This window comes from Juglans regia, chromosome 7, assembly GCF_001411555.2.
Source record: "Juglans regia cultivar Chandler chromosome 7, Walnut 2.0, whole genome shotgun sequence".
In the NCBI taxonomy this organism is placed as follows: domain Eukaryota; kingdom Viridiplantae; phylum Streptophyta; class Magnoliopsida; order Fagales; family Juglandaceae; genus Juglans; species Juglans regia.
The window spans coordinates 51,642,218-51,923,693 of NC_049907.1; the positions used below are offsets into that span (position 1 = coordinate 51,642,218).

At 35.2% G+C, this 281,476-nt stretch overlaps 29 protein-coding genes, 1 long non-coding RNA gene and 1 pseudogene across 42 annotated transcripts; 14 read left to right on the top strand and 17 right to left on the bottom strand.

The window, feature by feature from the left end:
• Window positions 1-12,786: 12,786 nt before the first annotated feature.
• Window positions 12,787-13,472, top strand: LOC108991811 (LOB domain-containing protein 12-like). Its single transcript, XM_018966200.2, has 2 exons — window positions 12,787-12,986; window positions 13,131-13,472. Exons 1-2 carry the CDS (start codon window positions 12,831-12,833, stop codon window positions 13,470-13,472), a joined length of 498 nt encoding a protein of 165 aa, XP_018821745.1. The 5' UTR covers window positions 12,787-12,830.
• A 4,358-nt stretch (window positions 13,473-17,830) lies between these two features.
• LOC108991921 lies at window positions 17,831-27,470 on the top strand. Its single transcript, XM_018966345.2, has 11 exons — window positions 17,831-18,193; window positions 18,902-18,944; window positions 19,332-19,385; window positions 20,155-20,218; window positions 24,327-24,383; window positions 24,559-24,665; window positions 24,761-24,799; window positions 26,118-26,206; window positions 26,318-26,396; window positions 26,711-26,758; window positions 26,972-27,470. Exons 1-11 carry the CDS (start codon window positions 17,997-17,999, stop codon window positions 27,050-27,052), a joined length of 858 nt encoding a protein of 285 aa, XP_018821890.1. The 5' UTR covers window positions 17,831-17,996; the 3' UTR covers window positions 27,053-27,470.
• Window positions 27,471-30,266: 2,796 nt separating this feature from the next.
• On the top strand, window positions 30,267-33,165 carry LOC108991757 (protein trichome birefringence-like 33). Its single transcript, XM_018966142.2, has 6 exons — window positions 30,267-30,574; window positions 30,669-30,885; window positions 31,680-31,851; window positions 32,010-32,209; window positions 32,303-32,461; window positions 32,550-33,165. The coding sequence occupies exons 1-6, from the start codon at window positions 30,394-30,396 to the stop codon at window positions 32,887-32,889; spliced, it is 1,269 nt and encodes a 422-aa protein (XP_018821687.1). The 5' UTR covers window positions 30,267-30,393; the 3' UTR covers window positions 32,890-33,165.
• Window positions 33,166-37,568: 4,403 nt separating this feature from the next.
• On the bottom strand, window positions 37,569-38,617 carry LOC108991765 (abscisic acid receptor PYL4-like). Its single transcript, XM_018966150.2, has one exon. It carries the CDS (start codon window positions 38,386-38,388, stop codon window positions 37,777-37,779), a length of 612 nt encoding a protein of 203 aa, XP_018821695.1. The 5' UTR covers window positions 38,389-38,617; the 3' UTR covers window positions 37,569-37,776.
• Window positions 38,618-47,356: 8,739 nt separating this feature from the next.
• On the bottom strand, window positions 47,357-55,438 carry LOC108991882 (SNF2 domain-containing protein CLASSY 1-like). Of its 3 annotated transcripts, XR_001996231.2 has the most exons (7): window positions 55,078-55,438; window positions 53,885-54,001; window positions 53,073-53,323; window positions 50,667-52,064; window positions 50,275-50,421; window positions 47,909-49,897; window positions 47,357-47,630 (listed from the first exon to the last, which is right to left on the bottom strand). XR_001996231.2 is itself a non-coding variant. In XM_018966284.2 (6 exons), exons 2-6 carry the CDS (start codon window positions 53,934-53,936, stop codon window positions 47,972-47,974), a joined length of 3,774 nt encoding a protein of 1,257 aa, XP_018821829.1. In that variant the 5' UTR covers window positions 53,937-54,001; window positions 55,078-55,438; the 3' UTR covers window positions 47,357-47,971. The 3 variants fall into 3 exon arrangements, 2 of the variants coding, with proteins under 2 accessions (XP_018821829.1, XP_035548059.1); XM_018966284.2 differs by having other exon boundaries at window positions 47,357-49,897; XM_035692166.1 differs by lacking the exon at window positions 53,885-54,001 and having other exon boundaries at window positions 47,357-49,897.
• Window positions 55,439-57,655: 2,217 nt separating this feature from the next.
• On the bottom strand, window positions 57,656-61,636 carry LOC108991934 (laccase-12-like). Its single transcript, XM_018966361.2, has 6 exons — window positions 61,318-61,636; window positions 61,015-61,166; window positions 60,575-60,819; window positions 59,980-60,108; window positions 58,259-59,218; window positions 57,656-58,132 (listed from the first exon to the last, which is right to left on the bottom strand). Exons 1-6 carry the CDS (start codon window positions 61,441-61,443, stop codon window positions 58,002-58,004), a joined length of 1,743 nt encoding a protein of 580 aa, XP_018821906.2. The 5' UTR covers window positions 61,444-61,636; the 3' UTR covers window positions 57,656-58,001.
• A 10,093-nt stretch (window positions 61,637-71,729) lies between these two features.
• LOC108991872 (sorting nexin 2B-like) lies at window positions 71,730-76,173 on the top strand. The gene is made up of 5 exons (XM_018966270.2): window positions 71,730-72,815; window positions 73,274-73,483; window positions 73,682-73,942; window positions 75,774-75,860; window positions 75,954-76,173. Exons 1-5 carry the CDS (start codon window positions 71,868-71,870, stop codon window positions 76,032-76,034), a joined length of 1,587 nt encoding a protein of 528 aa, XP_018821815.1. The 5' UTR covers window positions 71,730-71,867; the 3' UTR covers window positions 76,035-76,173.
• Window positions 76,174-76,185: 12 nt separating this feature from the next.
• LOC108991774 (probably inactive leucine-rich repeat receptor-like protein kinase IMK2) lies at window positions 76,186-79,487 on the bottom strand. Its single transcript, XM_018966161.2, has 2 exons — window positions 77,196-79,487; window positions 76,186-77,104 (listed from the first exon to the last, which is right to left on the bottom strand). Exons 1-2 carry the CDS (start codon window positions 79,126-79,128, stop codon window positions 76,482-76,484), a joined length of 2,556 nt encoding a protein of 851 aa, XP_018821706.1. The 5' UTR covers window positions 79,129-79,487; the 3' UTR covers window positions 76,186-76,481.
• A 1,731-nt stretch (window positions 79,488-81,218) lies between these two features.
• LOC108991828 lies at window positions 81,219-89,820 on the top strand. Of its 7 annotated transcripts, none has more exons than XR_001996213.2 (9): window positions 81,219-81,429; window positions 81,544-81,604; window positions 83,118-83,275; window positions 85,294-85,324; window positions 86,071-86,184; window positions 87,799-88,884; window positions 88,991-89,071; window positions 89,176-89,252; window positions 89,339-89,820. It is a non-coding gene; the product is annotated as an uncharacterized LOC108991828 (long non-coding RNA). The 7 variants fall into 7 exon arrangements; XR_001996214.2 differs by lacking the exon at window positions 85,294-85,324 and having other exon boundaries at window positions 87,799-87,973; window positions 88,159-88,884; XR_004802040.1 differs by lacking the exon at window positions 85,294-85,324 and having other exon boundaries at window positions 81,544-81,904.
• Window positions 89,821-93,782: 3,962 nt separating this feature from the next.
• On the bottom strand, window positions 93,783-94,976 carry LOC108991827 (PRA1 family protein B1-like). The gene has a single exon (XM_018966220.2). The coding sequence runs from the start codon at window positions 94,789-94,791 to the stop codon at window positions 94,168-94,170; it is 624 nt and encodes a 207-aa protein (XP_018821765.1). The 5' UTR covers window positions 94,792-94,976; the 3' UTR covers window positions 93,783-94,167.
• A 4,367-nt stretch (window positions 94,977-99,343) lies between these two features.
• Window positions 99,344-101,453, top strand: LOC108991824. Its single transcript, XM_018966216.2, has 2 exons — window positions 99,344-100,229; window positions 100,590-101,453. The coding sequence occupies exons 1-2, from the start codon at window positions 99,385-99,387 to the stop codon at window positions 101,227-101,229; spliced, it is 1,485 nt and encodes a 494-aa protein (XP_018821761.1). The 5' UTR covers window positions 99,344-99,384; the 3' UTR covers window positions 101,230-101,453.
• A 785-nt stretch (window positions 101,454-102,238) lies between these two features.
• Window positions 102,239-109,020, top strand: LOC108991825 (biotin carboxyl carrier protein of acetyl-CoA carboxylase-like). The gene is made up of 9 exons (XM_018966217.2): window positions 102,239-102,581; window positions 104,521-104,733; window positions 105,339-105,415; window positions 105,994-106,047; window positions 106,695-106,943; window positions 107,029-107,091; window positions 107,230-107,298; window positions 107,384-107,429; window positions 108,691-109,020. Exons 1-9 carry the CDS (start codon window positions 102,548-102,550, stop codon window positions 108,750-108,752), a joined length of 867 nt encoding a protein of 288 aa, XP_018821762.1. The 5' UTR covers window positions 102,239-102,547; the 3' UTR covers window positions 108,753-109,020.
• Window positions 109,021-109,683: 663 nt separating this feature from the next.
• Window positions 109,684-116,019, top strand: LOC108991823 (protein RETICULATA-RELATED 5, chloroplastic-like). Of its 2 annotated transcripts, XM_018966213.2 has the most exons (8): window positions 109,684-110,342; window positions 110,565-110,694; window positions 111,141-111,671; window positions 112,171-112,278; window positions 112,466-113,014; window positions 114,100-114,213; window positions 114,654-114,801; window positions 115,909-116,019. In XM_018966213.2, the coding sequence occupies exons 1-7, from the start codon at window positions 109,726-109,728 to the stop codon at window positions 114,798-114,800; spliced, it is 2,196 nt and encodes a 731-aa protein (XP_018821758.1). In that variant the 5' UTR covers window positions 109,684-109,725; the 3' UTR covers window position 114,801; window positions 115,909-116,019. The 2 variants fall into 2 exon arrangements, with proteins under 2 accessions (XP_018821758.1, XP_018821757.1); XM_018966212.2 differs by lacking the exon at window positions 115,909-116,019 and having other exon boundaries at window positions 114,654-114,966.
• Window positions 115,226-117,634, bottom strand: LOC108991826 (arogenate dehydrogenase 1, chloroplastic-like). The gene is made up of 7 exons (XM_018966219.2): window positions 117,349-117,634; window positions 117,080-117,248; window positions 116,782-116,937; window positions 115,944-116,026; window positions 115,794-115,863; window positions 115,650-115,724; window positions 115,226-115,543 (listed from the first exon to the last, which is right to left on the bottom strand). Exons 1-7 carry the CDS (start codon window positions 117,528-117,530, stop codon window positions 115,466-115,468), a joined length of 813 nt encoding a protein of 270 aa, XP_018821764.1. The 5' UTR covers window positions 117,531-117,634; the 3' UTR covers window positions 115,226-115,465.
• Window positions 117,635-117,927: 293 nt separating this feature from the next.
• LOC108991822 (cation/H(+) antiporter 15-like) lies at window positions 117,928-121,671 on the bottom strand. Its single transcript, XM_018966210.2, has 3 exons — window positions 121,189-121,671; window positions 119,497-120,501; window positions 117,928-119,342 (listed from the first exon to the last, which is right to left on the bottom strand). The coding sequence occupies exons 1-3, from the start codon at window positions 121,423-121,425 to the stop codon at window positions 118,104-118,106; spliced, it is 2,481 nt and encodes an 826-aa protein (XP_018821755.1). The 5' UTR covers window positions 121,426-121,671; the 3' UTR covers window positions 117,928-118,103.
• A 2,675-nt stretch (window positions 121,672-124,346) lies between these two features.
• Window positions 124,347-125,229, top strand: LOC108991926 (protein EARLY RESPONSIVE TO DEHYDRATION 15-like). The gene is made up of 2 exons (XM_018966350.2): window positions 124,347-124,690; window positions 124,830-125,229. The coding sequence occupies exons 1-2, from the start codon at window positions 124,435-124,437 to the stop codon at window positions 124,988-124,990; spliced, it is 417 nt and encodes a 138-aa protein (XP_018821895.1). The 5' UTR covers window positions 124,347-124,434; the 3' UTR covers window positions 124,991-125,229.
• Window positions 125,064-126,209, bottom strand: LOC108991927 (heavy metal-associated isoprenylated plant protein 45). The gene is made up of 3 exons (XM_018966351.2): window positions 125,877-126,209; window positions 125,653-125,728; window positions 125,064-125,535 (listed from the first exon to the last, which is right to left on the bottom strand). The coding sequence occupies exons 1-3, from the start codon at window positions 125,883-125,885 to the stop codon at window positions 125,396-125,398; spliced, it is 225 nt and encodes a 74-aa protein (XP_018821896.1). The 5' UTR covers window positions 125,886-126,209; the 3' UTR covers window positions 125,064-125,395.
• Window positions 126,210-130,652: 4,443 nt separating this feature from the next.
• Window positions 130,653-135,564, top strand: LOC108991868 (staphylococcal-like nuclease CAN2). The gene is made up of 9 exons (XM_018966267.2): window positions 130,653-130,999; window positions 133,225-133,280; window positions 133,953-134,067; window positions 134,167-134,277; window positions 134,377-134,564; window positions 134,662-134,718; window positions 134,803-134,962; window positions 135,059-135,127; window positions 135,210-135,564. Exons 1-9 carry the CDS (start codon window positions 130,850-130,852, stop codon window positions 135,306-135,308), a joined length of 1,005 nt encoding a protein of 334 aa, XP_018821812.1. The 5' UTR covers window positions 130,653-130,849; the 3' UTR covers window positions 135,309-135,564.
• Window positions 135,565-135,686: 122 nt separating this feature from the next.
• LOC109014704 lies at window positions 135,687-142,101 on the bottom strand. 2 transcript variants are annotated; one of them, XR_004801935.1, is made up of 4 exons: window positions 141,497-142,100; window positions 137,604-137,673; window positions 137,306-137,525; window positions 135,687-136,054 (listed from the first exon to the last, which is right to left on the bottom strand). XR_004801935.1 is itself a non-coding variant. In XM_035691897.1 (4 exons), exons 1-3 carry the CDS (start codon window positions 141,857-141,859, stop codon window positions 137,473-137,475), a joined length of 486 nt encoding a protein of 161 aa, XP_035547790.1. In that variant the 5' UTR covers window positions 141,860-142,101; the 3' UTR covers window positions 135,687-136,054; window position 137,472. The 2 variants fall into 2 exon arrangements, 1 of the variants encoding a protein (XP_035547790.1); XM_035691897.1 differs by having other exon boundaries at window positions 137,472-137,525; window positions 141,497-142,101.
• Window positions 142,102-147,153: 5,052 nt separating this feature from the next.
• LOC108991920 (wound-induced protein 1-like) lies at window positions 147,154-148,209 on the bottom strand. Its single transcript, XM_018966344.2, has one exon. The coding sequence runs from the start codon at window positions 147,926-147,928 to the stop codon at window positions 147,563-147,565; it is 366 nt and encodes a 121-aa protein (XP_018821889.1). The 5' UTR covers window positions 147,929-148,209; the 3' UTR covers window positions 147,154-147,562.
• Window positions 148,210-157,324: 9,115 nt separating this feature from the next.
• LOC108991770 lies at window positions 157,325-160,099 on the bottom strand. Its single transcript, XM_018966156.2, has 2 exons — window positions 159,668-160,099; window positions 157,325-159,102 (listed from the first exon to the last, which is right to left on the bottom strand). Exon 2 carries the CDS (start codon window positions 158,997-158,999, stop codon window positions 157,410-157,412), a length of 1,590 nt encoding a protein of 529 aa, XP_018821701.1. The 5' UTR covers window positions 159,000-159,102; window positions 159,668-160,099; the 3' UTR covers window positions 157,325-157,409.
• Window positions 160,100-163,444: 3,345 nt separating this feature from the next.
• LOC108991901 (alpha-soluble NSF attachment protein 2-like) lies at window positions 163,445-168,062 on the bottom strand. Its single transcript, XM_018966314.2, has 9 exons — window positions 167,806-168,062; window positions 166,737-166,786; window positions 166,569-166,641; window positions 166,216-166,295; window positions 165,757-165,908; window positions 164,828-164,987; window positions 164,696-164,743; window positions 164,364-164,444; window positions 163,445-163,808 (listed from the first exon to the last, which is right to left on the bottom strand). Exons 1-9 carry the CDS (start codon window positions 167,948-167,950, stop codon window positions 163,728-163,730), a joined length of 870 nt encoding a protein of 289 aa, XP_018821859.1. The 5' UTR covers window positions 167,951-168,062; the 3' UTR covers window positions 163,445-163,727.
• Window positions 168,063-168,915: 853 nt separating this feature from the next.
• On the top strand, window positions 168,916-171,517 carry LOC108991918 (amino acid transporter AVT6C). Its single transcript, XM_018966341.2, has 4 exons — window positions 168,916-169,374; window positions 169,986-170,138; window positions 170,423-170,626; window positions 170,753-171,517. The coding sequence occupies exons 1-4, from the start codon at window positions 169,017-169,019 to the stop codon at window positions 171,343-171,345; spliced, it is 1,308 nt and encodes a 435-aa protein (XP_018821886.1). The 5' UTR covers window positions 168,916-169,016; the 3' UTR covers window positions 171,346-171,517.
• Window positions 171,518-172,045: 528 nt separating this feature from the next.
• On the bottom strand, window positions 172,046-172,996 carry LOC108991797 (annotated as a pseudogene).
• Window positions 172,997-181,547: 8,551 nt separating this feature from the next.
• On the top strand, window positions 181,548-183,215 carry LOC108991810. 2 transcript variants are annotated; one of them, XM_018966198.2, is made up of 4 exons: window positions 181,548-181,744; window positions 182,339-182,467; window positions 182,646-182,816; window positions 182,946-183,215. In XM_018966198.2, exons 1-4 carry the CDS (start codon window positions 181,667-181,669, stop codon window positions 183,042-183,044), a joined length of 477 nt encoding a protein of 158 aa, XP_018821743.1. In that variant the 5' UTR covers window positions 181,548-181,666; the 3' UTR covers window positions 183,045-183,215. The 2 variants fall into 2 exon arrangements, with proteins under 2 accessions (XP_018821743.1, XP_035547719.1); XM_035691826.1 differs by having other exon boundaries at window positions 181,548-181,721.
• Window positions 183,216-190,391: 7,176 nt separating this feature from the next.
• LOC108991773 (BTB/POZ domain-containing protein At3g56230) lies at window positions 190,392-193,769 on the bottom strand. 2 transcript variants are annotated; one of them, XM_018966160.2, is made up of 3 exons: window positions 193,318-193,455; window positions 191,295-191,474; window positions 190,392-191,011 (listed from the first exon to the last, which is right to left on the bottom strand). In XM_018966160.2, the coding sequence occupies exons 1-3, from the start codon at window positions 193,354-193,356 to the stop codon at window positions 190,565-190,567; spliced, it is 666 nt and encodes a 221-aa protein (XP_018821705.1). In that variant the 5' UTR covers window positions 193,357-193,455; the 3' UTR covers window positions 190,392-190,564. The 2 variants fall into 2 exon arrangements, with proteins under 2 accessions (XP_018821705.1, XP_018821704.1); XM_018966159.2 differs by having other exon boundaries at window positions 190,394-191,011; window positions 193,313-193,769.
• A 17,817-nt stretch (window positions 193,770-211,586) lies between these two features.
• LOC108991758 (peroxidase 4-like) lies at window positions 211,587-213,460 on the bottom strand. Its single transcript, XM_018966143.2, has 4 exons — window positions 213,217-213,460; window positions 212,911-213,102; window positions 212,617-212,782; window positions 211,587-212,236 (listed from the first exon to the last, which is right to left on the bottom strand). The coding sequence occupies exons 1-4, from the start codon at window positions 213,427-213,429 to the stop codon at window positions 211,845-211,847; spliced, it is 963 nt and encodes a 320-aa protein (XP_018821688.1). The 5' UTR covers window positions 213,430-213,460; the 3' UTR covers window positions 211,587-211,844.
• Window positions 213,461-238,240: 24,780 nt separating this feature from the next.
• On the top strand, window positions 238,241-242,411 carry LOC108991785 (protein NRT1/ PTR FAMILY 5.1-like). Its single transcript, XM_018966169.2, has 4 exons — window positions 238,241-238,349; window positions 238,993-239,210; window positions 239,970-240,526; window positions 241,445-242,411. The coding sequence occupies exons 1-4, from the start codon at window positions 238,241-238,243 to the stop codon at window positions 242,334-242,336; spliced, it is 1,776 nt and encodes a 591-aa protein (XP_018821714.1). The 3' UTR covers window positions 242,337-242,411.
• Window positions 242,412-256,607: 14,196 nt separating this feature from the next.
• Window positions 256,608-259,631, top strand: LOC108991945 (peroxidase P7). The gene is made up of 4 exons (XM_018966376.2): window positions 256,608-256,874; window positions 258,236-258,427; window positions 258,601-258,766; window positions 258,967-259,631. Exons 1-4 carry the CDS (start codon window positions 256,665-256,667, stop codon window positions 259,356-259,358), a joined length of 960 nt encoding a protein of 319 aa, XP_018821921.1. The 5' UTR covers window positions 256,608-256,664; the 3' UTR covers window positions 259,359-259,631.
• A 5,722-nt stretch (window positions 259,632-265,353) lies between these two features.
• On the bottom strand, window positions 265,354-266,887 carry LOC108991799 (LOB domain-containing protein 15-like). Its single transcript, XM_018966182.2, has 3 exons — window positions 266,408-266,887; window positions 265,935-266,184; window positions 265,354-265,831 (listed from the first exon to the last, which is right to left on the bottom strand). Exons 1-3 carry the CDS (start codon window positions 266,419-266,421, stop codon window positions 265,433-265,435), a joined length of 663 nt encoding a protein of 220 aa, XP_018821727.1. The 5' UTR covers window positions 266,422-266,887; the 3' UTR covers window positions 265,354-265,432.
• A 5,951-nt stretch (window positions 266,888-272,838) lies between these two features.
• LOC108991809 lies at window positions 272,839-273,776 on the bottom strand. Its single transcript, XM_018966197.2, has one exon. The coding sequence runs from the start codon at window positions 273,612-273,614 to the stop codon at window positions 273,000-273,002; it is 615 nt and encodes a 204-aa protein (XP_018821742.1). The 5' UTR covers window positions 273,615-273,776; the 3' UTR covers window positions 272,839-272,999.
• Between the last annotated feature and the right edge of the window lie 7,700 nt (window positions 273,777-281,476).

The window sequence follows — 281,476 nt, forward strand, 5'->3', positions numbered from 1 at the left end:
TGGGCATTACCCTCTCTCATATGGTATCTAATTATAATGTCAGGGAAGTGTCCTTTTTACCCCATTGTATTGGGTCAGGAATCAGGATTAGTCCAACTCACTACATTAGTGCTTTGACCCTGGCCCATGGGTAGAAAAATTTTGCTCCTCATTTTCATGTAATTTTTTAAATTCTTATTTTTTTTCTCTTATCTGATAAATAAATAATAAATAGAATTCTTATTTTTAAAATAACTGTATAATATTTATAGATTCTAAGACTATACATTTACTCTTAAAAATTAGACTTGGTTTTTTTTTTTTTCCTTTTCGATCTGGGAAAGGACTTTTGTAGCATTTACTCATAAAAAAACCCTGCGTCTCGAAAATGAATCTTCGTCGCCACGATGCTCATTTAATGTCCGCATTGGAGACCTCATGTTTTTCCTTCTAGAGCGGTGAAGATGTCTGTTTTTTCCCCATAATTTATTTTCTTTAATTAAGATTGATAGATTCACAGAAACCAAACAACAAGGCACTTATTCCTATTTTAATTACAATATATATGCATGGTCTCACCTAATTCCTAGCTAGGTCGACCTTATCGGGGGTTCCAATCAGAATATGTTGACAAAGGCAAATATTGTACGTTCGGGCATCCACTCCCAGTCCTATGTTTTGCTTGTTGGGCAACCTATACAAATCAGACCACTCAGTCCCAACCTAGGATTTTTGTTGGTCAAGGCTTGGCAAGATAGTTATTAAGGTAAATAAAGATAATCGAAATAGCTATATTCATGAGCTAATGAAACCAAAAACTTCATAAATGTATAAAAGTGAAAAAAAATATTGGAAGTTAATGATGGCCTAATGCCACCAAGGGGATCCATAATACGGAAGAAAGGAAGCGCGCCCAAATTAAACCAAAGCCTGTTGCATGCCAGTTAACGTACAACTTATTTATTAAAATTACATAAAAGGGTTCTCATGTATATATATAAAATAAGTGTTGATGTCATCTATTGCAGCACGTGCAACTCCAATGTCATGTTCTTGCAAATATAGGAAATGAGAGCTCGGTGTGGTGGGAGATACTTCTAATGCTTAAGCCAGTTTAGATTTTAGGTTTGTGATTTAAGGAGGCTTCAAATGAAAGTATGTAGAGCGTTTTTTGCCCTCAAGGGGAAATATATATACTTGGTAGGAGTGATCCCTTGATAAGCTGATCATGGTGGTGCCACTTTGTACCTAGGTCGTGTCTTCTGTCAACTCTCTGCCATGCGATAGGCCATTCATGCTTAATTGTGGTGACCGTTGACAACGCCGGATCCTTGTCATGGTGTGTCTGCTTTCATCCCTCATTAAATGCAGTGTGACCTCGGTTAGGCGCGCCCACCTTCCAGATTTGTCCAGTCGTCAGTGCCCAAAGATTAGGGTTGTTCCTGACCTAGTGCATGCAGATTGTTGGCCAGTAGAAGTATCAGGCCTTTTGACTCAATCTCATGCATTGCGCATGCTACCTTGCTGCTTTTATGGACTTCTTGGGCCGTCTTCGCCCGACCTGGCTCATCATATTCTCTCATAACGATTTCGTCTTATCTAGCCATTTTTAGATCCAGCAGTACCTCGTGGGCTGGGTCTATAGGTCTGGCCAACAGTGGGAACATTCCCTTATACTAAGATGTCGTTTGGATAGTGAGTTGAGATTAAATAATTTTAGATAAATTGAATAAAATATTATTAGAATATTATTTTTTAATATTATTATTATTTTAAAATTTTAAAATTTTAAATTTTTTATTATATTTTATATAAAAATTTTAAAAAATTATAATAATAAAATAAGATGAATTGAAATGAAATAACGTATAGAAAGTCTAGAAAGACGGACATAAATCGAAATTGTTTTCCAAATTGAAAAGTGACCTGACATAAATTGAAAAGAGAGCTAGCTGTTTTATTTTGGAAGACAGTGAAAGAAACGGCCTTGAAGCATGTGATGGGCAATTAATGCAAAGGCTCCTACAAATTTCAATACTAATCTCTCTCGAAACCACGCAGTGGGTATCATTTTTAACAATCCCTACGACTAGTTAACATGTCAGGACCTCATTAATTCCTCGGTGAGGTGTTTCTTTGCTTCTGTGGATCTTCGTTTAATATAGTTCTGGTCATGATCTGCTGAGTTAGTAATTTCGTATGCAAGGTATCTATCAATTTGTTAATGTCGATATATGCGTCAATATATATATATATATATATATATATATATAGTACATACAACGCATGCAGTAGAGCGAGTCCATTGATTTAGCTTGGCCTTATATTATAAGTCACGACCATAGGATTGTGCGACTATAATAAGGGTCCAGGGAGATCATAGTGTTTGAGCTAGCTGTACTGAAAAGGGCAAATATGGGGCATTATATATGCATCAGACCAGAGAGAGAGATGGAGTTTGAGAAATCAACTATATGCTAATGATTTATATAAGTCATGCACTACATGCAGGACGTGTATAAAGTTAATCATGTAGCATGTCCGTATATATAAATAAGTTCATGTTGGTCTTGATCTCTACTACTTTTTCAATTAATAGTACAGCAATTAAAATGAAATAAAATTTTGGGATTGCATGTCCGTATATACGTGTTATGTATCTTTAGCATAGGTATTATTTATGATCAGTTGTGTATGCATGCATTATTTTCACAGTAGGCAAATCAAAGGGCAAATCATGATGTTAAGATTTGATACTGATATTGAATCAACCACCGGCCGGTTCTAAGATTCCCAATGCAATTAATGATTCACGGGTCACTCTACAGATGATCAGTTGAATGCTACAAGTTGGACAAAAAAATGTCTGCGGAGAACAAGCTATATCCTATATATGGGATCGTAAGAACGATTTTGCCGTCACTATCAATATTAATAAAAAAATATCCTCAATTGCTTTTATCTCTAAACATTATCGTAATTATATACTGATTAATTAGATCGTGGACTATTTCTTAATTGCTTACCTGCCCGCAAATCGGTTTTGCGATATATAGTCCAAATTAAGAAGCAATTAGCTTTTAAGCAGTGGCTTCCAGTAATATAATCTGGTAGTGATAATATCAGAATCTTGGTAATATTCGATGTGATAACAAACTCACGGGATCACTCTGCTCCATTATTCAATACTAATCGGTGCAAGTCCAAATTGATATGGGTATTTAGGATCAGATTCTGATTTCAATTTTGATTAAAATTTTTTGTAAGATTTTTATTTATTTATGTATTTATTTCTCATGCAATAATTTAAAATTTTACAAATTTAAAAAAATATTCATAATTTCGAATTTTACAGTTATTTAAATCCGGTTCTTGGATTTCATAAAATAATTTCAAATTTTTTTTCTCTGTGTTTTGAGTAAATCTCTTGTCTTCCTCGTCTCGATTATTTGTTAGAACTAGCCTTCAGAATTAATCTAAATTATTCTGTCCGACATCAATTGGCATCAAAGGTTAAACATTTTTCCTGTGGTTATATCTTATCAATTTCCATGGTTGGTGGTCGTGGTCATAGTAGGAAGGTTTCGAACGATGAAGTCTCACACAGGGATTGTAGCATTCATGATGTGATAGTTGAGAATTTGCAGAGACAAGTGTAAAGTCAACCCAACATCTAACGGTGTAGGATATTAGTGATTATAAGATGGAAGATCACGATCACGATTCTAGTTTTGAGAATCCGTATCATAATTGTACTCTATTTTGAAAGTACTATGGTAAGGAGGAGCATCATAGGGACCTCGGTTTCAGAGTTTATTTACCAGAATTTCCTGATACTCTTTAAGTTAAATGTTTCATTGATTTATTACATGAGATTGAGTGGATTTACTACTATGATGAAGAAGAGTTTGATGATGGACCTTCTTCCATAGGGCAGAACTCTATACCTATATATGATACCTATTTTGATAAAGATAACCTAGTGGATGAGGTAACTATTTTTATTGAAAACATAAAAAATTTGAAAAAAAATATGGTGGTGAAGTTTTGAAGTTTGAAGATCATGAAACAACTTTTGGGACAATTAACTAGAGGTGTAACCAGTCCGGTTTTGTTCGATTTTGAACATATTTTAGAACCGAACCGGTATATACTAGTTTTGATATTTGAATAACCGATATCGTACCGGTTACACTCTTAAACCAATACTTCCGGTTTTATTAGTTCCGATTCGATTTTTCCGGTATATTATATAGTATATATATTATAGTATATAATAATATAGTGATAATATATTGTAGTATATTATAATATATATTATAGACTATAGTGATAATATATAGTTATTTATATATGATTTTAAAATTTAATTTTATATTAATTAGTAATTTATCATATAATGCAAAATTATTTTATATATAATTATATATAAAAATTATATATAATATAAAAAATCATATAAAAAATATTTTATATAATATAAAACATTAATATATATATATATATAAATTGGTCCGGTCCGATGTTATAAAAAGGAAAATTGAAACCGGACTGATTTTTATCTATTTTGAGAAAAATAAAACTGGTACCAGACTAAACTCATCGGTTTGGTTTGGCCCGATTTGGTTTACCGATTTTTATTTTCACCCCTACAATTAACTATATATGTTGATTTTCTTGGAATTGAGGATTTTTTTAAAATTCTCTCATATGCAAAATATTTTGTTTGGATCTTAGATGTGGGAAGAAATATAATTTTGGAGTATAAGATGCTCAATATTATTTTCTTTCGAGCTGATCAAATCAATTTTAGTATTTTTATGATCATCGGGATGATACAATAAAAGGAAAGAAAGATTGGTCTAATTGGACATTCAAAAGATAAAAGCAAGAAAGTTTAGAATTCGAGGACGAATTATCTCCAACCCGATGAGAATGGTGCAAACCTAAATTGATATAGGGTATCTAGGTCCTGATTCTACGTTGATTGCATTGAAGTACTACTACCTTAAGAAGATGAATCTAAACGTAGAAGGAAAAACTTAATATCTTCCTTGGACTATGACAATATTATTTATTTTCCATTAAATCATATATTTATGATCATTTGTGTCTTGTTAGTAGATATTTGGTTTCAAGTTTTGGAAGAGATTATGATTTCGATTTTGGCTAAACTTTTGGTAGGATTCTTATTTATTTATGTATTTATTTATTATACAATAATTTAGATTTTTACATTTTTGAAAAAATCTTCATAATTTTAAATTTTGCAACTATTTAAGTCTGACTTGTGGGCTTCATAAAATAATTTTAAATTTTACTATTTATCAATAATTTTCAAAACTATTTTCTCTATGTTTTGAGCGAATATATTATCTTCTTTGTTTTGATTATATGTAGCCGCCATAATTAATCTAAATTTTGTCATGTGTCACTAACAATGAAGAATATATATATATATATATATATATATATAATATGATAAAAAAAATCTCCAAGTGCTGTTGCTGATATAGGCTTTATTAGCTTAGAGTACTACTTTCTGTGATATGAATGATCTATATACATACATATGTATGTATATATATAAGAGACAAAGGGAAATTAATTATTTAATTAGGATAACGTACTTTGGGCTCTCGGTTAATAGAATTAAATAAGATTAAGTACCACAGGTCCTCAATATATTATGATACATGAAGGAACTAATAGATATTATTGTTGATGTACATGTTGGTATCATTGGAAATTTGGAATGGATGGCAGTTGTTACTACTTACTGGCTGAGTCAATTAAAAATTGTCACACGCTCTCTCACTTTTCTCTTCTATTTCTCTGATTGACTCAGTCAGACATCAACCTATATATAATTATATATACCGAGTACACTGCAGCAAACCTCAGGCACGTAATACCTGCTGAACGAAATAAAAAAAATTTTATACACCGTATTACTATTTTATTAAATAAGATGTAATACATTTATTATTATTAAATAATTATTTATTATATATTTTTTTATATAATAATAAATATATTACTTATTATTTAGTATGTTCAAAATAAAATAAGAATATAATGTATAATATTATTAAAAAAAATATTAATTAGATAGTGATTTATAATTAATATGATGGATATTTGATGACCCTTGGTTGATCTAATCACTGATTTTGGTCAAACAAGAGTGCGAGTGAGATTTCGTGTGTGTTTTTTTCAGGTGGATGTTTGATTGTTAGTAGTGGGCTCATTTATTTTCAGAAATGAGATGAGATGAGATTAAAGTTAAAAAATTAAATAAAGTATTGTTAAAATATATATTTTTAATATTATTTTTATTTAGAGATTTAAAAAAATTGAATTATTTATTTTATTTTATATTAGAAGTTGAAAAAGTTGTAATGATTAAATGAGATGAGATAAAATGATATAAGATGTTTTTTGAAAACAAACGAGACCTTAACAAAAAATATTTACAACTTCCTCACATTCCATATTTTATATTTTTTTAATTTTAATTTTTTTTCTTTTATTATATGAATAATGAAAAGAAAATTTGAAATAATTTTAAAAAAATAAATTAAATTAAAAAAATTAAAAAAATATAGAATGTGGAGTGTGATGGAGATTGGATAGCAAAACTCACTCTAAAAAACCATTCTTGACGGTCGAACCCATTCTCCTGCTCTTGGTTAGGGCTTTGGGCATATAGTTTACAACATGCAGGAGCTAACAGCCCTAACCTTAACCATAGAACCAACATGATATATACACGTACGACACATGCATGTACGCAAATTAATGCTAGATCTGTCACACAGCAGGCATGAGCAGTACTAGTACTAGTACTGGTAGTGATCTATCTGGAAGCCATACAAAATCTTACAAGTTCTTTCGCGATCGCAAGGCCCACAACGACTATTTTATTTATTAGAATTCATGTTGTTGTATTATGATTATTTTCTGATCTCCTCCATGATGTTTTACAGTACTAGATGATCTCCAATTACTAATTAATTGTCCCCGATAACTCTGTATGTTGAGCTGGCCGGACTTTCAAGATTATAAAAGAGGAACTCGAAATTAATAGTACTACATGACTAGTCACAAGACTTAATTTTAGCAGTACTCTGATCAGTAAATGATTAACAGATAGCAGGCTTAGATAATTTGCAACTAATTATATATATTAATAGGATAGTGTTATATGTATTTACGTTTATTTATAAGATTCATTTTATTGATTTTTTTAAAATTTAAATTTAAATTTTAAATTTTATAATTTTTAACGTATCATTAATTGACATATGAAGAAATAAATTTTTTTTATAAATATTTCTTAAATATATTTGACATTTTTCTTATTGATATATGCATACCAACGTACATAATTATGCGTGTACATGATGATATTATGTGTTATGCACTTTCAACGTTTTCTATTAGTATTAACAAATTTTTGCGGTGGGCTCTATTACGGACGCGCCCAAATTTGGAGCAGACTACAAAGTACGATAAAAATAAAGGGTGGAAAATACAGTTTTTTTTGTTAGAAAAAGGGAGTACAATGACTTGCTAGTTAATTATTTAGGTGCGACAAGACCCTCATCCATACAAATCATAGCGACAATAATAACAAGACTTTGAAATTACCCATTTACTAATAGAAAACGTGCCATTATGCGTGTCGAATGATGAGAGAGAAAATCTGGAATACTTTCGAATATTTCATCAATCAGTAAAGAAAATAATATACAGTAAAAGTGAGCAACACACTAGTTAACTAAGGTGCACATGTATACATGTGATTAAAAATATATTTAATACACTAATAGGCCTCCTCAAGTTGGAGTGTATAAATTAAGAACACCCAATTTAGATAGAAGATTATGAAATCTATCTATTCCTAAAGGCTTACTAAGAAAATCACCTAATTGATGTTCAGAAGAAACATATAAAATAATTATAGTGTCATTTTGAATCAAGTCCCTAACTAAATGACAATCTATCTCAATATGTTTTGCTATTTAATGAAAAATAGGATTAACATCAATATTTAATGTTACTTGACTATCACAATACAAAACAGATGGAAAGGAAAAAGTAATTATGAAATCAACAAGTAAAGCAGTGAGTCATTTTATTTCACAACAAGCAGAAGCCATTGAGTGATACTCAACTTCAGCAGAGGATCTAGACAATCACTTGTTTCTTAGACTTCCATAAAATCAGTGAATCACCAAGGAAGATGTAGAAACCAATAACGTATCTTCTAGAATAAGGACATGTGGCCCAGTCTGATTCACAAAACCTTTCAGCTGCATAGAAGATGAACTGAGAAAAAATAGCCATTGACCAGTAGTAGCCTTAACATGTCTTACAACTCTGACAGCAGGATCATGATGGGATTGGCGTGGGTGGTCTGAAAATTGACTCAAAGTATTCACAGAATAAGAAATGTCAGGTCTAGTGTGTGTCAAATAAAGAAGTCTACCAATCAACCTTCTATAAGATGCTGGATCATCAAGTAAAGGGCCAGAAGATTCAATTTGGACAACCGTAAATTCTGATCCATAAGAGAAGCTGGCTTACCAGCAAGAAGACCAGAATCAATAACAATCTCTAGTGCATATTTTCTTTAAGAAAGAGAAATACCTTTAGTAGATCTTGCCACCTCAAGACCAAAAAAATATCTCAAATTGCCAAAGTCTTTCAGCTTGAAATGTAAATGCAGAAAATCCTTAAGGTTAGCAACATATGTGAAATTATTAGAGGCAATGACAATATTATCAACATACACCAACAATACTATAAAAGAACTACCAGAATACTTTATTAACAAAGAATAATCAATTTTAGACTGATTAAAACCATAAGTAATCAAAGTGTAGGAGAACTTAGAGAATCACTGACGAGAAGCTTGTTTTAAGCCATATAGAGGCTTAAGTAACTTGCATAATTGAGTGTCTCCAGGTTTCTAAAAACTAGGTGGTAATTTCATATAAACTTTTTCATCCAATTCCCATGAAGAAATGTATTGTTTACATCCAGTTAATGTAATTCCCAATTGTGAATGACAGCCAATACAAGAAAACAACGAACAGTAGTAAGCTTTGCAACAGGGGAAAAAATATCAAAATAATCAATGCCCTCACATTGAGTATAACCCTTGGCCACTAAACGAGCCTTATATCTCTCTAAAGTGCCATCAAATTTCAACTTGCACTTATATACCCATTTACAACCAATTGATTGCTTGCCAGTAGATAAGTCAGTGAAAACCCAAGTATTATTAGCTTAAGAACATTTATTTTAGCTGCCATTGCAACCCTCCAATGAGGATGTTTTATGGCTTGATGAAAAAATTTAGGTTTATCTAGAGAGTCAACTAAAGAACAAAAATGTTTTTAGGAATTGGAAAATTTGGAATATGATAAGAATGAAAAAATAGGATAGACAATACCTGCTGCTGAATAACCATCAACCAGAGGAGGAGTAGCTTCATTAGTACTGATCGAGGAACAATGGTAATGTTGCAAGTAATTAGGTGGTCATCTATTTCTTGTGGATTTTTGAGTAAGAATTGAAACAGAATCATTTTCTGTATTGGATAATGTCGATGGAATATTGGATAAGGTGAGAGTATCTGATTGAGAATGAGATTGAGAGGGATTTAGAACAGTGTTTGATAAAGGGGCTGGTAAAACAGAATCATGAATGGAAACATAATCAGATGGAGTTACATAATCTGATTTGAAAGGAAAAATAGTTTCATAAAAGACAACATCTCTTGAAATTAAAAACTTGTAAGTATGGATGTTATACAGTTTATACCCTTTTATGCCAGCTGGATATCCAAGAAATATACAAGCTTGAGCTCGAGGAGAAAATTTGGTTAAAGAACCACCAAGAATGGATGCATAACAAAAAATTTTAAGATGATTATATTGGGGTTTAACAAAAACTAACTCCTCATATGGTGATTTATTAGAAAGAATAGGAGTTGGAATTCTGTTTATGAGATAAAAACAGTTAAAACACAATCACTCCAAAAATTTAAAGGCATATGAGATTGAAATCTGATGGCTCGAGCACCATTTAATATATGCTGATGCTTTCTTTCAACAATAACATTCTGTTGAGTAGTATATACACAATTAAGTTTATGTATAACCCCTTTATCAGCAAAACATGGATTTCATATCAAACTCCAAAGCATTATCAGTACGAACAGTTTTGATTTTTGAATTAAACCGAGTCTCAACAAAAGAAAAGAATGCTTGTATATAAGATCGAGTTTCAGATTTTGATTTAAGTAAGTATATCCAAGTACACCTACTAAAATATCTACAATGATTAAAAAAATATTTGAAGCTATTATAAGAGGGTATAGAAAAAGTTCCCCATACATCACAATGAGTGATTTCAAACACAGATGTTGTATGGCATGTACTCAAAGGAAAAGACAGTTATTTTTGTTTGGCAAGAGAACATATAACACAATGATTAATATGCTGAGATGTAAGGTTGGAAAGATCAGAAGCAATGTCATGTAATCGAGAATTAAAAATATGTCAAAGTCGACAATGCCATATGTAAGAATTATTTCTAATAGAATTACAGTAAGGTGAAGTATCATTATCAATAGAATTACAAGAAATATAAGTAATGCCTGGTACTTGCATTAAATGATATAGTTATTGTGATTGCTTAGCTACTCCAATCGTCCTCCAATTGGAGAGGTCCTGAATATAACATAAATCATGTAAGAATAAAAAAAAACATGATAAATGTGAACTAATTTACTTACTAAAATAAGATTGAAAGTAAATGTTGGAACATAAAAAACATCAGTTAGAACAAATGAATCAAAAAGTCTAACTGTGCTCTTATGTGTGACTTGAGTATATGACTCATTAGGTAATTTGACATAAATATTGACAATGAAATTTATGGAAGAAAAAATGGATAAGTGACCAATCATATGATCGGTTGCACCCGAGTCAAAAATCCAAGATTAAGATGGATTGGAATTATGAGTATTATTAGCAAGAACAATGGAAGTACTTGAAAAACAAAGATCAGGTGTGGAGGGTATAGAAGAATTAGAGGGTGCAGAAACTATTCCTTCTTGATTTACAAAGGGAACATTAAACTGAGTTTGAAGAAATGTAATGAACTATTTACATTGCTCTTGAGAAAAAGGAAATGATTGGATTAAAACTAAATCAGGAATATTAGATTGGCTAGCAGATACTTAATTGACATTAGGGTTTCAAGATTTTAGTTTGTATTCAGGAGGATACTCATAAATCTTGTAACATTTATCAATGGTGTGCCCTGATAAACCACAATGAGTACAATATGGTTGATCATTCCAAGGAACAAAAACCTTGCCATGTTTGGATCCATTAGATCCAGTTGATCCACGATTAAAATCTCGAGTAGAATCTCAATTCGAAAACATAACAATAGATTCAGTAGAAGTCAGAGAATCACATATGATTTCTCTCTGTTTCTCTTCTTGTAAAATAAGAGAAAAAACCTTATTAATTGGGAAAAATGGATCAGAAAGTAAAATCTGACTGCGCAAATGAGCATAAGACTCATTGAGGCCCATCAAAAAGTGCAAATTATAATCTTCTTATTGAAAATCAACGATTTTCTTTATAGCTCCTCAAGAACATGGAGGTAGAGGGCAAAAATGAACAATATATTCCCATCAACTTTTTAAACGGGTAAAATAAGAACTTATAGATGAAGCTTATTGAGTTAAAGAAGCAATGTTCTTTCGAATCTGAAAAATACAAGGGCGATTACTTTGAGCAAACCTTTTCTTTAGATCGTTCCACATTTCCTCGGCAGAATCGATATAGATGACAAATGACGCTATCTCCTTTGACATAGCATTGAGAAGCCACGATAAAATCACTGTATTACACCAGATCCATGCACTATGCATTGGATTAGAGGTAGGAAGCGGTGATAGAGCACCATTCACACAACAATGCTTATTTTTGGAAATAAGGGCCATGAACATAGACCGGTTCCAAGTAAGGTACTTATCGCCGTTGAGCGGCTGAAAGACGAGAATGGCACCAGGATGGTCACCGTGTTGAAGATAGAAAGGACTAGAGTAATTCTCATGGTGATGAGAAGGAGCAACGGAAGAAGGGGCTAAGAGGTAAAGAGTCAGAGGCCATCTTCGAGGTGAGATGAAACGGCGCTAGGGTTTGCTTACATCTGATACTATGATGAGAGATAGAGAAAACTAGGACACAAAATAGAAGAATCTGGAATACTTCCGTGTATTTCATCAATTAGTAAAGAAAACAATATATAGTAAAAGTGAGTAACACACTAACTAAGGTGCACGTGCATATAATAGGTGATTAAAAATAAATTTAATACACTAATATAGAATTGCTTAGCTGCCCTTAGATCAATCCTTTGAAATTACCCATTTACTTGCTGAAAGCTGTATATGTTCCCATTAATGGTTGATTTATAATGCGCGTGCTCGAGCCCTTGAAGAATATATGATCGATCCGCCCCAAAACAGAATGATAGTACTGGAGTAAACTCTCTTCTCACATGCATGTGGATAACAATATAGTTTTATTTCTTTAGTGCTTAGTCATTAATATTTTTCTTAAAAAACTAAGTACTGTGTTTGATCTAACTATATATATATATATATATGGGCTATGGCACGTTTAGGCTCACACGTTCACGTTCTCAGCTAGTACTATAAATATACACATGACGACTCCAATTTCATTCTGCACCAAGTTGTGTTCTAGCTAGTCACTCTCCTTCCTTGCTCTCGAAAGTCATTCAGAAACAACAAAATGGGTGGAAATTCGCCATGCGCTTCCTGCAAGTTGCTAAGGCGCCGGTGCGCCAAAGACTGCACTTTTTCCCCCTACTTCCCCTCCGATGACCCCCACAAGTTTGCCATTGTTCACAAGGTCTTTGGTGCTAGCAACGTTGGAAAAATGTTGCAGGTCTCTCTCTCTCTCTCTCTCTCTCTCTCTCTATTTCTTAGAACTTTGTTTTCCTTTCCCTCCTTCTTTCTCAGAGCCAAGGCTTGATGGGTAATCTCTTTTGGGTGATTAGTCATTGTTTATACTTACTGTGATGTTGCGCAGGAGCTTCCGATTCACCAGAGAGCGGACGCAGTGAGCAGTTTAGTTTACGAGGCGAACGCAAGAGTGAGAGACCCTGTTTATGGGTGCGTTGGAGCCATATCTTACCTGCAAAACCAGGTCTCTCAGCTTCAAATGCAGCTAGCAGTGGCTCAAGCAGAGATACTGAGCATCCAGATGCAGCATGAGCCGGTGATGCCAACCCCACAGATAGATCCAGATGAAAAATCGCACTTTCTCCACGATAACCTCCCTCATCATTACCTTAATTTTGCCTCATCTAGCAATGTAATTCATGACTCTTTCCAAAGAGAGAGCATATTTGGACATGACATGGTTTCTTAATAAAGTGGTTCTCATATTTTGGGCTTCATCTTTTTTTTTTTTTTTTTTTTTTTAAGTACAGATCAGAAAGTAGGGCATCAGCCTATTCTTAATTATCTCAGAAGCATTCTATATATGTGTATGTATGTTTATGTATGAGGGTAGGAGTGTTGTTGTACCTTTTTTTGGTTAATAAAACCACTGAATTTTAATAATGAGACGTTGGAAGGTGACTTGAAACGGGAGTAAGATATTGGGGTCAACTCTAGCATGTGAACGAGCTTTCTGAGTAACCTGCATGTTAAACAAATTAAGAAGTTGCTAGTTTATTATGGGCTTTCCAAAACAATCTGACACATAATTAAATTTATTGACGAATAATTTTACGGGACAATATATTAGATATGTTTATAAGGAATGAGCAATCATTTCTTGTAGAATCGATTTTAATTATGAGATGAGTTAGGTCCATAAATTTCTTCATGATATCCGAGTCTGCTATAAGACGAATAGGAGACCACACTACTTACTTCGTGACAAGGACTAGAAAAAAATACTTGTCTGAATGTGAGGGAGGGTGTTGAAAAATAATCTCACATTACCAGCTGTGAACAATATCTTAGACATGTTTATAAAGAATGAGCAATCATTTCTTATAAAACCGATAATTTATGAGATGAGTTAAGTCCATAAATTTCTTCAAAATTCTTCTTCTAATTATATAATGATCCTTGGTGATAAATCATGGCATATATAGAGGACAACAGCAATTGCAGCTCTTCGAATGTGCAGTACTCAAGACAATTCATCTCATAATATAATCTTCCCCTGTAAGTGTAGAAATCATCATAATAAAAGACAAATGGTAGAATTTGTTGGGCGTGATTTCTAACCACGTTGCCCTATATTAGGGTTTTACAATATTTATATATATATATATAATATGAAAAAATATAATTACAATCTTGAATTGTGTAACTATTGCATAATCGATTTGAAAAAAATGAATAAAATATAAGATCTACATGAAAAAAATTAATTTTTTAATAATAGACTCTACTCTTTTTTAAATTAAACGATTACGCGACGTTTACATACTTTATAATTATACGTAAAATTATTCATATAATATATAATGTAAGGAGCTGCTTGGTAATTTGGGTTTCTATTCCTTGAAATGGCTAACATATATATATAAGTACGGCCTGCATTGTCTTCAATAAGCTAGCCAGCACTATTTTATAATTTTATTTCAGCAGAAATCGAGACTGTTCGCAAGTTAACATTCCAGTAGAAAGTGGGATACATGCATAAGCCATCGGAAAATAGCAATAATATCTTATGAATGATTGTGAAAAGAACTGTTGTTTGGAATGCTTATAACTGGGCCGCACTTTCTTCCATCACTTCCTACGTCTCACTCACCTGATAATTTTTTGTTTTCCAAGTACTTTCACCTAATAATTATTCTTACAGTAACAATGCTCTAATCTTGAAAAAGAGGAAAAGTACAAAATTGGCTTACCTCGACCATCGCAGATCAATTTCTTCTATAGCTTCTACGCGTCGATCGGGGTTAGTGCAATTTGCAAAAAACGCACTGTTCTGTTCATGGATGAGGTGAACTTTTGTTTTAGTTTTTCTTTAATATAAGTGTTTTACCCAATCCTAATCCATCTTTCCATACAATTATATATCGAATCAACTTAATTAATATTTCAAACGCCGAAGAAAACGACAAAAGGCGACAACCGACTCGAAGATTCCAGCTTATTATTTGCTTTGTTTAGTTTGGAAGCATTAATTCCTAAGTCAAACTTAAAAGCTTTTCTTCTGTATTCCTATATATCAAATCCTCCTCCTCGTGTCTTTATCTGGTTTTATGGTTATTCAATCCCATTACCATGTATAATTAACTATTGGTCATTAGTTTTGAATTGTCAAACTTTAATTCTATGTGTTTCAGAATTGAGTAATGCTGCTAATCATTTAAATTCTCAACATTTTTTTATTATTTTATGATGTAATAGTAGATAATTAGAAATTATTTATTATATTTTACTTAAAAACATATTATTTAATATCACATTAAAATGAATGATAAATAAATTTACTCTTTAAAATTTCTACCGATATTATGTTTGTTCGTGACTGTGTTGTTTCTTTTATGATTTACTTATTAATAATGAGTAATGCTAGAGAGAAGTCACTTTAATAGTACACATTTTACACTTACTGCGTAGCTGCTTTTAATTGATTATTCTTAATACTCACTTAAGAAGATATGTGATCTACATAATACTATATCATATGTGTAAAATAGATATTCCTAATAATAATTTTTATCTATATTTATTTATTAATAATAGTAAAGCATATCCCAGCAGAGGCGTATATGTGCGCGCGCGCACACATATTGTGCAATAATATTTGACTCTAATGCGGCCAGATAATTTTACGCCTGCCATGCATATATAAGACCTTTCCTGGCCTATCATGCATGGCTAGCTAGCTTCACGGCAGGCCATGCTCCTAGACCTATAGCCTTGTCGCTTAATAAGTAGTTACCATAATATCAGGTAGCTCATACGTTTTTATATATCTTCAGATCATCAGGACCGGTACGATCATTTTATGGTCCTTGAAAATGCAACACAAAATGCTAATTGTGTAATATTGGATGCATGCATGCATGTCGGATTCATATTATTATGCTTGTGATTCATGAGATCGACGCGTTTGCATTGTCAAGGATTCAAATTAATACAAGTACTGCACCTTCAAATCTTGGTTCTCATTACAGTAGTAATGTCATGGCGGCATTCTGAGAATTTAATATATAATAATGGCAAATGGCAAGCTAGCTGTTTTTCTACAATCTTAATTTATCTAGAAATTAAGCTTGACCCAGTTCGGTTTTGTACACGAATTAAACTGAGGTCAAATCCTAGCTAGAACCTATATAGTAATAACAACCCTTCAACTTTTTTTTTTTTTCTAATCTACAACCCTTCAACTTTATTAGAGTAGTTGCTTCCCTAATTTCTAGCTTCAATAAATTATATATATATATATATATTATAAAAAATTATTTATCTATAATTAATTATTTTGAATAAAAATAATTATTTTATATTAAAATGAATCTATTTTTATCATAAATAATAATTATCGTCATAAATAATTTATCAGAAATGCTTAATTTTTTGTTTTTAGGTGTCGTTGGGATTCGAGTATGAGTTAAGATGAATTGAGATGGATTGTAAATAGTAGTGAGATGAGTTATAAATAATAGTAAGATTTATAAGTTAAAATTATTGAATAATAATAAATAATAATAAAATGAGTTGATATGAATTAAGATAGACTGTGAATACAAACGAAATCTTAATATATTGTAAAAGTTTCGCTAGCTTACAAAACCGATCCGAGTCATGAAGTTTAATTAATTTTCTAGCTGAAAATTGTAGAGACTTTTCATTTGCTATTATTATTAATTATTATTATTATTATTATTATTTTGAATCAGCTATTATTAATTATTAAATTCTCAGAATGCCGCCATGACAGTAAGTACTGATGCAATGAGAACCAATCGAAATGTGCTGCGTATTAATGTCTGGACATGCCAACTTGCAATTCATGCATGTATTAATTAATTTGAATCCTTGACGGGCGACTCATGAATCACAGGCATAATAATATGAATTAAACCCGATATGCATGCATCCATTCCAAGCAATATTCCACCGATTGACGAATTATATCAATTTCAACGTAATTAATAAGGAGCTTAATTTTAATATCTACTCAATGCTAATTAATGGCCGTTTATTCTTCTTCTGAATATCAATACGTAGTTTCATTTCAAAAGAAAATTTAATTTTCAATATATACGCATGAACATGAGTAATTAGAAGTTGGATATGATCCATTTATGCTCTGCCCATAAATATGATGATCTACTTTGTCTTGATCAGTACTATATAATATATAGAAGAAGACATTTTATTTGCAAGTTTGTTTATTAATAGAATAATATTATGTACAGTCATAGAGTGCGTAAGTATTTTATAATCGTTTTAAAAAAGAGTAAAATTTATTATTAAAAATTAATTTTTTTTATATAAATTATATATTTATTCAATTTTTTTTTAAAATATTATACGACACTTCTGAATTATATGACTAGAAATATTATTTATCTTATTCATATACTAAAAATATCAATGACCTTTCACGGGCCTTGTGGCCATCGCTGATCTTTGTTTCTAGGGCCGACTTTAGGCTTAACCATCCCCACCCTGGGCTAGCCTCAGACCCATATGTTACATCCGAGAAATTTGTTTAAGCTCAACCCAGCCCAGTAGGAATTTAGGTGCTATTGCTTCCAGCCTCCCCTAGAGGCACTGCCTTCCATCACATTTTCAACCTTTGCCCGGACGTACCGTCCTCGCGAGCTGCGATGTTCCCCTCGAATCGCTTGCAGTAGCTGCTTTTGTTTTTTCTTTTTAAGATTGGAAAGAGATAATCATTTGGTGAACAATGAGAATTGTATTTGACTCTCTGAAATGGCTTATTTCCTTTACCATTATTCTCTCAACGATTCTTTACCGAGTTGCATCCCTGAACTCGGTCTCTCCTGTCTGCGAACTCAGTGTCATCGATAACTACAAGCTCTACAACTATAGCCTGGCCACTCCTCTTCCGGAATTTCCTCACGGGGTTCTCAGCGAAGATGGGTACTCTCTCTCTCTCTCTCTCTCTCTCGAAAATTTCTCTTTTTGATCTGGATGTAGCTCGTTCTTCATCGTTTTCTTCTTGATATCAATGATTTTTCATTTTTATTAATTTATTGGAGTGCCTTTCGTGGGATTTTAAGTGAAATTTAGTTGGTCCTTTCGTATGTGGGGTTGTGGAAGAAATTTTATTTTTGTGTTTAAACGTTGATGGATTTCCGTTCTAATTATGCTCTGCATGTATTTTTATTTTTATTTTTTTATTCGGGGAGGGGGGTCGAACCCAAGACCTCTATTTTGGAGGTTTGGGTGTTATGCTATCAGGCCATATGTCTTTGGCAATGGATTGTAATCACATTTTCAAAAATTAGTGAATAAAACACAATCTTGATGATTTGACAAAAATTTGAGCAATCATTGTTACAGAAATCTGTTTCCACTATTTTGTTAAGTAGTTTAGCACGGTAAGGCCGACGTTCTGATGGATGAGAGCTGTTTAACTTTGGGTTTCGAATAGTAGTGGAGCGAAAATTGGTTATGGTGGGAGAAAATTTGAACGTTAAGCTTTACAGCCCATCAAGGAGAGAAAAAAAAGGCACTTTGTTTTTCGTATTTGCATCCACTGTGCCATTGATTATGATGTATGGATGCACTGCTGGTATTCTTTAACAAATTATTTGTTAGTTTTGTTTATAATAGTTTTTCATGCAGGTTTTACAAAGCGGCTGTAAATGAGACTGTGGTTTGGTTTCAGGTTGGCCCCATCAGGTTACATTTTGTTTCTTTGTATTCCAAGTGCTTCTCTTGCCATTTAATTTATTCAGGGGTTACTCTCTTTTGGCCTAATTTTCAAGGTGTCAACACTATTGCTATTTCAAGCTTGTATGCAATGGTGTAAATAGAAGGCTTGCTTTTTTTGTTAAGTTGGAGAACAGTAAATGACTTGCAAGCAACAAGCTCACTAATTGCAGGTTCAGATGCATTAATCCTGCATTGGACTCCAGTGAGGCTGTCAACTGTGAATTAAAACTCACTGCACACCCTTGCATTATCATGATGACCTCTTAAAGCAATTATATGCTCAATATGTTTCACTTAAAGTTGATTCACTATTTAGTTTCTTTCATGGTGTGTGGAGCAGCTCTGCGATGGAATGATTTTCAATCATGACCTGCCTAAATGTATTGACTGCTGGGTAAATGTTTCTCAAATCCTAATAATTCCTTTTTTGTTTACCATGATAGAATGGCTAATTATATACTCTATTTATCTCAAGTAACTTACAGTATGCTCATTTATATGGCACAGTTATAATTTTTGGTTGCCATATTTTGAGATGTGGTCGGTTTTTTTTACTAGGTTACTCAATACTCGCGCTTTTCCCTTTTTTAGGTTAGGGGGAGTTCTATGTTTTCATGTATCTCCGTCTAAGGACCAAAGAGATAAGGTGTTTATAGGAAATGTGACTTCAATTTAATCGCTTTAAATAATGCAAACTAAATGAAATTGAAGCTAAATTTGTTAATCTTAGATCATAAACAATAATGGCTTAGGAGCAGATTTTGGAAGTATAATTGACATGTAATTGCTACAGTTAGAGGGTACTCGATACTAGGAAGCTTTAGGGCTCGTTTGTTTTCAGAGATGAGATGAGATGGATTGAGATTAAAGTTAAAAAGTTGAATAAAATATTGTTAGAATATATTTTTTAATATTATTTTTGTTTTGAGATTTGAAAAAGTTGTAATGATGAGGTGAGATGTTTCCTGAAAACAAACTAGACCTTAGTTGAGTATTTCTTGGAATTAATATGATAGATGGGATGCGATATTTTCTCATTCCAGTGCGCTCTTTATTTTATTTTTATAAATTAATTCCAATGTGCTTTATTAGTCTGCCAGTTTACCAAAATAGTAATATATTTACAATTAGAGATTCTTACAGTGTTTCCTGCTTATTTGTAGGATTGCGGAGGGCCATCACGTTGTGGCATGGATTGTAGTGCCCTCGTGGTGAACAATAGAGGAGGTAATTGTTGTCTGAGGCTTTGCAGCCTCTGACTTAACTACATATTTACTGATTGATTAACTGGAGAAAGTTTTTCATGATATGGAAATAGGTGTGAGAATGGAAGTGAATGTCTTATGCTAGTATGGGATGTTATTTGAAACAGGAATCCAGAATTTGTTGCAGATACTTGAGATTTGCTCTTACATCTCTCATTTCACCATATTAGGATTTAGGGTTGTGTTAACCGATAAAAAAAAAGGATTTAGGGTTGTGTCCAAACAACCTTCTCCTAATCCTTTTCATCTTGGTGGCTGATGTTCCCTTGTTGGTAGTAAACATGATTTTTTTTTTTGATAAGTAAAAATATTATATATATTAATAGGAGTATCCAAGTACACTGGATGTATACAAGAAAATACCTTGTCTATACTAGAGAGCTCCTAATGAGCCAAAAAGCCCGTGAAAAACTATCCAAAATACACTAAGCTTGAATTGAAATAAAACACACCTCCCCAACCCCAACCCCAACCCCTTGTTTCCCGTAAGACTAATACTCCACCCAAAACTCCCTCTACGAGAACGTCTTCATAATTCCCTCCCTTAGTCTTCCCTCAACTTGAGCTACCACCCTTAGCGTTGTAGTTGATTGCCCAAGAAAGACGTTTTAACTCCTTGTTTTTCTTAAAACTTGATTTGGTTTCAAGGGAGTGGCTCGCCTCCATCACAGTGAGTATGCTTTAAATTGGTCTTCACATCCTCCATGTGAGATCCCCATGATATGTTGAATCTCGTTAACCTTATGCAGAACTCAATTCGATGGTGAACCCGTTATATTGTTTATCAGAGGAAGAGAAATTAGGGGAACAACATTATCCCTAGACACAGACTCAACTGCACTCCTGACCCTAGACATTCCTCCTCACAAGGCACCAACGACAAACCCATAATTTCCTCACCGCCATTAGGGGTGATAAACGGTCCGATTGGACCGACCGTTTCGATCCGGACCGAACTTAGACCGGTCCGGTCCTGTCCACATTTTAGAGGACCGAAAACATTCGGTCCGGTCCATGGTCCACGGTTTTTTCGGACCGGACCGAATGAAAAATTAAAAAAAATATATTTTTATATATATTTTATATATAATAATTGTACAATTAACAATATAAATTTTTAAATATATTATTAATACTTGTTAATATTCTATAAATTAACAATATTTTATATATATCTTCATCTAACCTATCACTATTAACAATATAAAATTTTAAATATGCTATTAACACTTGTTAATATTCTATGAATTAATAAATATATAATATCAATTAGTTAATTATATAGTAATTATATAAATTAATAATATAATTTTCATCTAATTTATTATTATTGACCATATAAAATATTTTTTTATTGAGTTTGTTACATAATCCACATTAATAAGTCACTTAATTTAATTTAGTATTTTAAATAAAATTTTTTTATTAATTATTTAAAAAAAAAAGGCCGGACCGACTGGACCGGACCAGACCGATAACTATTGGTCCGGTACGGTCCCTTTGGGTGTTCGGTCTGGAAAAATGATGGACCGAAAATATTCGGTCCATCGCCGGACCGGACCGTTTGCAGCCCTAACCGCCATATCTTGTATTGAAATCCCGAACCTCCTCAACAGCTATATAGTTGCTGTCCATTGTTGTTGTCACCACTAAAGCTGGTTCCTCCCCTCCATTGACGAGGACATTGCTTGTATGTGGTCCACCCCCTGATGATCATTTATGTGCCACTTTGTCAGACCCTACTGCTCCCTCAGGAGGCATAGAATAGGTAGGAGAAGTACTACCTTCTATTATCCCATTTTCATCTTCTAAAAGAGTCTTGTCAGTTTCTTCCAAAGTACTCAAGACCCAGGAAGGACCCCCATCTTCAACTGAAAGTGAACCCTGGAAAAAGTACCAACCCCATTAGCAACTGGTGACTGAGGGTAGTCAGACGACAAGCTACCGATGTCCTATGTGACACCGGCATGAACAGTGATGTCGGTGTCCAATGACCCTATCTGTGACGGTGTCGAAACGTTTGCCGGTGCACTTGAAGCCTTCAAACCCGTAGGATCTCCCCCCCCCCCCCCGGGTCTGTTTTTGACCCACCACCCAAACCCAAGACTAGGTCCAACGCCTTATCCACTCTAATCATGAGATCACTCACGTACTCCATAACTCTTGTCAATTGAGCTTTGACAGCCCACAAGATCCCCTCCACTTCTCCCAATGTCACCTGACAGCCTTTGTCTCCTACAAGTGTCTTGCCCTTTCCTTCTGCCGCGGAGCTATTCTCGACTGGACTACCTGCCAGTGACCTCAACACTAAAGCATACGAGGCACCTTTGACCGAGGAAGGCCTTTCCATTGTCTTCCCATAAACAAACTATCCCCTGTTTGCATGCTTCAGAATAGCGGCTTTGGATCCAGTAACGCTTCGAATGGACTAGAGAAAACCTTTCCATCCAATGCCATTTGTGCCTTCTGGAATCACCAACAAATCTTTCCTCCTTTCATTCCGGAATTCTGGGAGTTGCAAAAAGCTGCCCCTTGTGTTAATATGATGTTGAATGATGAGAACTCCATTACACATTCTTAGCTCCCTGAAGAATCCTTCATGACAGTTGAGTTCTAAACAATCCTCTATTCCCTTAGCCATCCATGAAGCTGCCCTCTCACCTAGACACATGAACTTAGCCATCCTTTTACTATGTTCAGAAATGCAAAAACTATTTCCTCCCTCTTTCGTTAAAATAAAAATTTTCGATTCCATTTTCAACCACCTCTCACCTTCCATCTGAGACGAATCCACGTTGCGCGTCGTCATCGTTTGATCCCAAGTTGCAATATCATTTCCCAGGTCATCTTGCTTCGTCATCACAAGGAGAAAGATGTTATACAAAAAAAAGCAGATCAGAATAGGAGATCTTTGCCGACGAAAATAAAGTGCAGATCAAAATCCCGGTTGCCAGAGGGTGACCGACTTCCGAGGGCCCTCAATGGATTCGCCGGAGCCTGTCGGTCTTGTCTGTGTCAGTGGCAGAGGCACAGGTTCGACGGTTGATGTTGCCTCTGAGAAAGACAAAGAGAGAAACTTGCGAAAGTCCAGGTTGCCAGAGGGAGGACCTATGCTGGACAGCCCTCAGTGAAGTCGCCGGGCTCGTCGGCCTTGTTTGTGGTGGTGGTGAGGTGTCACTCGCCGGTCTAGGGTGGGCGAAGGGTGGCGGCGGGTTTGGGTGCATTAGGGTTTTCTCTCTCCGTTGAACTTCTTCTTACCTAATCCTCTTTAGGTACATACTTGATCTGCTTCTCCTTAGTTTCTGCATGCGAGCGTTGAAGAACCCAAGTATCTTCCAGAAAATTAATCCAAAAATATTAGTTTAGTGTACTTGGTTTCTCCTTTGATATATAATATTTTTTACTTATAAAAAAAAAAATTAATCCATGTGCTGAGAACATCTGCTTCTACCTTAGCTTAGCTTGTGGATTGGGAAAGCTCATCTTCCTATGTAAACATGAATTGAGAGGAATAGTGTGCATAATGGAAAATTTTGAGGGGTGGATAGGTCAATGAGATCCTCACTTGGGGAAGGTTTATTTTGTCAATCCTCTTCTGGAAGGGTTGGTTTTGGTTTCTGAGTGCTTGGGTTAGTGGTTGGGAGAAAGCTTCTTCATAAGTTTAGGTTTTATTATTGCTTATTAGGATGTCTCTACCTTAGCTGTGAAATGTTTACTTAGGGATTTGTTAGTCATTATAATATTTCTAACTGAGAGGATATGAAGCATTGCTCTAGCCAGGGTGGTTCGTGGCAGATTGGAAAGCGGAAAAGGCTTTGTTTTTTTTTCACATAAAAAAGGACTGAGGAAATTTCATTTCCATGGTGGTGCAGTGGTGCTGCTGGCATCAGTTGAACTGTTCTATAAAACACACACACACACACATATAGATCAGCAAAACCGATGCCTAATGAAGGGCCTTTCCCGCTAATTTAAAAAAGAAAAAGAATTTAAGGGTCTTTATCCTTCGACTGTAGGTTAGCTTGGGTGATAGTTCTTATTTTTCTAATAGAATCATGTTCTAAATGCAGGTTACCATGTATGCACTACCATTGGTCATGCCTCAAGTACTGACATTAAAATCATTGGTAAGCTTATTTAGTGACCTCATCCAGAATAAGAATAATCTCCCTCTTGTTAATTATGTTGCTTTGTTAGCCTTGCTTGTTATAGTGCCCTAGATGCTATGGTGTAAATCGTTTTGATAGCATGCTTCTGTTTGTGAGTTAACTTAGAGGTATAAACGGTTTAAAAATATTGCAGATAAAAAGAATCCCCATGCTGGTGTTGTCGTTAAGATGTCCAATACTGGTGCAGAGCTCAACTGTTCACTCTCTGTGTCTGTTATTTGTGATTCAAATGCATTTCAGGTGGGGTTCTTGTTCTATTAGTATCCTGAGGTCGATTGCATTTTCTTGGGTGTTTACATATCATGTTCATGTCATTTTTCATATTTCTATTTCAGGGACCAAATTCACTGGAGAAATTAGGAACCTGTGATTATGTGAGTGCTTTGAACCCTAGAAAAAACTTTTATTGCATTCATACTTATTCCTTTATATTATTTGAAAAGATTGTTTTTTAACGTCACATCACCTGCTTCCTTGAACATAAACATCGTGCATCTGTGTATGCATGCATGCGCTCATGTGCTCAAATGTATGTGCACATTCTATATCGTTGATGTTGTTTTTTTACACGATGCTGCTGAGCTCTAAATAAAATGGCTCCTAGTCGTCCCATGAGAACAGGATGGAGGTTAAATTCATGGGTTCAAGACCCATCAGGCGTTATATAAATTACTAATAAAATAAAAGCTGCTCTTGAGATAGTGATTCATTTTCGGTTATTAACAATATTTGAGAGGACCTTTGACAAATGTGGCACAATCAGAATTTATTAGAATAATTTTATAGTTTATTGGGCTATTCCTGTGTCTGAATACTCAGTAATGATTATTTGAATAATCTGTTAGAATATGATGCTTTTCTCCACACTGGGCTGTACACTGTAGTTCTTTGGCTTTCTGTTTTCTGCTTTAGCTGGATCCACATTTTTTAGCTCTGATGGTCTTGACTGTTGAACTTTAAGGCTCTTAAATACTAGGAAAATGAACTTATTATACAATCTGAAAATGTTCGTAATGGGGATACCAATGTCTCCTTGCAAGTACTGTTTCAATGTGTTAGCTACAACAACCTATAACTAGAGTCAAACGCCACATGCTTCAATTGGGACTTACTGGCACCCTTTTTTGGCCAATGTCGGGGAGATGACTAATAAATAGTTGTATTTCATTCAACTTATAAAAAAAATAGTCGTGTTTCATGTAGATTTCTGAGTCCATTCCACCTGGTTTCTTCATGTTGATAAACTATCACCTGATTTTGTAAGTGCCTTTAGGGTTCAATGCTCAGTGAGTGCATTGCCAACCATATTTTTTTGGACTGAACCAATCAATTGCAAATCAAACAAGAATAGAAAAGAAAGAAAAGCACTATGCTTGAGATGATATGCAAACTCAGGACTGATGAAGTGTCCAATTCATTATTTGATTACTAATAAATCTGTGTTCTTGTGTCTCGGCTCAATCATGTTTAGTGTGAAATGGAAGGAAAATAGTGTTATAATATGTGGTGATGTTGGAGAGGGGGAAGGGGGTGGGATGAGAGGAAATCAAGTGATCTATTTATTACTGTATATAGTTTAATGCAGTTATGGATCTCAACATCTTTTACTGGAATGCTTTCTAGACATTTGAAATTAGATTAATCATGTATACATCCATGATTCAAAGTGATTGAGGTTCATTTCTCTGACAGGCTACGATGATGAGGCATCCTTCTGGTTGCGCCAAGATTGTCCAATTTCATGGGAAAGGGTGGGGTTGGTTTGGAACCTTCATAACCATGTAGGTTTTTAGCATGCTTCTCATAAGCGTTTAATTTTACTCGTACACAGATTTTTGGTGATCCCTACAATATTAAGGAGTCATATTGATCATTTTATCGCTGTGGTTCAGTGTGTTGTGCCTTTTTGGAGGGTATTTTCTGGCCGGTACAATTTATCGATATTTCTTCATTGGAGTTCGTGGAATAGATGTATGTTCTCTTACTTAACCAGTTCTTCTTGTTATGCATGTAAATACATATTAATGCATGATTTTGCCACATATTTTGCTTATGCATGTATGTGTGCGGTAATGAGTCTGTGTGTGTGTGTGTGTATGTACAGCCAGAGGCACAAAAAATTATCATCCACTGTTGTCTTAGTACTACGGAGACTGTAAAACTATGTTACTTAATACTTATCACTCTATAAGAAAGAAATAGTAGTCTTAATGCGCAGTTGAAGCACCTAAACCTGCCTTGGTGTTTTGAATCCAGTTGTTAACTTCATTTCTCATCCTGTTCAGATTATCCCTAACTTGGACGTCTGGACCAGTTTACCTCAAAGAACACGGGTACTCCTTCACTTGTTTGCTTTTTTCCCCCTTCAACTGTTTGCTTCAGTTTCCCTTTTATTTTTTTTACTGTGTTGTCTCACATGTATGAACAACTTCGTAATAAACGCTCTTTTTTCTTATTCTCTATGTATGCTTGCTACTTAATAACTTACCGTTCTCTCTGTTTTTTTTTTTGAAGTAACTTACAGTACTCTTGTTTCCTCTCTGCAGAGTTCGTTTGCATCTATGGTGCAGAAATTTAGGGGACCTTCTCAGGGCCATCGGAGCTCCTATTCTCGGGTCAACTTCTGATAATATACATTTTCCATTTTGGATTCTACAGGAGATTTCATCTTGTATCATCTCAGCTCTGCCATGAACATTCAACATACAAGTGCAACGTATTGGTCAGTTTTTGGATAGTGACCTGCCGGCAAATCCCAATGGCTTCGACGGAGAGTATTTTTTTTTCATATATGGCAGAATTACGACTATTGCTTGACATAAACCACCGTAATGCTGATGCAGGCTCTTTCTGGTATCTTTTCCATCCCGGTGTTTCTCATCAGAGATATTCAATTGTAATCAAAGCTGGCCATAAATGGTGTTATAATTTTTCTTAGCTTTTGTTAAGCATTTTGAGCATAATGTTTTTCTCATGACCTTGATTTACGCGCCTTGTTATTTCTAAAACTTGTATCTACAATTGATTGGAAGAAATTTCGCATAAGATCTTTTAGGTCTCGTTTGGATACAAAAACTCTCAACCCATTTCATCTCATCATTACAATTTTTTCAAATTCTTATACAAAATATAATAAATAATTCAATTTTTTTAATTTTGGATGGATGCTTGAGGGTAGGGCTGCAAACGGGCCGGGCCGGTCCGGTCCGGTCCGGCGGTCTATTATTTTTCCGGACCGAACACCCAAAGGGACCGGACCGGACCGATAGCTATCGGTCCAGTCAGTCCGCCCTCTTTTTTTTTTTTTTTTTAAATAATTAATAAAAAAATTTATTTAAAATACTAAATTAAATTAAGTGACTTATTAATGTGGATTATGTAACAAACTCAATAAAAAAATATTTTATATGGTCAATGATAATAAATTAAATGCAAATTATATTATTAATTTATATAATTACTATATAATTAACTAATTGATATTATATATTTATTAATTCATAGAATATTAACAAGTGTTAATAGTATATTTAAAATTTTATATTGTTAATAGTGATAGGTTAAATGAAGATATATATAAAATATTGTTAATTTATAGAATATTAACAAGTATTAATAATATATTTAAAAATTTATATTGTTAATTGTACAATTATTATATATAAAATATATATAAAAAATATTTTTTTTTTTTTAATTTTTCATTCGGTCCGGTCCGGTCCGAAAAAACTGTGGACCGTGGACCAGACCGAATGATTTCGGTCCTCTAAAATATGGACCGGACCGGACCGGTCTAAGTCTCGGTCCGGTCCGGTCCGGACAGAAACGGTCGGTCCGGTCGGTCCGTTCGATCCGACCGGACCGTTAATCACCCCTACTTGAGGGTAATTTCCATGAAGTTGTCACCTTCTAATAAAATGAGCCAAAAGTTTCAAACGCTACCAAAATAAATAGCCAGAGGTGGAAATATCTGGCTGTGCCTGGTCGTTCATCAATGAGAGATCCAAAACGAGGAAAACATAAGGCATACCTGATTGAAAAATATGCTTCTTATGCGTTTGGCTTTCTACTCACTCCTATGAACCGTCACCAGCAGCAATGGCAATGGCAATGGCAATGGCAATGGCAAGTGGTGCATGATGTATGAGCAGCTTCCTCTAGTAATAATGCAAGTAAAACAGAATAACGCAGTGGGACTCTTTAGCCAAACCTAGAAGGTTTTGCAAGTGATATGAGAAAGAACTTGAGAGTAGCTATCCATCATGTTGGTAAGGCATAAAAACAATCAAAGCTTTAATGAAAGCATGAGCCTGGCTGTAGGTTTGGTGGGGAATTGGGTACCTATAGCAAACATACTTCCTCTTCCCACATCAGTGCACATATTACACAGGCCAGGCCGAGGCCATCACATTAGCCCAATCTATGCTCTGGCTCCACGTTTTCCTACTGTTACCCTTGATTATCAATAAATTAACTATCATTGACAGAAGGAATATAATTTTATATATATATTTGTGCGCATTTTTTAGAAAAAGGTTGAGAAAAAAAAAATCAAAAGAACCAAACTTATTTTATAAGGGAATTTTTGTAAAATATGTTATGAAAAATATTGTGTATAAATCATTTTCAAACGACCACTCGAAAGGTTTCAAAGCAGGGGCAGCATCTCTCTTATACAAAATACCGGAAAAAAAAACCTGAAGATAGTATCTTCTTCCACTAATTAACAATCGTACGTTAGTTAGGTAATAATTAATATTCGGTTAAATTAATGAATTTGGTTCATTGGTTGATCAATCTCTATTGTGAATCCGATTATCAGCTTGCTTACAGCATGCAGCTGTCCTAATATATTGTTTCCGGTAAGGATCGATATTCGGGCAAATGGAGGGGGAGCAGGTGATGAGTGCCAACCAACTGAAACTGAAATGTTACCAAATACCCCAACCCTCTTCTACCTAAATTTCTTTTTATATTTGAATCATATTTGTTGGTTTTTTTTTCTCTCTCTCTCTCTCTAAAACTTGTCATTTGATGAGTATGCAAGCGTCGTGTAATCACTTTGAAAAAAAATAATAAATACGAGATCTACATGAAAAAAAATTAATTTTTTAACAGGAGACTATTTTTTTTAAACGATTCCACGACACTTGCATACTCCACGACTATATTTAGCATTATTCTTTGATTTTATATTTTAAGGCAGTTTGCAGATTCACAATGTTAATTTGTAACCAAATTAAAGACATGAGTCTTACCTTCAAAGCCAAGCGACATTATAACCTCCTGGCCAGACCATCATTCACCCACTACCGGCCTTCTTCATCACGCCCCTTCCTTCTAATAATTTAAAGGCGGTATTTCCTTTTCCTTTTTCCTTTTTCTTTTCTTTCTTCCAAAGCACTAATCTGAGAATTGATTTCTCTGTCATTAATTTACCAAAATACTCTTGAGTCATAATGCATGGGACAAGTCAAAAAGCAAGAAAAAATCATTAATATTGCCTTAACTTCAATTTGTTATATGATCATTACCGTTTCTCACATAGAATAATGTAAGGAAATATACATGAATTAATATATATATATATATATATATATATATATATATTGCCAATCTGGATTCTTTTTATGAAAACGCTCAGATTTACTTAAAAACAAGAATGTAATGTACTTTAACAAATGTCATGATTTTACAGAACATATATTATACACACGAACGAGATGACTTTGCGTGTCAATTACCATTAAGTACTGTAGGGTTAAGATGGAGATCATCATGCGCACTACAAATAGTTAGCGTTTTTATTATAACCTCAATATTAAGATGAAACACATGCATGCCAGCATACCAATGACATCTCCAACCTACTTAGTTCCTATATTTAATTGAATAGGCATGCATAACAACATGTTAACTCTCAACAGAGGCTCCCAACAAAGACTTTCATACGCATACATACAAACAAATGAAGCCACCGCTCTCGGCTTCCTCTCATGTTCTCCGGAAGGCTCGTCTCTTTCCCTACCTTGTCACCTTACTATCTTTCATTGTTTTCGTCGCCGTTCTCTACGGCGAGGATTTCATTTGCCTCTTCAGCCAGCCACTCCAACTCGGCTCTTATCGATACCAACCCTCCACCAGAACCGGTGAGTAAAAACTGATGCCATTGATGTTCAGAAACTTAAGCTTTTCACTGACGAGTTGGGTTTCTTTTTTTTTTTTGTGTGTTTTGGTGTTAAGAGAAGAAGTGGAAGAAGTTGCCGTTCGCCTTAGGTAAGACCGAGGAGGGGTGTGATGTGTTCAGCGGGAGGTGGGTTTGGGACGAGTCGACTCGGCCTCTTTACCAAGAGTCGGAGTGTCCGTATATACAGCCACAGTTGACTTGCCAGGAACGTGGACGGCCCGAGAAGGATTATCAGCATTGGAGATGGCAGCCTCATGATTGCTCTCTTGCCAGGTCTGTTCAAAATAATATTGAACGACAACATTGTTGATAACTTGTTGGTTTCTTTCTTATTTCCTCTTATTTCGTTTTAATTTTTTTAAATTTTAATATAAAATATAATAAATAATTCAATTTTTAAAATTTTAAAATAATAATAATATTAAAAAATAATATTTTAATAATATTTTATTATCTCAACTAAATTTAATTCAACTCAATTTAACATCTAAACACAATCTAAAACGGTTTAAAATCTTCAACGATAAAACGGTTCCCAGGTCGATGTAACGGTGTACGTCGCATGCACGACGGAGTTCCGCCAGAAGTGGGACATTCCTGAGGCTTCAGCCAGTGTCGGTCATGATGGTAGTTCTACCTAAATTAGTTTCAGCCAATAGATGGGCTTGTCGGCATGGCCCACCATATGTTTTCCATTCTATAGGAGCCCAAAATCAAGATTTCGATAATCCAGTCTGGACCTGTCTGAGGAGGTTTTTGTTCCTCGGCCTAGGGTTAAAATCTTAAAGATAGCAAAGAAAATAGGTTTAAAATGAAGCTTTCAATAATTTTTCAACTTGTTTTTTCAGGTCGCGTTCATTATATATACTGGTCCTGTGTTATTTTTCGAATTTGATCATTTGAACGAGTGGTCTTAGAAGCATTTGCAAGTCCTTTAATTAAATCCAATGAAATACATACAATAATTTCCAATAAGTTTTATGTTGAAATTTTATACTTTTCTTTAATTTCCAGTACTGATTGTATTGCATGTAATGTTCCTTTCTCAATTTTATAATACATGATAGCTTCAATGCCACATTGATGCTTGAGACACTCCGAGGAAAAAGAATGATGTTCGTCGGAGATTCATTGAATCGGGGTCAGTATGTTTCATTTGTTTGTCTTCTTCATTCAATTATACCCGAGGATGCCAAATCCATGGAAACTTTTGATTCATTGACCGTTTTCACAGCTAAGGTACTGACATTCAATTCCTACTTTATATAATTTACTTCGCGCGATCTCCAGTGTTCACATAATTTAATTTTCTCTATTAATATATTGTTATCTAATTAATCCAGCTTCTTTTCTTCTTCTTTTTTCTTTTTCCTTTTTGATTCGATCCCAAAATTTAGGATTACAATGCCACAATCGAGTTCTATTGGGCGCCATTTCTTCTTGAATCAAACTCAGATAATGCTGTCGTTCATAGGATATCTGATAGGATTGTTAAGAAAGGATCAATCAATAAGCATGGCCGGCATTGGAAAGGTGTTGATATACTAGTATTCAATACCTATCTTTGGTGGATGACCGGCTTGAAGATGAAGATATTGTTAGTACTTCTTGTTCCTAAAGAAATACTTTTTTCACTAATTCCCCGGCCTTCCTAATTAATCTTGTAATTCTAATTGTATAAGATTCTCAGGCTGGGATCTTTCGATGATGAAGTGAAAGATATTGTGGAGGTGTCAACTGAGGATGCTTATCGAATGGCAATGAAAAGTATGTTGAGATGGGTGCGGAAGAATATGAACCCTAAGAAGACAAGGGTCTTCTTCACTAGCATGTCGCCTTCTCATGCAAAGTACGTAATTAATTAGAACTAGTAGTACTACTCAACCCCCATTCATGTATCAAATCTTGATTCAATATTCTAATTTCTTTATTTGCAGGAGCATAGACTGGGGAGGTGAACCAGGTCTCAACTGTTACAACGAGACAACTCTGATTGAAGATCCCAATTATTGGGGCTCAGATTGCCGGAGGAGCATAATGCAAGTGATAGGAGAAGTATTCGATAAATCGAAGTTTCCCATTACATTTCTCAACATCACTCAACTCTCAAGTTATCGCAAAGATGCCCACACTTCAATCTACAAGAAGCAATGGAGCCCATTAACTCCTGAACAGTTAGCAAACCCTGTTAGCTATGCTGATTGCGTGCATTGGTGTCTGCCTGGTCTTCAAGATACTTGGAATGAGCTTCTTTTTGCCAAGCTATTCTATCCTTAATGCTCTTGCCTCAGCTTTCAGATGGCCTCGTGGAGTGGAGGAGCTAGAGCATGCAATCAGTTGCATTTTAACCTACTTCGTTTGAAACAGTGACTTTGAAAGAAGGGTACTGCATGTGGGGAGAGAATGATGAAAGGGAAAAAAAAATGGTCTCTACGTGTAAACTGTAAAATAATAGTGATTGTTGCAAAGGGAAATGGAAGCTGAGCAAGAAAATTAAATTGATTTTTTGTAATCAAAACATAAAACTAAAAAAATATGAGATGATTTTGGTCCTAAACCCATATGTCAGATTCTAATTATGGATCATGTCGGTTAAATCTTGGAAATATATATATATATGTATATATATAAAACACTTCAATTTTACATCCGATGTCATTATAAAATGGTTGTAATTGAAAGAATAAAAAGAAAAATGGCTAGACCAATGTCGTAGCCCGCTGTATATTTTCTATTATATAGACATCTTATAAAACAGAAAAGCTTTAGAAGCTTTCCTAAAATAAATTACGCTATACATGATAAATTGAGCAATACATGGCTAATTATCTCTTGCATTCCTATTCAACGAAAACCAATTCATTGTGAGTTGGAATGTGATCGATTAATACAGCCTGATCTTGATCTGGTATATTAATTTCTCTTGATCTAGTATTTCTTGATTTGGTATTGATTGCTTAATAGTAATGATATAAAAAAGAAAAATTCTATCTATCATCCTCATATTATATATTACACATAATTTTTTAATTTTTTTCTCTTATAAAATATGTAGTATATGGATGATGAGTAGAATAATTCAATTAATTTTAAAAAAATAAAACTAAAAATAAATAAATATTGTATATAATGTATAGAAATGATGAATAACAAAATTTTTATAAATTCGCCGCCTATTGACATTAAAAGGAAGTCTTCGGGCTAAAAAAAAAAAACCTGTTATATCTTAGATCTTAACAAACGAAGCCCAAGTGAATAGGCTGGTGAGCTCCATTCCAATCTGGGGAAGGCCTATTCATCGTAAAAGAAGTCTTTATGCCCCAAAACAATTGTCACCTTGTAAATTACGTGATCATATACCTTCATCTAATTCCATTCAACTTTAGTCCACAGTGTGCATTTTCCGCGCTTGGCACTCACTGTCGGACGGTAATCGAGCCGGGGTGGAGCCCGAACTCGAGATTTTTATCTAATTTTTGTTGGAGCTCGGTTTGGTAAGTTAAGATTTCAACTCGAGTTCTAGCATAATCAAAAAATGATCTTGAGTCGAGCCAAGAAGTAGTTGTTTATTTTTTAATTTTTGAATAAAATTTAACAATTAAGAAATTAGATAAATAAAAAATAAAAAATATAAATTTAATAAGATTTTTACAACTAACAAATAGACTCTTTATTGAATTAAAAAATATAAAAATAATTAATATGTAACTAGTTGATATTTATCCATAAGAACCATATATTTATATATAGCTACATAAATTATCAATACATATAGATAATATGATAGTATATATAAGCATTTCATATATAGTTCTTATAGACTAATATATAAAATTATTTAATCTTATCAATTAATTATTATATAAATTATAAAATAGTCATGAAATATATTATGTTACATACTATATATTTAATTATATAAAACGTGTGATGCTTATATTATTAATTAATATATATACATATTTATTATTGTATGAATGGACTTTAATTGAATTAATCTAATATGTCAACTTGAACATAAATGAAAGAATTTTAATAAATTTTAATGGAGTCGAATTTAATCGAATATTTATCAATTACTAATCGAATAAGTATGTATTATTAAGGGTAATTTTTTTCTCACGAATTCGATTAAAATCTAACCGAACAGATTTTGGTTGATTTTCCTTATCTAGTTGGCAATATTCCCTTGCTACAGCCTACAGGTGTTGGCGTGATCCCCGATACAAATTTGCTATCTTGTTTCCACCCCTAGCTCTAGATCTCGATATCTCTCTCTCTCTCTCTGTTCTTGTACTCCAGTTGTAAATGAATGCCACGTGGATATTTTGTGGATGGCCTCTCCTAATATCTACTTCAAGTCAAATGAAAATGATAATTATAATTATAAAAAATAATAATTTTTTTAATAATAAATTTTATTTTTTTTAAAACGAATGTATAGTATTTACGAACTCTACAATTAAAGGTAGCATTATTCTTTAAGCACTTCACTTGCAAGCTATAGTGCTATCGATAAACGACAAAGTTTAAGAGATTGCGTGCACAATGATAATATCGAGGCCGATCTGTATTTTTTTTCTTTTTATTATTATTTTGTTAAATTGAAAAGTGAGATGAACTCGAACACATAAATGAATAAGTTTCATTCCTCCGATATGCTCTTTGAAATAATTTGTTGGTGTACACGAATATGGATATGGGCTATATTTTTTAGAGAATGTGTAATTTTTGATGCAGCTAGGTTAGCTAGTAAGTTTATTATATATTTTATATGTGCACAGCCACAGGTTTAATATAAAAAAATACATATTATTTTCCTAATTTTTTTTTCTATTAAGCTTATTAAAATGATCAGTAAAGAACTGAATCACGCTTTATCTTTCAATTTACATCAATATTCTTACTAAACATACAAATGAAAAGATAAATATATATATATGTTTAATTTTATCGTATTTTCATAAAAAAAAATTAGAAGAGATAACTCATTCTTCAAACACAATTAAAAAAAAAATAGTTTTGAGTTGGAATCGATCAAATATATATTCAAATCGGTAAGAACCAATTTAAAATAGCCAATTGAACCATTTTGAGAACGATTAAAAAAATGCATCAAAATTGATTTGATTTTCCGATCGAATCGACTTTATAATCAATCATCAATAAGAATTAAACAATTTTTTTGAGTAGTAATGTTGCAACTCAAACTCTAGAACTGACAAAGCTTTGCCGCGGATATATATATATATATATATATATATATCATCATATATATGCGGCTTTTGGTTGCGGCAGATCGATCGATCGATAGTGCAAGACAACGTACGTACAAGTAGTTACAGGACAACGTACGCGCATACATTTAATTTTGTCGACCAAGTTTTAGTACCGGATGCACCCACTTCTTTGAAGTGGTTAGTAGTTACCCATTAATTCATGATCATCAAGTGGCTTTGCGTCGCTTGAATGAAACCTTTTTTTTTTTTTTTTTGAATGAAACCTACTTAAGCAGGAAAAGCCTGATCTTGAATATTCTTCAACATTTACCGCCGCCGCAAGAAAAAACACCCACAATTAAGATTGTTCACTTAACAACATGTGACTGTGCATGAGTACTAAATCAAATAGTCAAGCGATGACTTGGAATAAGAGGGTGGCTAAAACTTTCGTGCAAAAAAGTAATGTCCAGTCAAATCACTCGTGGGAAAAGAAAGGAAATGTATGGCTTTTGATTCATTATCTCGTGCAAATAAGGGGGACATTAAAAAGCCTCCTTGCCCAGCCACTTGCAAACCAACTTGCAAGCTGTGACCCTTCCAAGTTCCAACACAATTACACAAAATATACGAGAGAGAGAGAGAGAGAGAGAGAGAGAGAGAGAGTACATACAGAGCTAGAGGTGGAAATAACAAGTGGCCTTTTTTTTTTTTTTTTTTCCCTCTAAAAGGAGCCAAGTTGCAAGTGCAGCTATTGATTCTTTCAATGCAAAGATCAATATTTTAACGTGGAATTCAAACTCTCCGTGCATGATTAGCTGAAGCGGAAAATTCCCAGGCCTTTAAAAAAGGGAAAAAAACAATTAATGAGGATGTTGAAGTGTTCTTTATCTTTTCTTCGGTATAGACTAGCTAGAAACTTCAAGGAAACTTACAAAACCATCGGCCATGCTGTCTGTCATGCACTAATTACCAATGATTAAGTACATGCGCGATAGGATTAAATATTGACGCACTGAAAGGACATCGAAATGAAGATTTATCATAATCACCATCGAAAACTGCTTTTATTACTGTTTGCGATGAAGAAAGCATAAGGCCGTGTCAATATAGCAGTATATGATCAGCGGCCTGGAATGACGTTTAAGATTATTATATCTTGATCAGGATAGATATGGTGATGTACATATCAATGGATCGACAACGATTCCCAGCTGTCTCGAATTCCGGCGATCGATGGATTAATTAAACGCATCCCACGTTATCTAATTTACTAATAAAAGGGCAAAATCCGAATTCCATTACACTTCAGATATATAAAAATCAATTAGTTTTTGTGCTTCATGAGTTGCCATGACTGATTTTCTTCTCTAAGAAATATCTCCTGCAAACTAGGGTTCAGTGCTACCCGTACATGAATAACAAGACGAGAACATAATATTAATTAAGAAAAATGGAAAACATGAAAGCAAACGTAGAGGGAGAGTTCACGATGACTATATATATAAAACACATCTTCCAAATTACATACACAAAAACAAGTCTGCTCAGATAGAACAAAAACAAAAAACGCTATTAATCTACCAAAGGAACACCCATGTGACCCAAAAAACATAAAAATACCCCGATCGTATGATCCTAATGTAGGAGGTAGCTAGCAATCTACAGAAAGCATCGATGGTTGGCTCCCCACCCTAAAAAAAAAAAGGAAAGAATCGATTGTAAAGGGAAACAATCTAAAATATATACGCAGGAGTAATATGCGTATTTTATATATATGATCATCTCCAACCATTGCGCCACCTGAGAAAGTCTTCAGAATAACCTAACTACGAATTTTCCATGTGCGTCTCAATGATGATGATCCGTGATACACGATCGATCCGACCAATATCAGAGACCAACAAAAAAGAAAAAAGAAAAAAGTATGAACATCATATATTTGTTAGTTTCTAGCCATATTCTCAGCGATCTGCGCCAAAGATTGTAAATTGCAACGTACTATCGTATCCACAAACACACACGTCTCATCCTTGGTATTACCAGGCGGCACATCAACCACGTAGGACTCAATCACGACCGTACCATTTCCGGCGGAAGATGCGGCGTGAAGGGTGGTAACGGACCGGTAATTGTTGAGGCGATGGTCCCCACCGACGACGCTGAAACTGAGGACGTGGCGCTCGTCGTCGAGGATCTCTAGGCGCTCGGTACTGGAGGCGGCGGGCAGGCCCGATACGACTTGGACCTCGCGGAGGCTGCCCACGTCTCCATCGCCGTCGATGACGTGGCAGCTCTTAAGGAAGTGCTTGTAGGCCTGCGGTTCGTCGAATCGTCGGACCACGGACCAGACGGAGGAGACGGGCGCGTCAATGGTTTGGACAACGGCGGAGCAGCACTGGTTGGGACCCAACATGTGGGTGTGGTGGCTAGCTACGGAGTCGGGTAGTGAGTGGAATCGGTTGTGAGGGAGTGCGTAGGTTTGGGAGTGTTTGTGGCGAATGAGGGTCGCGGTTGTGGTGGGAATGGTTCTGTGAAATTGTAGAGAGGAAGGCATATTTTCTTTCTTTCGTTCTTTCTATCTCTGCCAGCAGCTTCTTATTTATTGGTTTAATTTCTTAGGAAACTTAAGTGCTGCTTCAAATACGTGATGGGCAGTATATATATTTGATTATTTGTGCTAGAGAGAGAGAGAGAGAGAGATATGCTTTTAGACTTTGGGAGAGAGGGAAGGAGATCGAGAGGAGCAGCTTTGATCACGCCGGCCGGACTTGCAAGTGGACCGTCAAGTTGCAACTAACTTGTTTTTTCAGCTTTTAATTATCCATTTCTTTATTCCTAACCACAACCCTCGCAAATTGTTAATTTCTTTATTCGATCGATCTATATTATTATTTGTATTATATTTTACTATTTTATTGTCTTAATTTTCAAACTACTTTTATTTTGTTAAAGCCTGAAGACTGCCGACGGTCTATAATAATATATACATGCATACATGATCCATGATTACTTTGTCGTAAACAAAACTTTCAAACGCACATGGTTTTATGTACCATTAATGCAAAACAAGCCGTAACGTGAGAGTCAGAGACAGAGATCGAGGTATATATCTATGGAAAACACTATATTCATATGGAAAACACTATATTCATATAAGATTTTCACCGAAATTCTTTATCAAAAATTTTTTTAATTTTATTTTTTTACTTAATAATTAAGTAAGTATTTTTAAATATATATGTATTTTTTTATTTTAAAAAAATATTTAAATAGTTTAAGAAAATAGTGCATAAAAGATAAAAAAAATATATATAAAAAAAAAATTTATAGTGTTCGGTAGAAAATTTCGGTATAAATCTTATGTGGATGTAGCCACGTCCTATATCTATATGGACAGTCCTAGCGGGCCGTCTTTTTGTTTCATATTTATTTAACAATTTTTTAATATTCTTAATCATTAAAAAAATACATAATTTCAATAATAATTAATTCCTTAATCATTAAATAAAAGAATTAAAATCATTAAATGGTAACTTCGAATGATAACTTTGAAGGAGTTCACTAGCATTTTTCATATCTATATATAGAGGATATATATACACACACGCATCCACAATCAATCAGTATTGTATATATATTATATATAAAAAATATTCTAGTCACAAAATAATTATTTTGTGGATGTAGCAGTACTATAGATATATATATATATACAGCTCTGCTATATACAATCGGGGATGCGTAACCGTTGGGTAACTGGTTGATGTGGCAACTACCACGTCATCATCTGATAGAATTAAAAAAGAAGAAGAAGAAGAAAGAAGAAGAAGGAGGAGGAGGAGGAGGAGGGAAGAAAATGTAGAAGAAGAATTAAACTGTAGAAAATGTAGAAAACGCAGAAGACGAATTAAATTGTAGAAAATGTAGAAGATGAGATATGAGTGGGAGAAGAGAGATCTGGGGAGACAAACCTATTTTGAAACCATCTGACCAGCATTTCGACTGGAACTGGAGCATTCGGCTGGAGCGTTTCGTCTGAGTTTTATTTTATCTATTTCCTTAGTTTTGCATCCATGCGAGAACAAAGTTTTAATTTTTTTCATTCTAGGTCTTATTTTTTTCATTTTGCAAAAATTGCATCATATTGAACAATTGAAAACTTGATTTGTGCTTTATCATTATCCTCAAGGTTCAATTCATCACGTACAAAAAAATTTATATGAGAAGGAGAATGAAAGAATAGACAAAGGAGAAGGGAGAGCTGAGAAGGGGATGCGCGAAGGGGACATGTCAGGATGAAACGGTGTGTTTTGATCTTTAATGAAACATACCATTTTATTAAAGATTAAATAACCCATATTTGAAGAGACAAGAAAATGATGTGTTTCGATTACTTTATATGATGCCCACTGTTTTATTAATCTGAGTGGCGGTTATCTAGGTGGTTGAAAAAAAACGGAGATATACTTGAAAAACCTTTAAAAAGCTTCAATTTTCCCCATCATTTCCCTCGAGTTTACTCAGCAACCAAACAAAACTACAAAAAAAAAAAAAAAAATTCCCCATTTTCCTCCTCTTTGGGTTATAAATAAAAAGATTTCATGTGAAAAAAAAAAAAAAACAAATATGTAGTACAAGATACTTGAAGAAAAATTGCACATAAACAAAGATATACTTGAAGAAGAATTAAACCCAGACTAATAAATAGAAATCATAGAACAAATTAAGAGAGAGAGAGAGAGAGAAAGAGAACTACAAAAACCACCGGATGGTTTGGGAGAACAAAAAAATAAAAAAATAAAAAAATAAAAAACCAAACAAAAAACCGAAGGCACTCCCGGAGGGAAGAAAGCCGTCAATGAACAACCAGAGGTCCCGATTCCAGAACCCAAAAAAAAAAAAAAAAACAAAAGAAGAAAACCAAACAAGAAAACATCGGCTTATGGAGGAGTAGTGGCGGTTTGGGGTTTCGTTTAGTGGTATTGCAGGCGGTGTTGAGGGCTCAGGGTGGCTCGCCTTGGTGCAGATCTTGGTTCACGACGGCACTGCAAAGGCCTTCGAAAAATGTTAGAGAGAGAGAGAGAGAGAGAGAAAGAGGAGATACAGAGAATGGAAGGGGTGCGAGAATGTGGATGCGGGCATAACTCAAGAAATATGTTATCGAGAGAGAGAGAGGAAATATGAAACCGAACGGTGGATGCGGCAATAACTTGTGTTTTCTCGGGTGGAGTGGACGATGAGGATGTTGTTGTTGAGTGGTCATGCGAATCGTGATGTCTTAAGATTATTTTCCTATTGGTTGAAACAACTTAACAAATACTATTCCTACAGAAATTTCTTACCCAAAATTCCCACCAAATTGTATTTTTAAAAAAAAAAATTAAGTGTTTTTAAATAAATTTGTGATTTTTTTATATTCTTTAAAAGTATTTAAAATGTTTAAAAAAATAAAAATAAAAAATTTTGCCCTTTCGGTCAGGATTCTCTACAAAAACCCTCAGTGGGTATAGCAGTTCCCTTTAAAAAATAAATAGTCATGATATGTTCTGAAAAAAAATCACACTTTAGTTTCCAGAAAATACCATGTATTCAAAAAATAAAGTTCCGTAACTCATTTTTACTCAACAAAAGTTTGTGTCCCAAAAAAAGCACTTAAATAAATATAGCAAGTAGAAAAGAATAAAGTAAAACAACAATGACTGCATGTAAAAAAAAAAAAAACTTGGAAACAAACATTCAAAAATAAACCTATAAATTTTTCCCAGAAAACAAAAATGCATAAAAAAAAAAAGAAAAAAAAAAAGAAAAAGAAAACAAACATCCAGGAAAAAAGGATGACAATAAAAAAACCAAACTGATTTCAGAATGAAGAGATTATGATTGAATAAAAGTCTTTATCTAATAAAAAAGCTCATGCAGTACTTGAGGATACTTAAATAAAAATTAGTTAATTATTAGCATAACTCTAAAATTCAGAAATGTCAGCTAATCAAATTTTAAAATAAGTATTGTTATTGTAATTGCTAAAAAATATGCTAAAAAATATAATAAGCTGGTTCTTGCTTATATTTTTTATTCACTACTTGATTTGAAGAACAAATAAATTTTGATAAATATTTTATTTAAGAATTCTCATATGTGATATTGATCTATTCTTTTATAGTTTTTATTTTCTTGGAATTTTTTTATTTGATGTGTTATTCTATTATACGTTCGTTTCCTTTTTAATTTAAATTATAGAGGCAAAGATAAATGTGATTGACTTGGACCAAGTATTTTATTACATATCATGTATTGGCTGTAATAAAGGAACTGGATATAAATATAATGAAAGCTTCGTTTGTATATATTGCAAAAGTCAAGGGGTTTGCAAACCACTGTATGTATCTTACAATTTAAATTTAGAATCGATATCTAATTTAATTTAGAATTTAACAATATTCAAATTTAAAATAATATATTCAATGCATTTAAAGTGCTAGGGTATATGTTGAACTGGACGATAATACTGGAAATATAGCTGCTATTATGTTTGGTGAAGTAGCAGAAGAGACATTTGGTTGTTCAGCAGTTGAGCTGATGGAACATTTTGGAGAGGTATCTTTTAAAATTTTTATTCAAAAATTGAGTTTGATTATAATGAGTTAATTAAAAACGAAATTGCGTTTTAATTAATTATGTAAAATTATTCAATTTTTTTGTTTTTGTAGGAACATGAACCATATATTAAAACCGTTGTGGATAAATTATCAATAAAAACCTGGAAGAGTCAAGTTTATGCAGATCCAGAGAAACTGAAGGAGAAAAAACATAAGTATTATAATTTCATCTCTATTGAGGCAATGCAAGATGAGAAAAATTCTGGAACATCATCCTATAATCAAAATTATCTCAAATAACTTTCATAAGACTATGAACGATATTTATAAGACCACGTTATAGCTTTAATTAATGCTCTTCTTTTACTTGTGATGTTAATTTACATGACATAAACATTATATCGTTATTTAATTAAGCCAAAAAATTATGTCATTATTAATAAAAAATTAATTCTTAAAAAAAAAAAAAACTAAGCAAACATACATTGCACGTAAGACTGTTCAACTGAGCCGGGTTTTTTCCCGGTCTGGAACCCGGGTTGAAAAATCCGGACCTTTCCAGCCATGATACAGGTTACAAACCCGGTTACCGGATTTTAAACCCGGTACCCAGGTCTTTTTTCGCCTCATAAGGAAAACACTCCCCCGAATTTGTCTCTCGCTCTCTCTCTCGTTACGCTTGCAAGAAAGTAAAACCCTAATTCCGTGCCTCCTCACCGCGACCCTATTGCCGCCGCCGCCTCTTCGTCGCCGCATCTTCGTCGCCGCATTGGATTTCTATCTCTATCTATCCGTGAGTAAAACTCTAAGTCTGTGAGTCTGCTCTCTCTCTCTCTATCTCTATCTCTATCTCCCTCTCTCTCCATTAGATTTCTTAGTTTGGCTTTCCAAGAAAGAAAAATATCGAACAGATCTTGGTTTGGGTTTGGATTTCTTGGTTTCTCCGTGACTCTGATCTGGATTTGGGTTGAAAATTATTTGATTTGATCTGATATGGGTTTAAATTGTTCAAAAGGTTCTCAAATATAATTCAAAGCTTAAGATTAGGTAGTTTTGTAAGTGACAATACCTCTTCAGCATGCAGTTTCCTTAGTTGAAGAATCCATTCATAGGCTTCATTCTTTCTTTTGCGTGCAAGTGTCAATTGCTTCTGCAAGTATATTACTTTTTTTCTATTTTCTTCAATTCTTTCTCAACAGGCTTTGCACTAGCCCTTAGTGGCAATACTATTTCTTTCCTTATTTCATCTAATTCCGTAACAATAAGCTGTAATTAGGAAAAAATGGCTTGTTTTTGCTGAAAATGCCAAAATGGGATGTTATCATTTATGGATCTATTAATCCTTATTATCATTTAACTTCTGAAATCAATGCTCAACTTCACAACATTAATTTTTTTTCCTGAAAAAAATTAGTTACTTTAAGCTTTTATTAAAAAAAAAAAAGAAGAAGAAGAAGAAGAAAAAACTGGATTGAAGCCGAAACCTGGATTTTCAAGTTGCTTAAACCCGGATTTATCCGGGTTTTTGCCCGGGTCATAACCCAGGTGTACTCGGGCCAAAACCCGGCCCGGTTTGGAAGTCCGAGTTCCGGGCCGGGTATATCCGAAAATCCAGTCCGAAACTCGATTGAATACTCTTAATTGAACGTTGCTTTTATCTAATATATATTTATATATATGAGGAACCATTTGTATATGATTTTGTCCTTTTCTTTTTCATAGTTTAGACAGCTAGCCTCTCGATCGCTTTAATTGTGTTAATTGAATTTCCAATGACTTCTACCTCTATATATATATATATTTGACGTCCACTTCGTACGTGCGGGTGTGGCTGCATTTAGTACGTACCAAATTGAGGGCTAAGGAAACAGAGAAGATCATGTTTTGTGTTTGGCCATTAAATATCTGATTAAATAATTATAAGGTTTTTTTTTTTTTTTGTGTGGGTAGGGGGGGTTTCTTACTTATTTGCCAACTCAAAATGTTTGAATATCCCGTCATTTTTCAAAATGGTCAGAATCACTTAATCATGCACATCTCCAATAAAAAATTTCGCATTCCCAAGTATTGAGATATATAATAATCGCATCGCTGAAACACTTCCTCGGCACAATGCACCAAAATTATTTGGAAAGATCGATCGATGTCAATCATGAAACAATACGTACAGGAAGGTTATATTTGTCGATTTTCTATATATATATATATAGCTCGTATAAAATAGCTGGATATATATAAGTACTCCTAAAGTTGAAATATTGATAGGAATTATGTAGTGCAAAGAAAAAAAAAAAAGATAAAATTAATCGATGCAATTCTGATCATGAACAGGTGGTCTTTTGACCAAACTCATGAGAAGAAGAAAAAAACTTGGTTAATTTTCAAGCTCTTACTATATTATAAGTTTATATATATGGGTTATATATAAGAGATCTAACTGTGTAAATCCTACTAGGTAATGATTTGTTCATGACCGTCCTGATCATGATCTTTTTGTCTGAGAAGAAAGCTATATATAATATAAAGTTAAATGGATTAAATATTTGTTTGGAGATCAAAGTAACTTGGCAAGATGCTGATGGTTGAAATTTAAGTTGAGAAAACTTGGAGACCAGTCCGGCTGGTCCTCACCTGGCCATAATCAGTCCTCCAATAATAGCTCGCCATGTCAGTATGTTATTTTACTAACCATGCATGCACTTGTCTACACCCGAACAACGTCAGTGCCCTCCCGTTCCTCCCTTTCGGTTTCCACTCCATCCCTTACCCAGACACGCCCTCCTTTGGTTTTGAAGCTCTCATCTCCATATCCAAGGGCAACTGAGCTTCAAAGAATCAAAATCACGGGTAGGTAAGGGAGATGAAGGTAGAAGACAAAGAAGCCATTGTAGATGATCAAGAGGAGAAGGAATGGGAAACCATGAATCTGGACTATTTCCAAAGCATTGAAACAAACTCTTCACATGTCCGAACAACTCACTTTCCACTTGACTTTACCATGGAGTCACATAATTCTGGAAAGATTTAGCGCAAACTCGGAAATAACCTCACCAATAAACAAACAAAATTTACCTTCTTTCTTAGTTTAGCCTGTTTTATATCCATAATCCCTTTTGTCAATTTCTATTTTCTTTTATAGAACCCTAGACTTCTGAATTTTTTTTTTTTTTTTTTATATCGACAACACATTTTTGACTTTATATTTTCGTTGATTACGAGCTCAAATAACAATTTGGGATGAAATAATTGCAGTCAACAGGGCCATTGAGCACCACAAAAGATTGCAAGGGGATGGACGTTTTTGAGCGAGTGTGCGTTCATGTGTTTTTATTTGAGTTTTTGAATAAAAGTTTGTGCTTTCGGTGACAAAGGGGATTTGAGGTGTTTCTGGGTGTAGTTGGCTGGAACTACTTGCAGATGGGTTTGGGGAGGAAAATAGACCCAGAGCCAGGCAGGTGCAGAAGAGCAGATGGGAAAAAATGGAGGTACTGCTCGGAAGAGGCATTCCCAGATTCCAAGTACTGCGAGAGACACATGCACAGAGGGAAAACCCGTTCAAGAAAGCTTGTGTTTTGCTATTTACGAATTTTAATCACCTGTGTGGTAGTGTACTGTGCTAATTATTCTTTTTCTTACGTGTTTGATGCTGGTTGGAGGGCTGTTTTTCTCCTATAAACAACAGGACTGTCCCGAAGCGCCTCTGATTTAAGTTCGTCATCACATGTGATCATAATTACGACCAAACTTAAATGTATGTAGTATTTGTTAATATAATTATTTTACAGTCCGGCAACATTCACCTAATTTCTTTTAGAGATCATGTTTAGCATCAAATTTTCAGCACTATTTATAACGAGACTCATTATAATTTAAAAAAAATTAAATTACCAATTAATAGTTTTTAGTATAATTGAATAGTGGTTTTTGTTTGAATAGTCCAGTAATTAATTTAGCTATCAAACCGGTTCTAATTTATTACCGATTAAATTTTAATTTTTTCTCTCAAAATACGTATATGCATGCATACTGTATTCTTATCGTTTGGATTTAGATATGAGTTGAGATGATTTATTATATTTTATGTGAAAATTTAAAAAAATTATAATGATGAGATGAGTTTCTAATCCAAATCGAGACTTACTCTTACAACTTTATTTAAACACGATTCGATCCACATAAACTTCTTTTTGTCCCTTCTGATCTATTTCTCTAGTCTCACCAATTATAAGTTGATCAATCTTTATTCAATCTTAAATTAAAATCAAAACAGGTCTTTTTTTTCCTATGAAAAAAAAAGTTCATTTTATATTAGTAGGCGTTAAATTTGTTTCATTTGTTTAACTTGAATATCATGTCAATTATTGGATTTAGCTGCATGTCTATGGCAGTTGACAAATGCAATCATGTGCAGTGTATCTGGTAGAAATAAAAAAACATTTACAACAAACAAAACCTGTAGTAGTTAGATTTTCAGTTACTTTGGCACTTACATGGATCACTAGTATCGACATGGAAAATAGTATATACTATATAGTAAAGCAGGCTGGCTCACCTGCCCCCATTTTCTGAATCGAGGAAATCTGGCAGGGTTTGTGGGTGAGAAAGAGGAAAAAGTTTTAGTGCTGGCTTTCAAGTTGCCATATTTCTAATTTACTATGCCAACTTGATGTGTTTTTTGGTTCAAAGAAGTTTCTATCAAGAGAATCTATTCAATCCAAGTTCCAGACTTAATCCCACCATCTTAGTTTATATATGTTTGAGGCTGTACGTCTTGGAATCCAACCATTTTACAATTTAATTATATTTTAATTTTCAAATTAGCCAATGGTTTTTTGAATTAAAAAATATTAATTAAATCTCTCTCTCTCTCTCTCTCTCTCTCTGCGAGCGCAATGTGTGGACAACAAAAACATAAGACCAGGAAGGAAATAATATCTTTATTTGAACAAGTCTGTGGCAAAAGTAATCAATAGACCGAGTCTGTACTCCATTCGCGCGAACCAGCTGATACATTGATTACCTTCGGAAAATTGGCTTCTTTGCACTGACACTATCAACGACAAAACTACATTGTAAACAATGATGTTCCATATAATCCTCAGAGAGCATTTCGGGATAGGTGTACAGAATTATCAGCAACATCCCCTACCATTAAAGCACATCTTGCTCAACCTGGTGTTCTGGAACATACTGCTTACTGTAGAACCAAGCCAGTCATAAGAAATTTAAAACACATTTTTTCATGCAAGCTTATACATCAGTGAAGTGTTTGGTATATCAAAAAGGAGGCTTGCAAATGGAATTTTTCTTTGCACAAATGAATGGTGCATAAAATTATGAGACTTAAGTCATCTTGATGAATGTAATCAAAGCTACATGCACGAAAATCAACTCGATCGGATGTGAATTATGCCACAAGTCATCTGAGAGAGAGAGATAGAGAGAGAGAGAGAGAGAGAGAGAGAGAGAGAGAACCTCCAAAGGAAAGATGGGTAACTACACTTTCATTACCATAATAGAGGATAGTTTTACCCCATGTCAACTTGTTGAAGCCTTTTCATTCTTCATGATCATATGGAATGATTTCATACGATCCTCCTCCACCATTTCCCGTAAAATATCATCTTCAATCTTTTCAGCCTGCCAGCGAGAAGGGTCCTCCACAAATGCCTCACTAAAAATCATGCTTGAGACCCACTCCTTCCATGTTGTCCTACGATACTTGCCTTCTTCCAGTGTTCCTGTTGCCAATAGCTGATACACATAAACCACTTTTTGCTGACCAGGCCGAAAAGCCCGTGCAATAGCCTGCTTTGTCTTGGAAGGGTTCCATTCTGAGTCCAACATTATAACCCGAGAAGCTGCTGTCAAACTAATGCCCTCAGCACAAGCTGTAATCGAAGCAAGCAGCACCCTTGAGGCTCCACCTGGTTCCTCAAATTTATCCATCACTCTTCCTCGCTCAAACAACTCTAAATCCCCTGTAAGGACCAAAACCTCTCTACCTCTCTGCCACCCAAAGATATTCTCAAATAACTCCAGGAACAATTTAACAGGTGCAATGTTGTGGCAAAAGATCAGAATCTTCTCCTTCTTGACAACACGATACACAAGGTTCAAAACAAATCTTACTTTTGATCCTTTCTTCAAATCAAACTTGTATTTTTCAAGCTCCATAAGTTCCCTCGCACTAAAAAACTTGCTAGCACAGCCTGTGCTTTTAATTAACCAGGGATGTATTGAGCCAAGGGTTATCAAAAGTTCTAATTCCAGTGGATATCCAGGGTATCCTGCCATTATCTTGTGCAGTTTTACCAAAATCTCATGCTGTATGTCAGTTGAATTCATTAATAACGTGTAAATCTGTAAACCTGGGAGGCTGTCAGAACTTCCACCTTCATACACATCTATAAATCCGTTCGTGAGATTTCTCAACATGTTTAAACCCTGCATCCTCTCTTCTCCTATGTTTGAATCAATTTTTTTTGCAATCTGATCTAAAAAGAACTTTCTTGCTCTGGATTCTCTCAAATGGCGAGCTTTTTCCTTCCCTTTCTTTTTCCTCCTGTACTTTGGGTCTAATTCCTTCAAAACTTCATTTACAAACTTGGGCCTTGCCAAACACAGGGTGTTAAAATATTCACAGAAATTGTTCTGAAACAAGGTACCTGAAAGCAATATTCTATGGTCTGTTTCAACTTTCATCAAAACCTTTCTCAACCTTGATTTTGTACTTCTGGGGTTGTGTCCTTCATCTAGTACCAATATCCCTGGACTTTCCCGTAGCACTTTAGCCATAAACTTTCTGTGGGCGAACTTGGAGTCTTCTCGCATTAATGTTAGAAATGATGTATAACCCATGACGAGAACACTTGGGTGTGCATGCCACTTCTGTATTTTCTCTAGGCAATCCAAAACATGCATGACATCATCAGTCGGCTTTGGAACTCCAGGAAAGGACACAGATTTCTGTGAATGCTGCTTGAAGACTCTGTAGGTTCTACGACCGTGAATTAGATAAACTGGAACAGGAATTTCCCACTTGATGCATTCCTTGTACCAGGTATATAGTGTAGTCTTTGGAGCAAGAACCAAGGGTCGTTTTCCAGGGAACAATTTCAAATAGCTAACAAGGAATGAAATAATGAGAAAGGTTTTCCCCGCTCCAGGAGAATGAGAAATAACACAACCACCAGTTTTCTTGGATGCCCTTTCCATAAGTGATGGTTCCAAAGACCCAGCAATATTTTTCCATAGAAATTCGAAACCCTTCTTTTGGTGGAGGTGTAATTTCTTTACAAGTTCAGGGATTAAAGCCCATACATTTTCATTTTCTTCTGATAAATGCACATCTGAGGAAACTTGACGACAAAGGAGATGCAAATCCTCATCTTCATCCAGCTTATGCACTGAATCTTCTTCATTACAATTCTTTTCATCTGTATTCCAGCATGTGTATTGCATCTGTAGAAATAAACAAGTAATCAGATATCTTGTGAAACAAATACACGGTTTGGAACCTCACATTAATCTTCCTATGCTGGAGGTATGATCATGGATAAACCTAATCAACTAATTTTGGCCTCACTCCGAGGCATTTGTGTAAATTTTCTAATGCAAATGAATAGCCTGCAATGAAAATGATACATTATATTCTAGGATCACATATCTTCAATACTCTCTCATAGGTTTCGCAATACTGAACATTTTCTCCCATGCATATTCAGCACATGTAGCAGCAAAAGGATATCATAGCTGTACTGCCTCCATCTAGAGCGCAGGTGAAAAAAGATACCAGATTTGAAATTTTAAAAATATTCATTAATGATTTCCAAACTTACAAAGGGTGCTGAAACATCTCTTATCTCTGAGCTCACAAAGCCGCATCTACAACACAGAATTCCAATTTCTTCATCCAACTTGTATTCATGCTGGCAATAGTCATTTGATTTGTTCATGGTCTCAGTTGACACTCCAGCATTTGAATCCTGAAAATCATTTTATCAGACTGATGAGCCTTAAGGGATGCAGATTCATCTAAGATTACAAGAGATTAAGTTACACATTTATCTTCTTCTTTTTCTTTACACCGTTCTCTCATGGCTTGACCAGAGGTTCCAGAACATGTCATTAACAGATATCATACACACACACACACACACACACACACACCCCTCATCAACTGAGGATCAAAATGAGACTTAGACCCTGATAAAAGGTTAATAATTCTTACCTCATTGTCTTCAAAAAGATAACTTGATGCCATGGCTAGTTCCATTTCTTTCCACAACATTTCAGTTTCTGAGACCTCTTCCTCATTCTCATCGGGGGGTGGTTCCACCTCCCTCCCTTGGTCCAAGCTGTTTGTGTCCTTACTTTTTTTCCACTGGTCAATGATCTGTGGCTCTTCTTTCTTGACGGTGGTATCCATGTTCTTTAAGAACGAATCTATCAGATCCTTGTATGCACCTGCACTCAAGGATCTCTTCTGATAATTCCTCTCTTCACAAAATCTATCCCTTTTAGAAAATACAGAATGAGATCTTTTTCTTTGCACTTCTCGATTAGAAGCTTTTCCTTCCCATCTACCTTCAAACTCCATATCCTCCAAGCCAGAAATTTTCTTTCTCTGTAATTTAGGGGTACTATTCATGTAATGATACCGGTCAGAATGGTCATTGATCTCTTCATAATTTCCATTACTTTTGGCAAGATGATGATGGTGTTCAAAGGCTATTGGGCCACTTTCGTCTGGCAGAGGAATAATAGCAAGTTCAGTTTGATGCTCTGTTTGACTAGCCATGCTTGATTTTACCTCCGTTGATTTGATTGTTTGTTTGTACTCTAGGAGATCCTCAAAGGGTTTTATTCTTTGAGCATGGATCTTTGGTTTACCCTCATTATGCTCTTTTGAACGGTTTGCATGCATATGAAACAGAGAAGACAGTGGTAATGACATCTCGTCATCTCTACACTGGTCTACCTTGTATGGCCTGGTTCGGACAAAGCCAACATCTATCTCTGGAGCACTATCACAGCCAAGAAAGCGCTCAGGTTGTACATTTCGACGCTTGGAACGTCGCAATTCCATAAGATCATAAAATGGCGATCCAGCTTCAGGCATTCCACAAGCTGGGCCTGCCTCAATGGCATCTGCTGGAACAAATTGTACCATGTTGGGCACCAAAATATCATCTTTTACTCTGAAATTTACAGCATTTAAGTAATTATCAGAGTCAGATGTACAGCTATCATCATCAGCTCCCAAAATTTTATAGACAATCTTGTTTTGCACAGATCTTACGTCAAATGCTATATGCTTCAAAACTGATACAACAAGCAACCATGAAAGCTCAGATAAGAATTTCCCAAGAAACAATTTAGTTTTGGGCAAAGAAGAGCAGTCCTCAGAGGAAGCCCACCGATAGTGCTGATCTTCACAAGGAACTCCTTCAAGCCTTTGGAGGATGGAAATTCGATCAATTCCCACAATGTTAACCTCTTTACTGAGTGTTCCTCTCTCTGAACCTAGAGGGCCTTGGTTAACATAGAAGTTAACATAAAACTGGCATGAGCATTGATCTTCATGAGGCTTCCTCTCAACAGAACTTATTCTAGCATCAAGCCACACCTATATTATAAAGAGAATCTGTCAATCAACATGTATGAAAAAACAAGCCAAGTAATTTGTAAAGAGATAATATCTATATACAAGCTGAGCACACTAGGAAAGTGAAATCACAATCAAAATAACTTGATTCTGGTAATTGCACCTGCCCTTGCTTAGAGCTCAAAAGAGCACCAGAACACCTCCCCCCCCTTTTTACCTTTTGTTTCAAGTAAATAGGGAAATAGGTATGAATGACTTCTAAGTTAGTAACCTAGCACCAGAATGTGTTACTCTAGCAGGTAAAATATAACCATCACAAATTTCAAATCGCATTGCCCTTCTTTTAGAGCACAAAAAGAGTACCAAACCAAAGTTTTTTCCTTTTAAAGAAGTACAAGTGATTTCTAAGGTAGTAATCTGGCACCAGAATGTGCTACGCTACTAGGTCAAATACACTTATAATCATAAAAGATTTCAAGTTACTAAAATCAAAGAAGTAAAAAGAAATAAATTAGCAACTCAGTTCCAATCACCCCAAAATTTGGAAGTACAAAAGGTTGGCAGGGGAGGGAGAGGGAGGGAGAGAGAGAGAGAGATATTTTGGAATTGAGAGAGTTTTCAATACATAGTTTCAATAAGAGAATAGAGAGTAACAATGATAAATAAAATAAACCGTGTCACTGAAGTATCATTGAAGACAAAAACAAAATGCTCTGCATTTTTACAAGTACAGAAACATATACTTCCACAGAAGTATCATTGAAGACAAAAGCAAAATGCTCTGCATTTTTACAAGTACAGAAACATATACTTCCACACAGAGACACACGCAACACTACAAAAAGTGGACTTGAACTTGGGACTTGCAAGCAACAAGATTGCTTGATTTTGTCAGTAGGAAATAAATGTATTATGTAGTAATAATACACATACACAACCTATAAAAACATTCAGGACGTCAATGCTGCTCTGTTGAAGCTGTGACGGAGAAATCAAGGTTAGAAAGACTAGACTGATAAAAAGACTTACGGGGCCCCGTTTTTCTTCATCTGAATTCTTTGGCTGTCGAGATGCTGAAAGCACACATATATCAATGCCGGGTCTCAAAAAACAGGTGCAGTCAGATAAAGTAGCTTGCCTTGACCTTATGCGGAGGTTTGAGAAGGGACTTTTCTCCTGAATTATGTACTGATTATCCACAAAATGCACGGTCATAGTCCCATTCATGATTCTGATGAACTCCACTGCCTCCCATGAGCCAAAGAAAAGTGCTTCAAAAGCTATCAGATTGAAAAGCAGTAAGTTCCGAGAAATATTTGGCAACCACATAAATCATTCCATGGATTTTTCAGATCAACCAAATTAGATACAGCCGGTCAAATCATAGCAATCAAAGTCAGGGTTCAAGAATGACTAATTTCTTATGATTCCATAGAATTTTTCATGTATAGGATAATTCCATCCTATTCACCGGTAGAGACAATGACCCAGCCACAGTTGTCTTGGCCTGGTTTAAATCTCCCCGGACCCCACTCCTCCCCTTCAAAAAATCTCTGTGGGGGTTTCAAGTGCCAGGTGACATATTGGCATATTTCAGAACAAGTTTTAGAGTAAAATCATTGAAGGAAATTTGACAGCATTTTATTTCTCTTTTGGTATCTGTATGTATAAACTCTTCCAAATCATGACAGCAAAATGCCAATGCCTATCTATTGGTCAATATAATCCCGACCTATCCAGAAATCAAAAGCTGTAGACAACATGTATAGTTTCAATTCAAAATAAAAAGAAAGAGAGAATACAGGTCATCAAATAATGAGAGGGAGGAACGCGATGCTTACGATAAGTATCAAATGCATTTTTGGATTGATATAGATGCCTTCTCTTCACCATTGTTGACTAGCTAACAGGCTCAATTTTTTCAATAATATCACAGTAACTGGTACAAAGTGACATATCTGCATCACATAGACAGGCGAACTTCAAACCCAAGCTTATTTGAAAATTAAGGTGGGAAGTTTTTACACAAGATCCCACTGCTAACAGCATCACAGGGAGATCGTACTGCTTAAAGCACAAGAAGGTGCATACCACATCATCTTCATAGCACATTAACTTACTTCAATTTTAGAAGAGTGACACTGTCTCATATTTATTTTATGTAACCTTACTAATCCAAGATTACTGTCATAAAAACATCCAACCCAAATTAATTGGGTGGATCCACAGCTCCCCACTTCCCTCTCCTAAATTCTACTTCAATTTTCCTAATGCCAAAGGAAAATTCTACTCGTAACGTCGACATGAATCATTATGTAACACCTATGACGTCGATGCTACACCTATGACGTGGCATGCGGTAAATCCAATTATTTTTCATGATTGATTGGACAGACATATCAATATTTGTCACGTCAATTATGTTGATGCTATATTTGGAGTGTTACATATGAGGGTGCTCTCTAGGGGGAGAAGTAAAGGCTTTAAAGACTCCCACTACCAAAAAGATAATAATGAATTCAAAGATGCAACTCTAGAATCTACCCGTTAGCCGCTAACTTTCATTTGATAACATTCAATAGCCACTTTTTCCTATTAATAGAACAGGATATTCCTTGATCCAAAAACATAATAATAATACTAATAAAACTAATAATGTTAATAATAATAATAATAACAATAATAATAATGTTCAGATTATTAGCGGGAGAGTCCACAAATTATATATGGTGTCAGATTTCAGCATAAAATGTTCTTATATGCAACGATGGATCAAAAGAGAGAATTTACTTCTCATAGCAAAAATGCATGTTATAAATAAATATCCAAAAAATTAATTTTCTTTTAAAGAAAGACTGATTGATTGCGGAACATGTACAACAATACGAAAATCCATCGATATAGACCAACGAAATCAACTCACAGTTTCGGGAAGCACAACAAACTATAGTACAAACCGTGCGGAAGAGAAACTAGTACATTTGCGAGGAAGACACAGGAAAATACAAAAATAACAGAGTCGACGGAAATTTACCTCAAAAAACCAATAAATTTTCTGGGTCTGAAATGAAAGTCAGATTCGGGGCGAGTTTGGTGCTTGGGAATCAGATAACGGCCAGGTCTTTAAAAGAAAAAAACAGAAACGCAGCTATGTTGAGGCTGGATATGTATTGGGCAAAGAAGTGGATACAAGGTAGGACGAGAGTGAGTGAGAAACAGTGAGGTGGAGAAACCTACAAGCGGTGTGTCGGAAATCCTCGACTTTAGTGCTTTTGCATGAGTAAAAAGAGGTAGCTGAGAAAGCTTGGAACACAGTCACTCGCGGAAAAGGGCAGGTGATGTAGATGAAGTGGAAATGGGAGAGGGTGGAACTGGAACCGAATGTTCAAGTGAAGGAACGGTTCTGATTGATTGTTTTTATGGGAACATTGGAGGCGCATCTATGATGATCATGTGAGTTACAACACGCTCGTGTGTGCGCGACCAAATAACTTAAGTGGTTGTGAATTCGTGACACCTTATAGTCAAACGCTGCTTTTCTGTGAGGCTGTTGACTTTTTCGAGGAACCACAAGTGTGTGTGCTGTATATTCAGGTCGGTGGGCTATGTAGCCCATTAATCACCCGTCCCTTCAAATGTTGGACCGCTAAAAGGCCGAGTGGCTAACCCAAACTTTATCACCCTTGTTTTTTTTTTTTTATTTGATAGATTGTTTTAAATTCTCAAAATTCAGATCTCCCGTTTGGGATATAAATTAAAGATTCAATTCAGATTAGGTAAAATCTAAGCAATTTAATCCCTCAAAATAAATTATACTTATAGAAAAGAATTTTAAAATTCAAATTAGTTCTTAGATGCAGGCCACGAAGAGTTTCAAATCTATTCATTAAAATTATGTTCACCTGTATCTTGTTTTATGTCTCTGGAGGAAGAAATTCGAAGTAATAACATTTCATATGATATTAGAATATGCATGAAGGATACTTTCTGAAAATATTTTATATGTTAGTTAACATAAATAAGTATTTGTATTTTGAATTTGTTATAATTGGAAGGGGTCACAAAGCAAGTTCTATATTTACATTATACTCACTTGAAAATATCATAACTCTTAATTAAATATTCTTATGTATTAATTGAGTCCACTAATTAATTAAGGGGATATTGAAATATAAATTAGACAATTAAATTCGGCTTTTCTTCTGAATGTAACTTTTTGAGACAAAACACACACACACACACATATATATATATATATATATATATATATATATATATATATATATATAACTAATATGCTCCACGACCGATTGAAAGTAAGTTTCTCTCTCCAGCGAAAACGTTCTCTACTTAATGTCCAAAAATCTTACCTTCAAAGTCCAGAGCAGCTCCACCCTTCTACCGTCTATATAGTCTTGACACTATTCTACCGTGTTTTTTTCGATTTTTCATTCGTTTTTCTGCCGTAGTACGGAGAAGTATCGATCTAATGCTTTCCGACCACCCACGACTGCCACACACCACACTGCAAGACTCCCTAGACGCCGATCTTTCGAATGGCAAAAGCAGATCGTCGAAAAGAGTGGCGTGTGCGTCTCACGCGCAGTCCAAACTACACATGGATCTTACACGTTGCCGCACCAGAGAGAGTCTGCCTAAAAGTCTCATTCAGTCAATCTAGTTCAACAACATGCAGTACAAATCCATTCACTGCGACTTCTAGTCATAGTATTATTGTCTGTTTATCGGACTATACAAAACCGCTTCAGGCGACTTCCCCCTATGAAAAATGGGTAGGGGTCAAGTCATTGGCTCCAATTTTTTTTTTTTTTTTTTTGTGTTGTACTAGCTGGTTTAGGATGAATGTTTGGACCTCCCACCTTGTTATCTCTTGTATCATGTAACTGTTTTATTTATTTATAATATACTTGCTTAGAAATATATATATATGTGTATATATATATATAAAAGGTATTTACTATTGTGAAAGTAGTTATTATTATATTTTTAAGTAGAAAGAAGTTATTATTATTATTTATCGAAGAAAGTTTTCAAATGCACTTTAAATTCACGAGAATGGATGTGCTTTTATTTTACTGCTTAAGGCGCAGCAAAGATTACGGATTTTGTTGGGTTCCTTTCAGAAATTCAGAGTGGGGAGTTCTCCATATTTTAGCTAAGATCAATCCAATAATAAAAGAAAAAAGTGCTGTGTTTGGAAAATAGACCGTGGGTTCTTTACTTTATTATTATTGGTTAATGGGAAGCTGAGACTATATATGGGTTCTGATGCTCAACGGATATTCCTCATTTCCTCTTCAGAAAAGTTGATAAAATGCAAACGCTCAGCATCACACATTGAGCTTTCTATGTAATTGAGTAGTATTTCCAATCGCCATCATATTAGGAATATTGGTTGTTTGAATCATGAGTCTCTCCATTTAAATTGGAGCTAGACTCCATTTTTTTCTCTCTCAGGCTTTGCTTGCTAGGCCAATATTTTCTCAGAGATACCAGACAGCAGGGATACCTTCAATATCTGCCAATCTATGATTAGGCTGCTTTCCGTTTATAATCTTACTCATTTTGTTAGTCTGTATATACAAAGGATATGAATTGAACTATTATAATGATTAAACTTGGACGGCACAGGTATATTCAAAATTTCAAATTTGTATTCAATATTAGCGAATTAAAGCCGAAAGCAAAAATCTAAAATCAAGAAACACGTTACATGGGTCTAAGGCTCAATTTGATGGTACATTGGTAGTGTTGCTACCACTTCACCATCACATCTAAACCCACTTTATCTATCTGAAAGAAAGAACAATGAAACAAAGCAAGAACTGGGTCCCCCTAAATGCAGGGAAAATAACAGAGAGAGCGTATACTAATATTTGAAGAATAGAAACCCCCGTTACTGGGTTTATGAATATTGTAGAATTTCTTTAGATGATCTTAACAAAGTGGCAGATCCGTCGGAGGTGACTCTATAGACTGCAATTCTCCAACTCCGTTGTCTACCAGGAACACCATAGCCAAGCCCCAGTTGATGTGAACATCCAAGTGACAATGCAATAACCAGGCACCTACGTTTGCCAAACAGGTGAGTTTTAATTAAACACATAAGATGGCTGAATTAATCATATCTTTGAGATAGTTGATAACATATTGGATATTGTAATGATCTATATGAACTTCTTGGTAATTTTTACCTGGATTATCTGCGACAAACCTGATGACGGCCCATCCATTCACAGGTACCGCCACTGTGTTCCTAAGAGGTGGATCAACAAGGTTAAATTTGGCTGTATCAGTATTGGGATTGAAATTTCCAAAACCCTCCGCAATGATATAGAAATCGTATCCGTGAAGATGAATTGGGTGGTTCTCTGGGGTGAAGATACTGGTGTCTTGCAGCACGACCTGGACCCTTGACCCGAACTTCAACTTGTACCCCTTAGTCCCCGGAACAGGTTGCCAGAGTGAGCGGCTGACATTGCCTGTATAATCAAATTTTAGTGGTGGGTTTGCTGGAAAATCAGATGTAAAAACTCCAGGTATTCCTTGCTGATAAGCTTGCAGAATGGAGATGTTGGATGGGAGCACAAAAGACTCATTGTTCATGCTCGCAGTGAAGCGCGTTCCATTGGGGCCCTGACACCTCGAGGATCCGAAATTCTTCGGGCATTTGTTGAGGCCTAAACCGATTGTGAAGAAGAGGTTCTCATCAATTTGAGTGGGGACTTCCACTTTCCTGGGACTTCTGAAGCTTTTACTGAAGGCAGTAACAGTGGCTGTGTCATTGAAAGCCGGTAGAGGGGGCATGACGGGTTTGCTTGCAGAACAATTTTTGGCAGCGCAAGGAGCAGACTTGTACTCAAGAATGGCGGTGGTGGTGGTGTTGTCGAATGGTGCATTTGGGGCACTGGCATAGGCAAGAGCTGCCAAGTAGTATCGAGCTGGAGGCTGGTCACCATTGATCAAAACATCAGTAGTCTGGCCGGGGCCTAGCATGAGGACAGATGTGGTGAATGGTTTGGTGTAGGAGGCATCCGCACCCACAACTGTCAGCTTGTGGTTGGCAACCGTGAAGAACAGCGGTTGATTCAGGGCGGCATTGATGACTCGGAGGAGGTTGGTCTCGCCGGAGTCTATTGGGACTATGTAAGTGTCTGCATATATATGCAATGCAAGCAGCATGCAGGTCATCTTTCTTGAATTCAAGAGGGACACATAAGGTCAGTAATTTTATGGAGTTCATTTTCAGTAATTAGAATAGTGGTCTCGGGGAAAAAGAAAAACAGAAAAGAAGAAGAAGAAGAAGATTTTTGTAGAAGCCCCTATGTAATGCCTACACGTACACATTTGTCTCTATATTTGACAGGTTAGTTCTCTACCTACGTATGCTCTGCCAGTCGATTTCAGAATCACACGTGAATGTGGTAATAACAAAATTGAAATGATTGGTAAAAGATTTAGAAAAGTCATCGTAAAAAACTAGATTTTATTTTTAAAAAATACATTTTATTAGTAGGATTTATTTTTTTATAATAATTTATATAGAATTTGTTTATTTAAAATTTATACATAATATTAATATTATTCTAGTTATGAGTTGTATATATATTGTATATTTTTTAAAAAAAAAGTGGATCTCATTATAAAAAAATTTAATATTTTTATGTAAATCTTATATTTATTTAATTTTTTTAAAAATGATGCACCGCTCTTATGCATTCTATGATTGTAAATATTATTTTTTATAATAATTCTCTATAATTTTGTCTAATATATATATATATTACATATCCACGTCATAAAGTTAATTCACGTGTTGACTATCTATATATATATATATACGTACGTATATATGTATTACATGGCACATAATAAAAAAAAGATCGGGTTTGTAGATTAATTTATAGAGGCTAACCTTGGTTGGAGCAATTGTAAAGATCACCAGGTTGGCCGTTAATGGTGTACGCATCCGACACGTTTGGAGCTCCTCCTGTTCGAGTTGCCTCCCTCACAACATCGATGGGGTTTGCGTCCCACCATTCACCTGGAAATCATCGGTGTTATTTTCACTGTTAACTAATTGTTTGATTAGCGTTACAAATATTATCATGATATATAAATCACGATCTATCTGTTTTATTTTTCCTCCATACTGCATGCTAGCCAGCTAGCTATTGCGCGCGTACGTACTTTATATAAATGAATTAGTGTCACTTTTGTTTTTCATCTTTAATTATAATCATGAATGACTGCATGAGATAGAGTATTAGTGGAGTACTAAATTAACTAAGAGCTTTGCTACACAATTTTCACCACACTTCAAATTCTATATTTTTTAAAATTTTTAATATTTTTAATTTTTTTTTTGAATTTATTCTTTTTAAATTATTTCAAATTTTCTATTCATTATTTATATAATAAATATTTAATAAAAAAATAATAAAAATTAAAAATAACGTGAAGTGTAGAGTTTTAAGAGGTTGCAAAGATTTTTTATATAATTTAAGTACCAAGAAGAATGGGTGTTTCACGCTTTGGCTTAGTGAATGGATAGGAATCTCCTTCTTTAGGACGAATAATAAGAGCTCCATAGACGGTGGCTCTAAGCCATGAGCTATGAGCGTGCCACCACAATGTCCCTTCCTGTCCTTGTATAGTGAAACGATAGGTGTAACTTCCTCCTGGCCGAATCGGGCATTGGGTCACGAATTCTGGCCCGTCTGCCCATCCTGTCCTCATTTGCCGAATCCCATGCCTGCAAAGCAATAATAATATTGCTTCATTTTAACTGTACGTACACGTGCAATTTAAATTCCTCATGAAGGATATTTATAAAGTAAATTACTTAATATATAGTTTTCTTTCTTTGTATGTATTTACAAATATACATATTATATTCATATAAATTAATGTACGTGAACGGTGATCAACATGCACAATTATATATTACCAGTGAATGGTGACGTTGTAGCGAGCTTTGTTAGTGACTTTAACAATCATAGTGTCACCATTATTGACTTCCAAGGTTGGACCTGGATATTGCCCATTCACTGTGATGCTCTTATGGGTTTTGCACAGCCTCTTCACTGGTGTGGCTTGAATCTATTTCATGCCAAATCACATGATGATGAAATGATCAGTACTATTTAAGAGGAAGAAGATCAATGCAGAAATAAGCTGTGAAAAAAGAAGAAAAAGATCGATGATCAAGAAGAATGATAATAAGAAGAAGAAGAAGAGAGAGGAAACATACAACAAATTCATGCTGTTGAGTTTTGGCGTGTGCCAAGGACGTCATTGCTGAAGCAAAGAGAACAAACAGACCAAAGAGAACGAAAGAGCACCGAGAATTGGCAAACATGTCGTTGAGGGCCTCCATATCTCTACTAAGCCTTTGTTCTGTATGATATTGGTTAAGGTGGTAATGCTAATACTCATGAGGAATGTGAGAGACAAGAGAGCCTCTTTTATAGATCAAGATATTTAGAGGGGAGAGAGGGAGTTGTTTGAGGTTGGCAGATTAGGTTTTGATTCGCGAAAATGGTCAGATACCGGGGCAAACTTAGTTCAACTCTAAAAAAGTAGTTGCACCCACTGGCCTATACCGACGTGCATTATTTCACAATTGAACGCTTGCTTGACAAGTCTTCCTTCTTAATTTAGGGGTTGAATTTCTGCAAACCATCATTATTAATTATCTTGAGATTTTGTGAAAGGCACGTTTTATGTCTTTTATATGAAAATGAAATTAAACTGATCGATCATATATATAATTTGATGATCTGTGATCGTGTTTTGCTTGCACCTAATTATATAATGTAGTACATACGATCATGAATTAGAAGATCGAGATCAGTAGTACTGAAAGTCTGAAATCAATGTTTTTTCCTTTTTTTCTTTTTTGGAAAAGTAATTTTAAGTACCGAGCACTATATATGTTTATGAGCAAATTATGCTATTGAAAGATCATTGCTAAATTGTTTGAAGTTTGTATATTTTATCTGACTAATTGAAAATATAATCATTGGAGTTTAATTAATTCCTCTCGGCCTTTCTCGATCGAGGTATTAATGACTTTGATCATCAGAAAGGCGTAGTCATGTATAGCTCGTGCACTTTGTCCAGATTGTCCTTAATTTTATTTATTGTAGTCGTGGAAACGAAGAAATAAACAGTCATGACAAGTATAACCCAACCAGGATAAATCAGAAAATAATATATAATATTATATAGATACAGCGACAAATAATGAAATGGAGTGCCTAATTAAGGTCCCATGCATGGGCGGTGGGCCAGTGATCTTTTAAGATTTCATTCGCACGCATAATTAAATGGATCCCCATCCAGCCCATCTAAATGGTACATTAGTACTATTTGCTTTGAATTAAGAGGATACCCAATTAATTAATAATACTTATTTATAAGAGTACTACTTCGGACCTTAATTACATGCATCTTATACATGAGAAGGTGGCCGCAATTAAATAATACCAACTTTTAAGTTCTACTTATACGTACGTCCCACATCGCGCGTATGTTCAATTTATATTTATATATATATATATATATATTCTTATTCTATTATATATAATACTTTTTAACAATGCCTTCAATTTCTAGAGGATGTCCTAATTGCATATACAATGACATGACCAAAAGGGTTAATTTAGGGTACGTACGTACTCATGATCAGATCGCGGTTTGGTTAGCCCGATGTACGCACGTACAGACCATGATCAGCTACTTACGTCGGAGCTGGATTAATTATTATACTAGTTTTCGCTTTAATCTGTAGACCATAACCACCGACTAAATCAAGTCTTCGTTCAAAGGAAACCAAAAAAAAAAGTGTAAAATTAAATACTCTTTTATTACAATTATAAATATCTAACAGAAGAACGTAAATGTATTATGTGATGGGGGGGTTCTTAGCGTTCTATTGCAATTCAGTTAGAACAGATAATTAAAGCGCATGATAAATTAGATCGACGGAGTACTCCATAATTAGTTAGAAAATATAGGTAGCCTGTCACTCAACATGACTAGTACATATGGGTCAATCATGATCATGTGTAGAATAAATTTAGCATGAAAAATGATAGTTGCCCGAATCCATGCTCCAAAGTTAACCGATAAGTGTATTTGTTAATATTTGTGTATTTTTTTAAAAAAATATATTTAAAAATAAATACACAAATGTTAAAAATAAATAAATACACCTTATGGGTACACTTGGGGGCACGAGATTTGATTACCATAGCATTGTCCAATTTAATATATTATATCATAAATACGACAATGGATATATATTCATTCGTGTGGATTTTTATTTTTAATTTATGCAATTTTGCATGTTCGATATATAAACAAAACAAGACCGGCCTGGAAGTATATGAACAATTGTCCATCTCATGTGCTTTACTGTTTGATATATATATATATGTGTGTGTGAATGCATATATATTTTGGTCCTAATTAATTAAAGAACAATTAGTGTGAAAATTTCCAAAATATGTTGATTCTTAAAGCACAAGGAAGAATGATATATCGTCCTAGTTGTCAATTTCTTCTAGTTGTTTACCAGAATGGATAGCTACGTACATGATGCAATTAGTGAGTGATAGCGGCAAACCCCACAGTGCAAATGTATTTTAGCGCAAAACACCTTTTTGGTCCTTTGGAGGATGTCGGGGATAAAGACCATAGAGTGAGATCAGAGATGGTTAGCAAATGGACAGGTGAACAAGAATGAAATGCACGATTAACAAAGTTGGGTGAGTTTGTTATGACTTTTGAGAATCTTGAGAAGAAAATTAATTGTACATAAACATGACAAGTCATTTCAGTATTAATGCAAATAAGTACTGAAGATATATATAACTCGAAAGAAAAATTTTACCCAAGAGCAGATAGATCCAGTTCCTAGCTAATTGCCAATTATATTATTGACTGCTGCATGTGGAAGGGAAAAAATAGCAATTCCAGATACACCAGGCAACCCAGTATTAAAGGGTGGTCATTATTAGGAGGTAAGCGGAAAAATGGAGAAAGGAGACAAGATAAAAAGAAAAAGCATGATGTTAGAAAAAATGGACGAACTAACGAGAAAAAAAAAAAAAAAAAGAGAGAGAGAAAAAGTTGAAAAAAGAAAGCAAGACAGACATAAAATGAAGAAGTGACATAAAATTGAATTTTATCACTTATTATATATTAACAATGATACAATAAAAAAATGATCTGAAAGAAAGACTTCGGGAGGAGATCGAGGATAGATAGATCATCTTCTTCAATTTCGTGACGAGAGTTTTAGAGATATTATCTTCTCCAAGTAAAGAGATTTTCGACCTCAGTTGTACAGAAAGAAACGAGAGATCATCATAAGAGACTATAAAATACTTCTATTGTAATAAATTTACCCACTAAACAATCTATAGGCGTAGATCTTATATTGAACCACATAAATTCATATATTTCCATCTGGATTTACATTTTCAATATATTTTTTTTCTATTTGCTGTTTTGGCATTAGCGCACGCGTTGTCTTTCAATAACCAATTTTCTTCTTTCATGTTGCGTTGCTTTATTAATTGGGCTGTTTAAGTTCTGGTTTTATTGGGTTCTCATTTTCATTGGTTGTTATGGGTGGGTGCGAATTAATATTAATTACTTGTATAAAATTAAAATCTATCTGCTCTCTGAACTGTCATATCCATATATAATTGGGATCGTATAGTTCACACGCTCAGACTACGTACCCAAAACGATAGCGCAGCACCCATGACTTTTGTGAAAGGAAAATGATTTATACATAATATTTTTTATAATATTTTATATAATTATATTTTGAGAGATATTTTTATAAAATATCTTACAAAAATAATATTATTTTATAAAAATATATTTATTTTATAATATTATTGTGCAATGTATTATACAATGTGTTATGTATATATCATTATTATTTATTTTTCTTTAACCTTATATTTTTTTTTCTAGACAAATAAGTTGCTAAATTTTTTATTTTTTATTTTTAATTTAAATTATTATGTCAAATGCATTCCGAAACTAACGCATCTGAAACCGTTTCCTAATATATGTGTGTATATATATGTATTTCCTAGATAAATAAATTACTAACTTTTTCATTTATTTTAATTTAAATCATTATGTCAGATGCATTTCGAGACTAATGCATCCGAAACCGTTCCCTAATATGTGTGTGATGGGTTGCCCTAGCTACCTATTAATCCACCTCATGATTATCCCGTACCCATTAACTAAAGCTCATTTGAGTTGTCATACTAGTCATGCTTTCATTATTTGCTTTTCTTGATAACTGGCTTCATCATGTGCTTTTAATTAAGGCCTGATCAGAATTAATTAAGAAATTGCATATATGTATATAGATCATGAATGAATGATCAATACTTCATGAAATGTCAAAATCAAATTTATAGCAAGACTCACGAGGTAACATGCAGTACGTAGCAATATATGCATGCATTCGTTCTTATTTTTCTCCAAAATATATATATATATATATATATATAATTGTTCCCAACCCACCATATTTTTCATTTGTTTATTTCATTTTTCCTTTTGAGCTTGCTAGTGGTAGTTGTGCAGCGGCTGTCTAATATGCAAGATTATTTCCAGTCCTTTGTCAAGCACATAAATTAAATTCATTCATAATTGAAAAAGTTTGAAGCATTTCTCTTTTTCAAGAAAGTAACTAACTAATTATAAGTTATTTAGGAACACCAACAACATCTACCAACAAGGCAACTTGTCGTAATATAACAGAAATGAAAGCAACAACAAGAATTAAACAACTCAACGACTATATCTCTGTGACCTGTTCCGCCTCGACACGTTTGCTTGATCTAGACTAAAAGTTTCATATCATTCTAGTCAGCGACAATGAAGTGTTACTGTCAACTGGTCACTATCTCGTCATGTACCGCGTGCCTGTTGCCACTAAAAGCATGGGGTGAGGCCTGAGGGTAGAATATCTTATTATTATTTTTTATTTTTATTTTTATTATTCATAATTATTTAATATTTTATTATTATTAAATATCTTACTTCTCAAACACATGAACATTAACTAGGATACCAAACACATCTTATCATCTAATTAAATTGTTTTCATTTTTAATTTTTAACTAATCATTATAATTTTTTAAAACTTTTAAACAAAAAATAAAAAATAATTAAACTTTTTCAAATTCTAAAAATATTATATTTTAACAATATTTTAATTTTATAATTTTTTCATTCAATTTTTTTCCTCTCATTTATCAAAACACTATAAAACATCTGAAATCAAACCATGTTACTGCTATTTATAAATTATTTTATTATAATTCATAAATTTCTTATCACGTCTCAATATCCAAACAAGACTTAAAAGGATCCCAACAAAAATAGGCTAGAACAAGATAGTTCTGAAGTAGAACTACAGGTACCAAGGCCAATAGTTCCAACTGTTAAATTTCATTGAGAGTAAAAACTGACTTCATCTTCTTATTTATTTATGAATCATTCGTATGGTATATATATACAATGTGAATAAGGCAGTGTAAGATAACCAACTTAAATAGTTTCAAATCTTGAACTATTTACAAATGAGAAACTTCTAGAATCTTATGCTAAGTTGGAAGTTGTAATAGACCCCCTCGAGATGGAGTGTGTAGATTGTGAACACCCATCTTGAATAGAAGATTAGTAAAAGGAACATAGCCAAGAGGCTTAGTAAGAATGTTAGCAAGTCGGTGATGAGACTTAACATGTAGAGTACATATGATCCCAGCTTGAATCTTCTCTCTAATAAGGTGACAATCTATTTCTATATGCTCAGTACGTTCATGGTATATAGGATTAACAGCTATGTGGATAGCTACTTGACTATCACAGAAAAGTAGAGCAGCTTGTGGATGGGGAATATGAAGGTCTGTGAGCAAGTGAAGAAGCCAAAAAAATTCACAAGTAGCTGCTGCCATGGATCTATATTCAGCTTCTGTTGAGCTGAGAAGCGAGACACAATGCTTTATTTATTTGATTTCTGTGAAACTAAAACATCTCCAAGGAAAATACATAAACCTGTAACAAACCTCCTTGTATCAGGACATCCAACCCAATTAGAATCACAAAACACTTTAAGATGTGAGCTGGAAGTTGTGGGAAAGAAAAAGGCTTGACTTGGTGCTGACTTGAGATATCTCAAAACTCTATTGGTAGCATCGAGGTGGGGATGTCTAGGTTGATCAAGAAATTGACTTAAAACCTGAACTGAATAACTGAGGTATGGTCTTGTAATGGTGAGATACAATAAATGCCCAATCAACCTTCTATAAGCAAAGTGGTTGAAAACTTAGAAAATCCACTGTCTAGAGGCTTGCTTGAGGCCATACAATGACTTATGCAACTCGCAAACTCAAGAGTCAAATTTTGAAAAAAATCTAGGAGGTACTGTCATATAGACCTCCTCATGAAGATTACCATATATGAATACATTGTTTACATCTAGTTGATGTAAATAGCAATTATGAGTTGCAGCTAATGAAAGTAATACCCAAATTGTCACCATTTAAACTATAGGAGAAAAAAATTTCAGAATAGTCAATGCCCTCATTTTGGGTATACCATTTTGCAACTAACCAAGCTTTGTAGCGCTCCAAGCTACCATTTGATTTGTACTTGACCTTATAAACCCACTTACATCCTATGGGAACTTTATTGGGTGTAAATCAATGACAGACCAAGTATGATTTTCCTCTAGAACCTTAATTCTCAGCTACCATAGCCTCACGCCAGTGAGAATATTTAACAGTTTCATGGAAAATTTTGGACTCAAAATGTGATAACAATGCCAATGAAAAAGCTTTATGAGATGGAGAGAAATAGTCATAAGATAGATAAGAAGAACAAAGATACTTAATACCAAGTTGAAATTGAGTATGACTTGTATTCTGAACAAAGGATGAAGAGGCTGAAGAAGAGGATGCCAATTGGCAATGAAATTCTTGCAAGTAACCAGGTTATTTCCTAATGCGTGTTGATCTTCTAAGAAAGGAAGAGGAAGAATTATCTGCTTGGGTAGGAGGATTATCTATTTGGATAGTATTAATAATAGGATGTGAGTAAGAAAAAAATAGATGAGGATTCAAAAGAACTAGTATCTGTTTGGGTAGAATAGGTAAAGAGTGAGAAAATTCTGTAGAAGAGTTGGAAGATAAAGTTGAGAAAGAAAATATAGACTCATGGAAAACTACATCTCTAGAAACAAACACATACTTATTTGTGAGACTCATAAGTTTGTACCCTTTAATCCTATGAGGATATCCTAGGAAGATGCATGGAGGAGCTCGGGATGCAAACTTGGATTGATTATGTCTGAGAGCAGATGCAAAGCAGAGATAACCGAAAAATTTTAGATGATCATAAGAAGGAGGAGTACCAAATAGCATCTCATATGGTGATTTTCCTCCTAAAGAAGTACTAGGTATTCTATTTATTAGATAGACAGAAGCAAGAACACATTCTCCCCAAAAACAAAAGGGAAGTGAAACCCGAAACCTTAAGACTCGAGCTACATTCAAGATATGTTGATATTTTCTTTCAACTATGAGAGTTTTGCTGAGGTGTTTCAACACAACTAAGTCGGTGAATGACACTTTTGGATGCAAAAAAAAAATCTCTCATATTGAATTGAACACCATTATCTGAACATAGACTTTAATTGTAGCATTGTATTGTGTTTGAGTCAAAGAGAAGAAATTTTGAAGCAAAGATCTTGTCCGAGATTTATGAGACATAAGATAGATCCAAGCACACATAGTGTAATCGTCTACAATTGTTAAGAAATAGTTAAGAAATAGCGAGAACCATCAAGAAAATGGATTGAAAATGGTCCCCAAATATTGTAGTGAATAAGATCAAAAGCACATTTTGTATGAATGTGACTTGATGGAAATGGTAATCTGCATTGCTTTGCAAAAGGGCAATCAATACACAGAAGATCAGAGTTAGAAGTAATGTGGGGTACATTATTTTGTAACAGCTGGAGTACAAAAGATAAAGCATGTCCTAGACGATAATGCCAAATATCAAATGAACTACAAGGCACAAAGGTAAATGAATTGAGATTGGGAGAAGCAATGTATGAAACATGAGTATTCACGTAGTTATTAGCAACAGTAGAAAAAGAAATTCATGGGGTACTTGAAATTGATCTTAAAACTGTTTGGAGCAAGTAATAAAGACCCTTTTGTTTTTTACCCACTTTAGTTGTCTTCTAGCTTAACAGGTCCTAAATAAAACAAAAACCAGATAGAAAGATCAAACAACAATGTAGTGAAGAGATTAATTTGCAGATTGAAATCAAATTGACAGCAAAATCGGGAACATATAAAACATTGTCCAAAGTTAATGTATGGGATAGTCAAATACTTCCAATATGTGTAACAAAAATATTGGATCTATTTGGAAGTTTAACAGATGCATTAACTTTGGTAGGAAGAGAAGTTAAAAAGGATAAAGAATTGACCATATGATCAATTGCACCAGTGTCAATTATCCAAAAACAACCATATTTGTTGAAATTATTATGAGAAAAAATGGAACAATTGACAAAAGATTTACCAAGAATACCTAAGCTGGAAGTAAAGAGGTGGTCCTGTGTGGGTGTATTCAAAATACCTACTTGATGAGTAGAGGATTGAGGTGCAGGAGAGGTATGAATATTCAAGTAGGAAAGCAATTTCTGGCATTGTTCTGTAGTGATTGGAAGGTGAGGAATATCAAACTTAGGTACAATCTCATATTCAGTGGGTTGATTGAGTAAACCAGAGGCATGATTCACAGACAGAGTAGAAACTCCTTTCGTATTATTGAACCGAAAACCAGGAGGATATCCATGCAACTTGTAACATTAATCTGCAATGTGACCTTGAATTCCACAATGTGTGCAAGTTGGGCGATTTCTTTTGGGCATATAATTCTTTCCACCACGAAAATTACTAGGAATTGCCTTACTGACCATTATAGCAGACTCAACAGCGAAAGATCCAATAGAAAAAATCTCCTTTTGCCTCTCTTCTTGAAATACAAGAGAAAATTTTTTATTTATAGGTGGAAGTGGATCAAGAAGCAAGATTTGGCCTCGAACTTGAGAAAAACTTTCATCCAACCCTATCAAGAACTGCATCACATGTTCTTGCTGTTGAAAATCAAGCAAGATTCTCAAGGCACCATATGTACAGTTTGGTATTGGCTTATAGTTCATTAATTTATCCCATAAATCCTTTAATTTTGTATAATAGACGCTAGCAATCATTTGATCTTGAGATAAAGAGGTAATCGACTTCTTTGATTGGAAAATTCTTGGTCTATTACTTTGCGTAAAACGCTATCTAAGATCAATCCATACCTCTTCAGTAGAATTTAAGTAAAGAACACTAGCCACAATTTCTTTAGATACAACATTCAACAATCAGGATAAAACCATAGTATTGCATCATTGCCAAGCAAAAAATAGAGGAGTCTTCACATCAGAGGGTTTTACGTAAGTACCATCGATGAAGCCGACCTTGTTCTTGGCTGTTAGTGCCATTAGCATTGACCTACTCGAAGTTCGGTAATTCTCTCCAGTGGCTAGGATACAAGCAATGAAACTAGATTTTCTCCATCATCCATTAAAAATTGAGGAATAAGTTGCCATTGGAGAAACGGAAGCGAGAAACTCTAGAGATTTCCCTCTGATACATGTTAAATTTCATTGAGAGTAAAAGCTGACATCATCTCCTTATTTCTTTATTAATCATTTGTGTAGTGTATATATATATATATATATATATATGAATAAATATAGATAGAAGCCACTATTGAGAGCATCCATTTTGTACACATGATGTGGTATCATCTAGACCACACATCTCCCCAAGTGAGTGTTGGGAACAATCAACTAGAAGCAGCCACGCAGTGAGTGCAAATTGTACACTGGTATAGTAGTGACTTCTCTCTAATATTACTCATATATATACATATATATATGCACCAACCTCATAAATATCAACTTCTTTTAGCCCAGACATAGAGAGAGAGAATCATCCAACCAAAAGAAGTACAGATCCAACATCTAGCATTCGAGTGCTAACAAATTTAGAAATGGCTCTATATATGGTACTGATTCACTAAAGCAAGGAATATATTTAACAAATCATTTTACCATATTAATTAATTAATAGGGTTGTTTATTATTATAACCTGTATAATCCTACATTAAGAAAGGTCGGTCCATTTTTCAACAAAAAAAAAAACAGAAAGGTTGGTCTAAAATACAATACGCGCTGGCAAGTAGGCCCAGGCCATGGAGACATTATTAGGTTGGGCTAGCTCAGCCCATTAACATGACTTATGAGTACTGACCGACCCAGCCCAGGATACATGAACATAGGTTGGCCCATAAAACTACAGTCAGAAACAGCGGTTCTGGACAAAATAATGCATGTATGCCACCTTGCACCACCTCCATGTATAAAAAAGCCCAACTAGATTCAGCTCGCAACCTAACGCAACGCCCCGAGCTGACTCAACCGAGTTTCCCCACTCACCAAACTCGGTCACTCGCTTGCCGTACAATACAATCCCGAAAGTACACTCCCCCCCACCCCCCCAAAAAAGGCCCAGCCCCTTTCTTCGTCGTCGTCGTCTCCTCCTCCCCTCCTCCTCCATCGTCTTCTCCTTCTTCTCCTGTTTGTTTCTCAGTAAAAAATTAAAAGTTCAACAAATTCGTGTTAAGAAATGATGGGCAACGAAGAAGCTGACGACCTGCACGAATCCCGGGAAGAAATGGAGTCTCTAGTTCTCGACGAGCCATCCAATGGCCGATCTTCAGCCAGTGGCACAGTACCCGATCACCATGACCCGCTGCTCTCTTCCTCATCGTCTTCGTTCATCGATCGTCATAACCCTAACTCTTCTTTAAACGCCTTCCTCGACCCGCCGTCCTATGCCGAAGCCATCTTCACCTCCTTTGATTCCTCATCCAACGGCCACGAAACCCCCCAACTCTCTTCGAATTCCAACCCTCGAAGCTCCGATTACCTCTACATCTCGATCTCGGATCCCCAAAAGGAGCAAGAATTATCCAATTCCTTGGTCCCGGGTGGAACCACGTTTTACACGTACTTGATTACGACCAGGACCAACCTGCTCGAGTTCGGCGGACCCGGATCCGAGTTCAGCGTCCGGAGGCGGTTCAAGGACGTGGTCACGCTCTCAGACCGGTTATCGGAGTCGTACCGAGGGTTCTTTATTCCACTGAGGCCCGACAAGAGCGTCGTGGAGAGCCAGGTGATGGCAAAGCAGGAGTTCTTGGAGCAGAGAAGGGCATCATTGGAAAAGTACCTGCGGAGCTTGGCGGCGCACCCGGTGATTCGGCGGAGCGAGGAGTTGAGGGTGTTTCTGGAGGTGAAGGGGAAATTGCCACTGGCAAAGAGCATTGACGTGGCGTCGAGGGTGCTCGACGGGGCGGCGAGGTTGCCCAGGCAGTTGCTGGGCGAGGAAGGGATGGATGTGAATGCAAAGGGCGGTAGGGACTTGCTGAGGTTGTTTAAGGAGTTGAGACAGTCGGTGGCAACTGATTGGGGCGGCGTGAAGCCGCTGGTGGTGGAGGAGGATAAGGAGTTCTTGGAGAGAAAGGAGAGGTTGGCGGAGTTTGAGCAGCAACTTAGCAATATGTCTTTACAGGTTCTTGTTTATGTGCTTTATAATCATATACATAGTCATTGTAAGATTTTTGGGTCTTGGAACTGTTTGATTTGTAGGTTTTGTGAGAGATGGAATTTTGCATTGTGTGTTCCAGAAAGGGATTGATGGTGAAAATATGCTACGCCGTTTGGAATGCGACAATGAGAGTATTTTATTTCTTTTAAAGAAAGGGTTACACTCCAATGTTATTTATATACCCTCCCAAGCTTGTGGTGGAGAAAGCCTTTTACAGAAAGAAGTTTAGAGTAAATGAAATGCGATGAAACAAAGTGATTCCTAATGTTTTTAATGCAATTTGTGCTGACAAACGGCGTTGATGTAATGAACAATTTCACAGTGACTTCTATGGCCAATTATTGGGTTATTTAATGGTGTTCTTACTTTGATGGGTTACTTGTTTTGGTCGTTATTTTTTTGTACAAATGATTGTTTTGCAGGCTGAATCACTTGTAAAAGCTCAGCAAGACATTGGAGAGACAATGGGGGAATTAGGCTTGGCGTTTGTCAAGCTGACCAAGTTTGAGACGGAGGAAATCTTGTTTGAGTCTCAAAATGCTCGAGCTGCTGACATGAAAAATGTGGCTACTGCTGCAGTTAAAGCAAGTAGATTGTACCGGGAGTTAAACGCACAGACAGTAAAACATTTGGTAATTAACAAAAGCATTTGCTATAAGTTGAAATTTGGTGAAAACTGATGATGGGAACTTTCTTGAAAACTGTCTCCGTAGCACCACTAGAAAACTTTCTTTAACTGCAAATTAGTTGTAACGAAACTGAGAGAATATTTCTGGTCCACTGTCAATCTCTCACTGCTTCACTTACATAATGTTCCATCAACATTGCAGGATAAACTCCATGATTATCTTGGGATATTTTTAGCTGTCGGTAATGCATTCTCTGACCGATCAAGTGCTTTACTAACAGTTCAGACTCTTTCATCCGAAGTAGCTACCTTGCATGCAAGGATTGAGAAGCTTGAAGCTGCTTCATCAAAAATATTTGGTGGAGACAGGTCCAGGATGCGCAAAATAGAAGAGTTAAAAGAATCTATTAGAGTCACTGAAGAGGCTAAAACTTGTGCAGAGAGAGAATACGAACAAATTAAGGTAATGCCTTCCTTCTTGATTTGTGCAAAGGCACTATTGGCTCTCATCGCCTTTTGAAGTCAGCTCATTGATATTTTCAGTTGTGGCCTGATATGATCCCGTTGTAGATAACTATACTTGCTAAAAAAAAAAGTTGATCCAATGGTTGATTTGGTGGTTTTGGTTCAAGCTTAACTGATGAAATTCTGAATTTCATGTAGTCAAAAGCTTATCACTCTCTATGTATGGTGGGATACACACACATTAATGATCAGAATCATGCTAAATTTGGAATATAATAAAATCAATTGTCATGTGACGTGTTTATGTGTCAAGTTTGTTCATAACTTATTAAAAGAAATGTCCCCCGGGATTAGTTAGGACGTTGTTCTCGGACACCCGGTGCTAATAAAAAAAATGTCTTGTGTACTTGGGCTTTGCCTATCTTTATTAATATATTATTGATTACTTACAAAATAAAATAAAATAAAAATATGCATCAAGTTTGTTCATACATTAACTTTGCGTTGCAAAGCTCAAAGGCTGGAGAGGGAAAGAAAGGTTTGGATAGTGAGTTGAGATGAGATGAAAGTTGAATAAAATATTGATAGAATATTATTTTTTAATATTATTTTTGTTTTAGGATTTGAAAAAGTTGAATTGTTTATTGTATTTTGTTTGAAAATTTGAAAAAGTTGTAATGATTAGATGAGATGAATTAAGATGCTGTTTTAATCCAAACAAGACCTCTTAATTGTATATGAGGAATGTTTGAGATTTCACATGATAACTATTAAGTCATAGAGATCAGTATGTTGCTAGTAAACCTTCGTCTCAAAAGCTAAGACACTAGCTTGCCAAAAATTTGAGCCTGAAACTTCACTTTTAAGGATGAACTTCTAAACCAGAATGATAAGAGTACAATGGACTCAGTTATCCATAAGAATCTGGAAAGAGTCCTTTTAGATACTCAAGCAGATTCCACATACATCAAATGTCAAATTTCACATCATGTGCAGATATATCTTTTGCAATATGGAACAGAGGTCAAACTAAAATGATTTTTCTGTTTAAACTCCAGCTGGCTAGATGTTTTATATTTGGGACTCATTTTAGTGGGCTAGAAGTTATTCAATTGTGGGTGTGTCTGCATGTTGAAGAGTTATGACTTGAACGGTTAACTGGTGGCAATATATATTCTGCCTTTCGCTTACACATAATTCAATTAGTTTTGAGGTGATTTTTTTTATAAGCTTACATGTCACCTAAACCTGTTTGGCTTGTTTGGTAAAGCAACTACGTTATGGTTATGCACTGTTGCTTTCATTTTTCTTTTAGCTGGTCATGTGAATGTGGCTTTTTCTGATTGCTAATCATGGCAAAGCAAATATAAAGAAAGAAAACAAGCTATATAAGAATATTTTTTTTTGGGTAAAATAATATGAGCTTTTAAATTACTTTTAACTTAAATTTCCTAATATATGATCAAGTAACATAAGAATGGATAACGTGACTCGAGAGAAGTAAGTCTTCTATTTGGAATTTGCTATTGATGTTCATATAGGTTTAAATAAAATTAGTAATTTATCAGAGATATATATATAATTTTTTTATGTAATAATATATTATTATTACAAATGAATAACACAAACGAAAAGGTGTTACTTTATAGCACTAATTTGTAGTCAATAATGATACAGTGGGCTAGTTGATGATGTGGCTTTAAAAATTATATTATAGTACATAGATTTGCAATGATTTTAAATTTTCGGATTTTCATTTGAGAGTTATATTATTCTTACCATGGAGAGATTATGTCAATCTTGAATCGACTATTGGCGATGATGTGTAGGAAAATAACAGGAGTGAGCTTGAAAGACTTGACAAGGAGAGGCATGATGACTTCATGAGCATGTTGAGAGGGTTTGTTGTGAATCAGGTACCTTCTTTTTACATTGGCAATATGTTGTCCTGGATGAGAGTAATGCTGCTTTGGTCCTGATTCATGATGATTATTTTTGCAACTTAACAGGCAGGATATGCAGAGAAAATGGCAAACGTGTGGGAGAAGCTTGCTGAAGAAACAAGTGGGTATGCGAAAGATGGAAGCTAAAAATATTCGTCTGTTGTTTTTCAGACTTCCCTCTCTACTTTCTTCTGTAGTTCATGTATGTTGAGAAGTTGGATTATTCAACCAAGTTTCATCTCCACAAGTTGTGTTTCATCTCTACAAGTTTGAAATTTCTTTATGATTTTTTTTTTTCAAAAATTAACTGGCTCAATGCTTGAAAGCTTCTTTTTTGCTGGGGGCGAGCTGATTTAAAAGGTGCTGGACATACAAGTCAATTGGCAAGGCTTCACTACAACTATGTTCTGATTGGTAACTCGAAATAGACCTCCCTCCATCCAATAAATAGAAAAAAAAAAAAAAAAAACCGTATATTTACAGACGCTAATGCAATAAACTAAAAAAAAAAAAAAAAAAAGTATTGTTCAAGAATGAAAGAATCGTGGACTAAATAAAACTATCAGTCTTATTATTATGAGGAGCCCGCCCCCCCTAATCACTTGTTGAAGGGACTCCAGCTTCATCATCACTAGAACCAGCAGCAGCGGCAGCTGTCTCTGGTCTAATCTCTTCCAGTTGCTGGAGAACCTGCTGAACCTCTGGTCGAGCTGACGGTGAAGGATCAACACAATGCAAAGCCAATTTTAATGTGTTTAGCAACTCATCGCCGATCGTAGATGCATCCCTCATCAACTCTAAATCAAATACTTCATTTGTCCACTCCTCTTTCACGATAGAGGCAACCCACTGAGGCAAATCCACACCATTCATTGCCTCGCCAGGAGACTTTCCGGTCAGGAGTTCCAGTATTATAACCCCGAGACTGTATACATCAGTTTTCGTGTTGGCTTTCTTGAGCTTTGAAAGCTCGGGTGCTCGATAGCCTAATGCTCCAGCAGTAGCAATCACATTAGAATTGGCAGCAGCTGTCATAAGCCGAGAGAGGCCGAAGTCTGCAATTTTAGCGTTGTTGTGCTCATCAAGCAGGACATTGCTGGATGTAAGGTTTCCGTGTATAATGTTCTCGTGGGTGTGAAGGTAGAACAGGCCGCCCGTCATGCCCTGCGCTATTTTCATCCTTGTTGGCCAATCAATGGGTGTGTCGGGCCCGCGAGCTGCAACAAAATGGGAACAAATTATTGGTTGCTCATTTTAACGTAGTAAGCAAATCAAAACTAGTAGACAAATTACATGCCGAAGCCTCACCATGAAGGAATGTTGCGAGACTCCCTCTAGGCATGTAATCAAAAACAAGTAGCTTCTCTCCTTTGGGTCCCAAGTAAAAAGCCCTGAGAGCCAAAAGATTTGGGTGTCGGATTTTTCCCAGCACACCAACCTCGGCCTCGAATTCCCTCTGGGTTTTAGTTATTTTCTCTCTCAACCTCTTCACAGCAACTTGGTTCCCATCCTCCAATGTAGCTTTATAGACAGTTCCATATGTACTCTTCCCCATTATCTCTGCAGTTGCGCATAAAAGATCATCAGCTGTAAAAACCATTGGCCCGTCAAAATGGACTAGTTTTCCTCCAGCCTCTCCGCTCGCTTCGACTTCACCCCCAACAGGCGGGACCCCTTTTTCGGTCACGGCAGCCCTTCCTGTGGTCTGACCATCCTTTGCTTTTGATGCAGTCCTTTTCCTTATCAAACAACAGAGCAGTATGCAACATAGAACGAGCAGAACTATGAGGAGGGTTCCCGCTGCTATGAGAATGATGTCTTTAGTACTTAGTTTGCGGCCACGGGGCTTTGATGTCTCAGGAGATGGAGCCGGAACACCTTGAGAAGGCACTTGAGAGGGACATGGATTTGATCCACTAAATCCACATAGATGAATGTTCCCCACAAAAGAGCTTGCATTAAACTTTTGAGAGAGAGGAATGGGCACGGTACCGGAGAGATTATTGTAGGAAACGTTGAAAGACTTGAGATTTCGTAGCTCCGAAAGGGAAGCTGGGATTTCTCCGCTAAGATTATTCTGTGATAAATCAAGTTGTATAAGCGTGGAAATGTTGCCTAAAGTTGAGGGAATGTTACCCCTGAATTGGTTTCTCCTCAAGTTTAGAACAGAAAGATTATGCAATCTGTCAAGAGCTTCTGGAATTTGGATGTCAAGGTTGTTGCTCTCTAGATTCAAAAGAACAAGAGAGGATAGATTAACGAAGCTAGAAGGAAAGCTTCCATTGAGGGCATTATTAGATAAATCCAGTGTTCTTAGCCTAGACAGCCTTCCCATTTCAGCTGGGATTGCTCCACCGATCCGGTTATTATTAAGAGATATCTCTTCAAGCTCACTTAACGCGCTAAAAGAAGCAGGAATGCTTCCAGAGAAGAAGTTATGATCAAGTTCCAAGGACCTAAGTTGAAAGTGGTTATTTTTTAGTGCCCCACCCCAGGAGTCTGGGATAGAGCCAGAGAGATTATTGTGTTGGAGAGCAAGGAAATTGAGAGAAGGCGAGCGAGTGAGGCTGACGGGGATAGAACCTGAAAAGGAATTGAAGCTAAGATTGAGCCTATAAAGCTTGGTAGAGTTTGCAAGAGTAGCTGGGATTATATCAGTGAGCAAATTGTTACTAAGATCAAGGGTCTGAAGCAGAGGACATGAGCCTAATGAAGGAGGGATTGAACCTGAAAGCCGATTTTTGAATAGCTGAACTCCTCTGAGATTTGGGATAAAGCCCAGTGCCGAAGGGATTGACCCTGCAATAACATTGTCATGGAGGCTAAGCTTTCGAAGCGCTTGAAGTTGGCCGATCTTTTCAGAGATTCGGCCACCCAATCCTCTCCATGGAAGCTGGATTACAATGACCTGTCCTTGAGCACACTTAATTCCCTCCCAACCTCCCGAACAAGCTCCATAACCACTATCATTCCAGCTCCTCAAGAACCCTCTCGGATCGTCTAACTCATGTTTGAACGCTTGAAGTGCTTGATAGTCAGCCGCCGTCACAATCACACCATCCCAAACTTGGCTTGAGGCAGGCTTAGTGAGACTTATCAGAAGCGGAAGAAGCAAGAAAAACTGGGTGCAGAGAAGTTCTTTCAAAAACCCCAACAAATAAAGTGAAGGAACTCTTTCTTCAATCTTCCACTTTTCTTTCTTCTTATCTGAAATGCAGTGCCAATCTGCCCCACTTTCCATAAGAAGTTCGAGAATCGGAAAATGGTATTCGTAAAAAGCAAAGAAAGGAGGAGGGAGGATACAGGAGTTTGTATTATGCAGGCGTGAGTAAAACAGGAACAATCCGAGTTGGGAGAGGGTTTTGTAGTGAGAGAAAGCTAAGGGGGTGGTAGTTATTGTGAGGGTGCACGTGAAGAGTCACCAGAGAGAGAGAGACAGAGACAAAGAGAGGGAATCTTGTATTGGAGAGAGAGAGAGAGAGAGAGAAAACCCTAGACAGAAGTGTCAGGTGGGGGAGCAATGAGATTCACAGGTTCTGCTTCTAACAAGGCCTAACGGCTAGTTTTCTTCTTATAAACAAATGATGATATATTTATTGACTGAGAGGTTCATGGGAAGAATACAGTCGAGTGGAGTCGAGTCGTGTCGTGTGTTTCCAGGGGCTGGGGTGGGGTCTTTTATTGCCCAAACCGCTCCTCACAACGGCTATAATTTTCAAATGGGACCCATCCATGTCAAAGTCCATAACCAAAAAGAAAGAACAAATCAGATTTGTTCTAATCATCAAATCCAAAGAAAAAAGAAAAGAGTGTTGGGTTTGGTTTGGTTTGGTTTGATTTGATTTGAGCTTTAACTAAGCAGCAAGAGGGCGCGGGGGGTGGGGTAGCCTTTTTAACATTTGAACGAGGGGGCCATTCTTCGATCCGTACTACAGTTACTGTTACACCGTTGGTTGCTCTCCTATCCTAATCCTAGGTTGTTCCTTTACATTTCAATTCTCGTTTGCAAAAGCAGCATTTAATCACGAAATCTTTTGTTTTGTCAGTATAGACTTGGTAATCTCAAATCAACAAAAGGGTCAATGGTCGTGTTAAGTGAAACGGACAGGAGATGCCTGGTCCCCCATCTACTTTGACTGACAGTCCCAAGGATGACATTTGACCGATTCCCTTTATTCCTTTTTTTTTTTAAGTTAATTAAAGAGTTTTATTTGTTAACGAGAGAAATGATATTTATAATTGTGAATTAAATGTCATATAATTATTTTAAAATAATTAAATAAATATAAGATTTATATAAAAAAAATTATTTTTTTAATAATAAATTATTTGTTTTGTTAATGAATACTTTTTCAGATAATGACGCAGAGTGAGAGAGCTCCAATCCTACCCTCGGCAACTTTAGCACCGCCGATCTTAATTGGAAAATGCTTATATGCCCATTGATTAAAAACAAACAAGCAAAGCATCGGTCACATCTTAATTACAGCTCCCTGGAATTTTTGGTTTTAAAATGGTCAACATGTAATGTTATGTTTATCGACCTGAAATAACCTCTCACCCCCCCAACTTTGTACGTCAATGGGTCATCCTAATAAACTCAGTTCTAAAGAATCTCTTAAAAAGCAAGCAAAATGATTTATACAATATTTTTCACAATAATAATATATTAAATGAGAATATTTTGATAAAACACCTTATAAAAGTAACATGATTTTACAATAATATCACCATCTTACAATATTATTGTGAAGAAATGTGTTGTATGTATTATTACTCAAATCAATTGTGTTTTTTAATAAAAAAAAAGTTATTTTAATTTTATACTATTATTGTAATGCTTTAATGTAAGACCCAAACTACATAATCTATACTCTAAAATAACTAATCAATAGTATAATTGAAGCTCCATAAAAATAATATAAAAAATAATAACTTCTTATTTTTAAATAATGTAGAATTTCATACACTACTTATCCTTATCAAAATGAGGTATTACAATTATCGTCCATTTAAGATAAGTTTATTATTATTTTTTTAAAATTTTAATGTTCCTCCTTATCTCTCGTTTCCTCTAGGCTTTAGTTAATTAATTAATTAATCTTTGGTCCGAGAAGTTTGGGCTGATTGGCAATGGCCAAATCCTAGTCCAAATTTTACCCTTTTTTTTTTAATTAAAATGTCTTCTTTAATATTTCTTAATTTAGAGCTACAATAAATTTCTCTTCCAGTCATGTTTAGCGATATAAAAGATTAATTTATTATTCCATCCCTTTCCCTTCCTCTTCCCTCCTCTCTTTCCCTCGTATTTTTCCCTTTTCTTTCAGAAGATCATCGCTCCTCTCCCTCTTCTCTCCGTTTTCTCTCTTCCTCAATCCTCTTCAATCGATTGTCTCTCTGTTTCTGGGTCCAAAAATTATTGAGTCCCTTTCCTTGTTGGTTCCCATCGTCTGTGCGATTTCTCCTCCTCGCGTCGCCGTCTCGCTGAAGTTCCATCAACAATAACTGCCACACTCTTCATCTCTCGGTTTCTCTCGGTGTCGTAAGTTCTCTATCCATCTTTCAATGCTCTCTTTGTCCCTATTTTCCCGCTGTCTCGCATTTGGATTTCTTTGGGTTTTCTCAAGATATGATCTCAGGTTCTCTGATTTCTCAGTCTGACAGGCATGGGAGCTGACTTTCTGAGGTTTTGGCACATGGGTTTGGGAGATAACGCGGTAATGAAGTTATAGTGTTTTGGTCAACTTTGGTTGATTATGATTTATGGTTTTTGCTTCTTTAACGTGTTAAGCTTCTGATCCTTGAGGCTAGTTTTCAGCTTCCTGTGAGTTTTCATGAGATGAGTGTTTGATTTTAGATGTCGATTTTAGACGAGTTATGCGTTTGTTACATCTGTGTTTCGGATGGGAATGGTGATTGAGAGATAGGCACTTGATTTTAGAGGTGAGGTTTGATAAATCTGGTGTTGTCAATTCCTTGAACGACTAGAAATGGACAGAGTGATTCAGCCTCCTCTGGTAAATTTTTTATTACATTTACTGTTTATTTCTGCTCTATTTTACATTAATTTTTTTCTTTTCATTTCTGGTGGAATCGAATGGTAACTTGGGCTATGCTTTCTTTCCTTCTTACTCTTTGAAATTGCTTTTGTCTCGTGATTGATTATAAGTTTGCATTTCTTGGTTGTTCTTGTTGTTTAATTTTGTTCCAACTCAAGGATATGATTGTTGAGGTGCTCAGTTGATCATTTGGCCTGTTTTGGAACAGAATGGTTAAACAGATTCATGTTTTGGCTGTTGATGGTTAAATACAAATATGAAGTGTATTTGTAATATATACAAAAAAAAATTGTAAAATATTATTAAAATATATAGTATTATATTATTATTTTAACTTTAATATGGCTAGTTCAATGTGGATTCACCTAGCTAAAATTTAACCCTATAACCAAAACTTAAAATTCTAGCTAAAATTTGAACTTGACAATAACTAAGCCATTGCCAGTGCTATAAGAGCATCCATATCGACCTAGGCATAACTCCTCAAAAGCCAAAATATGCCTTTTGTGCTCTTTAAATCCTCTGCGTTGGACTAAGTAAAATGTGGGAGTTCAACATTTCAGCTATAATATATCCAAACATATATTCATCTTTGTCGTGACACTGTAGATAGCCAAATCAATATTTTATTTTAGAGCATTGCTATTTATAAACCTACACACTACACACCACAATTTTTTTATTTTATTTTTATTTTTTAAAGTTTTTTAAAATTTTTTTTTGTTTTTATCCTTTTTAAAATAATTGAATTCTTCTACCCAAGGACTGGAGTTCGAGTCATTCTTATCAAAAAAATAATTGAATTCTTCTACTCATAATTCATATACTACACATTTAATAAGAGAAATAAATTAAAAAAATTACAAAATATATAATGCGGTGTACGAGGCTTATGAATAGAATTTTTCTTTATTCTAAACTCACATCTCGTCCAACTGAAACAAAGCATTTACCTCGTGAATCTGTTACCCCCAAATCTCCTTTCACTTTCACTCCATTTCTCCCTCGCCCAACACCCCCTTCATTTTTTTTTCTCCTTGTTTCTCTCTTCCCTTCTCTTTCTCCTTGTTTCTCCCCTCCCTTCTCTTTGTCTTTCTTTCTCTCTTCCCTCTAGGTTGGCCTGACACTCCCTCTCTCCCCTTCTCTCCGTTTTTTTCCTTTTGTTTTCCAGTTCCCTTGCTGCTTTCGTTGTCCCAGGGTTGTCGAAGTTGAGAATCTAGGCTTAGCTAAGGAACGTGGGGAAGGAGCAGTCGATTTGCAAGAGAAAATCGACTGTGGAAACTGGCCCTAGACTACCTCTATTAGGGTTTCTAGTGTGCTTCACCGAAGGTAATATAATCCTCCCTTTGTCTTTGTTTCGATTTGTATTTTTATTGTTTGGCTTTGGCTTTGGCTTTGGCTTGATCAGTGGTGGTCTACATCATGTTTGGTTTTGGTTGTATGGTCAAGTTGGTGCTTATCTACTCTGTGCATTTTTATGCATTTTGTATTTCATAAGCATATGCATCTGCTAGTATTTTTATGCTCGTGAGGAATGCTTGTGAGGAATGCATTTTTTTCCACTTTCTATTTCACAAAGAAGTTCCTGTAACGACATTATTCTGTGTGTGGCATTTGGCAAGACTATACATAAGTCGGAAAATAAGAAGCACTCTCTCATTACCTGTTAGAAGTTGAACAGGCATGCCCACACATTCTGTTCAAACAAAAGGCCCATATGCTTCAGTCCCCTGCTCGCTCAGCATTGAAATTTTTTTGGTTCATGTTAGTTAGTTTCATGAAATGGTTTAGACAGGCACTAAAAGAAATAGGTTTAGTTAGTTTCATGAAATGGTTAATTTTTTGCTCAATAAAACCCAGTAAAAATGGTTTAGACAGGCACTACAAGAAATAGGCACTAACCTCTACAATCACTAAAGTTCCATTGAAAGTTGAGTTTTATAGCATTCCTCACTTTGATTTGTTTTGGCACTAACCTCTACAATCACTAAATCATGTGGTATGATTTCTTTTGAATCCTGCTTTTCCTAAAAGCCTGATCACTGGTGTAATAAGTAGTGTATAATCTAGGATTTCACCTTGAGAGAAAATGTCTTCTTGTCCTATACACTAGGACAAAGGAAAAATTGTATTTGCTTAGGAAAAGAAAGAGGGTTTTTTTTTTTTTTTTTTAGTTTTAGTTTTTCATTTTTCTACTGACTCTTACTCTTTGAAAAGTGCTCTTCTATGGCGTCTTGCCTTTCTATGATATACAAGCCACCTTTTCAAGGAATACAACAACATCCATTCGCAGTATAGTTTTGTGATTTGTAGATTTCAATTTATCTATGATAACTTTTATTGTTGGATTAGTGCTTGTTATGGTGCTGTGAGGGCAAATCACAGTGGGAAGATATTTTAAGTAAACAAGCCTATCATTTGAAAGCAACATAACAGATAGTGTCATTTGCTATTTGTAAGATTTGTTGTGGCTCCTAATCAAATTGATTGAAATTCAATGTGCCATGATTAAAGGGGTTGGACGAATTGGGATTGCAAATGATAAGATTATTATATGGCCAAAAGAAAAATGACAGGGTGGGTTGAGGAGCCAATAAAGCCTGTAACATCCATTCTGAAATGAAGTGCCATGGGTCCCAGAATGACACAATTTTTCCTGAAAGAATCTATTTATTTATCAACACATCTTTCATTCTACTAATCTAACACATAAAAGTATTAAGTATTTTGAGGTTTCTATAAGGTCTAATGAATTCCACTGCAAGTAGTGTTATTGCCATAACTCTATTAAATCCAGGGCCTTCACTCTATCAAGTAGTTGAAAATCCACCGTAAGTTTTGACACCATACTCAGGAGCCCTACTATTCCAAAATCCGTATATGTACAGATAGCATGTGCCAGAAACTTCCTCCAAGGGCCAGGACTGTGCTCTCTGTGAACCCCACTTTTAATTATGCTAGAACTACTCCCCAAAGGTTGAATCCTAGACCAAGGTATGCATGTGCAGATGATGAATCCAAGGGCTTCAGTTTAAGTCGATTGTTGTACATCCTCACAAGCATTTTAATCAAAGTGGAGTTATCTTATAGCATTCCTCACAAGCATTCCTCACAAGCATTCCCCACAAAGTGGAGTTATCTTATACAAACTAAAATTCTTCACGAGCAGATTTTGTTTTTCTTATACTGTTTGCACCATTTTGATCAAAGTGGAGTTTTATTATAGCATTCCTCACAAGCAGATTTTGTGTATGGTGTGCTATATGTGCTTGGTCTGCTATAGTCATTGCAAGCAAGGTTTTTACTAAAATTCCTCACAAAATAAATTAATGTGGTTTGCATGGCAGACTTGTAGATGGATGGCAAAAAGAGGAATGTGTATGTACTGGACAGGAATGTGTATGGCAGGAAGAGGATGAATGACAGATTTTTTATGATGGAGCTCATGATGAATTAAGATATATATTTTTTTTAAGTTAGGAATGTGTATGTACTGGATAGGAATATGCATTCACATTATTGGACATGATGAACGACGAACGTGCATGAATTGCTATTAGAAGACAGACATTCCTCAATAAAATTGTAGATGTAGTCTGTGTTGGATAATTAGATTGAAAAAAAAACAAATAGCTGGGAAACAATAAATTAATTAAAGGTTTAAATTATTTATTAACATATGGTTAGTATAATTACAAAATATGAAAAATAAATTAAAAAATAATATTATATTATTATTTTGGCTTATAATTACCTAGTCCAATGTGGGATTATACTTGAATGACTTTGACTTTTGCAAAACATCTAATTTTAGCTAAATTTTGATTTTAACTTTGGCTAGACCAATGCCTCTTAGCCATTTACCAAAATACAGGTGGGCAATGGAGCCCCACACCCCGTTGCCCTGCCCATGCATGGGCGGGGCGAGCCTCTGTGTCACAGATGCAAGGGCGGGTGGTCCTGCCCGCATCTGAGGCCTCCAGCGGAGGGGAGGGCTAGAGGGGCCTGCCCTGCTTATAAATATATATATATATATATATATTAAAAAAAAACCCATAGATTACTTATAAAAAAAAAACCCATTGACAAAATGACGTCGTTTCTCTGTTTCTCTCACATCACAGTGTCGCACAAGTCCACGACTCTCAGTCCTCCCTCAGTCTCTCTCCACTGATCTTCATCGCTCTCTGTGGCCGTCGTCGTCACTCTCTGTGGTCATCACATCATCTTTGCCGAAGGTAAGCCCCAAATCTGAACCTCAATTTTAATATTTTAAGCTTTTTTTTTTTTTTTTTGAAGTTATGGAGATTGGAGGAAAGTTGTGATTAAATGGAGATGGAGGATGAGATTTGTGAACTGTGTACTATGGAGAATCTTGATTTTGCATGTGATTTGTGAATGTGAACTGTGAATGTGATTTGTGAATGTGCATGGGTTTCGGATTGTAATCCTAAATTAATTTATGGTTTTTGATTTTTCAAATATTGGAATCCTAATGAAACTGATTTTTCAATCTTGGTTTTCTTTCATTTTAAATGGTAAATCACAGAAAATGTCAGTGCATCATGCGCAAGTTTTTGCACATATGCATGTGCTTGTGCATTTCTGTGTGCGTGTACATTCATTTTCATTAATTGAAAGTGCATGGACGTCAGTGTATGCCAAATTGCCCCAACTGGAAATTAATCCTTGAAGTCCATACGACTATGTCTACCATAAATGTAATTATAAAGTGAACATGTGATTTTGAATGCAAATTGTGGTGTGCTGTATGTGTAAATGATATAAAAATAACATTTATATCATATTGTGATGCATATAGAAATAAAGAAAACACATTATAAAAATTCAAAGTTGATTGTGTTGTTTGTGCATGCTTATTATATGATGTCTATTTTGATTTTGCATGCTTATTTTATAAAACAATTTAACAAATTATAAAAATGAAAAGGTTAGTAGCATGTTTTGATTGTTGATCTATATGTGTTGATTGTTGATGTCATTGGTATGTTTTTGTTTTAATTTCAGATTTGTTGATTGTCTTGGAGAATCTCTTCCTCTACTCCCTTAGATTTTAGTGCTAGTTGTCTTATCGGGCCTACCCTAACACCTAACCCTACACCCAACACTAACCTTAGTGACAGTTGTCCTACCCCGAAGCCCACACAAAACAAAAAAATTTGTTTCCATAGTTTGATCTCATTTTACCAAACTAGAGGGTAGTGATCTCAATAAACCTTCAAGCAAAGTGTAATTACTGTGGTAAACTCTATGGATGTCACTATAGGAAACATGATACATCACAATTAAATGTGCACTTAGAAGAACCAGTTTGTGGAGGGGAGAGAGTTTCAAGAATATTCTAGTTGCTTGGAACTTAGGTTTAATATTCATTCTCGTCACACTGTGGCAAATGATATTAAAAATACATTACCAAAAGAAGAAGGATTTGTTATGGGCCAATTGGCGGGTCAAGTTGTAAGTCTCACTACCAATACTTGGACATCCGTCCAAAATTATAATTACATGTCTTTAATTGTGCATTTCATTGATTGTGATTGGACACTATATAAGAAAATTGTGAAGTTTTATTTAATTTTCGATCACAATAATGAGACGATAAAGAATGCCTTAGATGTCGCAATAAAGGAGTAGGGTTGGCACGAGTTTCGATGGTTACAGTTGATAATGTCTCATCTAACGATATCGCATTGGTATATCTTAAGATTTATCTTAGAGAGACAAATAAGACAATCTTGAGTAGTGATTATTTGCATGTTAGATGTGTTGCATATATTTTGAATTTAATTGTGTCTAATGGCTTGAGAGACGTTGATAACTCGGTTGCACAGGTCAGAATGGCTGTGAGATCTTCTCCTGCTAGATTGGAAAAATTAAAAGCTGCTGCTAAGAATGCGAGCATAACATCCAAGAAGAGCTTTTGTTCTGATATTCCTACAAAATGGAACTCAACCTTCTTGATGTTGGAGACAGCCCAAGAATATAAGACAGCTTTTGAGTTATTGGGTAATGAAAATATTCAATATGTCATATATTTTGATGAGCACAGAGGATTAGGAAAGCCTAGTGATGATGATTGGGAAATAGTTGCTATCTTTGTAAAGTTTTTAAGATTTTTTTATGAGGTGATATTGAAAACATATGGTTCTTTATACCCTACATCTAATGAGTTCACTCAACATATATATAAGGTGAAAGAAGAATTGGATGAGATGTGTATGAGTGACCATACTAGGATGCGGGAGATAACATTGATGATGATAGTTAAATATGACAAGTATTGGAGGATTTGGGTAAGACCAATATTTTGTTATATTTGGCTATTGTTCTTGACCCCCAACTCAAGATTGATATCATGGTATATGGTTTGAGACGTGTGCATGGGGCCGCATGGACTGAGCTTGTTGGGGGCATGGTTAGAGACATCAACGGTAGATTATTTGATGAGTTTACTATGATCAGGGGTGGTAGTATATTTATCCCTACACCTACACCTACCCCAGTGCCTCTTCTAGAATCTGGGGCGGGAAAAAAGTGTAGGATGGTGTGGACCCAAAGCCTCTCACAGAACTCCCAACTAGTCTGTCAATCTACAGAGTCGAAGTCAGAGATAGACTGATATTTGGCAGGGAATCTTCTTCCATATACGGAAGGGTTTGATATATTTGCTTGGTGGAAGATCAATGCAATGAATATCTCGTTCTTGGAGATAGCTCGCAGTATTTTGGTCATCCCTATTAGCATCGTAGCCTCAGAATTGACATTTAGTACCGGATGACGCCTATTGGATCAATTTCAGAGTTCTTTGTCCTCTACCATTGTGGAGTCACTGATCTGCACACAAAATTGGATCGAATGGACTCAAATTCATGTTAATGAGACCGGCGAGGAGGAGAGTGGTGATCAACCTAAGACTGGTAATCGTTGATTTTAATGTTTCATTTTATTATTTTGATTTATTTTATTTTATTTATATTCATTTCATCAGTATTAAATTATTACTTTCAAATTTAATTGTTGTAGCCATGCATGATACGACATCTACCTTGGCTGCAGTATGACTTCACCATGTTGGACCCGACCCACCATTGCCATTTGCCATAGGTTTGTACAATTTGTATTGTCCCTTAATTTTTTTCGTATTTATTTTATTTTATTTTTGATATCTAATTGTTTTTATAATCTTACTGTCATATGCGCACCTCAAGCCTCAATCCTAATTTCAAGTCGAAATTCAAATGATATATTCTCAATGTCGCATCTTGGTCTCCATCATCTCATCTTGGTTAGTCAGATTTTAATTTGTAATTTTTTAATTTGTTTTTTGTTTATAATTTTAATTATCTTCCTATTCAATTCTTAATGTTTTAGATTTTATGATCTCACGACACACAATAGGCAACACTAAATTCAATTTTCACCCTTGGCCCAGGCCACCCACCCCAAATGTCAAAGTCAAAGTTCAACTTCAAAGTTCCCCTTTGTCACTTTTTTCATTTATGTTCAATTGACAATTGTATTTAGATTTTACATATTCAATTCTTTGTAATGTTGATACAATCACAATGTCGCTTTTATGTTTGTAATTGTTTATCTTAATTTGTATTATTGTAATGAGAAATTACTTACATCAACTTACTGTTGATGTAAGTCTCAACACACCCAGTGTTGTTAAGTTTAAAAAAAAAAAAAATTATAGTGTGCAGAGAGTGCGGCTGATGCGTAACCGTGCTCTATTGTAATAGTTTAGTTATTATAGTTTTATTATAAATTCTATTATTGTAAATTGTAATAGTTTAGTAGTTAGGACTTGAGAGTATTAGTAGTACTTCTTTAATCTTTTGTTGTCTTAATTTGTATTTTTTTTTTTTACTATAAATTCAATTTATTGTTATTTCAAAAATATAAAATTATACATTTTTTTTTCTATTGTTGGCCCCAAAATGGCTTATAAATATTGAAATGGGCTAAAAAATTGGCTGAAAACAACTTATGGGCCATTTTGGACTTAGAAACACCTTTTGGGCCCATGGCACATTTGGAGATGTGGGAGAGTGGATGGATAGGGTATCTGCTCTTGATACCTGGGGGTATCTTGCACCACGGGTCAGGTGTTGAAATTCCACCTTCGTCCCATGCCAGGCGAGGGGGCAGGGAGGGGGTGCCCCCACACCGTATGGTGCAGATAACACCTCTAAAATAACTTCCTAATACAAAATGCAAAATTTTAATTTTTTTTTTGGCTTCATAAGCTTATTAGGCCAAACATGGTGCATCTATTGGGATGAGAACATTCTATTTCCTAATCAAAATGCAAAGTGACCTTTGAGTTCAATATTTGAGAAATGGAGGCGTCACTTACGGATAACTCAACTAATTAAAAAATAAGAGAAAAATTTCATATCGGTCCAACTGTTATTTCTCAAATAACAGCTCGTCAATAAGTTTGTGCCACGTAGTTTTTCTATTTCACATTCAGTATGTTTGCCTACAGTTGATAACGTTGTGAAAGTCCACCTCCCTTCCAGTGCAAAAAATCCCCCTCCCCTCTCCCTCTTCCACCAAAGCCCACCCTCAACCTCTCTTGTTGATGACAAAGCCCCTCTGCTAGAACATTTACTAGTTAAAGATCTCACCCTTACCCATTGAAATCAATCATCTCTCATAAGCCATGCAAGACACTATTGGAAAATTCCTACTTGCTTCTCATCCAGCCAGAAAATATTAGATGAACACACGGCTGTAACCAGGTCAGGTCAGAGTGTTTTCATGTCCATATACTGTACAAATATTGCATATCAGTGCTGCTTAATCACAATTACATGGTGCAAAAACTTGCTACTCCATGGCCTCTCAGTTTCAGTGCAGGGTCCGAACGGAGAAAGCCAATGTACCTGCAAAGTTGAGCTGAAGCCATGGTATTTCTAAAGAAAACAAGGTTCAAAACGCTTTATAGTTGAAAATAAAGTTGTTGATGTCTTCTAAGACCACCAAGTTTGTTATTAAAAAATATCGACGTTCTTACATTCCCATCTCCTCTTGCGTTTTACAATTTTCAAAGTCAAATAAGACCAAATAGAGAGGAAACATTTCCAAGCCTTCAAAAGTGAAGCGACTACTCGAGAGATGGAAAAAATAAAAAATAAAAAAATAAAGATTCCCAAGTTAGGGATAGTCAAACCAAATATTTTGTAGAGTAAATCAGTTCAACCTCTTGAAGTTGCCGATTTGTATCTCTCGAAGCAATCTAGCCATATTTGAGAACAAAAGGCATGACAGAGAAGCCATGCAGAAGAGATCTGCAAGAAAAACATGAAGGAATCGAGGAGCGGTCGGCGCAACAAGCATCAATGATGGACAGAAATGGGGGAGAAACAGATTCATGGAGACGACAAAAATTGGTGGGTGCAACAGCATTGTCCAGCTGTGTCGGTGACAGACCTGGTTTAGTGCGGCGGTAGTTTGAGTTTGGTGCAATGGCAGTGGTCTGGGTTTCAAATAAAAAGAAGGAAGGCACTCGTTTCTTACCGATAATGTGATTTAATCAGATGAAATCATATTTATTGTGTCTAATGTAAAACTTCATACATGGCATATTGTGATTGGAGGCTGTTAAACGCCCAACATTAGCCGGACCGACCCAAAGAGGAACTCAAAAAATAAATGAAATATATAAAGGACATAGAAGCAGAAAATCCACTTAAAAAGAAGAAAGAAAGAAAGAAAAAACAACAAAAGAATGCATTAACTGTCCGGAAAACCATATTACCAAAAAATAAAAATATATAAAAACAAAGTCCCCCCTTTTATTGGTTCATGCACAGACGGCGAAACATCAATTTTTTTATGGCACCGATTGTCTGAAAAAAAAAATCTCAACTAATTTCGAGAGTCCACAAATTCTCAACAAAAATTCTGCAAATGCGCCTCAGATAATTAAAAGATAAAATTCCTATAATCCGATAATCCATTGTAATTATTTGCACCGAGAGAAATGATCCCATCATGTTGAGTTAAAAGAAATTCAGCAGCAATCTTCATTACAGCATACGAGAGAGCGGTCAATGTTAGAGTCTCCCGCATTTCTCTAGGTCTTCGCCTCTATTGATTTCAACACGGGACTATCAATTTCAAATATCCATGCTTAATATACGGAGACAAGCATGCTTAACACATGCAGTCCACCTACTCGAGGGAAATTACAGATTGGGTCTGAATAAAATTAGTAAACAGGTTCCTAGAACTTGCATCGGGCGATTCTGCCCCCAAAATAGTTAAATTCAAGCATCAAATGATCATTTGGGTTTTAAATGAACACAGATCAGGGATGAACATATGATGATAATTTCACTGAACATATAAATATTATTCTACCAAGAGTTACTAGAATTGGCATGAAACGTCATTAAAAACCAGCTAATATGCCTCAATATTCTGCATCACATGTCTCTCCTAAACTATCAGGTAAAAATCATGACAACCTGAACCAAAATAAAACCATAAATCAGTTCTTTATCGGTCAAATATGGGCAGCATTGGCTAGAAGTTTGCAAGAGGCAATCACCAACACCTACTTCAAACTTCCAGAGTGTTGAAGAGGCATGAATCTAACTGGCTAGTGCATGTTTGGGAACCCAAAAAGTTTCAAAATTTTTTAGCAAAAGTTTTCATCTTCAATGCAAACATCTTTAAATCCAAAAAAAAAAAAAAAATCCCCAAAGACTTCTCATCTAATCACTTGCCAAATTTAAGTGAAAAGGTAAAATGCACCAAAAACCAAAACAACTTTTACAAAAACCCAAAAAAACTCTAAAAAAAACTATATTCAAAATCTCCTTATTCACTTTTCACCAACCTCAACACAAATCATATCTTAACAAATATTTATTCAAACAATTCTCAAAACTTTTGCAAAATCCAATAAAACTACATCTTCAACCTTTTCTAAAAACTTAATCAACAATTTTCTAACCCAAGCATACCAGCCTGCATTGGATAGTAGGCAAAATGATAACAACACCCAAACTAAGGGTTGAGGTGGTGTCCCAATCTTTTTTTTTTTTTTTTTAGAATAATAATACGCCTACAACCCTCTCACAACTCTTTTACAACCCATTTTACAATCAACCAAATCAAGCATGCCACTTCATTAGAAATGAATTTCAACTTTATAAATTGCCCTTCGTTTAATATAGAGTTATAAGAGAATCGTAGGTTAATCTTCTTTTATCGGTAAGGTGGTGACCCAACCTATTACCTCACTCTTATTTGTCTATGGTTAAACAATAGAAGAAACAACTACTTACAAAACATTTATAGTTTACAAAGAGGATAGACAGGTCAATTAGTTAACCATAGACATATTTTAGTTAATAGTCCTATGGTAGATATACCAAGTTATCGCTGCAACCCCGAGATATAATTACAACAAGGGTGAACGAAAATCTAGAGCTTTGATTCAAAATTATCTTGATTCATCCCCCGTGAGGAATTGCCAAAAAATTTGGCCCTTCATCCATTCCAATATAAAGGATTAGTCAATCAAATAATAGATAGCAAATGGGTCAGTTTGAAAAAAAATGAATTGCTAGTTGTAGAATATTATTGTCACCAGACTTAAACCTAATTAAATCCCACACAATCCTTTAATACTGTTTCTTCTCTCTCTTAAATAGACCATCAATGGACAAATAACCAGAAAATAACTTACCATGAAAAAAAAAAAAACAAAAAAGATGTCAATGCCAAGTTAAGCACTTAGCAAACCAGTCCTCCTATTTCGGTCAGCATACAATATCACTTTACTGCCACATCGTTGCTATCTATCCAATGCGCCAAAACATGCATTGGAACTTTCAGATAAGGATAAATGATAATGTTCAACAACAAATACCCAGTTTACTATGGTACAAGTGATAGAACTGCATTAATTGAAAAATCAAAATTTGCAGAACTATGATCTAGTAAGCCATACAAGTCTCCTTAAATGAGATCTAAAAATAGCACAATTCAGATCCAATCTGCATGAATGAGGGGTATAAATTAAAATATAATAAAAACCCTAACATTCGTCGGAACTTCTCAAGCATATGAACCTTCCAAGTCCCTGGACCCTCACTACAATTACAAACAGAAGAACGTATAGCAATCAATTTCACAGCTAACCAACCTTACATGTGGCGAGCTAGGTAAGATCCGGTTCACACTCGCGCGGCGACTGCGGGAGCGGAGGCTGCGGCACTGCCGAGGAACGAGAGGAATCCGGAATTGGCAGGCTCCTGGTCGTCGAGGAAGAGATCGTCGGGAACCATAAACGCACCGTGTGCGCAAATGATGGAGAATCCGATCATCAGCGCGGAGATCAGAAGGGATCCGACGCTGGTGAGGAAGATCACGATGACGGTCACGAGACACAGGCCGAGTAGGGTCTCCCGGTCGGAGAAGGTACGTCCAAGAACGATCAGAGGCTGGTCGGACTGCCGGAAGATGTAGAGGAAAGCCCAGGCGGCGAGGAGGGAAAGGAGGACGACGAGGGAGAAAGGGTGGGAGAGGAGGGAAAGGGCGAGGACGAGAGCGAGGAGGGTTAGGTAGTTGACGCGGAAGTAGGAGAGGTTCTTGCGGATCCGGGAGTAGGCCTCTGTGAGGGAATCTGGTCGGGCCATGGAGCTCCGGTCTACCATCTCGGACCACGGACGGCGATGGGAGAACCCGTGGCGGATTGAGGAGAAGAGCCGCGAGACGAACGCTCGGAAGGCGGGCGTGGAGATTGGGGGCTGGGATGATTGCGGGGGATTCGACATAGGGAGTGTCGGTGCCGAGGCCATAGGTGGTGGCGCAGGAGGCTCTAGGTTTGCGCGTGAGACACCCCCGTCGAATTAAGTGGGTTAACGTTCCAGAGAGAAATCGAGCCCCAGGTTGGCTGTGACGGGGAGGGAATCTAGTTGGTGTCGGTGATTAAGAGAGTATATATTGCGAAGTTGTGGGAGGAATTATTCAGTGAGTTGCGAAAGATTGTACACAGCGGATGGGAGGCTTTCGTTTAATAGGTTTTAAACTCAAAAAAAACTTCTCATTTCGTTTAGCCTTATTTAATTTTAGCTAATAATTTAATTATTTTTTATAAATTATCTCAATTTTATTTCGTCTATCTCATCTAATTTTAATTAATAATTTTATTACTATTTACAAATCATCTCAACTCACCTTAGTATCCAATCAACCCAAGTTGAATGTAAATTGAATTGTGAGTAACTCCTAGTATGTTGTTCCCAGTTTGTAGAGGCGAGAATGTCCAATGGTGCATGAAATTCACACTACTTGGTGAGATGTGTGATCCTCACGAATCGGTCTTTTGGTGATATTTCACTTGGATTGACAAATGATGATGAGTTTCATGTGAGAATACGAGCGACGATTTGATGATCAAGAATTGATAAATTATACCTTATAAAAAAAAAGTCTATAGACAACCGGCCTAGGGCACCCACGTGGCATTGCATCCAATGTGGCAAAAAATTGAACGACGTTGTTTGTTACAGCTCGAAGATAGAGCAGCCTTGTACACGAGCATGGTATCCTCAGCAGCGGCTTTCCTCTCATCCTCGGACTTGAACTTAGCCAAGTAGTAGTGATGGTAATCCCCCTTCATCTTCAAATAGAAGACCTTAGACTCGTTGGCAGAGGCTGAGAGCATGAGATTGGAGTCGAGGAGCCTGAGAATGATGTCGCAAACCTAGGAGATGAAGGTTTTCGGCATGCAAGCTTGCATGACTACCGAACCATCTAGAGCCATAAATGAAGAAACCAGATCCACCTCCAATCTTGTAAGGGTTTAGTTGAGAGTGTATCCCAACGAGTATTTTCATTTAGAATTTTCATATTCTCAGCAACCCAAGCATTCTCACAACGATGGAACCAAGTTTATGATTTCTTGCAAAGTCCTGAAGATCTTCCAAACCCGAAGACGACGATGACGACAATCTCTTCTTTCTTCCAAACCCAAAATGGTAGAATTTTTCTTCCAAACCCAAATGCAATCTCTTCTTCTTCTAGAATCTAAATTTTCGCTTGGAACCAAGTTAAACTTTATGATTTCACGGATAGTTGTAGATGTTATAATTCTGTAGAGTTCATTGTATTTGGAGTGTTAGAACCTTGTTGTTGGTTTGGTTGTATCAAGGAAGAAGCAATGTAAATGCATAAGAGCTGTTGAGATGGTGTTAAGAATGCATGCAAAGTGTTTGATAAATTGTTGAACAGAAAATCACTAGCAGCTTGGGTTATTATTATTTTTTTTTTTAATATTGACGGATTACCCCCAGTGGCTGTCTATAGAATAGCTGATAAAAAAAAAAGAAAAAAAGAAAGGATAGATCATATATATCTTTAAAAAGACGTAGGATAGGAAAGAGAAGAGGGCGGAGGAGTAGGAATAAGTTTGAGTTTTCGGAGAGAGTTTTTATTCTTAATTAGAGGGGAAGGAAGAATGTATGCCTAACCAAGCTTATTTGGCTACTGCGTGTGAAAAGCTAGCTGTTGAATTTTTGGCATACAGACTAATCACTACTCTTGTTATTCTCCCACATATTTAATATTTATCTTGCAAACTTTACCTACATAATCATTATCAAATTATTCTATCGATCTTATTTATACTTATTATTTAAAAATTATCATTAACGGTTGGGGTTGTAATTTTGTGAAATAACATTCATCGTAACCATAGCTTTTTCAACTGGTGTTACTTACCCCACTCTGTTAAGAGAAGTTACTTACCCCACTCTGTTAAGAGAAGTGATATGATAATAATTTATAGTATTGCATCAAATCATATTAATTTATAAATTTATTTTTATGAAATCTCTTTATTAGTAAAACATTTCTTTTTCATTAATAGAAGACATTATTTGTAAGTAAACTGAAAAAAAATGTGCAAGTTACCCTTAAATATGGTTGATTGAAGAGTCCAAAAGCTATATATTATGCTTTGAGCACATATTCGGATTAGGGAAGGATGCGTGTATGGATATCTTAATGTTAGGCAATATATATATAAGGAAGCATTTGACTAGACGTTCTTCCTCTCAAGGGATTATCAACTCTAATAGCATCTGATTTTTTTTCTTTTTTAATTTTTCTAACATTCGTTGGCCTAATTGAAGAACGTGGTAGCTGGAAAGAGTCTAAAAGGGAGATTCGATTCCCATATTAAAAGAATATAAATGTTTTAATTATAAAAAGATTTCATAAAAATAAGTATAAAAATTAACATAAGTGCTTAATGTGTTACACTAAATTGTAAAATTATTTTTATTATAAAATAGATCTAAAGTATCATATAAAATCATATAAATTTATGAATTTATTTTTGTAAAATATATTTGTGACTATAACACTTTTTTGAAAAGAATGTTGCCAATAGAGCATAAGATCACCTCTTCTTGACCACATTTTCAAATCCAATCATGCTTTTGCTTTGGTTACATGTATCTTGTAATGTTTTATATAATTATATGTCGCAACAATTTTCCATCTTATCAAAAAAGAACAAATAAATTAATAATAAACTTAAATCCATCTGTTTTATATAGTCGCAACATACAGTAGAGGTTCTTAGTTGTAGAGGCGACTCATGGCCTGGTTGTCAAGTTAAATGCCTTGCAGAATCTTAATACTGAGGGAACTTTTTCTAATCCATAGCCTTAATTAATAAGTATATATATATATATATATATATTATTTTTACATAAGAATATATTAAACTCTATATATAAATTCTCATATATATATATGTATTTCTTTTTCACTGAGACCCTAGCTAATTCAAACAAGAAGTAAAAAAATATCGACCCAACAACCAAAAACTTTAAAAACTAAAGCAAACTGATCTGCTGATTATAGAAAACCACCGTAGAAAAAAGCATAAACTAATAAAGACCACATGACCAATAGAGTTAATCATGTAGTGTTCTTTATAAGCGTAAGATCAAATGACCAATACAGTTTATATATATCACAACGGATTAATTTACTTTATTAGATATTATTCTAACATTTTACGATATATAATGCGTCTTAATAAACAATAACACGTAAGAATAAATTTATTTTCAAGCATTTTCATCAATACATCAGCTACGCTGCTGATATGGAAGCATATACATATACATATATATATATATTACATCATAATCAGTTTATATATATAAAAAAATATTGATAAATCAACATCTTTTATGAATATAATAAGTTGTAGAATAGATGTGAATAGCATAATTCAACATGTAAATATAATAAATTAAAAAAAAAAGTAATATATAAAAAAAAATTGTACTCATCATCTTTATATATTATATATATATTTTTTTATTTTTTTTCTCTTACTAAATATGTAATATATAAATTATGAGTAAAAAAATTTAATTAATTTAATAAATATAAAATTAAAAAAATATATATAATATGCATTGTGTAAGATGATGAATAACAAATCTCATATAAAATTCCTTTCCAATTATTCGATTTATCGGGGGAGACTCGTGTTACTTATGGCTTTGAATGCGTTTACGGCGCGAGAATTGAAAATTAGAGTCAAACTGTTTAGTTTGGTGGGCGGAAATTTACTTTCACAAGAAAGCGAAGGGAAGAGGGAGGAAGGAAGGGGGATCGAATAATCCATGATCAGATAGTTGAGAATCATGAGAATACGACATCTCTACGTGTCTATTCATCTTTATCTGCAATTTATCGGCGGTAGGCATCTTATAACTTTAATGCAGGCAGATTGCCTTCACTGCCAAATCTGTACTATATATATACAAATTCTCATCAGAGACATGAAGGCTAAAAGCAGACATGAAGATGCTGATTTATAGATTTGATTTTTTTTTTCATTTTATTTGTTGTAACCGGAAATGCAATTAATGCTTCAATTGAAAAAATATATATTACATACTTAAAAAAAAAATCATATTCTATAAAAACATCATGATTAAGTTTTCGTTCTGGAAAATGTTAGATGTAATTAAAAAAAATTTATTTCTCTAAGTATCGGTTATTAATATATTAAAAATTATGAAATTTAAAATTTAAATTAAAAAAAAAAACTAATAAAACGAATATAAATAAAATAGTAAGTAAAAGTATATATAACTAGACGTATCACTGCTACTCCTTGCATAAATCATGTTTAAACATATTTTTCTTGTAACATCATCCATCTCTCATCTAGAGAGTAGTGTCTTCCTGATCAATCTTAATTCTCTATCAATTATTTGCCTTACTTTTGACTTTCGTTCCTCCTCCCCAGATTCTCAGCGTTGCTTCCATTCATGAAAAGCCTTTATATACATATGGAGATCATCTGCAGAATTCCTTGCACAGAGAGGAAAAAGAGAGAGAATTTCTGATTTTCTCTAATGGCTGCTTCTTGTGGCTTTCCTGATATATTTTGCTGGGTTCAGAACCTTCCGCCAATCTCTAGAAAAAACTCTATGTCTCTATGCATATTTTCTTCAAGTCCATCCCAACCTTCTCTCAATCTCTTCATAACCAAAAATAACCAATCTCCAAACCTCTCTTTAGCTATCATTGCAGATTTCAGTCCCCCCATCTCTCTTTGGACTTCAAAACCTTTCAAGATCAGCTCCAACTCCATAAAACTGGTGGATGAGGAAACCATGTTCGACCTCTTGGTCAATTTTATTGAAGATGTCCTTCGTTATGGCTCAAACAAGAACAGCTCCTTCCTCGATTTCCTTAAACTGGATTCTGTCTCCAACTTTGAAGACATATTCAATTTCACGTTTCTCACTCTATTATTCCTCGTTTGCATCTATGAAGCACCTGCGGATCTACGTTCCGAATGTCTAAATACTCTTAAGAATCACCTAGCAAATTGTCGGTCAAGACAGGCAACAAAGTTGCTCATGAAACTCTTGGGCTCTAATCTAGAAGAGCAATGGATGCGGTCCATAAACCTTGCAATTACTAGTTGGAATACAGAACTCCAAGCCACCCACCACTCTCTCAAAGCACCATCACCTCTGTTTTCTTATGCAATTTCAACCTTCGGGCTGTGGAAGGTTCAATTATACTGTCCAGTCAAAGCCATGGATATCGAAAATTCGAGCAACCCTTCTGCTGATGAGCGATTGCAATTTTCTCTAACTTTCCACCAACTTGAAGGCGTTGTCCAGTTCAATTACAAAGTAGTGATTCAAGAGACGTGGGTCGACGTTATGGTGAACACTGATAACATACGGTACGATAAATTCTATTGTCTATTTCAGTTATTCTTGTCAGAGAAAAAAGACAGTAGAACAGCTAGATATCATGCTTCTTAATTCATCGAGATCAAGCTGTAAGTAATTAGTATTCTTTGACCTTTTAAAAGTGCTTCTATTGTTCTTTAAAGCAAAGTTATATCCTATTAATTATGTTCTCAAGCAAATTTATAAGAAAAAGTAAGAAAATCTTCAAATGCTAATGAATGAAACAGTTGTTATTTCAAAGTCCTTATGTCAGATTCTATAAGCTAGGACTTAGTAAAAAAAGAAACAGTTCTCAAACTTTTATTTTTTCGTTTTTTTTTTACAAGCTCAAAATCTTTCTTTTCTGACAGGTGTGACGTTATTAGACTTGTGAATGAAACCCTCATGAATGAACGGGGAGTTGGAGCATCCGAAAAACACTTTCCCTCGCGAATTTCTTTGCAACTTACTCCAATTCGTCAAAACAAGATACTGAGCCTTTCAGTGAGTAAGTCATCTGAGAATCCAGCAATAGAGTTCGGCTACGAAAGAGGTATAGAAGCCGGATTCGAACCACAAAACACATACTTGGGACTCAAGGTATCAGTTGGAGAGACCACGACTATGAGTCTGAAGCCATGGAAGTTCGAAGAATCCGTTGATGGCTATAGTGCAAACTTGAATTGGTTTCTCCATGATACCATGGATGGAAGAGAAGTATTCTCTTCCAAGCCTTCAAAGCTTGCATTACTCAATCCCAAGGCTTGGTTTAGAGACCGATACTCGAGCTCATACCGGCCATTCAATAGGCAAGGAGGAGTAATTTTTGCTGGGGATGAGTATGGGAATAGAGTGTGCTGGAAGGTGGACAAAAGTGCCGTAGGAAGGAGCATGGAGTGGGAACTAAGAGGGTGGATTTGGTTAACTTACTGGCCTAACAAATATAAAACATTTTATTACGAGACCAGGAGGCTGGAATTTAGAGAAATCCTTGATCTTCCCATTGCTTAATTGGCTATGAAAAACTACAAGAAATTGGCCAACTTAATTTCTAGCTTTCGGGCTACTAGCTACTTGGCAAATGGAACTCATGATATCTTGCCATATTTTGGGATCGCTTCCTATCTTGCAGTGCTTATATTTAGTCCGCCAAGACTTCCCAAGGGTCCATTAATTGCGTCATTTTGTCGAAACAATTGGCTCCAAAGTTAATTTAGTTACGTTTAAATAGTGAAATGGGATAAAATTATTTTAAATAAAAGTTAAAAGTTGAATAAAATATTGTTAAAATATTATTTTTTGATATTATTATTATTTTGAAATTTGAAAATGTTGAATTATTTATTATATTTTATGTGTGAATTTAAAAAAATTATAATAATAAGATGAAACTATTTTTATATTTAAGCGTACCCTTATTATGAATTTATGTTAGTTTAGCTCTTTTACTCTCACAACTAAGTAGTGTTTGAAGATGGATGAAATACTGTTACCTGGACTCATCTGGAGGATATTCACATGGGTATTCTATTATGGAAACTTATCATGAATCTCCCTACTAATTTAGAAAATTTTCCTTCTTTATTTTAGGGGGTTAAAATTTATGACACATTTCAAATGACTGTATATTTAATTGATTAAAATATGAATTCATTTAAAATATACCATATCAACATGTGTGATTCAAGAGATCAAAATGTATGTCAAATTTCAAGGCCTCGACTTTATTGATTTTGACATAATAAAAAATATCGGAAGAAATATTTTTAAGTTCCAACCAAAATAATAAAACAAAGAGAAAACAAAGTAATTTACTCCTTCCTAGAAGTGTTTTTCTTTCATAAACACCCTCACTAGCTACCAAAATGTTTACATAATCTACGATGGCCCGCTTCGTAGCCATAAAACGCCGTAAAATCTTGTCGTAGAGGCCCAGAGGAAATTATGAGGATAATGTCTAGCCAACGTATCGCTGATTCCCTACAGGTGTACCCAAAAAAACCTCCACACAAAGACCGACAAATCATAAGAGCCACGTAAGACGACGGTATACTGTAAACCCCGCGTACGTTAGCGAATACGAGCACTAGAACGAGGAGGGCGGTGTGGGGGCGGACATTTCGAAGCTCAACCTCTGCCAAGTTCCAACTGCACTAAACCAACCAACCTATCTCACAATAAAACGCCATTTCCGTCTTCTCGATTTTGCCCCCATAATTCCCTATATATCCCCCCCTTTTGTCTCGATTCCTTCATTTCGTTCTTCGTTTTCGTTTCCGTTTCCTCCTCTCGTTTTCGATTCCCTTCGTTTTGATTCAGTTTCTCTTCCATGGAGTCTGCCGCTCTTCTCCGATCCTTTCACTGTAACTCTCTCTCTCTCTCTCTCTCTCTCTCTCTGTGCGCGCATGTGTGTGGGTGTGTGAGGTTTGCTTGATTTGAGGCTGGACTTGGTTTTCTTGTTCGATTTCGACTCTGTTTGGTTCGTTGGCAAAATGAGAGTAAGCGGAATTGGATAATATTGTCAATTTTGAGAGAAAAAGTATTGATTTCAAAGCATATGTCTGTGCTAATTTTCTTGAAACTTTTTCTCGCAATCATTATATTTGTTCATAAAATGAGACTAAGCGGAATTGGGTAATATTTTCTTGCATTGCTTTATTTACTATTACTGGTCGTATGAGCTTAGCCATGTTTATATGTTAGATACAGAGTTTTTTTTTTTTTTTTGGTCGTCTGAGGGATTTGTTCCATTTATTTCAAAACAACACATTTCATTTTATATAATCATTATAACTTTTCAAAATTTCTACACAGAATAAAATAATTAATTCAATTTTTTTAAATTTTAAAATAATAATAATATTAAAAAATATATTTTAATATATTTTATTCAAATTTTAACTTTTATATCAACTCATCTAATTTCATTTGTGAAAACAAACGAGGTTAGTGTAATTTTTTAGGATCTTTGACATTAGAATTTGTCTCAATTTTGAATCTAACAGTGAATTTATTTGTTTTTTCTTGAGCCAACTGGATCGGAATTAACAAAAAGTCCTTTTAAAAAAACTGAGGTAAAATAGGTTTACGTTACTGCGATTAGATGAATTTATTGGCACTCTTGCAGTTACGATTTTTAACCTGTGAATTGATGGAGGGGTTCTGGTTGCAAAAACATCATAACAGGACGAGAGATGGGATACAGGTACACTCGTGGTGAGTAGTTGTAGAGTCGTTCTGAATCAGAAGCAAATGTCTGATTTAGGTGACAAACTGTGGGTTTGCAGCTGCATTTAGTGATGAAAGAAATTGCTTTCATGTTTATTTTGAAGGGATTGGGCACCGATGAATTTCTTAGATCCCACGGTGGAGTTTTTGAGATACTAACCATTTTTTTAATTAAATAGTTTAGAATTTTCCTATTTAAGAGCTTTTTTTGGAGAACTAGATATTGAAGACTTTCTTCATTTGTTCTATTAAGAAGATTGAGTGCCACCTTGACATAGGTAACGTGGCTACGTTTGGATGATAAGATGATCTCAGGGTGATCTATGAATAATAGTGAAAAAGTATGAATAGTAGTAAAAAAGTAGTGAATAGTTTGTAAATAGTAGTGAAGTAGTCTGAGGTGATTTGAGATCACCTCACTAACCAACATAGCTAATTGGTAACTTTCTCCAAACGCTCTTAGGTGTGGCTCTTGTAGATGTCCTGTGTATGTGCACTTGCGGAAAACTCTTTGCTGAGGCCTGTGCACCCTCGGGATTAGTTGGGACGCTGATCCCGGATACACGGTGCCAATAAAAAAAATGTCCCTTGTACTTGGTTTTGCCTATTTTCAATAAAATTCTTATTTATTGATAAAAATTAAAAATAAAAATAAAAATTCTCCAAACGTTATATAAATAATATGAATAAATCCTTTAGAATTAGGTACCATTAGGCATTAGCTATTCTAAATAATAGGAATGATTCCTTTAGAATTACGTACTATTAGGCATTAGTTGCAAACTTTTAAGAGTAATGTTAAATATGAATCTAGGATGCGCAAGTCTATTGCAGTCTCTTTGAAAAAAAGGTGGGACCCACCATAAAAAGTGGATTTTCAGGTGAGTCCTACTTTTTTTTGCAAATGGTCTGTATGAGGTTTGCAAGCCCTAGGCTTGCACAAATCATTTTCCTTTCAGAAAAGTATCTTTTGGTGCCTGAAATGTGACTTGTCTCAAACAAGGCTGAAAATATTATTTTATTTTATTATTTTTTTCTGCACTCAAATGCTTATAGGGTTCTGTTGAATTCCAGGTTCTGTTGTTGGAACTACTTCACACGTGTGCTCTTCACTTGAGAAGCCTAGTCTGCTACACATACATAATGCTAGCTGGCCTATTTCAAGTAAATCATGCATTCAAGGATCAACAATTACTGGGAAGCCCTTTGTTTCATCAACGAAGCGGAAGGGAATGGTTGTATCATCTGTGAAGACATCTGAAGCTACAGAAACATCTAAGTCCGATGGTGAGATCACTTCTCATGCCAGAAATACTGTAGAGTGAATCAGTAGCCTTGAAATAATTTTTTTTTTCCTGGTTGTTGCAGACATGAGATGAAGTAAAGTTTTAGCAGTTGCATTTTCAGATACAGAAATCATGCTTGTCTCTTGGTTTATACATGGCACGACAAATATATAGTGCTTCCTCATTGGTGTTTGTTGTTAAGCTTTGAAGAAGGGAGAGAAAAATTAGAGAATGAATGCCAATATGTTCGTTTTTTAATTTGGATTTTGGCAAATGCTCAGTTGAGACAACCATATGTCATTTTTTATCATCTCAATTCATTCATTCTACATTCTGCTTTGCATGAATATTTGTTATTGTCTGAACGTAATTGCACTGTGTTACTACTAAGAGAATCTATCATCGAGAAATGTAGTTGCCTTTGGGATTTTATTCTTCTTCAAACACGATGCTGCAGTTCTGCATATTGATATTCATAAAATTTGTGAAACGAGATGATTTCAATATTGTTTTGTACATGTATATGGGTTTCTAATATATAAATTTTTTTATCTAAGTTTACCTTTTGTCTTTGCATACTAAAACTGAGTGGCTATGATGTGACAGTTTCTTCACATAGTGTTATTCAAGGCTCGTTGGAGAAGAAGGCTCCACTCGGTGCTACTTTTCCTAATGGATTTGAGGTGAGAATATCTCTTTGAATCTTACAACTTTTTTGCTCCATATGTTTATCTGTTGATGTGGTACTGTTGGCTAATGACAGATCTTCTGAAACTAGCTATTTTCGTTGGGAAAACATGTTTTTTCATTATTTCTAAGCTGTCCAAAAAATTTGGAAAAGGTCACTTTCCTTAATTGCTATATGATGACCTCCTATATTGTGATCTCTATTCTTACACATACCATGATAGTCTGAAAAGCAACGGTACTCTTCATCCTAAATCTTGTTGCCCTCAGTTTAGTTATATGGCACATGAAGAATAACATTTCTCCGGTCTAAATCTCCTACTTTGATTTTTTCCATGGCCGAGTTCCGACTCATGCAAATCTTTGACACTCAGAAAACACATACGCTCAGGGCTCACCCTTGTTTGATTTTACTCAAAACTATGTTCATGGGTTTTTCCCTTAGTATCTATCTCTTGGTTGGGCCTGGCATTATTCTGGTTAATGTTGCTTTGGAATCTTGCTACCTTCATGTTTTGCATTCTTTCCTTCTGTTTGAATATATATCAGTTGTTTACTGTTTTAAAACTATCAGGCACTGGTACTAGAAGTCTGTGACGAGACAGAAGTTGCTGAGCTGAAACTAAAGGTGAAATTTAATACCCTTGTTTAAATAGCTGACATTTCTTTCTTTCTTTCTTTCTTCTTCTTCTTAATATTTTTTGGGTGATGGTGTAGTTGAAAAGTACATTCAACCAATAAGTGTCAGAAAGGTGGTGGCAACTCAATATCCTATGAGGAAGTTTTATAGGCTCCTTTAAACAAACAATGGGCATTGTGCATGAAGGGAGCATGAAGCTTGTGTGGGAAGGCAATATAATTGATGCATCTATGATTTTACGTCAAATCCTTTTACTGATACATCAGAGTCAAGTTGGAAATCAGTTACACGCTTGTCTGTTACGTACTTTGATGAATTGGAACTAAAGCCCGCTTATTGAACAGTACTTTGACTTGTGCCCATTGGCCTTACATTTGGCATAAATCACAATTCATTTTGATGGCTCTTTTTCCTTTATATATGGAAATGAGTGCTAAATGTAAAGATAACTATAACAACAAGATCATGATTCAATCTCCTGGTAAAATATTAAAAAAAAAAATCTCCTGGTAAATTTGAACAAATTACAAATGACCATCTAATATGACCACAGAACATCAGCAGTTGCATGAATGTTTAAGATGTTTACTGCATCATCTAATTAGAAAAATTGGATATATGTTGATGTTTGATAGGTTGGAGATTTTGAAATGCATCTGAAGCGGAACATTGGAGCCACAGCAGCTCCTATGTCCGGAATGTCACCAATTACACCACCACCAGTTCCAACTAAACCCATGGTTGAATCGGCACCTGTAGCCCCACCACCATCACCATCAAAAGCTTCTAGTCCATTTACAAATGTGCCCGTGGAGAAGTCTTCAAAGTTACTAGCATTAGAGGCTTCTGGATCAAGTGGATTTGTCCTGGTATCATCCCCAACGGTATGTGGTGTGCATATGTTGTGTGGACCACTTTTAATGTTTTCATTTTTGGGATAACTTATCTGCCATCACTTTTTCCTGTTAGGTTGGCTCATTTAGAAGGGGCAGAACGGTGAAAGGGAAGAAGCAACCTCCTATCTGTAAAGAGGTAGTTATGCATGCATGGATTTTGTCTGCCAAACATTTCTGTATGCCTCCTTTTCAAATTTATATGTAGCCACAAGTGTAAGAAACACCACATTGGCTTCGAAACCTAAATTGTTTCTCTTAATTCTGGGATTTACAGGGTGATGTAATAAAGGAAGGACAAGTAATTGGATATTTGGATCAGTTTGGCACTGAACTTCCTGTGAAGGTGAATACTCTTTTCATTTTTAATTTTGGTGATTTCTTCTTGTTGAGTTCTTATAATGGTGATTTCTTACTGGCATGTTGAGCAGTCAGATAAGGCTGGAGAAATCTTAAAGCTCCTCTTTGATGATGGAGGTAAAGAAATGTCTCCGTCTCTTGCTATTTATGACTCGATTTATTTTCTCTTGAATTGCTTCATGTAAAAGGGGAACCGCTTAGGTAGCCCAGCAGGATATGAGCATGTTCACTGCAAGATAAATTTCTTCTAATTTATAGTTTCTAATTACTCTGAAAATTATAGATGATTGTGAACAACAAAGATGAAAGTTATATCTGTGGAAAATGATTCATATAGTGTTAAAATCCCAAGGGTTGGCCCAAGTGGTGAAGGCCTTGGTCTTGGGGTATCACTCCCTTCAAGGTCCAAGGTTCAACACCTCATGGGTGCAAACAATTCTTTAGGACCACACCCCCCGGCGAAAAATCAGTGATTTAACTAGTTCCGTGTAGGAAAACTTCCGAGGATGCGGTGCATGGGACCGGGGCTTACTCTGCAGGGTTGGGTCCGAAGGGCCCTACCTTTGAGAGGTTCCCCGACATTAAAAAAAAATATATATATATATATATATGTAGTGTTAATCTTTTTAGGATATATCCCATTATGATAAATTCCTTCTTTCCTTTCTCGGCTGACATTGTCCATGCTTAATATGTGAATCAATACCATTCTCAGTGCAGCCATAGAGGTTTTGCAAGGTTCAATGCAATTCTTGAGTAATAATGTCCATTAAAGTTACTTACCCATAAATAATGGACATTAACTCAGTCAGTGGTGTATAATTTTTTCATGTCATTCCAATCAAAAATATCTTTAGGCCAGCCAAGCCCCTTGTTGCAGTCTCATCATACAGTTAGGGTCAGAGAAATGAAAATAGAACTTCTATCATTTAGGATCTGAAATAGCCGTCTTAAAAAAGAAGTGAAGACGTGTTTTGAACTATGAAGTTCGTACTTGGGTTCTAGTTGATGGGGGAGTTTGTAACATGAGCAGAGCAGCTATAATGACTTTCTTAGTGAGTGTGAGTCTTGGACTATGAAGTTCATTCTCAAGTTATGGTACATTGATTGATGGATGTGGTCTGTAAGGGCCGTTTGGATCCCAAACCCATCTCAACTCATCTTATCTAATCATTACAGCTTTCTCAAATTTCAACACAAAATATAATAAACAATTCAATTTTTACAAATTTTAAAATAATAATAATATTAAAAAATAATATTCTAACAATATTTTATTCAACTTTCATCTCAACTCAACTCATATTATCTAATCATAACTTGAGCCGGCTATAATGACTTTTTTAAGTGTTTGATTTCAACTGTGTATGGTTTGCAGAAGCTGTTGGTTACGGAGACCCTCTTATTGCTCTCTTACCGTCGTTTCATGGTATCCAGTGAGCTCTCCCCAATCCATGGCTATTCCCAGATAATCATTGTTGTTGGAGAGATGTGAGGCTTGAAGTTATTTTTTTTTATTTTTACTTTTTTGGTTGTCCTGTCCTGGAGTCATGTTATTCTTTCCATCTTTTGCGTCTTTACCTCAACTGGAGTAGGGGACTCGAGTGTAGTAGGTGCTGTGTTCTTGATATTTCTTGCAGTTGAATTGGCTGTAGATTCGGGAACAATTATTTTAAGCATTATATATTGAGAAATGGTTGTTCTGTCAGGAAAATATTCCACGCACCGTTTAAGGTGTAGTTGTTTGTTGGTTATGGTTAAGCTGGAGGAGATGTTTGTTGCATATTGAGGCAGATCGGACAGCTTATAAGGATGTTTGATTAAGAGCAGATTTGGACCCTGTGACGAGGAACCCGAGCCAACGCGAGGGTCAAAGACCTAAACAGATGAAACCATCTATCTCTATTTCCATCGTGGCTGCTGCCAACAGCATTGCATTATCTGCTAGGGAAATTGCCCATAAATATTCAAGATGCGAATGTTAACTTTGCTAATGGTGGAGATCACATTTAAATTGAAAAGGGCCGAACTTACTATATATGAGTTGGTATAGAATGGGAGTGAGGCATTCAACGTATGTAAGGGATATTGATGACAATCAAGCAAACCACTGCAATTATAACGCAATGAAGTGTTATTGAACTCAATGATGCAAATATGATACAAACGACACTTTTTATCTGATAATTAGTCATCACACGTTAGGAAACACCAGCCATTCAATACCGTGACCGTATAAAATCTCATCTTATCAAGACCAATACACACAAATATCTATATATTAATAAGATTTACACGAATTTTACCAATTTATGTGACCAAGAATTTTACAAATACGCAGAAATAGTAATAAATAAATAACACATGTCCGAGGCTGATCAAACTCTCTATCTCTCGTCATTTTTTCAGCGAAATGAAGCCCCACACTTGCAGAGGCTTGGGCACTCCTCCTCCATCGCCACTACATAAAAGCTCTAGTCTCCGCCCCTCATGTGCTCCGCCTCTCAAACCTCTTCGCCACCGAGTTTTCCGCCAATATCCAACCGTGAAACGCCGCCACTTAATACTCTCAGTTACAGACCCCCAATATTCATGTACCGCACCCGCCCGGCGCCACGTCTTACTCGCTCCCCTTCTAACCGCCGGCGGTTGGGTTCTGCGGTCGGCGCTCGCGCGTGCGGAAGACAAGCCTCAGGACTCCTCCACACCGGAGAAATCACCCGTGTCTCCGACGGTTGTGGAGAAGAAGGAGGATATCATTGTTTCGAGGATTTACGATGCGACGGTGATCGGAGAGCCTACAGCCGTGGGGAAGGATAAGATTAAGGTGTGGGAGAAGTTGATGAATGCGAGGATTGTGTATTTGGGAGAAGCCGAGCACGTCCCGATCCGAGACGACAAGGACTTGGAGCTCGAGATTGTGAGGAATTTGACAAAACGGTGCACAGAGTCTGATAGGCCCATATCTTTAGCTCTGGAGGCGTTTCCCTGCGATATGCAGGAGCAGCTTAATCAGTATATGGATAAAAGGTCTTCTTAAAACCATATTCTATGCATACATACACACGCACGTAAATACGTATATATTTCTCTTTTAATCAATGACTCTACATATCAGTCATGCTCGCTTTCATGGTTTGTGGTTCTTAACCACGTTTAGCGGTCTTATGTTTGAGCAATTTCGATGAATCGTTGGAGTAATTTCCATATCGAATCATGCATGAATGTGATGAGGCCTGTACTTGATGGCAGGATAGATGGAGAAACATTGAAGTCTTATACATCACACTGGCCACCTCAAAGCTGGCAGGAGTATCAGCCTCTTCTAAGCTACTGTCGTGATAATGGAATACGCCTCGTTGCTTGCGGTACTCCGCTCAAGGTACTCCTGCATCTTTTCACATAATTCAATTGGCACCTTGCTAAGTCGTTCCTTCTGCTCTATAGGTAGGGAACATGTATCATATGTAATAGGAAATAAAGTAATCTAGTGTCAACTCAATGCAAGTTAACTCCGTATGACCCTTTTTCAGTACAGTATCATGGAATGGTGCACTTTCCTGTGGTGGATCCAATGATCTAATTTTTAGTTACATATCTTTTGCAATTAAGGGAGTAGACTTAACCACGGTTTTCCTCCACCATAAGTAAGGGCTATGGGGTACCGTCCTCTTCTTAAAAAAAATAAAGGAGTTGACTGTTTGCTCATCTTTCTTTGCCATAGTAATTTTCTTCCACCAGTTTCAATTTCTATCATTTTATTATTTCAACTTATGCATGAGTTTGTAGTAACTGTGGAGCGCACGCACATTATTCTGATATTAACAGGTTTTAAGAATTGTCCAAGCAGAAGGAATTCGCAGGCTTTCAAAGGCTGATCGTAGATTATATGCTCCTCCAGCTGGCTCGGGCTTTGTTTCGGGCTTCACTTCCGTCTCACGCAGATCACCAATTGATATGAATTCACCAAGTCTATCTGTCCCTTTTGGGCCAAGTTTGTACCTATCTGCACAAGCAAGAGTAGTTGAGGAATATACAATGGCCCAGATAATTTTACAGAACATAGTGGATGGAGGAGCCACTGGGATGCTAGTGGTCATAACAGGTGCAAGCCACATTATGTTTGGATCTAGGGGAACGGGGGTGCCTGCAAGAATTTCAAAAAAGATGCAAAAGAAAAATCAAGTGGTTATATTACTTGATCCTGAAAGGCAACAAATAAGGAGAGAGGGGGAGGTTCCTGTTGCTGATTTCTTGTGGTATTCTGCTGCTAGACCCTGCAGTAGAAATTGTTTTGATCGTGCTGAGATTTCTCGAGTAATGAATGCAGCTGGCCGGAGGCGAGATGCCCTTCCTCAGGTTAGCTGTTTTCATCATAATATTTGTGTGCTTTTTGGATGTATTGCAAAACTTAAAATCTAAGTCCTGGAATTTGAACTGTATTTTCTAGTGGACTGGTCAGTTGATGAATTTTGTATCTCTTTAAAGATTTCTTATGTTTCTGAAGAATTTGAACCCTGTTCTCTAAAGAGTTGCGGGTTTTAATCAGTCTCCTTGTGGACATATTGATCTGGATATAACAATCCTGTGTATCTTTACATTCATCTATGGTGGATGGAATTTCTTAAATGTTTCTAGTTCCTAAATAGGTGTATTTCTTTGTATACCCCTAGTGTACTTGGGCTATGCCTATCTTTCTATCAATGAATTACTTATTACCTATAAAAAAAAATGGTGGATGGAATTTGAAAATGCAGTGGGTTTGTTGCATGAAAGTTAGGAATGGTTTTATGTAAGGATCATCTCCCTAAATAATCTTTCTTTGTCTCATAGACGATAATGTTGACATGCTTTTCAGGACCTTCAAAAGGGACTTGATCTTGGTTTAGTATCACCAGAGGTACTACAGAACTTCTTTGATATGGAGAAATATCCCCTGATTTCAGAACTTACTCACCGTTTCCAGGTATTTGAGTTTGTGAAATGAAACCATTTTTGGTATTTTGTCAAGAATTTACTTTCTATGTTATATTGTAGAACTATGGATATCATAGGAACATACAATTGTATGCTGTGGAGAAAAAAAAAAATGTTGGTAGAAGGAAGACATCCATATAGACACTCAGGTTGACCATGGCTCATCCTGGATGCAGGGTTTCAGGGAAAGATTGTTGGCAGATCCCAAGTTCTTGCATAGATTAGCTATAGAGGAAGCTATATCTATAACAACTACTCTCCTAGCACAGTATGAGAGGCGCAAAGAAAATTTCTTTGAAGAGCTTGACTATGTCATCACGGATACTGTCAGAGGATCGGTTGTCGATTTCTTTACAGTTTGGCTTCCTGCTCCAACTCTATCGTTCCTTTCATATGCTGATGAGATGAAGGTGCCTGACAGCATGGACACTTTGCAAGGTCTCCTTGGCTACATCCCTGATAATGCATTTCAAAAGAATATTGTTGGGAAGGACTGGAATCTCAGTCATAGAGTTGCATCAGTGCTTTTTGGTGGTTTGAAACTTGCTAGTGTTGGGTTTATTTCCAGTATTGGAGCTGTAGCTGCCGCAAATGTGTTATTTGTGATTCGTAGATTTCTTAATCCAGCTCTGATTGCTAATCAGGGCAATAAAAGATCCCCAGTACTCAAAACAGCTGTTGTATATGGATGCTTTCTTGGAACATCAGCAAATCTTCGTTATCAGGTAGAGAGAGTACTCATTTTAGATTCTTGTACTCATCAATCATATTTTAGCATCGTTATTGCAAATCTCGTGCTGATTTAAAGACTATATAGTAGTAACGATATATCTTCATTTATCTTCTTTTTAAATACTAAATGTAACCTAAAGTATAGTTCCATAGCAACGATAGCTTTTGTAAAGGCATTTAAAGACATTGCTTCCTTTTGATTGGCCTGATACATCGTCCTTACATTAGATATGTTTTCTTAAAAAATAACTGAGATAATTTTTTCAAATCAATCATGAATTCAGTAAAGATGAGTAAAATGCATATGGTTGACTTTTCATTAGGACGTAGGAGGAACTTATCTAATTATAATCTGGCTTTTGGCATGTATCTCTTTTAAACCCCAACGGAATGCCCAAGCCACGTGGCTTATATTCCAAAATGACTAGTCAATGATACAATTGGAACCCCACTAGAACATTATAAAGAACAAAAACTTCTCATTCTCAAACAATGTGGGTATCACAATCTCTCAATCCCACATTTCTGGTTGAGATAGACTTTGATACCATTTGTAACGCTCCAATAGAAGGCTCAAGCCATATGACCTATACTCCATTAGTTATATGACCTATACTTCATTGGAGCCCCATTGGAACATTATAAAGAGTAAGAACTTCTCATTTCCAATCAATGTGGGATCTCATACACCATCTACCCCTATCACTTATCAGAATGGGGTATCACAATCTCTCTCCCTTATATTCCCAACATCTTTGTCGGGCCAGTCCATCGTAGGTGGCATGGCTCAAGTCTCACACTTCTGGTTGTGATAGAATCTAATATTATTTGTAATGCTCCAATGTAAAGCTGAACCTCTCTCCGTCCTCTGAATCCTTTCTTTTGATTTATTATTTCAAAAATTGTTAAAGCCTAAAATGTGCACCATTGGCCATGGATTATGTGTGCCATTACATCCTCTTAACTGGCTCCTTGGTATTTCAAGTTTCAACCGATGCTGTGAATGCCCAATATTTATGCCACAACATTAAAAGATGTGACTGTTGCATCTTATTGTTTATCGGTTTTCTTGATGCAGATTATTGCTGGAATAGTGGAGCATAGAATTTCTGATGAATTTTCTTCTCATATTTTACTTGTGAATATGCTATCTTTTGTTGCTCGGACAGTCAACTCTTACTGGGGAACTCAGGTTAGAATCATCTAAATATTTTATACAGTCTAGTGTTTGTTTTTACCTTTCATTTCATTTATTTCTCCAAATTTTGAATGGATCATATGAAGTTACAACAACTTCATAATTCTTTACGAGAACCAATAATAAAAACTTCATTACAGTACTTGTCACAAGAGAGGAAAGCCTGCTATGAAATTTTTCATGTTTGGTTCATGGAAAATTTTGTTTAATTAGTGAATTTATTTTTGGGCTTTGATAAATGTGCAATGAGCTTGGTTTTTGTTTGCTTTGGTGCTCATGCCTCCTACTCTGATACTGCACAGTGCACTGTTATTTTAGTTGTTATATCTTTCCTGCCAGACCCTCACCCACCAATACCACAAGTACTGTAATGTAATTGAGTAAATTTTCTGTCAAGTATAGGGTTGACGCTGTCTCTTAATTTCATTCTGCAGCAATGGGTTGATCTTGCACGGTTTACTGGACTGCAAGCTCGGAAGAGTGGAGCACCCCCTTTTGAAATATCAGATTCTCCTAATCATGCCGCATTGGGAGGTGGCATCACAGAAGATGCCACTGTTGATGAAATTAAGAATCAATAAGGTGAAAAATCTGACTTCAGAATTTCATTTTAATTTCCATTCCATTCTTTAAAAGCTGTGAAGGTAGATCTGAGAGAGAGAGAGAATTATGGTCTTTATGCTAAACCGGTCAACATCGTTCTTTCAATTTTGGTGAATACAAGGGCAGGATTTTTAATTCTGATTAGGGGAAAATCTCAGTTTGGACCGAACAAATACACTTGGACGAGTTGAATAAGTGTTCTATGATAACTATGAACAATTCAAAATTTCAATAGATGCAAATTTAACCGAGCAACCATGATCAACCAAATAAAAAATATAAAGTAACAAATAAACAGAGTTTTTATTTCGATTATGCAGTGATTGGTGTATTATTGACTCAACGGCATTTCAAACTAAGCTTTCTATGTATCTTTTTGGTGGAACGAAAAAAAGAAAATAAAAAGAAAAAGAAAGTCCTCTCTGAAATTTCCTTTGGGAAATTTTAATTTTTCACCGTCTGTAGCGAAGGTTTAGGTGACATGTTTGGCACATAATTCGGAATTTATGATAATGTCTGCAAATTTAGGAAAGAGGAAGAGGAAGAAGAAAAACTTTTCAAACAATATATGTGAAACGTTAAAACATCGTTAATACGTCACAAATCTGCGACGAGAGTAGTTCTCATGAGCGTTTAGAATCATTCAATCCTGTTCCTCCTCCCCCATCTTCTCTACCAGCTTCTGTTTGACTTTATTGAGAGCGAGTTCAAGGTTTTGAAGCTGCATGATTAGGAGATTCTTGATCAAATCTACTAATGATAGTGAAGGATTGATTGTATCAAAAATCATTTAAAAAAAAAAAAAAAAAGGCAAGAATGGTCCATACCTCTTGTTGGGCAAACCGATTATGTACGAATAACCCGCTAAACAGATCAAAACTATCTCCCACGGTGCTTTCTTTCTGCATATAGCATAATGTTAAGTGTGTTTCTGCGTATGGTAAAACTAGAAGCGATTGAAAATACCATACCAGTTGAACAAGTGCCTCGAAGCCCTTTGTGTCTATGGTTGTCGACTGGATCTCCATTTCTGACAGTATCCTGTCAAATTGGAAAGCTTCATGACTGCCTATTTTTATTTACCAGGAATTTGAGAAATGCGATTAGTTGGGCTCTTTTACCTGCCAATGGTGTGAGTTATAAACTGGCTCCTAGCGGCCACTTTATCATGTTCTTGGCAAGACATCTCCAGCATTCTGCAACCCTGATGTGTAGTCATGTTGTTACACAACGTTCAATGCGTTCAACAGTCAACAACGGCCAGCCGTGAGAGAAAAAGAGTTGAAACTATAATTTTCATATCCTAGAGTATTTAATAGTGTGAGAGAGAGAAATACATGATATTCGATTGGAAAGTTGCAGCAGTCATCAGAGAATGAAGCAAACATTAAAAAGATGCTGGAGTTGGCATGTGTATTTGGACGGATGAATCAATTGGGACGGTAAAATTATATGGTGGGAAATATATAATAAATTACTTATTCATGTTTTGTATTGTTGAAATCGAAAGATAAGTTTATGTTGGTGGTTTATTTAATATATACAAAATAAAAAAATAAAAAAAAAGTTGATGGTGACCAATATGCCTTTAATTTATCATGTTGGTGGACCATTTAATATATACAAAATAAAATGAAAAAAGAAAAGCAAATGCTGATATGCCTTCAATTTCTCATGTGGGGTCTTTTAAACTTTAGCCAGGTGTCGTTGGGGTGATTATTTTATGCCCATCAAAGGTAGTACTTGGAGTTAATTAATCTAGATTAACTTCATCACCAGATCAGATACATGTATGTATATGCACTTGATTAATATTGATGCATGTATGTATATATAGATAAGAATGACGGTAGGAATATGTATAATTCGATTAATTTCAGTTAGATAATAAATTATAAACGTTTGAGAGAGGATGGATAAGTAGAAATAGAATAATAGAATAGAGAGTAGTAGCGTTACCTCGCTTTGAAAAATATGGAGAAAGCTTGAGCAGATACCTTCATCTCTGATTCGAACTCTGTCGTACATGAAGGTTAGGCCTTTCCAACCATCTTTCCCGCTCTGCGGACCAAACATTGGGTGAGTGCAAAGCACGTCCGACTCCTCTGGCACTACCTATTAAATTATGCATATAAAACGTACTTGTTTGTATTCACGTTGGGAAATATTTAAAGAAGAAATTAACGAGTTTGATAATTAAAAAAATAAATAAATAAATTGGAGTCCGGGTTATTAATTAATTAATAGATGTAAGTACTCGCAATAGAACGTTTCTTGGGTGCTCTTTGACCGAGAGTACATCGGCGAAAAGTGTTGGCCGTTTCAGATGATCCAGCGGCATTGACCGGACAACCTCTGTTAGAGAGAGGATAGAGGTGCAAATCAGGACTACGTCGTTATCTGCTTCAAAAAACGCACCTATATCCCTGATGAGAAAGTGCTTAGAATATTTAGCATACCAAAACATGACGCCTATCAAGTATCAATACTCAACTTATAAATCGATCTGTGTGTACACTTGTATACCTGAAGAAGGAGATACCCATATGGGCACAGAGCTGAGAGTAATCAGTCCGAGAAGTTGCCCGTAGAAGGTGGCCTTGTCTGATCATGGTCTTTCCCAGAAACTGCCCGAACGGTCCGAAGCCTACTATGCCTATTCTCAGAGTCCTTGAAGCCACATCAGAGTGCTCAGATGAAACAGACATAAGTGGAATGTGAGAGAGAGAGGTTTTTCTTTTTCTGTCTTCTCCCCCCACCTTGGAAGAGAGATGTGGGTTTATGTACTTTAATTACTTTGGGTCCCTCCAGCATTTTGTCATTGCATCCCTTTTAAATTGGAAGTCATTCGTAGTTATCTGGATCACTGACTCCCAGCTCAAACTTTTAGCCATTTGTTTTTGGGGGCCCATTTGGAAGCTACTCAACTCTTTTATGCTACTTATCCGAAAAAATTAAAAAAAAAAATAAAAAGAGAGAGAAAAGGAAAAAAAAAAAAAAAAAAAAAAAAAGAGTTAAAAGAGTTATAACTCCATTTTCAATGATACTTGTAAAGGAGGGGAAAAAAGAGAGTCTGAATTCTCCTCCAATATTCTACTAGTTTCTTCTAGCTAATTGCTTGGGCGTTGGGAATGAAAATTTAATAAATCTTAGTTGCATCACAAAGAAAAACCCTCCATAATTCATTTACAGGGAAATTCTCATATATATGTCAAACTACAGTAAAAAAAAATTAATCAAAAAAGAAAAATAGTAAAAAGAGGACTAGTAATATATAGACGTTAAACGACAGTTCGATCGATGGAGGATCTATCCATGGTAATTCTCCATGACCCTCTTTCTGGTTCATCAAGTGGAACGTCATGAATGAGTAATTGGTTTCTATCAGTACCAATGGAATGTTGCATCAACTTCCCAGTCCCCATTCTTTGTTGTTGTATCACCAAGACTGATGATGTGCACCTAAGATCCGGCGAAGCAAGCATATCGCCGATGATCCCAAGCTCGGGGCACTCACACCACTCACCAAGTGCTGTGATAAGAGGGGACGGTTGATGGTTCCTCCCCACTAGTATTAAATCAAAGCAATCTACCATCTCTTTTATTGATGCAGAAAGGGCTAACCCATCTCTCACCACTTCTTCTACAACCACAAATCGTTCGTTCCCCGCATTAGCTTGACGGTATTCATCGATCAAGTCAGTTTCGAGCTTTCTTTCTTTAGTGTTTTCGGCTCCAAAGAGAAGGAACCGGACGACTGTTAGATCAACGCTCTCACTTTGGGCCATGCGAGCACCATAGGCTAGTGACTCCGCGTCATCCGCACCTCCAATGTAGATTACAGCCACATGGTATAATGGACGACCTGTACTTGCAAATGGCATCGAACCCCTTAGGATGCCCCGGTCGACGAGGATTCCAACAGAGCATGGTGCGCTGTCGAGGATATTGATGTTCATGCCCTGGATGGCTCGGTTAACTGAGCCAATGGAGCCATCTATGGCCCATTGCTTATGAAAAGGCACTATCACAATGGTTGCTCTCTTATCCACTCCTACCCGGCAAATGTCGTTGTGCATTGTTACATAAGGTGAGATGGAAGTGAAAGATTGAACAGCGACAAAGCCTTCATTTTGGTCCTCGTACTGTCTTAAGGCGTTAATGATTTGGCTGGTTGAAGTTGTGCTTGTTTGCAGGGAACCATAGGGCTGGTGGGCCACAAGAACCGGGGTGGCTCTCCCCACAAGCTCAACGAGGACAATTGCTATGACTGCAATTTTGCTCTCTTCGGAAGCATGTGATACTTCAAGGAGATTTACGATTGCAGGAACATTATCGTCATTGTGGATGCCGACTAAGATTCGGAGGTCCGCCTCACGCTTGGCATGTTGGATGGTACTTCTCTTGATTGCAGTATATTGCCAGGAAGGATCGTAGAGGTACTTTATCAGTGGCGTTACGATTGCAGTTACCACTATCACTGACAGCACTGACAAAGCAAATTCTTCATCTGACAGAACCTGCCATTGGGGAATTAGATCAGCCCCATACAATTTCATGGTTAGGGACTTAATAATATTCGGTATTAATTGCAATATATACTAATCGTGAACACAGCCAGCCACAACAAAGAAACTGATCATCGAGTGATTTTGCTCATACGTACGTACGTACCTTGCTTTCCTTCCAAAGGTTGTAAAGGTTAAGCTCCACGATGCCTTTTGCGTTCATGATAAGCCCGAGCACGAAAGCTTCTCGTACAGGCATATAATCACCATACATGGCAGGAGCCATAACGGCAGCAAGCTTGGCAGTGCAAGAAAGGATAACAACAGATGACACAATCCACGAAGCCTGGGCACCAACTTTGAAGATGTTCGTTCGCAGGCCACTAATGGATAGATAGGTGGGGTAGAACACCAGTGAAGTAAGAGCCTCCGTTTTTGAGATCAAAGCTACTCCCAAAGGTGCTCCGTCCGGCACAACCAAACCTAGGACTAATGGCCCGAAAACATAGTGCTGGCCGATGGTCTCGCTCAATAATCCGATCACAAGAACCAAAAGAAAAATGGAACGTATAAACGTCTCGCTAAGGGGTTTGTCTTTTGGTGCACGGTTTAGCGCCCACAGTATAGCTGGCTTGACGATAAATACAATACCAACCACAAGCGCAACAGAAGATAAAATTGCCATCGCCGGTCTTAGTGTACCTCCGCCCTTATTTCCCATTACTGCTAAAGCAACCGCTGTCAAGGAAATACCAAGTAAATCGCAGAACATTGCGGAAGAGAGGGCTAGACGGCCAATGTTAGTGTTTAGCATGTTGAGCTCAGTCAGGAGGCAAGCAATGACGGGAAATCCTGTTAATGTCTGCGACTCGGCTATTAAGAAGAGCGATTCTTTAAGGCTGGTTTCCTTGGCAACATATCTTGCAAAAAAGAAGGCTGACAAACCGGCAGTTAGCGTTGTGAAGAAGAAAACTGAAAATCCGATGGTCATGGCTTGTTTTCCTGGCCTCACCATACTGGTTAGATCCATCCTCACACTTACTCCGAACAGGAAGAACATGAGCCCAAATGTAGCCATGGTTTCAATCAACATGGCACCTCTTGTCGGGAATAATTTTGATGTTACCAACCCTTTATGTCCTAGAAGGGATGGGCCAAATACCATGCCACTCTGCATGCATGCATGTATGTTGTCAAATTACTACAACGCGCGAAGATCATAAGTACATAATAATTATGAGATTATTTAACGTTAATTATATATATATGCATTACTTTAAAAGAAATATTATTTACACTCGAGTAGGAGATTGTATATGTAGTCTCATTGATAAATGTAGGTAAAAAAAAATCATTTTAAAAATAATATTATTATAATTTTAAAATTTTATTAAATATACAATACAAATAGTCTCCATTTAGAAATTGTATGCATCAATTGTGCAATTGGTTTTGCTACTATATATCTCTAAAAGAACAAAGCACGCGATATATCGATCTTGGAAGACACAATTTTTATCTAAGCCAGGGGCGGAATTTAAATATATAACTGATCTAGAGTAAAATTTAAGAAATAATTCAACAATATTAAAAAATTACCTAGTAGCAGTACTAGTTGATGCATTTGATCTATTCCTGGATTTGTGGACAAAAACATGCTTCTTATAGCATCACCATGCGGCCAATTTATAAACATAACTTGAAATGTAAATAAAAATATCAATCGATCGAGATGCAACATGCAGTAAAATGTTGTGAGATCCCTATGGTATATTTATCTCTCTTTCAAAAAAGACGGTTAAAATATATAATGCAACATTTATAATTAATTGAGAATAGATGAAAACAGAAACCTTACAAAAATCTGAGATACAATACTTGACTGTCCGAGGGGCTTTAGACCGACATCGATTAGCTGAGAAACAAGTGAAATAGCAGAGAGCTGCAGCAGTAGAAGGGCTGTAGGGGATTTCAAAGGGTTTCCATGATACCAAATAAGCTTGTTTATTTTGCTGCGGGGATCGTGGCAAACCAGAGACATGTTCGCCATTACCATGGTCATTTCATGGATCACAATAGATGGTTCTGTCTTCATTGTAATTACTTATTAGATATGATTCGCTTTACTTCAAAGGATTGAGGATCGAGATGGAAGAATCTAGTTTCAAGTATCAGAAAAAACGAGAAGAAGAATAAGGAAGAAGAAAACAGTACGAGCCAGAGAGAGAGAGAGAGCGCAATGGGAGAGGTCAACCTCTTGTTTAGGTTTCCTATATATATTCAGGGCGGTTGAACTTCAAAGTTGGTTATGAGTAAGTGGTCAACAAGCACAGGCGTCACTGATTTGAAGAATTAATAAGTTTTAATATGTATGCAGCTCTTCATGCATTTTTCAGAAGATACAAGAGAGGTACGTACATGTGTCTCGTGAATAACTCTTCATCTGTATCCTCCTCCCTATTCATCAGTTACTATTAACAGGTGGCTCCACAGTTTCCTACGGGCAGCGGCATCCCAGGTGAGGTGACGTCAGTCTCTCATATGTTGCTTATTTATTTGAAAAAAATATTTATTATTTTATCATCATCATTTTATCATCTTATAATATATTATTAGATGACAAGTTAACAAATTAAATATAATAAATAATTTTTAATTATCTAATATCACATTAGAAAATATGTTCTATATGAGAACATAATGAGAATTAAGATAATAAACAACATTATTCTATTCATTATCTATCTATGTATTTCTTTTCGCTTTCTAATTGTCCCTTTCTTGTGGGGCTGGGATTTTATTTAATTTTTCCATTTCACGTTGTTGAAGTTTGCATTTGGCCTCTCCATTAAGTAAAAAGATAATTTCTTTCCTTAATTTACGGCATTGTGAGAGTGAATATTTTCCAAAGAAAATGATTAACTCACAATAATTTTATAACTATTTTATAATTTCATATAAATTGGAGGTTGATCTGTAAAATTGAAACTTATTTTTTTGTTGTTAGGTTTATAATATTAGTTTTATTATAGATTAAAATCTGAAAGATATTGATATTTTTTATTAGTAGGTAGTCTTAATCCATATTTGTTTTTTGTTGAGATATTATAACTACTAATATTTTAACTTTTATATGAAATTATGTTAATAAGATCAAATAAGTTATATGGATTGGTTCAATTCATTTATATAAAGAGTGACACTCCCAGCCGGTCGATTGAGGATGCTATTTTTATACCCTTCAATCATAAGTTGCCACGCATACATTTCTGCAAAAAGAATTTTGCACCTACATGCAGGTAATCTCTTTCACTCACCCCCACTCCCACCCAAAAAAAAAAAAAAAATATTATGCTCTCCCGTCTATCTTCATATCTCTTCCTCTCTCTCTCTCTCTCTCTCGAATTATACTCTCTCTCTCTCTCATATTGGGCTATAAGATATGCTCTCTGTGCAGTACATGATATTGTGGCCATCATCAAAACTTATACGCAAAATACAGCCAAATATATCGCCAGAGCTTAACTCACAACAAAGAAGTTGTAGTTGTGCTTCGTCTGAATTGGTTGTCTGCTGGGTCAAAATCTTGATTTGAAAAATGACTGAGCAAAGTTAGGAAGTTTGAGTGTGATTGTGGAGGTGATATACTTATATTTTCTTTTCGGTTTCGATTATTTTAAGCAGTAGATTTGAGCCAATTTGATTTTAAGGGGGAGAAAGATAATGGGATGTCTACCATTGGTATTTGCCAAAAGCCATGTGGAATAATAATCTGTAAAGTGGATTTTTTGTAATTTCGTTAGTCATTTGAAAAAGAAAAGGAAGTGAGATTTTGTAAATTATAAATCTGATGTTTATATAGAGGAATGATGCCATTGATGTCATGTATAGGGATAATTAACTAATAACATGAAGAAAAAATTAAGATGCAAGAAAAAACGAGAGGAGAAAGGAGAGGAATGCGTGGGAGAGACAAAAGGAACTCGTCGTTTTTCTTTGAAGGAAGGGGGAAGATCTGAACGGAGGGAGAAGAGTGCAAGGGAGAGATGGGAGGGAGAAGAGGAACTCTGCTGCGTGCGGGTGCAGATGTATGGTTCTTCACTTACTACGTGGCCAACTTGTATTGGTGGGGTGTAAAAAAAAAAACATCATCACCTGATCGGTTTTGAGTTTTTTCTTTATATAAAATGAATAATGTTAATTATAACTTTCAAATAAACAAATCCTGAACTAGTCTATTATAAAAATGTGGACTCTATTAAAAAAGAGAGAGAGAGAGCAAGTTTTTTTATATTTTTTTTATGATAAGACGTATTCTTTTACATAAGATTTGTGTGAAGTTATAGATTTGAAACTTGCATATATTATTTATAAAAATATTATTTGAAGAGGGGCCAAAGTGTGACGTTCGGCTTAGGCGAAGCTCTGGATGCAGCCCAAACTAGAATAAACATATTGTTCTGCAGTGTACTCTGGATCAAAACCATGTGCAGTCGCAGCTTGTTTTTGGTACCCACCATTACACCATACCTTGGACCACTTCTTGTACTGTCTCCACTTGTTTGTTCTGGCTTTCTTCTTTATTCCGATACTGTCCTCCTCGATTGTCGCAAATTACATCATTGTCAGCATGACAGCATCCATACATAACATACTACATGATTAGTAGCAAGAAAAAAAAAATCTATATATAATTATAAAATATAAAAATATCCCATAATTATTTAAAAAAAATTAATTTATTATTTTCATATGAATTTTATATTTTAATATCTTTTTTAAAATTATTATTCGTATTATTCATAATTATAAATATTTTTTATAAATAAATAAATAAAACCAATTTCGCAGATGAATCTCTGGACATGCATCATACATACATACATTCAGTTGAATTTAATTTTAAACGAGTGATAGAATCGATCATATCTGTAGGAAAACCAAAATGTCATTTCCGTGATAACATCCCAAGTCAATGTCTTTTATTAGGACCTATCAATATATAACTTTAGCTTCACGATCCCAAAATAGTCGCTACTCCTTCCTTAATCCTTATCCACTTTAGCTCAACCTTCACGGCTTCGGTTCAGATTTGACTGTTGCGATGGACGTTCTTTCTCAGAGAAATTCATCTACAACTTTGAATCCAAACGCTCCGTCGTTCGTGCCTTTGGCATATCGGACGGTGGAGGACTTCTCCAACCAATGGTGGGCTCTGGTCCAATCCTCCCCTTGGTTCCGCGACTACTGGCTCCAAGAGCGCTTCCAGGATCCCCAAATTGACGCGCAGTTTCCCGATTTTGACGATCTACCCGACGTCGACGCCATCTTCGACGACTACTACTTAGACGACGACAAGAGTAAGTTGAATCATCCGAGGGGTAACACTCTACTCTGGCTCTAATTGTGTTTGGATATTGAGAAAAGCCTAGTCAACTCCTCGATCCGGCTTGCCGATCCATCTCGCTAACTAAAAATTTCCCTTTTTTTTTTTGGCAGACGAGGAAGAAGAAAAAGACTATTACAGGGATTTGGTTTCAACGGGGACGTTGAAATGGCAGAAAGCGCGAGCTTTAGCAGAAGTGCCGAGGTATAGGGAGAAAGCCCCCAAGATTGTTAATGTGAAAGTGAGTCCACGCACGATTCAGCAACCGAGGTAGACTGAAAGACCCAATTGGGTTCTCCCGACCCGGTAGATGAGCATGCATCTCGATTCTCTACTCTCTTGTTGTTCCCTTCCCAGTTTGGATAGTTTTTGTACATAATCGACCCTCGCCGTCGCGTCAATCCTCAACTCAAGTGTGCTTTGCGTTTTGTACATTTGTTTCTTTGTGCTTTATTTGGTTTTATAATTCTCTGCAAGTTTTAATGGACATTAACATCCAGACTTATGATCTCTTGCACTTTTTTAATTTAATCTGTTATTATTCGTATTTAGGATGTTCCAATAATACATATAGAGAGAAATGACCCAAAAAAAAAGGAGGATAGAATACAGTCCCCAAAATACTAGTACAGCAAACCGGGATAGTCAAGTAATGACGTTTAACGAACATGTAGTAGGATCAACCATAAATCTCGTCTCCCTCCCAATTTCTTGCCGTTTTGCCAATCTTTTGAAGGACTCGGATGACCTCTTCTGTCGTAATGTTACCTGTCACCGTGACCTTGTTCAGTTGCGTATCCACATTATACGTTTCAATATCTGCTCCCCAAAATGACCAAAACCGTCAATATGTAGTAAACGGGAATTAAACTATTGAAAGAATGAAAGATAGAAGACATTATAGAGTAAGGTATTTTGTACGAGAAATTCATGGACCTTCCATCTTCTTGATGGCCTTCAATATTTTCTTGATGCATTCCTCGCAATGCAAGCCCACCTTAACTTCCACCACCTGAAAGAAATTCAAATGAAAATTAGAATTGCAAAAACAAGTGAAAGGAAAACATAATAATAATAATAATAAAATTACACATTCACAAACACAGACACACCCCTATATGCTGCATACAGAAAGAGTTATGATAGATTGCGCTACTTACATTACCCATTCTAATTTCAGTACTGTTTCTGGAATTGGGGAGTTAATACTTCAATGACCCTTTTGACAGCTTAATTGGAGAAAAAATAGGGGCCAATGGAATCAATGAGGAAAGGAAGAAGAAAGCTGTGCCTTTTTTTTTCTGTTTGGTTAATATCCCAAACATATAATAAACATGTAGGTGAAGAGCGCGAGGCATTGGATTCTTTACGTGATTGATGGGAATTTTCACTTTGATAAAGCTTCCCATATTCCTATCAATGTCGACTTTCGAGGGACTAGCCTCCACATATAGGGAGGGCGAAAATCAAACACTACAGGGGTTAATTGAGACAAAAGTGAGAATAAAAATATATAATAACTTATGCCTGCAACTCCAACCGAGGACCCAAACTTGAATGGTAATTATTCAGTTCACACATACATTAAAGGAATAAATGTATAAAATGTGGGGTTTAGGATGAACAAAATGGAGTCAAAAGCACAAGTGGAGAAAAAGAGAACCGGTGGCACCACAAACAAACACCGTTGGATGTTTGTTCTTTCTGTGGCAGGCAGGCCGCCTTGACTTTTTCTTTCTTAATTAATGGGTATATACATCAATCAGTTCCCACTAACATCGCCCCCCCAACCCAACGTTGTGCGGTAAGAATAAGTTCTACTCTGTAGAAGAAAACAAAAAAAAGTGGTAACGTTACGGGTCCCTTAAGAAATAATAATTGTCTGATGTAGGTGGACAACGGCGTGTCGAGTGAAAGCATCATCATGCTTTAACTATATGTTTGTATTGTTTCATGGGGTGGTTTGTGGAGGATAGCCTTATCTATGGTTTTACAGATCGATTGGGTCAATACAAATTTGGACTTTGGATACTGCATACCATACTTATAGATGGATTGCTTACATTTACGAGTCTCGATTTTGAAGTTTGAACTGCAGCCCCATTTTTTGGGTTGGGTTGGGTTGGCTTTGAATCATCCTTTAAGCTATAGTCATCAGTCATCCTAACATTAGCTGTCGATTCTTTTACTGTGACATTAAATAATTTAAAATTTTTTTGTTCTTATTTTTTTGTTTCATCTATCTTCCAATTATTTATGAGTATGTCGCTTCAAAAAGTGGTGAAAGACTAATGGTACTTTTCAATGATCAATCATGATGTTCTAAATTAAATTTTGATTAATTTAATCACGAGAAACTTAATAAGATTGTTTATTTTCACAATCTCTCAATTCATCTTGTCTTATCTCATCTAATAATTACAATTTTTTTAAATTTCAAAACAAAATAAAATAAACAACTCAACTTTTTCAAATCTTAAAACAAAAATAATATTAAAAAAATATATTCTAACAATATTTTATTCAACTTTTAACTTTAATCTTAACTCATCTCATCTCATCACAAAGATAAACCAAAAGTTGTGCAAAAAGATTAAGTCTTGGTTTGAATAGAAATAGCCTTTCATAACATCTCATATCATCTCACCTCATTGTAATATCTAAACACAACAAACACAAGTATTTTTCAATTTTAAATTTTTAAATTTTTCATCTAAACATTACTTAAGTGTATCTTTGGGACTGCAGTAGAAAATATAGCTTATAGTTTTAGGACTTATAACTTATAGCTTAAGTAATAAGTTCTACTATTAAAAAGTTATTTACCGTTTGGTAATCATATATTTAAATCACTTTCAAACATGTTACATTTGTATGAAAACAAATTAAAAAGTGTTTTCTTATGTAGAAATGATGATTATTTGATTTTTTTTTTTTAAGATTATAATCATATCTTTTAAAGTTGGAAAATTGTAATTGCCTGAAAGTTGTATGAGTATTTTCACCCATGGACAGTCTTTTTAAAATTCGAATTATGTATCACATTATCTAAAAAAACGAGTTTGAGGAAAAGTATCAAGATACTTTTCATCAAATGTACTTTTTGGTTTATTTGAAATTAAAAAGTAGTTTAATATGTAACACCAAAACAACCTAATTTTTGTATTACATAGCTTTTAAAGCTATCTGAACACTTTTTAAGACTCCTAATGCAACCCCAAACATAATTTTAATCATTACAACTTTTTCAAATTTTCAGATAAAATACAAAAAGTAATTCAACTTTTTCAAATTTTAAAATAAAAATAATATTAAAAAATTAAATTTTAAAAATATTTTAGTGTTATAATATTTTTATTTAAATTTTCTCTCACATTTCCAAAAACTTCATAAAACGTTCTAATTTAAATTATTTTACTACTATTTACAAACAATTTCACTACTATTCACAGATAATCTCATCTCATTATCCATATTAGACCTTAATTGTCTTTGGTAAGTGATGAGACAATTTCATTACTATTCACAAATAGTTCACTGCTATTTATAAATTATTCATTATTTTTTACTATAATTTATTTTTTTACTACTATTTATAAATCATTTGAAATCATCTTAGCATCCAAATGCTCCATTTCAAGTGTGGCCATCATGTAATTCGAGATATAGGATGATATTTTTAAATTTTAATAAAAATAAATCTAAAACTTAAGTAAAAAAATATTGCATACCGCTAAAGGTGGTGGCTTAGTCGTCCATGAGTTTGACAATGAGCACTAGATCCTTGGATCAAATCACACAACGGGAAGTGCTTATGATTTTTTGTGATCTATTGGCTCATGGATCATTAATGCCTTCGTAGAGCTAGGGTCATGCTATTGCTCAAGTCGGGCTTGTAAGGAACGTCTGTAGTTCTCGCCATTTAGGTTCCTCTTGTCTGACTCCTCGACATATTGGATGCTATTATGATCCTATCCTGGTAGAAAAGTTATCTCTAACCACCACTTCCAACCATTTTTTTAGGAAAAAAAGTAAAAAATATTGCATTACTCGTTCCAAATTCATATAACCCCATTGTTTTATTTTTTATTTTTACATGAAAATGTTGAGAGACGGATAAACTTTCCCAAAATGGACCGATACATGTTTTATTTTTATTATTTCATAGTTAAGGAAGTAATTTATAGTTAGTTTGTATTTTTTTTATTTAAAAACGTTTAAAAGGAAAAGAAAAAATGAAATCTGTGATCGGTCGGAATCATTGGTTCCAGCGGCACCATCCTTTTTGACATGACTATTCACTGAGGACCGGTAACCTGGTTGCAACCCAAGGCCACGGCCACCTTTCAACATTATTTGCGTGAGTGCAACTTCGTCAACTACATCTTCTATAAGGACGACATCGTTTTGGGAAAGGCCAAGCTCGGGATTCTGTTCTAACTTCTGAGGAATCATACGAATGATACGGTAGTTGGTTTTGGTACAATGCACGCGTACATACAACAGATATTTGCACTTTACTTCGCGTTTGTTACACAGATAAAATAAAAATAAGATAAAATAAAATGAGATGAGATAAAATAAAAGTTGAAAATTAAATATAATATTATTTTTTTTTAAATTTAAAAAAATTGAATTGTTTATTATATTTTGTATAAGAATTTAAGAATATTATAATAAAAATATGAGATGAGATGATTTAGTTTGTATAACCAAATCGGCTTTTAGAGTGTGCAAACGTCGTGCACCAATTTTGAAAAAAAGTGAGTAAATATAAAATTTATATAAAAAAATTTAATTTTTTAATAGTACATCTTATTTTTTTTCAAAAGGAGTGCGCAACACTTACATAATTCATGATTATATATAGCATTACTCTAATAAGGGCCTGTTTCTAGTTACGTTACGAGTCGTAAAAAGTGTTTAAATAATCTTCGAAGCTATCTAATGAAAAAAGTAAATTGTTTAGGTGTTATATATTAAAATACTTTTTAGTTTCAAATAAGTTAAAAAGTACTATTATTTCCTTAAACATGATTTTTTGAATAATGCAAAACGTAATTCAAATTTAAAAAAAAACTTTCAATAGATGAAAATATTCATACAATTTTAAGATAATTACAACTTTTAAACTTTTAAGGATGTGGATTATCTTCCATAAAAATTAAAAAAATAAAAAAAAGGATGTGGATAATCTTTAAAATAATCAAATAATTAGCTTTTCAAAGTTATAAAGTATGTTTTTAATTTATTTTTAAACAAATGTAATATGTTTGAAAGTACTTTAAACACATGGTTACAAAATAATAAATAATTTTTTAATAGTTAAACTTATTATTTAAGCTATAAGATATAAATCCTAAAATTAAATGTTATATTTATTACTATAATTCCAAACATGCACCGAAAGTAAAAGTAAAAACTATTGATCTTTTACTCTTCTTATGAGGTACGGTAAGTGACCCACAAATGAAATTTAGGGATTGTTGGGAGATTGGATGATTTATTAATCTCGTCACATCTTATCTTACTTTCTTTTGAAATAATATTTAAATATAAAAATTTTTCAATTTTTAAATTTTAATTCTTTTATTTTATAATTATTTAATCATTATAAATTTTTTAAACTTTTAAATAAAATATAAAAAATAATTTAAATTTTTTAAATACTATAACACAAATAATATTAAAAAATAATATTTTAATAATATTTTAATTTTATAATATTTTAATTTAATTTTTTCTCTCATATTTCAAAATCATATAAAAACTAAATTATTTCACTAATATTTACAAATTATTTTATTATTCATTACAAAAGTTTTTGATTTCATTTCCCAATCATTGACAGCACGCGACCCCAAGTTCACAACAGCGGCTCACGTACGCAAAAAGTTACATCCTTTTAAATAGCTTCGGACTAACCAAAATGCACCACGTGTCTTTCTTCTCCCTTATTGGCTGTTTGATGTTTGCGTCCTGCCCTCCTCCCTGTACTTAATCGTAAAGATTCCATTAGGAAAGCCTTAGATCACGACTCAAAAACTCAAAAAAAGGGTCTTCATTTCAGATTCGCTGTTTGAAACCCATCACCACCTACCCTACCTCAGCTTCAGATTTCGGCAAATCGAAAATGGGAAACGCCTTAAGGTTCCTCTATCAATGTTGCAAGCCCGCCGCAGCTGGGGACTCTGAATCGCTTGGGCATCATGGTGTATCTGCTGCCACCGTCGGCGTATCGGCTCTCGCCCACGATCTCTTCCACTTCGAGATCACCTCCCAGGTCTATTCTAGTTTTTTTTTTTTTTTTTTTTGAGCAGTTCTATTCTAGTTTACTTGCTTGATCTTCAACTATCACCCCTTTATTTTCAGGTCTAATCATCGCTGCCTTTATTTATTTATTTATTCCTCTTTTCTAAACCAAAATTATACTTTTGCTTGAATATAGTCTCTTTTCCCTGAGGACTCGTAGGAAATTGAATATATCTTTGTAATTCCTTGTTTTTTGTTAAAAGAAAGAGTTGTCAAGAAAGTTAAGGAAAAAGCTATTTCTTCAGATGGGGCTAGCGCTGGGTTCTTTTTTTTTTTTTTAATTTAATGATTAAGTAAATATGATTTTATTTTAAAAAAATGTTAGAAAAATACATATAAAAAAAAAATCAAATTCAACTAGGAGTGCGTACAAAATCAACTAGAGGGAGTAACCAACAGCAGCTCCCAGAGCTGCCCGAAAGTTAAATAGCACCGATAATGTGTATTGTACTCTGTTTTTTTAATGGAAGAAGACGGCACAACTGGTTTATTACTCTTATTTTTATGGAAGAATACTATTTACAAGTACAAAGCTTTGGACAAAAATTCTAAAACGGATCATTAAGCTGCTTTTGTAAATTTTTTATGAATAATAATGAGTTGAATAGGCAAAATGAGTTATGTGAAATCTATTTAAAATGAATTTAGATGTGTTTATATATTAAGATGAATTTAATACTATCTATGAGAAATTAAAAAATATTATGGGTCCTACGTATAAAAATGTGTTGAGTTAAAAAAATTATGAATCTCACGTGTAAAGAGGTTTTGAGTTGAGATATATTTAATAATTTAAGAGTTAAATATTTGAATATTAGATTTAATTTAAAATTAGATTGAACTGAGTTGATTTCAGTTGAATCTTACAACCAAACGGGACATAAAAGACTATGCATGAAACCTACACTAGTTACGAAAAAACTGAAACTATAAAAATAGACCTATGGTACATGTACTCAAAGTGGGAGAAAGTTATAAGCTGCGTTTAGATATTGTGTTGAGTTGAATTAAGTTATTTATGCATAATAATGAGTTGAGATAGTATAGTAAATTTTGTGGAGTCTATATAAAATGAGTTTAAATGTGTTTATATGTTAAGATGAATTTAGATATATTTATGAGAAGTTGAACAAAATTATAAATGTTGCATATAAATAAGTTATTAAATTGAAAAAAAATTATAAATTTTGCTTATAAAAAAATTTTAAATTGAGATAAATTTAATAATTTAAAAATTAAAAATTAAAATATTAAATTAAATTAAACTAAATTCATCTAAATTAAATCTATCAATCAAATCGGGCCTGTGTTGAAAACTTGGGTTGCCTGCTCTGTCTAGAGGGCAAATGCCTATCATATGCCTAGGGAAGAGAGAAAGGGAACAGAAACATTCGGTGTTATCGAATCAAGGTGAGGGGCAAGTAGGCTTGGAATTGTAGGATGTCAATTGCCATCCCAAATGTCAAATACTTTCTAGCGATCAGTGTAATTGACCGTCGGCAAAGAGCTGGTGGCATGATAGCAGACCCATTTTCAGAGCTGATAGTTCAGCAAAAATATTGGTGCCCACTCCCAAATGACAGGAGAATCCATCAAGGAAGGAATCTGTTTTAGATTAAGAGCATACACAATGAATTTTGTAAAATATAATTTTTTATAAAATATAAAAAAAAGTTGTCCATAAAGATTGATATATAAAATAAAAAAAATAAATTTTAATGATATATTTTAAAGGATAGGATGAAAAATCTATTGAAAATGCTCAAAGCACCATCTAAATTTACTTCTCAAAACACAATCTAAATGTAGTTTAAGTTTGCCGATGGGAGGAGGAAGGCATCTGACTAATAAGGGTTTATGGATTTTCTGGTTGCTACATGAGGAATGTGTATTGTACTTCATTAGCTATATCAGGTCGAAATGAATAATCTCGTTGAATTTTCAAGGTATCATGGAGCTAGAACGCGAATTAGCCAACTGTGCTTTCATTTTGCGTTTTCGCTTCCATAGATGAAGCATGCTGCACTTTTTTGTTGCCTTTTATTTCTCAATTATTCGCAGAAATGCTGAATTATCAAGACAATCTATAGTTTGGCAATGGATTATTCAATTGTGAAGTTTTTGAGCAAATTCGGTACCTGTGCAACTTGAATTTCCAGTTTTTTAATCAAATTATTCTTACTGTATTGATTGAAGGTTCCGGAAGGACTTAGCAAGCATGTTGTCTCGTCCAAGAACGCGCAAGCTAATTGGTAACTAGCACGCAATCTGTCCCCAACTGTCTGTTATTGCAAATGAATATAGTCTTCCTGATGCCTCATATGAGATCTAATTTTATTTCATCTTATATCATATTATTCGTAAATACTAAATATAATTTAAATACAAAATCTTTAAACTAATCATTATAATTTTTTTAAACTTTCAAATAAAAAATAAAAAATAATTCTAATTTTTTCAAAATTTCAAACAAAACAATATTATAAAACTATATTATTACAATATTTTAACTTTATAATATTTTTTATTCAACTTTTTCTCTCTCATTTTCCAAAACTCAAAAAATACTCAACTCAAACTATCTCATTACTTACATGAAAATATTTTAATCACAAAGGGATTACATAAAAGTAAACCTACAAACTGATGTAACTTGATATATTACGTCAGATTGTAAAGTTATTTTTATTATAAAGTAGATTTAACGGATTCCATGAAACCACATCAGTTTGTGAGTTTATTTTGTGTAATCTCTTTATGTCTATTACATTTCTCATTCATTTTTTATAAAATTATCATCTCATTTCACTCTCCAAACATGCCCTTAAATGTTATGCTAGAATTAGAAACAAGGAGTAATGGATAGGCTCGATTATATACTTTAATGTCTCTTTAACGGTCTTTATCTTGACAAATATATGAAGGTACAGAAAGTTAGTAGAGGCATGGAGGGAATCAAAATCCCCTCCAAAAACACCTGAAGATACTGCTAGGCTCGTCATTGAGACTTTGAAAAGGCACAAGAAAGCAGATGTGGAGGTACAATAAAAACAGAATTGTCACATGGAACATATTGTATAACGCATAGGACGACGAATGGAAGAAAATAACAAACTTTAACAAATCACCCATTTGTAGGGCTTATTGGCTTTCTATGGTCTTCCACTCCCTCATACCCGAGTCGAACTTGCTGCTGGGGCCCCAACATCATTGCCGGAAGGAGTAGAGTACGAATTTCAGACATTACCAGTAAGAGCTATATTCTTTTCAGATTCTATGTCGCGAAAATTGAGTCATGCTACACGCCGACAGTTGGATTTGATTTAGTGAATCATCTGATGAAACTAGGTTGATGCAAAAGCTGTAGCAGATGGAGATACTGTGACCGTGTATGTTAGTACGACAGACCCTCGAGAGTCGTCGTGTGTGCCAAGTGATGTACAACTAGCGGCAGTCCACAGATCACAAGCACGCTCTGAGAGGAATTATACAGAGGCAGATGCATTTCATAAGGAAATTATAGATGCTGGATATCGGTTAGTTGGAACTCAGGCTTTAGTTTGAAAGTTAGTGGATTTGGTTTCAAAATTGAATTGATATTAATTATACGTTCCTAATTGTTTCCTCAACCAGGGTACTCAATTTTCGGAATGAGGAGATCCTCGCTCGCAAGTATCGAATTCGGCTAAGGTAAAAAAACTATACGGCTCATAGGACTTGAGTAGTTAAACCTTTTGCTTCATCTAGTAGCAATGGTTAATAAGTCATGAACAGGGGAATAGATGCACCTGAGAGTGCAATGCCATATGGGGAAGAAGCAAAGGAGGAGCTGACTAAGATTGTTCAGGGAAAGTGTTTGAGAGTCCTTGTGTATGGACAAGATCGTTATGGCCGCTGCGTAGGCGATATATATTGCGACGGGAAATTTGTACAGGTAATTTCTTCGCTCTCAACATTGTTCTCTGTTGGACCTTTTTTCAAGGAACTAAGTTATCTTCTTCTTGCTCTCTCTTGTCCTACACTCGAAAAGGAACTAATGCTTAAGAAAGGACTTGCATGGCATTACACAGCCTACGACAAACGCTCGGAATTTACGACAGTAAGAAATGATCTTTTGCTCCATTATTGTAGGTACCAGTCTTTTAAGTTTCTATCCTAAGGCTCCATGTTTGTTGTAACAGTGGGAAAAGCAGGCTCGAGCCAAGCGCGTTGGGCTGTGGGCTTCATCAAATCCTGAGAAGCCATGGGACTGGAGAAAGGACAGGCGCGAAGGGAGATGACATTGTCCTGATTGGACGACGCCTCCTTGTGTCCATTCGAGGCAAGGTAAAACTTCTCATACAAATGGACTTTAATCCAACACCAGGTGTTGCTACCAACTATGTAAAGAAGTTGCTACCGTTGTAAAAAAGTGTGTTTATTTTATTTTTTTCCATTTGCACTACTATGCGTTGGAGCCTATCAATGGCTTTTATAACTAAAAAATTTGGATTATTCCCAAATGGTTTTTGTTATTCGAATATTTGAATTTCAAAATCCAAGCACATCACAAAAGAGAGATTAAGATAGAATGGTAAAAATAACAAATCCCTTGTTTGATTGAGAGGAGGCGTGTGGTATAACTTATAACTTTCGTGTAGAATGTCTACATGTTAGAAGGTCATAAAACAAATCTGATTCTTAAAATCATCACCATGTAGAATCTTCTTACATCCATGAGTTCAAACAACGATTCAAGTAATCCATATATGAGTTGTTGATATACGGTACAACGTGAGAGGCTCTTTATTTAAGCAGTCTAGTCGATTTGTCCAATGCAAATGCACACGGAGCACAACCATTCAAAATTGGCGCTCCCACCAGTATATCATCTCAATACAGTCGTCAACATCCCCAATAACTTTGACATTGCAACAAAAAATAAGGCAGGAGAGTGAAAATGCTTGAAAAATCAACCTGTAAACTGTCCAGGAAACCACGTCTGCTTTGAACTTATCACAGCCCAGCATCCACAGCAAAATAATAGCTATATATCATAACATAGTAATTAGCAGATCATGCTGGTTAAAAAGCAGAACAGTAATCATTTCTAAGATGGCTTGATTATTCAAGTTAAAAGTCAATAACTTTAGACGCTTCCTTTCTTTCCTTTTCCCTGACACTGAGAAAAAAGGCAACCATGTACCTTCAAGAACCTCCTATTGTCCTACCAAGTTCCAAAGGAACACTAACAACGTAATCTGTTGCTGCTAGGAATGCTTTCTCCTATATACATGAGCCGCTTTTATCTAATTATCTGATTGCAGCATGCTCTGCATATTTCCTCAAGTTCTTTTGTTATTATCTTGAGGTAGAAAGAAATAACAACATGATAATTTATGCTTCTTGTACATATTGTAGCTCAAATAATTTTTACATCACGCAGTCAGATCAAGAACCATGCAGGAAAATCAACAAGATTACGAAACAACAATAATATGCTTTATAATGCATAAAAAAAAAATTGAATTTTGGCAGCTTAAAGCGGGCAAAGGGCCCAACAAAAACACAAAACTCGTAAAGTACAAAACAGCTGGCGATACATAAAGAATGCACAAAGAAATGAGAAGGGAAATTAAAAGAGAGATGACGTGAGAAAAATAAATGCAGCTCTGTTATGCACCGAGTAATAATCACAATCCTTAGATTAAGTCGCAGACAGGGGCTCCCAACTTTTGAAATAAAAAGGGGCACAACTGACTGCCAGAAAGGTTGACAAATTCAAGTCTTATTGAGAGTAACAGGGTTCAGCAGTTCATGCATAACTGAAGATAATTGTGTTAGTTTACCCTAAAAAATTTTCGCAAGCAATGTATCTTTTACCCACACACGTATATCTGAAATATCGAATCTAGAGATATGTGGGAAACAATAACTCTTTTTCAATGGATTAAGAATATGAAAAACTAGTCATGCATCCGTCCGATGCACAAGAAAATTATCAATTATTAATTTTGTTTGTAACATGATTTTGGACTTTCCTAATTGTGGCATTCTTCAATTAATAACAGTAAAAAATTAGACAGAGAGAAAAGAAAGGAAGCGCACAAAGTGTTATTCTTCTATATTATCTAATATTTATTTATATGACCTTTCAAATTCTTCAAAACTTAAATAAAATTTACATGACCCGATTCTTGATCATTTTAATGCAGGAATGAAACACCTGTTTAAAAATTATATAGGTTATAGACAATTTTTATAATGCTTGAAAATAAGGAACAGAGTAATAACTTACCTTTTCAGTTTCCACTGATGTTGAGGTTATGGCTTTGAGCCAAATGCACATTTTAGAGGGGGGTTGAAAAAGTGTTAATAACAAATTACACCCATTATTTGATCACCAACTTTGGCCAACACTGAAAAACTTCAACAAGTACAATCAACAGAAAATCACATTTGACCTTATTTTTCATCGCCCTTCGAGTCGTCTGAATCCGAGTCACTTGCATTGTAACCTAAAGGAAACAAAATACTCATCAACTAAAGAAAGCAAGGCCACAACAATAACCAGCCAGAGAGAGAATACAGAATACCTGGATGTTTGTTGCTTACTTTCCAAACTAAAACCCGGTTTTTTGAAGCTCTGGTAATCCAAGTGCGTCCCTTCATAACAGATGATTAAAATATTGATTCAGTAATCACAAGTTAACAATGACTAATACAGTGTGTTGAGAAAGTAAAAAATAACAGCTACGGAAATGTCAAAGGCAATCACTTCTTGGAGTGATATATGGAGAAATGTCAACATCTACCACATGCAAGTTGTAAAGAATATAGATTGTTGTAGAGCTAGTATTACGGTGTAGGATTTGTTTGTAAGTCATAGCTAGTTATTTGCACCTACTCTATACTTATAAAGAATTCTATATAATAAAGACTCCTACACCACATGCATGTCGCAGTGGCTATTCACCAAAATATTTCTGTCTAAATCTTTTCATGGTATTAGAGCAGGGAACGTTCCCATAGCTCTCTGCTTCTTTTATTCTTTCCTTTGCCTTTCTGTTGCTCATTGTCATGTCAACTGAGCATCCTTCGATTGAAGACAAGCACGATGTCACCAATCTTTATTTACTCCATCATTCCGACCATCCCGGAATGGTTCTTGTTTCCAAGCCCCTCAATGGGGATAATTACTTGACCTGGTGCAGAGCCATGGTCATCTCTTTGAGTGCCAAATCCAAGTTGGATTTCATAGATGGAACCACCACAATGCCTTCTGTCACCACCAAACCAGACGAGAATGCATCATGGAAAAAACGCAATGATATGGTTCTTTCTTGGATCTTCAATTCACTTACTCCGGAATAGCAGACAACATTATTTTTTCAACTACTGCCAAGGAGGTATGGGAAGACCAGGTATGGGAAGACCTTCAGCGTCGTTTCTCTCAAAGCAATGCTCCTTGCATTTTCCAGCTTGAGAGGGACGTTGCTTGTTTTGCTCAAGATCAGATGACTGTTGTGGGTTACTACACAAGGCTTAAAAAATTATGGGATGAACTGGGATCCTATAATGAAGCAGCTTGCACTTGTGGGGTAGGAAGTAAGAGATGTCGATTGATGTAGTTTCTCATGGGACTCGATGAATCCTACATTGCAATTCAAGGACAACCTTTTAATGAACCCTCTCCCTGATGTTGCACAGGCTTACTCTTCCATTATACAGGAAGAAAAACAACGGAGTCTAGGCGCTGCACGTGAAACAATGGAGACTTCAGCCATGGCAGTTCAACAGGATGAACCGGTAGCCTTGGCTGTTCGACATGGACAAGGTTTTTCTTCTCGCTCTAACTCTAATCGAAAACCTTTACATTGCTCTTACTGTGATCGAGATCACCATGTGTGTGAGACATGCTGGAAGTTAAATGGATATCCACCGGGACACCCAAAACATGCTTCAAACAAATCCTACACTGTAACACTAGCTCTACAACAATTTATATTCTTTACAACTTGCATGTGGTAGATGTTGACATTTCTCCATATATCACTCTAAGAATTGATTACCTTGACATTTCCATAGTTGTTATTTTTTACTCTCTCAACAAATGTCCATAGTTGTTATTTTTGACTCTCTCAACACTCCCCCTCAAGTTGGAGAGTGAATGTCAAGAACTCCTAACTTGTGTATCATGGTCGAGAAAGCTTCCTTTCCCAATAGCTTGGTGAATACATCTGCAAGTTAATTTGCCGAAGTAACATACTTAGTCACAATCGAACCATCTTGTATCTTGTCACAAATAAAATGACAATTCATCTCTATATGTCTGGTTCTTTCATGAAAAAGGGGATTGGCTGCTATGTGAAGAGCTGCTTTGTTGTTGCAGTACAACAATGTCGGCTTTGGATGTAATATTTGCAAATCCTTCAATAATGATTGTAGCCAAGATAACTCACAGCATGCACATGTCATGGCTCTATATTCGGCTTCTGCTGAGCAGAGAGATACGGTTTTCTGTCTCTTTGTTCGCTATGAAATAAGAGAAGATCCCAAAAAGACACAATAATCTGCGATGGATTTACGAGATGTTGGGCAACCTGCCCAATCAAAATCACAAAAAGCTCGCAAAGATAAATCATTCTGAGAAGGAAAAAAATAAACCTTGTCCTGGATTATTTTTCAAGTACCGCAACACACGCAAGGCAGCTTCTATGTGTGGTTTGCGTGGCATATGCATGAATCTGCTCAACACATGTACCGAATAAGTGATATCTGGCCGGATAATGGTCAAATAAGTTAGGCATCCAATGATCCGCCTATATTGAGATGGATGTCTAAGTAATTTACCTTCATCTGAAAGTTTCTTGTTTTGTTCCATGGGAAACTTCATGGGTTTAGCACCCAAAAAACCACCATCTTGCAGAATTTCCAGAGTGTATTTCCGTTGTGAGATAAAGATACATTTCTTTGATCGAGAGACTTCAATGCCCAGAAAGTACTTCAAATTGCCCAAATCGTTAATCTGGAAATGACCATGCAAAAACTATTTAAGAGCAGACATGGCAGTGAGATCATTACCCGTAATAAGAATGTCATCGACATATATCAACAAAGCCGTAAATGATTTGCCTTTCCGACACACGAACAATGAGTAGTCTGCTTTGGATTGAACAAAATCAGCTGCTTGGATAGCTGTAGAGAATTTGGTAAACCATAGACGAGAGGCTTGCTTTAAGCCATACAACAACTTGTTGAGGCGACACACCATGTTCTCCCCTTGTCGCTGAAGACCAGGATGTGGAGACATAAATTTCTTCATGGAGATCACCATGAAGAAAAGCATTATGGATGTCAAGTTGGTGAAGAGATTAATTCTGGGCAGCGGCCAAGGCTGATAAACAACGAACAGTAATCATTTTAGTAGTAGGGGAAAATGTGTCATGATAGTCAATACTTTCTAGTTGTGTGTAGCCTTTGGCCACCAAACGAGCTTTGTAATGCTCAATAGTACGATCTGAGTGGCGCTTGATTTTATAAACTCAATGACAACCAATAGCCTTCTTGCCGGGAGGAAGAGAAGTGAGGGACCAAGTATGGTTAGCCTCCAAAGCAGCCAATTCAGATTGCATCGCTGTTTGCCAGTGGGAATGAGAAGCTTTCTCGACCATGATACGCAAGTTGGGAGTTATTGACATTCACTTTCCAACTTGAGGGGGAGTGTTGAGAGAGTAAAAAATAACAGCTATAGAAATGTCAAGGCAATCAATTCTTGGAATGATATATGGAGAAATGTCAACATCTACCGCATGCAAGTTGTAAAGAATATAGATTGTTGTAGAGTTAGTATTCTGGTGTAGGATTTGTTTGCAAGTCATAACTAGTTATTTGCACCTACTCTATACTTGTAAAGAATTCTATATAATAAAGGACTCCTACACCACATGCATGTCGCAATGTGTTAAGAACTCACTAGGTAGAACTCACCCTTGAAAACTAGTTTATAAGGGAAGGATGCCTAGGGGCTTATAAACCATCAACTAATTCCATACTTAGTCAATGTGGGATCATAACAACCACCACGCTTCGCAACCGACGTCCACGGCGGTCTCGGCGCTCACATGGACTGCCTGTGTGCTAGGTCTTTTCCTAGCTCCGGGCGAACACTGCCATGCCAGCATCATCCCCTGTGCCGCACGATTGCAACCGTTGCAACATGACCTTAAATGTGAGGTAGCTCTAATACTATTTGTTAAGAACCCATTAGGTAGAACTTACCCTTAAAAACTAGTTTATAAGGAAAGGGTGTCTAAGGACTTATAAACCATCAACTAATTCCATACTTAGTCAATGGGAGATTGTAACACAATGGCTATTCACCAAAATATTTCTGTCTAAATCTTTTCACAATGAACAACAGCTACGAGAAATGATAGCAAAAGCAAGGATTATTAACAAAAAAAAAAAAAAAAAATTAAAAGTAGACCTTTTGAGGATCTCTGGGGACACCATAGCCACTGTAGTACATCTGGCCGACAAGGACCTGCATGGCGCTATCACCGGCCTTGGCCTCCTTGAGCGCGTCCTGGAACCACCGCTTGGCGCAGTCCGAGACCACCTGGGCCAACGGCACCCGGATTTGGTCCTGCTGCCCCTCCAAGCTTTTCATCAAGCTTTGCTGCTTTAATCGATCGGAGTCGAGTCGGGAAACCCCGAGTTTCCCTGTTTCCGGGGATGAAACCCGGATTCGCGATATGGGTTTGTCGCGTTTGGGAGTTTGGAGTCTGGCCGGTGTGACAATTTTGGTGAATTCTTGAAGCTTCGCCGTGAAAGGAAGTGATTTTCCCATTTAACAAACAGAGAGACAAACAGAAAGTGTTTAATATCTCGAAGGGGGGGATGTGGAAAAAGAAGTGTGGATTGGTTTTCTTTTTGGGGCTGTTGGGTTGGCAAACCATATACGGGTTTCAATTCATGGAAGGGTTCCGAGATCTTTGAGTTTGAGCAAAAAGCCTTAATAAGTAAGAACGGAAAAAAAAGGATTTTACATTTCAGATATCCGCCAACTTGGCAGTCTAGAGTACAGAGTACTTCCCTAAGTATTTGCCTATTTTTAAGTCTGGGACAGGGATGGTAGGCCAACCAACCAGCAAGGCTAGCAAAATAGGAAACAGAGCAATATCTTCGAAGAGGGCCCAGAACTAGAAGTACCCAGATTATTGCTCCACACAAGATTTTAGACCCATTTTGAATCAGGCATACGGTATGGGCCTCGTTTTTGTATAGGTTTGGATGAGTCCGGAACTTGTCAAGAAGACTTTTTAAAAGTACTGTGTTTTTGTTTTCACTTTTCTCATCTAATTCAAATATCAAACATGGTATAGTAGAGTGAGCCATATTAATATGGCCGCAATGGCATTTTTTGTGCTTGCTTTCCAAACTTTCCCTACCAAGTCTGTCAGTCTCTACCTCATACATACCATTTTTAGTAGAAAATAGTCAGAATAATTAATAGAGGCCGTCTTACACTCAAGCATTTATGTGTTTGACTGGAGGATATGGTAGAGATTCCAACCTCTTTTAGTTTTAGCCAACAAAAGGATGTTGCCTATTCACATCTTGGAAGGTCTCATAGTCTTAGGGCACATGTAAAAGTACAACCCAAGCGAACACATGACATTGCTGATTTTTCTGTCTCTCAATCAAGTCGACTTGAAAAGAAAAATCTATAGTAGTAAATTGAAATAGTCTCCCAGCTAGCTATTAGGATTGCTAATGTTGTAAAATTGGTGTTAGTGAGACAATTGAAACAAGGTTACTTCTTTAATTATGCTTGTTAGTTGTGGGTCCATGAAATTCAAAATTAAACTTAATTAAAATGTTTGTTTAGATGTTGAGCGAAATCTAAAAATAAACTGTGCTCGGATACTTTCAACATCTAAACGAGTCCTTTTTTTTTTTTTTTGCTAATCAAGTATATTATATATAAAGAAAGTACAAAAGTTTAAGGTAGATTCTTTCTATTATCAATATACAATAAATAATTAGGAATATTATCTAAGAGTAGGCTTCCAAAATCAAGATTGGTAGCTGCCTATTGCGTCACTGAGTGCGCACATTAATTTTGAGATCGATATATCTTAATAAATTTTCAATCTTGATGAAGTTGAGAGATAAAAAGAATGTCGCCAATAATTGTTAAGATGCTCCAGAAAGGAGTCGAATATGGATTCTCAATAGATGTAAATATCGACTGAACATCCTCTTCTATTATTGCTAGATCTGATTGAAGGCCATGTTAGATGCTAACAGCACCGCCAAGATTTCCGCCACTAGAGGAATAGTGGTTTGAAATTTTTCCCTTTTTACCTCCAAAATATCTCTATTGTGATTTTTTTTGTATTACCGAATCTATTGAGAATTGATCATGTCCTGTTATAATTTAAAAAAAAAAAAACTTTGATAATTGGATGGAGGGAATTTCCATTTTTCTTCTTTGATAAACGAGTCCTTACTAACGAAAAGATAAACAATTCGAGACTTTCACACGGCTGACGTGGATGAACGAGTCATTCTTCTCATCAATAATATCTTTCCTGATCTAAATTCTTTATTTTGCTGAATAAGCTGCCAAACCTATATCAGAAATGACAACTTTTAATTAAGATAAGGACATCCACTTCACAAATCACAATTAATATAAATATATATATTTAAAATAGCATCACATGCAACGAAGAATATACTCGACAACTTTTATTTATTTATGCGCGAATTATATGTGTAAGAAACCACAATTAAATTGTGAATTGACCACTTGATCTACTAGTCTACCCATTTAGGGAGACAAAAGAAGATGGGGGAATGTAGGGAAGGATAGAAAATACATGGAAAATTACGCGACAATCATGACAAGGTTAATTTGTATTAAAAACAAAGAAGTTGATTCGATCCCTCATATATATTCATGTCACTACAAGAAATAACGTCTTTTCTAGCGATTTTATTATCACCGCCAAAAAAATCACTACAATTAATTTTTATTTGCGGTAATTTTCTTATCGTCGCTGAAATTTAAAACAATATATACGAAATTTGATATTGCAATTATTGTTTACTCATTTGCAGCGACTATTCTAATTTGAAAGAAAGATAGATTTCCACCATTACAGTACTACTCGACATTATAAATCCTAGTGCAGATGATCACATCGATATTATATAATATCAAGATCTGTGCGTGTTTCATTAATTAGCTCGTCATGCAGACTTATAAACAGCTCGAGCTAGCTGATTTAACATGTAAAAGTAAGTGTTTCGATAGTCATGAAAGCATAATATCAGTGTACAATATATATATGTATAGCCATCATTAATTTTAGGCAAAACGTCTAGGTGCATGAAAAGTCATTTAGGCGTGAAAAGTGGCTCTCCCACCATCCATTTCAATCCCACGTACGTCTAGTTTCCACACATACATTTGCAGGCAGGCAACAGGATATATCGGGTATGCATCACCTTTTGCATGTTGGTCTTCTTATCACAAACTACCAATTGAAATAAATAAATTCCACATGGCATATTCGAGCCAGGCCACTAGCTACAAGCCTACATATATATATATATACAGACCTATTTAATTACCAAACTCATGTATTTAATTGGAATAATATTTTTTTTGAACTACTTTGGGATACAGCAACCCATTATATACATGCTAATATTATCTAAATTGCAATTTTATTTAGTTAAAAAAGCTGTAATATTAAAGCTACACTAGTTCAAGGAATCTTTAGAGAATCTGGAATATTGATATGATCTGGTTGAGATCGATGCGTGCCTAGCTACGAATGTTGGAAGTTCGCAATCTTGTGCAAGTAGAATGGCCTGCATCTCTCTGATCTCTCTGTCTCTCTCATATCATAAAATCATTTAATGCAGAGCACGTTTTGATTCTTTAGGCCGTCCTGCATGATCTTACAATATTTTTCATAAACGACGTCAGCCAAACGAACGGCAGAAGATGAATTAAAAAATATTTAATTATGAATTCAGAAAAAATTAGCACATACTATATATATCCTACTTCAACAAGGCCGGTTAAGCTAGCAGCTTGTTGCCGCACGCATCTTCGCTTATAATTATAAGCGCACATGATCAAGTACTGATCAAAACTTTCCTTTTAATAAATCCTTAATTAACCATTCAATTATATATATAAGGAGTGTAGCTGATCATATGGTACGTAGTACACTCGCACACTACTATTGAAAGCACCAAGTTATCGACAACTAACGCGTTTCTCCCTCTCTGATCTATTTCTCCAACAAGATTAACAAACCCAAATACATCCTTTCTTTTTGAGCCAATCCAAGAGAGGGATGGAGCTCCGAGCTCCTTCCTTTGATCTCCTCTCTTAATATCATTTCGTTTTCCATAATTTTATTTTTACTCTTTTAAATTTATAACGAGACTTAAACGGCCTCTATCATCTGAATATGTAGTGTGAGCGGCTAATGCATCGCCCATTAAGCCATGCATGTGCGAGTCGTCCGGCTACTTGTTGCCACAAATTAACCCTGACTCCACCGACTACATGCGTCGCAATAACATATATATTCCTTAACCTTAGGTCTTCAGTATCTACTCCACCTACGCCATCCCATTCTCATTAGCGTGCAAGTACTCCTATTACCGATATAATCGCGTGTGTTCCTGATCAAATGCAACCAACGATTGAGATTTTTTATCCTTTTAATCATGATGTTATATATATGTTCCTGTTTTCTTTGAATCATGCATGGGGACACGAAGAAAATGGAAGTAAAGATCTTCAACAAAAATGCAACCATTCGATTAGTCCACATGATATCAAATCGTTGTCGGGCAATCCTCTTTACAAAGATTAGGTCCGACCTTTTAGTTCATTGCATTTTTTATTTAAATTTGTTTTCTTCACCCTATTTAGCAATACTTTACTTTTTGTAATATCTATGATTTACTTTTTATTAATTAATGATTTGATAAAAACAATAATAAGAAAATCCTACCAATTAATCTAAGTCAAAATCTGATCGTTGTATATAACTATATTAAAATCTAAATCAAATTTTACTATTCATCATCTTCAAACATTATGTATTGCACTTAATTTTTTAAAATTTTTGTTTTCGTTTTATTATTTCTAAATTAATTGAGTTTTTCTATTTATTATCTATACATTACATATTTAATAAAATAAAAAATAAAAAAATTATGTATGACATATAACGTGAGAATAATAAATAAAATTCTTCATTTATTATATATATAGGCTAGCTTTACTTATTAATTATGCATATAGTCCAAAGAATAAGCTGTCATGAGTCATGAGGTCATATCCACAGAACACGTGGCTTCGGAACTGTTCTTTAAATTAATGATAAAAAAAACTGCCAAATCTAGTTTATGTATATGTGGATCCGATTATCTCAATCTACATGTCAGTAGGCACCGTCTTCATTACTTTTTGTTCATATGGTGCGTGGAACTTTTGAGTATGCACATCTTTTTCTCTGATCAGACAATATTTGTCAACCTCATCATGCTCCTTACAAAATTTCAAACAGACACAATTGTTTGTCAATTTTTTTTTTTTTAAAAAACCTCGTCTTCGTTTTATCACTAATCCCCAGTGATTTGGTAATTACCCAATTCACTCTTGCCATCTTTTTTTTTTCATTAAGATAACAATCAAGTGATCAACCATTTTTAAGCAAGTTAAAATCTGATGTCAAGATGCATTTTGTTAGCAATTTTCCACGTACGCAACTTCATATATTGTTAGATTAAGGTGGACACGGAACCAACCCTAATTACATGATCGTGCATATAGATATACATTGACCAAAAGGGGCATCATTAATTCCCTTCCGTGTCGGGATGGGTACTGCCACCGTCCAGGTCCGTCCTTCCCTATTTTATATATAATACATCTTTATTTTTCATTATGAAAAAATGTGATTTCTTTTCTTTCTTAATGCAATAGAGTTGGTAGACCTATGACCATGCGAATATTAAAGCGAAGGTGGATCGGATCCATCACCCATGCCCACCACCGTACGTACCCTCGTATTAAAATATGTCAATCGGACGTCAGAAAAATCATATCACAATCACGAGCATATATCTTTATTGCACAACCAAAACACGAGATTACATGAAATGCATCGGTATATGACCAATACGAATATTCCACCGTCATGGTTTCCACGTCCTTCACACACGATCAATCCAACACCACCGCGATACTAAACACGACAACCAGAAAGACAGACAGACAGACAGACAGGCACGCAAACATACAAACTAGGATGCCAGCCAAACAAGCAAACCCACACCCATACACGACCTTAATAAGGAGCTTACATCTCTCCGACTTGATCTTTTACGGCAATCCAGCTCAGCCCATAAGTGATTCACTCAATCAGGGGCTGACACCTGTGCACTTTTATTTATTTTTAATAATAGTAACGACTGCAGCTGATCGGAGGAATATAGGGAGAAAATAGTACTATATCGCCAGGACCAGACCCGGCACCGACTTTCCGACCTGGCTGGAGACGCTGCTCTCCCAAAGGGACGGGCAATGGAGCGGCGTTATCTCAACCGTTGATGAGGATGACGGCGTGGAAGAGAAATCCGACAGCGTTGAAGATGAGTTGGAGTTACCGAGGCGCGTGACGGTGAGGGATGTATTGAAGTACTCCCTGACCTGAGTGATTACCCCATCAGTGACGGTGCAGGCGTGAACCCAGGAAATAGAGCGGGCGTGGTCGCAGCCCTCGACGAGGACGGTGGGCCCGAAGGAAGTGATGGACTGAGGGACAAATCGGAAAGATGTGGCAGAAGCGAGGGCAGTGCCGGTCAGAAGGCGCATCAAGAACTGGTGAGAAGGCGGACCATGAAACCACCACTCGAGGTCGGGGGCGACGATCTGGTGCACCGTGGCCACGTCGTGCGAGCTCAGGGCTTCATAGAGGGCGAGAACCACCCGTCGATTACTGGAATCAGTTTCCTCCAGAGTTTCCTGAAAGTTAGCCAGTTCTAGCCTAAGCCTAGCTAGGGCGGTGGGTCTCAAGTTTTAGATGAGGAAAGGAGGAAACAGAAAGGGCTGGAGAGAGAGCAGGGGGTAATGCGATAGATGGGCTGAGGCGTAGTATTAAGTTCCTATCATTATATAGGGGAAGGGCATTAAGATTGTCTGCAGCCGTTTTCATTCGGTAATGTTACAGCCAGCAACCTCAATCGGGTTATCGAATTCTGGGCCGTTTCGTCATTCCAATTGGTAGATAAGGGCAGTTTAGCGAAGAAAAAGAAAAAAAAAAGTGAAAGCTATCGTAATTGGCAAAGTAAACAATCCGATGACGTGGCGGATTGTTACTGGATCGGTGGATATGAAAGGAGTATCTATTTATGTCTGTAGCATGCGAACGAGTTACGAGGGGGAGTAGTTATGGTGGACAGTGTCAAGCCAAGTCTTTTTGACCCCACTAAATAAGTTAGGATAATGAATTATTAATGATAGCTTATCGTAGCATTTATATACTATTTTTTAATTTTTTAAAAATTTTATTATTAATAAAATTGTATAATTTTTTTAAGTTTTTTAACGATTAAACATGTTAAAAAATAGTTAAAAGAAAATAATAAAATAAATAAAAATTTTAAATATACTATAAAATAATAAATAAGTGATAGCAAATAGTAAACTTATCATTTTATTATAATTTTATGCTAAAAGGTTGAAAATCATTAGATTATTCACTTAGTATTCGATGACGCTATCCCCAAATTTTCTATTCTTAAGAAATAAGGATACTATTCTTTTTTGTATTTTTTTAATTTTTTTTTCTAATTATTGCAGAATACAATTCCTCTGCCACCTCACCAAAACAACCCGAGAGACACACAACAGAATCCTCAACAAACTTGCCATCACAGATTGTAATTTGTATAGATATTTAGGATAGCTTAGTCTTTTTACATTGTATAGAAAATAGATAATTTCTTCTATATATGGTTCACTGTACAGCATAGAAAAGTAAGAAAACTTTTAGTCAAATTATTACGCATCTGCGTCTTCATCCTCTATCCTTTTTGCTCTGCTTCTTCATTCCCAGCTATACTCATATCAAATTCAACCATACTTTCACTAAAACTGACATGGTATCAGAGCGGTGAACAATGGACACCTCCGATCCTCCTACTCCTCCCAACAAATTTCTCAACCTTGCAGACCCAACCAACCCTTACAGACTTGAAACCTCAGACAATCCCGGCACTGTGCTTATTACGGAACTTCTCAATGTCGATAACTTCTGCACATGGTCTCGATCAATCCAAAGAGCACTCCAAGCCAAAAATAAACTTGGATTCCTAAATGGAACCCTCACCAAACCATCCAATCACAATGACCCGCTTATTGGACTCTGGGAAAGATGCAACGACATGGTCGTATCTTGGTTGCAGAATTCCATCAGCATCCCTTTACGTTCATCAGTTGCCTTTGTCGATGATGCACACCAGATTTGGAGTGAACTGGAAGAGCGATTCTCACCACAAAATGGACCACGTATATATGAACTCAAGAAGCAGTTGGCTAACCTGACTCAGACAATGATTCTGTCAACACCTATTACGGTAAACTCAAATCTATTTGGGATGAATTATCAGTTTATGACCCTTTACCTGTTTGTTCATGTGGCTCAACCAAGCTTGTTTCTGAACGATATCAACTGGATTGTGTACTGCAATTCCTTATGGGCCTTCACGACTCATTTAGCAATGTTCGAGACCAAATCATGTTAATTGATCCACTACCGCCAGTCACCAAAGTTTTTTCATATATCCAACAGCAAGAGAGACACCGAGCACTCACCAGCCACAACCCAGCCAATGACACCATTGCTCTTGCTGCTCGTAAATACACCACGAACCATTCTCCAAGCCAAAACAAAAGAGACAAACTCTATTGCTCTCATTGTAAAATCACGGGACATACATTAGCCAACTGTTTCAAATCTGGCAATGCAACAGCACCCGTTTGCACCCACTGTGAGATGACTGGCCATGTTGTTGATCGCTGTTACAAACTCCACAGGTATCCTCCCGGCCATAAGCTCCATAAACCAAAAGCCAATGTCCCTTCTCCAGGCGCCTCTGCAGTAACATCTGAGTCAAGTTTGTCGCTGACAAGGGAGCAATACCAAGATCTTATAGCCTTATTGCACAGTAAAGATTCTTCACCATCCGCCAACCAAATTCAGACGGTTATTTCTTCCAACCCTCACTCCCCTTTCATTACTGGTATCTCTCTTTGCCTCTCTACATCTTATTCAACATCACCTTGGATTATTGATACAGGGGCAACAGATCACATGATCTGCCACCCCTCTCTTTTCAAGACCATTACATCCTCCATTTCTCAATCTGTTAAACTCCCTAATGGGGAGCTTGCTGCCGTTACCCACATTGGTACTGTGCAAGTAACAGCCAACATTTTAATCCACAATGTTCTTTGTGTCCCGTCCTTTAGTTTTAATTTGTTATATGCCTGTCAACTCGCAAGACAATTAAATTGTTGTCTCATTTTTCTCTCTACTTCTTGTTTTATACAGGGCCTTTCTCCCTGGACAACGATTGGGAAGGGTAGCATGGAGCATGGTCTTTATCACCTTCGTACTGATCCAGTTTCCCCACAGGCCTTAACCAATACTTTATCCCAAAATTTTCATTCTCAAAATCACATTTCTGCTGCTGTACAACCTGTCGATAGTGCTCATGACTTATGGCATTATCGGTTAGGCCATCCATCTCCTTCCCGCATGCAATTAATTTCTGATCATCATGTAGACACAAAAATGAATACAAAGCAAACTTTACCTTGTTTAATTTGTCCTCTTGCAAAACTGTCTCGCACTCCCTTTACTTCCAGCATTCATACAACCTCTTCTTGTTTTGAACTCATACACTATGATTTGTGGGGACCCCACTCTATTGTTGCGCATGATGGCAGTAAATTTTTCCTTACCATTGTTGATGATCATTCTCGATGTACTTGGGTCTATTTGTTAAAAAAAAAAATCTGATGCTCGTGACTGTATCATATCCTTTTACAACTTAGTCGCAACACAGTTCAACACTCGAATAAAAATCCTACGTAGTGACAATGGACCTGAATTTTTCATGCATGATTTTTATTCTAAACATGGAATTATTCACCAAAAATCTTGTGTAGAGACACCTCAACAGAATGGCTTAGTCGAGCGCAAACATCGACACTTACTTCAAGTCGCTCGCGCCATTAGATTTCAGTCTAGCATTCCCTTGCGTTTTTGGTCTCATTGCATACTCACCGCCACTTATTTGATTAATCGCATTCCCACTCCTATTCTTCAAAACAAATCTCCCTATGAAATCCTATTCAATAAACCTCCATCTTACTCGCATTTACGTGTCTTCGGCTGTCTTGCTTTTGCCTCTACACTCTCCCACCATCGCCAAAAATTTGACCCTCGAAGTCGTCGTTGTGCATTCCTCGGTCACCCTTTTGATGTCAAAGGCTATACATTATTAGACCTCGACACTCATCAAACCTTCATCTCGCGCGACGTGGTCTTTCACGAAACACTTTTTCCATTTCACACTCCCTCTCTTCTCCCCAACTTAAACACACTGCCTAATCCATCAACAACTCCAAACTTTTCCCTACCTGACCCCGACTCCAACTACACCTTGCCGACACCCATTTCCTCAACCTACCAACCCCAAGCATCTTCTCCCACACCACATCATAATCTATCAAACTCACTCTCTGCACCCCCACCTCCTCCCCCACTACTACCACTCCGACGTTCCACTCGACCACGCAAAACCCCTGCTCATCTTAACAACTACAGCTGCCCCTTCTTGCTCAACCCGCCACCCTTACAAACCATGCCATCATCCAATTTGCAGGAAGCCCATGACTCCACTGCTCCTTCCACATCATTGTCTGCGGAAGCTCCCTGCTCACCTGGTAAAGCATTTCCTCTTTCTGCCACCCTTTCTTTTCACAAATTATCTACTTCATATTTTTCCTTTGCTTCTGCTATTTCATCATCTCATGAACCATCTTCATATGGTGAAGCTATTAAAAATCCTCACTGGTGTAAGGCTATGAGATCTGAAATAGATGCTCTCGAACTCAACAATACTTGGTCTCTTGTCGACTTACCTCTTGGTAAACGTGCTATAGGCTGTAAATGGATTTTCAAGATGAAATATCACTCCAATGGCAGCATTGAACGCTACAAAGCGCGTTTAGTTGCCAAAGGATTTACCCAACAAGAAGGGCTTGACTACAACGAAACTTTCTCACCCGTGGCCAAACTTGCCACAGTTCGCACCTTATTGGCTGCTGCCTCCATTCAAGGGTGGATCCTCAAACAATTCGATGTTCAAAATGCATTCCTTCACGGAGACTTAGATGAAGAAGTTTACATGCGCACGCCACTTGGTTTTTCTAAGAGTTCTCCTTCACAAGTGTGCCGATTACATAAAAGTCTTTATGGTTTGAAACAAGCCTCACGGCAATGGTACCAGAAATTTTCTAATGCTTTGATTGATTTTGGTTTTCAGCAATCTAAAGCAGACTACAGCCTTTTCACTCAACTGAAAAATGGCTCCTTCACTGCACTTCTTGTCTACGTCGATGATATAATTGTGGCAAGCTCCAATATGCAATCTGTTGATGATCTCCAAGCATTTCTAAATAAACATTTTCGCATCAAGTCCCTCGGCGATCTTCGTTATTTTCTTGGCATCGAAGTAGCCCGTTCTTCCAAGGGTATTTCCATTTGTCAGCGCAAGTATGCACTTGACATTTTAACAAATGCTGGCAAACTTGGTTCTCGGCCACTCAAAATCCCCATGGATCAGAACCTTAAACTCAGCAAATTACTTGGAGAACCTCTCTCGGATCCACTTCCATATCGACGTCTAGTTGGTAGGTTGCTCTATCTCACCCTTACAAGACCTGATCTCTGCTACTCAGTTCATCACTTGAGCCAGTTCATGTCAGCTCCGACAACAGCACACTTAAAAGCAGCCCATCAAGTTCTACGTTACATCAAGAATGCCCCTGCACAAGGCTTACTTTTCCCTTCCTGCTCTTCACTTACACTCCGTGCATATTCAGACTCTGATTGGGCATCATGTGCTGACTCACGACGCTCGGTTACAGGTTTTTGTGTATTCCTTGGTCGCTCTCTCATCTCATGGAGATCAAAGAAGCAGTCCGTTGTATCCCGAAGTTCTGCTGAGGCCGAATATAGGGCCATGGCCTCGACTTCCTGTGAATTACAATGGTTATCTTACATCTTTCAAGACTTGCAATTACCCATTTCTCTTCCAATTGATCTGTATTGTGACAATCAAGCCGCGCTGCATATAGCCAAGAATCCCGTCTTTCACGAGCGCACCAAATACATCGAGTTGGATTGTCATCTCATCCGCGACAAGATTCAAGCTGGATTTCTGCGTCCCTGCCCTATTCGATCAAATTCTCAGCTTGCGGATGTCTTCACCAAGGCTCTTCCTTCATCCCAATTTTTATCCTTGTTATCCAAGATGGAGATAGAAAATATCTATGCTCCATCTTGCGGGGGGATATTGCATAATACAATTCCTCTGCCACCTCACCAAAACAACCCGAGAGACACACAACAGAATCCTCAACAAACTTGCCATCACAGATTGTAATTTGTATAAATATTTAGGATAGCTTAGTCTTTTTACATTGTATAGAAAATAGATAATTTCTTCTATATATGGTTCACTGTACAGCATAGAAAAGTAAGAAAACTTTTAGTCAAATTATTACGCATCTGCGTCTTCATCCTCTATCCTTTTTGCTCTGCTTCTTCATTCCCAGCTATACTCATATCAAACTCAACCATACTTTCACTAAAACTGACACTAATCAAGAAAGACATGCTCAATACGACAAGTATAAGAAAATAAACAATATTATCAATTAAGAATAATTTTACTCTCAATTACGTGTGTATTAACCCGCCAAAGCAACTTTAATTATTTCAATTTGATATTGATGTTTTATAACAAGGAAAATTAAAGGATAAGATGATAGAAAAAAAAGTATTGAAAAAAGCTTTAGAAAGAAACGTCAGACATTAGGTTAATTAGCTTATTTTTCAAGTCCACATTTTGAAACTTAATTTAAATAAAAATTAAGTAATATTAAATATAGTTTTAGAATATATAAATCTCGTATAATAAATTTTATATAAAGAAAATAGAGTAAATGATTAAAACAAATAATTTTTATATATAAATCTTAGATTTATACAAATACAGAACTTACATACTAATATTGTAAATATAATTTATCATCAAAATTAGGAGCCCAACTTGTATAATGCAGAACTGAAAAAAAAAAAAAAAAGTTTCCCGTCAAACACTCTGCAATGGCATTAATGCTAGACTGTATACTGACCATCTTATTTATTGTACGTGAGAATTTAGGTTCCAACTTGTATGCTATAGCTAGAATTCATGCTCGATGTCATGATCTAAAGAAACAAGTGTTAAAGTTGATATTTTCAAAAAACAGAAAAAAGTGTTTAAGTTGATAAGCTGAAAATTCGTGTTCCGACAGACGAAGCCAACCCTGTCATAGTCTTGTGGATGGAGATGTTTCGGAAGCCAAAACTGATTTAGCCGAAATTATTGACCGACTTAAAAATTTTATTAAGATATTAATTTATCCTTAGTTGTCATTTTCCTTGAAATAGTCTATATATAATGAATTTGAAGTAAAATTTCATGTTTAATATTCGTTTCCAAAACTCACAGAAATGAACAATGAAGTAGTATAAGACATACGTTCGTAGAAATGGATTATATAGAGACATTCAGACACCGTACGTACTGCTGTTCAAACGTACGTAGTATCTCGCCAACATACGGTATCCAGCAACTCATGACAATGTCCATGTGTAACTGTAGTTCTGTTCCTTAGAGCATTCTTATTAGATTAACTAAAAATTAAATCTATTAAAAATTTAACTATTAAACCATAAAATGTGATCACATTGAAATAGTTAAAAATATTTAGAATTTAACTACAGTTACTTCTAAAATTATTTTTAAATTTAAAAGGAACTATTCATTCATCAAATATATTTTATATTAATTATTTCTCTTTCCCTTTAATATCAATTATTTCTCTCTCAATTTTAATTGACAATTGAAAAAATATAATTACTAATTAATATATAATATTATGAATAGTAAAATATTATAAAATAAAATAAATTCATAATTAAAAAAATTAATTTTTTTTGAAATTATTAATTACTCATTACTATATAATGAATAAATAGATAATTCAATGTGGAGATTTGATGTAAATAGTCAAAACTAAATTCAACTTATATTATTTTATTGTCATATAATGAAAAAATAGCTATTCCAACTTAAATTCATCTTACATTCATAAAAAATATACTTTAACTTTAACTAATCCAATGAGAGTTCTCTTAATGACATGCATGCAATAATATGGGACAAGATCTGCCTAGCTCTTGTGCTTCTGTACCGCCCTTTCCGAACTACATTATCTATATTTTAAAATGAATTGTTAATGATATAATTAAAATTTTATAAAGAATAAGAACTTTTCATTTTTAAATAATATGAGATCTCATACACTATATATTCTTATCTTTATTATATAGGTTTTCACACCCCCGATCTTGGCTCCATAATATAATCTCTCATTTACCATGCAATTGCAGGGGATGGATGTTGTCGAACTTGTACGTGTGACCAGACCATGAGTTGCAGCTGGATACCTGTAAAGGCCACTTCTAATAATGCAAAGCAATAGCGATTGGCGAAAGAGGAATAATAAGGGAAAAGAAAAATAAGGCGGGCACGTGTTTCACAAGTGAATTTGCCGGTCCTTCCAAAGTAGTGGGTTTAAATTTTGATTTTAATCCATATTTTAGTGCCCTTGTTGTCCAACTTCACCCCCTTTTCTTTTAGGAGGAAACGGTATAAATTATAATTTTCATTGAGAAAGAAAGAGGTTGGGTGAAGCCATAATTACAGTATGCACCATTACACCGTCCAAAAAGAGAGAAAAAAAAAAAAAACCTCCTTCCTTCCAATTACAATGGTTTTGTTGTTCTACTTGGGAAAGAACAAGAACGATCCCACTGTTTTAAAACATATGGCTCCGAGTGATGTGCAGTGTCGTATATACCTCACACTGCACATACCTTTTGAAAGTTTTGGCCATGACAAAGACGTGTACGACTACGAGAAATTAACATTTCACTTTCATGAGTACCAAACAAATAGGAAACAGCAAGCCCTACCATGTATATATTATTGCTAATCGAATAAATCTCAGCCTGCTTGCCAATTTTTGAGCTTTGGGAGGACATAACATTTGAGTCTTCACTGTTATCATCTGATATCTGTGTAATGGAATGCAGCTTAAATACTTCGATGGTGAATTTCTTTTGTTTTTTTCAGTGAGACTTTCATTCAACAGATTTCAGACAACTTGTTCAGTTGAGGAGCTCGAATAAAAGTCAATCCCCATAGCCACCGTGTCAACAATTTAAAATCACAATGAATCCTGTTTGCAATTACATTTCATTCAGGGCTATACCTACTCTTACATTACTGTCAAACATGTAATTTCTCTAACTTTCTATATCTGCAATCTGAACCATGTCACTTGTTTTCACAAGCTATTCTTACGGGTGCACTCTCTATTCTTACTGGTCTATAGTGAGTATTCTGACTCCATTTTAACAAACTTCGACTAACGTTCTACAGCTCTAACTTTGTGTGCCTCCTACATCCTCTACAATCTGTCTCCCTTGTGCTTATGCATAGTTGGGGCTAGATGACAGAAACGATTGCTTTTTGTTACTCTTAATCATCAGTATTAATTACTTCTCCACATTTCATATGAATTTTATAAAATTCATTGCTAACAGAGACAAGAGCATACGGTAGTTATAAAAACAGTAAAACACCTAGGTAAGAAGGTTTTCTACGTAAATAACTAGAATAAGGTCAATTAACAAAAGATATGATCTTCGAAGAGTACTGATGTTCGTTCTTAGCAAGATCAATTTGATTAGAGGTAGTCCCCTCCAAGTATATATAAAGTTGTAGTCAGCATAAGAAAACTGAGTACTCACAATGAGACATCTTCGAAAAGCAAACTAAAAATTAACATGGATGAGTTGAATTCACTCAGAATTAAAATGTACCACATTAAACTTCCCGTAAAATCTCATATATCGAGAAAAGCATTAAAAAAATTTCAATCTTCATTATTTTTTTACACTAGGTGGTTCTCTTTCTATCGATGGTGTAGATGGTGGGATCATAGTTTTGTCCCTACCTCCAGCAGAGAACTCTTCTTTCACTGTAGAAAGTGGCCTGTCTGGCCTACAACCCTTTGAAACTATGCTGGGACTTGGAGAACTAGGTATAACAATCCTGGATGGGCTAGAGTACTGCTCCAGGGGAGGACTTGGGCTGGATCTAGATTGAACAACTCCATCTTCACGAGGCAAAGGTGAAATTGGCGGCAGGTTACCAGCGTTCATTCGTTTCATACAGAACTTATCTTCTACAATATCATAGGAATTCCCAGTCCGCACTTCCTGAGCAAGAGAGCACCAACAACAGAATAGCCATAGTGTGCAGTCAGCAACCGCTGGTTCGCCACAACAGAAGCTATAAGTAGGCAAATTGAATCTCTTTCTCATTTGGATCCTCCAAAAGCCACCATAGAGTAAACCAAATACACAAAGAACGAGCCCAGTAACAACTAGAGCTTCCCTAGCAGTGTCATTATCGATATTTACAGCAGCCAAGGTGAATATCCAGAAAGGCGCCATACAAAACAAAATAAAAGTTGCGATATGAACATACATGTTTCCAAATCCAAGTCTCTCCATGTTCCACCCAAATACACAAAAGCTACAGAATAGTGATAGATAGGCTTGAGAGATGTTGTCCCAAAAATCAAGAATTCCTCCACTCCATTGTGGTCTGTTCTCAATGATCCGCTGTTCATCTCTTGCTGCAAAAGAAAATCGTTTCTCCAATGATTTCAATCTAATCTGATCTGGCTTTTCACCTGTGGTAATCTGGACCTGTGCTTCCTCATCCATTTCAGAATTATAATCCCTTCCAAGGGGACTCATAATAGAGTATAAGCCAGCAATTGCAGGTGCTGCAATTGCAACAGATATAGATACTCCAACTCCAATGGCTGGTCGTTGAGATGTCCTGTACCCCAAGTTTAGACCACAAAGTGCATATTGAGCAAAACAATTTACATGGAGCAGAACAATAACAACCATCATGTGTGCCCATTCATGAGGCTTGTAGGTTCCATTCTTGCAGTAAATCTTTCTTAATTTAGAAATATCTTTTGGTTTCCATCTGCATAGAAGTGCAAGGTGATAAAACCGCTTGGGATGTTGGTACAAACACATAAGGGTAAACAGTGCATTAAGAATTTGATTGTTTACTTCAAACCACGCATCCCTCTGGGACTTCTTGGGAAGAACATTGTTTAACATTCCAGTCATAACGAGGAATAGAATCGCACCTGAAACAGCAATGCAGGTGATCCACGCAAACAGAGCCATGTTCATTGGGTTTCTAATCCATTCTTTGATCATTTCCATGAGTGAATCCCAATCGATTTTCTGAGCAAAAACCCCACTGAGGCGTTCTCGAAATCGGTGACCACTTGAAGTAGTCACAGAGCGTGAAATCTCATCTTCCTCATTGGTTAGTAGTGTCCTTTGAGACGTTGATGTGTGAAGAGGGATCTCACCCTTCCCTTTAGCACGACTAGACTCCTCAATTTCTTCTCTCTGAGAGCCTTTGTCAGTTAAAACCATTCTCAATCAAAACGCTGATCAAGCCTTGTTGACCCTTCACCGTATACGAGGACACGAAAGGACACCAAAGAGAGCCCTATATGTTGCCTTTCGATGTTTCCTCCTAAGTTTTAAATCTCACAATAAACATTTTAGGAATTTGTCCTTGCATTTCAAGAATATTGTTTTAAAAGTGGAGAAGAAAGGAATCCATCCAAAAACTAATGGAAGTCCGTAATTGTAGAATCTATAAGCCAAAGAAGCTGTCCAACGAACAATAATCACAAACAAAGACTGAAGTTCGACTTATTAAACCTTACGCAGATGAAAACTATTATATTCAAACTGGAAAATTCGACATAAAAGAACAATACTTTCAATATTCTAATATAAAAAATTCGAAATAATTGCTCAGTTCTTCTTGGGGATCACAATACAGAATTTTTACATACAATTCTTCAAAACCTGGAAACTGAACCTAAAAGAACAATCTTTTCAAGCAGAGTATTCGCAAGAATAACGAGAAAATATTTCAAAAAATTTATATTCCATATTTCAACCAAAAATTGCTAATGAATTTATACCCAAAGAAAGAAAAAGTATCTCTCACTCTCCCCCCCACCCAAAAAAAAAAACCAAAGAAATAAGAGAAGATCTAAAAGCTAGTGAACAAGAGTAATAACACGTACCTATGGCATAATAGGGAAACTTGAGGGACTTGAAGAAGCTTTCATTGAAACGAGTTTCATTTCTGAGACTCTGATCAATGACTCACAAATTATTATACTCGGTGAAAATTATTGTTGCTGGGCTGCTTCTATGGGTTCAGCAAAATACAATTTGCTAAAGCGGGAATGGCTGCTAGAACGAGAAGCTACAAAATCGAAGGTTCGAAGAGGTAACATGCCAAAGAGGGTAGACGAGGATGGCCTGACTTGTAAGAGAGAACCTAAATCGAAGCCATTATGGTTGTAAAGATAGTAGGGACTTCCTCTGTTTACCCCAACCACAACAGCCATGGCCAAAAGTTGGATTTTTTAGATGGCTGTGTCAATGAGAAAGGGATCAAAATCCCATGTTCTCATCCACGCGTAGAGAATATTTCAACTTCATACAATTAGTTAGCGTGCTGAATTGGTGAAGTTAATTTTCCCAACCTTATGCAGAGATGGGAGTTTATAAATTAATTATTATATCTAGAAGTTGTTATAATATAAATTCAAATTTTATTTTTGCATAATTTATCTTAATATTAATTATTTTAAAATAATATTATTCATCATCTCAATTTTTATCATCCTGACATCATCCTATGATGTGACATTAAATGATTGAAGACTATTTATTATATTTTACTTATGAACCTATCATCTAATATCACATCATAGGATGATGACAAGATGATGAGAAAATTGATGATAAATAGATTTTTTCATTGTATGTCTCAAAAAATTTATCGGACAAAAAAATATAGATTTTATTATTTATAAGACATTTATCGAAGAATCTACATAGAGAGAAGAACCCTAGCTGCCAACGTGCGAGAGAAAACCCTACGGAGAGAGAAGAACAACCACCATCGTGCAACCTCCTTAGGCCGGCGAGTTACCCCTCACCATTGGCACATACAAGGTCGACGGACTTCAGCGACCTCGCTAAGGATCGTCCGGCATAGGTCCTGGCACTGGCAACCTGTTTTTTTTTTCCCCCCAAGTTTTCTCTCTGTCATTCTCGAAGATGACGTCAACCACCGGTGAGTGACACCTCACCACTGGCCCAGAGAAGGTTGACAGACTCCGGCGACCTCACCCTCGCTGAGGGCCGTCTGGCGTAGGTCCCGGCTCCGACGACCTGGATTCTTCACAAGACTTCTCTCTCTATCTTTCTCGAAGCCCTTTGGCGTCGCACCCTAGACCACCAGCGAGTGACTTCTCACCACCGGCCTAGACAAGGTCGACGGGCTCCGGCGACTCTTCTAAGGACCCTTTTGCGATCGAGATTTTTGAGTTGCATTTAGTCGGCACACACATGGTTCTTTCAAGGTCGACCTGAGCCTTTGCCTGCGACCTGCGACCTGAGTTTTCTTCTATTCTTTCTGTTAACACAGTAGGGGTTCTGTGATATGAGCTTTTGCCTCTACCACTTCCACAGACTTGAGTCTGTGTCTATGCTTGCAGTGGGTACATATATGTTTTTTACCTTAAGAGGATGAAGCATGAGTAGTAAGGAGCAGTGGGCACATATTTGCTGTGGGATTTGATGATGTCATCGCGCGATGTGGATTTGTCTCAATTGGAAGGCGAGAGGTGGTTGAAAGTGGAATAAAAAACTTTTGTTTTTACGAAAGAGGGAGGAAATAGTTTTCGTATTTCTGAACGTAGCAAAATGTCATGAAGGTTCGTGGGTGGCTAGGAGATTGATGATTGTTTAGAACTTAACTGTCATGAAAGTTTCTTCAAAGAGCTAAGGATGGGTAATGTAGTTTTATCTTTCAACATAATGTTAACGCAAGTGGTAGCTTTCTGCAACTCTCAAAATTTCGGAATGGAAGGAGGAAGGTTTGTTAGTGATTCCGGAGGGCGCAAATGACATTGGATGGAAAAGTTTTCTGCAGTCTATTTGAAGTGTTACTAAGTCCAAAGCCACTACTCGAAGTGAAGAGTTTGTTGATGGAAAAATAGTGGGACTTAGTCAAAGGTGCTTCGTACGTTGCAGTGTTGAGGTCACTGACGGGTAGTCCAGTTGAGATCAACTCAGTGGCAGAAGGAAAGGGTAAGGCACTTGTAGGAGACAAAATCCGTCAGGTGATATTGAGAGAGTTGGAGGGGGTCTTGTGAGATGTCAAAGCTCAATTGAAGGGAGTTATGAAGTATGTGAGAGATTTGATGATTAATGTAGATAAAGGGTTGGACCTAGTCGTGAGTTTTTGTGGTGGGTTGAGAATGGATGAGGGAGGGCAGGAGATAAATCCTTCGGGTTTGAAAGCCACAAGTGTGTTGGCAAAGGGCGTTTTAACGCCGTCACAGATAGGGTCGTTGGATGTTGGCATCTTTGTTCATGCTAGTGTCACTATGCCTCCTAAGGGAGCTATAGGGCCTCAGTCACCAGTTGCAGATGGGGTTGATACTTCTATCCAGGGTTCATTTTTAGTTAAAGATGAGGGTCCCTCCAGGGTCTCAAGTACTTTGAAAGAAACAGTCGAGCCTCTTTTAGAATATGCAAACGAGATAACAGAAGGTAGTGCTTCCCTTACCTGTTCTTTTCCTGAGGGAGCAATAGGGTTAGACAAAGTGGCACGACAAGGATCGTCTGGGGGTGGAGCTAATACAACAATGTTGTTGGAGGGGAGGAACTTGTAATGGTGATAGAAACAATAAACAACAACCATATAGTTGTCAAGCAACCATATAGTGGGAAGGAAATTATCGGTTTGTCGTTGGTGCCTCGTGTGGGGGAAGGTTTAGAGTCGGGAGTGCAATTGGGTACTATAGCTTCTGGGGATAATGTCATTCCCTTGGTTTCTTTTCCTCTGGTAAACGATATAGCGGGTTCACCATCGAATTGAGTTCTAAATAAAGTTAATGGGTTTCAGCAAATCATGGGGCTTTCATATGGAGAACATGGAGAATATGAAAACCAATTTAAAACACTACTCAGTACGATTGAGGCGAGCCACGCACTTGAAACCAAATCAAATTTTAAGAAAAGCAGGGAGTTAAAGTGTCTTTTTTGGACAATCAACTACGATGTTAAGAGATGTAGCTCAATTCAAGGGAATACTAAATGGAGGGCATTGTGAAGACCTTTTCGTAGTGAGATGTTCAGGTAGAGGATTAGTTTTACAGAAACAAGAGGCTGGGGTTGGGGAGGTGTGTTACATTTCAATTCGAGCTTGGTGTATTTTGAATAGGTTTCATGAGCTTTTTGGATCATTAGGGGCTCTTTTGTATGAGCTATGCGTTTTCTTGTATATATTCAGTGTACTTAATTATCCTATTGATATATATATATATATATAATATTATTACTTATAAAAAAAAATATTTCTAATATATCTTAACAATGATAAATAAGTTATCTTACTAACTATATATGTTAGAATTATTGCCTATACTCAGGAGGATCCTCAATTTCACACGCAAGCTGGACCTAAGGTTTGAGAAAAGAAATTGATTATATTAAATATTGTTAATTTTTAGAAAATAAATTTGTTGTCCTCCCACTCTATAAAAGCATTTGACATTCTACACATCCAACTTCAAAACGACGGAGATTTTTTTATTCATTATTATTATATTCAAACCGTGTAAGGAATGAGTTGTTGAGAGAAAAGGCATACTGAGAAACAATTTTTGCATTGATGATTTGGTGAGATTTCGTTAAGGAACCCGGCGTAGGCGTCTATCGGTGAAAGTCAATATGGAGCAGCCATCAGAAATTGTGAGCCAGTCAATATGGAGCAGCCATCAGAAATTGTGAGCCAGTCAATACAATGTCAATCATCAACACCAATGTCAAGCCCACCGTATGAATGAAAGGGAGCATGAAAATCAACAATAGAGGCTACAGCAACGAGGGAGGCCATACCCGAATTATAAACACGTATCAGAGACTTATGTATAAACACTCGGATGGATTAAAATAAAAAGCCAGCCATTGTAAAGGAAGGAAAAGTAATCGGACACAATCACAGAATACAATGCAATCATCAAGACCAAATGCGAAAACCAAACTTAGAGATATAAAATTTTAGGTAAGATCATCTTCTTCCAGTTCTTTTGCCTTCAACTTTTCCTTCACCCTCAACAGAAGGGTTGTCTTCCAAGAATCCTACAGGGTAGTTTAGGTAAACAGCGTCAGGAAAATGCTACTATACAAACAATTCTTCAAATGAACGACAAACCAAAAAACGAAAAGAAAAGAAGGAAAAGATCTACTATCTTAGATGAGGTCAAGAACAGAAGTTAAAATCACTATTGAGACACAATTCAAAAAAGAAATCCAAAAATGAAGTAGAAATCCATAAAGTGCCTCAGGTCAATTCGTTCATATAATTTAGGATCTCTTCATCCATGGATTTTAATTCTAGCTGCTGAATTAAAAATAATAATACTCAACTACATTATATCATTAGTGGTCAACCCAATCCATTCTCAATACATCATGTTTAACAGTTTTCATTTCTGCATCATGTTTACCCCCTTGCTCCCTAGGTAACCTTGCAACAAAAATTCTATCCTGAATTTAAACGTCATTCCAGATCAACTCTGACAAAATCAATTTTAAGTAATCAGCTTTCAATCTTTTTTCTTTTTGACAAGTCACTTTTGAACTTTAATAGAGTTTATAATGGAATCATAATTTCAATACTGAAGGGAGTTGTACCAGTGGAGTCATGCTGTCAAATTCTTTGACAACATCAGTAAACTTCACAATGTCTTCTTCGTCAATTGCAGCAGCAATATCCTGGCACAAAGATACAAGCTTCTTTGTCAAGAATCTCTTATCTCAAAAAAGCAAAGATCACACTTAAATAAAGAATATATTATATATCACAATCTAAATAAGGTAGATATGTTGCTATAAATGGCATGTTACCCTAATGAAAAAAAAAGGGTCAACTATAAAAAAGGTTACGTCAACAATTCAAACTATGCAGTCAACACAAACAAAGGCACCTAAAGAATACAGTAGAAAATAAAAAGTTTATAACCCACCGCTAAGAATCTGTATTCACGTGTTCCAGAAAAAGTTGGATCCAATTCCTGCAAAAGTAAATGCAGCCTTGGTACAGTTCACTGAACCAAAAGGTTGAATGTTGAGATAATGAACTAAGGACAAATTCAGACCTGGTATCGCTCTAATGCATTGGTAATGGCTACTACGTCACCTTTGCAGAGTTGGCAAATGCCAGCATTAAGAAGATGTCCTTTAACTCCATACTTCAGCAAGTTATTATTGAGAGAATGTCGTGCTATCTCTTCATAAATCTCAATCGACTTCTGATATCTGTAGAAATATCAAAAGCAAACTATCCAGATCCCCATCAATGATAATAAATGAAAGGGTCTCAGAATAAGATTTTTTCATGGTCACTTGGCATTGAAAAGGTGTTTTTGGGGGGGGGGGAACCAAGTGTAGGTGAACAAGGACATATCTGATGATAAATAATAATCATTTACAACTACAGTCCTTATAACAAAAACTGTACAAAAACCACTAACCATTACAAGAAAATTGACACATTGAAAGGATAGTAGCAGAATTACAAACTAGTTGCAGCCTTATCAAAGTGAAAGCATCGAGATCATCTATACTTGGTTGACAACTAACAGATCTCAAGTTAAGTTTTATGATCATTCACACAACCAAACCCTTCCAAATACGCATACATAGAAATGAATGATGAAGTTTTCACTTTGCAGATGATAATAATTTTTCCAGATACTCCAGCAGCACAAAACCAACAGTAAAATACATAAATTTTCCTGAAATTAAATTAAAAAATGCATCAGGTTGTGAAAATCCTTGGGATCATGTTCAGATAAGCCATTTCTGACTGACTAACATAAAAAAAAAAGCCATCTCTGACTGTTCTTGTTCCTCACACCAAACAATGTGCAGCAAAAAAATTCTATACACAAACATGCCGGATGAGATAGAGCAGAATCCCATACAAAAGCTTATTACAATATGGCGTTCCAAGAGTAAAATACTTACCATTTTTTTTGACTCATCAAAAAGAGTAAAATATTTATAGGAGAGTTGCTAGGCTTACTGTTCTAGTTGAGCAGCAAATTGTGCAACTTTCTGCTTGCACTGGTTGGCAGAAGTTGTTACTTCCTCATTTTCGTAGAAGTCCGCTGACTTTTCAAAGTAAACAATAGCCTGCTCAATGTTGTGTTCAGACTCGTACAATTCAGCAATTTCCTGTGTAGAGAAAAGATTTCCCAAATTCAACAAATGTATTTTATGTTTATTATTACATCATCTCTAGAATGGTCCCAAAAAGGTATTCCACGTAAACATAGTCATCAAGAGCCCTCCAAAATCATTCTTTCTTTCATTTCTAGAAGGCTTGAGATTATTTCAACAGGGGATAGAAATGAAAAAGGAACTGCACGGCAATACAACCCAAAATGGGAGATTTCAAAATAACATGAAAAGTAAAAAATTAGTTTAAATCGGCATCTCCAAGGAAACGGTAAAATCGCTAATAATGCCAAGGAAAAAATACCTTTAAGTATCTTGCAGCCATGCTGAGCCGTCCAATTTCACAAAACAGATTTACCGCCTGCTCTAAGCACGATATGGCCTCTGCAGTAAGAAAATAATTTATTTAGTTTTTATAAGTAAGAAAATATTTCATTGATATAAAGATAAAAAGGCAATATATATTTTCAGGCAACTATTTCTGCGATCTATATAAAGCCCAACATTAAGTAGAAATGCAGTAATAATGTATGATATACACTCATAGAGGGAAAAGACTCCAGTTTCTTAGTAATTGAAATTTGAACCACCTATCTTACAAATATTTATGTCCACTATATAGGTAACATCATGCCTATGAGCCAAAACCATACATACCATTTGCAGATGCTTTCTTATAGCTATGAGCAGCATCGACATAAGCTTGGGCAGCCTCATGTTTGCTTTCCAACTAAAAGCACAAGCAAATGGAATGAGATTGTCACATAGCAGCTAAAGTATTATTAAAGTAACAGTGCTTAATCCCAAAAACCCAAAAGTAATTACCTTCAAATGACAGTTTGCCAATTTCACATATGTTGAACCAGCCTTATCCCCTGAAAAAACCATAATTGAAGGGATCAGCAATGACGACAAAATTAAGTCTAGCGAACATTTTTTTATTGGCACCGGATGTCCAGGAACAAAGTCCTGACTAATCCCGGAGGTGCCCAGGTCCTTGGCAATGAGTTTTCCGCAAGTGCACCTTGGGTATTATAAGGGGAAATTCACACAATGTGATGGCCCCTAGAAATTATTGGTTCAAACCTTAGACTTGAAGGGAGCAAGCCACCAAGATAGATCAGAGATCCTTCTCAACGAAAAGGTAAAGGAAACATCTTTTAAATAACTGAGATCATCGGTGAGAGGCCAACAAGATAGATACTGGAAGTAAGTTTTTTAACATGAAAAATGGTTTAAGAACCATTCCCTGGATTAAACCCACGTGAATTAATAATTTGGATTTCCTTCAATTAAATTGAGGTTGAAACCATCTTCACAAAAACTGGGCAAAATGTGAAATCTTTTATCACATTTGCCAAATTCTTCGCAAAAAGTTATAATTTAGTCAGTCTTAAGTATCATTTCCAAACTTAATCCCATCAAAATTTACATCTAAAAGCCAATTTATCTAACTGTCAAATCATTCAAAAGCCATATCGGCCCACCCTAATCCAATCAATCAAATATTCCCAATTCTAAATCAATATCCAAGCTTGCCACTAAGAACCAACCAAGCAGAAAGGCACAGCACATCAAACCTAACACAGTGTCATTCCTAATTAGAACAAAACAAGACACCCTCGCCCACCTTAACTTTTAAAAAAAGAACACAAAAATAAAAAATTTCCCAAAAAATTAAGGAAAATAAATGATTAATGTCCAAAATTGGTTCATGACTATCGGCAACGAAAAAAATTAATGGGTTAATGGAGTGAACTTGAAATACGACCAATTTGTCACAAAGATAAAAACTTTCCATTCCTATTATTTTTTCCCCGATTCTTTACCGGTAAACAAGCAGAGGAAAAGAGGAAGAAAAAATTATTGTATGATATATTAGTTAAAATTGTACAGGATTTGGCGAGCTTGAAGGAATTGGCAGATTTATCGAAGAGATCGGCGGCGTCTTCATATTTGGAACCGAACAAACCCCAGCCGTTGAGCTTCTTTTCTGCTTTCTTCTGGAACTCCTCTGCTCTCGCAATCTGATCCCCCATTTGATAATACTGAGATTTTTCTCCCGAGTTGGGAGAGAAAAGATCAAAGAGGGAGAGAATTATGCAATGGAAAAAATGTTGCGGTCAAGGTCAGGTTTGATTGCAACGAGAAAGGGAGTGCCTTTCGGCTTTTGTAGTCTTGGGTTCGGTTGGGTTTGGAATACTAGAATTAAAGTTCAAAGCCCAATGAGCCCATCTAAAAGGTTTGGGCCGTTCTCATCCTAACAATTTCATTCAACGAAAAAAGAAAAGGGAAGAAATAAATTATAATTCTAACCCAGGATTTGTTGTCAAATTCGAGTTTGGAAATTGGAATCTGATAATAAAAATAAATGAAATTCAAAGAACGCGGAACAACCAACAATGATGGATTAGAGTTTAGCAAAAGAAAAGATGTAGCACGAGTACCGTCTCGACAGGAATAAAAATATTTTTTATTTTTTTTAATTTATTTTTTTATAATCTTAAATTTTTATTTTTTAAAAAAATTCACAAAAATATACTTTCTTAATCATAAAATAAAAAGAAAACAATTTTATCAGGAGCCAATCAGTATCTAACAGTTGGTGACTCTAACATTTTTTTTATAAAAAAAAAAAGAAAAGAAACAATGATGGAATAGTGGAACATGGCAGACAGATATGACTGGACTGCCACCAAGCCTTTGAATTCTGGATTTAAAATCAAAACAAAATGCACATAACCCACTTTTGCGTCCCCCTACATTTTTTCCGTCTCAATAGCTGTGTACCTGAACATGACTCGGATCTTCGCATCGGAAGCCACTCAGAGCTGTCCTTCATCATTCAGAACTGCCATCATACTCCTTTCAATTTTAATTCCCATCTTACCCTCCCTTCTACCTTCTTCAACCCAATCATTTTCCGCCTATCCCAATGGGGATTTTTGTAAATTGGATCACCACCAAACACAAAGCCGCCTTGTTAACTTATATAGCCAATAAATTCCTGAATCATGTACAAGAAGACAACCACCTAAAAGAAACAAAAACCTCTTCCCATCTAGCTTGCTGCTCGGGAAAAGTAAAACCCATCGCCAGGATCAGATGTCTCCGGCAGCAATACACGTGCCACTCCTACCAGAGCACAAGCCTAAGATAAAGCACGCATCGGTTTCGGGGGCAGTGTTCAACGTATCAACGAGCATAATCGGCGCTGGTATCATGTCCATTCCAGCCACGCTTAAGGTCCTAGGTGTTATTCCAGCATTTTTGCTGATCGGGGCTATTGCTCTGCTGGCTGATGTCTCGGTGGAGTTTCTAATGAGGTTTACACACTCGGGAAACGCGAGAACTTATGCCGGTGTCATGAGGGAGTCTTTTGGTCAGGCAGGATCGGCGGCCACCCAAATATGTGTCATGATTACTAATCTTGGGTGTTTGATCATGTACCTGATTATTATCGGTGAGCATCCAGTACTTCTATTTAGCAAGCTCGTTTTTGTTTTATTTAGTATTGGATTGCCATCTATCTAGTGTTCGCTACCTTTTAAGATTGATCTGTAGTATATATGTTGAGCACTTAACTCAACGATGTCTCAGATATTCAGCCTTGATTCTTGGAAACCCAGAACAACTTATCTGTTTATTTTTTAAAATAAGTTCTGGTTAGGGCCAGATTGTTAATTCTGAGGTGAATGATTGGTTGGAAGAGCTGAGTTTTCTTGGGAGGCTCTGCAATTCATGTTGTCTTTGAATGTTTGAGGCCAAGTGTCATGAGGTGTTCGCTTCCAAGCAACAACTTCGTGAAGTTGCTGTGTTTTGAGTTTTACTATAGCACCCTTCGATTCTAAGCATCTGATAATAAGTTATATATAGGGATCTAATCTTTATATTTAGTTTGGCTACTCTTGCTGTTTAATTTCATGGTCTGTATATATGAAAAGCCCATAAGATTTTTTGATCTTTTTTTTTTTTTTTTAAATAAAAAAGTTGTACAAAACATAAAAGAGAAATTATGTTTAAAGCATGATGATCATGAGGAGGATTTGTATATATATATATTTTATTCTGTAGGGGACGTACTCTGTGGAAGTCAGCCTAAAGGAGTAACGCATCTTGGCATTTTGCAACAATGGTTTGGCACTCATTGGTGGAACTCCCGCGAATTTGCTCTGCTTGTTACCGTTGGCTTCATCTTGCTTCCACTGGTCCTCTTAAAGCGAATAGGTCAGTGAACTCCATAATTCATTCCAATTAGCAACAAGTTAATTAATTGAAAAATATTAATTTGACGTTTAGGCAGAAGCACATTTGAGTATATATGTTGCTAGCCAGCTTGATGCCGCTATATATAGATCTTCCAATGCATGAGTTAATTAGTCGAAACATTTATTTTTAATAATGAACTGAATGCTTGCAGCATGGGCTATGTGGGTAGACATTTATGGTTGGAAATCTTTGATTTTTGATGCACTGACATGTTCTTTCTCTACTAACTTCTTTGGTTCCAGAATCATTGAAGTTCAGTTCAGCAATATCGATGCTACTTGCAGTGGTGTTTGTTGGCGTAAGTTCTGCGATGGCAATCATTGCGCTCCTGGAAGGGAAAACAAAGAGCCCGAGACTGCTACCTCACTTGGACAACCAAGTCTCCTTCTTTGACCTTTTCACCGCTGTCCCAGTTATTGTGACAGCCTTCACATTCCATTTCAACGGTAAGATCAACAGATCGAATAGGGAGCATTGCTATTAATTAGTGCGCGCATGGCTTTATTTGTTGCTGTAAGCAGTGATTTTTTCCTGAGTTTGACTCAAAAAAGCCTTTTAATGGATGCATGCAGTTCACCCAATTGGCTTTGAGCTGGGCAAGCCTTCTGATATGATCAGGGCAGTTCGAATATCACTCGTACTTTGCGCGGCCATCTACCTTGCCATTGGCCTTTTTGGGTACTTATTGTTCGGGGACTCAATTATGCCAGACATACTAGTCAATTTTGATCAAAGTTCAGGTTCAGCAATTGGTTCATTACTAAATGACATCGTTCGGTTGAGCTATGCACTGCACGTCATGTTCGTGTTTCCTCTTTTGAACTTCTCATTGAGGGCAAACATAGATGAGTTCCTTTTCCCCAAGAAGACGCTTCTGGCAACGGACAACAAAAGATTTGTATCTCTCACCCTCGTTCTGATAACCATCTCTTACCTGGCAGCAATTGCCATCCCCAATATATGGTACTTTTTCCAGTTCCTTGGATCAACCTCTGCAGTCTCCCTAGCATTCATCTTCCCTGGTGCTGTTGCTCTCAGGGATGTTCATGGTATATCAACAACAAGGGATAGGATTATGGCAGCGATAATGGTAATCCTGGCGGTAGTAACGAGCACAATTGCCATTTCCACCAATATCTACAATTTGTTTGGAAACAAGTCATAGTTCTCCCAAAAATTAAGCTTTTAGTTTAAGTCATGTATTCTTCAAATGTTGCTGTCTGCCCGTTCTAATGGAAATGTAGGCGATCGAGCACATTTAAAGAAGATTGAAATCCATTCATTACCCATATTTAAAATCTTAAAGAGCTGAAATATGTAATTTTAAAATTATTTGCCGTCTTTAAACCACTAGATGAATGCTAACGACCAAATTGAGATTCAAGCGAGGACTGTCACCTTGATGAGGTTAAAATTTAGCCTCTAAAAGAGCTTGTGATCCTGAAAGGTGGACAGCCGATGAAACCCTTAATTAGCTCTCTATAAACACGAGCTCTTTCCACTTTACAAGTCTAGCGCGGCCTCTAAAACTAGCTTTGAAAAGTTCAATTCTTTAAGCTGTTTTGCTATAGGACATACTGCTACCTGTTCAATCTAAAAAGATGGATGGTGTACACATTCTATACTAAGGTTTACGAGTACACTTGAGAGTTGAGAGTCTTGAGAGTTTTCTGAAATTTTCCATTTTATCATACGATTTTGCCTTCCTTTTCTAAGCAAGGGTGAAGACAAACATATAAAAAAATAAACAAACGCTTGAAAGCGATATTTTAGGTAACAAGGTGGTTAACAAACGTAGATCACACAGCACAAATTTACAAGGATACCCGAATACAATTTAGTTTACAGATGCCAACAATGCAATTTCAAAGATGCTTGTGCATGGCATTCTGCTTAAGGATCACAATTAGTGCCACAATGAATGCATCGTCCGCACCAGGATAGAGTTTTATTCTGAAGCATTCTTTGCTTCTGCAGCAGCTTCCCCGTTTGAAGTTGTGAGTTACCTGTATATGTAGCCACATAAAAAAGGGGGTTATTTCGTGGTTGCAAATGATAAGGGAAGTGAATTAAAACCAAATTTCAAAAACACGATTCACATGAAAAATGGAACCCATCCTGCTAGTACCTCTGCAATCACTGTATCACCCCTGTTAACTCTCAAAGACCGAGAAGAGCAGCACCCAATAACCTGGAAATTGCAGACATCTTTATCAATATTACTTGCCAAGAAGACATCAAGCCGTGTTTTCATAGGAATGAGGTTAGAACGCTGCACGCGGAATAAGAGATCTTCTCGCTCTGAGCTTTCTTCCTCTATGTACTATCCATCGGTGATGGGGTGTCAGCACCTTGTTACATTTTACAAAATGCTAGTAAGTCAGCTTCCATGCATGCATATGAATTCCACTAGGATGTAACAATCGTATGTAAACGTGAACTCACAACACACACAGACACACACACACACAGATTAGAGACCTAACCTTTTGGCGCATTGTGAGGATAGGATGGCCGATGGGGTCATGCAGGACTCTCTTTTTCTGGAAGTTGGAGCAAGAGCCATCAACTTGAAATAAAAGGTGTCCATTAACATCTACAACTTCAAAACGTGCAGCAAAGAGTCCATGACGTTTCTTTTTGACAGTCAACTCCACCTCATAAGGGACACAAAAGCCATTTCCGACAACAGTATTGGTATTGATCACGGGAACACCATATGCCATCTCCGGAGCGTTTGCAAAAGGGTCGTTACTTAGTGCTGGTTTTTCCAAAACGGAGTTCTGAGAGGGGAGATTTGGATATTGTCCTGCCATCTTAACTACAGCCTGATCAAAAGAAAGTACATATAGGAAAAGTAAATGCTTGGTATACAACTTAACAGTATAGTATAGAACTAATTCGGAATCTCAAGTAGTACTTTGTCGTTCCGTGTTTGCAATTTCGAGCTAGCTAGCTTCATGATCTTTCAGCAAGATAGAAAACAACTTAAATAGGTCATCGAGGGCATGGTATAATTTCTTGGAAATCAAGAAAGCTTTTTGAAGATATTCAAGCACGCGGTAGCTAGCAAGAGCTGAAGAAACATAAAATAATAAAATAAAAGAGAACGCGGTTAGAAGGTCAGACAAGATCTAATGCATCAGCTTGCTTGATGTCTTGAATTTGCATATAATATAGTGCCAAGAGCTGAGAAGATACATATATGTAAATTATTACTAGCTGTTAGAATTTTGATCAGCTACTCGAACTTAATTAAAAGTCTTGCGTGATATATATCTTTACAAAAAATCTACACAATCTCCTAGTACTATTCACACAACCTTCACACACCACACTTTTTTTAATTTTTATTATTTTTTTTTTATCAAATATTTAATATATGAATAATATATAGAAAAATTAATTTAATTTAAAAAGAATAAATTCAAAAAATAAAAATAAAAAAAAATAAAAATTTTTAAAAAATATGGTGTGTGGAGGATGAGAGGTTGTATAGCATTATCATATCTTTATTAGGTGTGTAGAGGAGATTTAGTAAAGTGTTTATATAACATAATTTGATTTAGAAAAAATTTTAAAATTTAAATCTTATAAATTAAATTTTACCATTTAAGTAACGTGAATAATGCCGAAAAATAGAATTTTTAATCTTTATTAGATTCTAGTGTGCATTCATGCATACTGTCCTACACCCCTTTTAAATTGGATAAAAAGTAAATGTTCTTCCTAAAATAGAATTTAAGGTATTCTAATACATCACTACTATTTATTATTTTATTATTATTATTTACCTACTTTTTACTATTATTCAATATTTTTTTTATTACTTTTTCACTATTATTCATAAAATGCCTACCTAACACTTTGTACGTTCCTTTTGCGAAAGTGGATCGATGACTATGAAATGAAGAAAACTCCAAAACCAGTTTAGAATCTTTAGAGCATCCAATTAGCTAAAAGCTAAATCCATTGAAGATTTAGCTATTAAAGCATAAAATGTGTTCATAATTGGAATTTAGCTACAGTCATTTCTAAAATAATTTTCAAATTTAAAAGGAACTATTCATATATCAAATACATTTTATATCAATTATTTCTCTCTTCCTTTCTTTCTATTAATGTCTTTCTTCATTCCCTCTAAAAAAACCAGACGCCCTTCCCACCAAAACCCGAGTATTTCGTCTTCGACCTGAGAGACCCACCACTGCACCACCACCACCCCACGTCTCGTCGACAACAACGACACCGCACCACCGTGCCACCTCACCACCGCACTTCTACTCTCATCGGAAACAACTAAAACCCCTCTTTCTTTCGTTGATTTGCTTCTCCGAAGCTTAGGTAATCTCTTTCTTCGTATAGGATTCGATTCTCTTGATGATTCCTAACTTTTTAATGCACATCGCCATCCCTCGCATTCCTCTTCTCCAAACCTTAATCTTGATTGTGGATGGATTTAGTTGTTGACAGGTTGCATTTTCTGTCTCTGTTTATAATTGAGGGGTTGCATGTAAGCAAAAGACAAAGTAGATGAGCATTAGTTTGAGGGGTTTTTATTTTTGTTTATGATTGAGAATGCAGTTGGTCCCAAAGCTCGATTAGAATCTGATGACCTTTTCAACTGAACCAATCGGGGGTGGAAAACACAATATACTCACTGCTCATTTGAATGCCTTGGAAAAAAAGTTAGATTTCATTTGTTCAAAACATGATCCATATGTCATTTGAACACCTTGTATATGTATGTGTTTGTATATATATATTATGGGAACAAAATGATCAAATGAATGAGAGAATTCAAATGCATAAGACAATACCATATGTATATGTATATGTGTGTATATTTATGGAGGTTGATATTGGATCATATATATTTAAGGTGTTTTATGTTTGGAAGAGTTATGTGCCATATACCTATATTCTTATTCCATTTTCATCCCATTAAGCTGATGAGACATTGTTTATTGAGTTTTAGCTATTTTTTGTGAAAAAACAGTTGATTCAAGGATTATAGCAATAACAAATCAACACCTTAAATCCATCTTTTATTAATTTGTTGACCAAGATACTATTGGAAATTCCTAATTTGTTGACCAACTTATGTGGATGTTGTTGTGGAAACATATTGTGAATGAAGCTATCCATTATTATGTCTACTTTCTTGAGGCTGATTTGTCCATTTCTTTTGTCCATTGACCATCTGATTTAAAATGATAAAGCTGTCCATTGGCTGGGTTCATGTAGGATGATTTAATATTTGAGTAGAATGATTTTTTTTTTGGGGAATGTTTGCTTGCATGGTACTTGTTTAATTACTTGTTAGCAGATAGCAGCATACTTCTTGCCGTTTCTTCTGTAGTTTACTTATTTGAATCTTCATTTGATAAAATGTTCACACTGGTGTATGGATACTCTGTTCTGGTTAAATGCTCACACTGGCTGTAGCTTGCTCAAAAGTTAGTGTTGGGTACTTTCTCCTCCAGTGTAACAAGGGGGCATATTGCCCACCGAAGTTTTGCAGCAGATATTAGATATCAGCTGCCATGGCTTTCTTGTCATGGCTTCTGTAGCTTGCATGTGTGCTTGCATGGTACTTGTTTAATTACTTGTTAGCAGATAGCAGCATACTTCTTGCCGTTTCTTCTGTAGTTTACTTATTTGAATCTTCATTTGATAAAATGTTCACACTGGTGTATGGATACTCTGTTCTGGTTAAATGCTCACACTGGCTGTAGCTTGCTCAAAAGTTAGTGTTGGGTACTTTCTCCTCCAGTGTAATAAGGGGGCATATTGCCCACCGAAGTTTTGCAGCAGATATCAGATATCAGCTACCATGGCTTTCTTGTCATGGCTTCTGTCTCTGGCTTCAGGTCTGCTCAATCTTGATCAATAGCATATTGATTCTTCCAACTCTGAATCTTGTACATAAATGGAGTCCGAGTTTGGTATGTTTGGTAAGTGAGAATACCTCGAGTACTCTCACTATTATTCTTTACTTTATTATTACTTTTTATCTACTTTTTTATTATTCATTACTTTTCACCTACTTTTTACTACTATTTAATATTTTATTATTACTTTTTCACTATTATTCACAAACATTCACAACACTTCTCAACACTTCTCACTACCCAAACATACTTTAATGGATGAAAGTTTTCAGTTGTTCAATTACAAATTGTAAAATGCTGTGTCGAGCATTTTAGGTATATAAAGATTGTAGAGAGTGCTTACCAAGAAAAAAATCCTATGCTGGGTGGGGCCTCGCATGGTACTTGTTAATTACTTTTTAGTCCACTCGTTTAATTATGCTAAGTACTCTAATTAAGTAATTTAAGACATTTATATAAAATTTTAGATGTGTTTAATTAGACATTTGTGATTATTAGCATTAAATGACAATTGAAAAATATAATTTTTTAACCCATATGTTAATTAAAATATGATTAATAATTAACATATAATAAATAGAATAGTAAAATATGAATAATTAAAAAAATTATTATTTTTAATTATTAATCATTCGTTACAATATAATGAATAAATAGATAATTTAATGTGAAGATTTGATGTGAATAGTCAAAGTCAAATTTATCTTATATTATTTTATTATTATATAACAGTAGATTGGCAGGAAGTGTCTAATTTGATAGTGAAAATAATTATGAATTTAATATCGCCAATAATTAAACCATGCACGGAAACAAGCACTCATTAGCATACAGATACTTGGAGCCAGCAAATTAAGCTTTGTCTATCCAAATATTGATTATATGTCGTTTTTGGTGTACTGTTACGACTTTGATCTGTACAAATCAAACAGAAGGCCGCCTATTGTAAGAAAAATGGAGAAAGGTCATTTTCCGAAACGCTTGAAAGTCTAAAATACTCCAGAAACTCAAAAAGGTTTTTCACATGATGATCAGGCTGAAATGCAACAATCGATGCCTTCCACATACTATCCAAAAGTACTCAACAAAGAGACGCAGCAACTGAAAACTCCTTCTCTGATATGTCTTGTTGATATATATATGGACCCTGATATTGAGGGTCTGTCTCCTGTGCCCGTGTGTGGTTTTTGGTTGTTTTCGCGGGTGGGTTTTGCCCTCATTAATTCACATGATTACATGTATGGAATAAGGGACAAGTAAGGGGCATCCCGTAATTTGTTGTGATATGCAATATCCCTATATTTTTACTAGCAATTGTCATATATGAGTACTGTATGTTTCCATTAATAATTTGTAGTTGAAATAATTTCGCCTTCGATCGATGGCTGCAACTGACGCCACATGCATGCATGAGCTAGCTAGCTTGATTTAATGTTTGAAACAAACCCGGCCGTCATGTGTATACAGTATATATATAGAGAGAGATCGAGAAGAAATTCTAATAATGTAGATAGCAAACCCAGATCAGAAGATTAATACAAATGCAAGTAGCTATATATACTGGTCAATTTATTTGCAATTCCATTCGTCAAAGAAGATTTTAATTAGGGGCCGGGGAAGAAAAAGACGAAGTAATATAGCTGTCCAAGTGTGAGGCTGATTTGTTTGGATGCACGGTCCTCGCTGTGCAGTACGCAACAGCTAGGGGTTATGACAACAAACCAGTTTGTAGCATTTGATGACGCCTAGAATTCTAACGGTGACAACCGATGGATATTAGCGACCTCTTTATTCAAATTCTATATCAAAGATAGCGAGTGCAGTGCGTACTCACTCGTGTGTGAGAGAGGCTAGGGAATTTGCTTCATGATAATGACTTAATTCTCTTCTTTTAAAAACAACTAATTGTATCATCATCATCATCATATAAAGAAGAGAAGCTAGCATGCATGCGTGCAGCTAGCTCATGAATATCAATAACTTGATCATTATATATGTTATATTTTTCTTTTTGTTGGTGCTAGGAACGTTGTATTTTGTCATTCTCTTGTATTATATATATTTCAACTTTAATTGTCGTTGTCATGATCAATCTGGTTATAAATCATCGATCAGCTGCTCCTTCTCCTATATATATATGTGTGTGTGTGTGTATGTATGTATGTATGCATACACACACAACACACACACACACTAGCTGGAGCCAAACAGCTTCTTGTCTTACGTTGCTTATACTTTCCTTGAAGATTCTTTGATCTTGCTAAAAAGAAAATGGCCAACAAAGAACTCTCTCTCTCTCTCTCTCTCAATAACTTTATACTTTTATTGTATTTGTTCACGGTCACATATGTGCATGTGATCAGTGTACTTTCCCGAAGTGCGATTCATCACGTGAGTTTTGCTAGCAAGTCACAAGAACGTACTACACTTCTATAGTACTTGATCTTCCTGCAAAAGGATAGTTTTTATTATTATTATAGCCAATTAAGAACAATAAATGTTCAGGGTAAATGCTGAATATGGCAATTAGAAAAACTCTATTTGCAATCTGTTTGTTTGACACATCATCCTGTTTATATATATAACGTTGATATGTTATAAGGATTTGATTTTAGAAAAAAAATTTAAGAATTTAATTCTTACAAATCAAATCTTGTAATGTTAGTGGTATATATATGGACTTGCAAATAGAATGACTCCGTATGGTTATATTAGCAACTTTGCGATGGATGATATACAGTATATATCATGCAGAAGGCTAAAAAAGAGAAATAAATGTTGATTTTTTTCCCAAACAAGATAACATGATTACGTACATAGATTAAATATTACAAAGAATATATACTGCAAGCAGTCAGTAGTCAGCTTTCAGATCAGAGGCATGTGGGTGGTAGGAACTAGGAAGTGGTGGAATATTGGAATATATATATATATATATATATATATATATATATCTAAACCTCAAAGTCCTTGAAAAACAAGTGATCGAAAAATCAACAAAAACATTACTCGTTGCATTACCGCGGAAAAGTACTTTTTACTGAAAACTTGTATACTCTGAATTAAATTGGTTGACATTTTGTCTTAGACACCCAATACCAATAAAATAAATTCGGAAAGGTCTAGATATGAAATTGCATGTTGATCGATTTATAAGTATGATGGATACAGTATCCAGGAGTTCAGGAAAAGGCCGATGGAAATGCACGATTGTTCAAGGAATTGTAAGTTATCTTTACGAAATTAGTACTGCTGAATGAAAATAAATCAAGAAAATAGTACAATCTCGAAAATACTACTATATATATATATATGCACATCATATCACCACCGTCATTACTGGATCTACATGATCATGAGCATATATGGCAATTAGCGATTGAACAGGAAAATAAGCTGGTACACACACACATATATATATATATATATATATATATATATATATATAGTAGTGGCCTGGAAATTAAAGGCCGGAATATATAGCTAGCTAGGACGTAATAGTGATCTAGAATCTGAAAATCAAGGATGGGTAACTGCTTTATTATTAATTATATATGAAAAAGCAAGTGATCACAAGGTTGGAGAAGGGATATGTATGGAGAATATTGTTTTGTTGCAATGATTAATGGGTACACATGTGAATATGGGTGGGTACGTACGTGATTTGTCCGTGTGGAATAGAGACAATATTGCAAGCAATAAGGAGCAGCTAGCTAGCTCTAAACTTGCGCATGAACTGTTTGATAACATCTCGTGATACTCTCTTCTTCAGAGATGCCCCTAATTTGGTACCAGTAGCACTGGATCTTCTGCATGCATGCCGGACCAATCCGCCCGGCAACTCTAGCTTAAAGCCTAAAAGCGCTTGATGTGACCACCATTCACATTCATCCATTATATAAACACACACACACACGGTGTAACGCATGCATTAATAGATAAACAGTCATTTTCCGCAAGTTAAGCACAACCATGCAGCATGCAGCATGCATACTTTAAAAGATCGCAAAAGATAAAAACATCATCAAAGGCAAATGCATTTTCCCTGGTTAACAGATAATTTACTTCCATGATAATTTTCCACATAATCAATATAACTGATCAACACATGACCTTTATATATATAAATGATTTAATCTCTATCATATTTTTCCCACTGAACGTGAGATTTAGGCCGGATGCAGCAAGCTGCTAGCTAAATAGTTGTTTCAATTTCCAAGAAAAGAATATCAATCTCAATTATAACGTTATAAGATGAGAAGGAGTACTACTAGAGAGAGAGGACAAAATTAGGATGACGGCTTGTGAGAGATCAGGAGGGCTGGAGGCTAAAAAGCCCCGTGAGGACTGTTTGGAGGCATTCCAAAATCCCAACTAAAAATCCTTTTGTTGCTTCCTCTTCACTTCTTTCGATGGCCAATTTCACTCCCTCCCTCATCCACCGTCACGAGCTAATTTCGATTCCCTCCGCGTTGCCTCGACCTCTCGTCATGAAGTTATGCCAACCTCATATATAATTCCCTCTTTACTATCGTATCCCTAGCTCTGCCGGCTCCCTCCTTTTCTCATAACCATTTTCTGGAAAAAAATTGAAGAAATAAGCTAGCATTGACTCCTAGCTCCGCTTTAATTTCAAGTTTAATCAATTGGGTTGAGATTTTTTTTGCATGCATATATATGAATTTGCAGTGTGGAGTTACTGATCTTCTCGTATTTCTCTTCTATTTAAAGTTGATAATAGCTAGTAACAAACTATCTAAATCTGTACAAAACCTTGATTTGATAGTACTTGTATACAAAAATAGATAACATTTCCAAGACAACAGTCGTGTAAAAAACCTGAAGCATGATATGTTAATTTGTTAGTTTACGAAGGAAAATAATGCTCATCTTTTTTTTTTTTTTTCCGCATCATGCAGTTTTCAAAACCAACCCAAAGTGGCTACAGAAATATATATAATATGGTTATTTTAAGAAATGAACAATGTTTTTCACCAAGGAAAATCTTCTTTTCTTCTTTCACCACTCTTGGTGGCCAGTAGTAGATCTAGCTGTTATAATATGGTCGTTACTCTCTGATCAGATGGTTTAAAACACACGCACATACATATAATATATATGTATATAGATCAAATTCGGTGTTGGAAGGCGATTCTATATATAAAATAAAACTAACTTATGATCAATCACGTTAAACCAAATCAATTTTGCATATTAGAATTTTTATAAAATCTCTTTTCTTAATATATATGTCACCTCTTGGGTGTCGCAATTTGCAATGGGACCACGAAGCTCATATCACCTTTGGACTCAGTACTCCTCCCTAATTTCTAACTTTTTCATTCAAAAAAAAAAAAAAAAGACATTTCTAGTTTTTTCAAACAATTACCGAAAGGGTAGTGTGGTAAGTTCAGCTCATGTAGTTTTGTATCTAGTTGTGATGAAACTGATGCAGTCATGTGGGAAGCGAACAGGAGATCATATCGATTTGAGAGCTCATCCCCTTCATTTAAACAGCCTCAGAGCTTTGTAGATATCATAGGAAGAGAAATAAAGAGCTGAAAGAAGGATAAAGATAGAACTAAACTACCCATGGTTTCTAGGGAGCACAAGAGAGAAGCTCTGCATGAGGAGCTGCAACTACTTCGTTCCATTACTAACTCTCATGCTGTAATTCCCTGCATTCTTTCCTGAGCTGGCCTTGCTTCCATTGCTTAATTTCTTCTTGCCCATTTTCACGGATTAGGTCCTAATTTTATATCAGAGTAGTTCTATTGAGCATAATCAATATTTACGCCATCCATCTTTTTTCTTTTAGTGTTATAATTTCTTGGTTTTTCACCTTTGGTCTTCTTTCGACATCTTCTCAAACTTCTGAACTGCTGCACATTCACTCCTGACTCCTATGGTCTAATTCCACAATTGCCTTGCGTATATTTAATCACCTTCTTCGATCTTATGTTGTCTCTATAGTTAATTTGTTATTTTTCGCTGATGAGACAGTTTAGGAAACTATATATAAGAGTTTCTAGATGCATTAATATAGGTAAGTAGATTAAATTAGTTCCTAGTTGCTAGCTAGATGTAATCATATATAAAACAAGTATAGGTGATATCAGCAACCCAGATAACGATTTTTTTTTAAAAAAATATCAATCTTCTGGGACATTTGCAACACTTTAGTTAATTCCATCGTGAAGGAAAATAAAATTTTCCCAATTGGGCTCTAAATCACGAGTTACGGTACTTTTGCATGCTTGGCAGCTTAACGAGACCTCAATCCTAGTAGATGCATCAAAGTACATCGAAGAGCTAAAACAGAAAGTGGAGAGATTGAATCAAGATATAACGAGTGATCAACAGACCTCAAGAGATCAAAATCCATTGCCTGTGGTATATTCTAGCATCTCCTCTTTCTTCTCCCCCACCCCAACCACTTCCGATTCACATTCTTAATCTTCTTCTTCTTCTTTTTCCCTCTTTTTAAAAATAAAAAATAAAAAAACTTTTATCATTTTTATTTGCCTTATATACCTACCTAGTAATTTATCTTGAGTTTATATTTCCACAGGCTACGGTGGAAACCCTAGACAAGGGATTCCTAATAAATGTGTTATCAGAGAAAAGTTGCCCAGGCCTGCTCGTCTCCATACTGGAAGCCTTTGAAGAACTGGGTCTTAATGTTCTGGAAGCTAGGGTTTCTTGTGCAGATAATTTCCAGTTACAAGCAGTTGGAGGAGAAGTAAGCCAATAAATTTATGTCTAAGACATACTTAAACCGGGCTCGTTAACTCTGCATGTACTGTGTGCGCGTGTGTATTTTCTCTTTAACTAGCAAAGTAAGAGTGCCGATATATATATTTTTTTTCAGAATGAAGAACAAGCCGAAAGCAGTATTGATGCTGAAGTGGTGAAAGAAACAGTGGTGCAGGCTATTAAGAATTGGAGTGGAAGTATTGAACAAGAATAATCAAACATCCGTATACATGATCTTTTGCTTTTACTCAATTTCTCGTCCTTTTTTTTAATTATTACGTGGGCAATGTTGTTAATCAAGAACCAATTAGCTTCTAAATTGAATTAGAAATTGGTTGAAGATCAATAGCAAACACCAAGTAAACAAGTATCTCTCCCTTTACCATAAACATACATCTTATTAAGCCGTCAGTATGCGCTGCGAGACTTTGCTTTTATATTGCATGCGCGAGTACAGGATTTCCTGTGCTGAGATGTGCCATATATATGCTTATTGTCCTGTTTAATTTGTAGGCAGGGCTTAATATTGCTTAATTTCTAATGGAATCTAAATCTGCATATCTACTTAATTGAGGCTTCGGGTATTCTTTCTCATGACTCAGCTTTTTTTATCGTCGCGTGATAAATAAGATATCATGTAATTCGATCCCATTTATGTCTTTTAGGGGCTGGGTGAAAAGAACTTAATCGTATATTAGATTGTTGGTCGTTTTCCTATCATCCTGGACAGATCTTCGATCTCCTAATTTTGCGACTAGATGGGTTGGGTTATTAATACGGCCAGATCTACCACATGAATATTGAATATGACTAGCCAGAAAAAAAATCTCTGTACAAGTAAAATCATCTTCAAGCAACAAAAATTATCATGTCCCAAAACTTCCAACCTCAAGTGACTAAATCAAGTTCACTCTGGAATCTTTGGCTCAAAAGCTATCACTTCAAATGAATGAACTTTTTACAATTCTAAAAAATATGTGAAATAAAGTAGTGAACTGTCCCGAGCTCAATAAGTAGCAATCTAATGGGAGGTGAGAGTTGGCAATTTTCTTGACTATAAAGAGTGAATAAATTTTTAATAAAATAATGCGAGCAATTCAATTTTATCTCAACCAACATATTCAACCAAATATCATATTCAAGGTCACATGATAATTGGAAAATCACCAATATACCACAAAGATATCATGCCGCGAATATATCATGCCGTGAAGGCATTAATATACTACAAAAATATCATGCCATGGAGACATCACGCCGCGAGGGACGTCAAACATGTCAAAAAGACATTCATATCATAGCTGGCTCAAGAATAAATATCATGCTCACATTTAACTTTCAAATTTAATAAGCCACATAACATTTTTCAAACATCTCAACTATTACAAAATTTGCACAAATCCTACAAGCAGGGCCAAAATAGTATAAGAATGTGTACAAATTTAAAGTTTATACAAGTTTAAAATATAATATCCAAGTGCACAATTTCAAACAAAACCAACAGTTCTTTTATTAAAAACTCATTAAAGAGTCACTTACCTCGATTGTTAGTCAAAATAGTTACGATATTCCTTTGCCAACGATTACTTGGAACCTATTTCAAAGTCATTATAATCCATCAACTTCTACTCTAAAAATGATCTCGCTTAACTCTAAAATTTTACACAATCCTAAATAACATGAATTTAGATTTGTTCTAAAAGATTATTCCCCAAAATAGACAAATTCCAAATTTCTAGGTTGCAAATAAACTACAAGACATCACGTACACAGCCTCTATCCCCTTCTTAATTCAACGTAAATAGTATCTACACTCAACCATATAATAGTGACATAAATATAGATTAATTCTAGCTAATATTCACCACTAATATTAGAATATTAAATTTATCTTCAACACACCCTAACAACGTAATCAACTAGGTATATTCTCAACAATTCACAACATCAAATATTAACAAATTTTATATTTTAAATTCATTAAATATACTATTTATGAGGGATGAAAGTTTATCTAATATTCTCGTTGATGGTGATGAAACAATAAGGAGCAGTGGCTGTAGAGGTTATAGAGAAAGAGAGAGAATATATATTTACGATTTAGAGAGATCAGAGAAATAAAATAAAATAATATATATGTATATATAAGGAGAGAGAGAGAGAATATACATTGGGAGGGGGGGGGAAGAAAATGGAAAAAAAATGATGGGCTGGGCTATAATATGGACTGGGCCATTACATACTTATATAATTAAGTATTATGGAGTTACGGATGAGAATGTTGGAAATTAATATATGGTAGTACTACATGTGACGCCTCCTGACCAAGAAGAACAACTTTGCTAGTAGCTACGTACACGTCGTAAGTCTCTTCGATCGGAGAAGGTGAAGAATAGAAGCGCAAGAAAATTACTAGCCATGCACGTACGCAGTACAAGACTATTCTTCATGTCTTTTTATATTTATGCAGTGTCAGATTCCGCAATTATATATATATATATATATATATGCAATTTTATATATTTATATATATGTGTGTTAATTGTGTGTATGCTTTTTACCTCAAACTGGTCATACCAAGACAAGATCACTTTAATCTGTACGTGGTATCACCACATAGTCTGATGAATATAAGAAGATACGTGATGAAAATTATCAACCTCGCCTCAAACTAACTAGCTAGGATCGATATCACTGCTAATGAGGAACTTAATTGATCACCTCACGGCCAAATTAATTAGAATTTTATTAATTTAGGAAAAATATTATTAATGCCTAAATTCGCATAATAGACCGAAACAGAAGAAAGAATTATCTCTGGCCTAAGATGGTGATCATTCGGGCTTTGATACGGTGCTATTCGCATTCATTCATGAAATAAATAGCAAATAAGCAAATAGAAATAAATAAAGAGATACACATATATTTACGTAATTCGGCATAAAAGTCTATGTATACGGATTGTTTGGAGACAAAATCTACTATGATTGATGATTTTACAATCTCTCATGGCCTCACATATTGCTCAATACAATGGATGAATTTAGTCTAGGCGTAGAGAAGTCAGCCCAAGCTTGTGGAGAGTTCGTCCTTTATTTCTAGAGATCTCCTCCTAATTTTATAGAGATATGTTTTCTTCCTTGGAGTAATAGAATCTAATTTGCCTTGTGAAGTCTTTTCCTTTTAGGAGTCTGAACCAAGTTTATCTTTTTCCTTACCTTATCTCTTCTATACCTTTTTGCTTGATTTTATCTCTTCCGTTATTATTAGTGATAGGTTTTCAAAGTGTTGGATCCAGTCAATTTAGTCCTTAATAGATGCTTGCGATTCTTAAGGTCAACTTGTTTATCAAGAAGGTTTTGAGAATCTTCAAGTCAATCGTGATGTGGGTAACCTATAAGAAACTGCAGAAAAAACAATTATGGGAACTGGTTCATAGTTTGTCATTGTTATGCAATGCAATGGTGATCTCCATGAGCGGTCCTAAAGAAGAATTTGTGATCTTTGTAGTTTGTAGTAAGGGCCTTCGAGGATGGGCTTTTGTGAAGTTTGTTTGTAAGAACATTTATGTGATAATTGAGTGTACTGATGATTGTATGTGATGGTTAGTGAAGTGCGCATATTTCCCTGCTCGGTGATCGTTTTTGGTTTTTGGTGGCTTTAGTGGATTTTGCCCATTATCACGATTTTCTGTTGGTGATTAATGTTTCCGTTTTGATGTAGATGTAAGAGTTTGTTTGTAGATTAGCGCTTAAGTGGTCAGGGAGCTCGTTGACCACTTGGATTCATCTTAGGTAATTGTTGAGCCCGTCTATTAGTTCTCGAAAGACACCCGTACGAGGCAGTTGAAGAGCTCAGAGGCTTGTTCATAAGGTAACCCGCTTACGATGGTTGTGGCGAGTGAAGACACTTGGCTTGCGTGAGAGGGTACCTTGATTGTGTAACTCTGGCGATGAGAGTGTAGAGGGAGGATGTCTTGGCCACATAATCTTGACGATGCGAGTGTTGCAGGAGGATGCCTCGACCGCATAACCATGACGATGCAAGTGTAGCGGGAGGATGTCTGATTGCGGAACTCTGGCGATGAGAGAGTAGCAAAGGGATGCCTCGACCGCGTAACTCTGGCGATGGGTGTAGCGGGAGGATATCTCGACTGCGTAACCTTGGTAATAAGAGTGTATTGGGAGGATACATCGACCATATAACTTTGGCAGGTGTAGTAGAAGGATGCCTCGATCGTGTAACCTTGGTGATAAGAATGTAGCAGGAGAATGCCTCGATCGCATAACTCTGGCGATGAAAGCGTGGCGAGAGGATGCCTCGACTGCGTTGATGTTAAAGTTGAGCTCAACTAGTGGAAGACAAAATGTGACCACACTATGTGTCGGGAGCTCAAGCTTGCCTTGTACCAAAATAAAAACCAAACATATTAGATTAACCAAATCACAAGTTTGATATTTGCAAACCTTGGCTATCTCGCTTGAGTGTGGTGAAAGCTGGTAACACATGAGCGATGCCCGTTGGCAACTATGCTATGGCAACGATGAGGACACATGATGCTCGCAATACCGAACAATTTGTTTTGATGACAACAAATTAAGATGGCGAGCGATGCTTGAGAGGGGTTACGCAGTTGGTGTTTCCTGCCATGTAGGTGATTCCTAGCGAATTATATTCTCGAGGAGTTTTCTGCAAAAGATCTTCCAAAAATCAAATTCGTTAGTAAAAATAAAATAAAAAGTTTGAAAGAGACAAACTAGAGTAATTTGATTGTTGTGTCCAACTATTCCTTGACTGAAGTTGTTCACTACTGAGTGATTTTTGCGTAATGGGGTTGTTTGCCCTTGGGTACTATTTTTTTTCACCATTTTTTTGTGTGAATCTTGACTCTACAACTATTAATGCTCCAACCACTCGAGCAATTTGGTGCTTCGCTGTGCATCTAGTAGGGAGTGGTCGGCAATGAGAGCGTTGGGTGACGGTTTTTTCCGTATGGCAATGTAGTTGTTGACAGAACACTCATACACAATTGAGAGAATAACAAATCTTCAAAGCACCGATGCGGTATGCTTCATTTATCTTCTTAGTGAGAAAGAATCTGCAATGGTGGAGGATGCCTCGCCAATGGATGTTGCCCGCCATGCAACATTGCTTGCTGTGTGGACTATTCAGAGTTGTCTCCGTTAGTGAGGGAGCTTCCGTGGCATCCAAACTTGGTGGCGAACAACTCGTTGCCCGCCACAATAGTTATGGGCTATAGAGAGTGCGGACCAAGTTGACTCCACGTGCTTGCAATTGAGCTTCATGGCAAGATGGGCATTGACACAATGGAGACCGGAGAGGTGCTTGCCAAGGGACACTGCCTGCCATGCAAGGTTGCTGGCCATGTTTCATTACCCTTCGTACACAATGAGTTTCTTAGCAAGATCGATACTCGCCACAGGGGTGGCGATTAATGGTGACCGTGGGCAGCAAACTTGCCCTCTATTCATTGTCTCTGTGGTTACACCTTGGCTCATGAACGTCGATGGTGGCGAAGAACTTACGACAGACCCGGTTGGTGGGGAGGAGTACTCGTTGGGACTGGCGAGGAATTCTCTGTGAAAAAATGGCGAGCAAAACCCTCCGGGCGAGCAACTGTGGTAAGCAACTTATGCTAGCGGTATAGAGCTTCTGTGAGGTTTGAACCATCACGCCGATGACAGATTGTGCTAGCGAACTAAGTGGTGGTCGATGGCTAAACCTTCGTGGCCAGCTACAGTTGAGCAAGCATCTGGCAGTGTACATTGGTGAGAACAACGAGGAACGGTGGTGAGGAACTCTAGTGAGGTCGGGGTCCACCACGATGGCGACAGATGATGCTAGTGAGCTAGGTTGTGGTCGGTGATTGGCTTTGGTTGCACATACATGGCTCGGCTGAACTGCACCTCATTTAGCTTCCAGTGGTTGAGCTTGTCGATAACTTTTGGGTCTAGGAGCATCACTGCGGGGGGAGCTATGGGGTGTAAGAGTGCTAGTTACAGAGGCCACCGGCGAGCTGTGTGGTGGTCACTGACAGCCTCACTGGCTAGTGAGTCATTGGAGGGTGGCGCAGCCTGTAGCGTGTTGCTTGCCTCTGTTTTCCAGATCCAGGTGTGCCATCGTGCAAAAAGCGCATCGCCGGTGAAGAAAACGCCGGTAGGCCCATTCATGGCCACTGAAGGCCTCAACTATCCCTAGGCAACTAATGGGTGGTTTCCCACATATTTCTAGGTTGTTCGCGATGAGACACCAGCAGAGGAACCCCCGTTGGCTCTATCCCGATGCTAGGTTCGGTGGCTGGGACTATGACGCACCGCATACAGGGGTGGTGGGCAGAGAACCCGCCATGCACGATAGTCCTCGAAGGGGCCGAGTAGGTGCACATGCCACGGGGCCATGCACGAGCACGTAATATGCATGGCATACGTTGCCTAGTGCTTGGTGCATGTTCCTAGTGCACGCCCCATTTCGTGGGTCCCTCCATATATATATAATCTGATCTAAAAGTATTGACGAGTTAAAATTATAGGTGCAAAGATGAGGAACTTATCTGCTATTTTTGGGGAAGATCTTGTGAGTTAGAGAATATCCTTCTCCCAATTCCGGTGCAGAAGATTAGCCGATCCCATAGATAACACCAATTGTTAATGCATAAATTGATATAACAGATCAGAATGGAAGAAAGAATTATCCGCAGCCAACATTAATGGTGATTCGGGCTTCGATACGATTCTATTTGCGTTTATCCATGAAATAAATAGCAAATAAACCAATAGAAATAAATAAATAGAGACACATAAATTTACGTGGTTTGATATAAAAACCTACGTCCACGGGTTGTTTGAGAAAAAATCCACTATGATTGATGATTTTACAATCTTTCTTGACCTCACATATCGTTCAATACAATAAATGAATTTAGTCTAGGTGTAGAGAAGTCATCCCGAGCCTGTGAAGAGTCCGTCCTTCATTTGTGGAGATCTCCTCCTTTTATAGAGATTTATTTTCTTCTTTGAAGTGATAGAATCCAACTTACCTTGTGAATCATTTTCCTTTTAGGAGTATGAGCCAATTTCTTTTAGTTTATCTCTTACTTGCCTTATCTGTTGCCTTATTATTAGTCGGAGTATGAGCAAATTTCTTTTGATTTATCTCTTACTTACCTTATCTGTTGCCTTATTATTAGTCATAATAGGTTTTCAAAAGGCTGGACCCAATCAATTTAGTCCCTATCAAGTATAAACGTCATGGCTCACCCCAACTCAACATGATTAATCTTGGAAAACAATCAATCGACGGCCGGCCTAGAGGAGAATTGGCTATTCAATCTTCTAACCTAATCGATATATATAGAGCAAATTAAGCAACGGAAACGCGTGGTTTTAACGTAGAGAGGCGTATCAAAAGCAAAACAAACGCAATTAGTTAATTTATTCAAATCTCATATTCAAAAAAAGCCTTGTTGGTGCATGCTTAACTCTATATATAATATGTAATTTGGTATCGTAATGAAAACTCACGTAGCTGGGCTACTCGTAAGATTAATATATGATTCCACCATGCAATTTAATTATAATATGCTCGATCAGTAATCTCGTCATCATCATGGGGTTCGTAATTTTTTTTTTTTTTTAATCTAAAGCATTTGTACGCATACATGATCTTATTCTGTCCAGTACTCCAGTAATGCCCGGCCGGACCTTACAATGAACTCTAAACTTTTTTGGCTCCCATCAACGAAGCCCTTGTTATCTGTACACAGAGATGTGGGTTCTTGATTGCAAATTCTTCAAATCTAGCCTCGAAGGCTATCTCGTCCATGTTTTTGACGATGAATTTCAAAGCTGTCTCCTTTAGAGATATGTAGGAACAAACATCTGAGATCTCTAAAACATCAAGAGCATTGGATGGACTCAAAGACCCAAGCATGTGACGCTCACAAAACTTGGATAAGTATGGGATTTCGTACTTGTCGGCTGCCAGTGACAATGAGTTGACATGCTTGTTGACTTTGTCGGTGGGCAAGCTCCCAATATAGAGGAACTCCAGAAAGCACTCCAGCTCTTCATAGCTCAACTCGGGCAATGTTATGGCGTCCATTGGTGGGGCTTTGCATACATCTGAGTCTAGCATGTTCTTAAAGATTTGTGATCTTGTTGCCTATTAATATATATATACCAAATTATATATAATATGATCGATCTGTTACAACTTCACAATTATTAGGTAGAAAATTAGTTAACCAATGTTAATTGAAGATTAATATATATGAATTACAAATTTTAGATCCAACCAAGTCAATTAATAAATTATTTATCGAACTCCTCGATAATTAATCTTAATACGGCTAGCCGGCGATCACGAATTATTAGATCTAGGAATCCCCTAATTCGATAAAAAAAAATGTAGAGAGAGAGAGAGAGAGAGAGAGAGAGAGAGTAACCAGTATGGCTCTATGAGCGGGTATGGAAAGCCCATTATTGGCAGGCTTGAGTTGAATATCGGTGTGAATTTGATCTCTAAGCGCAGTGAAGAAGCCCGCCCTAAGAAAACTTAGCTCCTCTTTTATCGCATTTTCCACGTCCTTCTTATCCGACATCCATCGTGAAACATCTCCGAGTGTCTGAGGATCGAGAAACATGAAATTAGCTTGGCACATGCATATCCCGTACCATATTATCATGATGGTAAAATTAAACAATATATATCTTATTTTATTACGGGTGATTTGGCGGCTTGATCATATTTTTTATTTGTATTTAATTAGATACCTAAAACTCTTCTCTCCATGATCAATGTATATAACACCCTTAATTAATTGTAATCATCATGACAATATATATATATATTTATATAATTATACATGATTGGTTTGTAGCTAGGAATTTCCGGTCTCTGATCCAAATTAGAGCTACGAAATATTTGTTCTTTCATATGACTTATAATATTTGGGTGATGCTACAGCCCCCGCTGGGGCCTCCCGCTGGGAGCTCCCGCTGGGGCTGTAGGATTATTTTATATATTTTTTATTTAAATAATTTTTTATATAGATTTTTTAACATTTTTTAATATTTTAAAAAAATAATAAATTTAAAATATTATTAAGAAAATATTTTTTTAATCAGAAAGTAAAAAAATATATATTTTCTTAATTACGAAGTAAAATAAAAAATATTTTTTTATAATTTTTTATTTTACTTCATGATTAAGAAAGTATTTTTAATAATATTATGATTTTTTTAAATATTTAAAATGGATATGCTACAGCTTTGCTGGGGTTTCTGTTGGGTTTAATATGTACTCTTTTATGTGTATTTTTTTAATTTATTTTTTATATAGATTTTTTTTACACTTTTAAAAAATAAAATAAATTTAAAATATCATTAAAAAACACTTTCTTAATCAGAAAGTAAAAAAAATTATTAAAAAATACTTCATTAATCACGAAGTAAAATAAATATTATTTTTTATTCTATTTCGTGATTAAAAAAATATTTTTTAATAATATTATAATTTTTATTTTATTTTTTAAAATATTTAAAATTATTAATAATATTTATATTAAAAAAACTAAAATAAATAGATAAAAAAATGTTACATGCCCAGCGGGAGCTCCCAGCGGGAGCGCCCAGCGGGGCATGTAGCATTTTCTATAATATTTTATACTTCCAATATTGATATATATTAAATTTCAAATTTACAAATAATAATATTAATAATCTCTCGAAGATTGTAGCTAGCAAGAGCGACATGCATATATAGAATTGGCCACTTTACATTGACATATACGTTATTCATTTAATTTATATATATATATATATATATATATACATATATTGAGTGATTATAGAATTTAAAGTGATTGGCCGAGAAAATAAAATAAAAATAAAATAAAATAAAATTAAGGCGAGCCTGAGGCCAGGTGAGGAGCAGCAGCCGCTGGCACATGAGAGTGTTTGCCCAATTCTATCTCCAAATAAACCTAGCTAACGATCGAGAGTATCTGATTCTTCGGATGGGCAAAACCCACACCATGACATAATCTTGAGCCCATGGGTCATGTACAAACTATTAAATCCCCATAACTTACAGTACGGTATGATACATATATATACATACATACATATATATATATATATATCATTATACAAGGGCAACCAATTTATATACAGGCCAGGAGGGGCATGTAGAATATGGGAGGACTAACATACGGTGTGCTTAAAGAAAAAGGTTACGCATTAATTAATAGAGTTTCCTATGAAATTAATCGATATGGCCTGCTTAATTAATATACTTAATTAAAGACATGTGACAACTGATCTGAAATCTAAGATTATAAAGAGCGAACAGCTATTAATTAACGACGAAAATCATCAAACGCGCACAAAAGCAGGAAATTAAAGACAGACCGGAGATCGATCAAGTAGAAACAAGAATTAGAGGTGGAGCTAGCTAGCTTGCCTTACAGGAATTTGGTTGACAATCAGTTCCGAATTGATCATCATGACTATGAAGGTGGTTGTTCACCAGGTCGATTATGGCCCTAGCTCCCTCATAGCAAGCCCCGCATATTGTATTCCTCGGAGACCTTAATATAACGGGCATTGATGTACATATAGAGCAGTCCATGATAATCTGCCTTAATTACCTAATTTCTTTCCGCGCTGATATATATATATATATATATATATATATATATACACAGAGAGAGAGAGAGAGAGAGATTGATTGGCGTCGATCGATCTCTTTGTGTATCAGTCTGAGAACTGCTAGCTTGATGAGCTCCGGAAGGAAGAAGACGTACGTAGAAGAGGAAACGATGATGAAAAGTTTTCTCAGAGCCCTTTTCGTCTTTTGAACTCAATTTAAAAGATAAGGTTGGCACTTGGCCATTTTAGCTTAATGTTTACGCGTAAGAGGTTTGTTGGACCCTATAAATTATTCCTCCCCTTTTGTAATTAATATTAATGTTATATATATGATAAACGCACAACTATAATTGCATTGCGTAAGGTGCACATTTATACTTTAATTAATGTGGTTGAAAAGACCAATTTAGCCTTTAAAAGGAGGGATTGCTATTTTGGTCATTTAACAGGAAGCATCCATTTGCACAATAGGCCAGGCCAGGCCCGCCAAGTGGTACTCCTGCATTTTAGAAGCATTCAGCCTAGCTAGGATTTTTATTTTTATTTTTTTAAAAACGCATTGTAGAAGCAATTGTAGTAATTTTCCTTTTCAATTAGAATAAATATAGATAGAAATTATTATTGAAAGTATTCATCATGATGTCACATCATTTAAACTACACATCTTTCTAAATGAGTATTGAGAACAATCAATTAGAAGTAGTCATACAGTGAGTATAAAATATGCACTGCTATAATAATTTCTCTCTAATATTACTCTTTCAATTATGATATTTTCTCTTTGATACCACTTGTGTGTGTATATATATATATATATATATATGATCCTTCCGGGAAAAAAAAAAAAAAAAATGAGGCCAGGCATGCACAGCAGGATGAGGTGGAGGGCAGAGCGGTCAATCAAAGAAAAACTGGAAGTTGGTGGGCATGGCCTACGAGTAATTATAGAGAATTACGTAAACAATAGGTTCATGAGTAGGGGAATCAGGAAGTTAGGAAGAAGAAAGAGACTTTCCAACCTTACAACAGCAAGAATGTGCAAGGCAGTCTCAATAATAATAATAATAATAATAATATAATAATTTTATTTGAATATTTTTACACTCATCATGAACATCATCTACATGACATAATTTACTTTTAAAATAAATTTTAAATTTTAAATTTTATAAATTAAATTAATATGTGATATTTATGAATGATATGTAATGTAAAGCTTTCAAATTTCTTCTTCAATGTACTCAAGTTCTACATAACAAATCAGTTTAATTAATTATTAGGCAGCCGCCAGCCTGTGATAATATGATTGGTCCAATATTTATGATGATGGATGTCTCGATCGATCTTTTTTCTCTGGTTTCGAATATATAAAGCCCGGGCCGGATCATCAACTTGCCTATGATCAACACGGATATCTGACTCACAACCAAGATTAAAACATGCAGAAACAATAATATATATATATATATATATATATACATACTAGGTCAGGAGTACGTGCAAAGCATGTTTGCCTTGTTGGGTTAAACAGTTTTTTTACACAAATAATTTGGTTTTTTAAAAAAAAAAAACTTGATTAATGAATAATTTAATGCATAGAGAGGAAAAAACAAGCAAGTTTTAGTAAATATCTTTGAATAATTATAAGTTGGTAAGTATAATAATTACATATTTGGATACATTAGAAAGCAAAAAAATTAGTTCAAAATTAAAGTCAAGATACATTAGAATAACATAGACAAATAAAAATAACATCATTGTCACCACAATAAATACTACCACCACACTCGAAGAATGCATAATCAAGATTTTAACATCCAAGCATAAATTAATTAAATAAATATACAAAGTAATTACAATATGTTCATAAAGTAATGGGGGAGTTCGGCCATGGCTTATCGACAGGAAAGCCGCATGAGTAATACACAGTACTCGGCAGTAGCTTCCGTGTAGGTGGAGGCGACGCAAGGTGCAACACTTAGTGAGAGGCCGACTAAGGGGAGCACAGTGGGGGACTTGAGCAAGAACTTGCTCTGTTTTTTAGAAGCAAAACAGAGGTGGTTTTTTGGTGTTAAAGGGAGGTTGTGGCTAGGTTTCAGCCTGGTAGGGCAGCGTTGTGGCGGCTGTGTGAAGGAGCCTTGGTAGTGGGCAGAATTATCCCCTGTATTCCCACTCTTGAAACAGAGCAAACCATCGCTTACCAATTCCATCGCAGCCTTCATGTCAAAATCGGTCTCCGTTGATTTCAAACTTGTTGGCCGACGTTCTTAGCCGAGCTTGAAAGTACCATAAACTCAACCTCTGTCGCGCGGTGCCGTTGCTTCTTCTTCCTTCATTGGGTAAGTTTCGGCCACGAAAAGCATTTCTCTCTCTCTCTCTGCTCTCTCACTCATCACTCTCTTTCTTTGTGTTGTTCAGCCACTTGCCACCGTTACTCATCTCTGTCGCACGCCTCTCACGGTCTCACGATGAGTTCCCTTTCTCCCTCACGCTATGCTTTCTTCCCTCTCGTAATCTCTCTCTCTCTTTTTCATTAGTTGGTCTCTCTCTCATCACTCTCTCTCTCAGTATTCAACCGCCACATCGTCGACGTAATCTTCTCCACCTCTCAATTCTTCGCACCGCTCCTCCACTCTCTTTGAGTATGGACATCTTTGTTGCATGGTTGATCTCAGTAATGGGTGCACTGGAAGGGTAAGTAATGAACTTAATTATAAGTAACGAACTTAATTACAATATAAACTGAAAAACAAGAAAAAATTATTGTAGTAGTTAGATAACCATTTATTATAATGAAATAGATATACACACACATATAAGAGATATTGATCATAAGTAAAAGGTTGTATTTGGAGGTCAAGAGGGTAAACTAAATAGCTTGGTATGTGGTTGCATGACATCCTTTAGGATGGTTTATAATGAGCCGAGAGTTGATCGCCGATCGATGACCGGCTAGTTGCCTTTTGTCGACTTTCTAATTTGAAGTAACACTTTTCTTTAGGTCCTATTTGGATAGCTGTGAGATGAGATGAGATTGTTTAAGATAAAAGTTGAATAAAATATTATAATATTATTTTTTAATATTATTATTATTTTAAGATTTGAAAAAGTTGAATTGTTTATTATATTTTGTGTGAAAAATTAAAAAAATTGTAATGATAAAATGATATGAAACCGTTTTTGTATCCAAATAGAGTTTAATCTTAGGCCGTTTCGCACATAATTTTTAACCTAATTATAAGTAGGACCCATTATTTAGTCTTGCATCAGTATTAATTTTTGTTTTTGGATGTATCATTTTAATTTCAAAATAGGTGGAATTTGAAGAGAAAATTAAATTAGGTGTGATAACGGATAAATAAACAATGGAAAATATATAATTGTTTATTAATTTTTCCATCCTGTTGTGAACCAAAATTAAGGAGGGTAAATGATTGAATTGATATAATTCCATAATATTGTACCATCCCCGTCCACGTTGGCGCGCAGCAAATCAACATATATATATATATATATATATATCTTATCTTATATATAATAAGAGTCGATAAGGCATGAATAATATTTTCGTCTAACAATTTTATTTCTTATTTTGCCCCTTAGCTTTTTTTATTTTTCAATTTAATCCCTCAGTTTATTAAGCGTCTATAAAACATGGAGCTCAAAACATGAAACTGTTTTTATTTTGTCCCTTAACTTTAATCTTTATTGCTGCTTTTACGTTCTTATCCATATCCCTTTATTACTGCTTTTACGTTCTTATCCATTCGTTTGTTTCCAATTTTCCTACTTTATGCTCTTCTTCTTTTGTTTGCCGCCTTACTTTTTGGTCTTCTTCTTTGTTATGCTTATCCTACCATTTTATCTATTTATCCACCGTCTTTATATATAATTTTTAGTATTCTTGAACCTACAGTTATATCTATTTATCCAAATCAAAACATCTTCGAGTTCTGGAAACTTTTTTCTCTACATCTCACGGATCGTCTGGTGCGATTTCTTATTTCCTTCTTCTTACTTAATTTTTTTGATTGTTTATTACATAATATGCTCACAGAGCAGTTAGATATAAACAACAAATTTACGTAATTATATTTTTTTATGACTTATTACATATTTTTTCCAGACTTAATAGTTAAGTCCAAAAGATAATTTACATAAATTCATAACAGAATAGACATATGCATGAGAAAGAAAGTTGAAATTACAGGTAAAGAAAAAAAATTAAGCCTAAACAGATTAGTCAAGACAAGCTTCCAATTTTCACATCTTCGGACCCAATATTTACACGTAAAATATAAATAGATAATTATTAGTTTCCCAGCTTTTTTTTTTAAATGCCATTGCTTTCCAGTTAAATATGAATTTTGAGTGCTTTCATGAAATAGCTCAGGCATATGCATAATATTTGTAATTACACTATGACAACTTATAAAAAGTAAGTCTTAACTTTAGAATGTATGCGACCAACTTCTATAATCGTCGAGCATTGGAATGTAACTATCAAAGGAACTGAATGGATTTTGCTCCTACTATGACCAATTCTATTGACACTAAAGTTTGCCATGTTGGTCGAATAAATAGGGACATACATTTTATATATAAAGTGTATTTTGAATTGTATGATATAGTCATCTGAAAATATATGATATATGGTTTTTACTTCCAAAAAATACTCTATGTAATTGTTTAGGTTTTCTTATCAGTTAAATTTTGTTCTCGATAACATTATGCATTCTATCTATTTTTATCATGTGGTTCATACACATCCAGTTTATAAAATTACAAGCTGGAAACTACCTAAAATGTATAAAAATACAGCTACCATGTAAAGAGAGATGCTAAAATCCAAGTGACAAACTCTGTATCAAATAGTTGCTACACTAGCAGTTTCGAAAACTATAGAGTACAAACAATGTATACATGATGATGCTTAAAATATAGTATATACGATCAGTCCTTAAAAGCTGTAAAATAAGCTTCTTATCTAAACATATATGCTAAAACACAAACCAAGAAGTGTTTTATCAGATGGTTGGTACACATGCACGTAAAAAAATTCCACACTACAAACTAAAAGATTAAAAGTTCTTACTGTCATGATATACGCTTGATATTTTACAACTTCATAGTTTCAACCTTAATAATCAGGTATAGGAAAAAAAATTAAACACAATCACAAACATGTCAGATTTGTTAGAAAAAAGTTATAATAGTCAAAAAAACAAAAAAAACAGAAAATGAAAAAAAAACGAAACAAAAATTCAGATCTGAGAAAAAATTCTCAGATGTCCCTTGAACGAAACAAATCGCCACTGGAACCCAGAAAAAAAAAACAAAAAAAAAAAAAACCGAAATGAAATCGTTAAATTCTTATATCTATTGAGAAGGAAAATACTTACGAGGGAAACAAAAAATCGCAGGAAAATATCATAAAAACAACAACTAAACCTGCAAGCAAAATTAAAAACAACAAAAAAATAGGAAAAAAAATCTAAAAAAGAAATGCCAGATCTGAGTTCGCAAGAAATTATTTATGCGAAATAAATAAGGGAGCAAAGAACAAACCTACAGATATCAGAGGAAGGATCGGGAAAAAAAAATAGAACTGAAACATGAAACTTCAGATTTGTACCATTTGAAAAAAAAAAACTTGTAAAATATCATAAAATACAAATAAAGATAGACCTGTTGTTTTTTATTTCCGTCTTGAGAGAAGAGGCAGTAAGCGAGAAGAACAAGAGAGAGGATTTGTGAGAGAAAGATGGGACGGAAACGGAAGAGACGAGGGAAGGAGATGAAGAAAGCTCAGAAAAAGAAGGAAAAAAGAGAGGGGGCGAGACGGGAAGGTTAATCTGGAGTGGACGAAATGGAGGCGCATGCGGATAAGGATGCTTTTATAGTGGTTGGTGTAAAATTAGGTTTCTCTCTTGATGGAAACGGCGCCGTTTCTCTGTTGAGTGTAATAGTTTACTTTCTTTATGATGGTCTACAACGCTGGCGTTTTGAATGTATATTTTATTAATAAAATATATATTTTATTAATATAGATCTAATATTTTTTAATGTATTTTTTTTACAGGTTTACTGCTGGTTCTTACTTTACTGTCCCTTGTTACTGTTGTTATCAATTTCTTCTATTTTTATTGTACTTTCTGGTATGTCCCTTCTACATTATTTAATAAAATATTATTTAATTTTTTTAAAAATTTATATAAATGCACCTGTACTAAAAATAAATTATTCACATTGTATTTTTGTTTTGTGAATATTTCTTTTCCTGATCATATTAATCTCTTCTAATATATTTGTTTTGTTTTAAGATATATTATGTCGTCTGATTCATTTAATATAACCTGTATAAAATTATTTGTATATAATTAAATTAGTTAACAGTAACCAATGTGCTTTTATTTATCATCTACTTTACTTTTTACTACTTCTTTTTTCTTATGACTCTTATTATTTAGTTATTTTTGTTTGTTATAGTTAGATAATGACTTATTATAATTTAATTTAAATAAAAAAATATTAACAAATAATCTTTTAATATGATCTTATATAATATATTTCTTTACAGCAGAGACTTTGGTTTCGGCACTTTGTGCTTATCTTCATGTTCGTTATTTGACTCTATTCCCACTGATCTTTTATTTGCCCCTATCTCCAGGTATATATTAATATTGTTTATATAAATAAATGTCATTTGTTATATTTTATAATATTTAATACATTTATTTCTACAAGGCAGCTTGCAAATATGTGAACTTGTGACTATTAATTAGAATTGCTCAATATTTGTTCTGTCTATCATAAATTTTTTTATTGTAAACAGTTCAATATTATATTAAGTAATTTGGTTTTAATATTAAGCATATTTTTTTTATTATTACATATTCTTAAATTTCATAAATATTATTTTTTAAAATATTTTTTATATTTTGACCATTGGGCACACGTGCCATGCACGTGTAAAGTTATACTTCATTTCTTGTAAGTTATTATGTTATAGTTATAAACATTATACATATCACATGTATAATATGTATAATATGTATTGTAAAAAATAAATTATAATTATATAATTAAATTATTTAGCACTAAACAATCTCTGTTAGATGATAAAAAAAAATTAGAAAAAAAAAAAAAATATATATATATATATATATATAGGCAAAGAGAAGAAAAAAAATTAAGATATTGTAGAAATTTTATTTTAAATCTAACAATTTCTCTGTCATTATATATTTTTTCTCCCTCCCTTTTATAATTAGATATTCACTTATTATAGTTACATTTGAATATAAAATGTTATTACATTATATTCTAATATGTTTGTGTAGCTTCATTTAACAAAACACAAAATATTATTACAATAATTATGTCATCTTACATAATATATTTTCTTACAACAGGGCTTCTGCTCTTCCCACTTTCTGCTTCTCTTCCTATTCGTTGTTCGCCTCTATTTCTGCTGACCTTTTATTTGCCAGTATCTCCGGGTATGTATTACTACCGTTCATACAAATAGATGTTATTTCTCTATATCTTATAGTATTTAATGCATTTATTCCTACAAAGCAATTTACAAATATGAGAAATTGTGATTATTAATTACAACTTCACATTTGGGCACACGTGCAATGCACGTGTTTCCTTTTACTAGTATATATATATATATTCATGTCAAACGCTGCCGTGACAGTTTCATACATACGTTAGCCCCTTAACAAATTAAACGCTCGTGCCCGCATACCTGTGCAAGATCAAGTTCCAGTTATGATCCGTAAGTACGTGCTGACGTGCTGAACTTGTAATCAAATTGAATGTCGAAAACGTTGTGGTGACCAAATATTACTAGCAGGCGGAAAATAATATCATAATTCGGTCCCAAGGACTAGCAAAATTATATATCCATCAATCACTACATGAGGCGTATAGTCAGTGAGGGATCAATTGATTAGAGGCTCTAAAATCAGATTTTGCTGAGAAAAAGGAGTTCCAAGTGCATTGCATTTACAACAAAGGACAGAATATTATTGAAAAATTAAGAGTACTCTTAATTTTGCGGGATTAAGAGTACTTACGTACAAGACAAGCAACATCATGGTCTAGTATTAGTAGTACTACTACTCAAACTTATAATATGGATCACTATTTATTAATTCATTCCCTTCGATCCATGCACGCGTTAAGTCCCGGATGCTCATGATTAATACGCGTACCCACAAATCAGAGACAGATGGATTTCTATGATCCGATCACTTTGGAGAAGCATTGGTAGCTTGTTCCGTGCAGGCACGCTTCTCGTAGTAGTGGTACACCGCTGCGCCAGAGAGCACCGCCAATGTTAAGGCCTGTGCATGCATCCTACCCACAATTCACAACAAATTAAGGCACACCCTTTTTAGTATCTCGATCGATCGTGCGTGCACAAACTCACTTGTTATATAAACAATAAAAGAAGAGGCCGCCTTGAAGAGATGGTGCTTGCGTATGTACCTGGCATGGATAAGCCTGAGACTTGGCTTTAGGGGAGATGTTGTGCGTGTATAAGCGAGCGATGCCCCAATTCCTGATGCCCAGAGTGCCCCTGTAATGGCAAGCCATTTCATTATATTATTATTAGTTAATTACCTAGCCTAGCTGCTATAGAAATCAGAGAGAGAGAGAGAGAGAGAGAGAGAGAGAGAGTAACATCAATTGAGAAAGAGGGTTACAACGTACTGACCAATGCTAGTGAGCTTATGCTCCGAAACCCATGACTGAATTGCTTCCATCTTCTTCTTCTTCTTCTTTGTGTACAAAAAAAATGTTTTCGATCACTAGAATAGTAGTGAATAAGAATGAGTGGGGTGGAAGAGGGAGGCATCGGGATGTTGGTATATATATACGAGTCACTCCGTTGAAAAACGTGCTTTTGTGTTTGGTGTGGCCCCTTGATTTTACTCCTCTCTTTCCCCTAAACCACTTGACGTTTTAAACAAGAGGCTTACTTATCCGGTTTTTCTGACAGCCCTGCTGCATGTTTCGGACTCTTGCTTTTGCGTAAATGCTGTTAGCCGTTGGATTCCTACTTAGATGCAAGTACCGATCTATGAGCTGAAGATGTTCAGAATCTCAGACTATAGTATAGAATTTTCGAACTACTTTTCACCGGCCAGGACAGGCCAGTAGGTACTGTTTCCTTTTTTTTTTTTTTTTAATATGGTACTGTTGCCTGTTGGTAATGGAAATGGATTTTCCAACCTCGAGAATTATATATAGTAGTGTTTGATGCTTCGATGCAATAAGGTTTCTAAAGTAATTGGACGGTCTTTGGGAACAGTAAACACTAGTTTCAATATTATTGACGCTAATAAATTAATATGCTTCGTCCACTAATTAGAATGTTGTGTTTATCGAGCATTAAACATATATAATCCCATTTTACTCAAAATGGGTATGAGATCTACCTATAACGTACAAAAGCAAGGAATCTGCAGATGTGCACGTGCGTACGTGATCAAGGAACTAGATATTAAAATTGTGAAGAAAATTGAAAAAAATAAAAGAAATGCCGACCAAACCATTAAAGCCGTTGGATTTGATGAATGGATATGTTTATTATTTTTTTACGTGCTATTTTGACAGTACTTAAGGGAGTCTTGCCAATTAATCCGAGCAATATTATGTCAGGAACCTAGCAAAACAAGCAAAAGGGAGCACATCATCATCAACGAAAAAAAAAAAAAAAGCAAAAGGGAGCACAGTAGATGTAAACATGTGGAAAGTGCTACGGAAAGCCGTTTTAGTGGGAGCTGCCGACTTCTTTTATGGTTGTTTTGACACTTACAATTTTGGGGTGACAGGGTACACAGATCCATATATATGGTTTTCTGAGAAACAAGGGGTTGCTAAAGGCTAATGCTTCTCAACAATACACATGTTCCAAAACTTCATCCGAACTCTATAATTATTTTCACTAAAATCTTGAGAACTGCACCAAATTTTTACCAATCATTTAAAAATAAAAAAGTCTTCTTATCAATCATTATTCATTATCACACACTCAACTTCTCATAAAAAATACCCTTATATACTATGAAATCACCCACACACTCTATAAAAAAAAGCTATTTGCCAACATGAAATATGTGATGTAAATAGTGACTGATTTGTAGCAAAATTCTTTCAGAATATAAAACTTCAGATTTTCTTGATTTAGAAAAGTGTTTGATTTATAAAATAATCTCTTAAAAGTAAACTCATATATTAACATAATTTAATTTGATATGTCAGATTTATTTAAGAAAAAATAATTTTATAAACTAGTGTATCATATCAAATTACATAAATTTATCAATCTACTTTTATAAACTCTCAATGAATGAAACGTCTATCAATGATTTAAAGAGTACAGGGTTTTTGGTTCTCCTCTCTTTGTTATTTTCTTATATGTATAATTTCTTGTAGGTTGGTTTCTTAAAGGTTGTTTTTTCTATTTGGTTTGTAATTTTTTTACTTTCTTAGTTTGTGATTGGGTCTTTTTGGTTTTGATACCTAAGTTTTGATCTTTATGTTTATTTGTGATTGGGTTTTTATGATACCATAGTTTTTTTTTCACAAAAAATTAGGACTATCAATAAAATTGAGATACTGTTATCTTCTTAAAAAAATAATTTAAAAAGTACATCATATATTTAGGAGATCAAAGATTGTAACATTCCAAGTTGAATATAAAAAAAGAGAGAAGTGCTAGCTATAATCACAAAAAGATTTTATAAAATAAATCCACAAATAACATATTTTTATATAATACATTAGATCTACTTTAAATAAAAATAGATTTACAATCTAAGATATCATATCAAGCTATATTTGATTTTGGTAGAATTGATTTACTACTCTAGATGATGAATTGTCTAGGGAACTCTTTTTTTTTTTTTTTTGCAATTTTGGTTATTGGCATTGACTGGAATTTTTTTTTCTTCTTAGCTTGATGGTAGGCACTTTGCTGCTATTTATAACCGAGTAGGTACGTATATTTGAAGCGTCCGTTTATACTAGCATGCAGCTTTATATATATATATATATATATATAAACTAGCGGTAGAGCTACGTGCGAGGCACGTTTGTCCTGTATTACTATAAAATAAATTATTTAAAAATATAAACATTTAATGTATAAAAAAAAATAAATGAGAATAATATAACTCATTCAAATTGCAACATATAGTTACATGGTGTACTACATGTATTTTTAATGGAAAATGCAAATATGCCGCCTGAGTTTGCTTCTTCATTTTGATTGTTCATGTATTTATTTTATATTTTTACTATGATTGAGGAAGTAGCTTTTAATGTATTAATGTATTTTTTTTATTTGTTAAAAATATTTAAATATATATTAAAAAAATATGAAAAAAAAGATAAAAAATATCTAACAAGTGCTCAGAGTGACATTATTCTATTGAAGGAACAAATCTTCACAATCTCTTCACTCTCCATATTCTATATTTTTTTTAATTTTTATTATTTTTTATCAAATATTTATTATATGAATAATGAATAAATAATTTCAAATAATTTAAAAAGATTAAGTTAAAAAAAATTTAAAAACAATATTAAAAAATTTAAAAATTTAAAAAAATGTAAAATATAAATTGTGATAGAAATTATATAGTAAAACTCTTATAAAAAATGTAAAATATAAATTGTGGTAGAAATTATATAGTAAAATTTATAAAAGTGTAACGTCTTGTGAATAGTTGGTGGGTGGGGGGTCGCATCAACTCAAACAACAACAGCCTTGCAAACTAATGAATACGGACCCCAACCAGCCTCGTTTTGCGCCTTCGAGTGAGAAAATCTAATGAGCAAAATGGCTGCACATGAGATCAAATCAATATAAAAGGAAGAAATGAAAAGAAATTTCAGAACAGCGTAAAAATACAAGCAAGTACCATCATTTGTGCATGTATATGTTACTGTATATATGCCATCAGTCAGTCAGTCAGTCAGAAAAAAGAGAGAGAGAGAGAGGACATCATGACGCCTTTTCTAGCCTGACCCTCTCTCCTACAGCTATTATCCCATGACCCATGCGCTTCATATCTACCCGTTCGCCTGTCTTTTTCCCTCTCCCTCTCTCTCTCTCTCTCTCTCTTTCTTTCCCTTTTCCTTTCCCTCTCTTTCTTTTTCCCTTCTTAGCCGTGCGCAGCGCCCTTTAGTCGATTCTTCCTCTCCAAACAACCCAGCCACCTTCGGCCACCAGCTGCTCCCCTGACGCCGACAACCACTCTCATGGACTCAAGCTACCGTTAAAGCCCCCACGGCAGCCCTATTCTCCCTGCGACTCAATTTGCCGAATGGGTCAGACGTTTTCTCCACCATAGCGCCATCGTACGCCATCCCCACGCCACCGCACCACCACCATCGAGCTCCTCTTCCTCCGGCGACCACCCCCACGGACCCAAGCCACCGTCGAAGCCCCCATGACAGCCTTCGTCTCCCCGCAACTCCCTCTCCCGAATGGGTCTCACACGGTTTCTCAACCATACCGCCTTCGTACGTTGTCCCCACGCCACCGCACCACCACCATCGAGCTCCCCTTCCTCCGGTGACTACCCCATGCTCTGTTGCGGTGATTTTGTGATATTTTGTGTTGTGATTTTGTGATCTATTATGATGATTTTGTGATATTTTTATGGTAATTTTGTGATCTATTGTGATATTTTATAATATTTTCGTGGTAATTTGAGGATCTGTTGCTGTGATTTGTGGTATTTTGTGAAGAGTATTGTGAGGATGTAGAGAGTACGAGGAAGGAAAGCGTAAAGTAGAATTATTGTTCAGTACTGTTGATCTTACTGTTTATTACTGTTCATTAGACGATAGAGGCTTTTAAGGATAAGGAGATATATATATATTTATATATATAATGAATTCCTCTGTTTCGTTTATTCTCGTGCTTATCAACATTGTCTTCATTTTGTTATGTTGTTCTGCATTCCATGTATGTGCAGTGTATTAAAGTGTCCTCTGTTTTGGGTTTAGGTATAGGCGTGATTGTGTGGTGTTGGAGTCTTGTTCAGTCTACAGTGGAAAAAGACGGCAGATAACCAAAAGATTAAGCAAAGTCGAAAGATGTTGTTACCTTCAAGTTGCCCTCTTGGAGTAATGACGCGGAGTATTCAGTAAATCTCATATATTTTTGTTTAATTTCCTTGGTTCAGTTGAATTACCCGTGTACTTCTCAGGGTAGAAACTTTTGACTTTCCGTGACAAAAGATTGTAGAATGATGCTTGAGTGGGTTGCACTTCATGAGAAAATTATCAATTACAACTCCTCAATCCTCTCAGGCTGCATGAAGACCCCATCCCTTGCCGCTTGTGAATCCTCCAAGAGAATCAGGTCCTTCAAATTTATATCACCCTCTACAATCACCTCCTCATCATTAGACAAGGCTGGACCAGCTTCTTCCATTTTTTTCTGCATCACCCTATATTCCTGCCTCACTATTTTCTTCCTTTTTTCTTTTTCTGGTTGCCCTCTTTTGCACGTTATTATATTGTGCCCCTGTTTTTTGCAATTAATACATAAGGCCGGAAGTGTCTCATATACTACCTCCTGCAGGCGGCTAGATGGACTTGAAAGAGCCCTAATCTAGAAAGATGTTAATGGTTGCTAAGCAGCATCCAGTTCCAGACAAACTCGAGCACTATCTGTCCTAGTTGCACATCGTGTTGAGTTATCACTACAAATGAATCTTCCCATCGATGCCTTGAGAATACGCAGGAGAGAACTATGGAAAAAATTTGGAGCCAATCCTGGTAGAAATACCCAAACCGGAACAACCGAAGGTTCTTCCTCTTCCTTGAAGTCTGGTGTCCAATGGAAAGGCCTGTATGGAATACCATCCACCTCGCAAGCCTCACAAGAAAAGGCTTTGTTGAAATCCTCCTCCGACGTGATACGATGCTTGCGCATGGAGGAAACCACCACTACACCAGCCAGACCCCATTGATTTTTTATAAAAAGGCGAATTGCATCAAGCAAAGGGCAGTGACGTAAAAACTTAAGCACCAAGGAAAATCTAAAGGGCTCGACATATTTTTTGTATTTCTTCCTTTGAGAAGAGGAAGTATACTTGGCCATCCATCACCTTTGGAGCCCTAATCGCCATCTAAATTTTCAGAATAGGATGTGGGGCTGCTGAAAGAAGGTCAGCAAAGGAACGCGCTGGCATAGGACCCCCAGTCCCCCTGCTGCCATTCAAAGGGGGGATGCAAAGTGTATGAGGAAATGAGTCAGTCAAAAAAACCAAAAGAAAGGCATGAGGCCCGCAGACTCTCTCCTCTCAGTCTCTCTCCTCATGCTGATCGTAAACTCTCTCAACTGTTGTAGTTGCATGTTATCAAAATAGAATAAAGAGAAACAAAAAAGTAGTCTTCTACAAATATTTCCTCACACTTGTACAATACCATCAACGCCTTAAATAGGCATAAGTACACACATGAGCAATAGGAGAATAACAAAAAAGGAATCAAAAAGTAGTTACAACAGTTGTAAAAGGAATAATAGATTCGTAGGATCATATTCTTGAAGCTTCTAGTGAGTTTGTTGATGTGGAATTCTTCAGCTCATTTTTCTTCTGTTGTGCTTTAGTTTGGCTTAGGTTAATACATCCCTTCGAGTCCAATGGGGTGTCAAGCACATTGAGACTCAATCTAAGAGTAGAGAATCTATCTGTAACTAAGGGGTTAGTAAAAACATCAACCAATTGATCTGTGCTGCTGCAGAAGGAGACTTGAAGAGTTTTGGCAGCTACCATATCCCTTACAAAATGAAAGTCAACATCCATGTGTTTGGTACATGAGTGATAGATAGGATTAACAATTAATTAGTATGTTGCACCCAAGTTGTTACACTGCAAAACATGTGGTAGAGAAAGTGAGAAACCAAGTTCTCTTATCAGAGTTTGTAGCCATATAAGCTCAGCACTAATATTGGCCAAGGATTTATACTCGACCTCAATGCTAGATCGAGCTACTGTGTGTTGTTTATGAAAGCTCCATGAAATAAGGTGATAACCTGGAAAAATGCAAAATCCTCCTGTGGAACGTCTATCATCTGGGCAGTCAGCCCAGTATACATCCAAGTAAGCATTAAGAATGAATCCAGATTTTTTTGCAAAGAAGAGACCAAGATTAATAGTGAGTTTAAGATACTGGAGAATTCTTTTAACAGTTGTTCAGTGACTGAGTTTAGGTTCATGCATAAATTGACAAACCTTGCTGCGAGTGAAGACCTTGTTGCGAGTGAAGGAAATGCTCGGCCTAGTTAAAGAGAGATATTGTAAGCTGTCTACAACACTTCTGAATAATGTGGCATCTTCGAATGATGGGGAATCAAATTTGGAAAGTTTGGTAGAGGCAGACATAGGGGATGAAATCGGATTGGCTTCAAGCATTTTTTTTTTCTTAGGATATCAGAGATATATTTTCATTGGGAAATTAGTATACCATCATGCATGTAATCAAGTTCCAATCCAAGAAAATAAGAGAGACGTCCTAAATCAGTTACTAGAAAAACTTGACTAAAAGCAGTAAGAAAATTGTCAACAACAACTGGTAAAGATCAGGAAATTACCATGTCATCAACATAGACTAAAATGAAGATGTAGAGATCTCCTTTGTGAAGGATGAATAAGGATGGATCACCTTTGGAGGCTGAGATTCCATAGCTAAGTAGCCAAGAACTCAAATGTGCAAACCACGCAAGGGGAGCCTGTTGAAGGCCATAAATGGCCTTGTTGAGCTTACACACAAAATCGGGTCAATGGGGATCAACAAAACCTGGTGGTTGTTGCATAAATACAGTCTCATTGAGAGTTCCATGGAATATGCGTTTTGTATATCAATTTGTCGAAGAGACTAGTTTCGAGCAATAGCAATGGAGAGGACCAAATGGATTGTGGAAGGTTTGACGACGGGAGTGAATGTCTCAGTATAATCGACGCCAAGCTGTTGATGGAAGCCCTTGGCGATAAGCCTTGCTTTCCTCCTTTCAATTGAATCATTTGAGTGTAGCTTAGTCTAGAAGACCCACTTGCAACCAACAAGGTTAGAAGCATAAGAAGAGGGAACAAGAGTCCAGGTTTTAGTTTGAATGATGGCTTGAATTCTAGGGTCATGGCAGTGCACCATTCAAGATATTTGGAGGCTAGGGTAAAGGAGGATGGCTTGATAGGTACCGTTGCGGTGGAAAGGAGACAACGACGAGGAGGGTAGATGATCATGTCATCGGTGAGTATACGAGGTCAAGAAGAGGCTGTATGAGATCTTGTAATGACTAGTGATCAAGGAGGGATGAGTGAGGGGTAATGTTGAGCAGTTTAAGAGGAAGGGGGAGGTGAGGTAGAAGAGGAAGATGAAGTTTGATGAGAATTTGAGTTAGAAGGAATTGAATTTGTCGGTAGAGAAGAGTGTGAAGGAGAAGAATTAAGTATGGGTTGAGAGAGATTGGATGGGCCAGATGGAATTAGAGGAGCTGGGCCTAGAATTGAATGAGGGAAACAAGGAAGAGAGACCATGGGTGAGTTGGGCTGAGAAATGGGGCAAACGGAAGTGGGCTTTTTGTATAGAAAGTTGGTTTAAGCAAATGTTACATCTTTGGATATATAGAGGCAATTATTTTTTAGATCAAGACATTTGTACCTCTTATGTGAAGAGCTGTACCCAAGAAAGAGACCAGAAGTGGATCGAAAACTCAATTTATGACAATTGTAAGGTTGTAAATTTGGCCAACACTCGCAGCCAAAATTTTTTAAAAATGAGTAATTTGGGGGCTTGTGGTAGACCATAAAATATGGTGATTTATTCTGAAGAGCAGGTGTAGGAAGTAAATTAATTAGATAAGTAGATGTTTCAAAAGCATCGTCCCAAAAGGATAATGGAAGAGAGGCTTGGGCTAGGAGAGTGAGGCCAGTTTCCACAATATGTCTGTGTTTTCGTTCGATGAGCCCATTTTTTTGATAAGTGTGAGGACATGAAAAATGCCAAGATTCTTACAAAGTGGTGGTTCATATTGATATGCATGGTCAAATCGGTAGTGACATTGGAGGGCAGTGTGGCCAGGCTTAAGACAAACTTGGTAGGTAGGTCTGATTGGATTGGATTGGTGAGGGTTGCTAGTGAAATGTGGAGAAGACGAGAATCAACCTCTGTTGGAGACAAATCTGTTCCTACCACGACCATATCTGCCACCACGGCAAGGACCTCTGCCTCATTGATCATGTGGACTTCCAGTACTCAGATTTACAGATGGTTCAAAAGGGGTGGGAGAGCTAATGCTGCAGGATATATGGGACATGCGACTTTCATGGATGAGCAGTAAATGGTAGAGTTCATGAGAAGTTACAGGTTTAGTTATGGTAGTTATGGATGTAACAAAGGATTCATAGGAAGGGCCAAGGCCATTGAGAAGATAGGTCACAAACTCCTTATCACAAAGAGGGTTGCCCGTGGTTGCAAGGGTGTCGGCTAGCATTCTTACTTTGCTAAAGAAATCTAAGATAGGTTGCTCTCCACGGGATAAATTGGTGAGTTGGAAACGGATTTGGAACTCTTTTGCTTGAAAATGGGAACTGAACATTGACTCAAGCGCTAGCTACCATAGCTCCCTTGAGATTCTTGCTAAAACAACGTGGCCAATAATAGATTCAGTAAGTGAAGAAAAAAGAATGCTAAGAATTAATTGGTCTGTTCTACGCTGAGAAAGATATGTTGTGTTAGTTTTTGTGGTGTAATCTGAGTCAGTGGGAAGGTTTTGGGTTGGAGGTATCTTCGTTCCATCAATATAGGAGAATAGGTCTTGTCCTCTTAGATAGGTTGAGATTTGAACACGCCAAAGCAAATAGTTATTAGGATTGAGCTTAATGGTGACTATATGTGAAAAAGAAGAGGAAATGGAGGTGGAAGGTGTGGTGAGGTTCACTGGTTCTGTGGTCATGGTGAGGTTGTGGATGAGGGATCAAAGAGACTGCTAGTCATCAGCTCTGATACCATATGAGAACAAAATAAAATATGAGAACAAAATAAAGAGAAACAGAAAAATAGTCTTCTGCAAATATTTCCTCACACTTGTACAATACCATGAACGCCTTATATAGGCATAATTACACACATATGAGCAATAGGAAAATAACAGAAAAAGGAATAAAAAAGCAGTTACAACAACTGTAAAAGGAATAACATAGTTGCAGGATCATATTCCAGAAGCTTCTAGTGAGTCTGCTGATGTGGAATTCTTCAGCACATTTTTCTTCTGTTGTGCTTAGGTTAATACATGTACAGATAGTTTAATTCTGATTGACTTTTCTGCAGTTGATTCTGATCTCTCCCTTGCTTCCAGTGAGAGGCTTGATTTGGCTCATTTTAATCATAGCCTTTGCAAAGTCCTGGAAAAATACTTGATTGTCGGCAGCATAAGTCTGGACCAGGAAATCAGTAAAATTATTATTAAATAACTCCTGATCAGAATGAAGAAGACCCTTTTTATCCAACAAATTCTTATAATACAGATTATCAAAATGGGTCGGGGTTTGGCGGTCAAGGGGTGAAAGCTTGTTGTCATTTCCGCTAACAGGGCAGTTGCGCCGCAATGACTGGGCAAAGGAGGAATCAATATTGGATTCATTGTAAATGTGCGCTCGGAATGATGTGCATCTAGCCAGGCCAATAGTATGTGCACCTGCCACCAAGGGGAGTAATTGCTTTAGATTGTCAAGTCGGATATATCGAATTGCATGATATCCCAATCCAGTACTATAAGTTTTGAAAAACTAAAAACAAAACAAGGAACGATTACTTTTGATATTATGCCGGAAGAAACATTAATTTCTCCACCCCGTTTTCATACCCACCTGTTAATGTATAGATTTTATTTCAGCTGTACTGTTGCTGTTTTGGCAACTACCACTTTATTATTTATAATATTAGAGGTGCTTTTCTCCACCCCGTTTTGTCGTTTGCGGCTTTGAGAGAGAGAGAGAGAGATGTAAGCATTGGCACAAGTGCCATGGCTTTCTTGACAGTTAATACTCGTTTGGTCCAAACTGAAACTGAATGTACCTGCAAGGGCCACCATTTCCTTCACTGAGAGCCCCTGCGCGGAGAAGTTTAATAAGAGATCGCCTAGACTGGAAGTAGGTGGAGGGATAAAGGTATTGGCTGCACTTCTGTTAGCAGTGGTAGAATCTCTTCTTCCCAAACCAACTTCCCATGAAGGACCCCCTAACTGCAAATGTCCAACATAATAGGTAAAAGAACTATATTTCTTCGAACCTTAATTTGGGGAAAAACAAAATTAAGAACAATTTTCCTAAAGCTAGATGTTAATTAGGTGATGCAAAAGGGAGCGCTTACGTAAACAACCGAGTCACGAGCAGCCAGAGCAAGAATATCAGCACAGGACATCACTTGGGGGCAGACCTTCTCCAATCTGGCCTTAATGGCATCAACGACATCGAATCCTCTAGCCGAGTTATTATTGGGAATTGCTGTCTTCTCTCCTATAAAGCTGCCCGTATCATCCAACAGTACCGATGCGTCACAGCCCTGATCATTCATTTTATCAACACAACCATTTTCAATTTACCAAAACGTCGATGACAAATGTGTGTGTGTGCATGTGTGCGTGCCCGTGGGCCAGAAAGCTCTATATGCACTGACATTTACGAAACAGTCATGGAAATGCAAGCGGAGTAAAGAAGCCCCGATACGTGTTTCGCGGTTGATGGCTGCTATAACTGCTGCCTGAACAACAGACAATGCTTTGGGGCATTTGGAGGAGTAGTATTCTGGGGAAAGCTTGCTATCGGCTTTGAGAATTAATGCCCGGGAAGCAACGATGAGGACAATCAGAAGCAAGTTGTAGAAAGCCATTCTAGCTAGCTAGCTACCTTTAGTCTTTACTACTAAACAAAGCAATTAGGCATTGCCTTATAAACGCAAAGTATGATAGTGGCTGCTGAACAACCGATGACAAGGAAATATTTTAATTAAGAAAAGGAATAGGAATCTACTTAGCTAGCTAGTGATAACCATGCATGATTACCTTAACTATATGGAGTGTCGTGTTCGTCATATATATTTTCCGTGAAGTAATACTGTGACCGACTTCCTTGCTAAGCAAAGTGGTAGAGACTTAAATATAGATTTGGTTAGTACTGATGATTCTCTTCCTAGTCAGTTAAAAGGTCTTCTTCATTTGGACAAGATTAGTCTCTCGTCTGTGCATCTCATAGATTTGTACTTGGTAAGTTTGTATTTTGATTATTTTATTTCATATCATTATTTCTACGTGCCATCTTTTTTGCAGGTTGCAGGTTTTATTTTTATTATTCAAAATTGTTTTTGGATTGGTTTAGGCTTGTATTTTTAGAACTATAGTGTTTTATTAGGATGCCTAGTAGATTTTTGAATCTTGAGTTTTTTTATTTTATACATTGTATAATCCAAAAGTCTCGTTGTAACTACAATTTTCTTCCGTTACAAGTGATCGGCTATCAATAACATTGAGATACCGTCCTCTCTTTTTTTTCAAGAAAACAAAAACAGTACCATGCATGCATGGGTTAATCCATGTTGACAAATGTAGCAATTATTGCATGTAAAATTGAAGCAACAAACTCACTATCCATTACTTTTACCCACAAAGCGAGACTCATGATCACCATGTTTTTTAACTCCCCACTACTTTGCATGCACTGATTATAAGGTTATTCCAAGTCATAAGCGTGACTTATCTAGTAGCTTAATTCCCCTCTGGCCTAAGCTAATGATGTGTTTGAGAGAACAATCCATATATAGTTCTACTTGTTTACAGCACAGAGTCCACACGATTCAAGTAACATACATACATGATGTGTCTTTTAGCATTAGCTAGGAAGGATCCGGCTTTCGGATGGATGGAACGACGTACGTCTGTCCCTCTTCCAGGGAAGTACTTTTGATTTTTAAACAATATGTCTTGGTCGCTCGTCATATCCACCATTTTTTTAAGCTTTAAAGCAGACCAAATCTCACATCACATACTAGCTAGCTAGCTACTAGCCTTCTCTAGCAGAGTTTTACCGTACTGGTCATTTAAAAATGAAGGCATTTTCATGCCAATCTAAAATATATATATACATATCAGTTTACATAAAAAAAAATTAATATTAATAGTATTTTGACTTTTTATGAAAATAATGTATCTCACAATAAATCATGATGTGTATATATATATATATATATATATATATATATATATATAATAGACTTGCAAATTATAACATCACCTGTACGTAAAACTGCAGACAATTTTACGAATAAAATAAACTTAAATAAAAATTGGTTTCTCGATCGCCATTTGAACCCCATGTCTGGTTCCAAGCAGGTAGAATGTTAAGTCACATGCATCTAGGTAGAAAAGAAAATACTTGATAAAAACCATGTGGAGCGTAAAACTGGTATACCTATCTTATCTAATCTTATGTAGATCTTATCTCTAAGAAACCTTTAATCTCTACATGTTACGTCTTTTTTAGATTGTCCGTTACTTTCACCGACGGTACATGAGTAAACCTGCACACCACGTATCTAGGAGCAGGACCGACCAAAAACACATTCAGTTTTCATGTCGAAAGCCTATATATTCGGCATGCAATAGATGAAAAGTTGCACTGAAGTGCTCAACCACATAAGCCCAAACTTTAGTTGAGTTAAGCCCAACTTCATTGGGGTGGGTTCGGCTAGTGTTTCCGACTAATTGTATAGGCTTCGATCCGACTCCAACTTGTCAGAGTGGAATCGGATTTGGGCTCTCAACTTTAGGTATACTGATACCCCCATATGATAAGGATAAATATAGGTGATGTATGTCATCTCACATTACTTGAGAATGAGAAGTTTTTACTTCTTATAAGGTTCTAATGAGACTCTAATTGTATCATTGACTAGTCATTTTAGAATATAGACTATGTGGTTTGGGCTTTCCATTGGGGCGTTAGAAATTGTATTAGAGTCTATCTCAATCAGAAATGTGAGACTTGAGTTGTGTCACATACGATGTACTGGCCTGATGAGGACGTCGGGAATTTAAGGAGAGTAGATTATAATACCTCATATGATAAGGATAAATGTACACTACAACAAATTTAAACTTTTGGGACGAAATTATTTAGGGACGAACAAAACTTCGTCCCTAAAAGTCATTTTTTGGAGGAAATTTAAATTTTGACCCAATTTTGACTTTACAAAAGCGTTCAAACGGTCAAATAAGCGTTTGAACAATATTTTCTGTGACGAATTAAATCTTCTCAAAAGGTTTTTTCCGTTCGAACGGGAAGAAATACTTTCGAACAGTAAAATCTTGGCGGGAAAGTAATTTAATATGGCGGGGAAAGTTCATAACCGTTCGAACGATAATTTGTTGTGTTTAAAAGGAAAATATTTGGTGGCAAATCCTGGCGGAAAGGTTTCTAAACCGTTCGAACGGAATATATTTAGTTTGAACATATTCAAGCACCACATTTATACATTCGAATGTATAATATTAATCTTGGTACGAAACTCAAAATATAAAAAATATATATCATATATACAAAATCATTAATTAATTTTATGTAATTAATTTTAAAATATTTTAATGATTTCTTTTATGTTAAATAAGATTTCTAGTTAAATAAATATTATCAACCATACACCACATAATATAAATCAATAATTACTCCAGAAAAGACAAAATATTTAATTTACAATTAAAGCAAATTATCAAAACACCATATATACTGTCCATAACTATAACAAAAAAAAATATAAATAAAAAATAGAAACTACTGTGATGCGAGGTCTCTACACACATCCTCGACCGCAGCTAATTGTCTCTCTACCTGTGTTAGTCGAGTACTGAGCGTGACCTGAGTTGCATTATTGGCATTAACCTCTGTACATAACTCATTAACCTCTGTACATAACCCAGAGATGGTAGCCATAATCTCTTTACGCAACCTAGAGATGGTAGCCATAATCTCTGTACGCAACTCAAACATGGCAGTATGCACTGCATCAATCACTACTAATGTGTGTACGCCAATCTCAGCATGCAGTATGTCGGCCATCTCCTCGCGAGTAGATGTGCGTGATGCCTTGGCCTGTGTAGATGTCTCACCAACCAATACTCCAGTATCTCCCGGCTGTGCATCTCTCTGAATATCAACCCTGTCAGGAATAGCTCCACGAAAATAAAATCTCGAGTGTCCCGTGACAGGGTGGTGCTATTGATCGGTCCCATCAGCTCTTGGGAACGCTCGGCAGGTTCTGGCATGACCCCGGCATGTAGCAAAAAATGAGTGATGAGGATCCCAAACAGTAATATATCTGTCGTAATGAACCGAGTCTCTGATCAGATCCTCTCAAATATATAATCCATGAGGTCGATCGGAATGCCACGAGCGACACGTATCATAAATCTTGCTCGATCCATGCCGACCTCGGTCTTGTGCTGTCGGGGTCAATATTGTTGGCGATGATCAAATTCAAGATCTTGAAGAAAGAAAATCTGCCTACCTAATACTCTTCATCCCATCGTACACTGAAGCATCTGGACCAACAATCAAGTCTTTGACCTCATGATCAGCAAGTGTGTCGATCTCATCTGTATAAACTGGTTTCTCATCCTGAGACATCTCTGCATTACCTGAAAGATCAAACTCTCTAGGCGGCTGGTTCGGATAGGCATTGAGAAGCCTAGGAATCTAGAGATATGCAGCGAGTCCGTCCGCTGAGAATATAACAAGAGCTCCTTGGACACAGCTCATGTATGTCCCTCCATCGTCTGGGCTGGCACCATCGAGCTCTTTATAGAACTCAGTAACAATCTCAATATAGGAAATGAGCTCCATTCCTTCTTCTCGCTGATCTAAAATTGGTGCCCAACCACGATCATTGAATACTGATGGGAGAGAATGACCCTCTCATATAAGAGCCACAAAATTAGACAGTTTTACCAGTCGTTCAAGTAAAACAGTCCGCTCTTGAATTGTTTGCATGGAAGGTTCCACTGATCTCCCACGTTTACGGCTCCTATAAGACATTATTATGCACCTGAAATTTTAAAAATAAAATATATATTCAACATTAGTTATAAAATCTAATTATGACGAAAAGATTTACAAAATTATATACTAATAGCAATTTAATAAATTAATTGATAGAACAATTCAATAAAATGATGAAAACAATTTAATAAGCTAATACAAAGTAAATGGGTCGAAAGTAATATAAAGCGTTCAAACGATTAAATATATGGTTGAATGGACACAGCAAACCGTTCGAACGTTTTAAAATTGTTCGAACATTAAGGTTAAATCATTCAAACGCATTTGAATGGAAACCAGATCGAGCTCAGTCATGGCTGAGTCAACTCAACGGCCATGAAAACATCAAAACATGCATCGATTCCATGGTTTCTTCGACAAAACACATACTACTCTTCATTTCTAAACATCCTATGGTGGATTTGTGGTGTTCTATGATGACTATTGATGAAAAAATATAATTTTTCTAGAGAAAACGAATAAAACAATAAAATCATAAAATAAACGATAAAATAACTTTAAAAATGCATACCTTCGCTTGAGAGGAAGAGTGTTTGACGTAGGTGCTGATTTCGAAGGTAGACGACGGCGATTGATGAGCGTTCAAACGTTTCCTCTCGTTTTCAAATGGTGGGGACGGTGGCGTGAGAGAGAGTTTTACCTGCGATAACTTATATGTGCATAACCGTTCGAAGGTTTTACTTTACCATTCGAACGGTTTTAAACTTATGTTCGAACATTAATATTTAACATTCAAACGGTATTTGTTTTAAGTTTAGTAAAAATTTATATTAAATGTATATTATATTTATAATCCTATAAATTAATATAATTTATATACTATTATAGTAGATTATATATATTGTAATATATATGTAATATTATAATATATGTTATGATAGTATAATACTTTAAATGAAAACATAATAACTTATATATATTTTATTATAGTATAATAGTAATATATCATAATACCTTACAATCAAAGTGTTATATATGAGGTTGTAATATGAATATATATATATATGATAGTATATAGTACTATATATTATGAGTTTATACTTAACTATATATATATCATACTATGTATTCCATTATACTTTATTATACATGTTATATATAATACTATACAGAATATATATATAGAGTATAGATTACTAATATACTATCATCTTATAAATTTTTCTTTACTTTACTATGTGATCTTAGTATATTTGATACGATATATATGATATATAGTCTAGATTACTATATATCATATAGTATATATTACTAATATATTTTCATTTATACTAATTTAGTATAGTATAATATATATGATATTATATATATGAAATATATAGTATATATTACTAATAATATATGATAGTATATATTACTAATAGATATCATCTTACATTTTTAGTATAGATTACTAAATATATGATAGTATATCTTACTATATATATGATAATATATATTACTAATACATATGATCTTATAGTACTTTTCATTTAATGATGAAAAAAATATATTTAAACATTAAGGTGATGTGTTCGAACAATATTCATAAACCGTTTGAACACATTATTTGCGTTTGAACGTATGAAAAAAACCATTCGAATGGATTATTGCAGTGGTGGAAAAATATACCGCCAATTAATGACTCTGGATTATAGTTCAAATGTTATTTGTTATAGTTCGAACGGATTATTGCAGCGGTGGAAAAATACCACGCCAACTATACTGTTCGAACTTAATTTTTAACCGATTGAACGGCCTTGAAGAAATTTGTGCGGGCGAGAAAATTGGCACATTGAAATTTTTTCTCGTTTGACCGCACTTTATTTACGTTCGAACGGTTGGCCATAACTTATAATCTTCTCGCACGCCATCAGTCCCTCATTTTTATCTCCTCTTTTTCTCTCTTCTCCATTTTCTCTTCAAAATCTTACATTTTCTTCACATAATCATTTATTCTATCATCTTACAAAGAGGATTGCTTAGTATATTTTGCTTAAAGATATAATTTTCTTTATCATTTTACCTCTAAACCTATCATTTTTTTATTGATTTTGTAGTTTATATATATATATATATTGTGTATGTGTTTGTGTTTGTTAGATTAAACACAAAATATGTTTGTTAGAGGGTTTTCATTCGAAGTATATATGTTGTATGTTTGTTAAAGGGTTGCTATTCAAAATATATATGTTGTATGTTTGTTAGAGGGCTGCTATTCGAAGTATATATGTTGTATGTTTGTAGTGTTTTCTGAATATGAGTTTATGATATTTTGTAAGATTGTGTCTCGTCTGAACTAGCTAGTGTTTGGAATCTGGATTGAGATCGTTCGAACGTGGTAATATATCATTCGAACAGATAAACATGTTCGAATGTGGTAATATACCGTTCGAACGTATAAACATATTCAAACAGTATATTATCGTGTTTGAAGGGTTGTAAAAACTATCATATAAATATGTAATATTATAGTAGATTATATATAGTATATATATATGTAAGAATTAATAATACTTAAACTTATATTAATATTTAAAAGATAATAGTTCTAAAATAGTTTTTACAACTAATTGCTTAATATGTGCTAAAATTATATTATAAAAACATAAGAATTATTAATATTTAAACTCATATTAATATTTAAAAGATAATAGTTATAAAAACTATCTTACAACTAATTACCTAAAATGGGCTTAAATTATATTATAAAAACATAAGGATTATTAATACATAAACTCATATTAATATTTAAAAGATAATAGTTGTAAAAATTATCTTATAACTAATTATTTAATATGTGCTAAAATTATATTATAAAAACATAAGAATTATTAATACTTAAATTATATTAATATTTAAGTATTAATTAAACTATGAGGACTATCTTAACAAATAATAAAAGATAATTAATATTAAACTATAATGACTAACTTAATAAATAATAAAATTAAATTTTAATTAATATTTAAAATTAATTATAATGTATAATTAAGTTAATAAGTAATACCCATGATATATTTAGGCTACTTAAAATACTCATGATATATATAATGTATCATCTTGTATTCTCGTTTTTTTTTTTATTATTGTTGTGTATTAATATCATATGTTCTACTTGCCATTGAAATAGACCTTAAACCCGTTTGAGAGTTATCAATTGGCAGTGACGGTCGTATTAGATGCCCAAGCCGACTTTGCAAGAATTTGTGTTCTCATAAGATAAAGTTGGTGAGAGAGCATTTGTTTGTCAAAGGTATTGACCAAAGTTATACCGATTGGGTCTTACATGGAGAACCGTATCCAACATCATTCGAACTCTGAGATGAAGAAGAAGACATTGATGAAGATGTACATCCTGAGATTGTTGGTGACGATCCCAAAGCGGATATGGAGCAAATGTTGGGCTACATTGGTGTGTGAATGTTTATTGATAAAAGTGGAACAGATCCATCAAATTCAAATGATTCGTGCCATGACACTTTTACCCGTTTGTGGAATGATTCACAATGTGAGTTATATCCAGGGTGTAAAAGGTACAGTAAGTTGTCATTTACAATTAGACTGCTTCATATAAAATCCATATGCCGAATATCTACTAAGGTTGTCAATATGTTGCTCGAGCTGTTTAAAGAGGCACTTCCATATGACAATATTTTACCCCGCAACTTTTACGAAGCAAAACAGTTGAAAAAATGACTCGGGTTTTATTACAATGTAATACATGCATGTAAGAATGATTGTGTGTGGATGTATCCCATTGAATGGTTTCTTGGAAAGTTGAAACGCACAGTAGGTAATAAGGCCCGTCCAGAAGGATCAATTGTAGAAACATATATTGAAAATGAGTGGCATACATTCTGTTCCAAATACATCCATGGCGTTGACATAAGATTTGATTGGCCGAAAAGAAACTTTGATGTTAACCAAGCAAGACAACGGAACGGATTTTCTGTATTTTCTCAACAAGTACGTCCACTTGGTGCTCAGCGTGGTTATGATTTGTGTGAAAGGGAGTTCGAGAAAGTTTAGTGGTATATGCTAAATAATTGCCCAGAGATAGAGAACCACTTGAAATAAGTTCAAATTAATTGATAATTAATCATTGAATTTACTTATTAAACAATTATACAAATATACTTATTATTGGTAATTTTTAATTTCAGTGATCATATTAACGTGCTAAAAGAACTGGGAGTAAATGATATAGACCAGAGACATGAATAGAAGTTTTCGAAATTGTTCAAACAACGGGTAATGACATTAATAGAGATGCAATTTTTCACTAACATATTTTAAATAGAGATGATTGTTAACGGTTAAATGTTTATATTTTATTTAATATGTAGGTTGTACAAATGCATGCAAGTAATCCGAACAATATATCAAATGAACTATATGCACTGGCGTGTGGCCCCGCGAGACGCGCTACTCGATATTTTGCATGTATTTCTTGAGGAAGTAGGTATCACACAATTGATCGAGAACTTTATAGGAAAACATAAAATAGTGGTGTCATTGTCGAAGAGAGTCATGATGGAGACAATGTTGATTTCTATGGAGTTATTATAGATATAATTGGAATGAGATATGTGGGGGAGCTTGTGATTTATATATTTAAGTGTGATTGGTGGGACTTAAGCAATCCTCGAAGGGGAAAATGCTATGCTGAATATTTTCTGAGTATTAGTACATCAAAAAAATAGTATGAAGATAATCCTTTTATTTTGGCTTCCCAAGCATTTCAAGTATTCTATTTAGACGATACTCAGTTAGGAAATCAATGGCAAGTAGTACAAAAGTTTTCTCCTAAAAATATTTATGACGTTATTCCTGAGGCGGAGGGACAAGATGAAGAAGAAGATGATCTCTCTACTCAAGAAGCAAACCAAGAGAGTCAACCTGCCTTTAACTGATTTGTAGATTTGAGCTAGTATGAGATTATCCCATTACATAGAGAAGATATTGAGGCTGAAATAGTTGAGGTGACAGTTTATCAAAGTGTTGACTCATCTGAAATATCTACAGATGATGAGAGTGAATCTATAGATGAAATTGATACAGATGATTGATCAGTTTTGTGTTCACATTATACAGTATCTCGCAATTATGCCACCAAAAAGGAAGGAAGTTCGCATCTCATCTCCACATGTTCCTAGCTCTCCGTCTGACTCACCATTAGAGACTGACTCTACGGAACAAGGTAAATAACTAATACTCATTTTTTTAATTAAGATATATGATAATTGATAAAAGGTAAATAACTAATATTATTTTATAGAGATAACAGTACAATCTCGTCACGGACGAGGCACTACTAGAGGCGTGACGTTGGAGAAATATCGTAAAGTATGTGAGATTAAGGTTAACATTCCTGACAAACATACCGGAGGCAAGGGACAACAAGCAGTTTGGCTTGCATTGCAAGTGAGTGCTCTTACACGGACTTATGCACCTTGGCTAGGAGTTTATGGCATAAAGTCCTGCGAGATGTGAAAAAGCTTACAAAGAACCGTTGTTTGGTACGTAATATTTAAATAATAAATTTTTATTGATATTATTTAATATTCTAAATGATAATATCTTTGTGTATATACTTTTTTAAGATTGACTTCGAACTAAATTTTGATCGGAGAGACGAGTGTAAAACTGTCGAAAAGCTGATATGTAATGCATTTCGCAAGTATAAGGCGAGGTGTCACGAGCATTACAAGAAGTACAAGAACAAAGAAGATGCACGACAGCATCCTTTTCAGGATATCCGACCTGAAGAATAGGAAACATTTTGCGACATGTTTAAGCATCTATCATATAAGGTAAATTAAATGAATTCTTTATGTGTCATATTTGTAATTTTCACTTACTAATTTTTATAACTTCTATGCAAGAGCGAAGTTCTATAAACAAAACGAATAGATCGAAGGTAAAGATTCATCATCATGCAAGGTCAAGATCTTTTCATCGACTCTCTCAGAAATTGGTAATGTATTTTTTTTTATTCTATGTAGTTTGTTTTTAATATAGACTTTATATCTTAACAATGTCTCTTATAAAAAGAGTCAGACACCAATTATGATCTGACAAAATTATATACTGCATTACAGACTAATAGTAATAGAGAGTAGACTTGTTCCGATGCTCGTGAGATTTATGTAAGTATTATAATTTCTTTTAATTAATCATATTTAAATTCTTGTGTCAATATTAATTTTATATGTTTTGTATAGGATAAAATGGTTGTCCTCCGTGCTGAAACTGCATCAGATCATAATTAATCAACAACTGATGTTGAAATTTTTACACAAGCTCTGGGTCAACGTTTGGGCAACTTTAGGGGTTTCGGTCGCTGTGTATTGCCTTCAAGCTCTTCATCAACGTCAAGCATTACTGTTATTACTTTAGAGAATACAAATTCTATGATCGAATAATTGATGGCAAAATAGCAAAAGTTAGAGGCTCAATTGATTAAACAAGCAAACATGGAGATGTGCATAAAACAACAAGAAGATCAACAAAGAGAAATGCAACTCTAAATGCAAGAACAACAAAGACAGATGCAGCTTCAAATGCAAACGCTTATGCAACAATTCAGTCCTCCAAACAATTGAATTTCATTAGAAGTATTTTTGCATATTGAACAATTATACATCATGTATTGATAATTTTATTAATATTATTAGTATTTTATTTATTTAGTTCTGACTTATTAGATTAGTTTTATTTATATTAAAAAATTTGTAATGTGTATTTTAAATATATATTTATTTGGTTTTAAGTATTGTCCAAGAAACTAATAACCGTTTGAACTCTCATCAAACATTCGAACATATATAAATCGGACACAATAGTAAGAGTTCGAACGGTAAAAATTGCGCGCCGTTCTAACGCGTGAGAACATGCAATTCACTATTTGCATTCGATCATCAATTTTTTTGTTCAAACGTTTCTTCATGTGTATTTGGTCGAACGGAGAGGTATCGATCAATTAGCCATGAAATATCCGTTCGAATAGTTCATCATTGTTCAAACGTTATTTACGACGTTTGAATGGATTTTCAAGAAGAATTTAAATCGTCACAAAAAAAATATTTTTTGGGACGAGTTTGTGATTTTCAGATGAATTTTTCAGCTTAATTTCGTCCCAAAAGATATTTTTTGGGACGAGTTTATGATTTTCGTCCCAAAATACCTTTTGGGACAGTTTTATAGGGATGCACTTGGGATAGTTTTTGTTCGTCCCAAAATATACTTTGGGACGAAATGCCAGTCTTTTGGGACGAAAATGTTCGTTCCAAAAGACCTTATTTGTTGTAGTGGTAGGTGGTGTATAAGATCCCACATTGATTAGAATGAGAAGTTATTGCTCTTTATAAGGTTCCAATAAGGCACTAATTGTATCATTGACTAATTCTTTTAGAGTATAAGTTATGTGATTTGGGTCTTCCATTGGAGCGTTACATTGGGTTTCTTTATTTTTTAGTCTCCTATGTAGCCCATTTAAAAAGAGTTTTTTGTGGGCTTTCAAATATCAATGTTCAAAAAAATTAAAAACTGAAACTTAATCATTCACTACTAATTTACTTTTATACTAATATCTAACTTATTTTTATACTAGACATATAGTACTATAGTGTCTAATTACATGTTATCATACTATATTAATTACATGTTATATATTATACTATAGTATTACATTCTATTATATTATACTAGTATTTAACTTATTTATACCTTTTTTCTTTACTTGACTTATTTCTAGTGTCTAATTACATATTATTATACTTTAGTAAATTGGTATTATATTCTATTAATTTATTATACTAGGCTTATTAGTTATTTCTATAGTGTCTAATTTATTTCTATACAAAACTTATATTACTATAGTATCTAATTACATGTTATTATACTAATGTCGAACTTATTTCTAACTCAATTATATACTAGACTTTCTAGTGTCTAATTACATGTTATTATACTTTAGCACATTAGTATTATGTATTATTAACTTATTATACTAGACTTATTTAAATATTAGTGTCCAACTTATTTCTATACTTGATTATGTATGGTAGTAATACTATAATGTTTATATATACTAAACTATAATTAGTATATTTATATTATAATATAAGTATATTATTTTATAATTATTAGCTCATACTAGTATATTATTGAATTTAATTATATAAGTTCTAGTTATATAACTATATAATTATACTAGTATATATGATAAATATATAGATAAATACATATTTTTATAATATATATACAATAACGGAGTCGGAGTCGGATTCGAATTCGGAGTCGGAGTCGGAGTCGGAGTCGGTCCAACGACACTCCCGACTCCAACAGAAAAATTAAAAAAGAAATTTGACTCTGACTCCATTTTGTCTGAGTCGGAGAGGAGTCAGATTCGAAATCGGATTTTTGAATTTTTGCTCAGCCCTACTCTGGAGAGGAGGGGAGGGTAGGGAAGGGAAGGGGTGGGCTGGGGAGCACGGAGGTATTACTACTAAGTACTAACTTGTTCCAACCGGAGTAGTAATTCCTATATAGATAGAATTGGTTCTAATTTCCCTTTTTGTGTTCTTTAAATTCTTTTCATCGTTGGACGTACCCTCCTTTTGAAGACTTATAAAATTTCTTATACCTAACTAGATTATTTTATATAAAAAAACCTCAACATATATCATATTTATGGACATATATACAGAAATATATATATATATATATTTATATATATATACACATATATAAACCTCAACATCAGGGTACGTAACATTAGTCATGGAAGACGGATAAAGGAAAATCAGGCAGTATATATGGGATTTAAGAGAGAATTTATCAATTAATTACCTTCTAGAAACTTCTTAAGGTCAAATTTATAAGTTTAGAAAAATCTAGATTTCTGAATTTTCTATCAATGTGACTAGGGGGCAGCCGGGGGTGTTTACTGAATTTTCCTTTTGGGTGGGGCAATGCATTAATATTTTGGACGACCAAGATGAATAAATCATGTCTTGAGACTAATTATTATATAGTTTGCCTCACAACACTGCTGGATCGGGTTATCATAATTAATTAGGTTTATATATATATATCATTAAAATTGTTTACATAACCATTACTTTTTAATGATGATATCTTATCATGTGATCGATTGAAAACACCACTACTTTTGTGTAATCAGAAATACTACCTAATATTAATAATTGTTTATATTTTGGAGCATTTGTGACTCCATATACCACGTACGACGGCGGCCTTTAAAACCGAAAATATTATCATTAGAAACGTTGAAATTAAGTGGTTCATGTTTTGGAGCCACTGCAAGTGTATGCATGCGCACCTTTAATAGACATGATGATCGATACTGCAGCACCATGCTCACAGTTGACCCATAATAATATTTTCAATCCATTTTTAATTTTCCCATTGATCTACAATCGATTGAAGATTCCAAAACTTTCTGAATCATATTCTGCCGGCGGATCGGAGCCACATTTTCTTTGTTGATTCGAGTGCTCGTGCATGCATATATATATCTATAGCTTGGGATTATTGGTTATTGTTAGTCAATGTTCAATTTATTAATACCATTAGTCATGAGTACTACCATTCATGCAAGTTGCAATGCAGCTGATCGTGATGATCATGATCAACATGATGACAACTCATTTTCGTCCATATATAAAATATTGAAAGTTCAATAGTAATTCTACGATGAGTGGCGTGCACTTCTTATCTTTTACACTATCAACTTGAGATCGAGATATTGTAGCTGTTTTCATCTCTCCCTATTCCCATTAAAGGAACAACAGGCCGGCCGCCTGTCGATCGAGCCTACATTATTACGGATTGATCAGAGAAAGCGAACTAATTCACGTATCCAATTCGGTTGACTCCTATATATATTTTCAGCCGATGATCGATCGATGCCAATATTGAAAGGAATTAATATATATATATATATATATATATAATATGATCTATATTATTCTCGATCTGTACCATAATGGAGTGAACATTATAGTTTCTAGCTAGCTAGAGACGACTGAATCACAAAGTATAATATATGCAGGATGGCTAGGCTGCCCTAACAATTCATCGACCCTAGCTAGCTAGCTGGCCTCAATATTAATGGGCGTCATTTTGGAGTTAGTGATCAGAGCCTCATGATAAAAAAAAAAAAAAAAAAAAAAAAAAAAAAAAAAAAAAAAAAAAACTAACATGGTGGGGCTAGTACGTACTTTTGGATCTAGAAAATCATGTATATATGTAAAAAAAGTCTCGTCTGATCATCGCATTAAAACCAGACATGATCAAAACCTAGTTGCGCGTTCGAACTCTTTCTTTGTGGCCACAAATTAACCATGATGATGTGATGAGAGGCCCAAATATTCCAAAATTGCCCAGATTTAAATATTTGGACTCTAATGGATTTGTGATGCGTCTTGCAAAAGTACTCCATATATATCACAAATTAAAGTCACTTAGTTTGGACTTGAAAAGAAAGCAGCTCAGAGAGTGATGATGACTAATTACTTGTCGTATTCCACGAGATTAATTATATATGGAGAACAAAATTCACGAAGTTAATTAACGGCTTAATGCTCAATTAATATTAATTTCTCGTTATGTTTAGTACTCTTCCCGCATGCAGACATATATACTGGATCAGTTTTAGAATCGTGTCACGATCACGGGACAATATTCCGTTGTTTACAAGAATTAATGATCGTCAAGATTCATGGTATATCATGCGCTGCATGGATGGAACAATCAATGACTAATAATTTCCTTATTTAATTAAAATGCGAATTAATTTGGGTAGCCGAGCAAATTAAGACGAGGTCAAAGGTCCAAGACATTATTAATTGAACATATATATATATATATATAACTTAATTAATTAATTATGGCGTTCTATATTCTATCGATCCATTCATGTTTGGGCTGGCCAGCTATATAGCTAGCCGTAATTTTGTGACCACATACGAAAGCAACTATTCGACGCAGTCGATCTTTGCAACCTCATGACAGTGGCGTTGCATTGATATATATAGATCATCACACAGATTCTATATATATATATTTTGCCTAAGTTTCGAAGAATTCATGAGTACCCCTGCACGTACCTTCAAAGACGTTCAAATCGAGAATGATTCGTCCATGTCTAGCTGTCGGCGCCCTAGCTACCAATGCAAGGGTTCAGCAGGCAATTAGAAGCTAGCTAGCTGTTCCAATTCACTGTGGTCCATCAGATTATTAAAGTCGTAAAGCGGTAGCTACTAGCTACCTAGTTTTAACTTTCAATAACGTTGAACTCACTGCAGAGATTGAATTTCGAGAGGGTGTATCGACATTTTTTTTTTAATTTAGTGATATAATAAGTATTTTTTAATAATATTATGAATTTTTTTAAAATATTTAAAAATATAAAAAATTATATATATAAAAAAAAAAAATATTTAGCCTTCTAGAATTTGTCGGGCGGTGGGTGTAACACGACTCTTTAACTTTTTGGTACCAATTAGTGCGAAGCCACAGCGTCCCAACCACATCATGCACACGTCTTTCTTTGCAACGCCCTTGGTCTTAACGCATAAGATAATTTCCCATCATCATCATGACTCATGAGAAAATAAACAGCAATATATTTTTGTATTTTGCCGACAAACTAAATTAATGTACGTTGCCTCTTCATCATGTATTTTGTAACAATTAATTATAAAGCCATGAGTTCCTTTTAATTTTTGCCGTTATGATCACTTTGCAACTCGAAACTCTCCCGATTTAGAGTCAGCTCATAAACTGAATTTCCTAAATATATATCACCACTCCCCTAATTTGGAACTCAAAAAAAGTACTGATCATCATGAAGAAATTAAATTCGAAGTGATCGAATATGCAGCATGATGATCAGTATACTTACTACGTACGTACGTAGTAAAGGAAGACAAAGCGGCGCGGCGATAGATCAAGATATATAATGCATGCATGCGGTGGGTGCAAGTGGCGCCGGGTCCCTGCGCGCGCGCGATATATATATATATATATATATATATATATATATATATATATATCTCATTTATCTTAAAAGCGTGTATAAAGATGAACAGGAGTGAATAGTGCCGTCCAAAACCGCAAAACCGCAAAACTGCGTCCTCTCTCACACGGCAAAATCGCAAGACCGCGTCCTCTCTCACACGGCAAAATCGCAAAATCACACGGGAAAATCACAAATCTCGTCACAAATCACAAACCGAAGCAAAACCACAGCAAATCCTCCGTAAAATCATCACAAAAATACACGGTAAAATCATAAAATCATCGTAAAATCTTCACAAAAATACCACAAATTAACAAAATCACAAGGCAAAATCACAAAACCGCAAATCTCGTCCCTCTCTGCATCCTCGAACGAAAACCACAGAGACAAAACAAAAATACCACAAGGAGATATGGGCGTCCGTGAGGCCGGAGGATATGGGCGTTCGTGGGAGCAAACGGCACGGAGATGGAGGCCGAGCTCGCTGGAGGGGGATGGCCGGTGGGAGACGAGACTACCATGGAGGTGGTGGCGCCGGAGGATGGCGTACGGCGGTGCAGCAGTATCAAACCCATTCGCGCTGTGCACAGCCGAGAGAGAGGAAGAGAGAGCGTGAGAGAGGGAGACCGGTGTGGGAAGACTCGCCGGAGTGAGGTGGTGCCGGTGGAAGAGGCGGTGAGGCTCACCGACGCACGGCGGCGTCGGGCTGGGCAGACGAAGATTCGGCTGGGAGGAGAGGCAGCGTACCGCGTACGCGTGAGCCGAGGGAGGAGAGAGAGAGGGGAGGGAAAAGTGTGGGAGAAAAGAAAATATATAGGAATTTATTCACTTCTTTCATTTTGGGATCTTCAAAATGATTTAACAATAAAAAATTAAAATACTGATTAAAATATACATAATTATTAATTTAATTAAAAATATTGAAATAAATTAAATAAATAATAAAATTTTATTAAATATTTTTAAGAAATTAATCTCAATTCTTCATTTTAAATTTTTAGATTTGATCTAACAATAGAAATTTAAACATTAATTTAAACTAATTTACTAAATAATAAAATTTAAACAATAATAAAATTTTACTAAATATTTTTAAAACATTAAAATTATGTAAATAATTAAAATTTTAACATAATTTAAATATGATAATATTCTTAATTAATTAAATTAGACAAACGTGCACGGGGAAAATGTTAGTTTTTAGGTTTTAAATTACAACCCTTCATCTTTATTCTTCAGATTTAATCTAACGATAGAAATTTAAATATTGATTTAAACTAACATAAAACAAATAACTAAAATATAAATATTTTACCATACACTTAAAATTAACTTTAATTTATAAAATATTAATTTTTCATCATTATAGGAATTTATTCACTTCTTTCATTTTGGGATCTTCAAAATGATTTAACAATAAAAAATTAAAATACTGATTAAAATATACATAAATATTAATTTAATTAAAAATATTGAAATAAATTAAATAAATAATAAAATTTTATTAAATATTTTTAAGAAATTAATCTCAATTCTTCATTTTAAATTTTTAGATTTGATCTAACAATAGAAATTTAAACTAATTTACTAAATAATAAAATTTAAACAATAATAAAATTTTACTAAATATTTTTAAGACATTAAAATTATGTAAATAATTAAAATTTTAACATGATTTAAATATGATAATATTCTTAATTAATTAAATTAGACAAACGTGCGTGGGGAAAATGTTAGTTTTTAGGTTTTAAATTACAACCCTTCATCTTTATTCTTCAGATTTAATCTAACGATAGAAGTTTAAATATTGATTTAAACTAACATAAAACAAATAACTAAAATATAAATATTTTACCATACACTTAAAATTAACTTTAATTTATAAAATATTAATTTTTCATCATTAAGTAAAAGATAAAATTTTACTGAATATTTTTAAGAGAATAATATTATATCATACACTTAAAATCAATTTTAATTTATAAAATATTATTTTTTCATCATTAAATAAATGATAAAGTTTTACTGAATATTTTTAATAGATGATGAATATAATTTAATAAATTACTGAATATAATCTAAATTCCATAATAAATGATGAATATAAATAAATAATAATTTTATTCATATATATTAAATTATTTTAATATTAAAAATTATTATTTATTTATTTTCTCAATTAAGCGGACATGGCAAACGTGCTTTGCACGTTAGTCACCGCTAGTATATATATATATATATATATATATATATATTATATATCACTGCATGCATTGCAAGTTTGCACAGATCAGCCGGCGGAGGCAGTTTAATAATGAGAATATCTTCCTCCTTTCGATTTTCTCTCAATAACAGCCTAATAATGAGAATATCTTCCCACGGTCCTTTAAATAACTCTAGCAATACTAAATATATTTTTAAAATTTAATCAAAATCACATTTTTTTATATTTACCTATTTCATTTAAATTCAATTTTTACATTAGATTAATCATTCACTCTCTATATAATAATAAAATATACTTAAATTAATAATTTTTTATTTAATTTATTTGTATCACATTTTTATAATTTTACTAATTTAATATTAATAATAATTATATTATAATTAAATTAATATTAAAAAATCTTATTTTCAAAAGTCATTTAATGCTAATAACAAAAAATATTTGATTAAACTCATCTAAATTTCTTAATTACAAACCAAATAATATTTTTGCTTGAAGTGAGAAATTAATATTTTAATATTTGCTTAGAGTGATCAGAAATTAGTATTTTAATATTTGGTAAATTAATTGTGGTTCTCCATCTTTGACCAACCACTATAGCAGAAGTTCATCTTATTTTAGATTTGGTCAATCCAATGTGGGTTGTTTTTTACATCAATTATGTAAATTTTATCTAACTTTCCTATTTGGCCAAGTCAATGTGAATGCTCTAAAAGTGATCTGCCACGTAGACTCCACATATTATCAATCCTGGACCGTCCTGCAGAGAAAGAAAAAAAATTTATGGTCCCATCCCTCACTCCCGAGTCCTCCCTCTCTCTCTCTCTCTTCCTCTCTCTCTCTCTTCCTTTCTCTCTCGTGTCCCTCTCAAGAAATTAAAGCCCTCGACAGTCTCCACCACCCTCCCTCCCGAGTCCCTCCCAGTAAAAACCTCGCCTATGAATTATGACAAGAATCACAAAACCCTAAACCAAAAAACATCGCCTTTCTCAAATTTTCCGTGGTTTAAGCTAAAAAAGGCCCAAGAAAATCATAAAAAAACAAAAAGAAAATACATATCCCATAGAGAGAGAGGCAGAAAAAATGAATTCTACATTGCGTAATTTTCAAAAGCATAGAAAAGTACTTCTGAGAATCCAAGAATGGTTTGAGAACAGCCCAAGGGATGATTGTGAAAGCGAGCGATGCTAAGAATCTTGAGAGAGAGGGGGGCAATGAAGGGGTGTGAATTGCACGCACCAGCCTTAAGAGGGATAAATATCGAGCAACTATGGATACGGATTCGTAACGGAAAGAATATATCGAGAGGAGTCGATAAAACATTGATATCTGTTAATTTGTATTAGACATTGTTTTGTTTTTTCTTCAAAAGCGACTTCTCCTCCTTTTATTTTATGAGTTACGTAATGTATATTATAACGAGAATATCTTCCCACAGGTCTGGAGATGTGACGGTCTGAAGGGGTCACCGGTCTGGTCTAGAGCTCCTTTGTTGGTGTGAAGGTCGAACAGAGTTCCGGCAGTGGGGTGCGTGGGTCACTGGATGCAAAGGTGTCCATCAAAATGGGTCTTTGTTTTCGAAAGAACATACATGGGTCCAAGCTTATTTCAATTTTGTTTTCCTATGATGTGTTATAGGATTCTCTATGAGAAGTGCTGATATGTCAGCTGTTTTATTAGATGTCGTTAAATGCATAAGATTAGAATTACCATTTCAAAGAGGAACCGTTAATTAATTAACTAATTTAGCAATTCAACGTACAGAATACGTACTTCCGTTGTTGTATGAATTAATGCATATTCTCATATATATATCTAGCTAATTAATTGGTGTTAATTTGGTGGGTCAATCCCTGATCAATACCATGGGGACTGATCCATCGGCTCACATGCATATGTATGTATGTATATATATATATATATACATACATACATATATATATACTAGTAGCAGAGCAACGTCCAAGGGACGTTCGCCTAGTTGAGAGAAAATATATATCAACTATATATATGGAAAAATAAAATAATATACACATCAATCATAGCATAATATATGTATTAACCATAGAAATATACATCCGAAAGAAATTTGATACAAGTTTATAAAACAAAGCAATATACATGCTTAATATTAATTGTAGTTTGATAGAAGTTTCAAAAATGAAGTCATATAGACAATATATATGAGAGGATAAATCAGGTAGTAAATAAGTTAATCAGCATGTTTCGTATTTCTTTGCAATATCAATTGAGAGAATATTGTATTTTTTGTGGCGCTGTTGTTTGAGTTGACCTATGTCTGCGCCAAGTTGAGTTATCCACTCTTTTTGTGAAGTTTCTTTGGAAATATCTTTCAAGAATGGGAGATGCTCCTAGATGATATGAGTTTAGTATTTATATGTCATTATTAAATAAATAAATAATCTAAATGTACAAAATTGAAGGCTCAAAAGTTTTAAATGGAAATATCAGCATATTATAAAAATTCATGTTTTGATTTATGATATTTTTGCAAATTAGAGTAATTGAAATTTGATGGCATAAAGAAAAAAAGATTCTATTATTTGAATTGAGAAGAGCTAAAAAAAAATGTAATATTATGTTACATCGCCAGTATAATTCATAAAATCAATTACTGAACAACCTAATGCTTCCTCTGCAATTGCACCACATATCATTGTAACTAATTGTCATGTACCATCATCGACTTTAACATATGCTCGACAACTATCAGTAACAAAAATATAATTATGTGTTAGGATGGATAGAAAGTATATGTTAAATTTCTTAAGTGAGTGATGAAAATTAAAAGTTTAGAGAAAAAGTACATACCGTGGTTGTGCAATGTTTGTATATTTACAATGATAACACAGAAATGTTTCATTGTATTCATAGCATGTTCCTTTGTTACATCCAAAGCAAGATATGGAAAAAATGATTTGGTGGAGGTCAAGCACATTTATCTTCCCTTTTACCAAAAATTTTGGTTTCTACATCATATTTATAACAAATATTAAAATCTGGTCGTTGAAAATATTACGTAGTTAGGAAAATTTTGTGATGTACTTAGAAGAAAGCTGATGAAATTTCCTTTTGTGAATACTTCATAAAAATGAGAATTTATTGTTAAAAATATGATTTTACTGTCATGGGTTGTGAAGTTTTGATAAGTTCTGCAACATCAGAAATGTTGGTTAATGGATGAACACTATGACTGGAGGCAAATACATGTGTCTGATCCAAGCGTTTTATAATTATGTCTTCAAGTAATGAATCATTGAGTGTTGTCCTGAAATTTCTTAAAAAAGAATATTGAAAACAAAGACAAAAATTTTGAAAATGTAATAGTTGTTGTATCAGTAATGAATTATTAAGTATTAGTCTTAATTAGAGAAAAAAAAAAAAAGAAGAAGAAGAAGAAGAAGAACAACAAAACATGTATTGCCACTTTTGCAATGATGTTACATCAGGAATGAGATGATTGATTCTAAACACACTTGTTAGTCGTGATGATAAAGAAAATCCTATGTTAAAAATATGTATTAGATATAGTGTAGGCATATTATATAAAACTAAAATATAAAATTCTTATTTTTTAATAATACCATTGTAAGAACTAAGAAGTGGCTTTTAACCATGTGGTAAGAATTGTTGGTTTAGTTTCAATAATTTTTTAAATTTGTTCACATTCAGCATGAATAAATCGAGCTCACATAATCAAATATATAGAGTTCAAGTTACAAAATTGAAGTAAGAGCAAATACTATTTTAATATTAATAAATGGAATTAGAAATAAATTAATATTAAAAGTTAATTAAAATAAATAAATAATTTAAAAAATGCATTTAATTTTGATCAATAACATATATTTCTTGAATTATTGTTGTGATATCACGATTATGACACCACCACTGCCGATTACGAATATCACGATTTTGGAGTCATAAACGTAAATGATCTCTTGTGCACGTACCAAACTAGTTGGCCAGCTAGGGGGAAAAAATTAAAATAAAAACTCCTCGGTCGGTCGGTCGGCAATAAATATCCTTTTTCAATTTTATTGCAATTAATTCGTGGTCACAAAAAGCTAGCTGGCCGGGTCGTTCCTTTTAATTTTTTCCTACCACAGTGTCACTCATGGTAAGCGGTAATTTAGACCTCCGACCCCCACCGGTACCCAGTGTAGGGTGGACTGGCGACCCCCCCACGAGGCTGGGATGCAGTGGGCCGGACAGTCCAACTAATGTCTTGCTTTTAAAAGGAAAAATGAAAAATGGCCTAGGAGGCTCTTTAATTTGCTAACTAGCTCTTAGGGCTGAAAATCGATGTGTTCGGCGTGATTTCGATGTCAAACTGACGTCTGCCATGAGATGAAAGAACCGGTCAAGACTGGCTTATGGAGGAGAAAAAACCGATATTATTGGTCTCAATGCAATGCGGTTCGGTCCTTGGTCTGTCGTCGACGTCTCTATGACAGAGGAGAGATGCGTTGACATTTATCATGAGAGTGTAGAAGAAAGTTGCAAATGAAATGAAGGAAGAAAGAAGATGCCAGGAAGAAGAAGAAGAAGAAGAAGAAGAAGAAGAAGAAGAAGAAGAAGAAGAAGAAGAAGAAGAAGAAGAAGAAGAAAGGCCATGGGTTTATTAAAGCCAAACGGCGCCATTCCATACATTTTTTTTTTTAAGTTCTTAGGTAAAGACGACACCGTTTCACTTATTTAAGTGAAATGGCGCCGTTTTATATATATATATATATATATATATATTTAAAAATATATATATAAAGTGTTGGCCGGTTCAAGGGTTTTCCAAGAGTTTGAACCAGCCGATATCGGTTTTCATTAATTTTTGCCGCCCGCCGACCAGTTCTGGCCGATTCCTTACTCCAGCGGCCAGTTTGATCCGTTCCCGGCCGGTTTAGGCAATTTTTGTACACCCCTACTAGCTTTTATATATATGTGTTTGTGTGTAAGGGGGTATAATCGAAAGAAAACATAATATACTTTTTGATATAGCTAGAAAGTCATTATTGAAAAGTACGAAAGAGGAGGGAATAAAAAGTATGTATTCAAAGAAGCCCATAATTTCGAAAGATGAATAATGGTCGGTCGAGCACAAAAAAAGAAAAAGAAAAACTATATTAGATCATGAGAAGAAGGTATATAGTCAGAGCATAAGCAATTACAGGAGGACTAAGTTGCTGCTCCGCGTCAGTTGGATAAGGCTCCATCATGTGAACATATATGATCATCATCTAATTTCCGGAAATTAAACACATAATGAATATTGTCATGTGTTTCCCAACTTAATTTCTCTGAATAAAGAATATTAATAATTTAGCCAATTTTGGAAGAGCAATTTTAGTTGTTGATTTAAGCAACAACATTTTTGGGAAAAATGAAAATAAAAAAAGAAATATAGAAGAAATTAAAGGATCTATCTGCGGAGGATAATGTTAATGTAAAGGTAGGTAGTGCTAAAGCCATCGAGTAGATCAGAGGATAATTGTTTATCCATTGACAATAGAGTCAAAGCAAACATATGATCATCGATCGATCGTATGCATTAATATTAGTTAGTGGGTTCTAAGTATATATTATTGGAATTGTGAGTCATAAATCTTATATCGATCGATAATAATCATTGATTATCTAACAGAACAGAAAGATTTAATTAGTGCTTGAATTGAAATATTGGGTCCAACGTCCTTTTTGATCCCCTTTCACATTATAATTAAGCCAATATTTTATTTTAATTTTTTAGTTATACTGCAACGGGTACTTCATGGTCTCATCTCAGGGCCACCCCACCTTTGTGCCCAAACAGTACTCTCAAACGCAATGGACGAGACTACTAGCAATTGGGCCCAACGAAGTTGGGGTCTCTTCTCTCAACTTAAGCATTGGAATTAGATTAATTAATATAAGCTCGATCAGGTTGAAGTACTATATATATATATATATATCATGGCCATATATTATATTAAAAAATTCTTTTCATAAGATTCACTATCATATATCATACATCTTATGAAAATATCCATTCATCCTGTGAAAAAAAAAAAGTATAAAATCTGAAAGTAAATAATGAATAATGTACAGCATTCATTTATAATATTACAGTGTCTAGCTAGGTAGCTAGCAAGGGACGTCACAGCTGGGTAATCAGCTTCGTGACTTTGTGAGAGCTTTGCCTACTTATACGAGGACACCTCCTCCGCTACCCTAAGCAGTTCTTCTCATCTTTCACTAGCAGCTTCCTATAAAGCTTGATGATCTCCTGCTTCGATCCTCAAAGCAAATTAAAGAAGCAAATATATATATATATCTGATCTGATGGAAGCCAAAGGAAGTGCTTACACCCAAGATGGCACTGTTGATCTTCGTGGTCGCCCCGTGCTAGCATCTAAAACTGGGAAATGGAGAGCTTGTGCTTTCCTTGTTGGTAATCATCATATCCTTTATATATATATATATATATATATATATATATGCTTCCACCTAGCTCATTAATTTATTAATTGAATGTCAAAAACTTCATATTTTGTAACATTTGATGATCAGTAGTACTACTTCACAATAATTAGTTGCTAGGTCGATATTTGAAATTAATTGGTTTCAAGTTCGTTCGTTGTTTAGAAAGGAATTAGCTTATATATGGTCTTGTAGAATAAGATTGCGGCCGGCCGGCAGGCACAAAAATATTTAACTATTTAAGACCTACAAATCATGTACGTACGTACGCTTGTTTCCTTCGTAAGAAAACGTTCGATCGCTAGCTACCATTCGCAAGCATTTTCTTTTTGGTCCTTAGGCGTACGTAAACTTCGGGTGGAATGCGCGCAAAGAGACCAGCTTTAATTAATTAAGAGGATTCCAGCAAAAATTAACTTCATTAATTGTTTGATCATAATTAAGTTTCTTGCAGTAGTTATAATATAATTTATTGTATAAATTGCATGTACATTTCTTATACTATTAATTACTTAATATTGTACGTACGTACGCGTAGATAGCAGCCTCCAGGTATTTATATAATAATTAATATTGCTCCGTGTAATTAATTAATAATTTGTTGAATGTTTCAGGTTATGAAGCATTTGAGAGGATGGCCTTTTACGGAGTAGCGTCCAACTTAGTAAATTACTTGACAACCCAACTTCATCAAGACACAATCTCGTCAGTAAGGGATGTGAATAACTGGTCAGGATCGGTGTGGATTACACCAATTCTTGGAGCTTACATAGCAGATACTTACATGGGTCGCTTCTGGACTTTCACTGTCTCATTGCTCGTATACGTCATGGTATATATATATAAATTAATTAATATGCTTCGTCCACTAAGAATATATATATGTTGTGTTTATCAAGCATTAAACATATATAATCTGCATTAAATTAGATTTTTTTTTAATTCCTGGCCATATTTCTGAGCTAGACGATCTCATGAATCTTCTAGCTGGCTAGCTATATATATATGATAATTAAGGAGTATTACATTCACTATATATCTTTAGCATCCAAGCAAAATGCACCATGCACATGTTTGGACCATATTTTAGATTACCTACTCCCCAACACCAATGAGCTTTTTTATTTTTGCTCGTACGTAGGACCATCCAATTAACGCTATATATATAGTTTTGATTTATTCATATAATTACTAGGTTTACAGGGGAAAATATATATTTATCCCATCAATTTACACTAAGCTGTATTGGTCATAATTATTTAGTTTAAACGCTTCATTAATAGATTATCAAAGATGGAATTAATGCAACTGATGACTGCTTGCAAGGAACCTAAATTTTATCTCCATCAGCGGAATAAGGCCCCAAAAAACAATCGGTAGTACTACTCATGAATTAGTACTGATAGGAACAAAATGTCATGCTACTTATAACAGAAGATTGGCAGTACTTCGGTGCGATTTCCCGTATCCATTAACATAGCAGGATTTTTAAGCCTTGTAACTTCCACGTGCCCACGATGAACAACGTACGCTGTCTCGTTCCTCGTTGTAGTAAGCTAATTACACTCTCGATCATGTGGTGTCTCAACAGGGAATGGTGCTTCTGACAGCAGTAGTTTCACTCAAAAGCTTGAAGCCATCATGTACAAATGAATTCTGCAACAAGGCTACAGCTTCACAAATTTCCTTCTTCTACTTATCTCTCTACATTATCGCAATCGGGGCAGGTGGAACAAAGCCCACCATATCAACCTTTGGCGCAGACCAGTTTGATGATTTCAACCCCCACGAGAAAGAGCTTAAGGTTTCATTCTTCAATTGGTGGATGTTCAGCTCTTTCTTAGGGGCTTTACTTGCCACTCTTGGCCTTGTTTACATTCAAGATAATTTGGGATGGGGATTAGGCTATGGTATCCCTACAGTTGCACTTCTGCTATCTGTATTTATTTTCTATTCAGGGACACCAATCTACAGGCACAAAGTTAGGAAGTCTAAGAACCCTGCAACGGACTTGATTCGAGTCCCCATTGCAGCTTTCAAAAATAGGAAGCTTCAGCTCCCTAACAACCCCTCAGAGCTTCACGAGTTTGAGCTGCAGCATTACACCAGCAGCGGGAAGAGGCAGGTCCAACACACCCCCATTTTCAGGTGAGCTCTCTAAAACCCATATTACTAACTAGTATTTTAATTTCTTTTAACCACGGTTGTGGTGATCATAATCTAACAGTAACCCCGAATTCCTTACGAATTTTTCCTCATTCAGTTTTAGTTTTTTAGACTATATATATATATATATAACGCAGCTTGCTTATCAGTTACTTTGTGTAAATATATATATATATATATATATATACATGGAGCGTCATTACTTCTCTAAAACACTAGGCCTCGTTTATTTTCGGAGATGAAATGAGATGAGATTAAAGTTAAAAAATTGAATAAAATATTGTTAGAGTATATTTTTTAATATTATTTTTGTTTTAAGATTTGAAAAAATTAAATTGTTTATTTTATTTTATATTAAAAATTATAATAATGAGAAGAGATAAAATGAAATAAGATGAAATGAGATATTTTTTCTAAACGAACGAGGCCTTAACTATATAAGAACACTCAACGTGACTTCTCTAACACAACTAAGAACACTTATATCCGCCCATCTTCCACAGCCCCCCCCCCCCCCTCCCAAAAAAAAAAAAAGAATGAGTGGACCTCCCATTTATCGTACATAACTAGGAAATCTACTATTTCAAAGAAAAGGGTGGTGTCATATGAGCACGTTGCTGGCCATTCGTTTCGAAAACTCTCCCCACATGCACTGTTCACACTGCTTCTTCTGCACGTCTTGAATGAATTATATGTATGGTCACAATCTTTCAGTCAAGTTGTTTCTGATAGAGGATCTCATCGTGGGATGGCAGCGCTTAAGTGCGTATCCCTAATGGTGGGCACCTCCACAACTCTTAATAGCATTTGTTTTTTTTTTTTTTTTTTGGACCAAAAAAAAAAAGATATTATGTTGAACGCAGTAAAGCACGTGATGGACTAATTACCACTATTCCCCAGGTTTTTGGACAAGGCCGCAATAATAAAAGATGCCAGCGAGGACGTCTCAAGGCCACCATGCACAGTGACTCAGGTAGAAGGAGCCAAGCTCGTATTGGGGATGATCCTGATATGGGTAGTGACACTAGTTCCCAACACGATTTGGGCACAAATCAACACTCTTTTTGTCAAGCAAGGAACCACCTTGGACCGAAGCCTAAGCCCCACCTTCAAGATTCCAGCTGCCTCCCTAGGGAGCTTCGTAACTCTCTCCATGCTCCTTTCTGTGCCCATGTACGACCGTTACTTTGTGCCATTCATGCGTCGAAGAACTGGAAATTCTAGGGGAATCACACTGCTTCAAAGGCTTGGTATTGGATTCGTCATCCAAGTTATAGCCACTGCAGCTGCTTATGTTGTGGAAGTTCGGCGGATGCATGTCATAAGAGAGAACCATATAGTAGGTGCGAAGGAAATTGTCCCCATGAGCATATTTTGGCTACTGCCCCAATATGTTCTGCTAGGCATCGCCGATGTGTTCAATGCAATTGGATTGCTAGAATTCTTCTATGATCAGTCTCCAGAAGACATGCAAAGCCTTGGGACAACGTTCTTCACAAGTGGGGTTGGTGTTGGCAACTTCATGAACAGCTTTCTAGTGACAATGGTGGACAAAGTCACAAGAAGGGATGGAGGGAAGAGTTGGATAGGTAATAATCTGAATGAGAGTCACTTGGATTACTACTATGGCTTCCTTCTGGTCATATCCACACTCAATTTAGTAGCGTTTTTGTGGGCGTCAAGTAAGTATATTTACAAGAAGGAAGTCACAGAAGCGAAGGAGGTCGTTTATCATCATCAAACGGAGGGCAAAGTAGTCATAGATAGGTCTCCTCTGGGGTTACAAGTATGAATATATAATATAATATATAGGGATGGATGGATGGATGCATGCATGTGTGATCATCACCTGCATGGTGCTGATCTTGCTAGCTAGCATGTAACGTTGCTTAATTCGATGATCGATCGGTAAGGCAGCGCGCTATAATTCAATATTTTGCCACCTGCTGGACCCTTATTAAATAAACGGTTTGTGCGGTTTTCAATTACTTTTAATATATCGTTATTTTTAGCTAAAGTAACATTAATATACACCTATATAACTCTTTTATATTTTTTATAATTTATTTTTAAAAAATTAATCAATAAATTAAATCAAGTCATTCCACTAGGCCTGTTCATTTGGGTCGGAGTTTTTCCCGACCCAGCCCAGAACCCGAATAACCAAATCATCTGGGTACATCCGGTCTAGATATCAGGTTTTAAACCCAAAATCCAATTTTTTTTTCTTCATGTTTTGATGTTTTTTATTTCATTTATTTATAAATTATATTTTTGAAATAGCCTTTGAATTTTTTTTGGAAGGCAAACGAATGGGGCGTTTGATTATCATGTGCACCCAGATTGTTTTAAACGAATGGGATTATGGGAGGCTTGATGCCAATCAGAATAAGAAGTCAAATAGAGATGTTTAATTGGTTTTGCTGAAGAGTCCAAAACCAACCCAAATGATTCCTACCACGACACTATAAGAATGCAGCGCATGACGGTTTATTATTTACATGCATCATCACTAATTGAATTTTTGTTAAAAAAAAAAAAAAAAAGTAAAGTCACGAACCCAGATTTTTAAGTTTCAAAACTTCGGATTCATTTGGGTTCCAGCCCGTTTTATAATTGGGCTAATCCGGGCCAAATTTTAGCTTGAATTTAAAATTTGGGTTTTAGTCCAGATATATCTAGATAAACAGTGTTACATTCCACTTAAAATTAAATTTTAATATTACAAAACTGTCATCCGTTCATATAGAATTGTAAAATAATTGTAAGATTATATTTTCCTTCTAGCTAATTAATATATATCACTGACAAGTTTTTATATGTATTAATGCATGGAGGGTTTTCCTTAGAAGAAAAGATAGATATTAATGCATGTAATTGAGAGATGGATAGGCCGTATGAAGTATCATGTACGTGTCTAGCTGCTATATCTAATCTACTTCTAGATATGATATATCTAGTACTTGATCTAATTAATTAGGTTTTGACGACAAATCAAATATTTTTATTATATATTATAGAGTTACCATGATTTCTATATGTTAAAAGAATTGGTCATGATACCATACTATTTAACCAATCCATGCGTGCATTATCCACCGGCTCCAATCCATGAATTGGTCATGGATCATTTGAATGCTTTTAAAGATGCCTAATTAAAATAGAGGAATAATATTTGTAATTATTAGTATATAAGTGTCGTACAGTTGTTTTAAAAGAAATAAATAAATATGATATTTATATAAAAATAAATTAATTTTTTAATAATAAATTTTATATTTTTTTAAAATAATTATATAATATTTATATATTTCACGATTATACGGAATATTATTCTAACTATTAGCTGCAGCTCAATATATATATATATATATTTATATAGATTTGGTTTGTGAGCGTATTATTGGCCCACGTATTGAAATTTTACATGGCATTAACATGGGACCGGACGGCCTGACTTGGGGCCCCACGCATGAAAAATATCCCAATATGTCATAATTGCTAGTTGCTACCAGGCATCTTTCAAAAATCAACAAGTACTACACAGTACTAAAATAAAAGTTAGTTGAAATATAAAGTTTAGATCTAACCATAACAACTGGGCATCTATTAATTATAAGCACAGTCCAAATTAACTTGAATTATCGATCAACGAAAGCAACTAATTAGGACATAAGGTTATAATTAGGGCTTAAGAAAAATTGAGAAATCGGTAAGCTGAACCGAATTGATGTTTTCGATCCGGTTTCAATTTAACAAAATTGGTTGAAAATCAATCTCGTTCTGATTTTGATCTTTAAAACACCAGTTTGAACCGAACCGAATCGATACATATATATATAATTTTTTTAATTTTTTATATAATTTTTTATATTATAGAAAATAATAATTATTATTTGATAGTTAATAATTACTAAATTTTGCATAAGGGGCTTTTCCCTCTCTGTTTTAGCATGCTCAAGAATGGCAATTAAGGGAGTAAGAAACCAAGATCCAGCCCAGAACGAATAGAATCTTCGACCCGGCTCACGGGTAGGCCCCCTAGACGCAACCTTCTTGAGGGAGCGTACTGCAGAGGAGTGAGACTTGTCGTCCTGGAGACCCATTGAACAGTATTCAGCTCATTGAATACATGTCCGCTTAACGGACAGGAAGTAAGAAGGACCTTCGATCATTTGACAATTAGATATCGACGGACCACCAATTATGCCAGCAAGGTAAGACAAATCGAAGAATCACGCTGTATTAATGGCACCACTATCCGAGCAACACGTCACATCAATGACGTAGTCGCAGAGGCACACTGCATTAAAGAACTTTGATAGAATGAACAATAAAAGGATACGAACTCTATGGGAGAGACACGATTTGTTCCCCCCAGACTCTCAGTATAAATAGCAACTCTCAGGTACGAGAAACGACTCTTTAATCTCTAGACTCTTTCATTATTTACAAACTTCCAAAATACGATACTAACTTTGACATCGGAGACTCCCCGATCTCAAGGCCACCCTCTTCTAGTTGCCTCCTTCTCTCTTTTCACAGATCCAATTCTACACACTTGAATTATTAGAACCTGACTCATAAGTATACGAAACACGACTTAGAATTTTGAGTTTACTAATAGTTAATATATAGTTTATTAAAATTAATGTTAACGCCAAACTATTAGTCCACGGGCCAGAAATTGGAATTAGAAAATTTTCATTACTGCTAGCTAGTATTTTCAGTTATTCATGCAGATTTTTCTTCCTTTCTTTCTTCTAATGATCTGTGCATAAAACATGATCCCTTTACTATTCAGTATTAATATGCCAACGTTATTAGGTAATTATTAGTACTGTGCTTGCACAAAGTTAAACAAGTAGATGAAATTGATAACGGTAAATAGGTAAAATAGGATCGGACTAGATCGAAATAAGAAAAATTAACAGTTTCGGTTTTGATAATGAATTGGTCCGTATCGATTTTCAAGTTTTTATAATAGGTGGGTACCGATTCGATTTTAAAAAATGTTCAAAATTAGACTAAACCGAATTAGTTTCATCCTTAATTATAACAAATATTACAACTGATTCAAAGACTAAAAAAACAATTATCATAAATGAGGTAGAAAGAAGAGAGAAGTTGATTAGGAATGTAAAAAAAAAAAATCAGTTGAACCAGACTGAACCAGTGGGTTCACTCCAGTTTGTAACCGATCTAATGCAGTACTAGTTCTTAAAAACCAAAATCGGTCCTAAACTGTAACATTCCGTATTTTAGTGTATTTTTAATAGAATGATTATTTTTATTAATTTAAAAAACAGATTCTCTTGTTTTAAATTTGTCGGATTTTTAGTGGGTTTATTTTTATGATTTTTAATTTGTGAAAATTAATTTGATATGTTTCCTTAATATTAATTATTGTTATGCATTTAAATTTTTCTTCATTTTTTTAAAATTAATTTATTGTTAGATTTAATTATTTTATTTTCATTTTATCATTACGTTTAAATTATTTTATTTAACTTGTTGTTTTGAAATTATTTTCATTGGATCATTTTGTGACCCAAGATGTGAGGATTGGACCTCATTTCTTTCCCTCACTTTTCTTTTTCCCCTTTTTCTTTCTTCTTTTCTTTCTTCCCATTTCTTTTCCCTTGCTCTTCCCGCGTGCGACGTCCCTCTCTCCCTCTTCCCCGTGCGTTTTCTTCTTCTCCACCCAGCCAACGCCGCGCACCGCCATGTGTCTCACTGCCCCTCTCTTTCCCTTCCCCACCGGCCGGCGACCACCACCCTTAAATCTCAACCTCTCTCGCGCCGTCGTTTTTCCCCACGCTCAACGCGAAGCCGCGACACTTCTTGTGTTCGCGCGCCGCTGTCGTACCACCTTCGGCCACCATTTCTTCACCACTTCATCATCGACCTACTAGCAACCTAATGCACTCATCCTCAGCCTCAATCTGCCATCGGTGAAACACATTCATCAACATTTTCGATTTGGACATTTTAATCTTCAATCACCCTCTACACCGCCACACACGGCCAACCACCACTACCATTGGCTTCACTGACATCTCTAAGCTCTTCCCTATCAATCTCGGGTCTTGGTTTGTCCCCGTTCAAAAGTGGGTTTTTAAGACCCACGGCCACAGTGCATTTTTGCACTGTTCTGTAGCTGTGTTGCCACTTCTTGCAGCTCTGTGATCCTTCGAAAATTATAATAAAGCGATGTAAGTATTTTTCCAAATAACTTTCATGATTTAAATGTATTTTTGTACTAACACATTTTACTGTGAATTGTTTGGTTGTGCCGCATTGAGTTCGAGGAGTAAGGGAGTCAGTTGGATTGGATGATAGAGTTGTTTGTGTGATTGGTTTATGCTGTAAGATTTGTTGGCTGTTTCGGGTTTAAATATTGATATTTTGAGTTTGACGTTGGTTATTGTGGATATTGATGATTTTAGAAAGTGACGATATATTTTGGGATTATGAGGGTTTTAAGTTTTGAGAAATTAAAATAAGTTATTTTATAAATTTAGACTTAAATGTCGAAATACGTGATTGATTGGAAACTTACAGAAATTACGTTATTATTTTTATAGGTGACGATTTATAGTCGACTCAACATTTTGAGAAAAATTCTGAAAAGTTAAGAAGTCCAGGTAAGCGGAGTTCATATGCTAGACTTTGCATAAAAATAAAATAGACTGAGATCAATTTGAAAAATGTGCATGTTGTGTTACGGAAATAAATGTTAAACGATCTCAGTTATTTGTTCTGTATCGCTCATGAGATTTAATATAAAAATAAAATATTTTCTGGCATGACTGGTGTGAACATGAGCTTATTTTTAGCATTCTGTTTCTAAACTGTGAAAAATGAGCGAATATAAAAATTTGATAAATTTGCATGTGACGTGAAGATGTTCTGAATCTGTTTTGAAAAATGTGAAATGATCTGAATTTCAGTATTCTGTTTTGATATGATTTGGCATCTGAAAAACCTATGGCATGACTTTCTAATTTTGTTCTGACTCTGATTCTGATTCTGTTTTGCTCTGATACGTGGCCCTGTCACGGGATATAATAGTGACCTCTGGCCCTGTCATGGGATACAATAGTGACCTCTAGCCCTACCACGGGATGTAATAGTGGATTCTGTTCTGAGTGCAATCGATTTGATATTCATGGTGATATAAGTTCTGCTTGGCTTTCCGCATAATGCACAATCCTACCATGAGGGTTAAACATGACATTTGTTCTGATATGATATGATAAGATGAAGATATTCAGTCATGTTGTGCCAAATGAGTCTTTGAATATGAAAAATTGTTTTCTGAATATGAAATGTTTGAAATATCGCTCTGGATTTCTGATAATATGTATTTCTGATATGTGCATATTGAAAACTGAAATGTTTTATTTCTGCATTCTGAACTCTGTGAAAATGCTCATGTTTACATACTAACATATGTTCTCTGCTTTCTGAGTTGTTGATAACTCACCCTCCTCTTATCTCCAATATTTTCAGATAATTTTTGGATATTTCAGTTGAAGATTAGGACTATAAAGAATTGAGTGAGATGACTTAAGAATAGAAAGCTTTCGATGAATGTTGGTGATTTTTGATGATTATATTGTTGAAATGTGAGTTTAAGTGACATGTAGAAAAGTTGGTAATTTTTAGGGTTACTGTAGTGATGATTTGATATACAAGTATGTGTGGTTAATTAAATTTGAAGTGTTTACGTTGGACTTGAAGCTTTTGAAAGAGTATTAGCAATGTTGGAATTGATTATCAGGTAATTTGAATTAATTCTCTAGACCCTCAGGGATGGAGCGTTACATAAACTTGTGCAGTACCGGTTTTCATGTTTTGAAAACCGGTTTAAACCGAACTGAACCGATATATATATATTTATAATTTTTATATTATATTATATATATTATATACTAAATTGCTAATTAATATAATATAAAATTCTAATCTTATTATTATTCAAGTATATTAATCTTATAACATAAAATTAATTTTATAATTTTTAATACAACATTTGATATATAACATATAAATTTTAATATTAAACATAGACATTAATATTAAGTTATTAATATAAACTTACTTTTGATATATTATATATATAAATATATATTTCAATGATAAATACATTTTCACACGTTTAGTCATATATACTGATCATATAAAAGGTCTATAACTTATATAGACGGTAGTTAAATTTAATATTATGCTAGTATTTGTTAATTATTGTAAAATAATGTATTTATATTATAATATAAATAAACTAATAGTTTAATATATGTAAATATCATATTATTACTACATAAATAATCAGTAAAATCGAAAAAACCGAATCGAACTAGACCGAAATAAAGAAAATTAGAAATTTCAATGTCGGTAGTGAATAAGTCCTATTTTAGTTTTTAAATTTTTAAAATCAGTATATATCGATTTGATTTTAAAAATTATATAAAACTAAATTGAACTGTACGAGTTACACACCTAAAACTGATGCATGTCATGCCAGTTGCGAAGAAAGTAGTAAACAATATTTAATGTGGTCATGTATACGTGTTGAAGATTGCAATTGAATGTGCTTTGCCCTTTGTGAACGCATTAAAAGAAGTCAGATTTGAATTTATAAATTATATCCATGTAAGTTTTTAACTACTTATCAGCTTAATTAGTTCAAATGCAAATTACTTGTTCGATGCCAATTAATATTGGCGTGACCCGGCCGGCCCGGCCCTTAAAAATTATATATGCAAGAACAATACCAGTCTTGGGCTCCCGTTGAGATTTTTCTTTTAATTTTTTACTTCATGATTAATAAAATATTTTTTAATAATATTATAAAAAAAATTTATTTTTTAAATATATTAAAAAATATATGTAAAAAAATACATAAAATATACTAATGAAAGCTCTCAGCAGTAGCTAGTGTAAGAAAAGGTTTTGGATACTACTACCGCATTAATTAGTTTGGTAGTTTGGTAAAGACTTGGAACTTCCACCGGTACCGGCTAAGGAGAGGTTTTTGGAAAATAAGGAAAAAGCTGAAGGTAGTCCATTTTGTGCATCCCTTGGGCACGAAATCCACGTGTCTGTCAACTTTTTAAATAAAACGGTGCGCAGCATGGAATGAAACGGAAATCCCTCAGACGTCTTTCCAGCTTCTCTTATCTTCGTAGCTGATCGTGCACATGAACTGAGAACAATTTCTCTTCGCAGCTCCTCTTCAAAATGGTGCGTACTCAGGTGTTCTTTTCCCTTCTCTTCGCTAAAGATAAAAACAGAAAATCCATAATGTTTTTTCTGGGTAATAAAGAAAGCACCCCAGCATATCTTTTCTGTATTGTGAGATGATTTGAGTTTTTTAAATGCTGTTGGCAAAAAAAGATGTCTTCTTTGTGGAATATCTTTTGAATTCGACCCTAATATCTTTTGAAAATAGGAGAATGTAAGGGAAAAAGAAGGGGGCAACAATAAAAGAAAATAAATAGACAATTTAAAAGAGAAATAGAAACAAGTTAATAATCCATTCATTAATAATTTCACCCTTTCTTGTTCTTTGTCTGTGAGCAAAAGGTGAATGCATAATTACCTAAAATCTTTATCCAAAAAAAAAAAAAAACAGTCATACACGAAACTAAAATTATTAGAATCGATCAAATACTGATTAAGTAGCTAAAGTAGAAAATTTGCAACCTGCCAAAGTAGAAAAATGAAAAAAATTGGAATTGTGGCCCTGTAAGAAGTTAATAACTTTAAAACCTCAGGAATCACATGGCAAGGGACCATAAAAGAGAAAAAGTCAGATTCACCAAGATTCTAATCTCTCTCTCAGTCAATCTACCAACCAACCATGGTAGTTCGCATCTTCCCAACTCATAAGTGGAAAAAAAGAAAAAAAAAGACCCCTTCTCTTATCGTTAAAGAGTGGATGCAGGAGAGAGGCAGACTACGGCTATTCAAGGTTGATATTTTGGTTTCGTAACACTGTATTTTAGCAATGAAGGAGCAAAAAATCATTATTAGGGGTGAGAGAGACGTGCCGTGGCGGAGATGTGCCATAAAATCGTCGGAACAAGATGCTCAGAACTTGATCATCAGAACAAGCTGGTTTCTGAGCGGAAAAGCAAACTTCAGTCCCAGACGTCTTCTCCCTCAACTTACATTTTATCTAATTTTACAAAAATACCCTGCCATGTCAGCAGGGGTGCACAAGGTGTGCGCCAACTTGACTGCCTGTAGAAGAACTGTTTTGATAATGGGTTGAAGACGCGTCGATCAGATAAAAATTAAATAAAATATTATTTTTATTTTAAAATTTAAAAATATGAGAATTTAAAAAAATTAAAATAATTAGATGAGTTTAGTTGAGAGACTTTTTATATCCAAATAATCTTTAAATAAATATGAGAAATGATTTGTAAAAGTTTTAAATAAACAACTTTCAAGCAAACTTTTGTTAAAAAGTAAATCTCACTTTAAAAAAATATAAGAAAATTTTATTAATAGAATCCAATTTTACAAAAAAAAAAAACTTATATAAAATTTATATATTTAAAACTTTCACCAGCCATTAGTCAATAAATATTTTGCATGCAATTCGGTGAGGTTGTGTTTGGATGTTGAAGTGAGTTGAGTTGAGTTGAGTTGAGATGACAAAATATTATTAGAATATTATTTTTTAATATTATTATTATTTTAGGATTTGAAAAAGTTGAATTGTTTATTATATTTTGTGTTTAAATTTAAAAAAGTTGTAATGATGAGCTGAGATGAGTTGAGAGGAGTTTGGAAACCAAACGAGTGTTGGTACTTTTGTGACGACGATTTTAATTACATCAAATAGGTCATAAATTAAACGAACTCCCTATTTTTTTCCATTGCCAAAAATTAATTAAGTTCACCTCAGGAATAGTGTGTATATATATAAAGAAAAAAAATTCTATTTATAATCCCCACTTAAAGATGGTATATACATGTCTTTTATTAAATAAAAAAAAGATATTTTTATAATTTTAAAAAATTTTAAAGATAAAATTATCTAAATAAAAAAATATCTGCATTCATGCCAAAAGATTCTCTGCGTGTTAGTTTACCTGCCCAAAGATACAGTTCAGCCCATTTATTTGACTTTCTTATTAGACCATCTATATATATATATATATACTCGGTGAAAATAATGTACAAAATACGTTTGACTAATTTAATTTTATGATTATTTTTATGAATTAATATTATTTTTATTAAGAAAAATTTTTTGATTAATAATGTAATACTTTTCCAAAAATAAAAATAAAAAAATTTCTAACATCAAAAATTTGACAATTAATCAAAATTAAGTAGATGATAAATAATGACACTTTTTTTTTTTTTTTTAAGTAGATGAGAATCACAAGATAAATAGTTGTTTTATCTTGGTTTCTCCATGCCATTTATTTACTACAGATTAAAACCAGAATAGTTACAAAATATAATCCTTAAAATTTTTCAGATTATATGTTTCAACATGAAAAGAGTATATGAAATTAAAATTATGCCGTAAAAAATATGATTCTCACAATAATAGCATGTGAGAAGTGGGAAAAAGAAAAGATAAAAAATATTAAAGTGAAGATATAAGTCACTCTTATCTTTACAAGGCCCTCACATCTCTTTCACTTTCTTGCCCATCGCTAAAACACTATAAGCATAACTTTCAAATAATTTACCAATGGAGAAAAAGAAACACTTTTTTCTAAGACATCAAGAAATTGACCATACGGAGGAACTCATTCCATGAGTACGGTTTTATCCCAATGCTAGCTGTTGTTTTCTCCTCCTCCTCTTCCATGGAAGTAAAGCACACCAAAGCTGCAACAACAACCAAACTCATGAGCATAATGTCTTCAAATAATGCAGTAGACTGCAATCTTTTTTAATCATTCGTACTTTCCAGCCGTTGAGTCCGAACAACTAATCTTAGAATCCTCTCAATCTTCACTAGAAAATACAGTATTAGAAACAAACAAACACCACCAAACAACACCAAACAGAATCGAAAAAATAAAATGAAAATCAATGGTGGCGCATGTACCACATTGGAAAGAAGTCGTTTGGCCGGTCAAGACATTGCCGGAGTCGTTGGGCCCTGAGCTGCTGTGCATGGCGTCAATGAAAGATGAATCGCAGTAGTTTGAGAACCCCATGCGTTTCCTTTAAACCGTGCGTCAGCTCAACGTGCCTCTCCAATGGGCTCTCAATCCGGTCGACTGCAAGATTGGAGGGGTGAGGCTTCTCTCGGTGGTGCTCGTGTCGGACAATGGTTACCGGAGAAGCTCGAAACGACTATTCCACTTTATTCGGCCAAAAACCTGGAAAAAAAAAAAAACAAAAACAAAAAAAAACCAAACGAAACTATCGGAGACGAAGGGCGGGCGAGGAGAGAGAGGAAAGGAAGAGGAAGAAGGAGCCGAAGCTTCCCTTCCCCCCAACTGGATTCGAATGAGCGAGTTTCTAAAGAGAGAGGGCCGATCTGGTTTTTAGAGATGGGGAATTCTAGAGCGAGTTTCATTTTTTTTGTAAATAGTAATAATTTAACCCGGATTTAACGGAAAGCTAATGGAAAACAATTAAAATTACTATAACTCTATTAAGACAAGAATTTTCATTTGACAGCCTCTTATATAATATATATATATAAATTAATGATTAATTAGTACATGATTATTATATATATAGGAGGATCCATTTTAATTCTTATATAATATATATATATATATATATATATATGAATTAAAATGGATCCTCCTATATATATAATAATCATGTACTAATTAATCATTAATTATAATTTATGGGTACTGCAATAATCAGCGCGGACCACTAAATAAGTACTGCATGATCATCGAGTGGCAATGTTGTTGCAGCATTGGACTGGGTCAGGACTCAGGTACTTCAACCAATATTGCGTGGTCAAGCACGGAAAAAGAAGAAGTAAAATTAAGGTTCATTTGAAATTTAAATTGAATTGAGTTTAATTTTAAGTTAAATCTATCATTTAAATATTTAACTCTTAAATTATTAAATTCATCTTAATTAAAAAAATTTTTTTACATGTGAAACCTATAATTTTTTTTAACTCAACATGATCTCTTTACACGTAAGATGTATAATCTTTTTTAATTTATTATAAATACATCTAAATTTATTTTAACATTTAAACACATCTAAATTCATATTTGATAGGCTCTACAAAACTTATTTTATCATCTTAATTTATTATTATTCATAAAAAATTCAACTCATCTCCATTCAGCTTAACATCGAAATGGGCTAAAGAAGAAGTTTGACCCGGTAAATTAGTATTCATTTGAACCAAATGCCTTAACTTAATTGGTGAACTGCATCATCATCAAAGATCCCCATCAGTTCATTATACACGTACAGCATCGATCCTTGTTAGTTGGCCTATATATATACATATATCTGATCATCATGCATGTTTTTGTTCCTGATAAAACCTAGCTATTATAAAAGTAGCTAGATCATAGGATCATAAGTCGTAGAAAAAAGAAAGATTAAGGACAGGATAATTAAAGATTATATTGCGAATTATTCAAAGCATGCAATTACCAAATGAATTAGGTACTGATCTTCTTGGTGGCCTTTTTGTGGCACTGATTGAGAAAGGTAGGCATAACGAAAAAGCAGAAGCTGCATGCATGCTTATAATTCAACGACATCGCTCTAGAAGATTATTACTGATCAACTACTTCAGTTGACTTGGAACGTAGATATCATAGGGCCGGCCGGGACTATCTACACAAGTTAGTACTTGAATACTTATATATAGTACTTATATAAGTAAGCACTATATATATATGAATGGAAAAGTCAGAGTACTCATTATTTTGATTGAAAAAGTCGCTATCAATATTATTATATATTTATATATATTATCTCTACAGTAATACTCATTATTTGATGAGCACTGCTAGAGATGTAGTCCGTGAATTCACCGAAAAAGTAAAAGTAATTTTTTTTCATGTATTTTTTAATCATTATAAATATTTAAAATAATAAAAAATTTATAACATCAATAAAAGAACACTTCTTTAATTATTAAATTAAAAAAAATCTCATTTGAGACACAAATATTTCGAAATCCAAATTCGAGTCGTAAAAGCATTTCTGTTAATGTTGATCGGACGATTCTCTATCTGAAGCCATGCATAGTAATATTGCTTGCTAGCTGCTAGACACATGACTAATTAATTACGTTAATAATATTGGTTCAATCACCAATTTCTAGCTTTTGTAATTCGACTAGGATGCAACTCCTCGTTACTGCATATATGATAACGATATGCATGCTACGTACTGATCTATATATATATCCACATCATGATCATTAATTCCCATTGGTAGTCATGCGTAGTTGAATTTTTATATAATTAAAGTTCTTTAAGGTTTCGTTTAATTACGTAATTCATATGCAATAAAATAAAATATTTTGTTAAAAATTAAATAAAATATTATTATAATATAATTTTTTAATAATATTTTTATTTAAAAATTAAAAAAAATTAAATTACTTATTATATTTTATACGTGAATTTGAAAAAATTATAATAATTATATAAAATGAGATGAGATAGTTTAATTTAGTGTAACTAAACCAGTTCTAATTCTTCTCAACCATCATGCAGCAAGAATCGGAGTATTGTTAGTACGATAGAAAATAATCGCGAGTAGTCGTTTATTTGTATTATAATGTATGCCTGTGCTAGATATTATATATCTAGCAGATCAGAAGTACTACAAACATATATAACATGATATATGTGTGTGTATATATATATACACATGCATGGAATTATGAGAAATGAAACACCACACACACACACACACATATATATATATATATGCATCGAATTATAATTCTCCTCATGTACATGATATATAATTTTTTACTTGGTTTAATATATATACCAGTACGGCCACGGCCAGTACTTCATGTTTTAAAGTTTAAACTATATACTAACAATTTTAAGTTCATAATTATTGATCAATCAATCAGTATTTTTAGTATTTATTTCCTGATTACTAATTAATTAACTAACTGTGTCAGATGATCTAGTGCCGTAAGCTAGCAATCTGGTGAAGAAATGCAGCGAGTAAGCTCATGCAGCTAGGGAATTGTCAAAGCAAACGCATATATCGTCGATCAAGTGTTAATTAAGATCAAGATCAAGTGGTACTACTATTGAGTTGTTAGACGTTGGTCATGTAGAGCCATGAGCTAGCTAGGCGCTCTAGGTAACATATATATTCGTGTGTGTGTGTGTGTGTGTCATGTGTCGTTTAAAACTCGGAGTTTAAGGAAAGGCCGGATGATTTGTACGTTGTATATATATCTAGTTAATTAGTACTTAATTGGAAGCTGATCCTGGCTTGCAAAGATTAACGGGTTCAAAAAGGCGTTCTAATTTCCTACTTGGAATATTTACCAAACAAAGATGCTAAAGTTGTACTTCAGATTCAAAGTCAAATATTTTGTCTCTAATTAATTTGAATGAAGTGAAAAAGCTAGCTAGGATTTACCTTTAATTCATATATGATCGATACCATTCATAATCAATATCGATCATGATGTTCGATCGATCTCTGACCCGGCGGCCAGAACGAAATTATTTAGACATGAAAGATAAGCAATCTAATATTAAAATTAATGGGACCTGATCATCAGTTTTAATCAGAACTAGTAGTATTTTGAATAGTCTATATGCATTAAGAATCCTCAACAAATCGTTACCCCACCACGTCACCAAGTCTTAATTTGCAGCACTACTTTTTCGAAAGATCAAAGCCGCGTTCTCACCCTTTAGTTATATCTATCTTTTTTTTATTTATGATTGATATTCCCTTTTGTTTTTTACTTGTTGACAATTCCACACGTAGAGATTCCATGCAGTAAGAGTCTACGTGTTAGGTCACCTAGTGTCGACTTTGGTTCCCTTGATAACGCTCTTTATAAAATCCCACGTTGTGACATCTCCTTTCCACCACAAAACACGCACACATTAAAATTCCACCACTACTCATACTTCCACATACTATTCCATCAATGGCTGCTTCTTCTTCTCCCATTTTCACTTTAGCTTTCCTGTTGTTATTCATGGGAAGCATCAACGCTCAACTTTCAACTGGTTTTTATTCCAGCTCTTGTCCAAAGCTCTTTTCCACTGTCAAATCCACAGTGCAGTCTGCAATATCCAAGGAAACCCGAATGGGTGCCTCTCTCCTCCGCTTATTCTTCCATGATTGCTTCGTCAATGTAAGTTTTTTTTCCTCCCAATTGCAAACCGATCGACATTCCCTGTTTAAATCATGATCGCGAGGACGGCACGCGCGTTATCCTTTTTTTCTAAGCATTTTTCTAGGCGAAAATGACGTTCCCCGAGCTGCATGCATGTTTCTTTTGAAAAAATTTTGATAAATTTGAAAGGAGAAAATATATTTGCAATCTTGAATTGTATAGTCGCCGCGTAATCATTTTGAAAAAAGTGAATAAAATATGAAACTTACATGAAAAAAATTAATTTTTTAATAGTAGACCTCACTCTTTTTCAAAGCGATTACGTGACATTTACGCACTTCACGGTTGTATATAGAATTATTCATTTGAAATATACATGTAAAATAATTTTTTTAATAATAAATCTCATTTTTTTAAAATAGACTGCGCAAGACTTGTATGTCCTAAAATTTTATCAGCATTAAACTTTTTAAACAGCATATATGGATATAGTCGCATATTTTCACAACCCGAGCTAGCTCAACGTCCAAATTAACTGCCACACATCGTATGCAGCAAAGCCTACTACTTGAAGTCGCCTTTATATATATATATATATATATATAAAATTTGGAGGACAGAACCTCCTGTTTTATTGAAGCAAACTTATGGCTGAGAAACCAGGGTAGAAACAAACAAACAACCAGCTATACTTGAAGTCGCCTTCATTGCTTGTATATGTCACTAATCAATGTCTATATCTAAGAAGACCGTGTTCTTATGTTATTTCAGTGTTTAATTGTTGGGGATAATTTTCAGATAACTATGCTGAAAAAGCATTAATTAATTAATTATGTAACGTAGTGATTAAAAAGTAAAGAGAAATGTTATTTATCATGCTCACATCACACATCAACATATAATTTGTCATTTTTGTCATTCTATTTAAATATATATTTATGTGTAAATATGTATATTTAAATAGAATAATAAAAATGACAAAATACATATTAGTGTGTGGTATAAATGATGATAATTAAATAGTATTTTTCAAAAGTAAAACAGAGTTTTGAGCCCTTTGTTTTTCAATGAATGGTACTCCTTTCCGAGAAAGTTCCCAGAAGAGGAAAAAGGATGATTCTAAACCCGCAAGTCTTTAAAATGAATCATGTATGCCGACATGAACTTTGCTTTACTTTGTTTAATTTCCCCTTTCATGGTTTTTAATATAATTTATTGCTGGAACATATTTGTTTGACTTGCTTATACGTACCCAGAATATATATATATATATATATATTTTTATATATATATGGTTGACTCACATTGGCGATCGATCTGCTAAATCAGTATTAGCTCAAATTAACAGTAGATATATAATACTTGATCATCGATGATAGGGATGTGACGGCTCGATTCTGCTTGATGACACGTCCAGCTTGAGAGGAGAGAAGAATGCGGTTCCCAATCGGAACTCAGCCAGGGGATTCAATGTTATCGATGATGTAAAGTCTGCAGTGGAGAATGTGTGTCCCGGTGTGGTCTCTTGTGCCGACATACTCGCCATTGCTGCTCGCGATTCCGTTGTCACTGTACGTATATATGTTCATTTGGTCGATTTACCTTTCCAGCTTCCATATTATTGCATTAAATGTCTAGCTAGCTACACAATAATTCAGGACCCAATATTTATGCATGATATATATATATATATATATATATATATGCAGGCAATAGATGACATGTTCCTTTTTTCTTTTTGCAGCTTGGGGGACCCAATTGGGATGTAAAACTTGGAAGGAGAGACGCTAGGACTGCAAGCCAATCTGCTGCCAATAACGGCATTCCTCCTCCAACTTCTAACCTAAACCAACTCATCTCTACATTTAGTAACGTTGGGCTTTCCACCAGGGACATGGTGGCTTTAGCTGGTCTGATCTCTCTCTGTCTCCTGTTTTTTTATTACATCGTTCAATTGCACATTATGTTATTGTAACATGATTAATTAATACTACTGTCGGCTTTCCCAACCTTTTTAATATATACTTTGTGAAGTAAATTAGTAATTGTATATTTGAATGTTAAAATCCAACTGATCATTCGTGCATGGGTTTGTACGTGAAACAAGCAGGGGCTCACACAATTGGGCAAGCAAGGTGCACATCCTTCAGAGCTCGCATATACAACGAGACCAACATCGACCCTTCATTTGCTAGAACAAGGCAATCAAACTGCCCAAGAACCAATGGTACAGGGGACAACAATCTGGCACCTCTTGATGTCCAAACTTCAACAGTGTTTGACAATAACTACCACAAGAACCTACTCCAAAACAGAGGACTTCTTCACTCTGACCAGCAACTATTCAATGGTGGATCCACAGATTCCATTGTACGCACTTACAGCAACAATCCCAGCAATTTCCAATCTGATTTTGTTGCTGCCATGATCAAGATGGGAGATATCAAACCCCTCACCGGATCAAAGGGAGAGATTAGAAAGAACTGTAGGAGGTTGAACTAGACGTACCTAGTAGCTAGGATCGAGTCTTTTGTTCTCGGATTCAGAATAAATTACCCACCCATTTAATTAGAAGCTTTCCTTTCAGCATAAAATATAATATATGGTGCTTGTGATGTTTTGTGTGAAACGTATGTACCAGTGGCGATGATGATCACCACTTTATATGTATGTGGTAGAGAGAAACGCTTGATCAGTGCAGTACTTTGGGATCGATCAAGTATATAGGATTGAAATTAAAAAGAAATTTGTGATTTTCGTTTTAGTACTGTTTAATGGAGAGAAGCTAGCTTTTATTATAATGCTTAGAGAACATATATATATATATATATAATAAATATAGGACAAGATGATTGAATGAAAGTGTGGACAATATTTATTGAAAATACAGTGATGATAACATAGAAATTAGATAATATTAAACTAAATTTAAGATTATTTTAAATTTTAGTTGAAAAATAAACTATATTTTATGGACGAAATAAAAAAGCAACGTCACATAATTTGGGATCGAAATGGTAAAAATAATTCTCCACCTTAATATTAATTATAAAGGAAAATGGTAGGGATCTCGTTCAATTTTCCCGCTTGCTTTTTTTTTGTTTTACTTAGTGATTATGAAAATGTTGTTTAATAATATTGAGATTTTTAAAAAAAATATTAAAAATGTTAAAAAATTGATGTGGAAAAAAAAGTTTTAAATATATTTTTTATTTTTTTCACATCGTTTTTTTAACACTTTTAATTTTTTTTTTTTTTTAAAAAAACTCAATATTACTAAATAACATTTTCTTAATTATTAAAAAAAAAAAATTTGAACGGGATCCCAGCAGATCACTAGCATTGTCTCAAGGGAAATGTTTTTCCCACGGAAAGTGGTCACCGATAGTGGCCACCGAATTTTTTTTTAATTTTTTTTTATTTAATAATTAAGTAAGTACTTTTAAATGAATATATAATTTTTTTATATTTAAAAAATATGTAAATAGTTAAAAAAAAATAGTAAAAGTAAAAGTAAAAAAAAAAAATTAAAAAATAAAGATTTGAAATGTTCGGTAGAATAGAAATTATCTGTGGACGTAGTCCTAATTATCAATTATCAGGCTATTCTCAGATTTCGACAGTACCGTCTGACAATGTCAATCAACTCGTAATGCCGATGGGCTTTTGCGGTGTTTGGGCTTGATGGACATTAAACGTAGTTAGTGGCCCGAAACTCATTCCAATTTAAAGATCTCATACTACGAATGGGCTGAGGCTCATTCTTAAAGGTTATATATATAGAGAGCTCATATTCTTTTCTTTTGTAGCTGCCTAATCCCGGTTACACTCTACACCCTGCTTTCGGACTATTATATGATCTGATCTGATCTCTCTAGTCAGGTAGAGAACGGAAAATCCAGTTTTATTAGATGCAAGGATGAACCCTATTCCTAATTTTGTAATCAGATTGATTAACGGTTTCATCCGTTGATAGATTATTAGAGGGTTAATGTTTTTCTTGGGTTGACTTTTATATAGACTTTATCTACAGTACTTATAAAAAAAATGATATATGCAAGTCCAAAATGCACAAATTTCACGTAAGCGATTCTGCGCACTCATTTAATATGATTGATCAGAAAGTAAACTTTATTGAAAATAGTACTAATTTGAATTTAGAATATGAAGACAACAGTATTAATACGCAAACTTACTTGTACATAACAAAACTCGGCAAAAAAACCTACAATCCAATCCCCTCGAGTTTCGGATTACCCCCCACCACAAATACCTTTGTTGCCCAAATTTCACCCATCTACAATATTCAACTTGACGAAACCTGAAACTGGGGGAGTCCATCGCAAAACCAAAACTTTTGGTGTTCTGATAACTAAGAAAGTGATATGATATGATATGATGATATATATTATCTCTTTGACCCTACGACATATACATGGCCAAGCTTTTGATCTACCTAATTAATTAACTATGCTGTTTCAGGAGGAGGAGGAGGAGGAGCGCCATCATGTCCAAGCTTTTCTAGCTAGCTAAGCTTAATTTTCATTATTGCTTATATAAAAATTAGCTGTTAAGAAGGAAAAAAAAAAATTATCCGGCCCATGCATTATTGCTGACATGAATGCCATGCGCGGTGAAAAGATAGATTTTATATATATATATATATATATATATATATATATATATATGATTTTGATCTTCATGTATCGATGGTCATGTGTTTGTGATTCTTTTAAAGTCAGTTTAGAAGTTCTAATAAAATTATAAAGAATTCATGAGCTGCCTAGTCTAAATTAGAGAAGAGGGATCATAATTTTATCGATCGTGACTTTCATTGCATAAGAGGGATCATATATGAAATGATATTTCTGGACGTGAATTACAACCAATCTGTCTCTCTTCCATCGAGATTCGAGTGCAGACATGTGCGAGAGAGAGAGAGAGATGCCTAGACATTGGTCAAGTTGATTAATTTAGTACTTCTTATTTATTGGTTAATGTGATCACAGAAGTCCGAGATTTTGCAGCACTTATTTATTGGTTAATGGAAGATCAAGAGAAAATGAAGTTCCGTGTCGAGATTATGTTAAAAAAAACAAGTCATGTTGATCAGATTATCATCATGTTATTATAATTGGATTGTACATCATGATGAATATTCTTTAGATCATGTTGTATATGCGAACTTCAAATTCCTTTCACAGTTCCACTCATCATCATCATCATCATCATGAATATTACAACATTTAATTTTCCGGAGAAGGTACGATGTATGTGTGTATATATATGTATATATATGTATGTATGTATGCAATATTCCCAGCTTTCATCCCGGCCTTTTTACTTGGATCTTATTAGATATTTAGACGTGAGAAAGTGCTTCGTATTTTATACTTTTCCCTTCTCTCGTTTACCTTTTTTCTGATCAATCCACTTCGCTATATAAAGATATATATCTACATCATTGACACACGCACACGCACACGCACACGCACACGCACACAATATATATATATATATATATATATATATATTATATTATCGTTTCAGACTCACGAAAACTAAAATCTAAAACCGTAATGAGTAGCGAATTATTTACATTCTCTCCTGATGATGAAAAATATTATAATTATATAGCGCGATGAATTATTTGTCACATTGGTTAATTAATCGATCGGTCTATCTGTTAAATGAAGTTAGTAATTGCACGCCCAGATTAATTTCATTCCTTGTTTGCTAATTATATGCCACAACTATATACATATATATAGATATATATTAATTGCTATATGCCCATGATTTATACCACTCACTTTGTTTTTGACGTGACACTATAATACCTCATGGCTTATTAAAAAAGTATATATTCAAAATAAAATGATGCCAAAAACTACAAAAAACTAGAAGAAGATCACTAAAATTCTATATTCCTTCTACAATTTTATGCTTGTATATTTTTTATTTTTTTTAATAAGTCATGTGGCACCACGTTATGATACCACATCAAGGGACAAAGTGAGTGGTATAAATTAGAGAGTATAATAACAAAATTTCTCATATATGTGTGTGTGTGTATATATATATATATATATATATATATATATTACTAATTAGTGTCCCAAATTCGAGATAAACCGAAGTGCATAAACCTATGTTCTAGTCGATCGGTGCTTCTTTATTTATTTTTCATTATTTGTTACGACGACTGGGAAATGAATTATTGGTGTTAAAATATAAATTAAATAATAAAATCTATATCTTTCAATCAGTTTAAGCTTTTGAAACAAATGGTAATTTCATATGGTATCAAAATAGAGGTCTTGAGACCCGAACCCAAACCCTACACTCTATCCCATTTAATTAAATATTTCACGTCATGGGCATACTCATTAAGGGAGAGTCTATCTAATACGTAAAAGAGAGTGTTAAGATATAAATTAAATAATAAAAATTATTAGTTTAAACTTTTGATACAAATAGTGATTTCACATGCCCATTATCCAGATCAATGAATTTGGCTGTGTCTCGAGGATCAAATTAAAACACCCGAAGCCTTTTTGAGCTAAAATCACCTGTTTGCGCGATATATATGACTACAAAGACATAAATTATAAATAAGCTCTTAACAATTATGATCATTTATGACTCATGCCTGAAAGATGTTTACAACTAGCTAGCTTGCCTTTTCTTGCTATTGGTTGTTGCGCGCATGATCGATAAAATAGATGTTCGTAAGCAAGCATGAGTAATCTAAACATGCATGCATGCTCGGCGAATAGATAAGACCTTGGAAATCCTCCCTTCACATGCAACGACAAGTTCGAGATCACTCGTAATAAATGAAGAGCTCGTACTAATCATATAAACAAAACCTAACGCACTGCATGCATGCATGTACTCCTGATCACCTTGCCTTAATTAACTAATTAACCTAGCTAGCTACTAGCAAGCTAGCATGCATGTGTATTTTTTATTCATGAAATTCAATTTTAAAGAAAACCCTTTCCTTTAGAGCAGTTCCCGATCACCTGATCTCTTATAATTGCATAAAGGAGGCCAGCATAATCTTATGGTGGGAATTAAAAAGAGGAAGGTCGACTCAGCTAGAAAAATAAAAAAATTCCGTCGATGATTTTTAATAAGAAAAGTTAACCGAGAGATCAAGATATTCGATGTACAAAGACAAAGAAAGGTGCTGCTATCTTAAGCGACCATGACACGAGACCGGCCAAATTCCATATATGATCTTCTCTCTCAATATATAATAATATGGTTTCCTGAGGCTTGAATGAGAAAGATCATGAGAGTTGCATTGAAATAAAAGTAAGTTAATTAAAGAGAAGATGGGAAATAGTGAAGGCAACGGAATTCCCCATAGCTTAATTTCTAATTGCTTACATAATTTATTAGGTTCTCTTTCCTCCCTCGGCCAGTACAACTGTTGAAATCCACACGCCAAGGAAACCCAACAGTATTGAGAAAATATTAATCTAGCTGGCTAGACCATTGACAGTCCAACAAATTAATACATATAAATTATCTACTCCATCATGAAGTACGTACGTAGCTTCAATTATAAGTAGGAAGAAGAGAAATTCCTAGCTAGCTTTATTCTACGTACTTTCATTCTACCATGCAATAACCCCGGCCCGGTACGTACTTAACGAAATCTCGATCTATTGTGAACAATTCTGAAATCATGCGCCAAAGTTATGATCTTCAGGCTGCAGATCGAGTTTTCATGGTTCCAATTAATTAATGTTAACGTGAATCCGTTACAAGCTAGCTAGCTGGGTCATGATCAGTACAACGAGACGTGACAAATTAAGTCGAACTATAAATGCCACATGTTGCATATTTTTCAAATATGATACCAAGAATTATTACTTAAAGAATGAAGTTTCTAACATACATTGGGAGCATCAAAACCATACCTTCTGTCTCCCCTAACTTCAAACAACAGCTCAGATCCTCCAATGCACCACCAACTATCATGTGCAAACATGCATACATGTACTCATCATGAACTGATCAGGCTGCATGTGCTGTGTGTACTCTACATAGTTTAATACATGATTCCCAGCACAGTCTAGATTAGGACTCACCGGAGTAACTTTAGGACGACGTCGTAATTCCCTATATATCCATATATAGTTCAAAACGGCCCCCGTATGCACGATTTGACTGGGCTTTCTTAATTTAGGCTAATTCGATCTTGATAAACATAGAACCGGAAGACGATTAATATATATATATATATATATATATATATATTCTCCCCAGCTAAAATTGCTAAAATTGTTGCTTTCCGAAATTAACGAAATCAGTAATTTAAAAGGAATACGTACGCGCGTGACGTTACAATATCAAGATAATGAGATATCCTGGTGATAACAAATCTAATCTGTGATTTAAAGTACTATATATCCCCTTTCCAAAGACAAACAAACAAACGAAGCATCCAATAATATTAGAAACTTTCTTACTTTAGCAGCTTATTCCAGTTCAACTTGATTTAATTCATAAATCATAATACAGAAAAAAAAAAAAAATGAGATTCTTTTCGGTCTAGGAAATTAACCAAAATAGGAGCCAATATTGTCACTTGAAATGGTACTATAGTCGGCAGCAGTACTGGTTTGTTGGGTGTAAATGGAAGAAGAGGAGGAAGTAGGAGGAAGAGGAGGAAGTGAGGGCTGTGGTGGCGGAGTTGGTGGAGGTGCTGCAACCGAAACAGCCCCAGAAGAAGTGAGCAAAGCCAAATGTTGAGAAGAGGACATGATATTAGCATCCTGCCTGTATTTGTACTTGAGTATCTCGGCCCTTACTGCATTGAGTTCAGCTTGTAAAGATTGAACTTGCTGTTGCAAAGCCGAGATGGCCCCCATGCACCCATAGACCGGGTCTCTCAGCCTCACGTTGGCCTCGTAGACAAGACTATTTGCAGCGTCGGCTCTTTGACTCTCCGGTACCTCCTGAATCAAACCATTCAAGAAACTATTAATTTCAATCTAGAACGAGTACTAGTGCCTAGGGTGTTTATCAAGGATGACCATCATGACGAATTAGGGTTGTCACCATTAGCATCTTTGAGACGTTGCTGGCACCAAAGACCTTGTGAACAGAAGCGAATTTTTGTGGTTCATGGGGGGAGAAGTATGGAGAAAAGGGACATTCTTGGGCACACCTTCGTCTCAAGAGCTTACAAGCAGCGCATGGTGTAATCGTATTGAGGGTTCCAGGTGGACCTAACATGTGTCTTCTTCCCACATGAGAAGAAGCATCGGTTTCTCTCTTGATCCTTTTGCCTATCTCATCAAATCTCTCCCTAGTAGAAATGAAGCATAAGATCATAAAAAATCATACTAATAACCATATCAAAATTACGACTCACGGATATTATATATTGATACAGGAAATTGTCATTTGAGCTCATAATGCACCGAAAATATAAAGACAAAAATGTGCTGTCGATATAAAAATAAAATAAAAAATCAGAAATCTAGGGTTTCTTATCTGTGCAGAGAGAGATTAGCTGTAGTACTCCTTACCTTTCTCTGGACATTCAGGCATGCTCTCTGGGTATGGATGTGGACTTGCTTGCTGATCAGCGAGAAAGAGAGCGGGTTTGAAGCGAGACGAAAGGAAAATTAATGAGGGAGAATAGTGTGCTTAAAAGGCAAGGTAAAGGGGGCAAGTGGTCCAGTGTTTATTTATAAAAGAAATTGACAAAAGGGATTAGGGATATATATAAGACAGGCTAAACTAAGAAAGAAGGTAAATTTTGTTTGTTTATTGGTAAGGGTATGGAGCTCCCAGCTTGATGTACGAGGTTTTCAGGAATAGTAGTTTTCCAGAGACGCAGAAGTCCGCTTTGACAGAGCGCATCAATGGGGGAGAAACTGAGAGAGAGAGAGAGACAGAGAGAGACAGAGAGAGATGTATAAATGCCAGCTCTGTGCACTGCTTGCTCACGTGTGAGTCCTTAAATGTGTTTTGACTTTTGAATCAACCATCCGAACCCAGTCCATTGCTGCATGTGGGTCTTGCTTCTTCTTTCTCAGGGGAGAACTAAATGGTATTATTCTATAATATTCATGATCAGAAACTGAACATGTTTCTTTTATAGGGTATGCTGATTACATGATCATCATATATATGCTTACATTACTTGACATGTTAGTTACTTGTCAAAATCAAGACCCGCGCGCCTTGATTAAGAAGACCATACCTGATACCTGGGATCTAGTTACGAAAATGAAATTTAATATCAGCATCAGATCGCCGTGAAGAACCCGCAATCTCTTCTGTAAATGCAAACCCAGTGACGACGAGTACTGCTCCTGCATCATTTTAAAATATCTTTTCATAATTAATAATTTATCAAAAATGGGATCGGATGAGTTTTCTTTACAACTGTTTTAATTAGCTACATTATAAGTACGTGGGAACAACTTTTACTAGTTTCATTACAAGAAAAATTACGGTCAGAATTGACTTATTTTAAAATAAAATAGTTATTTTTTAATAAATTATTTGTCACAAATAAATATTTTTGCATTAATTTCGTGTCCAGAAGGCATTAATGTTGGGCAAATGCTAGTTAACGAGATCAGTACTAGCCATTTTCTGAAATCCAGTGTTAATTCCCCTTATTTGTCTCTTTTTTTTTTTTTTTTTCCTAAAATCGATTAACATGATTGATCTGATCCGGCCAACTTTTAACTGCTCCATTGAATAGCCCGGAAGCTCACGCACGGCCGCCACTAGCTTGAAGGAGCTAGCTAGCAGCTTATTCCATAAATTAATATAATTACCCTAAGTTTTCAAATGACGTCCAGAGAAAAAGATTGAACACCCAGCTTCAAGATAAGTTGATTGTCTTTAATTTGGTGTTTAAGGGGAATAGATTGATGGATAAAGCTGCTGATTTCAAGACATCTCACCCACATTATCCTATAAGGAAAGCATCGTGGTTAAAGAAGCTTGAATAGTTGTTTTCATTTCAGCTAGCTACTTCAATTTCAGACACATGCATGATCGATCGGTCTATATAGCTAGCGTTGTCAACGCTTATAACTGTTCGCTCGTCATTCTCTTATTAATCTCTGGTCTATGTATCTCTAACTCGCCGAATTAGTCTAAGCGAGCGAAACAACACGGTGCACGCATGCTTATATATATATATATATATATATATATATATATATATTTAACATGCATGCACCATACGTATAAATGCTAGACAGTTTCTTCAATTAAAGGGCTGTCCTATAGTACCAAAGCTGCATTTATCAGCAGCAACAATTAATACATCGAAACGTTCTCATCCAAAGAAAAAAAACTTGAGCAATTCCAATACGCAATAAACCAAACATTAGTGAGGTAAGGCAGAAAGAATCTAGTACTGCTGAATGGGTTCTTTTCTTTTTTTTTAACTCTCTTTTAATTCATGGAGAATACCAAAGCAAAGAATTTTGTTTGGCTGTGGTTCTGAGGAGTTATATCAAAGTGGGTGATGAAAGGGAGGGAAAATGAAGAGAAGGGTGTATTTGGAGCTAGCTAGGGAATAAATAAATTGACAAGTTTGCTTAGATTGTAAGGAAATGGCACCATCCATTCTTGTTTGACCCGTATTTTAAGGCTAACACAACGCCCCATTGCTCTCTCATCCCTAACCTAACTTTCTCACTACTTTCACTGATCCTGATCTCCTCTTTTCTATTTGCACCGAATCCAAAACCACCACTCACCCAACTTCCGCCACAGGTACATACGTGCAGTCAATTGCTTGACCTTAGATCTCTAAAGCCTAAATAAACCCCACGAAAGAAAATATATATAATATATATATATATATATATATATATATTCCAATTTCATTTATACATGGTCTTTAAAAGTCCCCAATTAAATTTTAGATCCAAGACCGCGTGTCACACATTTTCAACTTTTCTATACCAAACAGACATTCGTTTCAATTAAATCTCTATGGGTCAAAATTCATGGGAGTCATCTAGCTCATAAAAACAACTATAACTTGTGCATGAACTTGGGGCCTAAGTACCGTAACTCTCGTAGCTAGACATTAGCCCTTCCGCCTGAAAAGACCGTGCATGAATCTTTTTATCGCTCTTTGTATGTCATGTGTGCATGGGTGGGTGTGGTGAGGTTATATATACGAGTATAAGAAGATGACTGGTCGTGCAAGTGAGAAAACTTAGGACTAATATTATTATTGATATATTATTTCATTAATTGGATTGGACTGTATCTAGCTAGATTTCTAGTAATTTTCAAAGAGCTGCATTTGTTTAGCAATATTATTAATGCTTATATATCTTCCGTTGGATTTTCTAAATTAATATCACTTATATTATATATTCTCTAGTGTCGACGCGTGACCATATAATTAGAGTCAATTTGGCAATGTTTTTAATAAAAATATGAATTTAAATTCTTATCTGAATTTGAGAGTGTCAGTTAGAAAAGAGGTGGACATATAAATTAAGTTGTATGTACAGTATTTATCTAATATTTAATGTTATCTAAATTCACACTAACGACAATATTAATAAATAATATTGTTGGCACATTTCATATATATATATATATATATATATCTCACTCTAATTAAGATTTTCAAGTTCATGAAATGTATGTAGGTACAATCATTGAAAAGAAAATTAAAGTGTCCGGCCGGCCTCGATTCTTACTACAATATTAATTAGAGCATTCAAACAGTTTAAATAAATAGACATATTTGTTTGTCACTGGCCGTGATTGATCATCTAGTTAGTATATCAGAGTAATTAATCAATTAATTATATCTTTGATCAGTCATATGCATAAAAGGTTTGTACCTACATTTAATTTCTACGGACGATTGGTGTATTCGGCTGGCCTATAGATCACTTACAATTTACAGGAAGTTATACATCATGTATCATTAATTAATCTATTCATTACCCCCGCCGGCCCGCCGGAAATATGCTGTAGTTTTTGCTTTTAGCTAGAACGGATCGATATTCTTCTTCCTTTTCTTCATTTGATTTCTGCCGTTCCATCTAGCCTACGAAGAAAATTATAAAAACTACTTCATAAATTGACTAAAATTAAAATTAATAGGTATGGCATATGATATCAAATTAATCAGGTTAATTTATAAATAACGAAGGTGGGGCCTAGCTAGATATATAGCTAGGTTTTATGAAACAAATGGCAAATGATCTGGTCGATCCATCTCCCAAGTGATCAATAAAGCAAGCTGGGACCTGAAAGCATGCACGCATAAATGCAAGGTTGGGTGGCGTTTCGGTCCAAACTATGGCTTTCTAGCTGGGCCACAGCTGGACACGTATGGTCATGATCTTTAATGTACAGATCAGATAGAAGACGTTGTTGACTCGTGATTGATGAAGATTGGGCTGTAATCAAACACAGAGAGAGAGAGAGAGAGAGAGAGAGAGAGAGAGAGAGAGAGAGAGGCCATCGTTTGGCTTCTAAAATTTTCACCCCTAAAAGCAATATTTTTTTCTAATTTCTGTTATTACAACTTTTTTAAGCTCTTTATGTAAAGATAACAAAAGACTTTGTTTGGGCTTTTCCTCGATCGGTGTGTAATTAGCATGATCAACAGTGCACTTCCCAAGCCAAATCCCTCAAATTACTCTACATATATATATATATGGATCTTTAATTTGCTTTTAGTCTAAATCTTTTTTATTCATCATGTGCAAACTGATACTTGCGATAATTCTTAATAACTTTTGAAGTGCTATTCAAGGAGTGCTTCCTAACTACGTGACTTGAATCATAGCATGCAATGCCGCGAGATGTAAGGAATAAGGCAAATTGCATGTTACTTGTCTCTTGCCATGTAATAGAAAATAATTAAAATAGCATTTGAAAATATGTATATATATATATATTAATGTCAACGGTGCAATATTTGCTTGTCATGTTAAACAAAAACTCTAAATAAAGTGGTAATAAATTATTCTCAATTAATGAGCGTATGAGTGAGGTCTCCGATGATTAAATTAATAATAGACGTCATTAAAGTATTACAGTGACTATATATATATATAATATGCCGGCGCATCTATCTTCTTCCAAATTTTAATTTACTACGCATTAATTATCGATAACAAATGTCATTCTATACATATTTGTTTAATATCGATATACAGTAGCCTCCAAGTACATCCTAGTCAAACTTGCGGTTAAGATGGGCCGGTTTGAAACCCATGTTCAACCTTATAATCAATGCAAACGCATATATGGAAGAGTATGAAAAGGGAAACTTCTTTCCTCTCAGTACTGCATATATACGTACTAGTGAAATACAATAACTATCTACCCAAGTTTGAGGATGAAAAACCGCTTGACTTATGCTACTAAGTGTATAAGACCTCATGATTGAATCAGGCTCTCTCATTATATTACTGAATTAGTTCAATAATATATGCCACTCAATTTTTCGATTTGGGATGACATCATGCATTTTTATATATAAAAATTATTCTCCTCAGTTAATATCTCATCTCATATTTTATGAAAAATACTCATACACCTTATGAAAAATACATTCATATTCTATAAAAAAAAATTATAAGTGTAGAGTGTGAGAATGAATAGTAACTGATGCATAACATTCATCTTTCATATAATATACTTTCTTTCCATTCAACAGCGTTCGTGTCTATATATAGAGAAGAAACCATTCAACATGGTTCGTGTCTTGGCTTGTAATACTTTCAAATGTTGTCACTCTCCGGCCCTCTCAGCTACTTCAGTACAGTTCGGGTATTTTGATACTGGGTTGAGCTACGTATGTACGTACATTTCCTTGCTTTCCACATTAGTCCTTAATTTTTTGTTGATACAATCTTATTATAAGTAGTTTAGTTTGCTTTATACTGTTTGTACGTATCTATTATAGTATTTTTACGGGACGTTATAATTTTAAAGTTCAATTAGTTTTGGGATACTTCTATTCCCCATGCAAACTTCTTATTAAAGGCTTCCCTCCATTAAAAAACGAGGTTTTCTCAATATGATAAGACTTGAGGTGACGCCCTCTTTTAAAAAAATAATAATAACTATATCTATACCCTATTTATAAACTCAAATCTGAAGCTGGTTAGAAATTGATGTAGGCCATCGGTTATGTGATCGGCTAAAGGCCATATGTTAAGCAAGGAGATGGTGCTTTTTGGCGTGTTTCCGTACGTAGGGGAAAGCATGCAATTAGTTCTCGAGACCCTCCGGACATGTACAGATGTCCGTGGAAGGTGATAATTACATGCATCTAGCGAAAATTTGAGAGGTTTTACGGATTCGCGTGGGTCATTAATTCGATCGAGGGAGAAGTGTGATTTAAAGAATTCGTTGTATGCATGCGAGACCTTCGCTTAAGCTAACATACATTATTTATTTTGTAGAGCTTTATTTGATTGTTTTTAGAATTTTATTTTTATTTGGATTCTTAAAGATATTATTTAAGACCATTATGGTTGATTATGGCTGAGAAGATATGTTATACATATATATATATATATATATTTATATAAACTTTTATCAATAGATTTATAATTTTGAGTGAATATTTTTTAAGAAATCATTTGTATAGTTAATTATAAGATGGGGTAAGCTCTGCTAATTACTCCCTTCGAATAAAAACAATGAAATTCACACGAAAAAATCAATTTTTCATAACTTACATCTCTAATATTATATCATTTTATTTTTTTAATTTACTACGTACTTTTTGAGTTTTAAATATGGGTCTTGCTAGCTAGGTGCATAAATAAATAATAGATATCGGTGTGGTTGCTTGTTATTGGAAATTTGGATCTTTTGGTTGGAGATATAACCAAATTAGTAGTCTCTCGGATGGGAGACATACACCATCAAGACCCGGATCGATCGATGGGCAACCAAAAGGAGAGCGATTACCTCAATTCGGCCTAGGCCTGTGTTATAGAAACCTTGGAAATGAAATTAACATTAATGATCATATCAACGAGCAAACTGAATGATCCATGGATCCTCAGGCCGACCTACGTCGAACACAGCCAACATCATACATGATAATTAAAGTTTCTACAAGATATAATTAAGTTCCTACGTACATCAGCATCATACATAAAGTCCCTGGGCTGTACCTCGGCCTGATGATCCATGGCCTACAATGGACAAGAATGCATTCTTCATTGGGTAGCAGCATCCGAACCAATTTGAAGTTTTATGCCTCGCACCAAAGCACGATGTACTTGAAGTAGTTGATCTTGAATATGAGGAAGAGTAGCTCCCCAGATTATATTCTCGTTTCATCGAAGCTGGCGGTGATAAATTATATGCCGACGACCATGATGACAACGACGACGACGAGACCGATGAGAGCGATGACGATGGAGACACAAGGGCCTTCCTCGAAGTTAGTTTGAGGAAAATGGTGTAGAATGGGTTTGGCTTTGAGTTCTTCTTCGTGGAGTACTGCTTGGAAGTGGAATGATAGGAAGGAGGGGGTGTAAGGGGAGGGAGAGAGGCCTCCGAGAAGGTGTGTTTCGGGGTGCCTGGCCGTGACTCCCACATGAATGGAACTGCACCTGATTCTCTTCCATAGTAAGGAACCCTGCAAGAAGAGTTGGCCACGGATGTTTCTTTGGACAAGAGCCTTGAGAAGAACTTGTCATTCTCCTTCATATGGAGGGACTGCTCGGGTCGATGGTTATGGCTATCCCCGCCCAGCATTTTGGGGATTTGAGGGATTTCTCGCTTCTTCTTGATCAATTGTTTGCAGATCTGAAAGGTTCGGATCCTAAAATGAAGCTGTAATTACTATTAGAGGACATAGACTAATAAATTCAAGTGAGCGAGCAAGCTAGCTAGCTGTAGGTCTTCGATCCGTAGTAGCTGTCTAGCCAGCTACTTGTCTTGTCTGAGGCCTATTTAGGTTTCGTTTGGTTTTCAAATTCATCTCAACTCATCTCAACTCATTATTACAATTTTTTCAAATCTCAATACAAAATATAATAAATAATTCAACTTTTTCAAATCTTAAAATAATAATAATATTAAAAAATAATATTCTAATAATATTTTATCATCTCAACTCAACTCACTTCAACATCCAAACACTACCTTAATTTATGGATATAAGAATATTACTGAATGCATGCGTATTAAATATATATTAAAGAGTGGCATCAATTTGATTATAAGCTTCAAATGAATGAAGTACATTCAACTTTTTTCATTTGATATCTAGGTATTATTTCGACCGTATCAGCTTAATTAATTGTTTCTGAATTTATTAGTCAGTACTGGATATATTTTATTAGAGCGGTTTTACAGTCATCTAAAATTTATTTAGAAAAATGTCTTGTATGAACAGTACATTTTATTTTTTTATTTTTTTATTTTTTTCATATATTTTTTTAATCATCATAAATATTTTTTAAAAAATAAAAATTTATAATATTATTAAAAAATATTTTTTTAATTATTAAAAAATAAATAAATTTCAAAAAAAATATTCGGGATTCATTTTCGGGATCCCAAGAAGCATTTCTGATTTGATTATAATGTGGGAGACATATTTAATATGGTAGCTACCTCCAATCAATGATATGAATAGATTGACATGGATGTCTCTGGGCCGTCAAAAATAACTACGATGGCAAAATACAGCCAACTGAGGGAATTTGGTTAGAGAAATAAAAAATTAAAATGTCTCGAATGGATTTTTTTTTTTTTTTTTTACAGAATGATTAAAAAATATTTTTTAATAATATTATAAATTTTTTATCTTTTTTAAAAATATTTATAATAATTAAAAAAATATATAAAAAAAAAATTTACTATTTTTAAAATAATTTTTGAATCTGAATTCGAAACCGTAGCAGGACTCATTTGGTTAAAAAGAAAAGGCAACGTTTACAGATGATCAGAACTACTCTGCATTTATTCAAAAAAAAAAAAAAAGTACTCTGCATGCCTTGGTCCATGCATTTCTCTTTGTAAAGCAGTATTTTATGGTGGGGTTGTAAGAAAGGTATGATGCTGGCTCAAGATCATGCCCTGTTGCACGTCTGTGAGAGCATTAATTTTGGTCCCCCTAACTATATATTGTGGCCCACTATTATCACAATGCCATAATATCGAGTACAACATTGAATGTGGGTGTTCCCCGTATTAATATAAATTTTTTTATTTTTTTAAAGCAAACAAATTTTATTAAAAAAAATGATATATGAGGAGGGGGTGAAGTTTCCCAACAAACATTTCAATATATAACCACAGTACAACAATGATAAAAATAAATAAATAAAAATAAAACAGGTTTTAGAACAAATTTTTTAATCTCCACTCATGCCCTACAAAGAGAGCATCATCTTAAAAGATGATTTTTAAGTAAGCCACCGCTAGAGGCGGTATAAGTTGTGGGTGCACTACAGTTTGTTGTCTTAAGATATTTTTTGGAGAGATCAGTAGTCCCTTTTTCAAGATCATCGATTAAGAAAAACGATAATATGGTAGAAAGGTCGGCATCCGATGGATTGATCTGCAGCGGATCATCTGTCTTTCCGTGCCCCTATGGTGGCGCGTGTAGGCCACGCACCGATGGTTGGGAGGCCGTAAGGTGGGGCAAATCAAAAAGATCGTAAGGTGGAGAATCTGTTGGTATGGCGCATGTAGTTGACGAAGTTGTCGAGGCGCGATAGTGCGTGGAGACCACGCGCGGATTGCTTCCTCACGTGAAGGTCACGCGCCAAGATTTTTGACGCAGTTTCGCGTCGTCCCAATAGATCAGTGGCAGTAGGGTTGCATGGTGGGATGCGTGTCGACTGATGGTGGCCGGAGTGCAGCAAATCTAACTAAGACCAAACCAGTGGATGGGATGGGAAAAAAACATTACCATGGAAGAATATTCACATAGTGGTAGTTGAAAGGAAATGGAGATGGAGAGGATGGTGAAAAGAATATCACAGCTCTCACCCTCCTCTCAGCAGAGGCACTCAAAGTGATTTGAGTTTTCTAGAGAGAATGAAGAGTTTTTCTTTCTAGAGAGAAGGCAAACGGCTCTCCGACATCAAATTGTTTGATGAAATTAGATGGTTCATTTTTTATATATATAAAAATAGACATGTAATTTAAGTAATTCAAGTAGGACTTGGCAAAACTTTCGGCGGCTCCAACTTCGGCCATGCTAGCTCCAACTTTACTTTGGCAGAGTTTGGAGTTGGAGTTGCTCCGAAAAAAATGGTGGGAGTCAGAGTCAAAGTCGAAGCCAATATAGACTCCAACCTCCGAACTTCAACTTTGACTCCGGTCGTTCATCTTCTTTTTTAAATGAAATGTAAAACAACGTCGTTTTACATATGTTAGAGCTAGCGTTTATTTTTATTGTATTTTTAAAACAATGTAGGACACTTGGAGTTGGCAGTGTTACTTGGTGCTTGGTAGTGGACCTTGGTGGTGGGGACTATGCTTTTGGATGACGGGTTATTTGGAGGAGTTGGAGTACTGATTAGTTATTTATTTAAATGGGGAATACATTGAAATTTTGGTTGCAACTTTGGTGGTGATAGTGTAAGTCTATATTGTAATTTTGTATTTTATAATATCCATTCTACTGTAACAAGAACTCATTAGTGTGTGTTCTTGTGTGATATTGTTGATTGTTTGCAACTTTGCAGGTGTGTGCATTTAAATCTTGTGTTGTTGCATGCATGGTTGTGTTTTAATGTCTATGATTCTATAGATTTAGGTGTTTTTGATTGCATGATGTTGTCCTTTAATTTACATTATGGATTTAGGTATTATGTTAATAATCATTGTATTTAGTTTTTTTTATTTATTATTTTTATAAATTGTATTGTATGTAAATTGCCAATTATTGTATTTAGAGTTCTTTTTTTAAGTTTTTCTTGGTCCAACCCGAATGGCCCTCCGACTTCGAATTCAAAGCTCTGATCGGAGTTGGGTTTTCGACTCCGTTGGAGTTAGGAGTACAGCTCTAAATTCAACTATTTTGTACCATCCAACTCCATCAAAACATCAGAGAAAGATCTTACCAGCAAAACTTGTCGAATTATAACAAATCCACAAGTAAACTTGTCTCTGGCATCCAGCCTCCATTAACATAATTAATTGAGAGTAGCAGATTAGATTAGGGGTGTGCTGCCCAGCCCCGCTTCTACTCCGCCCTCGCATGGGTGGAGCGAGATTGTCATGCGGGCAACCCCGCTTGCTCCGCCCATGCGAGGGCGGGACCCCCCGTCTTGCATCTAAGGCCCCTAGCGGGGGCGGGTGGCGGGGAGGGCCCAACCCTGCCCCGCCCCACCCCCGCTTACATTTATATATATATATATATATATATTATATACGTATATAAACATAAATATATATTTATACTTTACAAATTGTGTATATATAAATATATATTACAATTTATTAGACTTGTTCACAAAATATGCATTGACAAATTTAAAAATCACATAGTTTAAAAATTAATACACTACAATTTACACAAAATATGCACTAGCAAATTTAAAAATTACATAATTTTTAAATTATAGTCATATTTACAAAATTAAATTTATAATTTGGGACTAAAAATGAATTTTTAATTACTTTTACACTTGGAAATAATTTTTAAATCAAATAAAATATAATATATTTTTTTTTAAGTAGAAGGAGGCGGGGCATATTGAAAATCCGCCCAATCCGCCCCGCACCACGCTCACCCCCGTCCCATGCGGGGCAGGATGCGAGGAAGGGGTGCCCCCGTCCTACAGAGGGCGGGTAGCACCCCTAGATTAGATAAAGTAATAGGATTTTTTGTCCACACTGGCACGTGCTGCACACTTCATAATCTATAAGATCAGGGTGAGGAGTCATGTAGAACATGCATCTTTAGATGACCTCAGCAGCAATATCATGAGTTGTGACATAACTGTATAATAACTAGGCTTGCAACCCATACAACCCGTACTACTTTTTGACCCAACATTTCTACATACTCAGATAAAAACGACCCGACCCATAACATACGAGTCGGATCATTTGATATTCACATACTCCTGAGAAAACTTTCCCAATTTCTCAATCACAACATAACAAAAACCCCAAATTCCTCATAAGCAAAACATAAACCCCAACAAAATCCAACGCCATCGCAACGTCGTTCGCATCAAATACTTCGATGCAGTGTCGTGCATGAGCTTGAACGAAAAGTTTGGCTTGTTATATTGGAGTCCATCAACGCCCACAAAGATGTCGTAAACGTTGTCATCGCGGGCTTTGATGCCTTTTTGTTCATGGGCTTGGCAGATGGAACTGTCAAGGTATGGCGAAGGGAGCTACAGAACCAAGCACTTCCTAGTTTAGGTTTTGTTAACACAGGAAAACGCAGTGACAGTAAACAAATCGTCGGTCGTTGTATATTGCGGATCCTCGGATGGGCTGGTGAACTTCTGGGAACGCGAGAAGAGGCAGAGTGAGAGCCAAACAATGGTGTTTTTATTTTCAAGTCTTTTGAAGAAGAGGCAACGATCACCTGAGTTGGGGAAGGGCAGATGAAATCTATGTAAAATCTTACTTGATCAATGGTCATTTGACATTGGTTGCAGATGAAACAACAGGCGATTCACAATCATTGGTGACCAACAGGGGCGACTTGGCTACTAGGTTTGTGTCTGAAGATCGAACATTGAAGTGTTTTACTTTTTTTTTTTTGGTAAGAGTCGGGTCTGCCCGTTATTTATCAGGTTTGACCCGATGTTGATGTAAAATCGTCTTCTATCGAATGGATCTAATCGGGTCAGACGGGTTGACGGGTCCAACGGGTATTTTGTACAGCTCTAATAATAACCACCCTAGGCTCTAGCTAGCTGAGTCACTATATGTGCATGCTAATGCCGAACTTCTCAACGACCTAATTAACTCAATGCATCGATCCCTTTTTGACTCGTTCTTTTTTTACGGGACGACGGTCTGCAATTATATATTGTTCGGATCAGTGTATACAAATTAATACAATATTTGGATTAATTATCGATTATTAAACTGAATTATAAATTAAGCAACAAATGATCGATCACAGTCCTTTTCTTTCTTAATAAATAAATATATCTAATGTAAACATGAGATGGGCTGGATCAGTGTGGTTGAATACAGTGACCGGGTCTCACTGCGGATTCTACGGCAAATTAAAGAGAGACCACGAATCATGCACAGTACACAGACTAGACTATATACTCGAAAGTCGAATCACGAGCTTTTTTCTTCCTGGATTTCGTTTTGAAGCTTTCCCTTTTTTCTGCTTTTATGTATGTATATATATATATATCTTCTCTGGAATCCAGGGAACCCGTACACGAATATTTTCCTTTATTTTAATTAAAGGAGTAATGCTTATTGAATAGATGAAATAGTCAAAGACCGATGGTTTTGACCCTTTTTTTTAAATTTTTTTTAATGATTAAAGAAGTGAATATTATTAAATTTCTATATTTTTTAAAAAATATATATTTAAAAATATTAAAAAAATATTTTTAAAAAATTAAAATTACACTTTATCGGTTGGACCATCTGTTGAGACATCGGGCCAGTAGTATCATTCAATACATTATTTATATTGGGTATGGTCTTAGAATTTGTTGGCCCATGGATTTTCCAATGTACGTACGAAAGAGAGGGAAGGGGGTGATTCAGAAGTTTTTATTTTTTATTTTACACTGGGTGATTCGAAAGATTGAATATGATACATTGATTGATTGGGATCACATATTAACTAAATGTACGGAGGAGATTGAGTTCAAATTCCAACGTACATTCATCTTAACTCTTCCAGCGGAACAACAGATCAACTAATGCGAGGAGCTACGTATACAGTCCTCCTAGCTAGTTTCTCAATCAATGCCCCCCTCCATACGACTATATGACTATACGGTTTAATGTGATTAATGTATTATGTTTTTTTTAAAAAAATATATATATTTGGATAAAAAAAAAAGATGAGTTATTTTAATGTTGTTTTTCTTTCATGTAATCTCCTAAACAATTGTTCTCTCGTTCGGTGTACAGTATTAATGTTCATTGGATGCAATGCATGGATCCTTTAACATATATATATATATTGCTAGAATTCAGATTATAAACCTGTACTAACAAAGTTAGTGAATTAATTTTTATTTAAAAAAAAAAAAAGAAAAAAGAAAAATGACATAACTGCTTTTGCTTTTCCAACCTCATAAACATGTATACTTAATGGTCGGTAAGAGAAGTGGTCCCTATGGAGAGAAAAGCAAGAAAGAATTAAATAAAGCACTCATGATGGCGAGATATGATCGACAAAGATATGCATACATTATAATCATGCCCATGACTTTAATTTTGGTCCAATTGATTTATTTCTTTCAGTAAAGATCAATGGTAAGTAAGATAAAGGCAATATTGCAACCACCTTTTCCTTTTCGCTTTAATTCCTCACTCTAAGTGCAGTTATTTAAAATAGTTGAACTTTCTTGTAGCCCACATGCCTACAAAGACAACTCCGCTTGTATTTTTTATTTTTATTTTTTAATTATTTAAATGCCTGATCTACAAAATCCTTTTTCCCTCCTGACCAATCCATCGATCAAACTATAAACTAAGTTGGCCTCGATAAGAGTAGAGAGTATAAAATTATAACACGTCAAAGTTACGGAAAATTCAAGCTCGATTGCTTTTGGTGTCAAATAATTTATACGCTCCTCCCGTAACGGTGAATACAAAATAATTCCTTTTTTTTTTTTTTTTAAAGTCAAATGTAATATCTTTACTGAAAATCAATACAAATCAGTTATTACAGTTGTATTTCTCCGATCCTTCAGTAAATCATTTGTAATCTCTAAATGGTCATCCTTGCTCTATCCTTCAATAACTCTCTCATCAGAAAAAGAAAATGCTAGTTTTGCTAGCTTGTGCGCTATATTGTTTGCTTCTCTGTACACAAACCTAACCCCCTAATTTAACCTATCAGTCATTAACATCCTTACATCTTCAATAATATTCTTATATTCAGGCCATATCTTTTTCCTAATATTAGTAGCTTTCACTATCAATTGAGAGTCTCCCTCTAATACCACATCCGTAAGGGCCAACTCTCCACATAATATAGCTGCTTTGCTCAGAGCCAACGCTTCAGCAACAATCGGTTTCTTTATGTGAGCAACAATTGAACATAGACATGCCAGCATCTACTAGGGTTGAAACTCGACCAAACTGGCTTGTGTTTAGGCCCGACCAGGTGAGCAGTCGAATTAAACCATCATAACCCGACCCGACTTGAGTTTGATGAGTGAAAGAAATAATAGGTTTTATTCTCAAAAAAGCGAGATTGAGATGGCGTCGATTTCACTGTGGAGAAAGAGAATGTTGAACTGCAGCACTTGATGTCGGATCGTTTTGGCACAAGCAATGGGGCTTTCGTCGTTGATTACTCATTCAGAGAAGCTGGCCTTTGTGCAGCGAATCTTGGATGCTGAGAACTCTCTCTCCCTCAAACCTAGAGAAAATTAGAAATGGATGCCGAGTATTGCGGCCTACTTGATTTCCGGCATTTCATG

Coding starts and splice junctions, on each gene's coding strand:
- LOC108991918 (XM_018966341.2), top strand. CDS start 169,017: ATGTCTCCGGCAGCAATACACGTGCCACTCCTACCAGAGCACAAGCCT. Junction 169,375..169,985: donor CATGTACCTGATTATTATCG/GTGAGCATCCAG, acceptor TTTATTCTGTAG/GGGACGTACTCTGTGGAAGT. Junction 170,139..170,422: donor GGTCCTCTTAAAGCGAATAG/GTCAGTGAACTC, acceptor CTTTGGTTCCAG/AATCATTGAAGTTCAGTTCA.
- LOC108991774 (XM_018966161.2), bottom strand. CDS start 79,128: ATGGAAAGTGGGGCAGATTGGCACTGCATTTCAGATAAGAAGAAAGAA. Junction 77,105..77,195: donor TCTCGCAACATTCCTTCATG/GTGAGGCTTCGG, acceptor ATTTTGTTGCAG/CTCGCGGGCCCGACACACCC.
- LOC109014704 (XM_035691897.1), bottom strand. CDS start 141,859: ATGGGAAAATCACTTCCTTTCACGGCGAAGCTTCAAGAATTCACCAAA. Junction 137,674..141,496: donor TCCCCAGAGATCCTCAAAAG/GTCTACTTTTAA, acceptor TCTGTTATGAAG/GGACGCACTTGGATTACCAG. Junction 137,526..137,603: donor AGTAAGCAACAAACATCCAG/GTATTCTGTATT, acceptor TGTTTCCTTTAG/GTTACAATGCAAGTGACTCG.
- LOC108991765 (XM_018966150.2), bottom strand. CDS start 38,388: ATGCCTTCCTCTCTACAATTTCACAGAACCATTCCCACCACAACCGCG.
- LOC108991927 (XM_018966351.2), bottom strand. Junction 125,536..125,652: donor GGCCATCAAGAAGATGGAAG/GTCCATGAATTT, acceptor TTTGGGGAGCAG/ATATTGAAACGTATAATGTG.
- LOC108991811 (XM_018966200.2), top strand. CDS start 12,831: ATGGGTGGAAATTCGCCATGCGCTTCCTGCAAGTTGCTAAGGCGCCGG. Junction 12,987..13,130: donor ACGTTGGAAAAATGTTGCAG/GTCTCTCTCTCT, acceptor GATGTTGCGCAG/GAGCTTCCGATTCACCAGAG.
- LOC108991770 (XM_018966156.2), bottom strand. CDS start 158,999: ATGGTTTTAACTGACAAAGGCTCTCAGAGAGAAGAAATTGAGGAGTCT.
- LOC108991809 (XM_018966197.2), bottom strand. CDS start 273,614: ATGCTGGGCGGGGATAGCCATAACCATCGACCCGAGCAGTCCCTCCAT.
- LOC108991785 (XM_018966169.2), top strand. CDS start 238,241: ATGGAAGCCAAAGGAAGTGCTTACACCCAAGATGGCACTGTTGATCTT. Junction 238,350..238,992: donor AGCTTGTGCTTTCCTTGTTG/GTAATCATCATA, acceptor TGAATGTTTCAG/GTTATGAAGCATTTGAGAGG. Junction 239,211..239,969: donor CATTGCTCGTATACGTCATG/GTATATATATAT, acceptor GTGTCTCAACAG/GGAATGGTGCTTCTGACAGC.
- LOC108991825 (XM_018966217.2), top strand. CDS start 102,548: ATGGAGTCTGCCGCTCTTCTCCGATCCTTTCACT. Junction 106,048..106,694: donor TTGCTGAGCTGAAACTAAAG/GTGAAATTTAAT, acceptor GATGTTTGATAG/GTTGGAGATTTTGAAATGCA. Junction 107,092..107,229: donor AACCTCCTATCTGTAAAGAG/GTAGTTATGCAT, acceptor TGGGATTTACAG/GGTGATGTAATAAAGGAAGG.
- LOC108991826 (XM_018966219.2), bottom strand. CDS start 117,530: ATGTCTGTTTCATCTGAGCACTCTGATGTGGCTTCAAGGACTCTGAGA. Junction 117,249..117,348: donor ATGGGTATCTCCTTCTTCAG/GTATACAAGTGT, acceptor CTTTCTCATCAG/GGATATAGGTGCGTTTTTTG. Junction 116,938..117,079: donor CAAGAAACGTTCTATTGCGA/GTACTTACATCT, acceptor ATAATTTAATAG/GTAGTGCCAGAGGAGTCGGA.
- LOC108991757 (XM_018966142.2), top strand. CDS start 30,394: ATGAAGCCACCGCTCTCGGCTTCCTCTCATGTTCTCCGGAAGGCTCGT. Junction 30,575..30,668: donor CCAACCCTCCACCAGAACCG/GTGAGTAAAAAC, acceptor TTTGGTGTTAAG/AGAAGAAGTGGAAGAAGTTG. Junction 32,462..32,549: donor ATGTCGCCTTCTCATGCAAA/GTACGTAATTAA, acceptor CTTTATTTGCAG/GAGCATAGACTGGGGAGGTG.
- LOC108991799 (XM_018966182.2), bottom strand. Junction 265,832..265,934: donor ACGTCTCAAAGATGCTAATG/GTGACAACCCTA, acceptor GGTTTGATTCAG/GAGGTACCGGAGAGTCAAAG.
- LOC108991824 (XM_018966216.2), top strand. CDS start 99,385: ATGGCTGCTTCTTGTGGCTTTCCTGATATATTTTGCTGGGTTCAGAAC. Junction 100,230..100,589: donor GTGAACACTGATAACATACG/GTACGATAAATT, acceptor CTTTTCTGACAG/GTGTGACGTTATTAGACTTG.
- LOC108991758 (XM_018966143.2), bottom strand. CDS start 213,429: ATGGCTTTCTACAACTTGCTTCTGATTGTCCTCATCGTTGCTTCCCGG. Junction 213,103..213,216: donor TCCATGACTGTTTCGTAAAT/GTCAGTGCATAT, acceptor ATGAATGATCAG/GGCTGTGACGCATCGGTACT. Junction 212,237..212,616: donor GGAAATGGTGGCCCTTGCAG/GTACATTCAGTT, acceptor CCTTGGTGGCAG/GTGCACATACTATTGGCCTG.
- LOC108991868 (XM_018966267.2), top strand. CDS start 130,850: ATGGGAAACGCCTTAAGGTTCCTCTATCAATGTTGCAAGCCCGCCGCA. Junction 134,719..134,802: donor AAGTATCGAATTCGGCTAAG/GTAAAAAAACTA, acceptor AGTCATGAACAG/GGGAATAGATGCACCTGAGA. Junction 134,963..135,058: donor GCGACGGGAAATTTGTACAG/GTAATTTCTTCG, acceptor ACACTCGAAAAG/GAACTAATGCTTAAGAAAGG.
- LOC108991827 (XM_018966220.2), bottom strand. CDS start 94,791: ATGGCCTCGGCACCGACACTCCCTATGTCGAATCCCCCGCAATCATCC.
- LOC108991810 (XM_018966198.2), top strand. CDS start 181,667: ATGGTTTCTAGGGAGCACAAGAGAGAAGCTCTGCATGAGGAGCTGCAA. Junction 181,745..182,338: donor CCATTACTAACTCTCATGCT/GTAATTCCCTGC, acceptor CATGCTTGGCAG/CTTAACGAGACCTCAATCCT. Junction 182,468..182,645: donor ATCAAAATCCATTGCCTGTG/GTATATTCTAGC, acceptor ATATTTCCACAG/GCTACGGTGGAAACCCTAGA.
- LOC108991882 (XM_018966284.2), bottom strand. CDS start 53,936: ATGGTGAAGAGAAGGCATCTATATCAATCCAAAAATGCATTTGATACT. Junction 52,065..53,072: donor ATGAAGAAAAACGGGGCCCC/GTAAGTCTTTTT, acceptor TTTATAATATAG/GTGTGGCTTGATGCTAGAAT. Junction 49,898..50,274: donor GAGATGTTTCAGCACCCTTT/GTAAGTTTGGAA, acceptor TTATTTCTACAG/ATGCAATACACATGCTGGAA.
- LOC108991934 (XM_018966361.2), bottom strand. CDS start 61,443: ATGGAGGCCCTCAACGACATGTTTGCCAATTCTCGGTGCTCTTTCGTT. Junction 59,219..59,979: donor TTACAATTGCTCCAACCAAG/GTTAGCCTCTAT, acceptor ATATATATGCAG/ACACTTACATAGTCCCAATA. Junction 58,133..58,258: donor GTTTGTCGCAGATAATCCAG/GTAAAAATTACC, acceptor TGGCAAACGTAG/GTGCCTGGTTATTGCATTGT.
- LOC108991901 (XM_018966314.2), bottom strand. CDS start 167,950: ATGGGGGATCAGATTGCGAGAGCAGAGGAGTTCCAGAAGAAAGCAGAA. Junction 164,445..164,695: donor GTGAATACAGATTCTTAGCG/GTGGGTTATAAA, acceptor TCTTTGTGCCAG/GATATTGCTGCTGCAATTGA. Junction 163,809..164,363: donor TTGACAGCATGACTCCACTG/GTACAACTCCCT, acceptor ACTACCCTGTAG/GATTCTTGGAAGACAACCCT.
- LOC108991921 (XM_018966345.2), top strand. CDS start 17,997: ATGAGAATTGTATTTGACTCTCTGAAATGGCTTATTTCCTTTACCATT. Junction 24,384..24,558: donor TACTGACATTAAAATCATTG/GTAAGCTTATTT, acceptor AAAATATTGCAG/ATAAAAAGAATCCCCATGCT. Junction 24,800..26,117: donor AATTAGGAACCTGTGATTAT/GTGAGTGCTTTG, acceptor TTTCTCTGACAG/GCTACGATGATGAGGCATCC.
- LOC108991920 (XM_018966344.2), bottom strand. CDS start 147,928: ATGCGCCTTCTGACCGGCACTGCCCTCGCTTCTGCCACATCTTTCCGA.
- LOC108991823 (XM_018966213.2), top strand. CDS start 109,726: ATGAAGCCCCACACTTGCAGAGGCTTGGGCACTCCTCCTCCATCGCCA. Junction 110,695..111,140: donor CTTGCGGTACTCCGCTCAAG/GTACTCCTGCAT, acceptor TGATATTAACAG/GTTTTAAGAATTGTCCAAGC. Junction 111,672..112,170: donor GGCGAGATGCCCTTCCTCAG/GTTAGCTGTTTT, acceptor CATGCTTTTCAG/GACCTTCAAAAGGGACTTGA.
- LOC108991822 (XM_018966210.2), bottom strand. CDS start 121,425: ATGAAGACAGAACCATCTATTGTGATCCATGAAATGACCATGGTAATG. Junction 120,502..121,188: donor GTATTGTATCTCAGATTTTT/GTAAGGTTTCTG, acceptor GCATGCATGCAG/AGTGGCATGGTATTTGGCCC. Junction 119,343..119,496: donor ACCTTTGGAAGGAAAGCAAG/GTACGTACGTAC, acceptor CCCCAATGGCAG/GTTCTGTCAGATGAAGAATT.
- LOC108991945 (XM_018966376.2), top strand. CDS start 256,665: ATGGCTGCTTCTTCTTCTCCCATTTTCACTTTAGCTTTCCTGTTGTTA. Junction 256,875..258,235: donor TCCATGATTGCTTCGTCAAT/GTAAGTTTTTTT, acceptor CATCGATGATAG/GGATGTGACGGCTCGATTCT. Junction 258,428..258,600: donor CTCGCGATTCCGTTGTCACT/GTACGTATATAT, acceptor TTCTTTTTGCAG/CTTGGGGGACCCAATTGGGA.
- LOC108991926 (XM_018966350.2), top strand. CDS start 124,435: ATGGACGTTCTTTCTCAGAGAAATTCATCTACAACTTTGAATCCAAAC. Junction 124,691..124,829: donor CTACTTAGACGACGACAAGA/GTAAGTTGAATC, acceptor TTTTTTTGGCAG/ACGAGGAAGAAGAAAAAGAC.
- LOC108991773 (XM_018966159.2), bottom strand. CDS start 193,480: ATGGACTGCTCTATATGTACATCAATGCCCGTTATATTAAGGTCTCCG. Junction 191,475..193,312: donor GTCAACCAAATTCCTGTAAG/GCAAGCTAGCTA, acceptor CTCGATCCTCAG/ACACTCGGAGATGTTTCACG. Junction 191,012..191,294: donor CCGCTCATAGAGCCATACTG/GTTACTCTCTCT, acceptor ATATATTAATAG/GCAACAAGATCACAAATCTT.
- LOC108991872 (XM_018966270.2), top strand. CDS start 71,868: ATGATGGGCAACGAAGAAGCTGACGACCTGCACGAATCCCGGGAAGAA. Junction 73,484..73,681: donor CACAGACAGTAAAACATTTG/GTAATTAACAAA, acceptor TCAACATTGCAG/GATAAACTCCATGATTATCT. Junction 73,943..75,773: donor GAGAATACGAACAAATTAAG/GTAATGCCTTCC, acceptor GATGATGTGTAG/GAAAATAACAGGAGTGAGCT.